Source organism: Hirundo rustica, chromosome 5 (assembly GCF_015227805.2).
Source record: "Hirundo rustica isolate bHirRus1 chromosome 5, bHirRus1.pri.v3, whole genome shotgun sequence".
Taxonomy (NCBI): Eukaryota; Metazoa; Chordata; class Aves; order Passeriformes; family Hirundinidae; genus Hirundo; species Hirundo rustica.
In genome coordinates this window covers 16,113,190-16,365,740 of record NC_053454.1, presented here as the reverse complement: position 1 = coordinate 16,365,740, position 252,551 = coordinate 16,113,190, and the positions used below count along the sequence as shown (strand labels likewise).

General features: G+C 36.2%; 1 protein-coding gene across 1 annotated transcript; it reads right to left on the bottom strand.

Moving 5' to 3' along the window:
- Window positions 1-9,198: 9,198 nt before the first annotated feature.
- On the bottom strand, window positions 9,199-250,663 carry SLIT2 (slit guidance ligand 2). Its single transcript, XM_058420666.1, has 33 exons — window positions 250,037-250,663; window positions 248,278-248,349; window positions 247,004-247,075; window positions 229,852-229,923; window positions 98,975-99,046; window positions 89,752-89,823; window positions 85,694-85,765; window positions 82,825-82,988; window positions 80,416-80,554; window positions 64,534-64,605; window positions 63,845-63,916; window positions 63,249-63,320; window positions 61,220-61,363; window positions 60,927-61,090; window positions 60,094-60,117; window positions 57,649-57,666; window positions 56,388-56,538; window positions 50,231-50,305; window positions 45,679-45,822; window positions 43,997-44,140; window positions 42,711-42,877; window positions 41,821-41,953; window positions 36,930-36,998; window positions 34,908-34,979; window positions 34,611-34,682; window positions 32,451-32,522; window positions 28,720-28,883; window positions 22,707-22,831; window positions 22,476-22,573; window positions 20,936-21,075; window positions 17,075-17,101; window positions 9,692-9,831; window positions 9,199-9,252 (listed from the first exon to the last, which is right to left on the bottom strand). Exons 1-32 carry the CDS (start codon window positions 250,210-250,212, stop codon window positions 9,737-9,739), a joined length of 3,225 nt encoding a protein of 1,074 aa, XP_058276649.1. The 5' UTR covers window positions 250,213-250,663; the 3' UTR covers window positions 9,199-9,252; window positions 9,692-9,736.
- Between the last annotated feature and the right edge of the window lie 1,888 nt (window positions 250,664-252,551).

The window sequence follows — 252,551 nt, the reverse complement described above, 5'->3', positions numbered from 1 at the left end:
GTGGTAAGAATGTGCCCAGAATAAATGTTTACAGTTGGCAGTCTGGTCTCATTTCATCAGAAGGTACTTATAACAGGCAGGAGGATTATTGTTCTGCACTCGGCTCAGGTTTCAAGTAGCACAGTTGGCCTCAGCAGTCATTAAACAAACTGATGTGGGCAATACAAGTAAGTAATCACAGCGTCTTACCGGAGTCTAGGACTCCCTCTTCCAAATGTGGCATAGGACACTTTGTAAACAGAAGTTGATACACAGGAAAAAAATGCAATGTGCTTCTACAGGGCAATCCTCATTTGAAGGCATCAGTACATCATGCAAATGTACTACTGATGGCATAGTTTTTTGCAAGGAGGCAAGATGCTTAAGTCTAAAAAGCTATTCCCAGACATAAAAGAATTAGGCAAAATGAAAAAGAAAGTACGTATTTTTTTAACAGAAAGAACAGATCAGAAGGAAACTTCTTACATGCCTCCTGTAAGAATATAAGGTTAAACTAAGTAGAACATGAAAATCCGTAGCATTTAAAAAGTATTTAAAAACCATGCTGAATCTCTGATTACTGAGAACTCAGACTTGCTACCAAGTAAGGAGGCACTAAGTGTTGGCTGAATTTTCTGATTTTACCTTGATTGCACAAGCCCATGAGAAATCTATCAGGAATTGCTAGTTAAAACAATGTGTTTGAACCATAGTACTACAGAGTAAATGGCATCAAATGATCAAAGTTTTTCAAATACTTTAGCTCCACAAGTTAAACAATTAAACTTTTTTTTTTTTTTTTTCCCCTCAAAACGAACAAAATCCAGGCCCTGACACATAGAGTGAGGCAACTGTCTGGGCACATTCTTACCTAGTGTCCTAACTCCTATCAGCCCTATGCCGTACGATCTCCAGACATAAATTATACTTCATGCTTTATACATTGCTATCATTTCCTGCAGATATCAGTACAAGGAAATAGGAATGTGAAATGAGCAAAACAGAATGCTACCATTCTACACTTTCTGAATAGGCATTACTAAATCTTCGTGCAGCTAAGAAATTTTAAGCACACTTTTTCAGTATAATAAAAGGCTAAATAATAGCTGAAAATTACAAAATTTGCAGTCATAAAAAATAAACATAATTATAAAAAAGTAACCAGTGTAGTTTGAGGACTTATTATTTCTTAAAATTTAAGCTATTGACATTAACTGCCAAAGTTTCATCATAAGGTATTATGTCAATGAATTAGTCTCTTTAAGAAACACAAGAATGTGTTCCTTAAGGCACGTTACCAGAGTAAATTATCTATAATACCTCTAGTAAGAACCAGTAAGATCCTCTTACCTCCCACATACAGCGGAGAATCAAAATTCAGAGTGGATTGCTTGGACAAATTGGTAATTATCTTGGGGCTTCCTCCATCAACAGATAAAGACAGAATCTGATCCATAGCTAGAAGCTCCACAATGTGGAAATTGCCATCATTAATTGTTTCCACGCTGCAAAATAAACATTAATAATAAACAGTTGATGGCCAGGTTAGAACAGTTTTTTACCTTTTTCCCCCATAAGAGTCAATACAGTTTCAGAAAAGAATTTATCTAGGAGTACATTCCCCTGAAAATTACATTTTAAGCAAAGACATGCACATATACTTAAAAGCCAATACAATACAACATCCCTTCTTCTGCACTATGATGACAGGGCTGGAATACCTTTCCTATGAAGACAGTTTGAGGGAGTTGGGATTGTTCAGTCTGGAGAGAAGAGAACACTTTGGGGAGACCTGCTAGCAGCTTTTCAATATTGAGAGGGGACTTATAAGAAAGATGGAGAGAGTAATTTTACCAGACAGAATCTATTAAGTAAAATAAGTTACATAAAGAAAAAGTTCTTAATATGAAGGGGGCTTAATATGAAACACTGGGACAGGTTGCCAGAGAATTTGTGGAGTTGCTATTGGAAATGCTCAGGATCAGGTTGGATGAGGCTCTGGAAGTGGTCCCTGTCCATAACAAAGAAGATGGAACTAGGTGATTGTTTAAGGTCTCTTCAAATCTAAACCATTATGTGACTCTAATGTTACTTCAAGATCGTATTTGCACGCAAGTCTGTGTGTATCCTACATTTTGCAGAGTGTGGCTTTACATATCTTGCAAGTATGAAGGACTGAGTGAACTCCAGTGATACATAAATCTACTATTTAATGGAATATGGAACTGCATCTAACTTTAGGCTTGCCAGACAAAATCATATCATTGGTCCAGACAGCTCCACTGACACTTGTAATGAAGATACTTGTTATCTTTATTGGGTATGGTTATTTTTATTTAAATGTGTTCAGCTTCTGGCTAGTACAGTGAATATGATTTTTTTTTTTCCCCTTCGCTACATATAGCATTTTCTTCTGCTTACTAACAAAAACTCACTAGAAGGAGAATGCCTGAAGGTACTCAAGGTGAAAATGCTTGTTTTAAGCATGATGCTTACCCTGAAAAAGGACAAGCTTACTCAAAGCACAAGAAATGGCTGCCAGTGCTTATCAGCCTCAATATCTACATAGCAAGTGCTTAAGTTCAGGAACTACTCTGCACTTGAAGACAGTTTAAGTACATCATAGAAGGAAGAATATCATTACTCAGTTCTGGGACTGAATATATCATTGTACTTGGATAACTTGTAGTCTGTTTTCCACTGGAGAAATAGAGCTGAATATATGCATGGAAGGTATGAGCTATAGTCCAGAGACCAGACATTAAAAGCATTCCCATGAAAACCTTTATTTGTTTCAGGACACCATTAAATAAGTGAGCTTAATCCTATGAAAAAAGTTATTTAAATGAACCAATTGTATGATAGCCTGACATGGACAGTCACACAGTCAATTAACTCCTCTCACTGAGAAAGCTGAAAGGGATTAATTTCCTAAATCACAAGGCAAAAATCAAGCAAATTACCTTAGAACATCCTTAGTGATGTTTTAATTAACCTGTTTTTGTCATGGAACAGATCAGCAGCACACTTGGTCGTTCACAGCTGTGACACATTAAAAGCTTCTTAGCCATTTATTGCCAGCTCTGTGAACAGCCTCTGCTCACTGTGGATCAAAGATCTGCACGGTAACATGCATGCTTTACATAAACCCAGCTCTATCTGAGAGTGCAAACACATGACAGAGCAGACACTGGCACAATAATCTTTATGGGAGCTGCCAGGAGGGGTACTATCAGTTTCCATTGCGGGGAAAGGAAATGGTCAGGGTTTATCATTCCTAAAGAGAAAGATTCACTCAAGGTATCAAGAGGTTTGTTTGCTGCAATCAAGCAATATAAAAGATGCTATGATTAAGTTACTTAACACATTTCAATGAATCTAGGCAAAAAAATATGCTAAAAAATCAAAGTGTATATGGCTTCTTGACTTCAGGAATCAAGAAAGCCTAATGTAACGTTTTTGTTTCAAGGAAACTTATTTTAGAACTTCTAAACCTTTCACTCAATATTATTTAAAAGAATAAGAGCGACACATTTCTAAAGCAAGAGGTCATTCCAGGGATATACAAGCCATAATGTGTAAAGGGCATGTGTCTCTGATAAGAGTGATTATTAAAAGCCTCCACTTTAAACTGTTTCACTGGTAAAATTTTCCCGCAGAAAGAGAAGCCCTCCTAGACAAGGGTGGTTTAAATTGAAAGGGAAATAAACTCAAGGCATATCTGCAATATTTCCTGCCAATGCACTTACATTACTTCTAGCCCATTTCCCATTGGAGATATGACAGCTGAATGCATAGATCATAATGAAAAGCTGTAAGAACTGATTTAAGGCTTCTGGTACTCTGTAGAAGAATAATGATCTGGGAAGAAATAGTCCCACATTTCCAATTAATATATGATGAAAACTAGTTTAAAGAACGAAAAGATTTTTTTCTCCTTTGTGTAAAAAACAGTTAACATTTAAAAACGGATGCCCATACAGAACAAAGCACAAGTGGATCAAATTTTTCCAAATAACCATCTCCAATGAATAAATATTATTTATTGGTCTTGGCAATGCCATCATCTCATTTCTCTGACTGATGAGTGCTTTTGGGATGATGGCTCATCCTGCAGTCAGTTCCCATGATCTGAGAGGACAGGAAGGAAACAAAAGGGAGGAACTGAAGGAAGGACTGGAAACATTCCAGGAGACAGCTTTAATAGGTAACAAAGGATACAGAAAGACAACATACAATGAATGGATCAAAAAAAGGTAAAGACCTTAAAAAGAACAGGAGATACCACAAAGATTCTGAGAGGGTAAAATGGAAAGAACAAGAAACAATCTTTTAGAAGGAATTTGAATAAAATGTGTAAAAGATTCTGTGCTACAACATACTCCTTTCTAGAACCTGAAATTAAACAGTATGCAATCTGTAGAGCTATCACTACATGCATGTATATACCTAAACACAAATGTGGAAATGTATATATGGCTTCCAAAATAGAGTGATGAAATCACTGACTCATTTAGGCTGGAAAAGGCCTCTAAGATCATCAAGTCCAACTAAGCCAGCACTGCCAAGTCCACCACTAAACAGTGTCCCTAAGTGCCACATCTATACTTCTTTTAAATACCTCCCTGAACTGCAATGACATCACTTCCCTGGGCAGTCTGTTCCAATGCTTGACAACCATTTACAGGAAGAAATTTTTGTTAATATCCAATCTAAGCCCCTCCTGCTGCTACTTGAGGCCTTTTCCTCTTGTCCTATTGTCCTATTGTTTGTTACTTGTGAGAAGAGTCTGATCTTCACCTGGCTACAATCTTCTGTCAGACAGTTGCAGAAAGAGGTAAGGTATGCCCTCAGCCTCTCCTCAACAGCAGAAGACTTCACTACAGTTGGACTATTACATGATAGTTTTCAAATATCTCAGAAACCCACCATTCATGCTTATTAGGAATGAAATAGATGTTAATAACAGTAACAGAAACAAAAATAGTAACACACAGTGTTATTATGTATGCATATGCTTCATTAAAAAACTGTTACCCTGTAACATGTCACTACATTTCCCGTCCCTTTCTTCACTACACTTGCATTCTTCATTTATCATGCAATTCAAAAGAGACAATCAACTGTGTAGAGGAGATGCTTCTTACTATTTTGTAACAGTAACTTAATTGGGACTGTTTGTTAATGGGTCAGTTTTTCATTAACTCCTTCCATGTTTATGTTTGTTGTTGTTTTTTTTTTTTTCCCTGTGTGAGTACTGTTTTTCAATCTTTCTCTAGATAACTGTAATGGACAAATATGAATTACCAGTATTTATTATATGTCAATAATGCCAGAAAAAGCATTAAATTTATGAGAAGGGAAGTTTTGAAAGGGAAGAAGTATTCTAGATAAAGAAATGGGAGCCAAAATAACTTGGAACAATATATGACCCTGTTGGGGATTAGATTTGTTCCTTTTTGTCTTAAAGAATTTTTCCCCATAAATTACTAGGAAACAAAGTGCTGATACTTAGAGGGTACTTGACTAACACAAAAAGACGCGGCCAGGAGGGAGATGATCACAGGAAGTTTGGGGGAGGGAAAAGGACAGGACTGGGGGGAGCTGGGTTTCTTTTTTCCTGCTCTCGGCACCGGAGAGAGGAATTTTAACACCAAGAGGGCAGTCAAGGCCAGGAAGTGATGCCTGCTGCCTTTCTGCTTGCTCTTGCAATGACTGCTAATTCTTGTGAAGTTATACAATATCTCCCAAAAAATTCAGGCAGTAATTTTTCAGAGAACCAGAGAAATATGATTTAAAAAAACTCTCAAAAATTATGCTACAGAAGCAGCTATGGATTCTTTCTCTTAAGGACTTTGGAAGCAAAAAGCATCTCTTTTTCAAAGGTAGTGCCTTTTTTCAGAATCAAGTTTTTAGTTTTCTCTTCACTTGCCAGGGAAAAATCTCACATTATATGACTGCCTGACAGAGAAGAGAATCTTCTATTTAATTTCTGCTTATAGAGTGTAGATTTCCATTTTACTCAGCACACTAGGAAATTATTTGGCAGTTACAACAAAGAAAAAACTCCACTGCTACATGTGAGTTTTACACAAATGTATAAACATTCTGCTAAAAACTAACTCTTATTCTGCATCAAATAATATATTATTTGTCTGACAAATCTGCATTATAGTTACTTGCCAACCAAATCACATCTTTTGGCAAGAAGTTTTAAGTGTCTGACAATACATTAATTTGCATATATTTCTTTTAACCATGTATTAAAAAATGTGACTTTGATACAAGTAATGAATATAGGTTTTGTTTCAGTTACAGGTGTGTTTCATCCAGGCTCACCTGTAAATAGCAGAGGCAGGATACGATCCTGTGTCATAGCTGACCCTCACTCTACCCCGGTACAGTTCCACTGCTATATGATCTTTATCACCTTTGTACAGCAGGATCCCACTGTCTTCATCCGTGGCAATCTAGTTAAAAGACAGAAATATTTAGAAACAACTAAAATTAGGTATTTAATAAAAATGAGGTATTAAGTGAATCCCTGAATTTACTCCCATAGTGTGTTACTTCATTATAAAATTCTTTTTTGAAGGACAACCTGACAAAACTCTTTAACATCCTATCAATAAGCCCATCTTCTTCAATATGAATACAGAGTTATTGCATTAACTCTTCTAGATTTTTAGCTCAAACTGTGAAAAGCTCTTTAAGGGAGACAATGACAACCTCGGGTCATTTTGCACGTCATGAAAAGTCTTCTACTCTCTTTTCAAGAAAACAGAATCCATAACACAAGCAAACTTACCTGTAGAGTGATATTGGTTTGGGGGCGTATCTTAGCTGAAGGAATTTGCAGATAGGATTCTTTGTTGATGAAGTTTATGCTAATTAGCTTTTCACATCTCTCACCCTGGTAGCCTGATAAACACTGACAGATTGGTTCACTTTCTTTTATGATACACTGGGCCCCATTTTGACATTCATAATTATCACAAGGGCTGGTGCGAGGTAGAACCATTGGCGGTGAAAACTCACAAAACAAGCCACTAAATGAAAACAGAAAACAATCAGTATTTCCAAGAAAAAAAAACTTTGACAGAAGAGATTAATGTTTGTACTGCCTTCAGATCTTTCTCACCTGTACCCTTCTGGGCAAATGCACGTATACCCATTAACTGCATCAGTGCATTGCGCTCCATTTTTACATTTGTTGTCCTGGCAATCATCAAAGTCAATATCACAGTGCTCACCTACATATCCAGGTGTGCAATCACATCTATAAAACAGGAAAACAAATTGGATAGAACAGTGCCTTTTAACGATCCAGTCATATTACGACAAAGGAACTACTGTATTGTTTAAAAATCATGGAAAAAAAGGCATTACTAATACTTTGTGTGCAAAGACTATATAGCTTAGTCATACTATTAGATGGGGAATCTATACATGTAATGAATACAGCTTTCCTAATTGAAATGCTTACATACATGCCATTACATTGAAGAATTGTGTGCAAATAAATCTAGAGAGCCCTCATGAATAATTTAGACAGTTTTTAGAATATATGAGCCACTCAGGATGTTACTGGATGTTACTCATGGCTGCAAACACTAAACATAATCAACATGCTTGGCTGGTGAAACCAAGAAAAATTATCCAAAGCTTGTACTGATGGTTATTTTCTTTGCCAACTGAACAGTATGAATAGACCAATGGTCCATTTATACCATTTAAAGGTTATGCATAATTTTTTGCTCCTAAAGTTCCACCAGTCTGATTTACTACAAATAGCTCCATGGTTGGTAAACTAACAGAAGTCTCAAAACCCATCATCTGCCCCCCCTGAACCCCCCATTGCTTTAGAAACAGCACATCCTCAAGACAGTATGTAGTGATTTTTGTTTGTTAGTTTGTTCGGGTTTTTTTCCATGTGCAACTCTCATTGCTAATGCTAGTGTCATTTCTTCAGGGAATTCTCATATATAGGACTGAGTGAATGCCCAGAACACAGTGAAAAATTAATGGAAAATATTACAAATTTATGCATCCATATGATATTTTTAAAAATTAAGATGCCTTTAATTGATTTCATTAGATCTTGTGATTCCCTCCCCAGTGTTATTTATTTTACTATCTAAAATTTGCTCTAAGCTGGCAAGAATGATTTTAAATAGCCATGTAAATTTAAATTTAGTACTTCAATCAAATATGTCTCATTTTTTATTCAACAAAAATTGCGAACAAGACAAGGGAAAAAGAATATAAAGCATCCTATTAAAAGTCTGACTGAGATACATCTTGAAGTATACTGCATGTGCAACAGTGCAGTTCTGATTTAAAAGTAACAGGAAATACCAATGAACTGGACAGTAAAGTATAAGACACTAAACTAGGTTTATTGAAGTGACATGAAAAAACAAACATAATGCACTACAACAGAAACCCTAATTTTTTTCTATTTTCCAGTGTGAAACTATCAACTTAATTTCACATTCAAGTGAGTATTTAATATTTTTTTGCCATATTTTAAATAAAATGCAATTTCATAAGTAGTGGGAATGACAATAAATAATGTTTTTAGCACAAAAGCATGCCGTGCATAAAACAGGTACTTGTAAGAATGATTTAAATCTGCAGGTTTCCTGTATTTATTAACCTAAAGCTTATTAAAACAATTTTAAATTGTGCATACTAATTAATCATGATAAGGATATGGTGTAATTAAAGATTAGCTTTCCTGGGGAGGGCATTCTTTATTTTATACCTTCCAGTGTGCCTTCCTAATAATCTCTTTCACAATTACTTCTCTAAAAGCAATATAATTATTCCACTTCAATTAAATGCAATTATTTTCCTACTGCTCAAACTCCTGTAAGGGTTTTGTATAGACCATCATAAAGACTACCCTGTGTTTCTATTTAAAACAGAGGGTTTGAATTAGACCTTTTGGAATTAGACATTTTAATGATCAGTAAAATTCAGTAAAACATACTTAGGATAATAGTGCAGCTTTACATGAAAATAATCGCCTGTGCTGCCATAAGGTTTAATAATAATCAAAATTAGTACTTTGAGAATGGAATTGGCTTCCACTTAAACAGAAGGAAAGGAAGATAGGCAGGATAGAAAAATGCAAACTTTGATTCAGTTGTACTCTAACAACATTTCAGACTTACTTGTATCCTTTGGGTGTCAAGATACACTTTGAATCATGCTGGCAAGGATTGAGGTTTTGGGCACAGAAATCTAATTTCTCCTCACAGAGTTCACCTGAAATATAATATATGTTGTCAATTCAGTGAAAATATCACAGTGACTTGGAAATAGCAATGAACAGAATTTTAAAAGCAATGGCTACAAATTCCTCTGCTAACACTAAAATATGCATACTTCTTAACATAGTAATGAATACCTTTATAATAAATACTAATAAATAAATGCTAATACAGAAATAATAAAAAGAAATAATAATATACCTGGAAAATCCTTTATAAACAATATCGACACCAATCATCTATACATGGATATAAATGTTAATTTTGTAATTCTTTTTCACTTACAATACTTATCTAACTCTGCTATATAGCAACACTAGTGATTAAACTCACTAGAACAAAAAAGCCATCAATATGCTTTTCTTTTACTTATTTCTATGCACATTACACACAGAATAGCCAGATTTGCACTATCACTATAAGTAATCTATTACCTGAAAAAAACCTGTTAATATCACTGCATGTCAATACAATTCCAATTATCCAAAAATGAAAACTTGTTTTCTATTTTTCCTTAAATATGACTCTCCATTTTTTGCATTTGTTAATGTACCATAATTATCTATAATCTGTTCTGTGAAAAGAAAAGAAAAAAAATAATCTATGTAAAATGTCTATTCTTCACTGCTGATAGAGGCAGTGGTTCTAATTTCCAAAATGGGCTTATAATATAAAAAGTATTTTAATATGGTTAAAAATTGTTTTATTTGCAACTTTATGAAAAGGAAACAGGTTTGTAAACAGATCAACAATATCTTGTTCCCTTATTAACTTTTCAGGTGATACCATTGATACTGCACTTGCTAAGCTTGTAATCACTGTTTTTTTAAGGTAGATATACTCATTCCAGCATCCATATGAAGAATATTTGTATAATAAACAAACATAAACCCTGTGCCTGCTGAATTCAGGGACTGACAGGTCCATCAGACTCTAAAACTATGAAAGGAGTAGGCTTGTCCCTGTCCTTTGTCCGGTAATAAAACATGAGCTGGCAAGCAAAGAGAAGTAGAACTGTACATTACAATGACAAGGAAAAGAGCAGAAGAAAGGAGTGAATGATCAGATACTTTCACTGCTCAAACCGAACTTGCCTTCAAAGAGACAATATTTGGTATCCCTCAGTTTTACTGAGCTAGCATGACAGTGTCTTGCAGTGGAGTGGACAAATAAACAAAAACTTAAAAAGAGCTGAGGAACAGTCTATATTAAAGCAAGGGTAGAGAAAAAGACAAAATTGAAGCAGGAGCAAAGACGGTTATGGAAGTTAAAAACACAACTGAAAAATGTATACTAAGTGCGATAAGGCATGGGACCTCTAAATCTTCAAAAATGAAAGGACAAGCCAAAAAAACCCCTGCTAAACAAGTATTTTGCAGCCATTCAAAAGATCCAGACTGGTTCTACACAAACATTAAAAAAACAAAAACAAACAAACAAACAAAAAAACCCCCCAGAACAACCCCCAAAAAACACCAAAAACAAAACAAAACAACCAACCAAACAAAAAAATTGATAAATACCACATTCCCAATTCACAAGCAGTGTGTTTTCTCTACAAATAAAGGTTTGAGTTAACATAAGAAAACAGCCCTCATGAACAGGTCACATAAGAGGAAAACTGTCAGTAACAATGTGACAATATATATAGGAAACTGGAGATCAAATGCAGGCCACTGAAGATGACTGATACAAAGGATTACAATTCTATCCTCAAAGCCTCTTCAAGCTCTCAATGGAATTATTAGTCTGGAAACGTACAACTGTTATGACTAGGTCAGTGCACAAAGAATCCTGAAATACCAGGGATTGTTTGCATCCCACAATATATTAAACAAAATCCAGATCCCTTTCTCTTTTCAAAGGATGTTTTTCGAACACATATATAAGGGGTCTTCAATGTTATTCTTCACACAGCATTTAGTCAATTTGCAGAACCTGTAATAGCTGAAATCTGTTTAAAGACCAATAGTGTTTAATGGTCAGATATAAGTATGGGAACAGTGAGTTTAGGTTTTAAGGACTATGGGAGTAGAATAAGCAAAAATGACTGTTTTTTTAACCTAGTTTGTGCACGTTCCCATAGTTTAGAAAGGTATGTAAGTGCAGTCCTAGGTTACAATGTAAGATGTGCCCAAAGTATGTATTCTATCACCATCTACATGAGCTGTTGAAACTAGGTTGGGCAGTGTTTCCCTTGCCCCCTCCCTCCAGACTATCTTCTGTTAATGGCCCATCAATGCCCTGCTGCATGACTCATAGATAACTCCCTCCAGGAGCTATCTCTGTTTAATGGGCAATCAAGGACCCATTGCAAGACTGATAAAATGATATCAGCCCATTGTGAGATGCTCCACCCAGGGGGAGGAGCCAAGCATTCCCACCTGGATATAATCTGGGATTTGGGACAGCACAGGCAGCCTTACCCACTGGATTCCCAGAGGACAAGAGCTACTAGACCTTTTCACAGGAACACTGCTTCAACAAGAGCACATCATCTGGACTGCTACCACCACAGTGTCAGGTTGTTTTCTGACTCTGTAAATGATCTTTTGTACTATTTTGTACTATTGCATGTATTGTATTTTATTTTACCTTTTCTTCTCTCCTATTTTTTTTTTTTTTTTTTCTTTTTTTTTTTTTTTTCTGACTTGGAGTCTCTCGCTGGTTTTGCTTCCAAGCCAGCACAGGTGCCTACATATATGTGGATACATATGCAGATATATACATGCCTATACAAATATCTTATTATGACATATATTGTATAATAGACTACATGCAGAACTGAAAAATACATGACACCCCAACTACAAATAATAAAAATGTGGTGGTACAGTATTAATAAAACTTGGATAAAAGAACCTCTAAGTATTCCCAAGATTATTAAACCTGACAGCATACCAGAGTTTCTGAAAGTGCCACAGTAAGCCTATCTCCCAAGCAGGGCTGGAGACTGCTGTCTCTTATACATTCACAGCAACAGTTCAGTGAAAAGAAAAACAAACTACCTAGAAATGGCAATTTAGGAGTGGCATAATAAGAACAATCATTCTTACCATTCCTGTCAAATTTATTAAACTGATTTTGCTACAGGATATTAACTGGGCTTAGATTATCATTGGCAGAGATTTCTGAAATAACCTGAGTGGCAAATAGTTTACTCAATAGTGTCTAAGCCTGTACATTTTTGTAAATCCTCTCCCAGGTACTTATAAAATCATCAAACATCACCAGGCATTTTTGAGATTATGGTCAGAGTTTGATCTGAGTACTTTGTAGAAAAGCACATAGAAGCAGAACTTTTTGTGCTGTGACAGCAGAAAAATAAAGAAACTTTTCCCTTGCATTTGCAAACTGTATGCATGATGAATCATACCCCTGAAGTTTTAGTTAAACAGTCCATAGCAAATAAGAAAGAGGATGGTGGTCATGTAGCAAAAGACATGTTAAAAATACTACGACCATAAAAATTAGCTTTACTTATAGTACAACCTTTAGTTATAAAAAACAGTAGCATTAATGACTGATGTGTACACAGGATCAGTAAAGAAAATATCAAGATGGAAGCCAAATATGTACATCAGATACTCAATTTCTGAATGAAGATATAAGTACCAGAAGAACAAGCCAAGATAACCCAAACTGAAGGTCTTGTACAGCAAATAGATAATAACTGTTAATATTAATAAATGTTTATAGATCTATATTCTGAATGGAACATTCCCATGGTCAAAATAAAACTGTTTTTGAAAAAGATAATAGCAAAGGTAAGTAAACTATGGGACATGGAATCTAAACCACTGAAGAATATAGTTCTGGTAAAGAAACCCCTCCTTCATCATACTGAATAACCATTGTGTTATTCAGAATTTAAATGAGACAAGGTGAAAAGGAGTAGTTAATTTTGTTAAAATGAAAAGATAGTGATGAAAGGGAAACCCACATAGGACAAAACCCCCCAGATTTACCAAGTTAGGTTCCTTGGCTTTACTGGAAATCTTACGGAGTTTCATAATTTGAGAAACATAATGCAAGGTTTAAAGAGCGTACTTCAATATAAAGGCTGTGAAAAAAGGTCTCAATGCAAGGAAGCGTGACACCAATGTGTGAGGACGTTCTTTTATTCATCTAAAAATACTGTAACTGAAGCTTCTGTAAGTGCTTGGCTAAGTAATTATGTTTTTGAAAGATGGGAACATTTCTATATGTAATAAGGAACAGACTAGTTTGTTTAAAAATAAGTAGCGGATAAAGCGTCAAAAAAACTTGTGAAAAGCGTCCAAAGTTTAATTAGAACCAGCAATAACTCTTTTTATAAGACATCTGGCTTAATTAATCTAAAGGAGTCTGGATTCTGGTATAGAGTAGCACTGAAACCAGTGGAATTATGTGGTTGGCACAAATGAACACGACCCTCCAAGCTCAAGACAAATATTTACTGAGATTTTGCATAGAGTCAGATGTAGACTTAAACAGTCAGACAACATTATTAAATACTGACATATACTGATGATACTTTATATAGTTAACCAAAGCTGTATGTTTGCTAGATTCACAGGTCAGTTTGTGTTTCCTGTGTGTGTTAATTCACTCTTATGACTTGGTAAGATTATAAATCACTAAAAACTTAATCATAGAATACCAGGTTTAACCCTCAAGGGTCATCTCCTGGAAAACACAGAAGAGACAAGATGGCCCAGCACCCTTTCCAGCTGAATCCTAAAAGTGTCTAATGTAGAGGAATCCACCACTTTCCTGGGTACATTATTTGAATGTCTCCGTCCTCATTGTAAGAAGTTTCCCTCTTTTTTAATTCTAGCTGGCACCTCCCCAGGAGTAACTTGTACCAGTTACCCCTCACCCTTTTCCATGTGACTCCTTGTAAAAAAGGGAAATCTCCATTTTCTTTGCAGCCACCTTTTAAATTCTGGAACAGGGTGATAATGCCTCCTCGAGCCTTCTTTTCTCAAGGTGGAATAGACCCTTAACTTTGGATTTTTCGTTATACAGATAACATAGTACAACAAATAGTGAGTAACAAGGCAAGGAGGCGGAAAAGGATTTACATCTTTGTTATTTTGAATAATTGGGCAATAAATTTAAAATAAGCCGATGTCAGCCACTACATTTCTGAATGAAGAGGACAGCTCTAACGAAAATGAACATGGGCTTCTTAATGTAATAGCACACTGACAATTACAGTCAAGGTTATGAAGAAACATGTTTAAAACCACCCTTGTTAGCAGAGCTAAGTTTGATATTCAAAAATAATTTGACAGAGAATCCAAAAGCAACAGTAGTCAGTATTAATTATCAAACCCCAAGTTTTTCCTAGAAAACTTATCCCTCTTCCAAAGTCAAAATATCAAATATCTACCACAGACTAGAATCGAATGATTTTGTGTGTGCATATATATCCACTTCAGCTTCAGAGCTTAGTTATGATAAGCTGTGAGTCAACTTCTGCAGTGTTTATGTTTTACCAAATAGGTGTCACTATCTGACTCTGTGACTGGAAGTCTCTTCAATACTGTACCTCAAACAGCCAATAGAGTGCAGAAGGAGTTGGAAAATGTCAGTGCCATTTAACAAACTACATACAGAAAACTGCTGCATTTTTCTTAAGTCTTGAGTTTGATGTGCAGTACACAACATAAATTATTTCAGGTCTTAATTATTTCAGGTCATTATTCAGAAAAATAAAAATATCTTCTATATGAGGGACAAAGTCTTTTAGAATTAACTAAAGTTCACAGTAGCAGTAGGATGCAGTTTATTATCATAAATCTGAACTTTTTTTTGAATTTCATTTTAGATTCAAATTGCTGGACTCTTCCCATCTTTCACCATTGCATATTTTTAGCTATCCCCCATGTTTGTGGATCTCAGTGTAAGATGGGGCTTAGTTTAGTTTAACATTTCTATTTGTTTTATGTATGCTGTTTGGTAACAGCAAAGAGACAGTAACTTGTACGCAGACAAGCAACTAAGACAAAGAAAAGTTTCGATCATAGACTAGAATGAATAATGGTAGTGATTGAACCAGAAGCAGCTATCTCAGCTTGCCACAAATATAATGTGTGTTTTCCCTTTATACAAATGAAGTAAAATTACTTAAATACTTAAGCTTTTAATATAGAATAGTAATTTAATAGTATATTAAGCTAGATGAAATAGAAAATTTTATGAGTGATAAAAGCAATAGCAACAAATGCATCTCTTTATTCTAAGAATCTGTAACACATGTAGTTCTTACAAGGATGAGAATCATGATTTAATTTGATAGAATTCTTATATTTTTATCAAGTCTGATATAACATGATTTGCATTTGATTACTTGCATTCAAAGTAGTACTGCACCTCCTTTCTTGCAGTGGCAGGAAGGTTGTGTCTAAGGCTTGCATAAACTGAAATAATTGCTTGAAATTATCCCTTTTTTTTTCCCCTAATGCTGCCACAATTCAAAAAATGTCTTGCATGACAAAACCGCTGATTCTCCAAGCTCTTTCTAGCCTATCAATAACTTTCATGTTCAGCTGGCAAGCTAATATAAAAATCACATACACATCTGCTAAGTTTTGGAGCCAAACTTAGTTCACATCCCCCGGATGTTTGATACTTTGTGAGGGGTTTGTCCTTTCCATAATCAGTAATTTTAATATGTTGCACTTCACACTTGAGTAATAAAGAAGAAAAACAGCAGGATATTTCTGCTGTCCAGATGAGTAGTAATAAAATGCAAATACAGCAACAAGTCTAAATGGAAGACAGTTTAAGCATGGAAAACCTGTGGCTGGAATAATTTTCTGAAAACGTTTTATACCCTGCTCAGTTACAGAGAAAATTTATGCTATGAGTTTAAGTTGTAGGAATTATTAATCAGATGTCTAAATTAATCAACATAGGTGTTATTAAGCAACACATCTTATATAACTGCAGTCTTGCTCAATGTGTTATTTCATGGATAATTAGCACATTTTTATCACTATATATATAATATACATATTATTTATATTACTGTATATTATATTGCTTCAAAAGCTGAAAATATATTTATCAAATTAATGACAAATATACCACAAAATTATTCATTTGCTTTTAAAACTAAATATACAACTTCATAAATATGCTGTCATTGATTATGCTAGGTCTCACATTGAATATATGATCAGATTGCAGAGCAGATGGTTTATCTCTGTTAGTGTGATAGGTGCTAAGCGGAAACTTAAAAAAAATAAAAATCAAACACCCAAAATTAGTGTCATAAATCTCTTCAATATTACCTTTCTTCTACCATAGCCCCAGATTAATGTAATCATTTCAGTTTCTTTAGATATTTACAGCAAATAAGAAGCCACAGAAATGAGGAGCAAGAAGATTGTAATTTGATTCTCCGGCATATTTTCTAGTAAGACAATCTATTGAAAATAAAGCAAAAGAGTGCTATAACACAGAGAATACATTAGCACGGAACCATGAGATGGCTTTAAGGTTAGGAGAATAAGGATTTAAGAACACAATAATGTAAGCTTTTTTTAGCCTTATATCAATGTCTGCACAAGTTTTAATACATCTGAAAAAAAGACATTGAACGCAGTATTAAAGTACTCCTGCACAGTGATCTGCATCTTCAACAACATTATTTTGACATGTATTCACAGCAACAGCCAAGCCCCTAATTTGAGGATTTTCAGTGAGCTTTCTAAATTATATCTATATATGATTTGCTCATTTGTAATAACTGAAATCCATGCACCTTTAAGAAAAGGAAAGTGAGAAACCGAGGTAAGTGAAAATAGGCTTAAAAGACAACTGACCTTTTTCCACTTCATTCAGATTAGCAGCTTGCAGTGACAAAGACAGAAGAGACAAGAGACTTTTTACATTGTAATACAACAGCATAGCACATTAAGCTAATGCACAACCATAGCAGCAGAGAGGTTGATACAGCAAACGAAGCAAGCTTCAAAGTCTCACCTCCAGCAGAACACAACAAACGAAGGGCAAGAAGTACATGCCACCAGTGGCGTAAGAGAGGTTTTACTTCTGTATCAGTTAGTTCTGAGATCTAATGACTGATGACAATGAGTAAGAGAAATGATTATCTGTAATCTATAGAATGTACATAAAATGACCTGAAGCTTACTAGACTGGGGTTAAAATAAAGGAGATGGTAATGTTAACAGAATAGCAAGATTAAAGAGTGCAGGACGGAGTGAGGTATTTTAAATGTTTTATTTCTCCAGGTTTCTGTCAGAAACTCTGATTCCACTTGTTTACTGTTGTGTCACAGTTACAGTCTGTGATCTTAAGAAAGCTCATATTATAATGAAAATACCATTCTTTGTCTTTCCACCTGTACCTGTGGTGGTTGCTGTAAAACTTAACTGAAGCAGAGCAAAACTGATTCCTGATTCGTGTGCAACAACACAATAAGCTTTCTAATTGCTTGGTTTTAAATCAACACAATGTAGTTGAGAAGTGTTGATTTTCAAGAGGTTGTTAGAAAAGTCAAAACCAGACTGTTAGGTTTTACAATGTAACATCTTTTGCAGTTCATTTCAGATTCTAACAAGCCCTCCACGTAAAAATAAGATTTTATAGAAGAATGATTTACATTTCATACCAGCATGTTTCAGCTGACTTCTTTATACTGTGCTGCTGAAATGTAAAGCATGTTTGCAGATAATCATTCACCCAGAAAAATATTCTGAGCTGGTGCAATTCCATGTTGAGTAGGTATATGCTGTGACATGTTGAACAAAGACAATTCAGGGTATTGTCAACTGAATTAAAAGAGGACAAGACAAGCCTAGAGTAGTATTTTCCTGGTATAAACACTGTGCCACTTATGGCTCAGGGACTTCCTGAGCTAGAGATCAATACCTCTGAATTTAAAAGTCTCTGTATCTGAATATGAATATATAGCCCGTTTTCCTGATTGTTAAGGTACTTTTGGCTAGCTAGTACATGAATTCATTTTGTGAAAAATCCTTCCATAAAAAACAAACATTAGAAATATGGATATGATTTTAACCTGTTAGAACAGATATCAAAATCCAAATGTTTACCAAGTTCCTCATGAAAATCACTCTGTACATACTTGACAGGAATTTTGTTATTTATCTTTCAACTCAGATTATAGGCCAGAGAAAAAGAAAAGATCTACAAATTATTTGGTACCTCATACACAGTTGAGGCAACTTTACAATTACTTTATATTCTGAACATTACCTGTTTTAGAACCTGATGTGCCCAGACTGCTTTCAGTTTAATTCTTAATACTAAAGGTTATTTATTATGCAAAACCATGGATGACAGATATGAGGACCCCTTGGCTAGCTCAATGTTTTACATTTTCACCTTATAACTTATTTCAAAAATCACCTAAGATCTCACACATTGTGTTCTAGTCTTAGATGCTTTGTATGATAGATAGTATATTGTAGAATTCTGTACTTTACTCTGTGTAATGGAAAACCTAAATTTTTGCTACAATTAGTATAAAATGAGTTGAAGCTCTAGTGATGCATTTTAAAAAAGCGGGTTTTTTTTAAAAACAGAGTGTTGAAAAAAGTCTGAGTTAGTATAATTTCTCAGCAGTTTTGAACTGGGAGGTTAAACTTACTGATTAGAAATAGATTGTTTTTATTTCTTTTAGAGCTGGTGAGAAGACTCACCTAGTCATGTGTCTCACTGACTTCAGTAGAGATTATGAACAGGCACTGTACGTGTAAAACTCATAGTTTTATGGTAAAATTATGCACAGATACGAAACAAATTTAAAAATGCATTTTCTTGTATTTTGACTAAAGAAGCACAACTGCAATACAAACATCAAAAATTTTATCACTGTTTTTTCTCTCCTTTTTTCTCTATCCATAGAGATATACAGAGAAATACTTGAGTTTTTATTTCAATTGTAAATTTAAAATTTACATTTCATTTACAATAATCCAAAAATGCAACAGGCACACTTAATCACAGTTTTAGGCTAGCATCTAGCTATAGACAATCCTTTGTCTCCACTTTATGGATATTTAATAAAAAGCTGTCCTTCCTATTGCATACTGCAAATCCGATAAGCTGCAGACTCTTAACAGTTAAAGGCACCCAAAGTAAGGTTGAAAATGTAGAAATGAGCAACACAGGTAAAAAACACCTACAAAGCTGAGGAGGAGGAATGCACTTGCAAGTGAACTATCTCCTGTGTAATAGGACCATGAAACCACTGGAGAGCAAGACGGGACTGATGCAATTTTGCTTTGCATTCTTCCAGCCTACGAAGAGGACACCTGATCCCATTTTTAAAGAAGATAGAAACTGATCCCAGGGGAGCTGGACTTGACTCTCATGTACCTGAAATATTGTAGAACTGCTGTTTCTACTTACTGAGGCTGTTACCTCTTATTTCTTTCCAAGGCTCAAATTGTCAATTGCACTTAGGTATTAAGGTATTGGAACTTGGCAAAACAGAATTTTCTCTTATGAGAAGATTATATCTGTCCAACAGAATTTTCTCTTATGAGAAGATTATATCTGTCCTTCCACAGATGGATCATCCACATATTATTAAATAGCTTTTTGGCTTTTGTATTTCTTTAGATATTGTAGCTTATCCTGCTTGGGGAAATTTCTACCATTTACCCAGAATAAGTACTGGATGAATACCTCTATTAGATTATGAAGTTGTATTTCTTATACTTGTGTTTTAACATCTTCACTCGCTGTGCATATACTGATTTTAAATTTGAATATCCTAAAACTAAGGGAGGCAATCCAACAGTCTGTAGAACAAGTGTTGGAAACACTTTAGGTGAGAAAGGAGTTAGCTGGCTTTTCAATAAATGAAATTAATTTATGCATTCACCTCCCCTTACAGTTTCCCAGAGCTCAACTTTGATCAATTAAAATAAAAATATAGGATGACTGAGTTGAATTCATTCCCAAATTATGGTGGATCTTACATTTCTTTTTTATGCATCTCAAATAATAATGAATTTAAGCTCTATGTTCTTCTAGTGGTCAACTATCTGATAAAAAATAGATCTTTCTAGTTAGAAGAGATAATAAATATCAGTGCAAACAATAGATCCTACTTCCTCTGTGCTGCTGTTTCAACTATTCTCCATTCTCACAGAGACCATGACAGTAAGCAAGAGTTCCTCTGCCACAAAGAGAAGGATATGCTTTGGCTTGGCTGCCAAGTGACAGAAACAAAATACACTTGTCTTTGTATTCTGTGCAGGAAGCATCACACTTGGTATTACTGTTTCTAGCAAAGTACAGGACAGCATCCAGGGGTGCCAAATACAGTTCCCCAGTGGCACAGACAAATTCTTTAGAGTAAAATGAGGATTAAGGATAAAAGCAGAATATTTTTCAGATTTCTACAGCTACAGAGGTCCTCCACTGGGTTATCTAGACAAACAGTAAGAATGGGAACATTTTGAATGAACTTTTAAATACAAAAATGCTGTAATTTTAAAACTAAGAAAATGGAATTAATGAGAAGACATTAATCTAGTTTTGACTACAAACCATAAAGAAGAAAAATAAGGTGGGACACCCGGTATTAAGTCAGTTGTAGAGTAACTACTAATATACCTACAAAGTAGAAAATATCACGGTTCTGCTAGTAATTCTTGAATTACCTGTGCCTTCTCTTATACTCCTACCTGTATATTCAGGTGGACAAAGGCAAGTATAGTTATTAATTCCATCCACACAAGTAGAATTGTTTTCACAGTCATTGTCTTCACAGTCATCAACATTTACTTCACAGTTTTCACCTTCAAATCCATCTGCACAAGTGCACCTGTAATACAAAAAACCAAATAACCACAAGGGTATTTTAGGTGGGGAGTCCAGACAAGGACTGTAATTAATAGAATTATATTAGAATTCCAATATTCCATGAAAGAGCATGGATGTAAAAGTCTTTATGTTAAACAATCCAGAAGTATTTTTTATAATTTAAATTACAGGAAAATCCTTCTAAAGTCATATCTTAGTCTAAGGACCCCGCTAAATTAAATCATGGAGCGTTCCTTTTGAAAAGCATTCTTCCATTACCTTGTTAGATTATATTTCTTATGGAAAATGATCCCTTTGGTTCTTTAAATTTAAATACATGGAAAATACTGTGGAATTAGTGTTTAGTATGTAATAGTAGTTTTCCACAATCATTCAGTTAAATGCACTAATATAAAACTCTCTTTAATGTACATGCATTCATATAAAAAAAACCCAAGCCTGCATAAATTCTTCAAAGCACTAATTTATTTTTTTGCTTTTAATCATGTTTCTGCAAAACAAATACATCAAAATAGATAATAAATGTAGAAGTCACTCAAACATGACTACACATACATTTTCATTTAATTTGCACTACCTCTAACTTCTGAAGCTTGCACTATGAGATTGCTTTAATTTTCAAAATATGTAGTATTCAAACAAATAAATGAAAAAGGCCAAATTCTGAGGCATGATAAGGACAATTTAAATTCTTGAGGCATGGTATTAAGATGTATACACTTAATTTTTAATAGAAGACTATTTAATCCTTGGGCAGAATTTGGATTAAAAGTAAGAATAATGTCATAACAAATTGCAGGATAATGAATTGTATCTTTTTGAAGAGTCATTTCTAACAAGCTTGAGGTGTAGATTATAAAATGACTAATAATCTCACATAAGAATGCTAAAGAACTTTATTTCATAATTCATGAAGTACATCTGGAGTAATTGTACTGTGTGATTAAATAACTCAAGATTAAAAATGCTCACAGCATGTTTATCTGCTGGCATAGTGAGTTTCAAATGAATCATTAATTTTCTGTTTCACTGGGATTTACATTTTATCATTTACATGCTGTCTGTTGAAGTAATACACACAACAACAGATGAATTATGAGATTTTTTTCAGCAGGGATCTAGCTAGCTATTAATTAACATAATGGAGTCAATACTATGCTGTCTTGACCTGATATGCCTCAACTAATCACAGTCATTTGTTACTGTTTTTAACAGATTCAAAGCTCTAGAAGCTTTCCAAGGATGGCAACATGTTCTGAAAACTTCCAAAGCACTAAAAATCTGCCTTTGTGGTGGTGCTCTCACCAGAAAACACAGAGAACCTAAAGATTAACACCAGCATTAGTTTACCATAAAAATCTCAGTAGTTTTCCATCCTGTTATTACAATTAAAAAACCTACCAGAATCCATCTTTTTCTCCTTCTTTCAAATGACAAGTTCCACCATGGTGGCACGGGTTACTAATGCAAGCATGAATGGGAATATCACAGTCTTGACCCTACAGAGGGAGCAACAATTATAATGTAAGAAGAAAACACAGACACTAGTGGAAGGGAGACAAAGAATAGTTAAAGGTTTTTAAAGACAAGCTTACATTTCAGTGAGCTTTGTCCTCTTCATGCAGTACCTACCTTGAAACCATACGGGCATGTACATCTGTAGAAGTCAACTGGATCATTATTGCAGGTTCCATCATTTTTACATGGATTGGATAAACAGGGATTACACTTTGCAAGAATATTAACATCCACAGACCCTTAAAAATACAAATTGGATAGTCAGAAACAAGCAACTTCAATTTTCATTGGACCGGTTCTATCTGACATGTTGCTTTAAATTTTAAAATGCATCTTGTATTTTAGACTTTATCGTGTTTCTATATTAATGAAGTGCCGAACTGTCCTTCCTTCTTTTGATGCTAGCAAATACGAGATTGGATTTTGGTTTAAATATCATGTTCTAGTTCTTTGTTAAGAAGCTGACTCCAAAGTGATTCCACTATTCCTATCCTCTGAAAGTCATACAGTTCTGATCCTTGATAATTACCTTTCCTTTGTATTAAAAAAATTAAGAATACAATTTCAGCTTTTGTTTTGTTATGAAGTAGGAAGTGCCCGTGAGAAAATGGGCTATCAGAGTTTTCAATCCTTCCCATGATGGCGCTACTGAGAGCACTTCTTTAAATGCATTTTTGTTTTAACATATTTTTTATCTGCAGGATCACATAGATGGCAAAATGAAATGGTAAAATTACCTGTAAATTTCTTGAAGATCTGCAAAGTATAACATACATTGAATTGCATTGTCCATGTTACCTCACCATAAATACCTTATACTGTTTCTTTCTTCCTTATGGGTCAGCCACAGTTCTATGCATTTCTGTGTTTGTCGAGCCCACAAATCATGTAAACTGTACCTCAAACCTATATGCAAATCAAGACTGCAACCCATGCTTACAGTCTACCTTCTATTAATGATTATAATAAAAGAAATCAGAAACGGAAATTGACAAATCCCTAAGTTTCGGAATCCAGATTTGAGCTTTGACTTACACAGATCTTATCCTGTTATATAGATTTTTTTTTTTCTCTTTGTAGTTTTCCAGTTTTACAGCCATTTTCTGGCAAATTTTCAAGTTAGGAACTTTTTTTTTTTTTTTTTTTTTTTTTTTTTTTTTAAAAACAACTGAGGAAATCACTGGTTGCTTGTTAAAAGTTAGAAAACACCTGTGTATGAATAATGATTAATTTGCATAATTTTTGTGAAGTTTGATTACTGTAAGAGAAAACAGGTGACTGTCTAATGCCTATTAAGAGAACAAACATACATTATTACCAGCTCTATGGCCTGATGACAATACTGCCTTCAGTTTGATTTCAGATTTCCCCTATTAAAAAACTCCTTCAGTTATCCACAGATTAACTGTACCTTTGAAGGAATAAACAGTAATTTCTTCTAAATGGGAAAAAAAAAAAAAATCCCAGACTCCTGGGGCCTTCTAGAGAAAATAATCGATTGCTCTGTAACAGGTTTTACATGAAATGAGCCAAACTGCAGAGTTTTCAAAGCTAAAAGGGCTTTGCTCAGATGTAGGGATTTGTTCTATTTTTAAACTTAGATTGCTTAAATTTCTTATTTTTCTTTGCAAATTAATTTCATATTAATTGTAAAGAAGCTGGCCTGGAAGGAAACCATATGATTGTAAGGATCAAGTAAGGAGTGTTAGACAAAGAGCAGGTGACCTTTTAGTTGTTTTTTTTTGTTGTTTTTTTTTTTTTTTTTTTTTTTTTTTTTTTTTTGTATGTTTTGTTTTTGGTTTTGGTTTTGTTTTGTTTTGTTTTGTTTTGGTTTAATCTGCAGTTGCTGGTATCCTTCTGTGTCACAACTTGCAAGCAGAACACGTTAATATGTGATAAGGTGCTTATTGCCAAAGCCATAATCTGTATGGACAGCCAATTTTTTTTCTCTTCATTACATTACTTTGAAAGAGAAATCTATACCTGATCAAAGTATCTGTTAGAACTGCTCACAGGAGAGAAAGAAAAGTTGAATCAAACATCATAGAATAAACACCTAGAAAGTCCTGACTGTACTCTAGACTACTGCTGATTATTAAGCATATTAGGAGGTTCTGTGAAAAAAAATTAAGTGAAAGTGGCACATACATAAAGATATTTAATACTGTGATGTAGCCTGGAAGTCAATCATTCCTTCTGTTTTTTTCTGAATACTATATTCTCTTTTCATGCAATAAAATGCTAATTAATTTGCACAAATTAAAAAACATTCAGTAAATAAGGTTTTGTTCCCAAATGGATTAGCACTCTAAATTTCACTTCCAAAACAGACAGAAAATGGGAACCCAGGTCTCAACAAGTGAGTATGCAACATTATCTGATCTTGTAGTTTATTTATTTCAAACTAATATATGTGTAGTATCCAATATAAATGAATATTTTGATTTATCATTCTTCAGTTGTAAGATCAAAAGAAATGCAAAATTAGTTTTGGAACTTATTTTCATTTTCACTATACTGTTCCTTTATTCTTCCTGCTTGCATGTGTTAAAAGACTTGTATATGAATAAGAATTTGGTTTATAACCTATTGGTTAGTTTAGTTTTTCAAACTGTAGACATCTGTGTTCTTGAATAAACTCTAAGAAAAAAAAAAATCTTTTGTAAACCAAGAAAAACTAACAGTATTTTAATGACAAAGATATATACGTGTAGCTATGATGTTTTAAGAAAAACCATGATGCAAATGGTCCCAAACCAGCTTCTGAAGAAATCTGTTGCAAGAAAAACTTTGAGCTCTGACATGACTCCTCTCTTGCATAAGGCCATTAAAGCACTATTTACACTGCAGATGAAATCACCAATTTTAGTACAATGCAATGGAAGTAATAATTTCAGTTAGATACTCAGATTTTACACCCAGGCTTTTGAAATAAAAAACCCTGTTCATACAATATCCTAAATGATATATCATGAATAATCATCTGTAAATTCATCACAGGGGAAAACAAACAGTACACATGCATGTCTTAGGAAAGAAGTCTGCTTGAGGTACACAAAAGGAAGGTCAGAAGGTCTGTTCTTAAGCAGATCACCCATTCCAGATCTGCTTATCACCTTACCTGGTATCAGAAAACCACAAGGCCCTGGAATCTCTAGAAGCAGGGCATGGATGATAAAGAGGTAAAAGTAAAAGATTGAGAAGCTGTTAGAGGCCACATTAAAAAAAAAAAAGAAATAAAAACCCCACCCACAAATGTAGAAAAATAACTGGAAGAAGAAAATATTAATGGATGTTCCTGCAGTAAAAGAATTCATAAAATTAGAGTAAGGTAAAGGGATTTTGTTGAGCTTTAAACTGAGATGAGACTTCACTGTAAAATGTCATTTTCACTGGGAACTATTCATGATGTAGGTAAAATTCAAGCACCTAATTCACTGTCAATTGAATCCATGGATAGTGATAAGAGGGAATTACACACTACTCTTTTCCTGTAAATAAATATACAGTAGCAGACCATCAACAGATACTCTGAAAACAGCCCTTTTATTCATAAGCTAATATTTTGGTTCTAATAGGAACAGAGCATCTTCCTAATTTCTATTATTCAGCAGTTCACTTTTAAGCAAAAGATAAAATTTCTTATCTTTCAGCAACAGACTCAAAATGTCTTACAGCCCCATCATGTCATCAAAAAGCTGATGATTTGCAATCTGTAATTGTGAGCATCTTCATAGGACAGTGGCAGGAAAATTATTTGCTTTTAAAGGTATCCATAATCCAAAGATCTCCACCCTTGGAAGTGAAACAAATACACAGTTCTTACCCTGCATAATAATATAAAGGATATTTTCTGAAGGGCAAGAGGGAATAAGATATAATTTCCGGATTGTCTGACAGAAACATAACAATGATTGTAGGCAGAAGTAATACAGTTTGTAAAACTGACAAAGCTGGAAAATAACTAAACAGGCTCCTCATGTCCATGCAAATATTCTTTCCCTTGTATCCCTATAACGGTGTGCAATAAAAGCAATATTGTTCAGTGGATGCTGGTAAAGAAAATTATTAGATTGGCCAGAAAATGTCCTATCTAAAATGAGGCTAAGAGACTTTGCACCAGATGAGTGTCATATCAATGAACACTGGCATGACCTCAGAGATGTACTCGTGAGAAATCTCAAGAATGATTCAGAGGGGGGAAAAAAAAAAACAAAACCAAGATAGCTTCCAGTCATATTTATATACAATTTAAAAAAAAAAAAAAAAAAAAAAGTTTTTTGACAGAAAGTCTAAAGAGAAAAGACTGACTAGATTAAATATGCAGTAAAGAACAACTTTGGATAAGACAAACTCTGACAAAGTCCGACTGCTTTGCTTTTATAAGAACAAAATGACAAAGGGATAAAGCTCACCTTTGAAGATACATTAAAAGATGAGTAAGTCAAAACAGCTTGAAGATTACCTAGACACTAAGTTACTTCTACAAGACTAAAGAACATAGCTGTCTAATGCCTCAGAAATCACAATGAGCTTAGTAATGGCTTACAAATATAAGAACACATTTTTTTTTTCTTTTTAAATTGGAGTTTCAATGTTTTTAAATCAGGACCATTAAAAATGAAGCTACAGCAGATGCTTTCTGTGTTTTCAAAATATTTAAGAAAGCATAAATCAGTGGAATAGAGGAAGATTAAACAGTAAACAAACCAAGTTCTCGCTTGATACAAAGTAAAGGGGTACTTTTAAAAAAAGTAATAGTACAGTTCAGAAAAAGAACCTAAGAATTAACAGACAATAATATAAGTTGTGATACAAATGCCAGGAATACTGGTATCAACATGGAGTTAAATACGTTGAGACACCAGCCCGTTTAACAATGTTTTAGATGGAGACCACTATAGTGGCCATCACATTCCTTTATGTACCTTTTTCTTGGTTTGCTTTTGGTTTGTTTTGGTTTGTGCTTTCTTCTGAAATATCAGAGACATATTATACATTTAATTGCTGATTGCTAGGATTATGGATGTATTTACAGTTTTTATGGTGAACAGCTTGAAGGGGAAATGCTGAGGGAAGAGTAGATGTTTAAACTCCTATTCATGACTGAGCCAGTACAAAGTACCTTTGTACATCCTGTACTTTTATGCAGTATGTACATCACAAGGAATACTGTACTGCAAGTCCAAAGACTTTTTATATTTACTTTAAAAGAGATAGGAATTAAAATCTTTAAAATAAATACATTTCCTGATTGGAATCAATGGCTATATCCTTAAGTATGAGTAAATAATTACAAGGGTGAGTTAAGATGCTATAAGAAGTGTATTTTGAATACTAAAGACTTAATTCACTGTTGAGAAAGATGAAAGTTTGACAAGAAAGTTTTACAGATACATATGCTTAGCAGAAGGCTTTCTGAATGTGGAACCTGTGAGCAGAATCGAGATGGAAGCAACTTTCGATATAGAAGAATAAAAGATGTCTAAATTAAGGATTGCTGAGCCAGTAGTTACTGGACAACTAAGAAAGCAAAGGTTAAGTTGAGCTGGAAGGAGGTTTTATGACTAGAGCAAAGGATATGTTGAGCACAAACAAAGAGATGTTTTTACCAAGTAAAGATAAATCCCAAGAAAAGCATAGGCAAAACCCCCCATGTTTTTACCAAGTAGAAAAAATGTCTAAGAATTTTCCACTGCAAGAAAACAGAAAAACAACTTTAAGCTTAAATGTAAATACTAAGTCATGTGGTTGGATAGTAGTGACCATAATATGGTAATGATAATAGTTAATGATAGGCTGTAGGTAATGGTAAAGGTATTGTGTATGATGCTGATTGGTTATTATATATTAGGATGCTCAGCAAAGAAAAATATATAATGCATTGTAACCAGAACTAAAGTGGCTTCAGGCTTGCATATAAGCTGTTGCTGGCAGCTTTAGGCTTGGCTCTGTCACCCACAACCCATGACTGCTGTAACATCATCTATGCAATAAACAGCATTTTGAAGAGCTGCCTGTTGTCCAAACATCCTTCGTCAACACATCTTCTACAATTCACAGGTCAACTATTTATAAAAATTAAACATTGACACTTCAAAGAGAAAAAAAAAAATCGCAACAGTACCTTGGCAAGTAAATTTCTTAGAAGGAGTTGTGAGAAGAAGTTTGTCTGCCATTTCTCCAGGACCAGCACAACGTGCAATACCGGGTTCTTTGTATTCTGATTTTACCCAGTCAGATAGCCACTGCATATTACAATCACAATAAAGAGGATTTGCTCCAATAGCCCTGTGGAAAAAAGACAAATAAAATTGGAAGTCAAGTTTTAAATGACTTAAAAAAAAAAAAAAAAAAAAAAAAAAGCCAGAAAATGGATTGGCAAAAACCATTTAAAATGCAAACTTGCTCTCCCACCACCAAAATGCCTGTCACAGCACTAAGTGTCTGGATTTGGGTTCTAGATCAAGAAGTGATAGTTTTACTAGAAACATAGTCAGAAATCTAGATGTTCTCAACAGCACTATGTGTGAACTTTGGTGAGCTAATATCAACTAACTCTGTTTCACTGTTGGTTTGTAACGGTGAAGATCAGCTGCATCAGCAGTGAAACTGACACTGGGCAATTTAACAAGATAACAAGAATAAAGTATTTCTTCTGAAGCAATCAAGACAATTACACAGAGTTCTGCCCTGATATTTCTCCTTTTCAGTTTACGGCTCCCAGGCTGGTACAAACCATCTGTTTCTAAGCTTCCAAATTGGATTTAATTATTTCCTCTTTGGAGCTGTCTCACTGAACTCACAACTATGTGCAGAATTCTGTAAGAGTTCTCTGCTGAATAAGTAAATAAAACTACATTATCCTAGCTTTGCAGTAGTTACATAAGAATTGCTTCATTATGAAAGCAAATCTATTTCTTTAAATGATAATCCATGTGATTTTTTCTGATTAAAAAATAATTTAGCTAGAGATTTTTAGAATTAATTTCTGTAACAGATTTTTAAGTGTTTATTTTCTCTGTAAAAATTATAAATACTATTAAAACTCTGAAAACAACGAAACATTGTGTAGTTAATTTGGAGGACTGAAGCCTTGTGCTATTCTGTAAAGATGTACTCATGTTCCTTTTAAGAAATACAGTAATCATGGAACTTTTAACAGATAATCTCAACATGTGCAAACACTATCAAATGCCTGTATTAGAACATCTTCCTTATCCAGATGTTTCAGTACTTTCCACAGCTTTGAATGCGTGTGTTTTCTAGAGATACAAGAAAATCTTTGGTAAGCAAAGGCAGTAGGAACTACCAGAGCTGACACACTCTTTTCTGCCCCACTGAGCAGAAAGCCCTCTCATATTAACTTTTTAATAAATTCAAGCTGCACTCAATGAAATATACATATTTGTTCAGTCAGGCTTTAGTCGGAGCAGAAAAAGAAGGAGAGTTAGTGACAAGGGAACTTTCCATGCAAGGCGAAACACCTGGAATTTGTCCATTCTGTATTGGCAAAAGTGGATTACAGCCTGAACTAACACAATTGTTCTGCAAAAATCTAAATATTCACAAGGATAACTGGTATCCATTAAGAAAAAAGCACCAGCAACGATCAAATCTATCCAAGTTTTACTGCTATTTAATGTAGATAAATTAGCTTAATAGTAGCAATTGAATGAACTATCAATGACTGAAAGCTTAATCAGTATGAGATTTCTGAGAGCTAAATATAAATGTCCAATACTGAATGAGAAACAAATAATTAAGTTTTTAACAACTGCTGCTGTTCAAAAACTTAAACCCCCAGATATATCTAAATGCACTAGTCAACATACTCCTCAAAGTCTTGTATTGGGGAGGATGAAGCCAGAAAGCCCTATAAATATGATTGCTTAGATTCTGAGAATGTGAAACCTGTAAGTGAGATAGAATTGAAAGTAAGTTTTGATGTTTGAGATGTCCTAGCTACTGGATGTCTGGGAAAACAGTTATGTGACCAGCTGAAGGTCACCTGCAGCCAGACCCAGAGGTCAAATGGGATGTTCTGTCTCACCCCCAATGGTTCATCCCACACCTGTAACCCTCCCCCGAAGTATCAGGTATCTGTAACCCCATTGGCCCAAGCCCTGATCCAGCCCACCTTTTGACCCCTGATAAGGGGTCCCAAGGGGGCTGGATGCTCTCTTTGCCTGGCACCCTTTCCCGAGGACTTTCCTCTCTTGGAATTTCCTCTCCCTACCTCTACCTTCCCCCACTTTCCTAGGCCTTGCCACGAGCTGCAGCCTGGCAGCTCAGAGCAAGGCCTCATATCCCTTACAATAAACCTCACCTTCTAAAACCCAACTTCAGAGATCTCTCATCTACATTCATCCATGCCGTCCTGGAGTCCACAGCAGAGAAGTTATTTCTACAGTCTTGTCCTCAAACTACCCATAAACACCACAAGGTCTGCAGAAGGTAGCTTGTTCTAATTTACGTTCCCAACGAAAATTAAAAACTGGATAACTATTGCCTCAAATTATGTTCTGAAATTGGATGTTGTGGTAGTGCGAGAATTGTTTTATTAGGTTTTTATAAGAAGTTTTATGTTATGGTTCAGTTCACTGTATCCCCAGTTCTATAACAGTCCATCCCCTCTCCCCGCCCCGCTCTGGGGCAGCCTGTCTGTCACTTCGGAACTCCTCCCAAGATTGGGAAATCCCCAGGGAGGGCGTCGAGTGATAGGTCGCCCAGGGGGAATTCCTTTCTTCTGGGTGTGAGTGGTCAAAGGTTTGGAGGTGGACATTCCTTGTTGCCCCCTGAATCCCCTGATTTGTTGTCTTGTTGTAACCCCCCCCGATCCCTCCCCCGCTTATAAGATCAGAGAGGGAGATTCAAAGTCTCTCTGGCCTGCAGTTTGGACCAGCTGCAGACTTCCTGCAGCTCAGCCTGGAATAAACATCTTCTAACTTGCCTAGCCGAGAGCCATCCTTTTCTTACTGCTGCTGCTGTCACGACACTACTTGGTCCAGCTGCTGCTGACAAGCTGAGCCCAGCAGGTAAAGATAACCTGCTTGCACATCCGGACTGAAAACGTCCTGGCCGCTGTGCAGATCTGAGCCAGCCAGGGGCCAGCGTCCGCCCGGTGCGGAAGGAGCACAGCCACAGGATGTGATGTGTTTAGTGTCAACAAGACACTGACACAGAATCATAGAATAATTTTCATCTATTCTCACCTCCTGCGCAAAGCAGGGCTACCTTGGCAGTCTGGGATGCTTAGGGCTGTTTCCAACTGCGCTCTGAAAATCTCTGGGGACGGAGATTCTCCTGCTTCTTTGGGCAACCTGGCTGAATCATCCTCACAGTGAAGAATTTTTCATTATGTTCAATTAAATTTCCCTTGTTCCAGGTTTTAATGCGTTACTCTGATTCTTCACTGTGCACCTCTAAGTCTTCATCATTGCTTTAATCCTTAGGCTTGAAGACTTTTAGATGTCCCCATTCTTTGGGCTGTAGCTTCTCCTTACATCTTATACAATCTAGGCACCTCCCAACCCTGCTTGCCCCTATGCTGGATTTGCTGTAGTTCATAAAAATCTGCTTTGTACTGGATGCTCACTGGCTGCTTACTTTCAAATTTAGCCCAGAGTGTCTTTAGCCTTCACTGCCACGAGGACACAGGGCAGGCAAGTTCAACTTGCAGCCCAAGCAGCAGTCCCAGGATTTTTCTGCTGAGCTGCTGCCAGCTCCCTGGCCAGTGCTGAGCCTCTGCACAAGCGTAAGCTTCTTCCAGAGAACTTCTTTGCATTATGTCTTTGTTTGGCTATATGAAATAAGCAAAGCATAACCAAAAGAAAAGTATACCAGCTGAATACTTACAGATGTGATAATGCTGAAAGATCATTAAAGGCTCCTTCAGGAACAACAGAAATATCATTGCCATGTAAAGACCTTAAAGAGAAAAGAAACACAATAATATCAATGCATAAAAAATCATCAGGTTAACTTGGCAAATTTCATCTTTTTTTCAACAGTCTTCAGCTTTTCACAGTTTTTTTTCTTACACTTCCTCAGTGTTTCCAACTGTTTGTGGTTTCAGTTTTTTTTTTCGTAAGCTCTGTCAGCTTATTTGTCATTTGACTTTTTTGCATCCTGGGTTTTCATAAGAAATATAAATAATTATACTGTAATTATTTTAAAATTGAAAAGTAAAGGTTGATAAAGTAGGCACAGTTATGCAAAGTACCTACTGGATTTAAAGATAGCAGATAGCAGAAGAATTTCTGATTTTTTCAGCAGCTCTCTGAAATTTGCATTAATTACGTTTATATGTTCCTATGTTCTTTTTAATCTTTCATGGATTCTTAGAACATACAGACATTGACTGTTAATATAAGTATTAACACTTTTGTCTGAATTTGATAGTAGAGATAGAAAATTAAAAACTTCAAAACTTGCTGGTTTCACCAACCATATGAAATTCAACAAGAACAGGTGCTGGATTCTGAGCCTGGGATGAGGCAGTCCCAGATGTAGGTTCAGACTGGGGATGAGAGGGTGGAAAGCAGTGCCAGGAAAGGCACCTGGGGGTCCTGGTCAGTGGAAAGTTGAAGATGGGCCAGCAGTGCCCTGGCAGCCAGGAGAGCCAACCCTGTCCTGGGGGGCATCAGGCACAGCATCACCAGCCAGGCAAGGGAGGGGATTGTCCTGCTCTGCTCTGAGCTGGGGCAGCCTCACCTTGAAAACTGCAGTTTTGGGTGCCACAAAATAAGAAAGATAGGAAGCTATAAGAGAGTGTCCAAAAAAGACTAATGGCAGTGGTGAAGGGCCTTCAGAGGAAGCCGTACGAGGAGGGGCTGAGGCCACTTGGTCTGCTCAGCCTGGAGGAGACTGAGGGGAGACCTCATTGCAGTCACAACTTCTTCATGAGGGAAGAGGAGGGACAGGCATTGATCTCTCCTCTGTGGTGACCAGTGACAGGACCTGAGGGAATGCTCTGAAGCTGAGTTAGGGGAGGTTTAGATTGAATACTAGGAAAAAGTTTTTCACCCAGAGGTTGGTTGGGCACTGGAACAGGCTCCCCAGGGGTCAAAACACCAAGTCGGACAGAGCTCAAGAAGCATTTGGGCAAAGCTCTCAGGAACATGGTGTGACTCGGGGATGGTGCTGTGCACTGCCAGGAGTTGGACCCAATGATCGTTGTGGGTCCATTTAAACTTAGCTCATTCTGTGATTCTGTGAAAAGTATCTCTCCTTTTCTATAAATTCTTTCAGTTACATGAATACATCTAATGTATAGAATTATGGTTCTTGAAATTATCAATTTTTATATCGTATGGTTCTTGAAATTATCTGTATTTATATTGAATAACTTAAATTATGAAAGCACACTTAAATAAAGCCATGCTTTAGGTATTTAATCCAACCAAATATTTAAATGATTATAAATGACCTACATGGAGGAAAAAATTCCATGTTCTGTGGACTTTTGAAAAGGAATTTTTGCAGGTTTTTTTCTTAATGACAAACTGAAGCTGTAAATGAGACTGACTGTTCTTTATTTGAATCTGTCCATTTTTGTGCCCTGTCAACTATGTTTTTCCTAGTGGTAAAATGGAAAGTTTTCTTGCAAACAAAAAGTAAAGTTACTCATTTTCAACACTTAATCATGATGTCACAGCTTTGGAAATGCTCCCACATTAAATGAAACAAGACAAAGAAATTTACTGTTGTAATAAAAATATTCAAAATTCAATGGCAACCACCCCTGACATATACTGAAGGAATTTATGCATATAGCATTTTTGCTAGCCTTCAATGCTTTTAACAAGGAAGAACATAACACAAAAAAAGAAATACAGCCGACATTAAAAATCAGAAAAGTAAAAGGCGCATGTCTTAGGTTTTTAAGGCTAACATAATTATCACTTCTGAAATATCTGACAGGTGTTAAAATCTGCTGGCTTCCTATGGTTCTGCTATTTTCTGTACACAAATAAAAATAATGGAAATTAGCAATGATTAAAAAACAATACTTACAACAACCTAAGTGATTTCAACCCATCAAAAGTCCGTGCAGGAATACATCTTAGGCGGTTGTAACTAAGAATTCTGAAAATATATAAAATGTTGTCAGCAAATGTATCATTTATTCAGTAAACTATGCAGAGCATGAGCAAAATCAGCTTTTGCACACATAGCTAGTTAGGAAACAAGTTATTTTACAGCCTCCAAACCAAGCAAGTTTTAATACCATTTAACTAAATGCTCTTTCTTTCCAAGACAAAAACCCCACTGTATGCTTCCAAAGAGTCACTGTTACATGTTTAAACTTACAAGGTGAGCAGCTGAGTCATGTTGCTGAAGCTCTGATTAGAAAGAGTGCTGATTCTGTTGTTACTTAAATCTCTAAAAAATAAATTCAGAAATTCAGACCTTAAAATGACTACCCCAGTTCCAAAACACAGTAAGTTAAACTGAGACACATTTTCATTAGTAGAAGTAGTATTATCATTAATATAACTATTTAAAGCAGCACCTGTTTTTATTTTCACATGCCATATATAAGCCCAGCAACTGTTTAGCTTGATCTATAAAAAGCATTCTCATTTCAACACAGATGAAAAAGCAGTGCAATGCATTCTAATACAATAGCAATGTTCATCATGCTTCCAAGTTAATAATGCAATCCTTCATGAACTCAAGCACAAAAATGAAAGTAATGTTTTAAAGTGGAAGTCATTCTAGTCATGTCCCTAATGACACCTAAGTAAATATCATTTAATACTCCACTTAACACTTACATGATGAAGACACCAAAGCCCAGAGCTATTATTATAAAGAACTTAGATTTACAGAAAAAGTATTAATGTCTTCTTTGGTCAAAATTCTAATGAATAAAGCCTTAAACATGGAAGCTGTGGTGGAATGCTGGTAACTTCAAAGATGCCACATTAAATGTGAATATTGTATGTTCTTTATTCTCATATTGTGCTTTACTTTTAATTTTATGTTGACTCATTCAGTATTGTTTCATGTATTTTGTGGTGAAATACTGCCTTTGTTTCTGCGGGAACCTTGATATATTAACTTCAGAGCACTGTTGAATAGCTATGCAATATACATATTTCCCCACTTGAAATTTTTGTAAGCATGTAAGATGACTGACTCATAATAAACATATTAGGTAAGTATAACAGAGAAATACATTCAAAAGAGAATGAAAAAGATAAAAATAAACTACTTTCTTTGTTAATCTGGAACTCAGGAGACTTGTATGTAATTATTTGTTTGACCACAGGACTATGCACCGTGGTTTCTTTTTCCAAACACAGGTGAGGAACATTCTCAACTATGTAACAGCAGTATGAGTAAATGTATAGGAGAGTTTAAAATAATCTGCCCACTCTCACAAGTGGAGACTGTTAATACTCTTGCATTCTATTTACCTATTCATAACTTCATACCTATTTATTCATAACTTCCCTAAACTATTCACAAAAGTTTTCTGACAAGTTCTACACAGACTTGAAAATATTGCAAAGGCTCTTTTTCCTGATATTATCTGAAAAATACAAAAAGTTTTGAAAGTGTGAGTTTTAAAAAATTAAGGTCTGTGACTTCTTTCATCTAACATGAGGTAAAAAAAGGAAATTAATTTCTTATTTTTGAATCTCTCTAAACCCAGTGAAAAATGAAATTCAAGGGATTCTATTACTCCCCTCCACTTTTCATTCTGATTATAATGAAACCACAAACTGCTTTCAGAATGTAACACAGTTCAGCCTCAGCTGGTATACATTTTTATATTCTTAACAAAGACCATGGAAATTACAGATGGAATTACAGGCATTTACATCTACAGTCTTCCTGTTTTTCTCACTGTACACTTAAAAGGTACAGAAATCGTAATCAAACCATTCGTGGAGTAGAGGTAATAAATTTTAGAGCAACTAATGTTTTGCCTGAAATCACACAGTAAGTCAGCAATAGAGTTGGCAGCAAAGCAATTTAGGCAAGCTCTCTCCTTTGGTCCTGCAAACCATATACCATGGGAGGAACAATTACCCTGACTTTTTAAGCTCTTACGTATCTTTTGAGGTCAACTATAATTTTTGCTTTGTTATTTTTTTATGTAATCACCAGAATAAAATACCCATGTTCATAAAATGTGAGTATATTATATATACGATGTGATAAGAAGAATAAAATATCCTCAGTTATAAAATATGGTTGGGTATTTGCTAAATATGATACATTTTTCAGGCTTTTTCTTATAAATAAATTCAGGTATAATTGAGTAAGGTATTTAGTTTTGCTTTTAATTTCAGTAGAGAATGTTGCTTTAAAACTACTTACATGAGTGTCAAATGCTTGTAGTTGGAAAGCTCTTTTGGAACAAGGGTAAACTGATTTCCATCCAAATAACTAAACCAGAAAAATAAAACAAAGAGCATTATGTATTTCATTAAAATAGGATCATCTTCATCCACTAATCTCAGAATCCAACAGTAAAGTCAATAGCAAATGAATGCATACTATTCCATTTTATAGGAAAACTTGCTTACAAATTTTGGATTTTGGAGATAGAACTGAGGATTGTAGCCTAAGATCCAATGCAACTGTATCATATATAATGTATATTATGAAGTAACATAATAAAAACCATCTCTTGCATTACAATTTCTGTTATTTCATAATGACTCTGCAAAATGAGGTCCTTATCATCTCCATTTCCCACCCACCTACACAGGAAAGGTAAATCTGACTTCTGCAAATTAAGGTAAGTGTGGATTTTTAGCTGTCATAAAAAGAAACATTCTCTGGCATTGCAGAAGTAGTCCTTTACACTACAAACAGCAAGGTCTGGTTTTAGCTCTAACAGCAAATTCATTTGTCTAGCCTGTGATCAGGTCACCTTCCTTAATTTATACCTGTAAATTTCATGATACATCAGTATATCCTGCTACAATCCTGTTCCTGTGAAGTATATTGTGACTGAAGGCAGTAATCAATTACCCTTCACTAGAAAAGTTACATTTTTTCCCCCTCTCAGTAGGTTCACAGCTCCTATATTATATTGCTCACTCTTCTTCCATGCTCATAATTCTCCATAAGAGATCTTCTCATCCTTAGAGTTACTGGGGACAGAGCTATCAAACTGTCCTGGCACTGGCTCTACAGGCAGAGGAAGACACCAAGCCTTGCCTAAAAAGTTTCCAGTGTGCAGCCAGACATAACAGAGTGTAAGCAGAGGGGTTCTTCACGTAATCACAGCAAGTAGTTTTGAGGTTATAAAAAGTGCTGAATTTACTTGACAGTTTGAAATGAAGCCTATAGTGGCAAGAAGATTAAAGGTTTAGTTTCTCAGAAAGGCAAAATGACTTTGCTGATGGTGGTACTACTTATGTTTCCTGGAACCCAACTGGAAACTAAACCTTGTTTTCCCTATACAAAGAAGATACTTTTGCCATCCAAATACTTGCAACATGCTTGAGTTAAGAGCAGTCTTTTAGAGACATTTTTAGTTTTATTTTGGGCTTATTGTCTTTACATTTGCTGGAGCATCTTCGGGAACTTTAGTCTTGACTAAATAGATGAGCTGAAACACAGTTAAACTTCACAAAATAACTTTCTAAATCTAATCAAAAGGCTGTCTTTCTTCCTTCCTTTTGTTTTTCTTTGGACTATGACTTTTTAGGGCTGCTTGCCAAATCCAAAATGTGTCTCAACAAGCTTTATACTTACATTATGCTAATGGTGGTGAATAGAACATGTGCTCATGTAATTAATTATTTAAAAAAACCCCCCAACTTTTAAAAATTTTTAAGAAGTATTCTGAGGAAATTCTTTTATCAACATATACATTAGGTTATATTATTAAGCTTCATTAGAACTGAAGTACTACAAGTATCCACTTGCTGATAAAAATTCCTCCTTGTTCAAATGAAGCAACTATTAAGATATTTTATAAAACACACGAAGAGTACATCTTAGAAGAGCCATGAATGCTAATAAACAAGAAGAATCAATCAGTATGCAGCTGTTAATAGGAACCACCTCCATTATTCTTTTGAAAAATATGCTACATTACATGCTTATACACTAAAGCATACAAAATTGGACACAAATGAATTTTCAGTCACAGGGTTCCATTTACAATTCCAAAAGTATCTCTCTTTAGCTGCTTTGTTTTATATTGCATTGGTGACCTTATACTGACAATTTGTATTTACACCAGACTGAATTCAAGAAAGTCATCTTTGAGGAAAAAAACCTAAACCACCCAACTCAAAACCTAATGAAGTTATAGGTCTATAGACCTGTGTTCTAATTTGAGGTCTTAATAATTTCAATTTATCAATGGCTAAAGACTTTTAGATGCTTTTAAGCACTCGACTAATGGTGGACATCTCAGAATCTTCTATATAATATGAAACCATAAAACAGTAACATTTTTTAATTATTTACATAACATAGTTATGATGTTTTCTGGAAAGGCACTACATTAACCAACCATTATGAAACATCATTAAAAACTTGCCATATGCAACACAAACCAACATTTCTTTCCTGTAAACAATTTGTATTTCGTTCAATATTGTGACCTATCTGATCAAGAATCAAAACAAACAAATATTTTTTCCCTTTCATAATGCATAAAAATTTCCTCATATCGTCTTATGAGTACCTTATTCAGTTAATATCTTCTAACAATACATGAAGTAGGAAGCTCTTTTTTTTTGCATCTATGTTACATATTCAAATCATACCTTTCATAAAATGCAATCTTAACAATTTTTCTCATAGAAAAAATATTTCAATAGATTGATAAAATAGCCCAGATTTTATAAAATTGCCTATGTGAAAAGGAAGACATTCTATTAAAACCAGTGTTTTTGCAATATCACAAAACTATCATAATCTCTGCATCATAGAGTATCACAGAATATCCTGAGCTGAAGGATCGCAGAATCATTAGGATTGCAATGGCCCTCTGGAGATCATCCATTCCATACCCCCTGCAAAGGCAGGGTTAACTAGAACAGGTCCCACAGGAACACATTCATGTGGGTTTTGAATGTCTGCAGAGAAGACTCCACAACCTCCCTGGGCAGCCTTTTCCAGGGCTCAGACACCCTCAATATATGTAAGTTCTTCCTCACATTGAGGTGCAGCTTCTTGTGGCTTAGTTTATGGCCATTAGTCCTTGTCCTGTGGCTGGGCACCACAGAAAAGAGTCTGGAACCATCCTGTTAACACCAGCCTTTGAGATATTTCTATCTATTGATGGGATCCCCTCTCAGTCTTCTTCAGATTAACCAGACCCAGGTACCACAGTCCGTCCTCCTAGGAGAGATTCTCAGCCCCATATCACCTTTTTTGCCTCTATTGGACCCTCTCCAGTAACTACTTGTCTTTTTTGAACTGTGGAGACTAGAACTGAACACAATACCCTGGAAGCAGCCTCATGAGGGTTGAACAGTGAAGGAGGATCACTTCCTTTGACCTGCTAGTTACACTTCTCCCAATGAACCGCAGGACAGAGTCCAACTCCTGGCCCTGCTCAGGGCAGCCCCTAGAGTCACATCATGTGTCTGAGAGCATTGTCTAAACACTTCTTGGACTCCACTAGACTTGGTGCTCTGACCACTGCCCTGGGGAGCCTGCTCCACTTCTGACCACCCTCTGAAAAGGAACCTTTGTTCTCCATAATTTTACTTCACACTGAAGTAAAAGTGACTGGTTCATAGTTTCCAGGGTCAACCCTCTTGCCCGTCTCAAAAATTGGGACAATTGCCAGCTTCCTGTTGGCTGGGACCTCTCCAGATTACCAATAACTGACAGAAATCATTGAGAGAGGCCTTGGATTGGCATCAGCCATCTCTAAGTATTTTTGGATTAATTTCAACAGGCCCCGTAGACTTAGAGAAAGCCAGCAGGAGCAGCAAATCCTGTACAAATCCTGTTGTTGGCTGGGAGTTGATAATTCTCACTGTCATGGTGCCCCAGCTCACTGGGACCCTCAGAACTGATCACTGGTATTGAAGACTGAAATGAAGAAAGCGTTAAACATCTCTGCTTTGTCTATGTCCCTGTTTGTGAGGGGACCACACTCATCGAAAAATGGACCAGTGTTATTTCCAGGCTGCCTTTTGCTGTTAGGATATTTTAAAAAGCTCTTTCTATTTTCCCCTAGCCAGCTTCAGTTCTAATTGGGCCACTTTTCTTTTTACAGTGATGAGCAGCACCTCTATATTCCTCCCATGTCACACAACCTTGTTTCCACTGGATGTACACCTTTCATTTTTGCCTTAGCTCCAGAAGATCCCTGCTTAGGTGACCCAGCCTTCTGTCTCACCTTCTTGGCTTCTGACTTTTTTGAATTGCTCGCTCCTTAGCTCTTAACGGATGGGACTAAAAAGTGACCAGCACTGATGCACCTCAATACCTCCTAAAGCATTTCCCATTGAGATCTTACTAGTCACCTGAGCAGCCTGAAGTCTGCTTTCCTCATATCCAGAGTCGAAGATTTGCAGGCACCTTTCCTCCTGTCAACAGATTTTCAACTCGACTGCTTTATAACTACCATGGCGAAGACAGACACCAGATGCCACTTTACTCACAAGACCCTCTTATTTACATGCAACAAATCCTGGAGAGCAGCTTTCCTAGTTCACTCCTTTAGTACCATAAAGCCATTGTCCATTGACATAGATGAAGGCCACTGATTTAGAGGATTAAGGTGCTTGATTTAGAGGCAAAAAGTATTGATTCAGAGGTATTAAAAAACATGTTCATTATGAAAACACATTCATATAATTGTTTTCTTTCTGCTTTTTTTGTGTAAGTGAACTTCACTCCTTTCTAACCAGTGACCAGAGATTAATCAGATTAACTGTTGCCCTTAATTTAACCCATTGTAACATGATATCCACACAGTTATACAATGGTTCAGTGCTGGGGATATAAAATCTGAGAGTGACTACAATTTTATATGCATATATTTTTAAAACTATTCAGTAACACATAGTTTTTAAGAGTGTTTTGGGACTAACAAAGCATTGCTAATTCAAACTCAATCTCCAGTTTCTCAAGATAATGTGAAAGTCTTTATAAAGCAGTGGATTAACAAAGTTCAACTCATCTACTAAATTCAATTCTTCATTTTCTTTTCCCCCCTTTCTTGACCCTGACAATAAAAATCTGACTAATTTTTCATAAAAGGGATAAAAAGCATGCCACTTACAGTTCAGTTACATCTTTTGGGATGCCTTTAGGCAAAGCTTTTAGACCTTTGTTGCTGCAGCGAACTACTGTGTCCAGACAAGTACATTCTGCAGGGCAGCGGGCCAGGGGAGAGCAGCTATTGTCATCATTTCCTGGTTAATCAAAACAAACAGATGCTAAGGTTGCTAATAAATGTCTCTTCAGTATTAGCAATAATAGCCCACCTAGATTTTCTTCAAGCCAACATGATATTTCTGCATCTCAAGGTAGGAAGAAAATTACATCATCTATGCAAACCATCACTAAGAATTTACATTTCAGGTGATGCTTTATGTAGTGCAATGCTGTTTTACTTGGTAAGAATGCTATTATATGGGAAAAAATCATTAAAGAAAGAATAAATCCTGAAATGAAAGACAAAACAAGTTTAAGAAGTATTAAAAATAGTCTCTTTAAAAACAGATACAGCCTTGAAAATTGACAAACAAGTAATGCAATAAATGGAAGTGTGTGTGAGAGATGCAAGATAGCAGCACTTTTAATTAAGAGTTAATGAAGCCTCAAGCTATAGCATGTCATGTTATTTGATCAAGTAACCTGAAAGAGTGCTTGATTCAAGCATCAGTGTTTGAAATATTCTCATCTGTACTATAACATCAGACCTTTTTTTTTAATACAATTTCTAAATTATTAATTACAATACTGAAGATAGGCAAGAAAAACATTTGTAGGCATGTATACAACAGCCCATGCTTGCTGATCATCCAAAAATGGGTGGAAAGTTTTTAAACTGACATAGAAACTGAGCATGAAGGCCTTTAAAGTGCGATACTTTGGGATCTATGGGAGCCATGCAGCTATTTATATGAAAGCTAAAATTATAAAAGGTTTGAATATTAACTTACTTACCATCATCACATGTAAAATCCTGAATTGCCACATCCTGGATAGGAATCTCTTTGAGAAAGTAAGGTTTTTGGCAGCGAGGGTTCCCCGTCACAATGCGTTTCTTCCTGAGCCAATCTCCAAGCCATGCAAGATGGCAGTTGCAGTTGAAGGGATTGGCCAAGAGGTTTCTGAGAACCACAGGAAAGTTTATCCCACATGACATCATCCTTTCATTCTAAGGAGTCTATTTTCAAAAAAGCATACCTTAAACTCTGAGAACAGTCAAACAACACTGTGTGTAAACCACAGGTGAGAGGTGCAATTTTGGCTCTGTGTGGTGAATCTTGATACAACTCATTTAGAAATAATTTAAAACTGTCAAAGACCTGACTTCATGTCAAGCCACTCTGTACCAATAACACAATAATTTGATACAGAGATGGAGGCTGATTACTTTACATTATTAGCTTTAATCTGACAACAGGTATTCCATTAATTTATCATCTCAATATTTCCATCTTTTATTTGCTCCAGAGAATAAGTTTCCTATCTGAAATGACAGCTAAGCTGATTACATGCCAGTTACAAAAATGAATTTACTTCTAAAAGCCTCAGTACTTTTGGCATCTCCTTATTGCAGCACAAACATATTGACAATTCCATTATTTATAAACATGTCACCCTTAATATGCAAAATTAGTAACTGGGTGCAAAAGTGTCACTTTTCCTGTAAAAGAGGGATTAAGTGTATTTCTGAATGGTGCTACCTAAAACCAGCACATCTTCATGAAACTGAGTGGCAACTTTGCTCACTCTTTTCACATCCCTTAAACTATGTCACATGTAAATTAAAAACTGGATAGAAAATGAGACTGAAGCTTCCTTATAAAACATATATGAATAAAGATTCTCAGCAGACCAAGGAAATTTTAGCTAGTAATTGGTGGCACAGGGCACAAGGACAGACAACATAGTAATCTAACCAGCTGTGATTGTGTGCTGCCTACCCAAAATGTGGCTTTCTACCCTGGTTTACATCAGTGGGCTTCCACGAGGACGTTTTTTCTGCCTTCTCAGACACTTTTGCAAACCTGTCTAATGCTGTACCAAAGGGCACCATGAAAACATACTCCTCACATGCCTAAGATGGTCCAGAAAACAAAATTTCTCAAAACTGCCTCTATGAAATCCTTTTATCCCTGAACTTTACTAAGTGTTGCGAAATTGCACATCAAAGTATTAAGGGAAATGCTCCCCAAACATCAGAGATTTAAATACGGCTATGATAAAAGATGAATGTGACTTACAGCGTGGAGAGAGAATGCAGCGTGTCGAAGGAGCCGGGCGCCACGGTGGTGATCTGGTTGTCATACAGAGAGAGCAGGCGGACAGAGCTCAGCCCGGTGAAGCTGTCATTTCCCACACAGCTCACCCTGTTGCTCCTCAGCATCCTGAGAAAGAGAGATCAGCATTTTTCAGCTTAGCCTGGGCAGCAACCAGGGCTGAAGTGGCTGCTGGAGTGAGGGCTGAGAGGTATGACTATAGAGGGGCTGCAGCCAGCGAAGGGACCACCAGTGCAGTGACCCCTGTGCTGCCTGTCACCTCACTGAAGAGACTGAGTGCAGTGTGTGTGGAGCAGGCTGGAAGACAAAGGTGAGTGAGTGGGTAGGTTTCACAGAGGCAAGGGTTGCTTCACAGAATCACAGAATGGATAAGGTTGGAAATGGAGGTCATTTGGTCCAACCCTGCTCAAGCAGGGTTCTCTAGAGCTTTTCCTTAGAGTTACTTAGGATTGTGTCCAGGTGGCTTCTGAGTACCTCCAGATGAGACCCTATAACCACTTTGGACAGCCTGCTCCAGTTTCCCCTAAGGGTTTGGGTTTTTTTCTTCTTCTTTCAATACCAGAAGCAGTAATTATGAATTTTTAATTGATGAGCAATGAAACTGAAATTTCCCAAACCAGAGAAACACAGCAGCCCTCTCTTCACATTCCCAAGGCTGATGATTCCAGAAGTGATAAAGCAGAGGCTTGTACCAGTTTACCTCTTCTTGAGGTCCCTTTCACTTCATTTTTCTTAGGACAAATTCTAGAAACCACTTACACCGCATTCAAAAGCATTTAATTCAAATGCAATCAGCATTCCTCCTCAACATGAATCTAAGACAGTATAAATTTCAGAATCCTAAGCTATTCTAAAATCTCTCAAATTTCTATAAAACTTAAGAGCTTTGAAGTCTGTTCTCCTCTCTGTCCACCAAAGATGGTTATTTTCCCCCATGTTCTTGTCTTGGACTAGCTGCTTTAAACAATTTTAGCAGCTTTAACTGCAAGGTTAGAAATTGTAGACATGATTTATTTAAAATACCTAATGTCTATGGACAGCTGAAACCCCAAAGACTATCTAATCTTGGCTCTGGTCTGCAGATCAAAAGGACAGGCTCATTGAAGAAAGCCAAGATGCTGTAGGTTGTATAAACATTTTTTTTTGAGTGGAAAGAACTAAGCTGCTTCATGGAAAGAATGAATTGAGTTCAAGCTATAGTGCTTTTAATCTTGCCTTCACTGTTGAAATGACAAAAAAATTACTTAGAAGAGAATCATTTCCCACATTTCAATACATACCAGAACATTTTCTTCCTCCAGCAAAATTCCCTGTAATGGTTGAGCTGAAATGAATCAGACTCCATTACATAAAATGTATAATTCCCGTGCAAAATTCTGTTACTTTGATGATTATTCCCATTTCCATTTCTGAAGTGGGATGTTCACCCATTCTCAACTGCTTCACTGGTTTAGAGGACTCATTATACACAAAATAATAAATAATAAATTACTATAATGTATAGCTTCTAGTAAAATAGGAATAAAAACAAAAATACGTTTGAATAATCCATAGCTAATTCTCCAAAGTATTTTTTTTAGGACATATTATTCTCAAAAATACCTATGAGAAAAGAAGAATAAAAACACCTAAATAAATATACTTACAGTGTTTTGAGACTTTCTAGTCCTTTGAACATTTTGTGTTGAACACTTTCCAAGCGGTTGCTTGTGAGCAATAGCTCATTCACACCAGAGGCTCCATCAAATGCTCCTTCTTCTATATCTGTAATCTTGTTATTGCTCAGGTTTCTATTACACATTAACAGACACAGATAAGAACTGAGGGGATTTTCTTCTACAAATGTCCTAAATTAACTGTTAAATGCTGCAGACTGAATAAATTCCAAGAAAGACTTAGAATCTTAGTTTTCGACTAATCTTGGAAAAGTCATCCAAAATCATCAAATGCAATTTTGATGCAATAGCCAAGTTGTTGTATAAAACCACAAAATATAAATAAACTTCAAACTAGTAAAAAAATTCAATGCCCTTCTAATTAAGAAGCAAAGTTTTTAAAAGTAATCTTTGGAAGATGGTTTTTAAGAATGGCAGTTACCAATCTATGCTGCTGCCACACAAGAACATATTTTCCTAACTTTGAATCTTATCAGTAAATATATTTTTTCAGGTCACCAGACTTCGTAGCATTTTTAGATGAATTAGTAACAAAATTATACTGTATGAGTACAACAAAACTAACCTCTCTGATTTATTTTATCTAGATAGTCAAATATAAGAAAACAGTATAAACAGCAACATATGTAAAGGAAATGTGTGAATATAAACAGTACATGAAATGTTAATAATTTATGACATTAGTTAGAGAGGAGGGTTCATAAACAAGATAGTTCATCTATCTGCAATTTGCCTGCAAAGTGGATCAAATATGTGCGGAAAATGACCTAAAATATTGCTAAAATACTTAGTGTTTGATTTCAGTTGAAAGATGGAAATTACATCACAAATGGGTAGTATCTGTACTATATACACAAAAGCAAACATATGCAACAGCACACAATTTCTTCAATATTTTTCATAATAGTGTCCTTTTGTTTGTTTCATATTATTTACATATATTACAGAAGTACATAGATACACATTAAACAGTGTAAAATACACTAGTGATTTTTAAAAATGTCTTAAAAAAATCTATGAGACAAAGTGAATGGAAGTAAAGCTGAAGTCTTTTGATGGAATTAATAGTGTTGGGAAGAGAATCAAACGTTATTTGACGCAATTTCTAGAATGGTGTTTAAATCATTCAAAACAAGAAAGATAGTATTTGTTAGAAAAAACCCAGGAAGTTGTGGCTTAGTCTTCAGTGCTGACTACTCTCTAGCCCAGGTGAAATGCAACCTACACCTTGCTTCTAATGAAGGATACAATCATGTCATTAGTTAGGTTGGATAGGCCCTTTAATATCATCATGTCCAAGCATTTAATCCAGTCCTGCAAAGTCTATTACAAAAAAGTAACCCTAAGTCTTTTAAGTTTCTCTATGGATGGCAATAACACCACTTCCCTGGGTGGCCCATTCCACTGCTTGACAGCCCTTTCCATGGAGAAACCAAACTAAACCTCCTCTGCTGCAATTTGATATAATTTCCTCTCATCTTGTCACTTGTCACCTGGGAAAAAAGGACAACCCCCACCTGACTACAACTTCCTTTCAGATAGGTCTAAAGAGCAATAAGGTATCCACTGAACTTCCATTTCTCCAGGCTAAACAACACATTTCCTTAGCTGCTCCTCATCACACTTGGGCTCCATACCTTCCAGCAGCTTTGTTACTCTTCTCTTGACTCTTTCCAGCTCCTCAATGTCTTTTTGGTAGAGAGGAATCCAAAACTGAACAAGCTACTCAAGATGTGGCCTCACCAACAAGGAGCACTGAGGGACAATCACTGCCCTGGTCCTGCTGGTCACACTATTGCTGATACAGGCCAGGTGCCATTTGTCTTCTTGGCCACCCGGACACACAATGGTTCATTGACTGTTGATGTGGCTGCCAACCAGCATCCCCAGGTCCTTTTCTGCTGGGCAGCTTTCCAGCCACTCTTCCCCAAGCCTGAGGGCTGCATGGGGATGTTGTGACAGTGCGGGACCGGGCACTTAGACTTGCTGAACTCATACTGTTTCTCTTGGCCCATCAATCCAGCCAGTCCGGATCCCTCTACAGAGCCTTCCTACCCTCCAGCAGATCAACACTCCCAGACAACATGGTGTTACTTGCAAACTTGTGGAGAGTGAATTTAATCCTCTCATCCAGATCAATGATACACATATTAAACACAACCAATACTGAGCCCTAAGGAACACCACTTGTGACTGTCTACCGACTGGATTTAACTTCATTCACCACCCTCTGGGCCCACCCATCTGGCCATTCTTTTACCCAGTGACATACCATGTCTGTCCAAACCATGAACAGCCAGTTTATCCAGGAGAATGCTGTGGGAAGTGGTGTGAAAAGCTTAACTAAAGTCTAAGTAGACAACATCTACAATCACCGCTTTCATTTAGTTTCACAGTGGAGCTGTTCAGTCTGCAAGGTGCTGTGGAAGACTGGAAGTAAGAAACTCATTATTTCCCATCTCAGATGGCTTGTCCATGTCAAGCCCTCAGTTTTTAAAAATCTTTTTTGTTCTTGCTGTAACACGGATACTACTTCACACAGCTATTTTAAAGATTAATGTTGCATAGCTAATCAATGTTGCAGCACATACACATGCTTTATTACTGATGAAGCATCAAATCAATGAAACATTTAGGTCTCAATTTTTCAATGTCATCTGTGCAGAAAGATCTCTACACCCATTTTGAACCTCCAGAAGCAATATGAGCTTCACAGAAACAGAGAATTCACTCATATTGGTGTCTCTTCTTTCCAGTGATGCTTAAGCAGTCATTATATTAATCTCTCAATGGAAGAATTTTGTAACAACTGGTAACTTTATTAGGAAGTTATGGTGCAGTATTATTAAATAGTTAACTCTTCATTTTTTTCATTTTTTCCCCTTTTCAATTAAACAGATTTTAAAGCCTTTGGGGGTTCCAACAGACAGCTAGACCAAGACTGATAAATATTCATCCTTTTTTTTCCCTTTTGTCTTGAACATCTCCTCAACTTAAAAGAAATATTGTTAAATTGAAATATTGTTAAATATGAAGATCTGATACATGTATAAATTTGTGTATGCATCTGCATGTACGACACATCAAAGCATTTTATTTATTTTATAGAATCCTGTAATCATAGAATATCTTGGGTTGGAAAAGACCTTAAATATTGTCTAGTTCCAATACCTCTGCTGTAGGCAGGGACAACTTTCACTATATATTGACGAGGACATAAAATACAGATCCTTAAGGGATACCATTTGTCACAGATGTCTATGGGACTGAGCCACTGACCATTACCTTCTGGATGCTGCTGTCCGAACAATTCCTCATCCACCTCTCCCCAGTTTAAGGAGAAGGATGTTGGGGGAGCCCATGTCAAAGGCTTTACAGAAGTCCTGATAAATTACAGCTATATCCCTTCCCTTGTCCATTGATGCTTCATATTGATACTTGATATTTCCAAAGTACCCTGTAGCTGTAAAATGTGCTGATCTGAGATTCTTGAGGATTTAATAAAAGAGCATAGCACCAGAACATTTTTGTGCCAAACATCCTACATTCTTTTTTCTAAGTATTGCAGCCCAATTCGAAATGGTAAGGTGTACTCAAGTGGAGAGGTCAAAAGCAAGTTTATTTTACATTGTTGGGGGTTTTAAAATATTTTAATCTAAAAAAATCAGTAATAAATATTTAACTAATTGTGATCACGCCAGCAAAGAACTGGTTAAGGCTAGCAATAGTTGAAGCATTACTATTGCTCTCTTGAGATTTTGATCATTAATACTGATCTCTTACAAATGGTAGTCACTTGGTTACTCTATAGTCTTGGTTAATCTCTTTTTACTTACATTTTTCTTCACTTACTATTTATGTTTGGATTTAATCCTGAAATGATTGAGCACAAAGTCACAAAGTCTACCTAAATCATCTACCCTAAAATATGTCTTTTACATAAGCTAAAGAAAAGATTTTCATAGTCTTATTTTTAGCAACAATTTTAGCAAAAAATCCAATTGATAAGATTATAAACTAGTCTTAGAACATTAACTGTTAACATGGACTTACATGGATGGCCTATCAAACAACTTTTTCTCAGTCATTTATGTTTTGATATTCCCCTCACCTAATGACCGTTTAATGAAGCACATAATCAACAGCATGTCCTTAATGTGCTGAAAGAGGCAAAATTGCCTGGTTAGAGAGTAATACAGGAAGTTACAAAAGATTACTGGAATCTTTTCTAAGAAGCTTATACTGTGAGCTCCCTGCTGTGGCTGCATAACAGACCAGCTGGCTGGATGCTGCCGTGGAGGTACTGGAGCTATACACCATGAGAAGTGGCTGCTGGCAGTGCCAAGCCCCATACAGGAGAGCTGCCAACTCTGACCTACCTCAGGGATTAATTTAAACCCATTCTTGATTTTTGATTGGAATAAACTGAATCTTTTGTAGATTAGAAGTAAGAAAGGTGGAGAGACACAGCAAGGAGCTAATACACTATCTGAATAGACAAGGTCATTGAAGTTGCACTTACATTTTACGCAGCTGAGGAAGTTTCTTAAAGATTCCAGTAGCTTCCAGGACTGAAAATTCATTGTTATTTAGTCGCCTAAAAGAAATTACATCAATTTCAGAAAAACATTATTCAGGGACTGATACAGAATGTGCCACATTAAGTGAACTTTTCATTCTGGTTTCCCTGAACATCTGATATTTAACTGGTAGCTGAAGAACAATTCCTTTCGTAAAGACATTTCTAATTTTGATAATTCCTGTGAATGAAAATCCTCATTAGTTAAACCTAGGCATATGTAAGACATTTTCAAAACCTGATCACAAAATTTTATACAGCTAAAACTGAAAAGGAATATAAGATGATGTTTTTAATTTTTCAAACAAAAAGGTAACTAAGGGAGGATTCCATAGCAACCTAAAAATAAAAGTCTTTAAGAAAGACATATAAACCACGGAAGATTAGTCTTCTGTTCTTTAAAGGATATCAGGTGGAGTCTGCCAGACATCTGGAGGTACTCACAGAACACTATTTACAAGAATGAAATAATTACTCTTCTTCTGAATAGGGAATGAAATCCACTGCATAGGTCTTCCCATGAATTTAAAAACACTTCCCTCACCGTGATTTATCTTCATACCACTACAGCTGGCACACATACATTGCTTAAGACAGCAATAAATGCTGACTTGTAACACTGTAAGAAGGTATGCAATGAGCAACAAGTACTACCTGGGCACTTCTTTTTCCTGCACAGGTATCAAAGCTTACAGTACAGTGTACCTTTAACAGCAGCTAGGTTAGGGGACCATCTGTATTTCAAAAAATACCTGCATTGACCCAGTACTTGCATTGACCCAGTACTCCCTATTTCCTCTCTTGGAAAGAAAATGGAAATTATGAGTCTTAGATCCTTTATATGCTCTAATGGAACTATATCATTAAGGAAGGAAGTCTGTCCAGCATTTCTTTAGAAATCTTAAAAATGAGGAAGATATGACTGACAAGATCACTGTGAATGAAATTCAGCACAATTCTAAATGCCAGAAAGCTTTTCAGAATTGCCTTATTGCAAGACAAGTTTAAAAAACAAAACAAAACAAAACAAAACAAAACAAAACAAAACAAAACAAAAAACAAAAACCAAAAAACCAAACAACAACAACAACAAAAACCACACCAAAGCCCCAAAAAACCCTAGAAAATTAAAGAAAGCTGCTTGTTCATCCTTCCCTCCTGTTCATTCTCATTGACGGTCAGAAGGGAAATTAAGGTTGTAAATCTGAAGGTATGGTTGTACAACAGTTTCAACGTGGAACAAACAAAAAGAAGATGGAAATTTTTTGGATATACACAAAACATTTGTATATCACACTAAACAACAAGGCATGCAAATTTCAGAAAATGCTATCACCTCTAAAAATCAGCTGAATGACTTAATGTGGTTTTTAGTGGGATCATCTAAAATACTCTTGCACATTTTCAATTAACGAAGTTACTTCTTCACTCTAATCAGACTTTTCTTTACCCTTTATATTAACAACAGACACACTGACCATTCTATAAATGCTGATAATTTCAAATACTTTTCAAATGCTATACCAACTAGAATGACTAGATAATGAAAACAGTAACTTATTTTAATAGTACTTGCTTGCTCAACTGTAAACATTTCTAACCCCACTGAAAAACGCAATTTGATCATTTATTCTTTGCAAGAATCTTTTACCTATTAAAAGTAATTTACTTTGTCTCTCCCTCAAGTTTCTTTCACACAAATGCCTTCAGTCCTTTTAGTCTTCTTTTCTGTGATTCTTGTTCTCCTTGAATTTTTTCCAAGCAATTATATCCATCTTGAAAAGCGAAGTTTTTAACACAATATTTCACCTGATCCTTTAATATTGCTATGCACCGTACAATATTTTTTTCCTATAATTTACATTCTACATTCCTATATATAAATCCAGAAATGAAGTTTGCATCAGTGCCCAATAGCACTCCTTCATCATTAATATGTATGATAACCACATTCTTTTATCTTGACCTACCTGCTGTTTATGTCTCAATCTTGTATTTCCGGTGCTAAATAGTTCTATCTAATTTCATCAGAATTGTAGAAATTTATTTTTTATTTTATTTAAATTGTATTTATTTTATTTAAATTAGTCCACACACAATGGAATCAAAATTATTATAGATGACTAGAAAGTTTACAGATGTCATGGGAGCTCCATTCTGGACCTTAATATTATTTTTTGAGCCCAGTGTTCTTCACTGGTAAAGACAGAAACTATAGTTACTACCTGTCTAACACTAGAACAAGAAAATGATCTTAAAATTACTTTTATCTGGTTTATTCAAATAAAGTACTGAAATACCATTCCCAAAACAAAACATAAACAGAAGCATTTGATCAGAATGTCTACACATTCTGTTTGTCTGGATTATTTGACACATGTTTTTGAACAACAGCTGAACCTTCCTGGAAGCCTATATACTGCAGCAATATTCATGCTTTCTAAAACTACCTTGTTAGATGATCGTCTATTGTAAAAAACATTATAAAAATTCAACATACAAGACTGAAATTATTTTTATTTAGCATTTCTTCAGGGCACTTCATTTTGAATGATTTCTGAAATGCTTCCTCCATTTTCCTATATATTAGGAAGATATCTGAAAAATATATTTCTGGGGATGTAATTACAGACTTTTACTTTGTATCAAATACTTTACTGTCAGATTAGACACATCATTCAATGCTTCTCTGGAAGACTGAGCAAGTGACAAAATGGGAAGTTGGAACAACAGTTAGTTGGTTTAGTTCTATATTTTTTTAAACTTTTACAATGAAGTCTTGAACTATATTAGTATTTTCAGATTTTTTTTTAAGATGCCAGCTACTTGGAGGAAACAGGTTGAAGAGCTGGGAGAGACCCACAGTGATTACTGGGTCCAGTTCCTGGCTCTGTCACTGTCACCAGAGAGAAGAGATCAGTGCCTGCCCCTCCACTTCCCCTCATGAGGAAGTTGTGCCTGCAGTGAGGTCTCCCCTCAGTCTCCTCTTCTCCAGGCTGAACAGACCAAGGGACCCCATCTGCTCTTCACGCAGCTACCCCTCAAGGCCCTTCACTATCTTTGTTGCTCTCTTGTGGACAACTTTTTTCCTTACTGTTGATCCTCATTTTCAAGCCAAGATTCAACTCTGAACATCACCCTGCAGAAATTAGTCTAGCTTTCCTCCTCACCTAAAGAAGCATCAACGTAATTTGACTCTAACAAGTGTTTTTATATCACATTTTGTGGATTAAAAAAAACCAAAACAAAAACAAAAAGAAGGCTAGCTAGTTGCTATTCTCATACATGCCAATACATGCCAGTAAACATTGCGAATTGGAAATCAAAGAATGGTCCTAGAACTAGACTGGGTCCCAAGACAAACAATAAAGACAGTGTATCAAAGACCAGGAACAACAGGAGGAAATAAGAGGAAGAGCTGTAATTTTTATTTCAGTGAGGCAAATACCAAACAAATGTATTTGGCTAGAGCAAATGGATTTTTAGCAGAAGTTAAAAAAATGAAGAAGTAATTTCTCTATCCTCTCTAGAATATTTGAGAGACTGTTGAAATTTTTATTACATCAAATGACTTGAAGAATAATCTATACAGCCTATCGAGTAGAAGTGCAAATAATGACTTTGTTACAGTTAAACATCATCTTACTTGGATAGAGTGCTGGAATGAAAAGGGCTCTTTAATGGCAAAAAAATATAAAGGAAGCAACGGTGGAAACTGAAGAGAGGTAGAGTTCATCTCAAATGAAAAGTTCCCATTAAAAACAAAACAAAACAAACCCAACGAACCAAACAAATAAACAAACAAAAACAGAAGTGAAAGAATATAACTTCTGTAACAGTCTCAGGGGAATGGTGGATTTTTTTAATCCACTAACACCTTCAAATAAGCATGGATATTTTCTGCTAACCAAATATTTAGTGAAAAAGAAATTTGTTGATTGAAATTTTTGTGTTTAAGATATAGAGCAGATGAGGCTTGATTATTTGATTGCTCCTTCTGAATTTAACAGGTAGGAAACATAATTATAGAAAGAAAATACCTGACAGTATATCTTCCACATGTAAATTAATTATTCTAAAAAAACAATTAGAATGCTAAATTGAGATTCTTATTTCTTCGGAGAAGAGACAATTAAACATGATTACTTCTAAATATCAAAGCAATGCATGCTTAATCATGTCAACAAGTCCATTCCTCTTCTCTTGGTTCAGTCAGTTCATTTATACAACCCCTACTTTATGATCTCCTACACTTTAACCTGTTACCTATTCCATCAGCTTTTATTCTTAAATTAAAAAAATTTATATCAAAATATCAGATAACATAAAATATATTTTTCCACTAAAATCTATCTCCCCTCACACAAGACTGTATCAATTTTTTTTTTCTCGATTGTAATTTTCAGATTTGTAATAAGAACGTGTTGTGGTTTAAACCCAGCAAGACAGCATATTCAACACAGCCACTTGCTTTCTCTGCCGTGATCAGGATCTGGGAGAGAACTGGAAGGGTAAAAGCTGGAAAACTCATGAGTTGAGATAAAGACAGTTTAATAGGGAAATAAAAAGTCATGCACACAAGCAAAGAAAAAGAAATTAATCCACTGCTCTCCGCGGGCAGGCAGCTGTTCAGCCATCTTCAGGAGAGCACAGCTCCATCAATTGTAACAGTGTCTTGAGAAGACAAATGCCATCACTCCAAATGCCCCACCTCTCCTTCTTCTTCCTCCCCTTTATATACTGAGCATGATGTCACATGGTCTGGAATATCCCTTGGGTTACTGTAATTATATCAGTTAATATCAGTTTGGGTCACCTGTCCTGGTTGTGCCTCCTCCCAACCTCCCATGCATCCCCAACTTCTTTGCAAACACAGCAGTACAAAAGGCAGAAAAGGCCTTGGCTCTGTGTAAGCCCTACTCAGTAAAGAACAAAAACATCTCTATATTATCAACCCTCTGTTCAGCAAAATTCCAAATCATAGGCCCATACTATCCACTGTAAAGGAAATTAGCTCTACTCCAGCCAAAACCAGCACAAAAAAATACTGCTCAACTCACAGCTTAGAGACTGAAAAAAGTCTCCATCTCTGTATTAAAAATATTTTAGTTTTAAGTCCCTTCTCCTGTCTAGATATTCAAATACTTGAGAATAGTCTTGTTTCATATCTGATTGCCATAGTGTTGCTTTGATGCCAGCTGTGGACTGCTCTTTTAAGAGATGTGCCATCCTGTTGCTCATCCCAACCCCGTGGGTGACAACTTGATCACAATAATCTTGTATCTCTATACTGCTTTACTATGTCAAATCAAAGCCCCCCCCTTTTTGTTTGTCCCTCAACATTTTGTCTTGCTCTTTAAACCGAATCTCCTTGGAAAACCAGCTATTTTCTTCCACCTTTGCTCTGCAATGACAGCCACTTTCGTCTACCTTTTTGCCAATCCTTCAATCATCTCTGCATTCCCTTTTAAACTATTCTTTGCACATGGAGGAACCTTGTAAAGCTGTCTTAATTTTATCTTTCACTCTCTCCTTGAAGATTACTTCAGTTGTAATGCCTACAAATCATTCCCACGTGGCACTTATTAAGCAAGTGATCTCTGGGTTCTTCTCTCCCCATCTCTATTCATTATATTATCATCTCATCTTCTTAACTCTGTCCTGTTTGTCTGCTTTATCTTCCTCTGGTCGCCTGCCCAACAAATGTAATGTATGCTTTGCATAAAAAGAATTTTCTCTATCTGTTTAAACATCTAGGTAGCACTTTTTAAGACAGACCTCCCGGGTTACTGGATGCCCTACTTTCTCCTGCAGTTAAAATTTAAAAGCAAAATAAACCCCTCTACCTTTCAAAAAATCCAAGTGGATTGCTCAGGTCCTGAAGAACAAGAAACATAGACTAGTTAATTTATTTCTTTAGCATGGGTTTTTAAGGCTACATGGTATTGAAATAATGCATAAATAATTTTTATGAATATTTAGTCCTTTGAAGCGCACCACAGATGTTACTTTTGATTTTTGCTGTTCAAAAAAAGTAAAGGTGTGGGTTTATATTTAATAATTTTAATTTTTTTCTCCATAAGTAATGGGTTCAACTTACAACTCTGCTGTGTACTGGGGAATGTGATCAGGAATTTTGTTGAGTTTCTGATTGGAGCAGTCCACCGTGGTCCCTTCACAGCGACATTTCTCAGGGCAAGCCAAATCTGCAAAGCAGTCTCCACTTAATTTGGACCTGTAATCTTCAGTGCCTGTAGAAGATTCAAGTCAAAACACAGATAGTAAGTCAATAAAATATAAGATTTGCTTCTTGTGAGAGGGTTGAAAAGACGTCTGCAATGCAGATAACGGGTGGGTAACTTGGGAAATGCATGATAAACTTTGTGATACTGAACAGACACAAGGGCTTCAAGAGAGGGTTAAATATAGGGACTTAAGATATGCTGGAAAAAGAAACTGAGACCAACTTCACATAGCAGGATAACATTAACTTGAGCTTTTCACAGCTGTACTTTCTGCTGATTATATTGTCAGCCAATCTAGCCTTGGTTATAGCTAATCACACAAATGTCACTGTTTTAGAATTTGTTTTCTTTCTCTGTATCAAGAATAAATGGATCCTGAATGCCACCTTTTCTCTTTCTCAGGTTACAAATTTGTACTGTTGACTGGACTTCATCAACCTCTGTGATTTTTTTTTTTTTTTTGGTAGTCCCGATACTCCACATCATCTCAACAAATAAGTTGAAAGCCCTGTTTTCAGCTTTAATTTAAAAATGTATGATCCTGACTTAAGCCTCAGCAGCTTGCCATGCTGTAGAAAGCTGCGTGACGTTCCATGGTGCTTGACAGAACCATGTTTTACTCATACCTCACAACCACATGGTTAGATCAAGCACAACAGAAAATCTCGCTACATTATCAAAACTGCATCCATTAGGCCAAGGATAAGAGCAAGGGAAAAGAGGAAGGAGTAGGTATAAATTACAGGAGTATTTGAAGTTTAATACTTGCTTACATGACATGGCATTCTTATTACTGAATGTCCAGTGCCACAGTAACAGTATCACTGTCACAGATTAAATAAAAATACAATATATATAGAAAAAGAATAAAAGGAGAAAAAAAAAAGAACCACATTGAAAGTTTCCTCCACCATTTCCCAGAGTCAAAGAAAACATCCTAAACATATCAGGAAAAAAACATCAAGTAAGGAACTGAGGGTGGGTGATAAAACAAAGAGAAGCCAAAAGGACCTGTGGGTTCTTCTTGGACAAAGGTGAAAAGACTGAGACTAGTAGAAGGTGCATCAGGGCTGGGAGGTACACTGTGATTTAGTTCAGACACTGAACTTTACTTACAGCCAAAATGGTGAACTCCTGAAAAAGTAAAGATAGCCAAGAAGGAAAGAAAGACAGAGTAATGCTAATTAAGACAAAAACATGAACTAAGATCGCATGTTCTCTACTTTAGTTTGATTAGAAGATGGTACTAGGGCCATTGTCTTCAGCAGAAAGAAAGAATAATTCATTTTGAGTGGCATTTAAAAATGAAGATTGGGGTTTATTACAGATTTCATACAGGATGATGATCATGCCTCCCATGAATTATTCTTCACTATTTTGAATGTGTTCTTTAAAAGCTGCTCCCTGAACATATATAGGAGTTACAGAATATTCTGAGTTGGAAAAGACCCACAAGGACCATTGAGCCAAATATACATGCTGTGCCATTTAAATCCTTAATAAACCAAACAAATATAGGAGAAACAGATTGCTCAGTGGAGGGGAAAAAATCCAACAGTCATCACATACTATGTTATCTACTACTTGTAAATGTTTTAGTAATCCATATGATGAAAATACTATAGAGTACTTCTATGAGGTAGCAGATAAATGACATTTTTTCAAATAAAAGATTTAGTACTTGCAAACCTTTAGTCTTCCAAATTACTATAGTGAAATTTTACTATGGCTTCATGGACATCATAGTGCTTGCAGAGCAACATCTCCAAATGGTGTATTTAAAACAAATACTAAAAATATTTAGGTGTTTAAAGATTATTTTATAGTATCCACTTAAGTATAAAGAAGTTTTTTTATTACTTTTTAATGCCCAATAAACAAGTATACAAATATGGTTCTGTTTTGGTTTTTTTTTTCCTCCTGCATCCAGAGTGCATCACTGTTAGCAGTTTAAACAATTAAATATTCAGGGACAATGCCTTCTACACTAAAATACTCCTAGGTAGCATCTCCCTGAAAACCTGATAGAAAGAGAAAGCAACAGAAGCTGTATTTCAAGAAGCATGTATATAGCCCATTGTTTTAAATTTAATCATTTTTCTTCTTCTTCTTCTCCCCCAGACTGCCCTCCCCCAGGAATAGCATTTTTTAAAGGGTATGTATATAAGCCTGAACTGCATAAGTGGCCATATTAACGAGGCTGTGGAGACATTTGCTGGCAAGAAAACACATCTAACTCACAAGCAAAAGTTGTGCTAGCAAGGTTGAGTAGAAGTCACTCTGTGGCAGGAATACAGCTGTTCTACCCATTAAGACATTAAGTGGTAGTACAGGTTTGTGAAATTGAATCCCCTTGTTTTATGCTGCTTTAAAACATATTTCTGGGGATGCCAGTGCTGACAAATTGCTGCCTTTTTTGTATTTCATTTTGTCTTTTCTTCATACTCAAAATAACGTATTAGTATAAGGGCATGAAGAACTTCACATGACTGCTGCAAATCTGAGTTTTACATCACACAGAATTTGGAGAAGAGCTGTTAAACATATTAGCTAAAGAGACAACAACTAAGATGACTGCAGAATGGTGATATACCTGTAGGATTTGAAAGAAGTGCACTGGTGTCCTAATCAATTACTGTAGATATTTTTCTAGATATTAAACCATGGCAGAAAATCCTGATTGCAAATCACATACTGTAATTCATCAATAGATGCATTATTCCCTTGTTTATTTTGTTATTTATAATCTGTTATGAATAGAACGTGAGTGATTTTTTTTATTCTATTAAGAAAACAGTGCATACACGGATAAGCAAGGTAAAAGAAAGAAAAATCCATATTTCAAAGACCTAGGGCCAACATTGGTAAATCTTTTGTAAAAATATCATAGACTTATGCTTAAAGCAGTGTGTAAATTGCTATTTCATGCCGAATCGAAAGTCGTATTTTCTTTAATGGAAAGCATTTCTAATTCACTGTATGCATGTGACCACAGAATGCCTCTAATTAAGAATATCAGCTTTCTTTTCCAAGCATTCCACTGTGATTTCCTAAACAAAAGAAGGGTGAGCAAGCAGCAGATGCAGCCAGCATAGAGCATGAAAGCAAGGCAAGAAAACGTTCATTTGTAGAATGTTTAGTCTTTAAAGTTGTGCTAGCTCTTTGATGGCAGCATGGTTTCCTGTGTTTAAAAGCAGCTCAGGAGCTACATTTTAAAAACAGTACCAGCAGAAAGGCAAGGTACAAGGTAAGTAAAAGTGTCAGTTAAAATATGAACTAGCAGGTGCAGCCTTCTAAATAATTTAAGTACAGGTATAATTTTGATAGGTTGTGTGCAAATCTGTGAGACAGAAAAAGGTAAACGGAGCTGCATGCTAAGCTCTTATATTCAGAAAACAGAATTACTAGTATTTTACAAAGGAAAACTATGTATAGCTACAGGTAATGACTAATGTTAATACACATGCATCAGTTTCCTAAAAGCTATGACAGACTTTGCTTTTGGGGTGAAAGGGAGAGAATATCTGCAGTTAGTCAATCTCACTGCAGAGCCAAACCTACCTGGAATGAAATACTGTTCTTTAGCTAAATAAAGAGAAAAAAAAATAAAAATAGAAGATGTGCCTGAATGTCAGTAAGCAAAGAATGATTTTTATTAGATTAAGTATGGACTGCAGTTAACTACAGATAATTTAGTGAAAAAATGTGTATTCACAACGAGAGCTGATAAACAACAAGGTGTGACAACAAAGTGTGAATTGTCATAAATGTATTCGGAACATGGATAAAAAAATCAGTTTTCATCTGGTATTTGCACTTGAGACTGAATAAACTGTAGAATGTGAAATGCACCTGGAACAGCTGGATACCATATGACAAAAGTTAGGATTTAAAGAAATATAAGTAGGAAATGGAATAAGATTAGAAAAAGAAAACAGTAAATTTCAGTATGAAGCAAGCTCCCTGTATAAAAGGAGTATGTTATGTTTCCATATTTAGCTTAAAAATTTTTAGATCTTTCACATATTCCAGAGCCCTGTGGAAATTTTAAAAAATGATTTATGGCGGTACTTGTAGTGAATAACTTTAGCATTTCATTCTGAAGTTTTATATATTACATTTATTTTGTTAGATGTAATGCTACTCAGAAATAGTGCCAAATATGTTAACTACAGTAATGTTCCATGATCCAATAGTCTATGACTTCCCAGATTTCTCTCTATTCAGTCAATGAACTAAAAAAAAAAATTCTGTGATGTTTAATAATTCTGTAGAGAGACAGCTGCTTTCATTAGAACTTCTATAACCACCTTTTTTTTTTTTTTTTTTTTTTTTTTTTTTTTTTTTTTTTTTTGCCAGTAAAGGAAAAATAGCAGCTGAACTAAGAAAATTACCTGAGCAGCGGAATTTCTTGCTTTTGATCTGGCCGATCCTTTTGTTTGCCAGACGGCGGGGGCTGGTGCAACGGGCACCACTGGTCTCAATGGGGTTTGTGTGAAGATAATCCGCCAGCCACTTCAGATGGCAGTCACAGATAAATGGGTTCTGAGCCAAATGCCTTTCATGAAGAAAAAAACCAGTAATATCACACATTATTTCCCCTTGGTCTCAGCAGTACCCAGTGCTTTTACTACACTGCGGAATATGAAGCCATACTTGAGAAAACCATAAACAAGAACATACGTACAAGGTCTGAATCGCACGGAGGGGTGAGAAGGTGCCTTTTGCAATGGTCTGAAGCTTGTTGTCATACAAAGAAAGAAGATTCAAGTTGTGCAGATCTTGAAATGCATCAACTCGCAGACAATTGATCTTGTTGGCATTCAATAACCTGTTTAATGGAAGATAATTATAAAATTGAAAGAAATCACTCCATTTCACTTCTTCAGCATTTTTCACAGACAATTCTTTTTGCACCTTTGCAACCAGAAGAAGAGATGCAGTAACAAATAATAACTGACAGTGACGTAAGAAATTTCAGTGAAATGAACTATCTAATTTGGGTCATATCTATTCCTACATATTTGAATCTTGAAGTTGAAATGTTTGCATTTATTTAGCTAAAATCACATTTCTTGTATGTGCTGGTAGATTGTCTGTGTGGTATTTGTGTACTGTGCAAAGAAACAAGCCTAAAAAAAATCAAGTATATTCAAGGAAAGCTAGTTTCTTCTGCCAAATAAATAAACAAACAAAAAAGGAACTGAACACTGTGTTCATTAGCTGGAAGAGATTTGCAGTGGCACTTTTAATTATATGTTACTAATCAGCATGCTGCCACATTAACAGAGTTGTAGTAAAAGCTGGTGGCATGGAATATATCCAAATCTGTCTTGGATTCTTTCTCCTCTGCATCTTCAAAGGGAACCTTTTCTTCCCTGTACCTCCCAGACTTTTAGTGTTAAAACAAACAAGCCGATCTAAACCAAGTCCTTTTGAAGAGAAAAACAAAACAAAACAAAAAAAAAGCCATTCCATTAGATGCATTTTTATAACCAAATACTTTTTACTTCTTTCCATTTTGAGCCAGAAATGGAATGAAATGGTGGATTTGAAACCTAATGCTCTGATCAAAAGTTTTGCCACACAAGTTGAAATTTGCTTAGACCTAAAAGTACTATCTATACAATACATATTAAGATATGAACATTTTTTAAATACAGACTTGAGAGAAGGAAAGGTCTTTCACCTTTGTTTTTTTTTTACCAGATCTGAAATATATTTTATAACTCAAACATCTTTAAAGGAAAACAGGAAAGCATATCCTGCCCACTAATACACTATTTTTGTGACTAAAGTAAATCAAAATGCAAGCCTCTAGGTGGTGCTAGAACTTGCATTTTCTTTGTATATATTTACTGGTTTGCCATCTTCAACTAGCTGTTAGTAATAGACATTTTGCCAACCACTTCATGTTGTAGCCTGGACATTAGATAATTCTAAACTTGTGTCAAGATGTTTTATATTCTTTAGGAAAATGCTAACTCAACAAGTCAGTTATTCTGGGACAAGTTCTTTCAAAACCACCACTGATGCTTCGTGATCTATTTAAGAGATTTCATTTACATGGTACACCTACTGCACAGCCTCTTCTTCTAAATAATGACAATATTTGATGAACTTATCACCATGACATTCTTCATTCCAGTATAAAAACTATACAGCAATGGTTTAATAGGTTACATGTGGAAATTTCCAAAGTCTTAAACGAAGTAGCAGCTTGAGTTCAGAAATTCAAAGAGTCATACAGGGTGTCAGAAAACATCAGAAGTCATCAATGAAACTGTGGTGCAGTCCTGTTCTTTCATGGGTACAATTAGAAATACAATTGCATTGCATTTCCACTATATATTTTCTCTTTATAAAACACACAAATATTCTTTCTGTGGTTCCTGCACAGCTATATACATCCTATTTGCCATTTACAGGGTATCATATCTTTATGAGTTCCATCCTTAGAAATTCCACACAAAAGAATAATTTCATTTTAATCAATCTATGCCGAAGCATTAACTGATATGATCACATTTGTGGATGAACGGCAAGCTGGCCTACAACAGTCCTGACTCTTGGTTTTAGCATAATTTGGTTTTACTGTACTTTGATCTCCCCTATGTGATTTCCTACCAGTTCTTCTTCTGGCATAAACCTGTCATAATGTTTACCCTTTTGAATGATCCCAAAATAGAATAAATTAAAAAAAACCAAAAACTTACAGCAGTTGCAGAGAAAAGAGTCCTTCAAATAGGCCCTTTGGAAGTTCCGTGATTTTATTGCCATAGAGGACCCTGTACCAGGAAATAAAACAAACAAAGCTACCATTATGAAAGGCATATGCTACGGGATTTTGACTTCAAAATTCCCATTTTCCTGAGAGGAACGTAATAACAACCACTTGATACTTGCAATATCCTTGGTCCTGTGAGGCAGCAGGATCACATGCTTTCTCAAATGATGCGTAACCCAAAGAGATCTCTGCAGAATCAGCACCTCACTGATTACAGGACATACCAAGGGACCTTGCTAAGTGGATTTGGTGTTAACAAGAACAGCTAACTGGGAAATGAAAGACATGTTTGGTTTTGTTCAACTTTCTTCCATGAACATATTTATTAAAAAAATCCATACATTATTAGTGTCTAGCTGTAAAAGAATATTCAATTACCACCATTATTCCGAAATTATTTTATTACAACTTTCAGAATCGATTGAATTTATAGCAAAATTTTGCACAGAGCCAAAAGACCAAAATAATTTCAGTACAAGAATATGAGAAATTTGCTTCTGTTTTACAGGTCAAACAGATACCTACAGTGAATTGAGTGAACGTAAGCCCTGGAAAGCATCTGGAGCTGCTTCAGAGATCTGGTTATTGCTCAGGTCACTGAAACAAATAAAATTTGATTCGATTGATTCAAGCTATTTTCAAAATAATGAACTTTTAAAGATAATATGTAATTAGAATTAAGCATGGATGGGAGAGAGAAATTGAAATATTTACATGAGATACTGCCAAAGAATTTTAATATAAAACCAGTAGAATTGCCAGTACACTAAAACAAAATGCATAGTTAAAAATAGTTCAAAATGCTTGGGAAAAAAATCCAAAATATTTACTTTTCCTAATTGCTTAAATGAATTTTGTAAGAATCCTCTTCTTACTACAACCCCAGAGCCATACAGCCTCAAAAATAATCTGAAATTATCTTAATTCTCTTTTTTTTTACTAGAATTTTCACTACAGTAACATACTGCTCCTAAGCAGAACCACATTAAACAATTTCAATATTTGGTAAAAAGCCAATTGTTATTAATATGACAAAGATGCTATATGGTCTCAATAATCAGGCTGCCATATTGGTTTACCTTCTAGCAGCAGGACTTTCTTAAGTGCTCACACATTAACTGCAGTTCCCCTCAGCCATCTTGACTTGTTTTTTATCTTGTTTTTATCTCTGTCTATCTATCTATGTAAATAAACGTAAGTTATTTGGTACGTACATTCTTCGAAGCTTTTTATACGGAGAGAAAGCTCCAGGAGGTATGATCTTGATTGAATTTTGTTCTAACCGTCTGCAAAAGAACAGCAACATCATAAAAACAGAACCTCCAAGCTAAACAGATGAACCTAGAAGGGATGGACTTCAACAAAGAAGATAACTTCTGCTTTCTTTTTCAGTATAATTTTTATTTCTCTCATTACCAAAAAAAAAACCCCATACCAAAACAAAAAACTCAAAAAAAACCCCCACCAAACAACCATCAAATCTTTTTAGCTGTAGAGAGTAATACTGTAAATTAAAGCCAAATCTTGATTTTATATTTAAAGAAAACTTCTTTTCAGCGCATACAAGATTTTTCTAAAATTTAAGACAATTATCATCAAAAATTCCGATCTTGAATTATTCTTAATTTACTCCTAATGTGTTATTCACATATAGCAATTTGAACAGTAATTTTTATTCATAAATGCCTACAGATTTCTATGAAATAATTGAAATATGCAAACCTTGGGAATGGGGAGAGGAATGTTCCTACAGACAAAATAATACATGTAGCTATCTGCAATAAGGCAACTGCCATATTTTTAGAGATGCACACAATTTCTTTAGGTACTGTATAAAAATATTTTCCCTAAGACACAATACTAGATTTGCACAGCCACACTTCTTACTTCTTTAAACAAGTATTTTAAATGGTTGCTTTGTATATATAGTGACTGTAATTGAAAATTCCCATACTGTAAAGTGTGAATTTACTGATGGAAACCCTTTTCCAGGAAGTTTTTGAACATGTAGGAGGTTTGCACATGGGAAATCAATGCAGATATAGACCTAGTGCCCAGGTGCCAACAAGTCAAACCAGAGTCAGTGAATGAGCACACTTAAAAGAGAAGCTACTTCCTCACACACCCCAGTATGTCGTGGTTATGGCAGTGCAAATTTCTGCCATGTGGACATAAGAAACTATTATACCAAAGAGTACTACAGAAAAAGCCATGATGATTCAAACTACATATCATGCTCATATAATAAGCACTCTATTTCCCTCTTTCATGCACAGGTATCAACTCTATGATTTATGTACATAAAGACAATGCCAAAATCTTTTAAATAAAGTTAATAAAAATCCATAAGTTTACTTCATTTATTCTAACTTACAAGGACCTTCCCAAAGAATTTAAGGTTAAAGAGCCTTTTTAAATATAGATGTAGAAATATTGGCCTATTTTTTTTCCTTTTACTCTTCTCCCGTTAACGGTCTTCTCTTTCATTTTTGTTCTGATTGAGACATATGAGTCTCTGTATGAGTTCAGTGTAAATAATAAACTCGTATCTTTCCAGTAAGCTTTTCCAAGAAAATATTCTAACAGAAACTGTTTCTTTTTGTAAAGTTTCTCAAGAGATCAAGATATAGCTGAAGTAAAGCTTTTTTTCCTGCCTTCATGAAATCTCTTTGAGAGAGAAATATATTTAATACTTAAAATCTTTTACCCTGATCATGCTTTAACTTAGCAGAATTTGTTGTTGAATGGCTAATGATGAATTCAAGAAAAATAAACCAAACCAAAAGCTCCAGAAAAATTTTCTTGATGAAGAAAATCTCACTTCACCACAACTGTTTTAGTTCTTTTTAGGAAAATGTTGTCACCTTGCTGTAGATTTCAGGTGTATTTTAAACACTAAAGGGAATCCCCTGGCACAAGATGGAAAACTTTTTCCATAAACATGATAATCATTCATAACATGATAATCATTAACTTTGCATTGGCCGAGCCTTCTGGACCCATGAAACACATTTTGCATTAAACTGGGAGTGCTGACCAGGATACAAAATAACAAGGTCACTTCTCTCCTAAACAGCTGGCTAGATGCAGAAAGCAAACACCTGAATAAGCAAAAACTTGCTGAAGTTAAGGCCAACACCAAGTTAGGTCACACTCAAGTATTTTCCATCCTTACATTAAATAATTTAGCTTAGTTTTCCCAGAAAATAAAGATTAGGCATGGTTATCACCTAAGATAGTTTTTCCACTCAGGTGGCTAAATCAGTGAGAGGTAAACTCTCTAGATAATAACACTTCCTCATTGTAGGAACTGGAAGGAGTTGAGAAACCAGATGAACCCAGGCACAAATAGCATGGTTGCCATCCATCCATTCCTGTTACACAATCTGTTTGGCAGCAGCCAACTGCCTAACCCCAGGGATAGCCTAATCTGACACTGATTAGATGTGGAGCTCTGAAAACCAGCCAAAGAATTATCTTGCACAGGGAAACACATAAGGCATATGCAGAGGACTGGAAATGAGAGGGGCAGTAAAAAGGACAGGGTAAGATTAGGCCATAATACAGAGGAGGTCTTGGATTTCCACAGAGGGAATAATGCTTCTGGGTATATGGGAAAGAGATATTGCAGTAGTGATGCTTCCATATGAGGCTATCACAAGCCTCATTTATAAAAGTTGCTTACTAGTCCAAGATGTAGAGATTCATAACGTAGTGCTGGAGGGGCTCCAGTCTACATTCACATATCTTTAAACATATAATGATCTTAATTAGGTAGGATAAGGCATGTATCTCAAGGTCTAGCATTAAATTAGGACACTGTATTTCCCGGTTTATTCTCTTAATTAAAACCACATATTAATTCTATAAACTGAAGTACCTTACAGGAAGCATGTAGCCCATTTTTCATGAGAGGATGGAATAGCGCATTTCATTTACTGCTGTCCAATTTGGCTACAAATTACATGGGTCCAAAACATGAAGAAGTCTTGCTACAGCATATTTCTGAGAGCTAATTTCCCAGCAGTTCTAGCACCAATTCTCTGGTGGATATGAAAATAAACTTTATGTCAACTTGACCTAACATTTGCTTTTAGTGAGGCATCTACATTCTAGCAGACAAAATGTGCAGTGCTAGGATATATTTACAAGCTCTTCTGGATGAAGGATTTGTTTTAGTAAGATCACCTAAGTATGTCTTTTTTTAACTTAATCTGAAGTGTAGGCACTGAAACATGCCACATTTTAGAAAACGAGATTAACATAAAACAAGAAGAATAAGATTATATAAATACAGAAGAAAAATCTTTTATACCTCACTTTGTCTGTTAAGAAAGTAAACCAAGTCCACATTTTCAAGCTTTGTTACCATTTAATTTTCTGCTTTATCTTCAGAGAATCAGCTGAATTTCACAGAGTGTAAATTTGTATCCACTATTCCAGAGAAAATCTAATTAGATATATTCCCAAGTCACAAAGTACAGATAGACTAATATCTAAAGGAAATTTGCATTTTACTGATAAAACCCATAGTAATTAAAAACTCCTTTATATTAATGCCCTATATTAAACGAAATATTTTTAATTCTGGAATAGGATGGGTTGTAGTTACTGATTACTGAAAAAGACAGTCATTATGTGCTTGCAAATGACTTGGCCAGAAGTAGTATTATAATACCAAAGAACAACAACAACAAAAAGCTTGAGTCAGTATTTTTCCATGAAATTTGTATTAAATTTTGTTCACAACAACTCCTTTCAAAGTAATTCCAGAAGTAATTTTTTTTATATATAAATGAACATCTATGTATCATAAAGAGTGTCTTGGTGTTTTCTTTTTCAAAAGTCACAGTCAATTTTAGTAGCATATATAATAAGCTACGATAATGGAGGAACATGGTAAAGTACACTCTTCATCAAAGCTTCATTGCCTGATGTACCCTCCCCACCACCCCACAAATGCTAATTTAATATTAAGTCTCCATCTCCTTTTAGTGTTTCCCTTCAAAGAAGTCCTGCATCGATACATAAGTGTTTTACTATCTCTTAATGCTGCCAAACTAGTTGAAAGCTTTTTTGAAGACTATTCCCTAATCTCTCCTACCTAGGAAATGTACTCTGAACATTTCTCTTTGGAAATCTTTCCCCTCTGCTTATCACTGCAGACATTGTAATGTACAACCACTTACTATTCTAAGAAATAAAGGTGCTTCTGCAGTTGTGACTTCCAACCTAATCAAATCAAATCAAAGTAGGTCCCCAGCCAGTAGACAGATTCTTCCCACACAGTCCCCAGAGAGCCCTGTGACATGTAAATCACTTGACACTTTCCAGGAGGATGCTGTTCTGTACTATAAGCCTGCAGCACACCACTACTGATTACTACTTCCACACTTACAGAGACAGACAACATGCTTATTTATACTGACACTTTTAAACTAGCTTATTTTCCCACTATAAAAAGTCATTCCTATGAACGACTGCTGCACCAGGAAAGGGGGCAGACTGAGAATGGAGAACACCCTGTTCTCTACAGAATCATTTTTACTTTAAATCGTGCAGATTGGGTACAAGATACTAAGCCCTCTCAGTAGAGAACAGTAAAAAAAATGTACACAGAGATGTGCTGCACCTAACTGCATGTAAAGGGATCAGGGATGTATAAAAAGCATTTCATAATACTAAAATAAAATAAAACATCTTCCTTAAGAAAATGTGAATTTGAATATGGAGGGGCAAATTAGACACATATTTTATAATTGAACAATCAGATTATAACATCTTGATAAAGTAAATTTGGATGACAGAACAGTGGCTTTAGCAGTTAATTAATCTACACTTTTAATTCCAGTATCTCCTAATTTACAAAAAGTCTTTCAAGAAAGCTGTCAAGAAATCCCAAAAGAATTTTACTACAGAGAGAAAGGGTAAGCTGTGAAATAAGTCTGATGTATTGCACAGATGCTGATTATACATGGTAATAAAATTGACAGCTCTTCTTTGCATTTTCCCCATCTGCTTTTATAGTAAATGGCAAAAACAGCTGTCAAAAAATCAAAAAATAGATTTCAGTGATGGGATTGAGTACAGCTCCTGCATCTGAAGAACTGCAATACACACCCAACACATCTCTCATCACAAGCAACATCTGCCAGATTTGGGGGTTTCTTTTTTGTTTGTTTTTAAAATAAGGAAACAGTAATGATCTCCCTTGCTAGAGGAATCCTTGAGGCTATTAAACAAAGTACCTTTTTTGTCTCTCCATAACTGCACCTCTAGAGTGCTTAAATCCACTAAATGTCACTTCTAGCCTTAGCAGCAGCAGAATTCTGTTGAAAGCTGTGATATCATCCACATCTAACAAAACAAAAGATGTGTTTTGAATGACTACATTACTTGCATTTTTTACTTTCAGACTCTAAGTCTGTGTATTAATAAATCTGTTTGACAGTTTTCTAAATATTTGTATATAAAGCATCACTGTCAATGTTACCCTAAAGCTTGCCGAACTGTTAACATCCAGTCTAATTGTTCTATCAAATATTTCCTCAGGGGATTGGTTTTAAATGACAGATGATTCCTCAGTCTGCATTAAATCAAGAAAGTAGCAAGAATTGCAATTTTAAAGCTATTAAACATTTCATTGCATTTACTCAAAATCAAGTCTCAAAACCTGCATTTCATTACAGAAAGGGCCATCTCATGCTCTGAACTCTAGAGCATCACTAATGATAATGGCCTTGACACTCCTCCATTGTTACAGGTTCAGGTTGTAGCAAAACACACCACTTGTTAAATAATTATTTGCTTTGTACTGTGGCTCCTGTCAGTGTGGCTCCAGTGCAATTAGCCTGAGTCACCCAGAGCCAAGTTAGTCTCTCTAATTATCCCATTTTTGATGAGAGTTCTTATACTACCACAACTAGTCAAGCTGTTCAGATAAGTGTTTTCAATGCACAAAAAACCAGATAAAGTCCTGCTACACTCCTGGCTCATCACAAGCTCATCACATCTGTCCACCTGCTGCAAAAGAGCAGAAACATTACCTTGAAAATCCCTCCACTGTGTGAGAAAACAGGAGTCCTCACAACCTGCTAAATAATATGTGGTCTTACAGTACAAATTTGCCACAAAACTAAAAAAAGCTTTTAATCTGAGAATATGTGGTTGCTTACTTTATTATGTATTTAAAAATTTAATTGATGAACTCAAAATTTGAATTATGACAAAACACAAAATACTGAAAAGCCAGTATCCATAGTCTCTTTTAAAATTACTTCACTCACATAATTGCTGAGGAAAAGTAATCAGCGGTGAAGAGCCATGTGTGAAAATAAAATCTAAGATTAACACCACCTTTGGAGTATGACGCAGCTGTCAGAAATCTACGAGGATTTTTCTGGAAAAGTGACATGGGCCTTCTCCAGCTTCCCTTCATGCTGTATAAAATATTCATTTATTCCATGCTTGACTTATTTTCTTTACTGTGGCAGCATCAGAGAGGTCCATCAAGGTGCCTCTTCTGCTTAACACCCACGAGAAAATTGCACAAAACCCCGAGAGGTGGAATGTTCATGCTGGTCAGTACCTACTGCTAGTTTCTGGAAACCAGCACCGCTTCCATATGTTTCTTGTCCGGTTGTTTTGTTCCGTGTATCTATGTTTTCTTGACTCTTGAAATTATCCTGTTGTCTGAATTTAATTAGTTTTCAAGATAGGACACAAGGGCATGAAGAAAGCCAAAGACGTGAACAATGGCAGCACAGAACAAAAGCTAATAAAGAACAGATTAGATGTTATACATACAAAAACATGTGACAACTCAAATTAAAAAGTTGTTTTTCTGTTTTCCAAAAAGCATAAAGCCACATGATTTACAGTAATTTTCAGATTAGGAAGATATTTGAGCAAGAGCATGACAAATCATTTCTCTTGTGTCTGTTAAGCAGGCAGGATTAGCTATCCAAGTAGCAAAATAATCTCTTTTTTAAGCAGTTAAATGGAATATTGTTTAAGGTTTGCCCAAGAAATATTAAGGTAGGAATACGAAAGATAAGTTACAGGTAATTCAGGGAAATCTGCATTGGTAAATTAAATATATGAAGGTGAAAATGTCAATACCTCAACAGATTTCTTTAGCTCATTTTAATTTTTTTCCCATTTATTCAATACCCTGCCTTATGGATAATGCATTTTTCATTATTTACATGCCGTTATTCTGTGTTTATATGCATATATCATATAAAAGATGTTTAAATTTAAGCAAATTTCTAAATTTTTGGTTAAGCACACAAAGTAGTTGTTTTCTATTGCAGTGGGCATAAACACTGCTTTAACTAAGAAATGACCCTCCGAAGACCACAGAAAAGCTCAGCAAGAGAACTGCATCATTGACACACAGATGAAGAGTCTAGACAGAGGTCAACAAGTGGCAAATTGTAAAACCTTTCTAGGAAAATTATAATACAATATCATGTCTATTTTCATGCAAAGATTTTCAATGTTTATGGCCTTATTTGCAATATTTATCCAACTAAACAGGGCCAGGAACTTTTTTTAAATTAGGTGCTGCAGAACATGGAAAACTACAGTTGCAGTGTTTATTGATACTAAAATTGTATTTTTGTGTCAGCTATTTTGCAGCAGATACTTCCATTTCATTAGGAATCTTTTTGGCCCTCCTCCATACGTAAAGTCTCCTCTTAGGAATTCTCATGAATAAGCATGTAAGCAATACATTATAACTAATAATATTGCATCTGAAGATTATGTACTATTATTATTTGATATAAGCTTTTGGAAATAAAAATGTATTAAATTTTAGTCAAAACAGAAGCAAAAGCTCTAGATTTTGCTGAAAATTCACTATGCCTCTATGATCACAGTACTCAAAAAAACCTCTTCACGTATGCAAAACACTTCCCCAGTGTCCGCAGTGTGATCAGATCACTTTGTCTTGGTTAAGTCCGTCTGTCAAAATCAGTTCTGTCAGATTTCATTTCCTTTCCCCTCTTTTCCTCTCATTTTTCTTCTTTCCCTCCTTTTACTTCCTTTTTTCTGCCTTCTCCTTTAATATAATCTGAGTGTTACTGTGAGAAGCAATCTCAGGAGCTTTTAATCCTGCTTAATTTCAAACACAACTCACAAGGATGTAGTTGAGTGCTTAGTGTAATACACAATCATTAATCAACACTTATGAAAACAAAGTATAAGAAAGAATGAGATGGGAAAATGAAAACATGAAGAAATATAGCCAAGAAATCAGGATGGTAAGATAAGACAAGACTGAGGGAAAAATTAGGAAACTAATGGAAAATGTAAATAATGTTGTCATGAAGCCACTATACAGTTTCTGCTTTTGGCATTCAAACATTATAAAGCTCCATTCACATGAAACAAAAACTTTATTCTGAAGGCCATAGTAATAAGAAGTAATAAGAAGTCAGGGGCTTTTCAGTACACTGGATTGTGAAGGTGAACTGTAAAAATTCCTGACTCCTATATTTTTTTTTTCATTTCACTTATTATGCGCTTTAGGGTTTTTTCCGCCTGTTACAAAGACTAGAATTATCTATACAACTGCTTCTCATTTAACAGTGGCAATCCTCCAGTCATCCTTCCGTCCAGTGAACCTCCCTCCTCCCCCAAACACCATTGTAGTAACTGCTATCCTTCTGAAAAAGAAGAATTTAAATAAGTCCTTCCTTTGATTAATTTTTTTTAATATAAAAAAGTGAGGGAACAATCAATTTAATTACATGTTCTTTTTCCTTAAATAATTATCATTTGTACAAATTTATGCTCATCAGTGCAGGCACTCCTTCTCCCATTTCCCCCTCTGCCGCCCCTTAGAAACTTTTATTGCAGTTCTATTTATTTTCATTTATGCATAAAATTACAATAAGGAAGAAGTTTTAGAACCACTTTGACAGGTTCAAGCCATGGAAGAGAAAAGAAAATCAGAAGAATGTAAGAGCAGCATTTTCACGAAGGTAGGTCTAGCTCATTAATGGCTTTTTGGCCTCTTTTGAAATAAGAGCCTGTCACACCATTCTGGGATAAGGAACCAGTACAATTAATAGAATTGCTGCTGGGTTGCTTTTGTAGGGTTTCTCACAGTCTGTATGAACACGTGCCAAAAAAAAAGTCTTTATTCGAAGGGAACCAGAATTACTTCTGCTGATCATTCTCAAAGAATTTTCAGAAGGTGAATCCTGAAATTAAACCAAGCAAAAAGAGATTAACAGTGATGAAAAACTAAAATGTAGAAGGAATGCCGGCATAGAGGCTGATAAATGCTATTGCCATTAGAAAGGCTATAATTTCTAGCACCAATTAAAGTAATAGTTTTGAACTGTAATGACATTTAATGCCTTTAATACATGAACTGCATGACAAAGGAGGAGAGCACTAGGTGCATGAGGCCACTTAAGTTGGCTAAGTGTAACATTGAATACACCAATGAAAGAGCATCTCCTAAAAAATTCTGTAAAAAAAAAAATTGAAACCAACTCAAATTATGATGTTTGAGATGAATTAATGTATAATGTATCATGCTTTGCTTAAGTCAATGAAAAAAGGCTAAAATAAGGTATACTAAATAACAAAAAGTTGAAAGAGTATTCATATTATTTATGGGCACTGTATTTTGCCTCACAGTGTTACAATACAGACATTCAAATGAAAGGTCCGTGGGAAACTTTTTAAGTTCACAAAATGTTTCCTGCAGGTTACTCACGGTATGAAATCTATTCATTTGAACCAGAGGCAGAGGTATATATGTGCACCCTTCTAATTTTTGTGCTTTCTGTAGAATTCATAGGTGCACTAAAACTTGAGGAGTTTCGGTGCTCAACCAATTTTTTTTTAAAATATATATGGAATATGAATTATTTCTTTCTCAAATATTATCACATATAAATCCTGAAAAGTTTAGGTATTCTTATTTGGCTGTCTTTGAGTTTAGATAATAAAGTATGGATTAATTTTGGAGACTAGTTGTAACTGGTACAGATACAATTGTACTAAGTCAATACAGATTAAGAATTACATTTACTGAGATACTGAATACTTAATTTTGCTCCAAGCTTTATCAGACAGAAGGGAAAAACAGAGGACACCACAGGAAAAACACAGGACACCACAAGTTTTATTCTCCTCCATTTTCACTGGCAGCTACTTGGAGATAAGAAGTCCTGCTTCTGAAGGCATCTTCCCAAGAGGTACTTGGCAGACCACACACTGCCTGCTGACTGCCTTCGTGCAGAGGGAACTGCTGCTTTCAGCCAACTGACTTCTGTACCAATTGAGAAGTCAGACAGAGAGTATGACAAAATCGGCTCAGCAGCACCCTGACAGTCACCAGTAAATCCAACTACACTGGAATGAAACAGCGTTTTGGCAACTGGCTCTGACTCCTCCTGCTCCCATCATCACAGAACGCCTGCTCGTTCCTCGACTTCAGTTTCCAGTGCTAACTATTTTTCTCAGTGGTTTAGGCTCTCACACCGAACTCAGAGACAGAGAGGCTGCAGTGCAGTGCAAGCACTTGCTCTCTCTGTAGCTCAGCTACAGAGGCAGTAGCCATCAGCCTGACAAGACAGTTCCTAATGTCTTAAAACAGCATTCCAGGACAGTGGAGCTATCAAGGCAATATAAAGCCACAACATCAATATTAGACTAAGCAGAAAGCCTTTTCTTGTACTTTTACACAGAGAGGTAACTCAGAGCTTTAACGTGCAAAATTTTACTCAATGGAAACTGCTGATGTATAGTACTTAAGAAATTCACTATTCTTTTTAAAGGGTTCTTTTTTAAACACAATATTTAGTTACAAGTTAATTTATCAAACCCTTAGGGGAAAAAAAAAAAAAAAAGGCATGCAATTGTCAACATGGAATATACACTTTAAACCTGTGATTTCATTATCAAAAGCAACATTATTAATACTGCTTGGTTTTATACAACGTTGTCCTAAACAGGCTGACAAGGTAATGAATTCAAAGTATTCTTGTGCAGAAACAGATCAGACAACTCCTTTTTCAAGCAAAGTTCAGAAATCAGTGTTTCACAGGATACCGAGGAGTTGATTGAGGTCAAGGTTTCCAAGAGAGAAAGAACAGCAACAACGGACAGAGAACTTGGCAAAACATCACAAAACCAGGAACATGTCTTGAAAACAAACTTCAAATGAAATTAATTTGAAAATAAATGGAATTATATATCTTTAAAAAGTAAATATGGATTATATTCTTATTAAAAATAACCTGCTCTCCATCTAAAATAGATAAGTAAAAGGCAGAAAATGGGTGAAAAAACAAAATTTCACAAAAATAAGTTGTCAGATTTTAAACACCTCTGTAAAGGAGGGTTGACAATAAAGTTTAATATCAGCTTCACAGGAAAACATTATTTATGAGATATAATAAAGAAAAGACAAAAAGATGGAAAGACGTAAGCACCAGAGATGTTTGTGTACCATGAAGTTAGCTGAAGCACAATATGACAGGCTGATGGTACTCAGCATTGGATTTCTCAAACACAGGTCATAAACAGGGGACAGAGAAACATGTTCAGAGTGAAGGAATTTGAAAGTATGGTGAATTTTTCTAATGTTCCTATCAATAAAGTACGAAATGTTCAAATGAAAATGCAGAAAAAGATTGGCAAAAAAAGAAAAGTACTGAAAAGATTAGACAATATTTGGTGCAGGTAAATAAGAAGTATAAAGCAAATTTTCTTGCAGTGTGCACAGGAATCTGGTAGTATTATAAAGATGAGTGAATAAATAATAATTTGGCTGTTAAAGCTTGTACATCCTTCGGAAAACAACAGGGAGCCAGCACATTTCTCATTCCCCCTCTCGCTGAGAGCTGGGGAGCTCCTGCCAAGGCGTGTGCGTAAAACGGTGATTAAGGTAATGAAGCCATGTGTGTGGGAACTGTGTAGCGGTGGTGGAAATACAACGCTCACTGCACCCTCTGCCTCATGCTCAGCAACTCCCCAGCACTCCTGATGCTGCCCTGACAGCATGGGCTCATCTCTTCAAGTGTTTACTGTCAGCTACCATCTTGGCATACTGACAACATTATCGCCTAAGAAGCAAGTGAAAAAACAGCTTATTTTGTGGGAGACAATGATTCTTTTCAATCTAATCTCAAGGGGTTGCTATAAGCAACAGTTCCAGAGGACTTCTTTAAAAAATGAAGCTTTAAAACATTTATTGTAGGATAACAATGCTGGAATGCCACAATCTTCCTGCAAGTTAAATTTAGTTAAAAGCAGAGAGGACTGAAGTCTTTCATAGACCAGCTTTAAAATGTGACATACAACCTGATTCAATGCTAGAAATGTCTATGGATGTGATAATAGGATTACATTTACCAACTTCTTGCTCCTGACAAAATCATAACAGCTTAAAAAAAAGGCCTAGGACTCTGCAGGGCTAGTTCAAGTTAAAACACAGTGCGACATGTACCGGCAGTTAAATAACGCAAGTGATTATTAGGTTGCAAAAGGCAAATGACGGAAAACTAAAATTCTGTTAATAAAAACCTGATGTTTCACTGTCATCTGGAATATTGTATTCAACTGCGATCATTGAGGATGAAAAAAAGTTACAAAACAAGTAATTCAGAGAAATAAGACGAGATTAGATAAGACATGGAAGGTTTGGTCAAAAATATTGAATGGAGTTGGAACATTAGTTCAGAGAAGAGACAAATTAAGATGGCATGCAAAATAGAAGGTGACAGGCCACATTATGTATGTGACTGCATTTTTTTTCCCTCTACAAAGACGAAGGAACATTAATGAAACTTTTAAAACTGTACTTTAAACTGGAAGAGTTTGAGCACAACGCCCTTCCCCAAAGTTTATTATGTTAACATGAAGATGTAAATATAGTAGGGTTTAAAGCAGACTGGATATTTAAAAGAAAACTCTTTTTTCCCTAAAAGCTTTGCAAATTTTCAAGTTTCAGGACAACCCCAACACTTACTGGGAGCAAATAAAATACTTGTGCTACTGGTATTTTATTTTTGAAGTTGTACATTTCTGTTTCCAAAATATTCTTTAGGGACAACTGATGTGGGCCACTGGCCAGGGTGAAATGCTGATTTGATTCGGTCTTAGACTTCCCTCACCTCTTTATTGGTAAAACCTTTTTAACTCCATAAACCATGCATTTTCCATCCTCTTCTCTCTCTCATTCTCTTTAACACTATGAAGCTAAATACACCTCCCATCCATGAGAATCATAAGACAACTATCACTACTTGTTTTCTTCACATTAAAGTAGTAAGTATAGCATAAAGCTTTCTCTATATAACCAGCAAAATGTATTTATCAAAACTTTAACTCTTCTTCAACATATTGACAAAGGAGCAGAAAGAATCCTGTGATTCTCAGCAAACACATGATCCTTTACTCTAATTCTTCCATTCAGTTTATCCCTCAATCTCACAGCATTTCCTTCCTTCCTTCCTTCCTTCCTGCCTTCCTTCCTTCCTGCCTTCCTGCCTTCCTTCCTGCCTTCATTTCTCTCCTTACCTCCCACTCAACAGGGAAGTGTTATTCTCTCTGTGATAAGGTCAGCCTACCAATGGTTCAAATCATATCCTGTATCACATTCTTCTGAGTTACTCAAAAACTGTCACTGAAATTCAGTTCTGTCACCACACCAACATTCATTGATGTGCATCTGTTTAATACAAAATAGTTATAAAATATGATTTTCTAATGTTCTATCTCCTCTTCCATCTCCTGCAAAATACTGTGCTCTGCATTTTATTTAGCCAGAACCTAGATACAATACACAGGTAATGGATAATTTACACTGTATCAGTATGAACTATATACACTGTACATATGTATATAAGTGCACATATATCGCTATATTTTAATGGATTATAGGTCTCAGAATGAGAAAAAAACCCTCACTCTGGAAACCGAATGATGTCTAGCCTAGCAGGAAACACTGAACATTAGTTTGCAATCTGATAAATGCTTAGCCAAATACTGAAGGTGTTATTACATGTTTACTTTTACTCTCCAGGACAATAAACTGCTGAAGAACATAGCATTCCATGCTTAAAACTCAAGAGCATTTCTTACATATCTAAGAAAAATACAGTGGAAACTTCAGTGTCTGTAATCCAGTGGTTAGCACCAGAAATATAGTGAGGAATATTTGACACACACTCCCTACTTCTTTCTTGCAGTATTTGTCTTCTATGCATATAGATCCACTTAAGCAAGTAAAAATTTTGGTATACAGCTCATTAAATAAAGAATAGTGTTCTGTGCAGCCTTCCTGGCCACTGTGAATGGATTTTATGAAAGAGTCACTTTATTTGCAAGTAGAGGGATTTTTCTGAGAGTGGTGAAAGGTAGAAGTGTTTGTATTATACAGCTGAATGACTGTATTGGATCACATAGGGTCACCCAGGTCAGTATTAACAACAGTAATTATGAACTGACAGATGTGATTATTATTCACATCCTAACAAGAAACCACGGTAGTTCCAACCCTCCATTGTTCAAAACCACAGGTCAGAGATCAACAAGCCAATTAAAATCTCATTGTGGAGCCCTAGTTATAAACATTCACGATCATCTTGTATCATCAAAATACTGAAAATCTTTTTATTCTGAATTTTTTCTCCAACTCATTTAATTCTAGTCAGACCTCACTTACCAGGTTGTCATCACAGCTACTTTCCCACTATTTCCCTGAAGGGAACTCCCAGATCCCCTTCCAAAACACTGCCCCTGCTGATCCCAGAAAAAAAAAATTCTGTTGCTGTGCCCCTGCCTGTCATGTCAGCAAGCTCACCTTTTGCTTTTGCTGCTCACCTGCACAGATGACAATGCAGCAGTAACTTTCCAACTGTGCCCACACAACCCCTTTTTGTGTGTTGAGGCATGGGACACTACCAGTGCTCATGTTCTTCTGTATAAGGTAAGTGCTATTAACACAATGACTACATTTTACTCTTGCCTTCTCAGATTACCCTCTGAGGACACTGCTTTAAGTAGAACACTTATTATTGGTGGTATGGATTGCTGATCTTTCATGCTAAGACACAGCTCTCTAGTAGGAAGGCTGATGAATAAAGTGACTGAAGGTGAGTGGTACAGCTTAATCCCAGCTGGCAACTGAACCTCACAAAGCTGCTCACTCACTGCCCCCACAGTAGGAGAGGGGAGAGAATCAGAAGGTTAAAACTGCAAAAACTCATGGGCTAAGACAAAGACAGTGGTGAATGAATTCTGTGCTTTGGGGTTTTTGTTGCATGCAGCTTAGCAAAAACTGCATGGAAAAAAAAGCAAAGCAAAGCACAGAATTCATTCACCACTTCTCAAGGGTGTGTTCAGGCAGGTGTCCAGCCATCTCCAGGAGATCAGGGCTTTGTCACATGTAACAGTGACTTGGGAAGACAAACACCATCACTCTGAACCTCTCACTGTTCTTGCTCTTCCCCCAGCTGTATGTGCTGAGCATGATCCCACACAGTATAGAATATCCCTTAGGTCAGTTGGGGTCAGCTGTCCCAGCTGGGTCCCCTCCCAACTCATTTTTATGTCCAGCCTCCTCTGGTGGAGTTGGGTGAGAAGGAGAAAAGGCCTTGGTTCTGTGTAAGCACTGCTCAGCAGTACAGAAAAGAACTCTGTTTTATCAACTATTTTCAAACCGAAAACATGACCTCATACCAGCTACTGTGAAGAAAACTAATCCTATCTCAGCTGAAACCAGCACAGAAAGCAGCTCTGAAGGCAACAGGCTTTAGAGTCTGCAGTGAAAAGAAGACTCATTCACTTATAGGAGAGCAAGGATTCCCAAACTCTTTTTAAACCAATTCAGAATTCAGTTTACTCATGAAATATGAGTAGCACTTACAAAAACCACTCATAAGACAGCACAAATGTCTTAAATGCTTTCATACAGCTGCATATTTGTTTTTATATCTGAGGTTGAAGGTATATACCAAAATTCTTTCCCTATATAATGCATTATTTTATGCAAATAACAAAAATTAATACATAAAGAAAAAGTGTTTTCTGTAAGTTAATGGAAGAAAAGTCACATTACGCACATTTCAGTGATGGTTTCTGGAAGGTTTGTTGGGATCTCAGTAAGGCCTTTCCCACGGCAGTCCACAATGTTGTTACTACAAGTGCAGGCAGCAGGGCAGTGCAAGACACTACAGGATGGAGCCATAAAGGACTGGTGACCTGCAAAGGAAAGCACAACATTTTACACTTACCTGAAAAATTTAAGGCAGAACTTCTAAAATAAGCATTGTAGCCTATCAGTACTTTCAAACTGCATTTATTTAAACACACAGTTAATACTAACGCGCTGATACAACCCAGAAAGGTGAAAGATAAAGGCTCAATTACTGTGACAGCACTACACAATTTTTCAACTTCTTTAGCAACAGCAATTCAAAATCATCTCGTTTAAGAAGACTGTGATCCATTTTTCAGATAAATTTTATTTCTTTAATGCTGTTAAAAACTAATTACTGATTTATTTAGTTTTTGGGATGTTGTACAGTATTAAAAATGCATGTCAAGAGAAATGAATAAACTTTGTTATGAGCACTGAATGTGACCTGTCAGTTTTGTTCTGTTCTGCAATATTTATTTGAATATGGTCCTTCAGTTATGTATTGCTTATAGACAATTTTGGAGATTTTTAAAAATTCATTTCATGACATTTCTTCCTCCCGCAGTCTGCCATTCTTGCTAACTCAGGTGGCTAGGTTGCATAAGTTCTCCCCTGATTTCTTAGTGTTTTATGTTAAAGTCAAAAATTTTAATTGCATTTGAAATTAATAATTTCATATTTAGGTATGTTTTAGAAATTAAAAACCTTATTATTATTTTCCTGAAAATAGACAGACTGCACATTTTATAATACACTAATACACTCATTCTTCTATCAATTTAATGATGCAGTGCATTTGTTTTGTAATGATACAGAAAGACATAAAAGGGATGAGAAAGGCACAACACCCTTTTCTTTCTTTTTCCATTAAGTTAGAAAAATCTAGAGACTATTTTGATATTCTCAAGGAAAAAAAAGAAACAACTTCTTGACTATGAAACCACAATTTCACTTAAGATCTCTCTCACAATATTTGATATCATATATTAATATAGGAAAGGTACACTGATAATTTAAGTTGTATCCAGTGCTGTTCCCACTTAAAACTTCATGTAATATCTGTCCAAGTTCTAAATTGCTGAGAAGATTTTGAGGCCAGGTTGGATGGGGCTTTGAGCAGTTGAGTCTGGTGGAAGGTGTCCTGGCCCATGGCAGGAGAATTGGAAGATGATCTTTAAGGTCTCTTCCAAGCCAAACCATTCTATGATTCTATGGGACAGAATTTTGCAATATAATAATTGGATTTCACATTTATGTTAGTGCTACGAAACTTTTTATATTCCCAGTAAGGAAATGTTTCACCTACCTTTACTGAACAAAATACAGTGATTCAGAGAAAAAACATGGTTATTCCCCTTGCTAATAATCAGCATTATAATGATCAAGTTATAAAACCATTCTTGACACCCAGGCTCTGCAGCCATAACATTTACATGTAAGATAAATGAAATTTTCTTGTTAGGAGCCCTTTTAAATGTACATAAAGGCAGAATTAGTGGCAAGAATACTGTTAGCATTTGCTGTGTAAAGACAGCAGTGCGTTACACTTTGATGTCAGAGGCTCTTTAATAAGGACAGAACATGGTGCTCTCCATAAAACTCTTTAAGAAACATAAATCTGTACAAATTTTTGGCAATAGGCTTCTGGGGGTTTACAGAAAACCAACCAGTAAGAGAAACCCTGCTGAACCACTGAAAAGACAGCAATATTGCAGTTGGTTTTTAATGTTCTCAGCAAAACTTGAAACATTAGACAAATTTTACAGAAATTTTTCAATCTGAATGTAAAAATATTTAAATAAAAAAGATAAACTTGCCTTCTTCCTCATCTAGAAGATACAAATAAAGGAAAAAATTGAATAGAGAAAATGTGATTAGTAATGAATTGTTAGTCATTTCATTATGTCACATCAAATAATAACCTTATGCATTAAAGCATAACAATAAAAATTCAGAAAGTTACTTAAGGATTCAGAGTAATATTTAAAAGTCAGAAAATAACAAGTATATACCTCTAAAGTTTTTTTTAAAAAAATCCTTATTACTAATGGGTTTATGTTCTCAATCAGTACACCTTTTATTTAATTTCCTGTATCTCTCCCCCACAATTACACTTCTAGAAGGCTATAGAATCTATGTGAATGCAAAATTTTCAAGGACGCGAGCACCCCACAATTACCAATAAAAACAATTAGGCTTTTCTTAATAAGCACTCATGCTTGGATCATGCAAACAGCTAACAAAAGTCAGCGTGCAGCGCTAGCAGTCAGCCCTGAGGTGTCAGTATGTGTGGCTCAGGGCAGGAGAGGCTGGGTGAGCCCGTTTCTCTTACCGCTGCAGACAAACTCCCGCTTCTGCACCTCGGCCACGTTGTGCCCACGGAGGTGTGAGGGCCCCATGCACTGCGTGTAGAGCCCCACCCGTGGGCGCTGCCGCAGCCAGTCCGACAGCCAGGCCAGGTGGCAGTCGCAGTACAGGTTGTTGGAGTGGAGGCGGCTGCATGGAACGAAACATGGCAATGCTCCCAGTTAGGGAGAACAAACAGAAGAGCAGCCAGTTTGCCCAGCCCTCCCTTCAGCAAGCAACTATGGCAATTTATTAATAAAACCGTTAAAGAGGAACTTTTTTACATATTTCTTTGAAAGTCTGGGATTTACAAGTTAATAAATAAAACTACGCAAGCAGCAAAATTACTTTTTATTTGTGGTCTAAGTAACTGGAAGAAAAAAGAAGGCTTCCTAATAAATTTACTTTTCTATAGTTTCCTGTTTCTTGTCTAAAAGAAAGAATATACAAATGCTTGAAAGATGACAAGGGACTCTTTAGTTCAGATCTCCATAAATAGTGAATAAGACAAAAATATCTCAAGAAAATTGCCCTAGAGTGGTAATACTCTAATGTCAGAAATAAAGGGTTAATAAAAGATTTCGTTTCTGTAAGTCTGGCCATTATTAGTCTCTATAGAAACAGCCTGAAAGATCCCTTTAACAGGTCATACTCATTTTCTGCTGAACATGATAGAGTAATAATCAATATAAAGCACCTTCTTTCACATCACTTTTCTGATTTCCTCTCTAGTTGTTTAATAGCAGAAAGGGGGATTAGCTGCTTTTGGCTGCTAGGGTATTTTAAGCAATGCCTGAAATTAATTAAAAGAGCAAATGGAAACAAGTGATGGAATTAAGAAAGTTGTCTCTTTGTTGGTGTGATCTGACAAAAGACCATGGCTCCTTGCCAAGTGGCAAAAACCACTTTGCCATTGATAAAATACCACACAAATGTATTCACTAAATAAGGTAAATTACTCTTCTCTGGCTCTTACATTTTCTTAAACTACCAAAAAGGATGTCCACAGCTACAAATCAAATTGTTACTCAGAATCATCCATAATAGAGATATGCCATTTTGGTCCTTTTTAGCTGATGTGCTCAATCCTAACTAAGTAACTGGAAAGGAAGTGCAGGAAATTCAGGATGTAGGCAAAGAGTTTAACTAATCCATTAGAAAACAAATCTGCAAAGCAACATGAAATGTGTAACCAACAAAAACTAAAATATTAACCAACATTTTTCTCCCCCATAAATGACTAGAAATTAAAGGCAATATATTTTTTCCTGTACTAATTCTTAGGTAAGTGCTTTGCAAATACAGTTCACAATATAGCACACTCATTCAGTGCAACCTGTGGCCAGCTGTAGGTATGAAGACCTCGCAAACCAGAAGTAATCCCACTGAAATCAATATAGTTATCCAAGCATATTCTGACTGTAAATGGGACATTACAGCTATAATCCAGGACTCTGTGTGTCCAGTTTATTTTGTTTCTAAAATATATTTTCAGAAAATTAATTATTCTAACCAAAGAAAATGTAAATATTGCTAATTTGATTAACTCTATTTCATGGTTTAAAAGAGAAACTGCATTTGAAAGTTCGAAAAAATTACAGATTGCACATTTTCAAGAATTGGGCCTGAAAGAACAGGATGAAATTCTATTATCAAAGTCTACCTGAGATGACCAAAAGCCTATGGTCAGCCCTATTTAAGTACTCTCGTATTTTTCCAAGCAATAGCTGCAATTCTGTTATGAAATCAACAAAACTGCTCATCTGTGTAAAGTTTCTTCAGTTACAAGTCATATGTTAACCCAGGTGAGTAGTCCTATTGATTTCAGAACAGTTGTGCAACTCAACATGGCTAAAAGAAACTAGGTTGGTTTTCTTTGTAAAAGTAATTCTTTAACACTAACAGTTACTCTTGAGCTCTGATAGAAAGATTCCATTCATTCTTAATTCCCACTTCACTGGAAAATCTGTTTAAAAGTGAGTCTCTGGACTAAACCTGGTTTTGCCAGTCAACACAATCTAGATTTATTTGTAGTCAGTGTAAATATACAAAGACATTATTCCAGCCCATATGACTTGGATACACGGTATTTTCACTGTGATTTGTTTTAGAGGCCCGAAGTGTTCCCCTGTCAAAGTCATAACCTCTAAAAATGGGGAACTTATTGTAAATGCTGACACAACTTTAATTATAATAGCACTACTGGATGATGCTATAATTTTATGTTACAAAGAATGTTGGCAAGCCAGTTTAGTTTAATTAGGTCTGCTAGCACTACAGTAATAAAAGCATAAAGATTTCCCATTTATCACATCTGACAGTCAATCAAAGAATCTCCAATGTTCCTAAATGAAATGTGACTCATTCAATAGCTCAAAGTAAAACAAAATTTTGACTTTCAAAAAACATCAATTTATTTCTCTGTATAGCTGTAACACATAAGAAGAATTCCCCTGTCCTCATCTTTTTTTGGTTAGAACGTGAAGCTTTTCTGTGACTGAACACAGCACAATGGAAATCCCATTTGGGAACCGGCCATGAAACTGTTTTGATAGACTTACTAATTTCATATCCTAAAAAACATTATGGAAAAGGATCCAACTTCTTCTTTATCTCCCAAGCCCCAGGTATAGTTTTGGGGTCACTTGTTAGGTTTGCCTTTCAGAATTAGCTTACACAGACACACACACAGACTTCTCACTCGTCAACCTCACAAGACATCAATATTTTTTATTTGAGCTTATGTTTGCTTTGCCTGTACATGTATTTATAGATCCCTGACAAAACTTAATAGGGGTAAAAAAAAATTTACTGGACTGATAATAATGGCAGCCAGTTTCAGTGGGACTACTCACAATGTTCTGAGTTTGGGCATATGGTTGAAACTTGCCACGGATAGTCGAGTGATGTTGTTATTGTTGAGAGTGCTGCAAAGCCAAGAAGAAGCATATTAGCATCTTATGAATTTTCTCACATTTAAAAAACGCACAGCATGAAAGCCAAGGTACTCTTTTTAGGGATGGGTATCAGGAAAAAACTCCCTGCTTTTAGTCGTATTTTTCCTCCCTGTTGAATCCCCAACAAAATACCATGGCTTTACCATTACCAGTCCTAAGTAAGAAATCACAGTAGCCTATATTTCACTCAAAAGGAACTTCCACCAATATTGATAACATCTATGGCATTCAAGCCAAACATGACATTCTGGGGTAAAAAAGAGTGTCCTTGGAGAAAATATCTTGGTTCTACGATACTGATTTCTCTTTCTAGCTTTTGAGAGAGTGGTTTTTGACAGATGATACAAGAGCTGAATGGGGTTTTTTTAAAGAATTTTAGAAAAGATCAGCTCTGGGCTGTGCTTAGGTTTTATACAGAATGAGTTACTATATATGATCCAGAGCTGGGTGAACAATACGGGAGCTTCCAAGATGATAGGAGTCAGGAATTATAACACTTTAGCAAACTAGTAATTTAAATTTTAGACAAGGTTTTGGGAAATTGAGATAGTGACTAGAAACAAATCTTATCTAGTTCTTGGCTACACAGGCCCATTATACTCAGTACATGCAGTTTGTAAAGATTCAGAAACTTTATGAATTAACTTGCAGTTAAATACTGTCTTTAGGCTGCAAATAAAATACAAATAAGCTTGACTCCAAAAAAAAGGAAGCAAACAACAGAATTTACAGATTACTCATCTGAGCAGAATGGATAATGAGCTCTATGTAACTATAACAGTAATAAAATATAACCTTCACTGAAAAAAGCATTTTCCTTTTCCCTTTTTTTTTTTTTTTTTTTTTTTTTTTAAAGCACAAACTATAATTCATACCTATTTTGAACAATTTTTTCAGTACTGTCTGATCTTGAAACACTGAAAGGTAAAATCACAGCACCCTGACCAGGAACAGGCCATATTTCTCTATATTAACCAAGCAATTAATTAGTGGTGCAATGTGCAGCATTTTACCCTTGTGTCCTTACTCATTCCATGTACTAAATCTTTCCTTTGCTATTCATAAGGGATCTCCCCTGTGTGTTCTTAGGGATACATAAACAAAGAGACAAATAATAGGGGAAACAAAACCAAACCCAAAACCAACCAACCAACCAAACAAAACCCCAAAACCACAACTAAATAGAAGAACTGTGCCCCTTTTCAAAACATAACAAAAACAAACCAACAAAAAATGGCCAATGTACTGGATACATCCACAAAAGGTATCTTAATGAATAAATGTCAGTAAATTGTGGCAGAGGTTTTTACTATGTCCACATGGTAAATGATGACTCCCACAATTCTTCCTGCATAACTTCTCACAAGATTTTAAAATCATCTTTTCAATGAAGGGAAGGAAAATCAGCCAATATTTCCATACCATTTAAGAGAAGGTGAATCTACACGTTTTAATTTCCAGTTTCAGCTGTTTGATGTTTGCCTTGCTATTTTGTATGTATGAGCAATTTTTCAGGGTAAAGAAAATTAGATATAGGAATAGATGTAAGGGATACATATGGAATTAAATTATTGTTATAGCCATTCCTCTGTAATGATTAAAAAATGCTTAATATCATTACAGAGCTGTAATTAAAAAAAGTTGGCTCAATACTTTTACCTAAGTGTTACATACTATAGCAAAGACTGTGATGACTGACTTTTCTTCCATTTTATAGACACTCCTCTTTTTTTTTAACACCAGCATTATATTTTCCCAATAGTCTGCTTCCCAAATACAGCAGATTTCCCTTAAAAAAAAAAACCAAAACAATAGACAAAGGAAAGCTAACATTTCACAGAAATTCATGGGGAGGAATATTCAGGCTATTTTGCCTCTTTAACACTAATAGCATCTAAAATTCTACAATTATTTAACCAAGATTTTTTATTTTGGTAAGCACTTCCAACTGTTACTAAACAGGATTACAATTTGTTTGAAAGCTTTACCTCAAACTTGAAGTTTGAAGTCATATCCACCTACTCTGCTTAGTTAGAATAATCGACTCCAAATCAAAAAAAACATGCATAGCCTTATTTGCTACTAAGTGCATATACAGTATGATCTGATCTACGTAGTTCTCATTCTTTAAGCCATATTGTAAAGGAAGCTTAATCAGATACAAAATCTTCAGTAGTGTTTGAAATATCTATCTCAATTTCTTAAAATGTCATGAATCTTTACATAATTTTTATTGCATTAATTCTAGACAGCAAACATTTAGCCATGTATCTGAACAATGCTAACTGACTATGTATATTCATTCACAAAAATTCTACCTACGTAATTTTCTGCAGGCTATTATTTTAGAGGTTTTTTTCCTCTTTTTTCCACTCATTGAAATCAATGTAAAAATTGTACCCCTGACCTCAACTGCAAGGATGACCTTTTAAGAACACTAAAATTGCAAGCATTAAAAAATCCAGAAAATATTAATTTTTTTAATAAACACTTAATCCTTGCATTTGTAAAGAAAGGCTCATATTAATTAAAAAAACCAAAACCAAACCATAACAAGCAGATTAAGCCATCACTGGAAAAAATATTCTGTCACATATAAGAGTTCAAAATATAAAAATTTCAGAGAACATCACAATTACTGACAGACAGCTAATCATCAACTTAACAATGAGATGTAGCATTGAAACTACACTATATTTTACATGGCTTTATACCAGACACTTAACAATAAGCTTGCTATTCTATGATTGCAAAATAAAAAAATAGTATCAAATTTGGCTGCAAGTTTTATTCACTCATAAGTAAAACAAATAGTGCTTAATAGTAAAAAAACCTTTACCACCAGCTACTTACATGCTCTTTGGTTTCTTAGACATGCAGATACTATCTATTGCCAGAGAAGCTTCTGCTCTTCAGAATATTAAAAAAGAAAAAAAAAGAAAAAAAAAAGCGCCCAAAAAACCCCAAACACACACAAAACCAAACCAAACCAAACCAAAACACAGAAAAAACCCCAAACACAATAAACCCCATATCCTCACCCTCCTCAAATTGTGATTTTTCAGGTGTGTTTCAATTTACCATGAAGCAACTCACTGATACACAAATTCTTCCACTTCTCTTAATGAAGAAAATCCAAATAAAATGTGTCCCTTTGACTGACAGAGCAAATATTTCAGGAATGCATCCTGTGCCTCAGATTCTTTGAGAACTAAGGCACTCTGCTCATTATAGTAACTATTCTCAGATGATAATTTTGTTACCTTTAACCTCACTGATAGCCACTTGAAGAAAGTGAAAAAAAAGGTATGCAAAGAAAGTGTTGCAATAATAAACCTCAGTGACACTAAAAAAGATATTTACCTATACATACAAATGTATTTATGCACATAAAATGTTTTAAAAAGAAGCTATTAACATGGACATGCTAAACATCTTAACATATAGCAGTAGTGTTTGCCAGAAAGTGCCTCTTTGAAAACATCCAGATTGTCAAATAGATAGAGCATATTGCTCCTTACACTGAGTCTGAAGGATCAGATTGATGTTGAGTATACAACAAAAGCAATCCTAAAATGTTCAGCACAACAATAGTAATGGATAATTATACAAAATTAATTGGGTTCATTAATACTGCTGCCCTCCCCCTTTTAAAAATGAAATATATTCTTTTCTTACAGTATCTGCCAATGGCTTATTATTATTATTATTATTATTATTATTATTATTATTATTATTATTATTATGTTTAATGGCTATCTTGGAGAGTAAAGGAGTATCTATGCCAGTCCATATCCTCTTACCATTTTATAGCACATTGCAGTGGATTATTTTAAGACATCTTTTCACTAGACCATCCCGACACCAGGCTGCAGCTTGCAGATAAGCTGCTACATTAGACATGCTCCCCAGACACTGAGCTCTTGCTACAAGTAAGAGATACAAGGAATACTTACAGCACTTCCAGGTCACGCAGAGCCCTAAACGCCCCATCTTCAATACAGCTGATCTGGTTGTAATCCAGTTGCCTGTTAAACAGATTAGGAGGGCATTTGTAAGGGAGAGGCGTGCTGGCAAGGCGAGGTGTAGGGGAAGCCTCCCGAAGGGGTGGCAAAGGCAGGCCAGGCGAAGGGAAAGGCTCTGGCCATCGCTGCCCGCTCCAGGCTGTCGCACGGCGCTGGCCTGCACGCTGCCACAGAAATCCCTTTTTGTTCTCAACTGTCTGCGCAAAACAGCAGCGCTGGGAAAGCTCCAGTAAATAATAACTGCACCTTATATTAAATGCCAAAGGAATGCAATTTCATTACATCAAGAAAAGCTATCCATTAAAAGCTCTCAGCGTCATCTCGCTGAAACAATTTCATTAAGGTAAAGGACGGTAAATCACTTAATGTCACACGCATCCCCTCGGTGACCTAACAGAATCCATTTATCAGAGCAGCCCAGCTGCATGTTAATTCCACCCACCGCGGCAGGGACCAGGGACAGACACCAGTTTTAGGGGTCTCCCTGCGTGTGTGCATGCCTGGAGCAGGTAGGAGGTGTTACCCCCAGGTATGCAGGGGATTTAGAGTAATTACCTCTTGGAATATGTCTACATGTAGAAATAACAGTGTCCGAGGCATTAACAGACCTGTTTACGTATCTCCTTTAGTTCTGCTTCAAATGAAAGTAGTGTTTCTGCTGTAACCTTCAGTATCTGGTTTTCTACAGACTTTGTGCTGTCTGCAATTATATGCAGATAGTGTGTTGTAATGGACCACTTGAATTCTAGACATAAAACTCAGCAATCCATCCCATACATTATTAATCCTTAAGCATTAAGTTATGAAAGATTTAGATTAGTTTCTCTGAAGGTGATTATTACCTTTTCAATTCAAAACATTGATACAGCACGTATAGCCCAATTAAAAACGTCCGCTTAAATTAACGATCATGCAAATATAAAATCACACTTTCTCTACTGATAAAAGCTTTCCTTATAAATGCTGAATTGTCTTATGTATTTCAGGGCACGACTTGCAAAGCAGAGATGATAAAAAAAATCTCACTTTAAAAACTTCTCTAAGCTGGTAGCTTGTCAGTGTCAAATAATATATATGAGTACATGTGTGTGAACAATATAAAGAAAATGAACAAAATACAAATGAACTCTGCCCTTCTGTCTTCAATTATATATTAGCTAGGAGGGCTAATGATACTTTTACTAAAGCCTTTTCTGTGATTCTTCTGAATCTATGATAACATTTTACTTTATTAATAAACCATCACACCCACTGCTGAATGTAATGTACCAACTTCTATAAAGTTCTTCTAGTTTCATCTGAATTGCTACTACAAGGGAATAAAATATTGTCATAATTGTAACAGTGCCTGTGTTTCTGTGCATTGAAAGCTAAATACAAACTATTGGTTGCTGAATATGATCTTTAATCATTTTGGTGCAATGTTACAACACCAGTGCTGCAGTGTTGGAATATTTAGGTCTACTTTCTAAGGCTTCTCCAATTTTTAGTAATGAATTTCATTTAACAATTAAGCTAATAGCCTTTTTATTTTAAAGAGGTAAAATATACACACAGTACAATTCTCTAACCTCTCAAACAATTTATCAAAGCTATTTAAATTACTACAATGGCATGAAACGTTACCCTTGACACAATACAAAAGAGAAATTGTTTCCAGACAAATTGGAAAAATCTTTTAATGCCATCAAATTTGCCTAATGCAATCTGTAGGTTAATCTGTAAAAGGGTGAGCTGTATGTTTGCCCATATCTTATTATCCTTAACTGTCAATGTATAAATCAGTGCTGACACAGCTTCTTCTAAATCATCCGTATTATACACAAAGGAAAATCTTTTAAACCAGAGAAAGCTCTTGCGAAAATCTACACAAACTGAAAGGCAGATTTCTTCCACCAGACTGGCAGCAGTTGTGGTGATCCTGAAAACTTTTGGACTTCTTCCTTTAATGAGTCACCATGATCACTACCTTAGTGAAGGGTGAGTTGTTTCTGTTTAAACCTTCTTACCAGAAAGATTACTCTGTCTTCACTGAGCTAATGAATTGGTTTCAGTTTGAGGAAGGGAAGTTTGCAGATGGGAGAGGAAAAATATTCCCTAGCTTTAAAAATTACTGGTTTTGAAAGATGCTACCATCTTTATGTTTTAGATTATTTTCCATCACTTACAACCATGATATAAAAATGATTAGACACACACCATGAAGAACAATTGGTGTGATATATATACCTGTATTTATTTTTATAAGCTATGAAAGGGACATGACTCTGAAGATTGTGTGACTGACTTGAGTAGCAATTTATGGTAAAAGTAAAAGTTAAGGGTAAGGATACCTAAACTGTATATACGACCCAAACAGAATGTTAGACGATATTCCACAACCAGTGTAACATTAGGTCATGATGTCCTTCTACAGATATCCTGAAGCAATGGGATTATATTTTTTGATAAAACTGGTTCTTGACAACATGTATTAAGCTATGACTTAAGGAACAAGCAAGAATACTAGAAATTAAAAAGTACATATTTATCTAATTTAAAGTTATGTTCTATTGTTTAAGTATCGCTTTAAAAAACACACCTCAAAATCTCCAATACCATAATGAAACCTTTCTCACCACTAAGCTACTGAGTATACCAATAACCATAATTCCATCTTAGAAAGATTCCCCCTCCCAAGACTGCTTTTCTTCTTTTCAAATTATTAGAACACTCTGAGAAGTGAAGCTGACCAGACATGGACCAGCAACTCTGGCCCATTCTCATCCTTCTCCTCTCCCATTTGTCTTTATCATCTTTCCTCCTGCTCCATCTCCATTTTGGGTCTTTCTATGTGGGATCTCTCCACGCATTTGTGAAGTTGCTGTTCCTTTCTGCCTCCAACATTCACAAAGCTTCAGCAGTGCCATTGCTGTGAAGCTCATAAGATACCAGTTGTCACATTCAAAATCCCTCTATAATCACAGAGAATTAAGTGGATTTTGCACCTGTGTCTGCAGCATTACCTGGGTATTTTGTATATAATCTAACCGAATTAATCTACTGCTGCTTAAAATGTCAATGTTTATGTGAGCTTAGCAATAAGAACTAGTAAGAATAATAAGCATTCAACTAATAATATGCCTACTTTAAAATGCTGTTTATTTATTGTTCTTGTGGATACATCTTATGCTGTAGAAACCTGTTGCTAACTTATGTTTTCTTCCCGTCTGGCATATGTTGCCTACCAGATAATGATAAACATCTTAAAATAAAATTTGTTATCCCACAAGAACATACAATGACTAACAGAAGATGTTGCATACATTTAAAAGCTACTACCCCCACACAGGAAAAATCTGTCATTTGACTCTTGACAGAGAAAACCTCCTTTACTATTACTATAAAGTTGAAAGTTGGAACAATTGAAACAATTGTCTGCTTTACTCTCCTGTTCTTCACATTTTAAGGACACTTTATGGTCCTGTCTGAGACTTGCTTTTTTCAACAAAATGGAGCTATGCTTCCTATTTCTTACTCCTCAGTTTCAAGACAAATCAGTAATTTCAGTGGAATTAGTTAAAAATGATGTTTAAAAAAAGTGCTAGAATTTATTCTGTTTTTATCAAACTTCAAAGAACTGCTTGTTTGCCATGACTATTAATATTTACAGCCAAGTAACACATACTTGCTGAACAAACTAGAAGTTTTAGAAGCTAAAAGACTTATAGCTTATTTGCTCAATCCTCTAAAAATTGTCTAGCAATCTATTTGGTTAATCCCAGAATTATCTTACAGGAGAAAAAAATATTAATTAAAAAAAAGTAAAAATGAAAGAGAAGAACGTCATCAAATGGAGGATGCATACAAAATGAAAAATCTGTATGTTATGTGATTCAAAGATATTATCACATTAATAAGAAATAACTGTTTAAAAGAAACCAAAACTTTAAAAATAGTATTTATTTTAACTGTCAGTAAGAACAAGTTGGTGTTTTTTTTCCCAAAGGCCACAGAGTCACCAACCTGCTTGACAACAAGAGGCTGTCAGAGCTATTTCTTATTGTAATAAAGATCTTAAGCATATACAGAATATAGTTCACTACACCCTGTGAAAATCCTTCTTTATGTAAACTTGAAATGCAGGTGGCTGAATAGACTAGCAGTCCAATTGATATGCCAGTAAGAACAAGCATGAGAAATATCGAATTCTAGATTATTTAGGCATATCTTGGACAAGCAATGCATTTAGAACAGCACTTGTACCATTACAACTATATAGTATAGTACAACTCTACTTCCAACTGCAGCGGAATTTTATGCATGATCTGAGAAGAAATAAGTAATGAGAACATCTTCAGCACGAATCTCTTTTTCAACAAGTAATAATTGAAATTAAAAAAAGTTCAACCATTCCCAAAAAGAGATTAATACAAAATTAATTTAAGTCTTTAGTGGCAGCTTTAAATGTTTCACAATCAGCATAAAAGATGCATAAGGGCAACAACAAGTAATATCAATCCAAGTTTTGGACAAAGCTTAGTGTAATGGGAAGGACTTAGATTGGATACTTGTGAATGCCTCCCTCTTCACTAATGCTTCATTTTCCCAGGCAATTTAATGTGTGAAGCTACTGCATTGCTCTGCCGCCTTTATCCCTGGCATGACAGCTACAGTCTCCCCCACTTGCTGGAAAAAAATGGAACCAAATTAACACAAAGAAGAGAGTAGTTGAAAAAAGGCCAGGAGCATGACAAGAAAAGCAGGGCACAAGACACAATGAAAATGAGCCCTACTATTTTTGGTAGCATTTGAGATTGCATATATTTAGCATTGCAATGCTATATTCCACCGTAATATTGGTATATTCCTTTCCATCCTCTGCCAAGTATTGATTACACAGAAAAAGAGAAAATTGGAATCTTACAAAATTTTACGCATTTGAAATGGAAAAGTCATAAAGCCAAAATCTACTCAAAAGGAGAGCATTGCACTGTTGTTCTTTCAGCGGCGCCTTACATTTGTTAGTAACTCAGTTATTTTTCTTCCTAATTCAACCAGCTTCAAAAACAACCCCATTCAAGCTTACAATTTGGGCACCTAAAGCATTTTCTTACCATCTTAAATGTGAACACAATTCCTGAGTTTGGGAAAATTTGAAGAATCTTTCACATCCAGTGTGAGTACTCTATCACCAGGGAGGGTTATGAAATGCTCGTTAACATGTATATTAAAAATTCTGTGTTTAGTTTCCCATTTATATGATAATGTCTGTTCATTTTTTTAAAAAGGGGGTGCCACTGTTTTCTCTGAAGAATCTAATGTTATGGTGAGTACTTTTCGCCCTGAAAAATTAGCAAGTTAGGGATAACTTTCAGAATTGTATTTCCAGATTTTCACCCTAATTTCTCTGGTCTCAAATCAGTAGCTATAGTGTACACTCTTTAAGTCATTCAAGAGTACTTCCTTGAATAGAAAAATGGAGACTTTGACACACTGCAGCTATTTTGCTTTTTTATATTTGAACTGCCAGAATAATGGATACTGGGTTTCTAATCTGGAGAACTACAACAGAAGCTTCCCTCATTTTTGTCACTTTTACTGAAGAACTTAATACTTTACAAACAACTGGGCTGCATTGGTGAGAGTGAAGCCAGTGACACCGGCATTTTTGAAATGACTTCTGAGTTTGTAAGATGGCGCCTGGTGTTCGCCTCCTCAGTAGAAGACAGAGTCCAAACAGGGCCACCAAGATGAGAGGGTTGAAGTAGGTGACACTTGGGGATGGTCTGCAAGAACTGCATTTTTTCAGTCTTCAGAGAGGGTGGAAAGGGGGGAAATTATTGTTGCCTACAACTGCCTCAGATGAGAGTACAGACAGATTCACACTCTTCTCAGTTATAAGATGAAAGGCATAACAAATTGGAAACTGGGTAATTCTAATTAGATATAAATTACATTTGTGAGGCCTAAATGTTTCTCGGGGTTTGTTATTCTTTTTTCTACAAGGGTGTGGCAGGTTGCCTGTGTTGTCAATTCTCATAATGTCTTGCCCATTTTGCTTTTATCTTCTACAGAAACTATACAGGGAATGTTATTAAGATGTCCAGAAAGAAAACACCATTGATGCATTTTATGGAATCAAGCAACTTTCTTCTGCGAAACATCAGGAAGACTCTAGAGCTAACATATTGCAGGAGGTTACAGTGGTATTATCAACATTAAAGGAAACACTTTCCTTCAGAAAGTATCTGAGTTAACACCTCATTCCCCTTGCTCTGCAAAGACTGAGAGGCATACAGTAATATGTTTCCAAAATATTCCAACTCCTGATTCAGAAGAAAGGTATTTGGTGGAAATGAGAGAATGGTGAGTCTCCACTCAGTAATATAAAATACTTTATCAGGTCAAATTCTGTGAAATTTGTTAACTACTTTTAAAACAGCTATTGTTTTGGATTGTTATCAATCATTCCATGTTTAAAAAAAAAAAAAAAAAAGGCTCAGTAATTTAAACTGAAACTGATGCAATTACTGCACTTATATAGGTTTCTTTTATCTTTGTACCTTCACCTATCTCATAGATGAGTTTGGAAGAGATACATCTTTAACATTATGCTCAGCTACTGGGCTATTTCTAGAACAGGTGTCCAAAACTAGAACAAATATGGAATTCTGTTTATGACAATTCTTAGTAAAGATATACAAGTATTTGGTTCCTGGACCTTAAGTTAATCACCTTCATAGACTCATAGAATCAATTAGGTTGGAAAAGACCTCTAAGATCATGAAGTTTGACTGTAAACCCGACACCCCCAAGTCCACTGCTCAATCACGTATCTTAGTGACACATCTACACATTTTTGAATACCTCTAGTTTGTAGTGACTCAATCTCTTTCCCCAGCCAGATGCTCCAGAGCTTAAAAAAATTTTTGGTGAAGAACTTTTTCCTCATATCCAATCTAAACTTCTCCTGATGTCACTATAGGGCATTTCCTCTTATCTTCTCACTTGTTACTTGGCAAAGAGATTGAATCATACCTGGCTACAACCTCCTGACAGACAGTTCAATTCCTGTTTGAATAGTGAAGCCTCCTATACTTATCACTTATCAAATGTCTCCTTAAGTTTTTTGAAAAATGAAATACAACTTGTAAAATTCTCGCTACACCTTTCTTCTCTAAGTAATGACCAAGGCTACATGGAAGGCTGGGGTTTGTCCCTCCTCATCAAAGATTCTGGAAAGGTACAACAGCCTGATCTAGTTACATAAATGCTGTGCTAGAATTCACCCAACTCATCCCATGAAGTTATTGGTCATTCTGCAGAGTGATTTTAGAGGAATCATGAAGTTTTCTGATTATGGGTTTGATGGCGCTTTTTTTTTTTTGGGGGGGGGGGGGAACAACTCATGAGGAGACATCTGTAGTATCTACCCCATCACAATAAAAAAATATGCCACAGAAATGATTTTGAATTTGTGGCAATGCTACTGTGTTTATGATATGTATATTTTTTTAATTATCTCCTGAAAAGAGAAACACTTTAAAGGGCAGATCAACTGTTTCATGCAAGTTTAAGACATAATTCAGGATTCTTAGCTTAAAAATGCACACTAAGATAAAAAGAGTATCTCAGATAAAGATTTGTATCCTAATGCAGTTATTAACTTTAATTTTCTTACAATATATAAGGACACCTACATTCTAAACTACTGCTGCGCCACTAGAATATTTTCAATGATGCTGCTGTTTTTACTACCAAAGTTCCTTTCTGTGGCTGTATAAATTTTTAAACACAAAAGATCATGCAGAAAAATGCAGGCTTCTGGTAGCCAAACCTCTTTTTGCCAATATATAGTGATGGGACTAGTCCTGAATAAAAACTCATAAACTGTCAGTTAAACAAAGTAACAAAGCTACTTTGAGAATCACAAGTACTTGCATGTTTTGGAACACCATAGAATTGAACATAACGATTTTTTCCAATGAGGTATGATAGAATTTTACTGTAGGGAAGAACTGTAGTAGGCCAAATTCTTGAGCATTCTGCTAAATCTTCAAAAAGACATTTTCCTCGCCAATTTGTGTGCAGTGCTGCAGGCAGCAGAATGAAGTGGATTCCATCACAGCAGACAGAAAAGCGAAGAGCTTCCTGTCCCATTCTCTCCTACTGAGGACATATCACAACCCTCCCTTCACAATCATAGAGCATTCCTGTTTTCAAACCAGTACAACTAGAAAGTTTGTCTTTCTATTTTAGCATTGGCAACTTCAATTAATAAAAATTATTTCAGCAGGAATTACATGAAAACCTCCTATAACCAGTATTTCCCTACATTTATTGATGGCCACATAAGATAGCAATCATATTTTTTCACAGTTGCATCATGCTGGAAGCTCCATAATCTTCCTGAAACCCACTATTGTAGGTCCTCTGTGTTTGTTGGTTATTTGTAAGTGATGAGTCCTTAGCTTACAGCAGGGGTTACAGCTTTTGAGAACATGACCTATTGTTTCCCACTGCAGAAGTTCATCACAGTCTTCAGGTTGTTCGGCTTGTTCAATCCACTTAACTGACTTACCACTCTGAACAGAAAGTCGAAAACTCACTGCTTTGCTTTGTCTTGAAACGTATTTCAACATTTAGAAACCATATTAATTCAAAACCCGCCCATGAACTTCAAAGTCACTATCTCCAGGAAAGTACCTTTCTTTCATAAAAGACAACAGAAGAAAACTGAGCAAGAAAAATAGTGACACAAGATTAAAAACACATGCTAGCAAAACTAGATAATAGCATGACTTTCTTTTATGCAAGCAAACAAAAGGCAAACTTTTTAATCCAAGGCAAAATTATTTTTTCCACACAAAAACATAAAATGTTTCAAATTGTCTGACATTCAAATATTTAACTCTGGATTCATAAACTAATATTTATAATGCCATGTTGTCTTCAACTCTATTTCAATGTTTTATATTTCCATAAGGCAATTTGAGGATGTTTAAGATATGTTAAATTATTTTGCCAAATCAAATTATAAATATCAGTTTTATGCAGATATTCAGCAGCTATAATAGTTCTTAGAAAAAAGATATCTGATACAAAAAAAAAAAAAGAGCACTGTATCAACAAAGCATTATCCTCAGTATTCAGGAAGGAAGAAAATACTTACAGATTTTTTATGTCTACTGCTCCTCGGAATGCCTTCCTTGGTATTGCTTGAATCTGATTTTCACTAAGATCACTAAGAAAAAAAAAATAAATCAAATGTAAAAATTATATATACATTCATTTATTTTGCATATAACAAAATTTTTTCAGCCATTATGGTTCAGTCAATATTTCCAATGAAGCTCATTTTATTACATTAACTGATTTGTAATTGAAGAGAAGTAGCAATAATATTCTAAGTAGTTTTTCTGTCACACTAAGTAGTTCCTTTAGAAAATAGCAACATATAGGCTAAAAAATAATAATAATAAAAAATTACTTTAACTTTTCAACCATTTCAAATCCATGTTTGATAGTATATTCAGCTGTATGTAAGGAAGACTGAAATCCAGCGAAAAGAACAAATAGTGAACTATTGAGAAATAACGATGCAGCTGAGTAATATCTGAGATCAATGTTTCTGACTTTTGTTCCAGTATCAAGCACCACATATTTTAAAAGAAAGAATTAAAACACATTCTACAGCAGATACTTAATATTCCTCCCCCAAATCCCTGTATGATCAGCTGCACCACACTATCTGAAATTATTTTTTACAAAAGAGAAATATTATTAAAATGTTTTTTTAAATTATTGTCCAGTAGCATTTTTTTTGGAATCAGTATGTATAAACAGCCCTGTATTTTTTCTGAAATCCAGAAACATTTTTGTCCTTCACAAGTCAATAATTGGAAATAAAATCTAGAGAACTGAAGACAATAAGAGAGGAGACAGAGAAAATAAAAAAGAGAAAAACAAAAGCAAACAAGGATCCAAAACTTCCCATTTATGCTAGGCAGTTTTAACAATGATGCAGTGCAATAGGAGATGACCAGTACATTGACGTCTTTACTGCTGCATCTATACCACATGCAGTCTGGAGGTTTAATCTCAGACAATAGTTTGCTACCCTGTACCAAATACACCTATCACACATGGTACATGAATGTTTGAAGTCTTGCAACGGGGTCTATGTACCTTGCTGCGTTAAAATTATGAAATCACATCTTCATTTGGAAGCCTTCCAAGATACACCCATCTGTACACAAAATGGGGAATAAAATTACAGGAAGAAGCTTTCTTGAATATCTCAATAAAATGTACAGACAAATCAGATGCATACAGGTGTCTCTGCAGAGGCATTTTAAGTCCTTTTGCACAGCAGTTTTCTTGTGGTTAACTGGATTTCATCTTGCTAAAAACAATCCAGGGTCTTCACTCTAAAAGTAACACCAAATGCAATCCAGCTCCTAACAGAAGTAGAGTTTCTCTATCTTCAGCTTTAGAAACATTTTTAGAGGACCTTTTTCAGAGAGAATTTTTAGACAAACATTGCAAAACTGTGCACAGAAATAAGAGATCTAGCTTAGACAACTGTAGCGGCGTGTTTTTAAGTTTGTTGGATTGTTGATGAGTTTTATGTATATTGGTTTGTTACTTGTATCCCCCTAAGATCCCTCAATGGTTTTTTCCTAGTCTTGTTATATAACAGTTCGTTAAATGTCAATCATCCCTACCCCCTCTACCCCGGTTGTCAATCCCCTCTCTCTCCCCTTGGACGCCCTGTCTGTCACTTCGGAGCCCTTCCCTGGGTTCTGGAAAGATCCAGGGAGGGCGTCGAGTGGTTGGTGGGTGCCCGAGCAGTCTCCTCCCTCCCTCTTAAGATTGGACCCCCATCTTATGCTTAACACCCCTGGTTACACCCCTTTGTTTCCCTATTGGTCGACCTGTTGTCACCTCCCCTCAACCCTCCCCCTGTTAAAAAGTGTTGCACAGCTCTGCTCGGGGCTCTCCGAGAGCAGTTGCCTCCTGAGGTAGAGCTCCGTCCTTTGCTCCCTTAATAAACCATCTGTTCGCACTGCTCTTGAGAGTCGGCTTCTTCCCTGCCGCCGTAGTCGTGTCTACACCGTGTCTACACCTCCACCACGGGGAGGAGGTGGCTTGCGTGCCTTGCTACCCCGACCCACTGAACGCCAGTCGCAGTGGACCCGAGCTAGCCTGCGGCCTGCGACCGGCGACAAGGCACAGCGACAGACAACAAGCAAGAATCATTTAGTTGATAGGCATAAGAAGTCATGCTTTTGATATAGTCTTTCTCCAATTTAGCATGAGCTCATATTTCCAGTTCTGAGCAATTGCTCCTGAAGATCCCTTTCAGATTTATGAAGTTGCGAAAAATAAGTTGAGGACTTTTTAAAACCCCATGCTGCCCAACTTTAACAAAATTTATATCAATGTAATTATTTTGAAAATAATTCCACATACATTGACAGCAATTTTGTTTTATCCAATTCATTGTTAATTTATGGAAAATCACTTTGTATTTACTAAATCTTTCATAGTTCATGCACCTAATTGCACTGCAATATCTTGCAAAGTATACTTAAAACTAGACTCAATTTTAGAATTATTAATCATGTGTGAAAAAAGGGAATTTGTGAGCTGTGATTTAATTTTCAAGCCACCTAAGTAATCTAGAAATGGGATATGACTACACTGCTCTGACAATAAATTCAGTGGCAATGAATGAAAAAGCAGCCTTCAGCATTTGTTACAGTAACATGAGTTAACAGCCTACTTCCTTGGAAAAAAATTCCCTTATAAGCATAAACGCAAATATCTATATTTACACTTCTGTTTAATTGCCTAATACATTTTACCTATATAAAAACTGTATGTGAAGTGGCTAAGCTAGCAGTAGTGATTTGTATCATGATCAATGATCAGTTTATAACAGAGATATAAGTATATATCCATGTAAGCCACTGTTGTGCTCATAAATAAATACTACAGGAGATAATGGGTAACGGTGCATTAAGCTTTTCATGGCATTTGATAGAGTATCATCATTCACCATTCCGTATAATTAAAAAAAATTAAATATGAGCAATACCGAGGCCGAATGTAAATTATTTCTAAAAATGTAACAGAAAATTTCAATGGTCAAAATCATTGTTTCCATGGGAAATTTTGGCACAAATGCAAGGACTTAACAAGTGACAGCTACTGTTCAGCCACTGCAGGCTCCTCAATAGACCAAACACTGAGGCTGTGTGCACAGGTATGTCTGTGGGTATGCAAATGCAAAACACAGCAGACTAACTAATTGCATGCTAGATTTACTGCTGGGTCGGCATAGTCAACACCATTTCTGCGTAGCACAAGCTCAAGTAAACTGAAGTATAGTGTTCTCTGGTAATTTTAGCTCATTTCAAATGTAAACTACTCAACTGCAAAGGTTCCCAACCTTGCTGAACAAGGCATTGTTTAAAGCATACATTTAAACATAGAGAGCTAAGTAAGGTTGGCAAATGTTTTCCAAAAGTAATTTTTTTGCAATGCATCATCTGGTTTGGGAAACTTGGACTTGTTTCTGTAAAAAAAGTGTAAGTTCATTTCTACACTGCTAAATTCTACTTCTCATAAAAATTATGACTTTCCTTACAGCAGGAAAAAATTTAGTAATTATTTATTGATTGCTTCAAGTTTTCATCTGCTCAGTGTAAAAAGGTTTCCTTATAAAAACCTTGAGGGGATAAAACAACCATTCAACTTTTTCCTCTTGCATAAATTACACCTACATTTTCACAACTCAGAAGCTGCGTGTGGTCTTTCTTATTTACCTTTGGACCCATCCCACCACAATTCTTAGACTGCTCAAAAAAAAAAAAAAGGCCACAAGCAGCACAAGGTGCATTGTGACTTTCAAGGGAAATGGGGCAAAAAACCTATTTTGCAGATAAAATCAGCCCATTTTGCATGCTATTACATTACATTGATTTGACTTAGCAACTTATATTCTGTAGTGAAGAAAGGTGCAAAACTCCTTTTCAGCCTGATGCTCATTGTATTGCTGCACGTATAACTATGTGGACATCATCCATTTAAAAAACAGGCCATCATTGAATAGAGGCTCTATGATGGCAATTGATATCCCTAAAATGAAAGAATGTCTAAGCATTTCAATAATATTTAAGCCAAGACACAATAAAACTTCCTACTTTTATAAGAAGAGATCTGTACTTTTCTAAATAAAGGCATGAACCAAGGCTATCTGAGGATTTCTTTCTTTAAATATAGCACAATGATCTAGTGAGATGTTTTGACAAATCCACCTTTATGCAAATTCTAGCTGTCATAGAGGCCTCTTTCAACTAAATTGTTCTTGACTCCATTATATAATTCCTAGAGAGATATACTCCAAATTATTAAGTCTAAAGGGAGGTACCTTAGACACTGACCTTTCAAGAAGATTCCTTAGAGCAACTTTGTGCACTTCATTTATGTCATTCAGTGGTGGGCAGAGCACCCTCATTCCTTGTCCTCCCCCATTCCTCCCTGCTCCGGCATCACCAAACCTGTGCTCAGGGCCAGGTGTAACTCCAGTCTCTCTGAATGTGAGATGTTCTCAAGAACAACTCTCAGGTTTGTTTGCCCAAGTTAAAAGGTAGTACAGGGGTTAAATAGCAGATTGGCAAAAAAAGCCAACTGGCTGAGTTAGACTAGCAGCAGCTAACAGATACTTTTCAGAGGAGGCACAAATGAGCATCACTGCTGCTCTAGATGCACAAACCCACCTGAGTACAGCAGGTTGTTTCAGACAAGTTTGAGATGTATATATGTCAAGCATTCTTCTGAGTTTTAATATTCTGGCCGCAACCCCATTCTCTCAAACGTAAAAACAGAAAACCAAATCCTTACAGTGAACAAAGCTAAATCCCACTAAAAGTGAAGATACGCAGTGGAGAATGCACAAAGATTTCTGAATTTTTGACCAACAACAGCAATGTTTTGAAAAACACGAGTACTATTTTTTTCTCTCCTTGAAGGTCAGGTGCGTGTTTCTAAATAGAGGACTAAATATGCTGTGTCTAAATAAATACTTTTCATAAATAATACAGTCTATCCAAGCATTCTAACTCATCAATAAAAACAGAACAACTATAGATTATCTAAGATATGTGATGAACTAAGTTCTGCAATTACTGTGCTTATGTAAAATGTAATTTATTTTTAAATGAAGTGGATAAAAGCTATTTACATGCAGTGGATTCTGATAAGTACATATGCAGCTTTTAAGACAGTTTCCAAAGATTAAATTTGGATATTCTGGCAAAGCAACTTAACTTGACTAATTTTAAATTATGCCTAAAAAAATGTAGACTTTTGCATTTCACAAACTGATGAACCAGGAAAAAATCAATAACAAAAGCAACAGCATGAGAGAAAGCCCGAACACCTCTGCCCCACCCCTCCTTCCACAACAGGTTCATTTTGTGTATGCAGACTTTTTCCCCCAAGAATACATTGGCAATGATAATGTATTAAACTTGTGGAAATTAAGCAGGAAGACCTTGCCAAAAACCTTGTTACTACTGAATCCTTCCTAAGAACAGGATGGAAATAGTACAGTTGTATCTATCATACTGGTTAGTAGATAGAGGTGGATCAGGGAAAAAAAAAACCTGACAACTTGAGAGTCCTGTGAACATTTGAAATTCATACCAATAGAAGATATTAACCTGTTCTCAGAAATAAAAATTGAATACTTATACACAGGATTGCTTTCTTATCTGATGATAAAGCCCTGAGATAATCTCATTTAAATTTATGAAATTAATGATCCTTATGGAATGCTTCAGCTCTTAAAAAATGCAAATAGTACTGCATTGCAGTTATTCTATCAGTTACCATGTATGGTTCTCAGCTGAATATCCTACATACACTTAAAAAGGAGTGCTCAATTTTTAATTATATAAATTGAAAGTTCCCATAAAATATCTCTATCATAAACTGTTAAGGCTGTATCACAGTTTTGTTGTGTGACTAAATCATTGTTCATTCTGAAACACTAAATCTTCTGAAGATGGCAAACCTACTTGTAAATTTAATTACTTGTAATTTTATTTTCCTCTATGGTTTAACCTCCCTCTGTGTCTGACCAGTGATATCATAAATCTATACTGCCATTCTGTACTTTGCAAAATACTGAGTACTGGGAATGAGTAATGTGTCCTGATCTTTAAAGCAAAAGGCAGAAATACTCAGCCCAACTAAGTATTGAATGCTTACCAGTTTATTTATGCCAGTTTATAAAAACATCTCAGAAAGTGGCTATTTCATGACTGGCATCCTGACAATTATTTACATATTAGTGACATGAATGAAGTAAGCCTTGTTAAGTAATTCTCTCTTACTGGAAAACAACAGTTTTAACATTAAGTATCTATATTTTGCATTAAATTCTCCATGCCTGTATAAGGTGGCAAATTTCCATAGATAATGAGACTATCAGGCATTCAAAGAAATAAAAAGGGTGAGGATTATTTAAATAATTTGACTGAAAATCAAATATATGAATTTGGACATGGGGGATTTCACTTGGAATACTAAGATGGTGAAAAAAACAACACATTTTAGAATAGGATAGTTCAGTTGAAACGGACCTACAATTATCACCTAGGTCAATCAGATTATTTCGATGGACAAGTAACAACTTCTTTTTAGGAACATTAAGTATAAAATAGACATTTATCCAAAAATAGTAAAGCTAACCAAACAATTAATTTAAGAATATAAAACGGTCCTGTCCATTTCAGCTGTTTTAATTATGATTGGCTTTCTCTTCAGCACTGTTCAGTATTCCTACAATATTTCTGTATTTGAGTACACCTTAAAAAACATAGGTGGCAGGAAGAAGACATGAACTACCTATTCATTAAGCAGCTCCTTGCAGAAACAGCCTGTGAAACATGCCCTGGCTAGGCTGCTCACTGGATCCTGGACATGATTAAGATAGCTGTGAGGTCTTGCATGGTCTGAGTGCAAGATACTTCTCTGGTCACAATCACATCAATGAGGCACATCATCTAAAGCCTCAAAGCAATTCCAGAGCTATTATTTATTCCCCTGGCTTTGACCTTAGGGAAAACAAAGTACTCTGCCTCACTGGGAGGTGCTGAAAACACCAGTAGTAAAATCTGAGATATGGAAGGTGTGAACATGCTGCAACACGACAGCATAAGACAAGGGAGCCACAGCCCCAAGTTTCAAGTGTGTCTTGAAGTGTCTCCAGAGAATTATGGCGAAAGGTTATTTCACGTTATCATGAACACTGGCAGCTGCCTCTGTTTGCAAAAGCTGCCATAGCCATGGGCTTTCCCATGCAAAGAGAGGAGAATGAAATGCCAAAGTAGATTTTTCATGTTTCAATGGATCTCTGACTTGGATTTCACCCATAAAACCCCAGTTTTCTATTTTCAAAATTTGAATAAATATGTTTCTCTACTCTGTATTAGGTATCTTGGGTTAACATGGAAAAGTTCTAATCCAATGGGTTTTTTTCTGCTCATGTAATTTATCACTATAAAACCATACTTCTAAACTGCAAAGTTCCATCATGATTAGGAACTTGATGTAAGACCTTTTCTGAATGCTATAGAGGCATGCTTTGACAACCACAAGTTTTATTGTACTAGGATAAAGTATGAAGGTATGAAAATTATTTTCAAAACTATGTAATGAAAATCAAAGCAAAGTACAGTCATCAAGAATACAGATGCTACTGAACATTGTGATGTAAATGCAGGGGGAGTATCCTGGAGAGACAGTTCCTTTAAATTAGTAGCTCAGGTGAATTGGAGCTACTGAAGCCTGTTATGAATTCCATCAAGGCAGCAATATAACATATTGTAACATGATCTTACTAAACAAACACAAATGTTTTAATTACAACACAAAATTTTTTTATCCCATGTTCAGCAAATACAATAATATATGCAAACAACTAAGTACCTTTCCCATCAGTCAAGCGAGGCTTAGCCAGTTAATTGTTAGAATACTGACACATGCTTGGCTTTAACTTTATACAGTTACTGTATAACAAGTTACAGTATGGCATCACTTATTCATAAAGATAATCTTATACCCAAATGGCTTGTCAAGTGCTTTTAGTAGGCATAGCTTTCTGGCAGATCTAAAGATCAATTATGATGGAATAAAGAAATGTTTAAAAATATATACTTAAAAATTCTTAAAAATAAACTCTTGTTTGAGAAAGTAAAACAAAGAAACAAAATCAACCAACCAACAACTCTGCTGTACCATTATTCTTTGACTGCGAAATAAGCTAGTTAGCTTCCTATTAATTTCAATGGGTTTTTTTTCTTTTGTTCTTTAGTAAAACAATCATTGCAGCTATTTCTCTTCATATTGAAGATACAAAAGATGTCCAATAATACCAGCAGTAGGCTGGTCTCTAAGGCACATATTTATCCCCTTATGAAGATAAAACCTATAAATTATAATTTCAAACATTAGTTCTGTAAATCATTATTGCTGCTGCTTCCCATAGGAGGATTAAAATTTCATGTATGAGACAGCTACTATTAACCTCCTTTTACAGATGGGAAACCAAGGCAGTACGTGCCAGCAGTACCATGGATCAGTACCATGCTGGGGAGCACAAAACTGATGAGAAAGATTTAGATGACAGAATTTCAGGATCTCTCTGCATCACCAATTTCCATTTGCTCTGTTCACTCCCTGGAGATTCAGATGCTGCACGTAGTAGGCACATAACCTATTCTCACGCTAATGCAGGATCACTCCCTGGGCCATGGTGAGCTACATTGCCCAAGTGAATATTTCACATTTCACAACACGGCAAACATCACTGCAATGCAGACTGAATGATTAGAGTCACAGCAATTCACATGGTAAGAAATGCTTTTTTTTTTTTTTTTTTTTTTTTTCCCCCCTAAGAATATTCAGACTGAATCTCCCTCCCTAATTTCATCTCTCATTTTTTAATTATAGCACTCTTGATTATATCATTCATGCTTCTTTCATTCTTAATGCTTGAGGTTTTTTAAATGTCATCCATTTATAAATCTGCTATGGAATCAAAATGTACTTCTTATTATACCTTTTGGCATATTATTATCTCTATTATTTAAGCAGCAGATCTTTTAATCCACTTTATGTATTTTTTTATTAAAGAAGAGAGATCATTTGTGTATAAGTATAGAACATATAGAGCAAAAGAGAAAAAGTAACATACTACACAACAGTAGTACTGGTAGCCTGGTAATCTGCAGAGTTTATCAGTACCTTAACATTTATTACAAGTCATCCAAAATTTAAATTCTGATAATGAGTGCCAATATTTTTCCTTTTGTTTGAGAACCAGTCTGACTTTTCATACCCACACAATATAATACACAACTTTTTATAATTTTTAGTACCAGTAATTGATGGTTTCTGCAGAATCTAAATAGCACAGAGTACAAGTACTAGGCCTTTTACTTTCTAATAGGAATACATTTTGGATTTGGACTAAGCCAAAACCTCCAATCTCAGTCTTGGCAGAAAGTTAACCCATGGGCTGCAAAATCAATTCCATTCTACAGTGTCTCCAAAAGTGTACTTAAATCAATTTGTATGCTCTGATACTACCGAAAATAAATGCTTAAGGAGATTCACCATTTATTCTTTATTGTTCTAGAGTGGCCTAGCAGGGCAAATGCTAATTGTGCAAAAAAATAGGAGTTTTAGGACCACACATGTATTTTACTGGAGTCTTAGAAATTATTTTTGAAAAGGAAAGCATTCTTCAATAGTCTGTTCCACTAAATTAATATATTATTCTCTTTTGTTTAGACTACAAAAACCCCAAAACAAAACAGGAAAGGAAATTACATGTTGTAGCTCCTAAAGAGGAAAGGACCACCCACAGCTTCAGAGAGAATTGCAGTACTACTTCAAATTTGGCTTCGGCTTAATCCTTTTCATAGAAAAACTTGAAGCTCTTAAGAACACCCCTCACCCCTCAAAGGAAAAACCTGACAACTCTTTATCCTCCATACAGTCTCAAACTGGTCAAGCTGAAGGAAGGCACTGAGTGACATTTTACTGACTGCTGCTTACCATGCATCCCTAATAGCACTATCATTCCCTAATAGGGCCCAAGACAGCAGCCCAGCTGTGATATGTGAGGGTATCCTTGACCTACAGCCCTACTTGGAGTTTGCGGAGTGGAAAATGACTTTTATCCATATGGATGCATATCCATAGGGTGAGGCTGCACCTCGGGTGCTGAGTCGAGTTCTGGGCTGTGCACAAGACATTGAGGGGCTGGAGCATGTCCAAAGGGCAGTGGAGGTGCTGAGGTCTGGAGCACAAGTCTGATGAGCAGCACCTGAGGGAGCTGGAGGTGTTTAGCCTGGTGAAAAAGATGCTCAGGAAAAACCTTATTCCTCTCTATGATTGTCCCAAAGGAGATTGTGGACAGGTGGGGATCAGTCTCTTCTGCATAACAAGTGACAGAAGAGGAAATGCTGTCAAATTGTGCCAGTAAAGATTTAGGTTAGTTATGGGTTTGTTCATGGATTTTCCTCTCCTTTTTCTTTAACCAGGTTGGAATTGAAAGGAAAAAAAAAAAAAACAACAAAAACCCTTAAATCTTTATGTGTAATTTTTTCATACAAGGCAACAAAAGAGTGTTTCTAGGTAGGGAAAGGGTGAAGATTCTGCTATTTTCATTTTACTAGTCTCTGATAGGTGATTTGGTGATTAATTTTTAATCAACTCTTACATTTGAGATGCACTATAAGTTAAGAACTTTAAAAGAATGAAACAAGATTCTGCCAGGTAACTTTCACTTCTTCTGGTACATTAGACACTCAGCATATGCATGGCTGAAATATCCATTTGGCTTGGCTGGGGATCTGCTCACATTAAGAATAGATGAGATGGCATATTTAATTTTCCAAAAGACCTCTTCAAGAGTATCTGAAAAATCTATCACTACTTTTCCCTGTAACAAAACTTCTTTTTAAGAATAAGTTTGCAGCTGTCAACATGTCTTTAATATTTAATATTGTTTCACCTGCTTTGGAATAGAAACTGTAAGCACTTTCAGCAACTGATTGAAAGGTTGTCTAGTTTTACTACACAGCCTACAACTCTGTATATTCCCTTTTGAAATATCACTCAGCAAGCTGTGGCAATTTCTGTTTCTTCAAAACAGAGCAGAGTGGACTCCTGATCCAACCCCATTATGCAGAGCTGCAATTCCAATACAGACAAGTAATAATTACATCCCTGGACACAGATGTTTTTCATGAAATATAGCCCCAAACTTTTGCTCTGATAATAGCCTGAGTAGTTCAAGTGTTTCCTAACACAAAAACTAACGTTGAACAATTTGTCAAGGGCCAGGGAAAAATTTGGAGAGTAAACTAGAAAAGATCTTGCAGACCATTAACACTGAATAGCACTGTGCTCACTCTTCCTTCATTTGAGTTACATGATGCAATTTTGGGATTGTCTTTCGAGATGGGCTGATTTCTTGATAAGACAGATTTATTGTACAGTCTTAGCTTTATACGATATGTGTAGGTGCATAATATATATGAAGCACTGATGCTTCAAGCTTAAACACTGTTTCTTGTCAATGCCAAAAACTATGCTAAAACAGTGAAAGACACCAAAGCATATTATTAAAAGGATTACCATGGATGATTTTAAAAAAACTGACAACAGCTAAGTTTCAATCATTGCTGCTTATCAAGATGACCAATTTTATACGACTGATTTTCTGGTTATACCCATGTGCTTACACCCATGTGTCATTTCTTAGACTGTAATATTTTTCACAGAAACTTTTTTGTTTTACTGGGTGCTGGTTCCTTGATATTTTTCTTATTCTGTGTAACAATGCACAGTGAGTAGCACCACTGGGCTTCTGGACCAAGAATTAGGCTTTTGTATAAGAAAACTATAGCTTTAAACTTTTAAGCTTTTCTATAAGAAAACTATAAATGGAAAGGACAAGAAATGTGTATTTGTATTATCCTCTACTTCACTGACAATGAACTATAAAACAGTATTAACAATTTCAATTATTTGAATAATGGAATGACCAGATTTTTATCTTTATTCTAGTTCTTGTGTGCTATATATGTGCTGGTTAATACAAGTAAATGAAAAATTCTTAGGAGAAAAAAAGAAATTGTCAAGAAACTTCAGGGCAATTACTGATACTTATATTCAGCTACTTGGAGGTAAAACTTCGAACTGACCAGGATTCAATTACTTTAATTTTCTAGCTGTGCATCCCAGAAGTATCAAGTCTCAAGTTTCTTCTGCTCCAGGTTTTCTTTCTTCTTGAGCCTGCCTTCTCTTTCTTTGACTGCTCCAGCCTCTTCCCCCAAACTTCTGTCACCACAATTTTTTTCCCTTTCAGTGCCATATCAGAATTTCAAGAAGTATTTTCCTCTAATAAAAGGAGCTGAGAATATGACAGAGGCAGTACAACTGGTCTGTAAAACTAGAAGAGTGCATCCTAGTTGGATTCAGGGGGTATTTAGAATTCAAAACCCTCGTAAAAATGGTAAAAATGTATGTAAGCAATAAACTGAAAAATTCACCATTCCAGAAGGCATCACAACTAATTCCTTAATCCTAAAATGAACAACCATGGGTAAAAAACTGAATCAGAGCAGTCCCAGTCCATGTTTCAAGAACATGAATAATCCCATTTTTTTTTAATAGCCCTGTCTGTATGCTGTTGCCACAATACCAGTATGTAAATTACAATAAAATGTTCTAGGAAATAAATCATCAATGCAAAATTGAATTTAGCATTTTTAATAGAAAAGCTTAAATTTTATTGCGACTTCTGCCATATTTTTCCCTTTTTCCCCCTCAAACTTGCAAAAAGGTTCAGCTGCTTGCACTAGAAATAATTTCCATTCAGACACTTTTTTAAAGCTTGAAGTCTACAAAGCTGATTTTCTGTTCCAGGACTGCACTTTTCCACTGACAGCATCAAAAAGTAGCTGCTCTTAATTACACTTTAAAAACTCATCCTCTTTCTTTTCAGATGTTTTTCCTCCATCTGTATGTTTTCAAGCCTTTTTTTTCCAAATTGCTAAATTCTTTCCCTTCAACCTATATCCACATGCTCCTAAGTAGCTGATGGAGCCTTGCCTTAAGAAACTATCCAGAAAGTCCCACTGAGAATCCCTAATAATTAGGGTAAAGAGCAACCGCGTGGAGGGTGTGGAGGTTTTTTGTTGTTGTTTGAGGGGTTTGTCATTCAGGAGGATGGGTGTTGTGTTTTGCTGTACGGGGGCACACAGGGCAGTTGGATGGGGTGGATGAGAGTTAAGAAATTGCAATCAAATGAGAGCACAGCACACTCAAGATGAGCAAGGGTGGCACTGATGTCTCCGGTCACAAGATACTACACACCCCTGCAGCAAGTCAACACATAACTTCAGAAAAGAGAGGTCCAGGTGACCACATACAAACTGAGAACAGTTATGGTAATGGGACAAGAGATTACTAAATTACTTTAAAAGGGACAAGAGACTACTAAATTTACTTTAAAAAAACCCAAACAAACAAAAAACCAAAACAGCAAACAATGCATAAGCCTCCCTATTGCTTAAAGACTAATTCAGAAATATACTATAAAATGTTTAAATACTTAGACTGGCTGCACTTTGTTTGAAGCATAGATCTTAAAAAGGGATTTAGGAAATAAGGCTGAATACAAGAACACATGGCATTGTTCCTGTATTAATAATAGCCACTAAACAGATCAACATCCCAGCACTATACTGCCAGGCTTTTTGCTAAAGCATTCACTGTGAATCCATTTGTACTTCTAGGGAATTCAGGAAGACTTCCACCAGCTCGAAAATCCAAAGACATGGATCTTAGAACAGCAGGAGGATCTGTACTCTTTTAGCTGAGTATGAACAGATCTCCTCTTAGAATGGGGCCGGCTCTGAGCTCTGAGGTGATTGCATTTAAACGATATTTACACAGATAGCTGAGAAAGTGTGAGAATTTGCTTCTTCATTGGCTCTACCGCACTTATTATCTGTTGCCATATGGCTAACTCCTTCTCATGCTTATTCTTCTGTTTCAGTTCATGTTACAGTATACACTTTTTACAGACCTGCAGCTTCAAACATCTGTAGCAAAGGTCCCAGAAATTGATTTAGAGGCTGAAACACAAGCATATCCAATCCTGCTCTTACACCAGGCTATATATCTTTGTTGGAAGACTGACACATGGTCCCCATATGCATCAGTGATAACACAAGCCTGCCAGACACAGATGTACTTATAGCTCCAGAGAGATGCAATCTAATGATGGATAGGAATAACCCAATCATTCGAACATTTGTATTTGTAAACCCTACCTAGTGCTACAGACAACATGTCTACATTTCACTGCCACTTTTCTTCAAGGATATCAAGATGTTCCTAAGGTATGGCACGCATATGATAAAACAATGTTATGTAAGACACATTGCTTTCTGAAGCACAGCTTCATAGTTGGAAGTTCTAAAAATTAATTGGTCTTCTGGCAAACCCAATGAAAATTAAATTAAATTAGATACTGGAACTTTTTCATTAGAAGGCTCTGGCAAAATAAAGTTAATAGATTGAAAGCTTTCTGCAATTAAACGTGACAGGTGCATTGCTTTCTCTAAGCTTTTAAATCACATATGTCAAAAAGCCTACTAAAATGCATTTTTTAAGCTCCTTCCAACCTACTCAACTTTTATGAATCAAAATACTGTGGAATTATTGAAGATATATCACTTAAGTCACAGCTTTATGGCAGTAAAGAGCTAAAATTTCTATAGAGTTATACATCTAACATATTTAGGACAATGTATTAAATCACAAAGTAATTCTGCCTCCTGTTCTCATTCACTTCATTTGTCAGCATGATTTCCTGCTTCAATTCCTAACCACCGCACAAAGAAACACGCAACTTGATTTTCCTAATTTAAAGCCAAGTTTATAGTAAATTCAGGCCAGTCACAAGTCTCTTTGAATTATCTATTCCACGTGTTTAAGGTGATTTAAGAGAGAGATGGTTAACAGTATTTGAAGAAGCTTTTTCTTCAATGTGTGAAAGAGGCAGAAAAGTTTGAGGTCAGGTTTGGCTGTGCTATTTACAAGTGAAACTATTTTCAGTGAACGTATGTTCCAACAGTGGGAGCAAAACCACATATTGCACATCTTCTCCCTGCCTTTCAGACACAATCCTCTACCTCTCATTCCTCACTCACAAAAATAGGGAGTACTTAAGCCCAAAACTCAAAAAATCTCCATCTCAAAACTCCAAACTCTCTAATGATTATTTCCAGGTTTTTGGAATTTTTTGTTTGTTTTATGGCTTGCTTTGTTTTATTTTGTTGCTGTTCTTATTGTTGCTTTGGCTTTCATTTTGTTTTGCTTGCTGGGTTTTTTTTTGGGTTTTGGTTGTTTGTTTTAGTTTTTCTTTTTTTAAATCAGCAACCAACCCTAATTTTCATAGGTTAGGAATGAAGTTTACTTAGGGAATGCTTCTCATCACCACTAATTCAGAACATAAACAAAAGCATCACTCTTCAAAGGTCCTAATTATCAGCTAAATGTAAAGCTGTTACATGTTGTAAGATGACCTGTGACAATATGAATTGTAGAAGCTACGGCACAGCACCTTCAAAGACATAGGATAGAAAATTACACTAACTCACTTGAACATAGCTCTTATTAACCACAAACACAAATAATCTCATCCCAATTCAGGAGAGCACTGAAGCATGTACAATTTAATGTATGTGCCTAAATCCCATTAAATTAATTGCAACTACTCACAAGTTTAGTGTTAATCGTGGGACAAACTATGCCTTTGAATCACAAATTACTTACAAAAATCCAGCAGTGAACACATTTAAATTATAGGCTTCCCTAATTTAAGCATTTATGAAAAAAAGACAAAATTCTCCTCAGATAGTGAAACTGAACAAGAAAAATAAGGAAATTGTTTTCTGTAATCCATCTATAAATTTTCATCATGTCCCATAATGAATTACAGTGAAACTAAAACTAGTATTTCAGACAACTGGACCACGTGCAAGTCCTTAACATAATTATCTTCCATATTTAGCAAAACTCTGAGGTTTGGTGCTGCTTTTGGGGTTTTCTTTGAGGAATGGGGGCGAATCTTGTCAAGTTCTCAGTTACCCTTGTAAAAAATAATTTTGAAACTACAAAGTCTCACATGCTTCTCCCTAACACTTCTTCTGAGTTGAAGGGATTTTCCTCAGAGATGGAAATCTCTTCCAGTGGCCAGGTAGATGAAAGCTTTTGGGTGGAAGGTCAGTATTTCAGGAAGACTGACCATTCAACATATTACTATACTTCAAAATTATGTGTCAGGTCTGCATCCCTGTAGAATAAGACAGGAACTGTGCTATTGAGAACAGCATTCTGAGGAGGAATCAAAAGCAGTTAACATATACTCTGGAAGAGTGTATATATATTGCTGGAAAAGTAAACACAGATAAGGATTCATCCTTGACTTGCAACTGAGTAAGTCTGAGAGCTGAACTGCAGTCCTACTGAGTGCTTCACATATGTAAATTATAAATACACCAAAACCATTAAAGGAGCCAAGGTGTCATGAGGATATGTCTACAAATATTTTCTCCAAAAAGGTAAAAAAAAATGTAAATATTTTCCCTTAGTATTAATTTTAACTAGATTGTGGGTGAGAATGAAAGGTCTGCAATCTGTGAAAATTAAAAGATCAAATTCAGCATTCAGTAGGGATACAGAATATCTAATTAAGCCATAGATGTGCAGTATTTTTTTTTTCAGTCTCTTACATATCTCTTTTGCCTTCTGTTAACCATCTTCCCACCCATATCTATAAATAATGAAAATAAGCCAAAGTTTCCTCATTGGCATGTTTTACATAAATATCTGAATGGAAAATACGTTCAGAACTGTTTTGATGAGCTGTATTTATTGAACAGTTTAAACAAACACAAAACATTATATAGAAATATGGACTTGAGGAAAGATATTGGATAATCCTGTTGTAAATAGAACTTAAAATACTGGTACCTTAAGGAATAGGACTTACCAGATAAAAGCCAGCATTCAAAACATACAAAATGAAATCTGCGTGTTGATGATACTGATTTTATTCAGGTGTTAAAGTCTAAGCTTAAAAATAAATATTCTGGTGAACTTTAGAACATGTATTTTATTCTCCTGCATTTGCTTCTTCGTTTTCTTTAGCCTAGCTGAAATTTCATTATACATAATTACTATTTATAATACTGATTAATACATATTTTTATACAGATCAGGAGGATTCTTATTTAGACTTCGGCATGCCTATACCACTTCCTGCTTGTTGGGTTTTCTTGTTTTGATTCTACTTTTTTAATTGGGGACATATCACTTCCGGTGGAAAATTACCATCCACTACCATTTCCATACATACACTGGAAAATACCGATGTACGTATGGTACAATGCCTATCCTGACAAACCAGAAAACATCTCTGTGTCTGTTTTCCACAATATTTTTAATATGCATGATTTCCTTTTCCATACATACAATAATAAGCCACACAGAATAAAAATTCCCAGCTGGGGCAGAGATGACATGTTAGCTTGCAGTTGTCAAACAAAGTTGAACAAAGAAATATAGAAAAAGCATTTAAACAATAAAGAGAAACTGACTTTTTTTTTTTTTTTTTTTTTTTTTTTTTTTTTTTTAATAAAATCAGGATAAACCTCTGTGTAAATGTTCTTAACAATGAAAATCACAACAGCCAGGATTACGGTATAAGAATTTCACATTACTGCCAGGTAGGTACATGTCTAATACTTAATGTCTTTTGTCTTCCTCACATTTATGAACAGAAAAAGATTATAGTAATAAATCCCCATGCTGAAATAAAACTGAGACTAATCTCAAGATTAGGAATCTAATCTCCATTAGAAATAAGATATAGGTATTTAAAATGAACAGGAGGTCAATTTGCTGCAGGCAACATTACATTCTGTATTGTTCTGTATCACACGTTCAGCACATACTGCTGCACCACAGCTGAAGCATGTTAAAACCTACAAGCTGACACAAAAAGCAACAGATTGAAAGAAGAGTTTCATTAAAAGAAACCAAATGTGTCAGCAACCATCTTCAAGCTGAATTTTAGTCATACAGCTCCCTGGTATTTTTTGCTTTGCTTTTCTAACTAGTTCCCTTATGGATTAACCTCTTCTCACCTCTGGTTGTACATACACTGCAAAATAGAGCTGCTGGACAGTTCATTAGAGAAGCTCCTGCTGTTTCTTCCACTGGAGAGGAGGCACCTCTAAGTTATCATACACAGGCAGGCCCAAGTCCACATGTCTTCTAACAACTTTTGGCAGCTTTGATCATGCTGGTGGTTCATACAGGTTACACACGCGGGGGTGGGGGGGAAGGCAGGAACTTTGAGGTATTTCCTGCTCCTCCTTTGGAAACCAAATACCATCACTCATTAATTCATGCACCATACTATTATCACCAGGCGGGGGCAGTGGGGGCCTGGATGTGGGGGCTTTTTCTGTCTGTCACATCATAAAACTATTAAAAATATATTTAAATGGAATGGTTAAGTCCACTGCTAGAATTTTTTTTTTGTTTCAGATAATCCCTAGATAGATGTTCAATCATAACACTAAATATAAATTAAGATTTTTGATTCAATATTTCAGTTGCCCATTTCTGAGTTGTTATCCACCCTAAGGTTTACAAGAAGCTTTGCTTTTACAGCCTCAACTTTGTAAACTGCAGGAGGCTGCCTCACTTTTCTAGAGTTGCTCTATGTGGAATGGTGGCAAAGAACCTTAAATTCCACTTAAGCACTTGAAACAGGCTCCTTAGTATCCAGCAACTCTTCCCACTGCTCAGCCGGGTTTCTTTCCTTGACACCTCCGGTGGCCAAGCCAAAAAAGTCAACGGTCTGCAGCAATGAATGAATACTCCAGGATCCTTTCATAATGGTGCAGCTGATTGAAGCCCTGTTTGAGAGGCCTTACCTCATTTCCCACACATTTTCTGACCCATTTTGTCTGCCTCTTCTCAGAGGGGTTTTGCCTGTTATATTGTGGGCTAAGCAGTAAACTAATTATCTTGTTCAAATCCCTTTGCAACGCCTCTAATCCTATTAGTTATAAGAATGTGTGAATACTGATTGCACAACTTAAAACCGGGAGAAACAGAAAAAGAGACAGAGGCAGAGGGAAAAAGCCAAAAGGCAGGATCTGGGAAGACCTGCTAGCCACTTCAGCTTTTCAAGACTTGTCAGGACGCTCGAGACTCCTGTCCATCACAAGATGGGACAATTTGTAAGGTCCATATTTTCATTTTCTGCCAGTCTTTCGTGTCTGCCCCAGAAGTGCCGCTATTATCCAAGGCAGCTCTGAGTCTTTTGCTCACAGCAGAACTTGCTGACCCTTGACTCCAGTTAAGTTACATTTTCTCTCTTACCCCTTTCATAATGAACATTTTAATGAAGGGGATGACAATATCACAACGTGTCAAAGAAGCCATATGAAGTACCGGAAATGAATGAATGTTAGTGTAGGCATCTGTAGGCCCTATGAGTCCTACTTCTTTTCTTCAAAGAAGCCTCACAAGCCTTATTAAAGAGCCCTCTCGCCCTCTCCCTCAGCTGAAGATACCGGAGCAGTTGCCTCCTGCCGTCCAGTACTGAGTGAACTTTAATCACTTTTCCTATTTTGTTCACACTGGGGAAGGAGCCAGACTTCAGTGAAAAGCCTGCAGTCACAGCTGATGTTAAAGAGCATGAAATTTATCTGACTTCCATAAAAGATGAGCTCTGCCCTTCCATTCCTGCTTTTGCTAAGCTGGCTGCTCCGGGGACAGCCATTCTCTGCTCCAAAAACAAATATTTGCTTTTAGCGTGGATGGATGCTGCTGCCTAGGAGCGCCTTTTCCCTTGCTTTTTAAACTGTACACTTAGTTGTTTCCACCTACAAAGAAGACTTGTGGTCTTGGGAAAGAAATTTAACTTTATCATTTAGACATGCTGTTTTGCAAATGAAGGTTTTAAAAATGCAAACAGTTCCTGTTTTACATGAGTAATAAGCTCTGGCTAATTGGTTACCATAGAAGCAAATCCACCAGAATTCTGAGAGTAAGACATTTATCTTTATTTTTTGACCCTCCTTCCCTGCAGAAATGCCTGAGCCTGTGAAAACTTAACTCTTAAGGAAAATGCAAAGTTTCTTGTCTCACATACCATACCTGGAGATTTGAGACATCATCTATCCGGTGAAAATTATAATAAATTGTATTTTTACATAGCGTTCCATCGTTTTGTTTTAAAACCTTGCTATTTGGATTTGGCTCTACAATTCCATTATTAATGTTTGCTTTCCTCACAATGACGAATCAATGACACATTCTTTTGTACATATCTCACAGTGCACATCTTCTCTAAGGATCACTGCTATATAAACAAACATTTTCAAAACAACTGACTGTATAACTTTAGAAATGTGTATTTAAGAAGTAGTAACATTTCTGTCTCATTTAATTACTCACATATTTCAAATCCTGTCGCAAAATGAAATGCAAAGAGCCCAAAAAGCAATTCCAGAAGCACTTTATCTCCAAAACATTTTATGTATAAAAAAACCTGAAAAGCAGTAACAAAAATTACATCAATAAGCTTGATAATAAATACATTGTGCTAAAAAGGAATGGAAAGTGGTACTGATCCACTGACCATCTCTCTCTACGTGCCATAACCCTCTCTAATCCCCAATTGATACGACAATTGCAATGACAAGGGCTAAATTGGAGCCGTAAGTGGGAGTAATGATAGACTGCCACTTCAGTGTGTCAGCAATTGCCTGATTAAAATTAATACCACACAAATGTTCTCCTGTAAAGCAGAGAACAAGCAAAATGAAAAAAAGTGCTTCTTTAACAGTTACACCTCCCAAAAATGTGCCACCGTGGGCGGGATGTGCGCCCAGTGCCCAGCAGAGGTGAGTTGGCCCTCAGCAGGAGCCGGGCGCACAGGGGAGGCTCTTCTTGCTGTACTTTTAGCTATGACCACCTAGGGGCACTCAGTGTCCTACAAATCCATTAACTCTCAGCTTTTGATCCAGCCCCATTCCGGTGTAGAGCATTAAACATTTTTCCTGTCAAGCATCATGCCTTATAGACAACTTGAACAACAATGATGAGTATTGTTTATTGATACTTTATTACTGACAGACAACCAGCCTGACAGCCTTATTCCATCTAAATGCCTCTAAAGAGCTTTTTTTTTTTTCCATAAAGGCTTTAATATACCATGAAGATTTTCAATCAATAGGCAAAAATATACAGACCATATCTTTTGAGAAAGCTATTTCAGATTTTAAGGCTGGACTTCTTCCAAACTGCCAAGAAACTTCCAAACTGCCTAAAAGCTGTCTAGAGAGAATTCACTTAGTTATAACTCACCACTGCTTTGAAAAGGACATGGCAAAAATGGACAGGAATATAAAACAGAGAAAGCACCACAAGGTCAAGAGAACTGCAATTTTTCCTTCTTCACATACATTCTTTCTTTCTACATTATATTTTTTATATACAAAATGTAAATGCAAATGTAACTGTGTTCCTATATTTGGGGATTCTCTGGATTCTTAAAGAAAAAGGTATAATTAGTCTTAAGAAAATAAGTCTTAAAGAAAAAGGTATAAATAGTTGAAATTTTCATCAAAAATTTTTGACGAAAAGATTTTCAGTGAAGTTATCAGCAAAATAAAGTTTTAGATTGAAGCAAATGGTTCATTTAGGCTAAACTGCAGCAGCCTACTAGCCAATCCTATCTGATATTTTATGGTCAAGTTTTATAGCATGAAAATTCTGTCTTTCTGCCACATTTTTTTCCATTCAAACAGGGTTCACTTAACAAGCAGAATGCAGACCTGCTGCTTTCCCTTGTGGCCAACTTCACTTGTTCAAAGTCTTTGAGAATCTTGGAACACGGCAATAGCTCTTAAAAGAACTTTGGCCTGCAGCTGTTATTAACTAGCTTTGGACATATGGACCTCCGTTGACAAGCACCTCATGTAGAGAGGTTAAAAAATTGCTACCATATGCTTTCAGCTTTTTTAACCTACAATGTAAAGGCTCAAAAGAAAAAAAACCCCAAACCCATACCCCATTCAGTTCTTTAAAAATACAAATCAATTTCCATAGAGGGCAACACTTCTATCTTCTACTGCCTTACAGTTATGAACTGTCATTTTTAAATGACATTGTCATTTAAAATGACATTGTTATGTCATTTTTAAAAGGGTACTGCAGTGTTCTAAAAGGCAAGAGCTGATTTCAGTGAAAGGAACAACTGCTTATAGGTACAAAGATCTCAACAGGCTTTATTGCTCGACACAAATTAAAAGCCACCACACACTTAAAACCAGCATTAAATAACAATAAAAATCTGCGTCATGAGAAAATTTCTGCTGCACAGAAAAGCATTCTCTCCTCAATGAAAACTAAAGCTGTTTATTATATTTGACTTTAGCCTCATGTGTGTATATCTTACATTAGCTTTCATTTCTGTGATGCAGTTCAGATCTGAAGGAGGAGCTGTATGCTCAATTCCTTGTTCCTTTTTTCCAGACAGATCCACTGGTTTACTGAAAGGTACTAACTCTCTGGACAAGAACAGGGTCATCATGAGACCAGAGAACTTTTCTTATTCACTGAAGGAAGAAAGGTACCTGTACATGTGCCATACGCAGTCTGAAATGGATATTCGATATTTTTAACCTTTCTGGAATAAACACCTCAAACCAGTTAATTGCTGAACTCTTACATCTCTGTTCCATAGATTCCCATTTCATTCTCTAAAAACACCTCAACAGTGTAATGAAGAGGTTAGTGAGCCTCACTTCAGCATACATCACATCTGGGTTTGAAGATTTCAGATTCTAGAAGTACTGTACAGATTTTCTTAGTTTCTGGAGGATCCCTACAGAGTATCAATAGAGGTTTATTTTTTCATTTTTATTTATCAGGGGGTTAAAATGCCTAATCATACATCTAGATAAATGGGCAGGAAACTGTAGATCTAGAAGAAATGCAGTCATTAAATATAGATTTTCTGTCTCTCATGAGTACTTACAGAATCTCATTACCATGTTGACTAAATACTATACATATTTAATACTTTTATAGTAAAATAAAGATTCATCCTGCAAAGTACATAAATACAATATAATAATTTCATTTCTAGATGGGGGGAAAAAAAGGGATCAGTACCAAGGGAATAGCAGTGGGAGTCATCTCACCCATCTTCAGCCAGATAAAACCCAGATAATCTAGTCTTAATTGTCTACAGAAATGTGAAGGCACCTTTAGAAGAAAAGTATCTTCATCTCTGCTTTTGAGAATACAGGAAGTTCTGAAAGGCAGCTTTAACTCAGTACCTTGGTTTCAGGGAAGGCAAGCTGGAAATCCGCAAAGACTGTCCCTGGCATGCTGCCTAGTCAAGGTCAGAGAGCAGTCCATGTCAGTTTTGTACTGTACATGTTTCCCAAATGATGTCTGCCAGGATGGTTCCCCAAGTATTTGTACATTAGTAGTGGAAATAATCCAGCACTCTGTTCTCCAGCTAAACTAGAGCATCTAGTAGAACATCTGTGGGCATCTCCTGAGCCCCACAGTCTCCTCTGAAGTATGACAGACGGCCTGTATTAGAAAACTTACAAATGCTCAAAACTAAAATCAACTACCCCAAAATATCACTGTCTCTTTCTCTAAGAGATTTAATTAACAACTTTTAAACATCAATAAGCTCTATATATTTTTATGCTAATTACAAGCCACACAACCTGTCTATTTCCCAAGAGGTGACTGGAATGGCATCCCAGAGACTTTTGATACTATTTACCACTCAGACCTGCTCTTCAGCCACCAGTAGAACCATTTTTTTCATTTAAATTATTAGCTGGATCAACAGTTAGCACTCAAACATGCAAATCTGCTTACCACTTCAGGATGAAAAGCCTTAGTTGAATTCTACCCGCATAAAAACGTGATGAGAAATTGCTAAGACTTAGAAAATACAATGCTATTGAATATCCGCATAAACTTTCACCTAAAGCTGATGAAAATAACTTCTTAATAAAGAAAACCTGCTACATATTACCTATATTGCAGTATTTGTCAACTTACAGACACATTGCCTTCTAATGAAATTGCACTAAAACATTAAGGTGCAGTAGGGAGGGGTGGGGTGTGTGCATGAAGTTGATTTTTTGTGCTTGTTCAGTTGTGAAGCTTTATTAAATTTGGCTTTTGGACAAATTCTTAGACCATGACTTCCAGGATTACACAGCTTTACCACACAGGCACCCCTAAGGGAGGAATCCCCATTCTCCACTAACAGCACAAAGACATAACATAGGAGGTTCATGGAAGTGCTTCATCTCTGCACACATTCCCTGGCACACAGCCAGGAGTCTGACAGCCTCAGCCCAGGGAGCGCTGGGGATGCTCCCTGAAGCTTTCCCTGCTGCCAGCTTCCTCAGCCCAGGAATTCTACTGGAGCAGGGCGGCCACGGGAGCCTCCACTTTCCCACCAAAAAAAGTCCAACACTTAAGTTTGAATTTTTTCAGTTTGGAAAAATGCTTAGGTTGGACCTTCAGAAGCGACAAAAAACCTCTGACCCAATGTTTTGTCATTGTGAAAAAAACTTAAAATCTTTCAGAATATGAAATTCAGGAAGATCCATTACTGTACAAGTCCACTTACTGAATAATATTCCATTTCTAAAACACTTCTCTCCCTATTCTGGCTCTATGCACCATCTGATCATTCAAAAATCTAAACCCACAAGACCAAGGCAGAAAAAGATACATTTTCAAAAATCTATCAACATGTATAGGCGACTAACAGAAAAAACCCCACTTTTCAAATCTTTCAATAAATATCATGCATGTAATTCTCCAACATCAGTATAATCCAGTTAAAGCAACCAATTAAAATTTATCTACCCTCCCATAGTGATGAAGGCAGTAAAAATTGGATGGATATTCTGACTGGCATGCCTCCCAATATGCTCTGAGGATTTATCCAGTAGTATATGGCATAAACCATCTCCTTTTATATTTCTTAAAAACATCATTAGTATTAAAAGTTTACTGCTTTTGGAATGGGGACCTTTTAACTAAAGAAAAATAAAATAACAAAAAAAAAAAAAATCCTTTCTTGGCTACTCTTTTTATATCCTTTTCTATGTGAGAGCATTTAGTGACTCACAATTATTTTCCTCTAAAAAGCTGTCAGCATTTACAGTAAGTTCCTTACAATTTATTCAGTGTAAGTAATTTAGGGATTTTAATTAAGCTTGATAAAAACAGGCCACAACTCTTTATTAATTTTGCCACTGTTAATAAGAGTGAGTGTGTCACAGAAGAGCAAAACATCTTGACTAGTTTCATAATATTTTTATATTCTACCTTAACAGGATTTAACTCTCTAATGGAAGTTTCGGTGATAAAAGTATACTAGGCCTTAAACCTACTTGCAGACGTGAAGTTAAGAATTTGATAATTAGAGCAAACATCAAATTCAAGATGTAATAAGAAAATAGTCAATTTGTTTACAGAACAGATCTTTTAACTGCAATGTGCCACATGACATATTTCTTATATATTACAGTAAAATGGATATTTTAACAGTAGCAGAGCTAAATATAGGAGAAATTTGTGATTTAGGAGGAATATTTGTTTTACTTGAATTTAATAAAGACACCATGGCTTATATACAGCTATTTTATTAGTGAAAGCCACAAGAAGTTGAAGTTTGGTTATTGCAAGTTTAATTAATTTAGTGAACCCATTCCATTACCTTAACATACGGTATTCTCTCCAGAAGCAAGATATTTTTTAAGAAGTTGTTTTAGCTATATCTACTCACTCTCATAATCTGGTTGACAATTCACCAGCTCCTGGAAAATATCAATCCCAGTATGCATGTTTAAAAAAGATAATGAACAAAATGTTCTCAGAACCATAGGATTGCCAACATTGGGCAACTTGTGTGATCTTATACATTTCCATTCAGATTTTGCAGTACTAACGCCACTAGTGTTCATTTCTAATGAACATCTGAAAAATATTTTAACTCGTGCATAATTTAGCATCAGTATGAATATGCCAATACGAGCAATTATTGAATGAGAAAACATAGTTCTTGAAAGAGCAGGCATTCTTTAATGGATTATTCCTCTGTGTTACTTCCTGGGTTTAGATTTAAATCATGGCAACTATTACAGCAGGCACCTTCATTCCTGGGGGATGCTAATTCCATCTCATGCAGCTAAACACCAGGCAGGCTTAGGATATGTATCTGGATGTCAATAGCATTGTACAGTGTCACACAACGGACTAGCAAAGATTGAAAATCTGCTATTCAGCGATCATGTCCTCGTGGCCACTTGCCAAGTATTATGTTTCATGCTACAGATATTATAACAATTGTGCAAATATACTTTATGGGTAGTCAAGCACTTTTTAGAGTAAATGCAGCCCAATTACCTGTTCCAACAAGCAATAGGAAATTATTTCACAGAGAGGTGATGAGTAAGTATCATTAAGAAAATTTATGATTTTTTTTCCTATTATTGTTTTCCTATGTATAAATTCTTTTGTTAGTTACTACATGTTAGCAATCAACTTTTCAGGATCCTGGTATGAAAGCTCTTTGGAGATTTCAGCAGTACTGCAAGGCATAATTATCCGTTGTATCTGCACAATGTTAAACTAATTGTCCTCACATTTCACATGTGACATCAGAAGCCATGTGACGGTTTAAACTGAGCTCTGCCTTGTGAGTAGAGCTCTCCCCATCAGGTTGGCAATAGAGTGCCAACATTTTGTTCCTTGCAACTTGCTTTCATAGCTCCATCCTGAAGTGCACTGACTATTTATAAGGGAGAAGGAAAAATAAAACACCAACTGAAGTCATGTTAGCACCTTCCACAACTGTCAAGGATATTCTGCTTCATAAGAAAGCAAGTCTAATTTTGACATGTATGTCCACGGAGTTATTTCTACAAAAAAAAACCAACAGAATTTTTAAAGAAGTGATCTTTCTGAAGTTATAAAAGAAATACAAATAAAAAAAAATTGCAAAAATAAGAGTAACCAATCTCCAAATTCTGAATTTATCCTTTTAACATTTTTCTTTGACAGCCAGAAGCTTTGATGAGATACCAATATCAAAACATTAAAAGCAATTTCTTCTGGATTCTGATAAGTCACCTGTCCAGCATCTAAAAAGCAAAGCAATGGCGAGTTTTGAAATGAGAGCAAAGATGTGTCATATAGGCCATGAGGGCACATGCAAGTTCTACAAAAAGAGCAAAAGAAATAGGAAAGTACACCGAGTGGAATTTCAGATCACTTCACATCAATTTTTGCCTGTGGCAGATTTGATATACTGCATTACTGAATTACAAGATGCTTATCAGGCTTTCTTTTCCCTATCTACAATAGAAAAGAAAACCATTCTATTTATCATTTTATTTTTGAAATCTTTAGAAAAAAAACACACCTTGAACAACTGGAAAGCTAAATGAAAGACTGAAAATCAATAATTTTTATTTCTGTACCTAGCATCTCTTCAACAAAGAGAACACAGTCACAAACATTCCTTTAGATTAACTTAATTATAACCTCTTCACATGCAGGGACCTAGAGACAAACTGTAATCAGTACAAGTTCTCACCTTTCTGTCTGCTCAGTTACAACCCTGTCTCCCACATAATTTAACCCAAGTGTATTCCTGCTAAAACATTTTAAACTAAAAATTTAGTCCACTGCTATGAAGCAGCAGCCTGGCCTAGCAGATATTGGCCTAACGGATTCAATTTATAATAAATTAAATTCATTTTAATTACGTAAATACAGTTAAAGAACTTTGAACTGAGAGATATTAAGAAAAAAAATCCTTAAAATTAAGTTAGGTTTGAGGTATCGTAGTGATTCTGAGGATATCATGTGAACATATGTAAAGAGGAAAAGTTTTAAAAATATTTAATAAAAGTAGCTTCTAAACATTAATATTAAACTCTTTAAACATTTGCGATCTAGCAGACTACAGAAATTTTCAGCTACTAGTCTGTCATCTTCATTCTTATTTAAACTTAGTTTATAGGAAATGATAATTATTCAAAAATTCCAAGGAAATATATTCTAGATGATTGTGATAGGCTTCTCTACTTCACAAGTTTAGGAAATACTTAAATTCACGCTATAGCTGCAATATATTTTAAAGATCCTTATAACACCAAGAAAGACAGAGATTTTTAAGTTGTAGTTGAGGGTAAAAAAGAAGGAATAACATGAATCTGTGTCTCTGAAAAAGGATTTTCACACTCAGGAATTTATTAATGAATGCATTTATGACATTGTGAAGTGTAAGATGGTGAGAATATGACTCAAGTCAAAATTTTCCGTAACATAATTTTGTTCTTGATTTCTAGAAATGAAGTATTATTTTACTGAACGACAACTTAAAAATACCTACCAAAACCAGCAAAAAGCTCTACTGCATGTAAAGCCACTGACAATTAGCCTAATTACTTATATAAGACCATTATTTAGTTAAAATATAATCACATCTTATGCCAGTATATAGATTTGCTTAATACTGACTGAACGGTTTTCTACAGTTTCATAAAAATTGGCTCAGAAACAGAAACTAAAATACATATTTTAAGTCAACCCAAGATAATCCACCAGCTCTAACAACTAAGATGATGCAGCACCCAGAATTATATACTATTTTCAAGAGTTTTTAGTGGTTTAGTAACTTGTGTAAAGTCTCAAGGCCCCTTGCCTCTCACAGGGTACAGAAAGGGCTGAATAAAAACCTTGGAAAGAAAAGAAGATTGAAGGGCAGCACCTTTTTCAATTAACAATATGTTGTTAATGAAAGTCTGCATCTACACTGCAAAATTTGGAAGCAGATCTGTCCTATAGTCTTTGAGTCTACTAGTTTTAGTGGTTAAAATCTCTTCTGCCTGGGAAATTATCTTGAATGAAAAACATCTGACCCACAAGCCACCACACAACTCTTGAAAGCACTGAGCATCTAAATCAAATCATATGAGCTCTTGGTGTTGAACTGAAATCAAGGTGTGCTTCCATCTGCCCCCCGCCCCAAATGGCAAAGAGGTTAGACAAATATTGACCAGATCAATGAACCTGAGGAGAAACATGGAAAGAATTATGATTACATGTCAACACACAACCAGAGGTAAACTGCTTACATCTGTAATCAGGAGGGACCTTACACATATTATTTGCATCAACTAAAAAAGAGACCTGTTCAAACCATAGCTCTCATTAGATGCTGATGTATTATTAGCAAAATTTGGGAGTTATTCAAAACATTAAGACATCAGATGATTGCCATTGTCACAATAAAACTTTGAGGAACAATCCAGCTCAAGTATTTTTATGAGGACGTAATCAAAGTCTTTCATCAAAACAACATCTCAGCAGAGCATTAGGCCTCCACTGACATTTTCTCCAGGAGCCCAAAGGTTACTAAGGAAGAGGCAAGTATACCACATTTCACTATTTTCTCCTTGAAGCCTAGACTACATCTCCTGGAAGTGCCTGACTGAAAAGAAATTCAAGTTTCCTGTATTTGTTTAGAGGAATCTAAAGGGAAAGCATGGAGAACAAATTCATAAACAAATTTGTCCAAGGGAAAGAGGCATAGACATACATTGAAACAACTACTGACAGGCTGCTATGGACCACAAAACACACAAAAAGGAGGCTTTGAGCAGGGTTGTGGTTTCTATGCTCCCAGGGAGCTTCTCAGGCAAGAGATGGAAAATGACAGGACCATGGATATCAGGCTTCCAGAAGGAACAGCTCTTTGGAGGATGCTTACAAGCCCTCAGTACTCTCCTCAAAAGGCTGAAGATCTTATAAATTGGAGAAAGTATTGTAAAATTCACATTGTTCCCTAAAACAAGTCACAACTTCAGATTTCACCATGCCATTGAGATTTCTCTTATCCTTTTTTCAAGGATGAATAAGGAGCAAGGAAAACTTGGGAAACACACAAGCATCATCCCCTTGTAAAACTGTCCATGAAAATCATTTCAGCCTAGCTGGCCCTCCAAGCTGTTGGAATGTCTCCTCATATATCCAAGTGGGAATGAAAGGAGGTAGCAAGAAACTCTCTAACAAATTCCTACTGAGTCAAACCATGTATTCCCATACTAAATTACACAACACCTTTTAGTATAATTTTTCCTATTACAAAGAGTTGTCCCTAAAAATAACTGTGAGGTTTTTAACATCTTTTCCTGGCCATTATTAAAAGTCTTCACAGTTATTCCCCAAAATATTATTCCACATGGATTTACTTAACTATTTAAAAATCAAAGTTTTAATTCAGGATGAGAATAGTCACCAGATCCTACCTTAAATAAAATTTGAAAATTTCATGCCAGTGCAGAATGGAAATGAGTATTAACTTCCCCATGGAAAATATTTAACATATATAAGATAGTTAATGGAAACAGAACTGTGCTAATGTATTTTACATTTTGAATACACATACATATGTTATTACTTCACACTTACATCATGTCCCTTATCTGATAATCCTCAAATGTGTTTAAAACATTAATGACTTTATCCTCACAGGAGCTCTACTATGTTTATATTATTCTCCTTGTGTGAGCTCTCTGGGCACACAATACTACATTGTACCTGTAAGGACAGTACCTATCAATACCATGAGGAAACCATCATTAGCAAATTCACAATAATTAAGAAGTCACCCTGGAACACTGAAACTGTGCAGTGTGGAGACACCCAGAAATTATTTATATGTCCCAGCTATTATAAAAGCAAACCATTTTCCTATTTCTATCTGCTTCATAAATTCTACATCAGAGCTGTTTCTACTGTGTTACACACTGCACAAATATACCATGAGAAGAAGTCCACTATTTCAGAGAATTTACATCTCAATTTAAAACAGAAAGACTAGGGAAGAGAAAAAAGACAACACATAATGTGATTGTAAAGCCACAGGTTAGTGTCATCTATAATTAAAACTATTATGACACTGGCAGGTTCTCTTCTACCCTGCTTGCAAAGATCACTTATGTGTGAAAGCCACTTAACTTGACCCAAATGGCTGGCTAACAAAGGGGATCTTAACAGGATAATAAACCCCATGTTTTTTGACAGGAAAAAAAAGGTCTTTGAATTTTATAAATTGTTTAATTCTATATGGTCTATTCAAGTGAGGTTTATAGAGACTAGAAAAAGATTTTAATTATTAAAGGCATGACAGATATCACAAAAGGCATGTTTCTCAGCATATAAATAAGACTTTTCTCTCAATCCCTAGTATATTTTAAGTTTACATTATTCCTCATAGGATATCTATGTAAGTAGAAGACACTGGGAAAGTTGGATTTGATGAACAAAAAATACTATTTCTTAAAAAAACCCCTGAACATCAGAAGTTAAAACACCAACTGAGAGAGGGTCCACGCTCCTCTTAGACTGAAGAAAATTTTGATTGATAGGATTTGAAGAAAATTTGATATATGATGCACATACCGGTGAACTCAGAAAAGAGCTGTCTCTCCCCTCAGCGATTTACATGCTTTGAGATTTAAATAAATAATAATTCACTTTAGGATGCAATTTATAGTTCTTTTCTACATTTTAAGATAGAATTACCACCTCAGTAGACACCCTTAGTGAAACATTTCATGAATTAGTTCTAGAAACAGATTTCCAAGCAGCTGTTAAGACCTCAGTCCTTCAATTATCTGGGGGAAAAAAGTCACACGTGATTTTATTTCACTTTGTATTTGAAGTGGTTTTGTACAATACGTTCCCATCTTTATCTCTACCAGTGTATATGCCAAAAGAAGATAAACAGTTCTCTTATCATCCCCCGCAGATGTCAGTCTCCAGGAGGTTATCTTACATCTGGCTCTCAGTGTTCCTCTTGGAAACTGGACATAAATGATTACCAGCAGCACTTGGAAAGCTTAGGTCAAGCAGCAGCTCTGGTCAGGTTTTGTAACATAAGCCTTCATCCTTCATCTCCAGAGTCAGAGTGTTCATCACCTGAATCCAGATGCCAAAAACAAGAAGGCTGAGAATCTGAGTGGATTGCATTGAGTACTGCTGTGCCTTCAAAGAACAGGAAAGAGTTTTACGCCAAGTATTCACTTTACTGCCAGTCCCTGGAAGCTAGAGCAGAGCTCTTTCTCTGGCTCAGAAAACTTCTATTGCTTTTACACATACATGAATGAACTGGATTAGTGCTCATTAGACCATTTAGATTTGCAATAGGCACATGAGTATTTACTGAAAATAAGGAATATCATATCCATTTTATTAAAGAAGAGGTAAAAACACCCTGGTTGTGTATTTCTTTGTGCTTCTGTATCAATTACTCCATTGAATGAAAGAGACCTGCACTTTAGGTTTCAAAATTTCTTTCTCATTTGCTGGTTTAGAAATCATTTCATAGCCTCCCTGTATCAATTTCAGTAGTACATAATTGGACAGATTTTTAAAACCAGACTATATTCCTGTTTCTATAAGATCCATCCATTTCTAAGGCATAAATTGAAGCATTGCATTTCTCAAACTGTCATGATTCAACGAGATTCCAAAGGTCCTTCCTTGCTGAGGCTCTGAATAGGTAATTATTGTGATTTCCTGTAGGGAACAGCATTGTTGTAAAGTCAGAGGAGGCAACACTTGTATCATCATAAAATGAGTAAGTGGTATTACAACACAAGGAAGTGACTTGTCAAAACCCCAAAACAAAAAACTACAGAAACTCAGTATTTAAGAATCATGATTCTGCACTGTAAAATAGTTTTGAAGTTCAATACAATTATATGATACCCAATAGCCCCTACCACAAACAGTTCACAGATCGTGAATCTGTGAATCATTGTGGTATGTTTTTTCATGAGAGGACACAAGCTTTCTAAGTTAATGAATAAAGAATAAAGACTGAAGTGCCGCACTTGTTGACTACAGAACTAGAATTGTAAGTGACTACATCACGTAGTCATGCAGAATTTTTTGCTATAAATGCAGATGCATCTGTAAGTTTGTATTTGGCATGTCATAGTGAATGCGTACATTTACAATAGCCCAAAGATATCTTGCTCCAAAACCTCACGAAAATGCACTTGCAAATTTACAATTCTTATTCTAAATAAATTTAAGATCTATCCAGACAGGATTGTACTTAAAAATTATTTTACTCAAATGAATATTTTCACAGTCCTTGCTAAGTTAGTCTTCAGCCATGAATGTATTTGTTATGATTGTCTTCAAACATATTCTTGCCTGCGGGTGTTACATAACAATTGATGCAATCCATGAAACAGCTTACCTACAAACAGTTGCAACTGCCTACAAATTGAATATAGTAGGAATAATGAAAAATTCTTTGCCAAATTAATTTCTGTGGAAGAGTTAAAGGACCCTCTTCTCAATGAGTTTAATTAGAAACCAGAATTTGTTTCTCTACAGAAAATACTATGGCTGCATCTGCAATCTTTAAAATGCTATTTAATGTACACATGTGAGATGCTTAAGTGTGGGGGAGAATGGGCAAGCAATACAAAAATAATGCTTTCTTCATTCTATAACTTGTCAATTTTATCCTGGAGAAGAATTACCAACCGAAGTCATAACAAATGCAGAATCTGTGCAATCTGAAGAAACAGAATAATATCCATTTTAGAAGGTATAGCACAGGGAAGGATATGACCATATGGGTTTCTGGAAATCATGTACAGAAAGAGGATTTATGGAAATAGTAATGACCTAAGTGTCTTGTGAGATGTACACGGAATATAGTTTTGACATAATATAAATATATTTCACACTAGAATTTGTTAAATTAGTTTCAGCAAAGGGAAGTCCTCACCTGACAACAAAATGAGTTAGATGACTTAACGCATTCTGCACTGCTGTTTTCTATTATTCCAGCTTATAGAAACAGAATTATTTGGTCTTAAAGGGACATTCAGAGGTCTCTACTCCAACTCTGCTCAAACCAGGGATCAGGTGATTCAGGACCACATCCAGTTAGGTCCTGGAACACCTCCAAGGAAACAGACTCCATAATCAATCTGGGCACCTCCTTCAGTGTTCAGCCATCCTTCATGGTAAATTTTTGCCTCTATTATGTAATTGGAATTATATACATTTGTCATCTTTATTGCCTCTTGTTCTACTGCTGTGCAGCTTTGAGAGAAGGGCTCTCTCTTCTCCACATCCCCCATCACGATGTCGCACACAGCAACAAGGTCTGCCTGCACCTGCTCTTCTCCGTGCTAAACAGACCCTGATCCCTCTGCCTTGTGTGCCCCAGCCTCCACTGCAGTATGATCATTTTCTAATGAGGAGCCCAAACATGATCACAGTTACCAAATTACTTGAGAATACACATTGGAAAAGAGTGTTGCCTGAAATACAGTTTTAAATCATGGTATAAAAGGAAGACAGCATTAATATCATAGAATGATCTTTTTAATCTGCATCCACTTTCAGATTGTATTTTCATAGTTAAATATTTCAAAGATTCAAAACTAATATAAAGAAAATTAAAACACTGGTTAGAATTTTTGAATTAAGTATTATGAGAGGTCATAAAAAATACAGTTCAAAACAATGCTATGGATGGTAATATGCCAGCAGAATTTTAATAAATAGCACTAAGACATCTCTTAGGCACTAGATAAGCAAGACATCAAGATGACTATAAGATATTATGAAAGTCAAACAGAATCTCTATGGAGATAACTTCAAAGGCCAGTTTCCTGTATCCATAAAATTAAGTTTCAATTATGTGCTGCATGGATCTTTTGTATGTGGTCCTGTTACCATGAACAACCAAATTCCATTAAAGATCTATAAGCAATTATTTTCCATCTTTTCATGAGAGTGAGAAAATTTCTCGTTTGTTAGACTCTCATTTTTCTCTTGATCTTACCATACTAACACTGATAGACATTAAAGGATGGCTGGAAAGGACCAATAGAGCATTTCTATGAACTTTCATTTCATCTCAGACTTAGCACAAAATCTTTAATCCTGGTATACAGAAAGCTTCCCTCAGCGCAATTTGGTATTTTGTCTAGGAACAAAAATTCCAAAATCAGGTCTGTTTTGAATTATTCTGCACTTTTTTTTTTTTTTTTTTTCTTTCTATATTCAGTTTCAGGACTGTGATAAATTAACTTTAAAACAATAATGAAAGCAACATATTTGAACTGTCTTTTCCTTGGAAGTCATTTTACATATTAACAGAAAATAAATGAAAATTCTTAAATTACAAATTACTTATTATCAATTACAAATTACTATCAGCTCATTAAAATAAGAACAGAGTAATGCTGAAGCCTCATTTTTTGAACATTTTGGGATTTTTTTTTAAACTGTTTCCTCATCATGGGTCAACTTAAATGGAAGTAATTTCTCAGAACTACCTATAGTAATGAAACTAGAGAGAAAAACTGAACGCATGTGGGACTTACAAGGCCCCTCAGTTCATTCCTGCTCTTCTTTAGGGCTCCTCTCTAGAAAATTAAGACTGACCTTTGCCAACATTACATGAATTTACAGTAAGAACTTTCAGCAAGAATTGTCAAATTTTGCAGATTTTAAGATGTCATTTACCCCAAATGATGCATTCCTCCCATGCACCTGGAACTTTACCAAGATTTAACTTTCAAGGTCATTATAGTTTCTCACTTCAGTTACACCAGACAAGGATAAATCAAAAGAATTTCACTTCTTCTACTTTCAGTGGTGACTGACAGTGGATTAAAATGTTTCCTGTTTGCGGTGATTTCAATGTGCAATTCTCAAAGCTACAGGAGATTGCTGTACAATGATGAATTTAACCTACAGCAGATGATGCAGGTCTGGGTACAGTAAAACATTCAAATTCATGCTAATTTTGACATTCTGCGAGTGTGTCATCAAATGATACCTTACAGATAGATGTTCAAATTTTCAAAATATTTTTGAGTGTCCTAATCCTGTAAGTATTTAAATGTATGCACTCAACAGGACTTCTATTATTGAATTCAATAGAACCAAGATTTCATCCTCTGATTCACAGCACCTATACTGGATTAATCACAGCAGCTAATTTTAGGCTCCTACACATAACCTTGCAAGAAAACCACACTCACTAGTATTTATTAATTCAAGTTTTTCTACAAAATTGTTCAAATACTTTTTTTTTTAAACAGCAACAGAAAAAAATCCACTCTCTTGCATTCTCATTCTGCTGCTGCTTTACCTTTTGTCACAGAAACAAACTGTCTCACTGATACTTTTTTTGACTAGATTTCTGCTGGTGTAACAGGACATGATTTAACAGACTTCCATTACCGGAAATTATGAGAAAGAAAATTTGCAACATCTCTTTTGAAACCTCATTCTAATATTCTAATACCTGTTTAGAAAAGAGGTCTTCACAAAAAATCGTAAGTATATATTATTCTTCCTTTCCCCTCACCCCTCATTTTCTTTTAAAAAGTAGTAGCTTGCCTTTCCAGTCAACCAAGCCATGCTGACTCTTTCTCCTTTTTTTTATCCCCACAATGAAATTAGTATGTTGTAGATATGTATTTCCTGACACACTCAGCTTTATAAATCTTAATATGCATGTCTTTGTTTTACAAAGTAATTTTCGCTCTTTCTAGTGACTGCTGTTCAGTGTCTAATTCAAGATTTACAAAAATTTTATTTCCTGAAATTTAATAAGCTTATGATGTTAGTATTCTTTTAGCCAATTCCGTGGAATGCCAGTTTTCAGCTACTGGATCCACATTTTTCTATTCTCACATTCTCAAGTTTTAGCAGCATGGAGAATTAAAAACTAACTTTTAATTGCTGTGAATCACCTCACCAAGTTTATTTATGCTTAAATCAATCTGTCAGTGGATAACACTATGAAATTTTTTGTATTTGTATAAATGTATAATTTGAACTATAAAGCTATTAATTTTGACACGGGTGGGCTCTTGGGCCAACATTTGTGGTAAACTCATTTGGTGTATCTGGTGGATTTTCCACTCAAGACACAACTTTCTTTCCTCTTTCATGTCCCCTCAAGCATCTGCAGCTCTCATTCTCTAGCCAATACCATTTTGAGGGCAAATTCTTCTCTACTAATGCAACCATCTGATCCTTTTTTTCAACTTCTACATATGTATGTGGACTTTAAACTGCCCCTCTAGTCACATGCGTCAAAACCCACAGGAACTTCATCTCATCTTCTTCTTGAACCTGTCTGCATATCCAGCTGCAGGCCAAATTAATCTTCACTATTTATGTATGTTTCAGGAAAGAAGTAAGCAGTAAGCAATCATTTGAAAATCTGCATGAATAACTTGAATGGTTTTTTTCATCCATTTACAGCTGAACAACTGAAAAGAAATTTCTAACATGCATTGGTAGTATTTCACTTTCTTGTATACACCATGATCTGTGGCCATATTCTTCTAATTTCACAGTACTGTAATCTACAGAAGTAGATGCCTATATATAAGGAATAGTCAAAAAATTGATTTTTAATTTTCTTTTTTTATGATTGAAATATGCCCATTTTTTTCCTCAAGTTAATTAGCTTTCCTATTTACAAGGAAACACCATGTTTTATTATCACAAAAAGATTATTAGTTGGATAAAATATCAAACAGAATAGAGTAGTAAAAGTGTTGTAAATAATTTCCCTAAAATAGCATTGGATATATTTTTCTTGAATACAGCCAAAAGCTTAAAGGGACATTAAATTAACATTTTCTGAAGAGTTACACAAATGTTAAAATTTCTTTCAACTCCTGTGGGAAGCAAGAAAATAAGCACTGTTATTTCTGTTTTATGGTTAAAGAAACACAGACAGAAGTTAAGTGACTTGCCCATAGCAATGCCGTGAATCAACGTCAGCGCCAGGACTAAAATTTATGAGTTCCTTTTTCCTACCAAGAATGCTAAGAAACACACAGCTCTTTAAAATACACTACTTAATATTTATTACTAAAAAAATATGCAGTGTGCACCTGGAATTGGATTAGTACAAATATGAGTTAAAGGTTTACAGTCCTTTGCTATTAGGTAAGTTGGTAGATGGATAAAAATACTCATTCAGCTACTTCATTACAGCTTTACAATAACACATTTTAGGCCAAACCGATATTCTGCTGATCATCTGCTTTCCCTTAAAGCTCCTCCCAAATTGCTGCATTGGGTGGTCTTCATTCCTAAAGGAGGTATCCATATACGTGTATTTTAAATAACTTATCTTACATCTGCTTAGATCGATATTCCTATTTATAAATAATGTTAGGGTTTTCGGTTTTTTTCCTGAACCCAGGAGTGTCTGGAGACCAAAACTGAAAGGGAGGCAAAATTGCCCAGCAGCACTTCACAAAGGCATAGCAAGAAAGGAACTTGGGTAGATGAAAGCAAAAAACTGAAGAGGAAGCAAAGCAAATCTAAGTTGTTTATTCCAGAAGTCTCAAAGATGGTCAGGAATTCAATTTTACTTTTACTGTGGTCACTGTTGTTTAATAGACAGCTTTGTCCCTCATCTGACATGTGTGCTTCCCCTGAAGGTCAAGGTACCAAATTTTCCTTTCAAACCCAGAATGACCACAGGGTGGCACGGAAAGTTCAAAATGCAGTTCTCATTGTCAAAGCTGGGCCTGGTAACTATCCAGTGCTGGTCCAAAGTCTATATACAGTTTAACATATGTATAACAAAATTTAGGTAGCAAAAAGACCTTTATGAATAACTAAAAAAAATGCAAATCCAGGCAAAGGAGCTAACAAAATTTAATCAGCACAGAAAGCTGTAACATGGTTTACTATGTCTTAAATTAAATATACTTCAATGCATTATGCTTGGAATATTTCCCTCAAACACATTCTTAAAACAAATTAACCTCCAACACAGAATCATTTCACATAGAACTAATACTTAATGTTGTATGAAAATGTAATTTGGAGTTTAAATTAAATCTTGTTAAAATGCTTATCTATTTAGCCAAACAGCTTGAAACATCAGTTAATCGATGAAACAGTGATAGCAGTGTCATATAAATACAGAACCACGTACCAAAACTAAAGAAAGTACAAGATAAAACAATCTGTGAGTGCCACCTATTTTTGTATGAACAATTTAAATATCTGTGGGAACTTCACCTTGCTACAGGGGATATGACAAGTGATATGCAATGTATTCCTCCAGAGAACCAACACAGATCCTGTCAGTATAGTTGTGAGACTGAACAGAAGGAAAACAGGAGTTGTTAAAGGGATGCTGAAGAAAGAGACAGCAAAGAAATGTGTTCAGCTGGAGTCAAAACATGCAAGAAAGTCACAACAAAGTCTCAAAAAAGAACACAAGCACTGCATCACAAATTTATTTCCTACAATTTAAAAGTATTGAAAAAAACATTTGAGCAGTTTTGCCTGGCCATGCTGTTTTGCATGAATTTAGGAATATTTTCTTCTTAAGCTCTATGCCTTGAACATTGCAAACTCGAAGTAGTGACAAGTAAGCAGTAAAATCTATTTGTACTTACAACAATGTCATTTAAATCAAAAGCAGCTGCTAATTTAGCAAAACACAGATTTAAGCTCCTTTTGCCTTCATATCTCTCCTCCAGGTCTAAACCTATTTATTCTTCAACCCTGCTAAAAATCACTAAAACACTTTAATATAAAGAAATAAACATTCAAGAATAAGTACCCTAAGAAATCACTGCCTCATCATCTTTATGTTAATAATGTCACTTAGATACTTTATTTTTACTTGTTTAAAATAATCTAAATGCCTAAACCTTAAGCATTAGGTGCTAATGCAAAACAACATACCTTTGGGGCTTGATATATGAGGTTTGACTGAACTCTTACACTGTTCAAGAAGCCCCTACACAAAACATAGATTATGACCATTGTCCAGTCTGATGTGGGGCTGCTTCTGTGCAACCAAAGCCTTCCAAGCAGAGCCAGTGATAGTGTCCCAAGGGAAAAAACCCTCTTGCACTACAAAAAGATTGCATTTAAATGGGGACAATATGCTTGTGGTAGAGTTATTTTGAACATTCTCAAAAGACTGCTCATCACAAATCTCAAGAGTTTTGTAACTTAACAATAAGGTTGTTTTGCTATATATATATATACATACACATACACATATATACATACACACACACACACACACACACACACACACACACATATATATATACACACACACATATACATATATATGTGTGTGTGTGTATATTTAAAAAGTCCTCTCAGACACACTCACACAACTGTAATTTTTTTAAAAAAATACATCATACCTTTATTTTAGCAGAAATGTAATACTGTTTTACAGATGAGTTGGTGAGGAATGTAAAATTACATTAAAAATGCTTTATAAAAAAGAAGTTGCCATTTTAATATGTATTTGTACACATCATAAAAGATCTTCTTCTCTTTGACTTCCTTTATCAAACCAACAGCATAACAATCCTTTACAACACAGGGAGGAAAAAAAAACCAAACCAAACCAAAAAAACCCCCAAAAACAAACAAACAAACAAAAAAAAAACCCAAACCCCCCAAAAACAAACAAACAAAAAAAACCCCCCCAACACCCCCCCCCCCCCCCCAAACATTAAATACGTGAAACAAAAAAAAGAGTTTTACCATAACTGACATCGACCTTATAGGAACAAATACCTACCACAAAACGCCCTGCAAGTATCCCACAAACATCAACAATTAATTCATTTCACAGCACCTTTTGAATACAGTTTTTCATCTCATTATGAGGCGCTTCAAATTTAATTGCTTCATATTTTACATTATTATTTCTGCTGTAAGATAAAAAACTATTTGGCAACCTGCCTGCTTTGATCAAAGTAACTGATTTAAAAGAAGAAAAAAATGAAAATTGAACATTAAATGCTTTGGCAATGAAAAATTCTGTGTGCACAAACATACTGGATTTCTTAATAGCATTATTTACCTTAATGTCTCTTCTTACACAATAGCAAGTATTTGCCTTTATTTATCCTTTGTAATGCTTTAAGCCCCTCTTATCCTGGCACCTGAAAATTACTGGCATAAATTAAAGCACAATTTCATGCAGATTTCTTCCAAGCAGCAAAAAGAGACAGTTTGGTAAATTTCATCGCAAGTGCAGAGGTTTCTTGTAGTTTACTACATGTTTACTTTGTAGCTCTATAATCCAGCCAAGATGAATGCAGCATGCAAATTACCAAAGAGGAAGAGGTCTCTGTGGCTCCACTAGGGAACTGTAGAAGGCATGTACAAGACTTCCATCAGAAAGAGTGTGCTACTGCTAGCCAGTTTCTCAGTCTCATTTAGGATTTTCCAGCATTTGGAGCCAGATGTATCAGGAATACAAACAACTACTTGGGACAGACAGACAGAGAACATAATGCTAAGGAGCACACTGTCTTTCCTAACTTTCACCAAGACCAGTCATGCCCCTGAGTATACAGCACCAAGGATAATTAAATATGTTTCAAACACATCATTCTTCATTCAAATGTGCCACAGTTCACCCACAGACTGAGCCTCAGGATCTGCAAATCTCAAAGGGGTATTTTGGACTCCTAATCTATTTGCCTAAAAGGAGGAATCATTCGTTTAATTTATCCAAACAAATCCTAGAGATAATGATTTTTTTAAAAATGAAACTGATAAAGAACTCAATATAGGCAACAATTCTTGCTCCACATATTAAAAATGATGCGCCTATATAGGTGCATTTTATACATATTTAGATGTATGTGTAAACAGACATGCAAACACACACATACATTCTCCTTCTCCAAAAAAAGTCTAGATTACCAATCCTCTCCAAATGAAACAAGGATTCTCTGATATAAATGCATTCTCAGACTATGGCTTATTTGTTTAATAAGTTTCTGGATGTTTTTGCTGAACTTTCCTAAAATTAAAATCTTAAACAACATTCAATGACTTTATCAAACAATAGATTTCCTTAGTCTTGAAGCTGCATTTGAAGGGGATGAGAACAAGGTACCAGTCTATAAGGGTGAAAACCCCCACTAATATTTACAAACTTAAAGTGAATTTTCTCATGCAAGAGAACCACTGGTTTCTGTAAAATATGAATAGTATATTATTCTATACTAATAGAATATAATTATTCTACAGACTAACTTTCTGCAGCACCGATTCCTCATGTGGAAGCCAAAGAATTGTCATATTTTATGCGATTTCCATTCAAGTAGGAAGAAAATTATAGGAATATTTTTGTAAGCAAAAAACATGATTAGTGGTCCCCATATAGTTCTATGTAACTCAGACAGGAAAAATTTTTTGATCATGGCCAACAATTAGGTTCTTCAGATGTTAGTCCTCCTTAAAAAGAAGGTTTCCTTGTGTGTTGCATTCATGGGTCTTTGTAAATACCACAAATTGGAATGAAAATCTGTTTAGCTAAAAGGTTCAAATACAGAGGAGTTGGTGTTAACACCAACAGAAAGCTGCCCACCACATTGTTAGTGGGTCTTCTGAAATTCAGCAGTAGACACATCTTTGGAATAATAAAGGGGGGGAAAAAAAAGGAACCAAATGCCACAGACCATGGCCATCACTAAATTCTAATCTTGTCTTCTGCTCTACATGTGGTTTTCCAGCCTTCTCAACCAAAGTAATTTTTCAGATATACTCCTCCTTTGAAGTATCTGAATATTTTATGGATGAAATCCAGGAATCCAAGAGGAAGAAAATTAACACGAAACCCACAGAATGGCTATCTACGAATTTCTGAAAAATGTTCTCCGTAAGCTATAACACCCAAATAAGCACATTTTCTTTTGAGCTATGGCAAATAAGCATGGCAAAATAATGCTGTGTCCCAGAAGCTAACGCATGTCTTTATTTTTTTTGCCTTTGAAGAAATGTGTATTCTGTCTTCTCCAGGTATATCAAAAAATGCAATCTTTTCAGACAGAGATGAGGCTGGCCTTGATGACCATCCTACCCCTGCCTTCCCTTTTGCTCTCCCAGACTGATACCACTGCTCTTCCCTATTTCCTGTCCCTCATTGTCCAACTCCTTTCCCCAGCACAGCAGCTGGCACTCTGCATATCGCCTTTACGGTGATGGACAGCTAAGTTAGGTGCCCTCTGGATGCCTTTCAGTACTTTCCGTGCATGTTCACATCCAACATTCAGAAATTATGGGGAAAGATTGTTTAAAAAAACCAAACCCAAACAGAATTAACATGAAAATAAAGGGAAAACTAGAGCAGTTTTCTGTGTTTTGTATGTTTTCTGAGTAAAATGAAAGCATTACTTCACTTCTGACTTCAACATCACCTTACCAAAGACCAAACTCAGGTACCAGAACAAGCAAAATTAAGGTGTTCACCACAGTTTTAACTGATGGCTGTGCCCTTTTTTGTGGTGGCAAAACCTTCCCTCATTGAGCTGCAGGGAATATCTTGGTTTCTATACCAGTCTCAGTCCCATAGCCTCTAAAAATCAAACAAAAATCAAAATTGCATAACATCATACTTTTCCTTCACTTAGAAAGGAACCTTTCCTTCAATTAGCTTAGAAATACGAACTTGTGTAAAAAAAAAATTTGATTCCTCCCTGTGAATTTCTTTTTAATATGAATACAGATTTTTAAATCATTGATACGGCCTTTCTAATGAGACCTTTGCTTGCCTTTAGCTTCCTAGAATAAACCTACAGCTATTGCTATTTGAAATTTGTCATTACTTCAGAATGTTAAATTTCATATGTGAAAACAGAGAGTGCTTATGCTGAAAAAACTGCCTCCACACTAAGATAGCTTTCTGCAGTATTATTTCTCTTATGCTTTTTGCTTTGAAACTTGTTATTCTGAAAAGACTGGTCAGCATTAAACTTTAAAAAAGGAGAATTTATTCAATTGTTTCCTTAAAGGAATCCCAGGATTTTTTCCTTTGAGTAAACAAAATAATTATTTTTCACTTGTACACAAAAGGGAACACAAAGAGACTGGTGAAAAATAACTCCAATACTGCAAGGATAAAAAATGTAAACACTTAATTTCAGCATATTTTGATGGAATATAGTTCAGGGACAGAAAAAATGAGAGATGGATAAATGCGTGTGTCTTGTTAGGAAAAAACAGGCAGCCTTAATAATAGTATCAATTACACTGTCTTACAATGGCAGAGCCCAGAAAACTCTCAAGGTTTGCGTCTTTTCCCAGATAAGTATAAACTCCTCCGAGCAAATAGCATTAATTACTGTCACTACTTAAGTCTAGATAAACTAGATCTCTTCCCCTGGAATGTTTTTGCCAAACATTTCATAGCTGCAGACTTCATCCTGGGTGACGGGCTGTAGCCCCTGGTGAGCTACCCCAAGTGCAGCACTCCAAGCTGGCTGGAGCTTTGTGTTAACTTCGCACCTGCGCAGGGCCCCCGGCCTCAGAGGCTCTGTGGGATCAAGTGCTCCTGCCACGGGGGTCAGTCAGCTGTATCAAAATCACAGCAGACTCCCTCCTAACAAAGTCTCTTTCTTGTTGTTAATTAAGACAGTACCAAAAAAAAAAATAAAGTTACTTATTCAGTCATGAGGGCTGAATGCTCCCAGTAGGTAGTCTTTTCACAATTCAATTTCCCTGATGGGACTCGAAGAGGAAATGAAACAACAAATTGTGCTCCTGATGATCTAAGCAGAAGCCGCAATTCCACGGGGAGTCCTGCTAGGTCAATTAGTTCATCGGGCTAACAGAGTGCCAATCCAGAAACCGGTGTCCCACTAACAAAGGTTTGAAAAAGTGAAGTTCAAGGCCCAGTTGTAAGGCAGCGTCCAGTAGATATTATTGTTAGGCTTGGCAAAGGCACATTTATTGAGTATAAAACCAGGGTAGCAGTACTCAAAAGCCACGGGGATATGCCTGTTATACCGGATTCATTCTTTTGAATGCAACAGATGCAGCCCACCTTTGTAAGATCTCTAATGAGCATTCCTGAACAAAAGAAGTTCATCTCAACAAAATGTTTCCCTCTTAAATTAGTTGCTGAAGAGGTAAGTACCTTTAAGCAAGACTTTCTCTGAAGAGTCAAAGTGCAGCGCTGCACCTGTTGTTTTTTTCTTTTAAACTGTTTTGATATTCTATAAACTCAGTATTATTTTATGCTCTATTTTTATTGTATAGTATTGTTTTACAAATCTGTGGCAAAAATAATTAACAGGACATTTTTTTACTACACCATCCAATAACAACTGATAGCATTTAAATATTTTTCAAGCCACGCTTCAGGCATATATATCAACCTGTGCCAAGTTTTTACCCTTTATATTTTGAGTAAGAACTTGATACTTCAATTTTCTTCAATTACTTCAATTGTAATTTTACAAATTGCAAGCACTGTTTCTGATGCCAAAATAAAAGATGGTCCAAAAGACTGTTTAAATTCCCAACTTTCACCTATAGTCCTGTGAATGTCCCCAAGATATCCAAGCACTCATTTTTTTGTCGTAACCTATAGGATCTGAATTACAGAACTCATTTTTACCAACCTCACAGCAGAACTCTGGGATTAACAATTCTTCTCAGTTTGGGAACAGAAAGGACTATAAATTCCAGGCAGCTGTACTTCCATCTGCATATACTGCTGCAATATAGTTGTCTTACTTGAATAGGTCAAACGTGAGGCAGCTGAATCTGCAAGTTTTCATCAATCCTGTTATGTTTATTATTGCATTTTCTGCTGCAAAGTCACTCTAGATAGTCCAAGATTTTGCAAAAATAACAATAAAAAAGAAATACTCTTTTTTTTTTTTTTCCTTTATTGGTCACAGTTGTAAACAAAGCTGTGTAAAGAAAAGCGGGTTATTTGGTTCTAGTTTACTTTATTGCTATCAGCTACTGCAAAATTAGACCTTGATGTTTTATTTACAGAACTCCCCATTGAAAAAAATAGCACTGCATAATGAGTAGACAAATGCATTTCAAGAGCACATCTTGAAAGCTGTTTTTGTAGAACGCCTTCTGGCTGCAGTATTTGAATGTACTCTATGCTGACAGTCAGTAGGGACAACAACACAGATGCGCTTTGTTTGACTCCTAATGGATTCAATCCTGAAAAGCATTAAAAAGAAACACCATGGAGAAAATTTAAGCTTTACCTTTTTATGAAACTCTGATCATGCACTCTCTTTCTCTCTGGCCATGTGGGTTGAAATAGGACAGAACAATAACACAGCCTAGTTATGAGAAAATGCATTCTCATTTCTTTTGGAAAAAACATTAAAGCTACAATATATATCCACCGAAAACTATCCTTAAATTCTTATATTATTTTTATTTTTTTAAGAATTGGTTCATTTAATTTCAATTTAAAATCATGCACTGAAACATTTAGGTCAAGATTCTTTCTATTGTCTGTCTAGAAATAACACTTTGTTTGTAAATTCTGTAGATGTTGTAAAATTTCTTTTACTTAATTTTCTTTTTATAATTTAAAAGAACTGGTTTTACTTGCAACATCTTGAAATAATTTGAGTGTTTCTACAGTGTAAATATAAGTGACAGCTGAAAGAAATTCACAGTTGATGATCCATCATAAAGTCAGTCCTAGCCATTGGAGTATTGATGGTAATGCTGCTGCCAGTAAGATCATAATATAGAAGATATCAAAGAAGCGCCTTTGAACATGATTGTCTCATTTTACACTGGAAATCTGCATTTTGATGCAAACACTATCACTAGCTCTTATCAATTATCCAGCTGTTCTGACATAAAACTGAAACTAGAAAATAAGGTAACATTACAGGAGCAATTACTATTGATCATGATCTATGAAAACCTCTGTTAAGACTGCTGTTTTGAACAACTCATCTTTTCACAAGGTATTCAAGAGATGCTGACTTCAATCCCTTTGTAAATTTTCTGCCAGGAAGCCTGGTGTGACAGTGCACACAAGATGATAAGTGTAAAGTAAACCTGAGCTAGGCTAAAAGTTTACTTCTAAACTTACAGGATGTCACAATTTCTTTCACGTTTCTAGGCATCACGCTCAACTGTCAGCTCTAAGAGTCTATGTAAGGTAGGACTGAGGATACAGGCATCGAGTGCCTCACGTGAATCAATAGGAGAGTATGTACATATAATAAAAACTTCCTAATTGCAGCCATAAAGTCTTCCAGATGCCAGCAAAGAAGCAGAAATAATGTCACAGAAACTTGTGTGATCAATCTTGCTAACAGCAGGTTGTACTGTTAGTTTATATCAGATGATGGCTTTGTAAATATTAATCTCTAATTCATTGCCAATAGACCACAGCAGAAAGGATGGAAAGTGGAGTAGTAACCTTAGGTGAATTGTATTCATCCTAACAGAACCAGATCTTCTCTTTAAGTAAAAAAATATCAGTACACAAGACCACAGGTTCTCTACTAATTCTCTTGAATTTTCTTAAAAGGAAGAGAAGGAGAGATTCCAGAAACTATAAAAAGGCTGCTGTACTCACTGTAAGAACATTCAAGTGACCTTTTCAACTGATGATACTCCCATATGACAGCTACCAGGAGCACTAATTAATGCCCTATGGTCTTCACATTTGTGTACCTATTAACAAATTATTAGCTCACCAGACTTCGGATGATTGCTTTACTTCTGTCTACAATAGATTTTGCACTCCAAAGCTTCATCTGAGAACCACTCAAACAACTGTTTGAAAACATCTCTCAGAAATGTCAAGCTACCATACAATTGCATTTGGCATAATTTTAAATGACAGCTAAACCATGCGGGTGCAAACTTGCTCTAAATAACAAGGTGATTGCAAGATGTTGGGTACTTAATTAGAAAATGCTCTAGGTCCTAGATCTCTGCTCAGTAATGACTACAATTTCACCTGATTATGGACTTTAAATTCAGTCTAGCAGAAAAAGAAATTCTATAAAAAGAACACAAACATGAAGAATGCTCTCATCAATGGATTTCTCAGGGAAAAGTTCTTGTTAAAACATGATGTCTAATGGACTCATCAGATCAGTTGACAAAGGCAATATCATTAATAGAAGTGACTTCTATAACCTCCGTAATTCAGGCAGTGATATCACTTTGACTTGGAGCATAAATGAAACTTCTGAAAATACATTATTCCTAGTTCCAGTATTTTTAAATACTGTGTTGGAAAAGTGGAAAGGAGAAAACTAAATGAAATGAGAAAGCAGGCTCTTTAATGACATTACTTCAGATGCTTGTGGTGCATACTCAGCAGATATTCTGAAGGTTAACTGAGCACTGACATTGCAAAAAATTTAAAAGAAGATCCTATACTTAGGATATGGGGATAGATAACTTACAGGAGGCAAAGTACATTTTTAACAGTAAACAAAACAAACAAACAAACAAATTTGGAAAACCTCCTGGGGAAAAAGCAGCTTTTCATGATGTCTTTACATAAAAAAAAAAAAAAAAAAAAAAAAAAAAAAAAAAAAAAAAAAAAAAAAAAAAAAAAAAAAAAAGGCAGCTTTTTAAATAAAATATTCTGTTTAACATCCCTTTTGAAAGCATGCTGAGAACCACTTAGGTACTTGAGAACAACATACTAGCCAATTCTGAAACTTTATGCTCTTTACCTAAAACATCCAGTAAAACTGAATTATGCCAAAATGTATTATTAGTCATGTTTATAAATTTTGGAGCAATGAGACAAGTGGGATTTCACTTGGTGCTCTCAGCTTTTCTCTGTTTTCCTGTCTGCCTACATGTCCACATCATACAGTGTTCTCATTGTTCACACAAGTCATTTCAAGTGTCAAGAATATTGTGATGGTTCTTGGATGAGTCAATAAATTATACAGATTTACTTTGAGAAGACTGAAACACGGATATAAATGACAGCTTGGAATAGAGAGATGATTTTAAAATATAATATATAAAATATCTGCCTTTGTTATATGATTATCATGTTACTTATATTTGCAAAATAAACTTCAAGAAAGGAGCCAGAATTAAAAATATGTTTTAAATTTATATTGATATTTTAAATTTTGAGCCTAAAGTACCTCCACAAACTTAGGTGTGCCATAGCAGAAGCGAAAATAAGTAAAACCCAATGTAAATCCCCAGTATCAGTGCACATTCTACAACTACCAATGAAGCAGAGCAATAACTTTTTATGATTTCAGTGTGAATAATGTTAGCTTCTGGATATGCCACAGGAAAAATTCATAGGTCTTCCTCACACCCACCTCAGACAGGATTTATTCAGCCTACTGCGGTCAGTGATAGAAGCCATGTAATTTGGTGTCATGAAATCTTGAGATAGTTTTATGGAATATACCCTATCTTACTCTCCATTTCACGTGGAATTGGTAAAACCTTCCTTTTCCTTGGATTTCATGTACACACTTGCATTTTAATTTCCTCAGAATACAATCAGAATTCTATTAAAAGAATGCATAAGATTACTACATTTCAGAGGCACCCACACTCTTTTCAGGAAAGGAACCAGTGCATTTATCCAGAACTTTTTACAAGCTGTTTTTAAAGATGTAGAAGTAAAAGGAAAGAAATCTAATACTAAGTTTTTGACTTTGATTTTTTTTTTTTTTTTACTTTCAAAGAGTTAGAGCAAAATGCTAAGTATTAACTAGTATTTTAACAAAGCATTGTCAAAATAATTTTAGAATTCAGAAATGTTTGTGGGTTAAGAATTGCTGAACAGAACACTACACCAGTTCTTTTATTCTGTGCATAAGTATCCCCTACAGTGCCATAGGAACTTTTTGATGTGTTTTTAAAAAGGTTTTCAACTCAACCATCCAGGTGGTTTTATAAACACAAATTCTCGTGCTGAAGCCCTGTGCCAGCAGTTATCAAAGAATGTGTGGCATGCATCCTAATATTGTTGCTGTGTGATCAGTCTGTTTCTATACTTGCATGCATATGTATGTGAATTCCCATATTTGTGGTCCAAATCTTGTGACTTTGAAAATGAAATGGTGTAGTGTGTTACTACAGCTATGTATGTACATTGCAGTGTCTCACCAACAGAAGCTCTTCAAGCAACCATTAACTGACTTCAATAGAATGGTTTGCAAAGCAAACTTTTAATTTCTAATGGTTTAATAATGATGTTTTGGGGTTTTTTCAAAAGAGATGTAAAGTTGGGTTTAGTGCTAGAACAGATTAATTCTCTCAGGTTTCTACTTCCACACCATGGGAGATTTGACTAGGTTAAATATTACCATGGTTTAAGCCCAGATGGAAGTTAAGCACCATGTGGCTGCTCACTCAACCCCCCCTCTCCCTCTGGCCCAGCAGAATGGGGAGGAGAATAAAAGTAAAACTTGTATGTTGAGATAAGAACAGTTTAATAATTGAAAATAAAGTAAGATACAATAATAATGGTAAATGATAAGATTAATGATAGTAAAAAGGGAAAAACAATTGATGCACAATGCAATTTCTCACCACCCACTGACCAATGTCAGACCTCCCTTTCCAAATCCAGATCAGCACCTCTTCCAGGTAACTTCCACCCGTTTTTTAATATATATAAATACATATATATAAAGTGTATCTTTATTTAAATTATTAAAAGGAAAACATCAAGTAATCCAGTATTCTGTTCTTGAGCTCTTCTAGTTACCTGAGCTTCCAATAAATGTACACACAGCTATTAAAAATGAGATCTGTGAAATATTAAAGGAAACCTTGGTCTTTCTGCTTTATCACTGGATACTGATCATATTACAGAAGGTAATTATTACAACCTACTTTTAATTGGTTCTCATATCCAGTCACATCCAACAATCAACTCTCGTACAACAAATATCTAACTCCTTGACTTCAATCTGAACAGGAATGGGGATGCAGGAGTGCACCATGATGCCCCATCAAGGGAAGAGCATGTTGTGAAAAGCTTCTTGCTGCTCACTGCAAATACCAGATAAATTCTGTAGTATTGCTACCTGTGGTATTGAATATAGCACATCTACCAGCAGCAGCAACTAGACCAGGCAGACTCCTGGGAAGTCTTTTTCCAGAAAAGGTAAATTCAGCTCCTTGAATTGCTTCAAAAACGGCTCTCAGTGAAGCTACACTAAAAGACCTGTGTGCTTGCTCTTTAAATTTTTACTGCTGACAACTAAGGCTAAGCATCTGGGAACAAAATTTACGGCTACACTCACATATTACTCTGTACCAATTCTGTCTTAGCACTTTCATCAGTTAATATAAAAACCCTGCATTTGACTTTACTAAAGTAATTTTGTTTAATGATCAGCTCATCTAAAGTTGGACGATTAGAAAGTGCTTCCTCACTTCCAAAGCTGCATATATTTGAGGTGCTGGACGAGAGCACTTAATAGCTCTAAAAGCAGACAGAAGAGTACTCACTATCGAAACCTCTAGGAATAAGACTCCTTCCCCCTCTTCTCCCCTTTCATGCTTATATTCTTTGTAGAACAAGTATAAAGTTTCTACTAATAAACATAATTCTTAAAAGCCAGTCCTCTGCATTTTAATACGCATAAAATTTTATCAAGCATATTACATTCAGGTATATCTGTTACTTAAAATGTGCAGAGCTAATGCATCATTTTAGGCAACGTGAAAACTTGTAAAGATTAAATTGTATACTACATTTCATAACAGGTTTGAACTATTACTATCAAGTATTCTCAGGTGGGACCGACAAAAACCACACATTAGAGAATAAAGCCTTCACCTCTGACTGCAAATAACACTGCTCAATCCCATTCACCTGCCAACCATGTGGGCTTTTTGGGGCAATCCTCTTTATGAGTTCTACCTCCTGCCCAAGTTCACTATTTGTCTCCGAGTAAATTTTTTCCACCACTGTAAGATACGTTGTCCTTTCACACTAATGACAAAATTTGCAGGCATCTGGCTGAAAGTTAATGCAGGTATATGTGGCTGACTTAGGGAAATCACTTCTAGCACATAGAGAAAGCCACTCTCCACTATTAATATGTCTTTCTGCCTAAAATCAGCTCTTAAGAGCTGCAAAAGTGCCTCTACTTACTGTAAGAGTAATGATTTCTCAATAGATAATAATTTCATGAGGCAATGAACCAGGATGAGTAATCAGGTCTATGAACTGGGATGAGTAAGTAGAACCCAAAAAACACTATTGTTAAGCCTCCTCGCAGTGCTCTTATCTGTGTGCCATCATTGTTGCTTACAATGCAGCATGGAACAGGAATATGGGAAAATCTAATACTAACCATGACTGATGAAATTCTTAAGAAAAACAGAACTATGACTCGCAGAAAGTATTCGGCAGGCTTATAAGGGAGTGTAGGCAGAAGTACAAAACTGAAAACTGTGTGCAAGACTGTCTGGAGAACTAAGTATCTTAAAGTATAAAAGTATATTAGCCTAGGAAAAAAAAAAAAAAGTGAAGTAGGATTTAGTTAGAAGTTTCAGTTGTTAAATTCAATTTAGAACAGGACAGAAGCAGTCCAGTCAATCCAGTCAATCCAATTTACAGTTTCCCCTGGTTTAGCACCAGTCCTGATGAGAGGACACAAAGAATCACCAGCCAGTTGAAGGAGGTGATTTTCCTGCTCCGCTCTGCACTCTGCTCACCCGAAGTGCTGCATGCAGTTGGCTGCCACAATAAAAGAAGTATATAAAGCTATTAGAGAGCATCCAAAGCAGGCCATGAGGGCCAGTGAAGACTCTGGAGGAGAAGCTGTGTGAGGAATGGCTGAGATCACTTGGTCTGGTCAGCCTGGAAAAAAGACTGAGAGGAAGCTTCATAGCAGTCACAGTTTCCATGCGAGGGGAAGAGGACGGGCAGACACTGATCTCTTCTCTGTGGTGTCCAGTGATAAGATCTAAGGGAATGGCCTGAAGCTGCGTCAGGGGAGATTCAGGTTGAATACTGGGAAATGGTTCTTCACCCAGAGAATGGCCGGGCACTGGAACGGGATCCCCAGGGAAGTGGTCACGGCACTAAATCTGACAGAGCTCAAGAAGTGTTGTGACAACACTCTCCGGCAATTCTTGGAGTGTCCTGTATAGGGCCAAGAGTTGGACTCGGACAGAAAAAAAGTCTTCAGTGTGAAGGCAGTGAGGCACTAAAACTGTTTGCCCAGGGAAGTTATGGACGACCCATCCCTGGAACTGTTCAATACCATGCTGGATGGAGCTCTCAGCAACCAGGTCCAGTGAAAGGTCTCCCTGCCCACAGAGAGACATCTAGTTGGATCTAAATGATCTTTAACATCTTTTCCAACTCAAGCCATTCTATGATTCTGTGATCCCTATGGGTCCCTTCCAACTCAGGGTATTCTATGATTCTAGGAATTAATTAGTTCAACTATTACAGCATACTGTGTAATGTGTGCTCTGAAACCAACCCCAAAATTTTAAATAAATAACACAAAAGGCTGCACATATGTACATGCTTGAAAGACACTGTAAAAAGAGAGGTGAAAAGAGGTGAAAATTATGTATCCTGCTTTCCTGAATACCTATTAATATGTAACACTAATCAACATACAATTCAGAGCCATCTAGAAGTGGTTCAATATCATCTCATTATTCTTCACCTTGCTCTTTAGGTATTCCAAAGAATGAACCATGCACACATTAAGAATTCCCAGTACACAAAACAAGCTGTTGAAAAACAATCTTTCAATATTTATGTTTCACTATTATGCCACAAAAGACTGTAAAAATGCACATACATCTATAGTAAAAACAGGAGTATGCAAAATAATACTGAATCAAATTAACCCCTTTCCAGAAAGCACAAAAGGTCCTAAGATACATTTCAATTTTATCTATATAGAAAAATAAAAAATAAAAAGTCATGCTTATGCTTATATGCTTCACTACATGGATTTCACAGCTATGAAATTTTTTCAACTATCAGTGTTGAAGTTTTATTCTTACCTAGGTGATTTGAAATCTATAGATATGTGATCTGTATATATAGCTATGCGTATAGATATCCACAATCAACATCAGTTCAGGTTTTACATCAGTAACACAAAACTGAAGACACAGGCATGAGGATGAACAAATATGTTTGCATGTCTACAGACTACTAATAAAGATATACAGTGTAATGTTGGGGTCTAATTGTTGGCAGCTTCTATTTAATTATAAACAGAGAGCAATTTTTCATGCCATGCTTAATCCATCTATTGGACTATTCCCTACAGTGGAATATGGTGGACTATTCCCCACAGTGTCCACCCACAAATGTACAGCCACCTTCCCTGCATCAGGTGTAACAAATAAGCAGTCCCATCAGACTGGTGATCCATAGAAAAACTAATCATGCTTTCTTTTGGGTTGTCTGTGGGTCCAGTGTGTGCCACCTTCTCTGAACTCACCATAGACTCAAGAAGCAAGCAGAACAGCACTGTTTAGAAGAAAAATGCCTCTATTTTGGATCTACCACTATGGGAAATGATATCCCTAGCAAGAATGAACCAGACCAAATGTGGTCACAGAAATACGTGGTAGTAAATCACATGAACATGGGATCAACTGCAATGATGTGCTAATGCCCCCTGTGCTCACAGCGTTATCCCCTGAAATGTGATTCATAAAACCATGCATTAGAACAACGTCATCCCTGTGCTTCACGACCACACAGACTTACAACCTTTCCTTTCTGAAATCAAGTGTAAACTACATTATTCAGGTAATACTAGCTGGACCTAATTCTCCCATGAGTGCCTAACTTGATTCAGCTTTTGCCCTGCTTATGCCTTACAACCAGAACTTGTAACAGATTTTGGTTTTTTAAGCATGAGTACCTAAAATGTATGTTGTGAACTGTTAATATCAATAAACTAGAAAAAAACCCCACATTATCTTCAGCCCCTGACTGTCTGGATTTGAGTCAGTATACTCATGGGAGAGGCTTTATGGTATAATCAATAAAGAAGTAAAAAAGGCAGCACAGCATCTTCTCTAAAGGAGAGAACAGAGGGCACACAGCAATTTAAAAACCATGCCAATAACAAGAAAGGAAAAACTAAAGTGGAAAAGGAAACCCAAAACACATCCTCTTAACAGAGCTCCCAGCAGAGCAGAAGAAAAATCCGTAAAACATAAGTTTTGGTATCCAGCTGAGATGAAGTAGCAAGCTCACTCTGAGCACTCAATGCTCTGCATCAGATAGGTACTGAACAAACACAGCTGTTCAAAATAATCCACCATGTGAATAGTAACCAAGTATCCAGTGATCTGCAATATAATCACCTACTGGTCTGTTCTGCTGCAGGAATAACCAGCAAATTCTATTCCCAATTTAAGTAGGTTATCCTCTAAGAGCAGACTTCTTCGCCTCTTAACAAAGCGCACAGCAACTCCTAAACTTTCTCTCTTGCACATCACAATGTTGATCAGAGTTGTTGCCAGCTCCAACCTCTGCCCACTACCCAGGCACTAACAAAGTGCACACAAACCACAGTGCTGCTACTGTCATCCTCTCAAAAAGAGAAAGGTCAGATAATATCTCCTTGGAACATCCACACAAAACAGATCGGTGAAACAGAAACTCATAAAATTACTCTGGTTACAGAAATACAGAAGGGTGGTTATAATCATCAAAAACTTCTAAATATAGAGAAGAGGACAACACTGAAGTGAAAATAACAGACTTCAAAAATGTTAGATTTGCTAACACATACTGTAGGGACCTTTGTTTTGCACTTGCAGAGTTGAAAAAAGGAAGGTCATGATGACCTGTCAGAACCTAACAGCACACAGACATGGGAGTGCTGCATCCGAGGCCTCATCCTTACTCCAATTAAATTGTGACACAGCAACATCGATTTTAATGGGCTCAGGGTGGGATCTCTGTTGGAGTTTTTGTTACCATTGACCCAAATCAGAACTCAGCTGCTTTGCTTGAAGCAAAAAATGCTGGTGTCCACTAATCCCTGAAGCATTTCTCTTCACAGTAATTCTTCACATTTTTCAGGAACATTTTCTGTGTAAATATATCTTTTGTTCAAATGGTACTCTTTTAAGCAGTCTTTGAAAACACCAATAAATTTTCTGTAGCATATAATGATAATCTAATTGTGAACTTTTAAAAATTTTTTAAGTTTTACATATTAAAAATATCCTGCAGGATTTAAACATACATCATAAATGATTAAAGGAGAATGCAGTTTTAAAAATAAACACAAAATCAAGACATTGCCGTCTATGTATTCTTCAACATAATTTCTCCAGAGTTAAGCTTTCAATGCGTGCAACACCTACACAAGATGGGCAAGTTAGAAAAAAACACAGTACACAGGGTTTTGGCCATGTGTCTAAACAATCATTACCAATTTTTTTGTTATTTAAAGATCTAAACTCCTGAGGAAGCACAATGGAAATATCCAGTACTCAAATGTAATCATCACGCAAGTACAGATTTAACAAACTGTATTTCAATGATTTGAGGTCCCAGTACAATGAAAAAACAAAATGAAATTATTAACGGAGTTTTTCACAGTTATTTGTTAATTAATCATTGTATTCAGAGATGAAAACTAGTGCCACAGGACATTACCAGAATACTATATCTGATGCATATGCATAGTTTTTTTTCATAGATTCCTTGTGGCAGTGCTACCTTTTCAAATCCTGCTCATGTTTCATATCACTGCACATCAATGAACAAGTACAATTGTGCTATTCTTTGTACATACTAAGGGACATAGATAAAGTCTATACAGTAATCTTCTGGTATTTTTTAATATTACAAATTGTAGAAGGAAAAACCCCGCTGTGATCATTGAACCATGTTGTGATCCTTCCTAGGAAATCTCTACAGAGATAAAGATAACACAGACTGACCTTTAGAAATCAGATGAGGGACGCAGCTATCATAACAATGGTAGCTGAGTTCAAATGCTCAGTCTACAGAGAACAGAAATATAGCATACTCTACAAATAACTTTTTTTAAAATTTATTTAATCCAAGTGGAAAAGTTTTTTTCAAACCTCCAATTGAAAGCTGAAGGTAAAAAACAAAGATAAATATGCCCAGTGACTTCACTAGACATAGCATTTTTTAGTTTTTATTTTTTTTTAATGTAAACTAAAAAATACTTCCAAGATCTCCATTCAAATGAGGAGATCTCTGTTGTACTAATGTACAAAAGGTTTTATCATCGTCAACATCAACTTAGATGCAATTTGTACTTAAACATTATTATGCTGGAGACCAATAAAAACAAGCAGCAGAAGCATGGGATTCTGCCTTCTGTGCACTTTCAGAGACCGGATGACATGACAACATGAGTAGAAGCTCTGCCTGACTGCGTTTTAAAGCGAAAAGTGTAATGGGAAAAGCAGTCACTTTTTTGATTTTCAAAGAGTAAGTGCTCTCCCTACAAGCTGATGCCCTAAAAAACGCAACATCCACAGAAAAAAACCCCATACATTTGGCAACCTGAGTAATTTTCATATGGATTGACCAGAGGTGGGGCATTAAGCAATCATATAAATGCGTTTGTAGTACATTCACAGCCAGCCAGAATGGCGTTATCAGTAAACATAAATTCTTGCATCTATACTACTTCGAGTGGTTCTGAGCATGTGCATGTAATGAATGAAGCCATACAAGATGAGACCTAAGGAATAAGATGAAAGTAGTGAAACAACTCACTGAAATATCATTTCCTGTAAATATGCGAAAGCGTCTAATAATTACAATCTGGTTTTTGTTAGCATGTATACATTGTTACATTAGAAATGCTTCATCTTGTCTTAACTATGGTTATATTGATTGTTCATGATTTAAATTTAAAAGCTATGCAAAATTCTTAACTTTTTATCTTTATTAATATCAAAGTTTAGCTTATAGCAGTGAAAGATTTTTTTTATGCATATCCATCAGCATATTCATAAGTACCTAAATATAAGCAGCTCAATGTCTTTTTTCGATACTACCATCAAATTCTTCTGTCAGCAGCAAGTATTCAGTGCCTAAAAAAATTAGTAACTATAAGATAGCTGAATTTTGAGTTGGAAATAACAGTCATATTGAAATATTCCATTATTCTATTTAGAAGCATGCATTTGAATCAAGTTTTCAATTTGCCACTGAAATGTTATAGATAGACCATGAGTAAAATGCTACTGGTTGACACATGAATGACTGTACATTAAGGAACTCTTTTTAGAGACCAAAAGAAGATTGCTTTCTTGAACAAAAAAGTACCATTTTCACAAAGAAGAGAAGTACTACAAGTTTTAAGAACCTTCATCAAGGAGAGAGGTATCTGTTTAGATAGCACATGTGAATGCTTTCAGAAGAAAAGATAAAAAATCCATCTAAAATTATACACCTGCACGGTCTTTTGGTGAAGCATTTCTATTTTCCTTCTGTCCTTCTTCCTGCAATAATGACATCATGGGCTTTGAAAGAAGTCAAAGTGACCTATGTAATGGAGAAATACTGTAGAAAAAATTGCTATACTTCCTTTTTCATTTCTTTGTCAGATCTCTCTTGCACAGCCATAAGAGTTTAGAGGTGTCTCCCAATGTTCCACAGCATTTATGAATACATAGACAATGTATTTAAAACTGGAATAGAGGATCTGAGAAGAGCTAAAACAAAGCATAAAGCAGGAAAAAAACTGCATCTCATGTTACTGCAATGCTGAAGAGGCCTCTTGGTTATCTGAGGCATTTTGCATGATATTAAATTTGAGGATGTGTTGTCAATACAGTTTGCAGATAACATAAAGGCTCGGTGAAAGTACTTATGTTTTAAACAATTTAACTAATATTGCTCTATGAATATTGTAAATAATGAATTTTCACTGCTGAAAATGTGTTGGGGTTTTTCCCTCAGGTCAGGCAAGAAACTCAACTCCTATAGGAAGACTTATCTTTGCCTCATAGATTATGCTGGAGCTATGTCAATTCATGCAATCTAATGATCTGGGTTTTGTTTTGATTTTCCCTATGTTGAAAGAGTTTCCAGATAAAAAAATTGTGTTTAGCCTCAAATTATAGGTTTTGGGGTAGACTTTATCTCTTCTGACAAACATTTCATCACATTGTTATAATGTTTTGTAAGGCTGCCAGATCCACACTGAAATGAAGATCAGACAACCCTCAGACAATTAAACATTCTTTGAAATATCATTAAATAAATTAACTTAAATTGACTTTGAGATAAATATAGGACAAAGAACCACAAATTAATAGCAGCAAAGTTTCAGGTATCAGGCTCTTTTTCCTGTTCACTCTTCATCAGAATGAAAGAAGTTAATAAGTAGTTTAAGTGCCTTTACTGAAAAACCTCAAGTCTTCCATGTTCTTTCCTTGATCCTGAAAGACAATCTCACATACTATAAATCCAAAGGGACCACTCTTCTCATCTCACACTCATTTCCAACACAATCCTCTGGATTTGTTTGCAAACTGCCTAATGTCAAGGAGACATGCTACTTATGATCCTGACTTTAAGTTAAAATCCATTTATCTTCTAAAAATCAGCTTGCTTAGTACAACTTCTAACTGTTTTATGATGTATCCAACAGTCACAGAGCTCCTCAGAAAAGTACTAAAAAATCTCAGATACAAGTAATCTGTATTTGGAGATTAAAAATACCTTTTTTAGCAGCTGTGGTTTACCATGATCCTCAGTTATCAATGAAATGAAAAGCAGGTTGAAAATCATCACTGATTTTTTGATGTTAAATGAACAAGGTTAGGCCATTCGCAGTTTGGATTTTGTAGGTAGTACCAGCCATTGACCACTATCTAATATTGCATGTAACAACATTTAAAGCACAGATTCTTACACTTCTAAGATTATTTGCTCCTGAATTGTCATGACTGATAAACATACAATGTCATTTTATATTCAGAAGGCCACTTTCTCTTTTATTGACTCTGTTCTGGGCCTCCGTGAATCATGAGCACTAGATTTTGTCAGGACAGAAAGCTCACTTACAAAGATGCTGGGATGCAAGTAAAGTCATCATCTCTCTTTGTTTTCTCCCCAAACCAGTTTTCAAAACCAGAAACAGCCAAATCCTCTTGAAGGGCAAGCTCCTCTGAAAGAGCCTCCTGGCCCCATTACAGCGTTAAGAGCAAAAGGGTGAAATGAATGTGTGTAGTCTCTGTAAGCTTTTTATCACCAGCATCAGCCTATTCACTGCTGAGCAGGTCGACAACAACTACTCGAAGATGTAGCAAAAAGTAAGTCATAGTTCCTAAACATTCCTCCCTTTCCACAATCGCTGGTAAAGGGGTTTGTTAGTTAACAGGTATCAACCCCTCAACATAAATAAAAAAAGAAAAAAAAAAAAAAAGAAAAAAAAGAAAAGAAAAAAACCACACAAACCAACAACAACAGTTTTGAAAATGTCAGTAAGAAAAATCAACATGCAATGGCCATGAAATGGAACACAAACAACAGCAGGGTTAGAGAAAACTGGATTTTGTTGGCACAATGTGCAGAGCAGAGAACTAAGAGCTGATTAAGTAAATTAATCACTTATGCAACCAAGTGGAACTTTAACTATGGAGTAATAAAAACACCTCATATAAAGGGCAAAGGCATTCAGGATATCCACTAATTCAAAAGACTGTTAATCTTCAAACTTGATAGTTAGAATGAACCTCCCCTCTTTAAACCCTGGGGGTTAGATATAGCTCATATGAACTGCTGAAATGAGAAAATGCAAGGCATGTATTAAATATCCCAGAGGCAGCAGTACTTAGTCCTCCAGCAGCCATTCAGACTAGCTCTTTATACCTGAATGCTCCAGTGAACTCTTTGTGTTTGCTATACTAGATGGTATTTTAACCATGACATCAACAACTATATATCATCCCTCTTTTACTCATCTTAGGTGGACTCCGATTTTCTGCACTCAATACAGATTCATTTGTAAACCTTCTTTTCCTAAAACTGTTTTCATTCTCTTCAGGAAGTAAAACAAGGAAGTCATAAGAGCATGTGCTTTTTATAAATTCCTATAAAGGAATAAGTTCCTATAAATTCCTATAAAGAAAATGTTTGGTTTTTTTACAAAATGAAGATTATACTAAAACTAAGAAAAACTGAATGCTTGCACTTGAGATCAGAAAAAGAAAAAAAACCAAAACCAAACAAACAAAATTAACCACAAGTATTTATAGAGGGAAATAGGACTCCTCAGTTCAAGAAAATATTTAGTTATGAAAACAAGGGAGCAGCAAAGGTAGCTCGCTGAGCTTCCACTGAAAATGTGCACTTCTACAGGGCAACTAATCTATGCTTCTTTGATAGTCAGAGAGCAACAAAAATTTATGGGATGCAAATGATCAAAGCAATTTCAGATTTTATCAGCATCAGAGAAATTATACCCATTATTCATGGATACCTTTGACTCCTTTTTCTATCAATTGATTTAAAAGGAGGTTAGATGAATAGCTCTAATTCAGATGTCTTTGTAGCAGAGAACAGCTTTGGTCCTTAGGCTTCATAGGAGCTTGTCTTTTCAGTCCAGCAATTAAATTCAGGTGCAATATACAACAGTTAAGGAAATTTTTAATTGATTTCAATAGGAATTTGACATCAATGAGTCTTAGTGTGATTATACTTCAGGACCACTAACTTAATTAGCTCCCAGATCTGTTCAGGGCCATACACATACAGAAGCAAAGTGAATAATATTCAATATATGACCTAAAGAGAATTTTTGTATACACTTTTAAGGGTAAGTGAAAGGATGTACATATAGAGGGCATTAATGACCAGAGGTTCTTGTTTATAACCTGCAGATAGAGAAATTCCTTAAATATTCAAATTCTCATTGCACTAATCCTACTGAATTCTAAAATGTTTAGAACATTTAAGCTCATATTTATTGATATAATTTACAACCAGTAAGTAAATTTATGTCTTAATGAAACCAGTTTTCATAGCTGTTTTAGCAGCAGTCAAATCTTAGAAGGAGACAGAAAATTTTAAAAATGCCCTAAAAACCTATGAAGAGGTAGTTGCTATTTTATCCTATATGAAAAGATAAACAGCCTACAATTACTTAAATATACATAAAAATACATAGCCTTGAAATATTTCAAGAGTAGAGGGAGTCCTACATATTTTTTTTGTTTAAACTCAACTCCAGCTCACATAAGTATCATTGATACTTCCCTTATTAACTCTACATGAGATACAACATCCCCTGTAACTTCCAGTATAAATAAATAAATAGTGCCAGAAAAAAGAAGATGTGTTATTGTCTAAATACAGTATGACACAGGCATCTGGATCTCACCCTGTAACTGTTACCCCAGATACTTCTGTAAAAACCCCTTTGCAAAATAGGTGGGAGGAAAATTGTGGTTACAGTACTTCACTGAGAAATAAAGAATTTCTCATCACTGGATATACATAGATGCACATCTCTATGCTTTAATGAAACAAACAAACAAAAATAAAACAAACAAACAAAAAATCACACCAAAAAAAACACCATTCAACAAAATTTTCAGCAAAACAGAGTATGATCATAAATATCAGTGATCTTTCAGTTTTGACATTAGCTGAAGATGCCATTTTAAAAATGCAATTTACCATCCAAATAAGAATTTGTATGGAGTCCAAAATTATCACTGGCTTTTCTGAACTGTTTCACTATGATCTGGACATGCAAAAACATATGTGAAAGAAAACCAAACTGAATAGTGATGGACAAAACAATATGAATCAGCCAATTGCAACAACCTGTGCTGAGACCAACTGCTTCCCTTCAGCAATCCACTTGCCATTACTCGCAGACAAAAAAGAGACCCATGAACAGAGATTTGTGAAATACGGAACTGGCTGAAGCTGCTGCACTCAGCACTTTCTATTACCTGAGGTGTAGCTGCCACAACATCCCATATCTTATCTGATGCAAACTTAATCAAAAGCTGGCTTGTGAGAAAGATGGAGAGAAACTTTTCACCAAGGCCCATAGTGACAGGACAAGAGGTAATACCTTCAAATGGAAAGGGGGTAGATTTAGACTGGACATAAGGAAGAAATTTGTTTTTATGAGGGTTGTAAGATAGTGCAACAAGTTGCCCAGAGTTATTGTGGATACTCCACCCTACAAGTGTTCAAGGCCAGGGTGGATGGGGCTTTGAGCAACTTGGTCTAGTGGAAAGTGTCCTTGCCCATCTCAGGGCTGCTGGAACTAGATGATCTTAAAAAGGTTCCTTTCAGCCCAAACCATTCTATGATTCTACAGCCGTAGAGAACACATGATCCTTCAAGAAACAATAACTGATGGGAACAAAAATTACAAAAACACTCATAAGATAAAGTTTTAATTTAAAAAGCATTATCTTAAGATAAACCTAGCTTTATTTTAAAATAAGATTTGAGTATTCTTGATGGCTAAATTATATTTTAAGTGTAATCTTTGTGAAGTTTCACGGCATACCACTGATGCACTTCAAAGTTCTTTTTTCCCATGTTATAAGATGATCAATCCTTTTCTTTTTAACCACAGTAATAACAGCACTTTGAAAATAATTCTATTCCTAAATTTAGAAAAAAACATAACAATATTCTCTCTCAACTCACAATTTATCTCTTTTTCCTACCTTTGATTCTACCTCACCTCCCTCTCTCCATGTTTGTGAGAGAGTAACACTACCTGACTCTTTGAGCTTCTTTCTTTCGTTTGAAAATGATGCCCAGGGTATAGAACTACCCTGCAAAAAAAAGGGTAGCAAAAGACTTACATGCAGTTGACTTAATATTCCTCACATAAACGTTAAATGCACATAGACATAAATATTAAATCCTCCTTTTTCCTCAAGAGAAAGGTTTGTGTTTCAGACTACCAAAAAATCTTTTCAGCAATCTTTAGATTTTTCAATGACGATGTGATCCTAAATGAATTCTTACATAGGTCATTCACTGGAAATAGACCAGTTCTTCCTTTTCTTGTGTGATTTTGTAGTAGACTGCCTTTTCCATGGACACTTTGAGAGATGAGAAAGTTATTTCCTCGCTGTGTTGGGCAGGAGAAGGCTATAACCCATCCCACAGGGTGCCAAGGAAAGCCTCTTCCTGCACTGACTTGAAGCTCACATAGATAGGAAACAAACACTGCCCCATGACATACCAGGAATCCTTTGAGTGTTAACTGTCCAGTGCAACAGCATTCACAAACAGCCAGCTTCTTTCACCCAACCATCTGAAAACACAAGTGTTGAGGTTTAACCCCAGCTTGCAATAAGTACCAGCGAGCCACTCATTCACTCCCCTTCAGCCCTCCCTCATGGGGAGAACTGGAAAAGAAAACTCGGGGGTTGAGATAAGAGCAGCTTAATAATCAAAACAGAGCAAACTGTACTACTCATAATAATAGCAGTATTAGTAAATGTAATGGAAAGGAGAGAGAAGGAGGAATAGAACTGAACCAATATAACTGCTGCACACGACAATTGCTCACCACCCACTGACTGATGCCCAGCCTGTCCCCAAGCAGTGATTGGCTCCCTTCCTGGTAACTCCCCCAGGTTTTATTCTGGCTGTGACATTCTATGGAATTTGCCTTTGGTAAGCTATGGAGGTTGAGAAGCTTCACATTATAGCTTTGGCAAAATAAAAGCAAAAGAATCAGGTCAGTAAGATAACATAGTTTAACCTAATTTTTAAAGCACCCTGTATCTTTTGTATGCCACTAAACAAGTTTCTTCATAACATATCACTGTTTTCCACCATAAATCAGCCATTTTTGTAGGGCTTTCCTTGCCACCTACAAAGAACAGTGTTTTTTTTAATTTAATTTAATTTATTTACTATTTATTAACTCAAAACAGCTTTCCAAATGACTATGATAAGAATACTTGCATGTTGTATAACTAAGTTACAGAAACTAAAAAAGGCCCAATGGAAAACAGGTGTCCCCCATTTTATTCATCACGCTGGGACAGAACGAAAACTCAAGAGAAAAACAGAACAAAATTAGGAAAAGCAGATACAAATTCTTCCAAGTTTACTTTCTTTGCTAGTGTAAAATCTAAAGTAATGATGATAAATATACAACCCAGATTCTTTTCTCATTTTTTTCTGAACAGACTGGTAGAAAAAAATATTTCTTCCATTTTTTAAACCTATATATAGAGTATGATATACATTATGCAAGTGTTTTACGTTATTAAAATATACCACACATATTGGGTTCTGTTTTATAGCCTCATCGTTGTTTAGTCTGTACAGCTAATAGTTCTCTAATATTTCTCTCCCACTTAATAAAAAACTTAATCCAAAAGATTTCCTTTTATTTCTGAGCAGGACATTTTAAAACTGTATATGACATTTGAGCAAGAGCTATCCACAAAGTTTCACTTCATTTTATTTTTCATAATAACCATTTTTCTAGTTGTTTTATACTTGCAATACTCTCCTTTGGAAAGCTTCCTCACTGTACCAAAGCTTACAATAAAAACAGAAGTTACGACATTAAAAAATTCAAATAGGCTCCAGCTAATGGAGGCCAAATCCAAGAACAAAATCTGTGTCTCGGTTTTTATTCACTGCTATTTGGAATCTATATTAATGCAGATTTTTTTTTCCCCTTACATCTTTTGATTACTGAGAATTTTGCTTCCCACTGTTTCAAACAATGGAGGCTTAGAGAGCAGAAAGAGTTTAAAGGAGTGGTGCACATTTAACTACCACTTTTCAGCCCAAAAAGCACACACTGGCTTTTCTCTTTGTTTGGACAAAAAGACAAGGAGGCTAATTGAAAACTCTTATCTTGGCCTGTTTCTACTGCTTTATCTCAGTTAAGTACAAAATACAGTTTAACGCAGGAATCACTTCATAAAATTCTAGTCTCTCAATACAGTTATATTTAATGACAATTCTTTGATCTGGCCTTCGACATCTATAACTCCAGTTAAAACCTTTTAATTTGTCACACAATGAATGTTTAACTGCAGTTGTATTTTAAAAACAGAACTTTAATGCAACTTCATTTGTAACTATGCAGCTATTACCACCTTCCTTTAAACTCCTCCATAACAATTCAGAATCTATATACTTTTGGGCGCAGAATGACTCACTTTTCTTTCAAATTCATAATGAGCAATCTATGATTTACAAGATATTATTTTTGCAATGAAATCCATACTTTTTGGGGTTTTTTGTGATGTCATTTTTCCCCATGGTGTTCATACTAATCAAATTCTATCCTGCAAGAATGTGAGATGAATCTATTTAGAATTCAAACCAGTAGTGTAGGTCAAGCCCACTAATAAATTCAATATCAAGGAATAGAAGAGGGAAATTCTCCTTCCCTTGACAACATCAAGTATTTTCAAGGATACGTATGTATGGGAAGTAAAAAAAATGCAGTAACTGCAATCCCATATTTGCAGTGAATAAAATATTCCAGGCTTTCCTTTCCAATGAGAAAAAAAATAGCCTGGGGTGTTTTAGTAATGGAAGGGAAATCACTTAATAAATTACTCATTTACAAAAGTATCTTGAATTTGTCTTGAGCAAATTTTTTCTGCTACATAAGAAAATTATTAAATGTTTTATTCACAGTATTGCTGTATTTAGTCCTGACCAATTTTACTTTGTTGTTGCTGTTGTTCTCTGTGGTATTTTGGAATTCTTTGGTAATCTTGTTGGAATAAATGGAATAAGACCTTGTTAGCATAAAAGGACATTAACTAAAATGTTAGACTGCTACAGACCCTGGTGCTTGTTCTGATTCTTGGTGAAGTTCAGGACTTAAACCTGCTTGTATCTACTTGTACTTCTCCAAACTAAGAGCATTACCTACATACTCCTGGACTCTGAGTTTGTCTGTGGATGCCATGAAGCTCATACCCCATGAGAATTTCCCAAGTGTTAATAAAGTGTCATTGAAGCTTCCATGCATGTTGTTAAAACTTTCCTTGATAGATGATCGGAAACAAAGTTGGCTTGTATAAATATATACAGTACTACTCTGAGGCTGTATTTGACAATAAAAGTAAATTCATCTAGGGACTATATGCCATTTCAGACCTAATGCCAAAGAGCTAAAGAACCTTTATGACAGGAAATTCTTTAGGAAACCTGGGAACACACATATATATGATCATGTAATATACTACACATGAGAATTCCAGAAGATTTTGAAATAAAAGACCTAAGGTGTATGAAATCATAGCTGAAAACAATCTCCAAAAGCCAAGATACTTTTAGGGTAATGACTAAGTTGTGACTGAAAAAAGAGCACCTTAAAATACTGTTTTATCTCACCAACAGGGCTTGATTGTCACAAATCAGGGCAAAAAGAGAGATTTTTCTGCTTTTTAAAGAGTATGCTGCTTTTATTCTTATGTGTTTACAAGTATGCATACAAAGCAATAATGAGAAAAAATATTCAGTGTTCAAAGTGAGAATCTGAGAATTGAAACTACAATTTACTTTAGAGAAATCATAGTAAATGACTCAACTCACAATACAAAATGGTACTTGTCCCTCCAGCACTCATGAGGTTTGCTACATTACCTCCTTTTCCTAATCCTTAGTTAATTAGTATCCTTTCTCTTTTCCATACTGTCATTCTTTGTGAATGACAAGACGTCATTCTCATACTCTCCCATACTCTTTCATTGTGTTCTCCTACACTCTAATATATAAATGCCCTTGTCATCTCTCCCCCTGTACCTTATTCTCAGTGCACCATCTCACCCCTCTTGCAGATGCACAAGGAATGTTCTCCTCACTTGGGGCATCACTAAACTCTGAGCTGAAATCCTCAATACTGAAAGTCTTAGTCTGATCCAGTTATACTATCAAGTTTTCCCAGATATTCTTTTAGTAATTAATAATAAAAAAAGATGGACCCTAGATGATGATTAGTTCAAGAATGACAAAATATACAATGGGTCAGATTGATTAAAGATCTTGGGATCCCCTTGAGTTCTTGCTTGCTCACTCAAGAGAGAATTTTTCGAAGTGAAGATACTTTATGTATGTATATAGTCCATACTACTTTCAGTGGCTCTGGAGGAGTGAGATGTCATTTTGATATGGAATATCACTTCAGCTGGGCTTATACAAAAGTCCAAGTACATATATTCTCCTGTACTGTATTTACTCTGAAAGTAAGGTGGTTTTGTGAAGAATCAGGCTTATAACTCAACTCATCTCACAAACTACTCTTTGGGGAAAAAAAACCCTCAACAAGGCCTAAGAAAAGCTAAAAAGCAAAACAAACATTAAAATAGAAAAAGTTACTGGAAAAAAACCTGTATTCTTACACTGAATTTTCCAAAGACTGTTACACAAAATGGTATTAAGACAACAAATGTTTGTTAAAAAAAAGTAATTTTAACAGAAGTAACTTTAATACAAGATAAACCTACTGCATACTCTTAAAAAAACCAAAAAAAAAAGAAACAAAAAAACCCCCAAAAAACTAATACTAAACTGTTTTTCAAAACAATAAGCTCTATCTCCTTTATTATTTTATGTTAGAGATGTTTGTTATTTTTTATTTTCCAAAAATATCTCTGAAGTCCCTCATAGCTAAAGGCATATTTAAGTATGCTTTAAGATCAAGAATTATTCAACAATTTTGTTGTTGAATCACATAATCTTCTGCATCGATTATTTTTCCTTTCTTAATTTCACCTCTTTTGTGTAGTTTTACATTACAGAATTTTCTCCCTTGACTAGTGGGAACAGTGCACTGCTCCTTCACCACCTTTTAAAATTTCTTGCGTATTTTCTACTAAATTTTCTATTTCCAAGGTCCAGCCTCTGTACCTCTGTTGAACAACTAATCCTATTGAACTGATAGGATTATACTACAGTCTCTGTACTATACTACAGTCACTGCAGCTCTTCTCCAGCCTCCTCTCTTGTACAGCCTCCAAAGCAGCCATAGAAGCAGTAAATGGAGCTTCCACACGGTGCCTGTAGCTCTTCTTCCCCACTCCAAATAAGCCAGGTCTGCATTTCATGTGTAGATTTCTTCTTTCTCCTCAAGAATAAGTCCCTAATTCCTAGTATGGAGTGGATTTCCACCCATTTAGCTCAGCTGCTCCATGATGGCTCATGAGCTACACTACTGTTGAACATTTTCTGTATTAGACTGCATCTAGCACCTGTGGGTTCTTGCAGCAGTAGTGATAGAATCCGACTTCCAAGTTTGCTCACACTGAAACTATGTTTCCAACACTGAAACTCTTGTTTAACTACAGTAGGAAAAACATTAATTTAGATACAAAAGCAATTATGTCTACATCTCATAAATATACAGAACAAGCAGAGAGAAAATTGTAATCTTTAAAGAATCCAACAGGCGCCGCTCAAGAAAAAAGAGGTCTCAAAATTTTTAATGTTACTCTTCCCAGCTGAGCACAACCAGCTATATTGACAGCCTGCTGTACTATACTGATTAAGCTATCAGTTTCACAGTTCCTAAAAGACCAAAGACTTGAGTAAAGATTTTTTAAGTGTGGTTGTATCTATAGCAAAACAAAATACTATGCTGCTACTACAGTTATAGACTGAAAACACTAAAATCTACATTCAAAGTTAGCATGATTACAGTAAGGGGAAAAAAAATATTATGACCCCAAAAAGCCAGAGAATGGCATTTTATCCATCCACATTTTCAGAAATTGCTGGTGATTCCAGTAACCTGGAGCTATGCTCTGGGCAATATCGCAGGCAATAGATAACAAAATCACTTTGGGATTCCTACTGATACAAAAGATGTTCTTATAAGACAGTCTTTTGATTTGGGAACTTAGCAGTATTTGGTACAACAGCCATGAATCTCATTCTGTAACAAGATTGATCTGCTCTGCTTAGAGACCCCCACATATTTTATTGAATTGCATCAATGAGGAATTGCCAGACAGTTTCTAGCATGCTGACAGAGGGACAGTTAGCTGTGATGTATCTTTTTTAAAATTAGTCTAACATTTTAAAATGCTTTTGTTTCTATTATACAGTTATTAGATTAAATATGATTAGACTTTCTATGTGACTATGTAAACTTGGGGATTAACAACCCGAACACACAACCCTTATTCTATCAAGAAAGATGGAAAGAAACAAGCACATCCTAAATCTAGTTATCTCTTCATTTCACACGATGCTTATAACCAGAGCAGGAAGTCTCAGAACCCCTCTTCTCTCCTTCATATCCTAGAGAATTATTATTTTAGTCCAACTTGCTATCTTAAGTTTAAAACTGGCCTAGAACCTTTTGGGAAAAGACACAACTCTTTGGTACTGTGAACTAATTAAAAAATTTGGGTGCAGATGAAAAGAGGCAGTACATGTAATTTATCCTTTAGTGCCAACCCTTCAAGTATTATTCACTCATTTTTTTAAAACTTCAGAACGCAATGAACAGCATCCATGCAGTGTTCATAAAAGTTTAAGGGATATATAAAAAATTAACATTTGTCAGTTACATCAGTAAAAGTTTAGTATTAAGAGGAATGTAGAAGGCTGTGTGTCAGGAAAAGAGAAAGGCACAGGGCAAATACATTCCAAGGAAACCCAAATATCCTGGGGTCTGTGCCAGCATGACATTACACAAAATCTCATGGAGCCAAGTCAGCAAAGACATCCCAATACACAGGACAATGTATAATGTAATACTTAAATTATTTTCTCAAAGTAGTGGCAGAGAGAGGAATTGAAAACTATCAGAATAGAAAGCAGATTAAACTATCATGCAGCAAGCTTTATTTCCCCCACAGATCTTTAGCTCATGCTACTTGGAGAACAGTGATGGCAATATTCATTTCCCCAGCAAGAAAATACAATACCAGCCAATGTTTTACCTAATATTACAGCAGACTGTTTGTATTCTTTGTATTAAGGAAATATCTGCAACCATGAAGACATCCATCTCAGCACTTCTCATATACATAAATAACACGGTTTATAGACCAATTGAAAAGATTCAGCATACTAGCTGTTTATGAGAGCAACTGGTCTAACATGACAGACAACTCAAGATTGTTTAGGTCACTTATTTTTGGACCAAACTAAATTATATAAATAAGCATGAGATTTGATTTATCCTGTTCAACCAGCTTGCTCAAGCTAATAATGACTGATTCACTCTGAAATGTTTATCAAATACAATTGATTTCTGTAATCAGAAGAGCAAAGGAAACAGCATGATAAAAGAGAGTGCATGTTAGGGAAAACCTAGGCATATGGAGCATCAGGTTTGTTTAGAATTGATCGTACGGCATGTCGGATGAAGCAGCACAGCGTAATTTAAAGGTACTGTGTTTCTCAATGATTTAACCTAAAGCAGAACCTAACAACTAGTTAGGCCTTTTCCTTAGTCCAGGATTTTTTAAATCATCAGGTAACTGCTTTTGTGGATGACATGACCTCTTGGCTAGTGTGGTGTTTGTTTTTTAGCTAGACAGTCATGCATGCTACAATGCTGCATTTAAGAGGTCATTGGTTTAGCATCAAAAAGGTCAAAAAAAGAAACCACATTGACTGTGATCCTCCTCTGAATCCCTAAGTACTCAACGGTATGACTTGGGAGGTAAAGGAAAATGATTGGAAGGTTTTACTCAGTAGAGGGTTTCCAAGCAACCTCGCACAGCTGAGCAACCTCATGCAATAGGAACAATGGCTATCTTTGGCAAGGATCCATTAAAGGGAAGCCTGCAGCAACACCATTGTGTTCCCACCACCAGTGGCTATAAATACAGACTACATTAAATTGGATAAGAAATAAAATAAAAACAAACCTGGAAATGGAATGAGCAGAGGGCTGGGCAGACTGACTAGTTTTTGCATTGCTTTAACTCCAGTTTTTGCAGAATATAGTAAAAGGATTAAGAACCTTTGCTTAAAGCACTAAACTTTGTACTGTGATATTTGTAATACATTTGTCGTTCTGGTCTAGGCACAGTCCTGACATACAGCAAAGATAATAAGGTGCTGTGAGATTGCTAGTCACTCACAACTCGTAACCAGTTCAACCCCTTGAAGCTATAATTTAGATCCTTGCTGGGATAGTTTAAGGCAGGTCAAGCTTGGTCTTTTTCACAGTCTTATCTCATGCTTACAGAGGATTTTCTCAAAATCTAAGAATTCCAGCCCACACATCTGAGTGAATTGGTGGTGGTTCTGAAGAGACACAACTTGGATGCCAGACAGCCACTCAGTGGTTTTAGACTTCAAATCACAAGATAGGTAGAAAAACTAAGAATACGGTGATATTTTGTTGCTGTTGTTGTTGTTATTCTTTACAGCCACGTTTTTAATGAAACTGCTAAAAAAGCATTTCCTTTTGAACACTGCATCCAAATGAATGTAGGATGACCAGAAATGAAGTTGTACAATTTTCTGCCATTAGCATTTATGATCAATTTGCATAAGCCTTAAAGCTTGTCTCTTTCTTTTTAAATAGAAACCTGATGTTTTAATTAAAGTGTTTGTAAAGGAAATTCAGTATGTACAGAAATTATTTAGTAGAGTTCATTAAATAAATTATTCTGACTGGACTTCCTTTGAACTCTCACAGCTTCTATGCAACTGATTTTCTTTTCAGCAAACAAGCAACCACAATTAAGGTTTTTTTGAGCTTTGCAGAAACACACAACCTCATAATACCAAACAAATAATGGAAAATTCACAGTATGTTTGGTTCTGCCATGAGTTACATACTTGGCACTAAACACCCTAATTTATTTCCTGGAATGTCAATAGAATTACATTCTCAAGAAAAAATCATCAAGTACATGTCCTATTTTCAGCAGATATTTTTGTGATACCTCTAACTACAGCAGTAAAATACCTCAGGGGAAAAAAAAAAACAAACAACAAAAAACACCACCACATTGTGAAGGTAGAGATTGTAAAACTAAAGATATAACAGATTTGCCATTGAAAATAAAATACTAGATTTATAGACTTGGAAAAGGAACAAATTACTCAACTGCTGTGCAGTAAAAATAATCTACAGATAAGCAGACAAATTTACAATTGGTCTTCTAGCAGGAGGTGTTGAGCAATACTATTTAACATTCATACAGCCAAAACAAATAAATTAAGAGGTACAATCCTGAATACTTACACCTGTTGCCATACTATTTTTTGAAAGTTCAATACTGTTCTTTTAAAAATTCATGACAGGAAAAAAACCCAACCAAACAAGTAATTTTAGCAGCTGTTTCCTTATTTTAGTAAAATCAAAATAATAACATATCAAATATATCTTGGATATTTAAAATTATATTCATAATATCATTCTGATAAAATTTCCCATTATGCAAACAAGTTTTCCTTATATGTATATATATTATAAATGTAATATAGTGAAGTTTTTCCATTTTTCCGAAAAAAGGTAGACTACATCTTTCTCTACCTATTATCCTACGACAGCAGATGGTGATGATGCATAATCAGATGTCAGAGTCTCATTCAGATCAATTTCTGTAGTTTCTACCATCGTTTAACCACTTGGATTGTTTGCAAACTCTCTTCAATACAGAGAAAAAAACTTCTGCATCAAGCTGTGCTTATTCAGTCACACATTCAGTCACACAGAGAAAAGCTTTACACCAACTGAAGTTATTGTACAGACAGTTATTAAGTTATTATACTAAAAAACATAACTTGTGTAAGTTTGTACATGCAGAGAATCTTCAGTCTAAACTTAGGATACAGGGCTTTTTTTAGGGTCTTTCATCAGTGTAAATGGTTATTTCACACTTGGATTTTTCCCCTGCTTGTGCTCTTACCATCTAATCAGCCCAGGACCCAGATTAGGACTGTCAGGTTGCATCAGGAGTTTACAGTGAGTGCTCACTAGACTGCCTTTAATCCTCCAAGGTTTACTCAAATGTCACAACCATCTGGAGGAAAAGGCGACTCCTTGCTGGGTCCTGCTGACCACAAATTATTTGTAAGGAGAAACAAAAGACCACAGAAAGCAAAATGCTAAGTACTTTCTCCCCTCCCTGTCAAACACACCTGCAGAAGTACTTTTGATATCATGAACAAAATCAGGAATAACTTCACAACTTTAACTTCTAAAACTTATTAGATGACTAAGGTAATTTTGTTATCACAGGTCCTGAAGAGCAAATACCACAATATAATTAAAATATGTCAATGAGAAATTATCCTATGACTTTGTAAGCAATCTTAAAATAAATAGACTTCTTGTTTGGACTAGAGTTCCATTATATCAAACATACCAGTTACATTCCATATTTGGAAAAAATTTATTCTTTACTTATTCTTTACTCCATATTTTTTTATTCCTTTGTAATTCAGAGATACTCATAAAATCCCTGTGACAAACTTAAAATTGCACAAATATATGTCAAGTAGTGATAAAAACATATTGCCTTAATCAAATCACAGTAATATAATGACAGCTTTACCACAGTTTTTATTAGATATCTGGCACAGAATAAAAATATATGGCACTATAGCTTTGCTCAAAGCTTTTACTTCAGAACAATGAGGCAGAGGTTGTACACTCAATGCAAGCTTTTGCTTATTGTAAGAAAGAAGTCCCTGTGTGTCTAGTTTTCATTTTGAGAAGGTGCATTCTTAATCCTCTGAGGAAAGCCACTTCCTAATAGCCTGGACAAGACTAGGAAGGCAGCTGCATCCCCATCTTTAAATAGTTTTATTTGCCACTGTATTTGCTTCCCATGCACCACCTAGAAGAGTTCACCTGTGTTTACTGTTAGTCATCCATTTAAAAATTAAGAAAACCAGGAAAGAAATAGATGTTGTAGGTACTTTAGCTCCACATATTCTATACTTGTCAAAAGGGCATTCCTGTCCTTACTTTCTGCTTCTTCTCTGCACAGTATTTCAGTTAAAAAGTTAAGGGGGTGTGAAAACATGTAACAGAAGTGTGGAGCTTCCCATAGCCATCATCTAAACAGAAAGAGCTTTTTGCAGTTAACAAGGCACAGTCCAGATTTAGCCTGATCAGCCTAATAAGTTACTTTAAAAAATTCAGAAGTAAAAGCTTTATTGCTTGCACAGGATATATCAACAGCATTTTTGACCACTGATTTTCTGTAAGCTCACTTTCACGTTTGCACACTTTCATGTTTGTATACTTTCATGTTTGCTCATTTAGATGCCAGGGTATTGTTTTTATATCCAGAACTGACTAGCTAAATATTAGAGTTGATTACTCAAAGTTTTACTGGATGACTTGTAATTGCAATGAAGTCCCCTTGTTTCCTATTAATATATCTATTTGGCAAAAATTCTGCCAGAATTTATAACTACTTCCAATACATTCATCTACAGTTTTATTCTCTTCAGTGAACCCTTGATATCCAGTATTTGCATTCATATGCTTGTAAATACCTCAGTAAAAGCTGGAGGAATAAATCACTCTTCTTTCAGAAATACTGCTCGCTAAGTCTTATCATTTCTAAATCTGCTCTGGCTTTGCAAGCTGTAGGCTCTACTTGAAATTAATTTCTGATACTTCATGATAAACAGTCCTTATGTGCTCTCTAGGGCAGAAAGCTCTATTCCTTTTCTTGCACATACATGACATGTTCAGTTCTCATTATAAAAGAAAACATGACATTTTCATTTTTGTCCATAGTCGATTACTTTTATTTACTCATAAGGAAGTACTACCTTCAGCACTTGAATTAATCATTAAAGCCAAAAAATGTTTTTTTGTAAGAAACATAAAAATGTCAGCTGAATTCAAAACACAAGAAAAACAAGCCTAATGTCTTCAGTGCTTTGCTTTGAACTGAATATGGCAAGATGACAACTCTGTCCTTAGATCCTTCAAAATAAATAGAGCAGTGATTTACTTTGAGTTTTAAATCCTATTTTAAAAAATATCAGTTTTATTTATTTTCCCAGAAGAGAATTGCAGTCTTCACTCCCTTGTCTTAGATCCTCCTACCAAGCATCAGGCAGCCAACTCAACCTTAGGAGTAAGATGTGCTAGGTCACCAAAATAATTTAGAAATCTAAAGTTCTACAAATGCATAAAATAGGATTTTCTCTAAGCTATTTATAAAAGAGAATTTTTTTTTCTTGTGAAAAACTTCTTTTCTGGTACTGTGCTTCTTGTATCTGACACCATGTGTCATTAGTTTACAAAGGTACTTATGGCCAGTCAAAACTCAGAGCCTAGTGGTGAGAATTAATTGAGACTTAAATCTCAAAGTTACTTTCTAATATTAAATAAGTATTTTGAAAAGATAACACAGTTGTCAGAATTCAATAAAGATATTAGATGTTATCAGGAAGCTTCTAAATAACATTAAAACACAGAAATTTCAGAGAAGAAATATGCATTAAATTACCCTTAATCCACTGAACACGTAAATGCAATATGGAGGGGGAAGAAAAAAAAAAAAATTAAACTTTTTCCTACCACACATGTTCAGCAGAGCAAGAACAAAACAATCTACAGTAATGTTATTTTTCAGATTTGTGAACTCACAATAAGTACCAATCATTATGACATACAAATTCAATCAAGCACCAAAAGCTGGAAGGAAATTGACGGAGAACAAGCAGATAAAAATCTCACACAGTTATCATTCATAGACACCTATGTTGTGCCAGCAGCAATGGGGAGATCAGTCAGCACCCTACAATTCAACTTTCAAAATCTGTTCCAGTCATTGCATTTACCAACATGTTTATACTGCAAATTTCTTGCATTTCTTAACTTCACCAGTTGTTTTTTGGACTACTTATTTGCTTAATTTCTTGAGAATAAACTGTAAATATACTATTAGGCTTTCATTTCTCCATACACTGAAAGCACTTGATAAAAGCACAAAAGAGTGTTCACAGATCTGAATGTTAAAAAGAATCAATGCATGATATTGAAATATATTTTTATAAAATATTTAATGTTAGAAATGTTCAAACATTTTGCTTATGCATCCTGCTCATTTTGAAAAAGAAAAAGAAAGAAAAATTTTTTTTTTTTTTTTATCTTTTGGTAATCCACACTGATATAAATCAAGTCATCTTAAATGCAGTATTTCCATATGAATGGCATAATTATAGATTTGTATAAATCTCTTGAAAAGACACAGATCAAAAAGTCATGGTCACATCATCCATCAGATTGAGATTACTACACCATGGATATTTTTAAGTCTGTTTAGTCACCAGATTCATCACACAATGTATCTGCTTCTTCAGGTGCACAGCAAATCCTTCAATCATTTTAGTCCCAATAATATTCAGTGCTCCCCCCAGATGTCTAACCTTATATATAGTGAGTAAATATACCAACACTCCAAGTGCTATGTGCTACAATCAACTGCTCAAAGAAAGCAATTTAGATTTGAAAATCCCTATATCTTTTCCACACAACAATGAAAAAAAGGAAATCACTAGCACAGACTTACTGTTTCTCTGGGAAAACGAGAATATACTGAGAGCCCACTTAAAATAGGTTCTATAGCCATTTCCTATTTCTATCCCATTTATATGTAAAATAAATGTGTGGGATGTGTAAATCTTTTTTAAAAAAAGACTTCTTTTAAGAAATAAAGATCAAAATGCTTAAAAAAAGAGGTTGTTTATAAAAGCCTCAAACAAACAAACAAAAAAGTCCAAGAACAAGCAAAGAGATTCAAGACTACTTGTTCAGCCATTGAAGAGATGTCAGCTGGGGGTACTTTGGAGAAAAAAAAAAAAATCCATTCTAAGTTTCTCCCAGAAAGGTTTGTCTGCTCTTCATTAGGTGTTAGCAGCATGCACTGTCAGTCATCTCTACCAATTAAAACTGAAAGACAGCAGAGAAATAAAAGAAGAGCTTATGTATGTTTTCTTTATTTCAGTTTTTAGTGTAAACTAATTCATATTACTTGTATGTACATTTTCATTTATCAAAGATTTCAAATGTGGGGGAAAAAAACCTTATGATCTAGGTAAGACAGTGGGGTAGTTTGACCCTGGCTGGATACCAGAGCCACTCTATCACTTCTCTCCTCAACTGCACAGGGGAGAAAAAATACAACATGCTCGTGGGTAAGGGTAGGGGAAATCAATCATCAATTACTGTCATGGGCAAAAACAGACTTGACTTGGGGAAATCAGTTTAATTTATTACCAATCAAAACAGAGGAAGATAATGACAAATCAAATCAAATCTTAGAACACTTTCCTCTCATTCCTCCATTATCCACAGGATGAATTTGACTCTCAAATTTTAGTTTCACCTCTCCCTCAATGGCACAGGGGGACAGGGCATGAGGGCTGAGGTAAGTTCATCAGATGCTGTTTCTGCTGCTGCTTTTCTGCTCAGAGGACTCCTTTCCCTGCTCCAGCACAGGATCCCTCTCATGGAAACAGTCCTTCATTAACTTCTCCAGCCTGAGTCCTTTGCATGGACTGCAGTTCTCCGTGAACTGCTCCAGTGGGGGTCCTTTCCACTGGGTGCAGTCCTTCAGTAAACTTGTGGGGCCCCCATGGGGGTCTCAAGTTCTGCCACCAAACCTGCTCCAGAGTGGGTTTCTCTCTCCACAGGGTAACAGGTCCTGCCAGGAGCCTGCTCCAGCACAGGTTTCTCACACGACACTGATGGGCTTGTGACCAAGGTTACAGTATAAACTGTGCCCAAAGTATGTATTCTATCACCATCTAATGAGCTGTTGAAACTAGGCTGGGCAGTGTTTCTCTTGCCCCCTGCCTCCAGACCATCTTCTGTTAATGGCCCATCAATGCCCTGCTGCATGACCCATAGATAACTCCCTCCAGGAGCTATCTCTGTTTAATGGGCAATCAAGGACCCATTGCAAGACTGATAAAATGATATCAGCCCATTGTGAGATGCTCCACCCAGGGGGAGGAGCCAAGCATTCCCACCAGGATATAATCTGGCATTTGGGGCAGCACAGGCAGCCTTACCCACTGGATTCCCAGAGGACAAAAGTTATCAGATCTTTCTATATGGGATCACTGCTTCAACAAGACCACTTCATCTGGACTGCTACCACCACCACAGGGTATCAGGTTGTACTCTGACTCTCTCAGTGATCTTTTGTACTACTGCATTTGTTTTATTTTATTTTACTTTTTTCTTTTTTTCTCTTATTAAATTGTTTTTCTAACTTGGAGTCTCTTGCTTTTTGCTTTTCAAGCCATCACAGCTTGGCCCTGGCCAGAGGCAGGTCCATCTTTGGCAGTCTGGCACTAGCTCTACCAGACATGGCAGAAGCTTCTGGCAGCTTCTATCAGAAGCCATCCATGCAGCCCCCTTATCCCCCTCACTATCAAAACCTGGCCAAACAAACCCCATACAGACAAAACTGCCATCCATCAATTACAAATGATATCTGTCCTTCACCAGTTAATCAGGAATTACTTCTGATGTGCAATGCAAACCACACAGAAGGAGTGATTTATTTTATCATTTTTGAGCCCGTGATAAACCTGTGCATTAAGGGATATATAAATACATATATGTTAAAATATCTTTGCTTCAAAATGTGATTTGGTTCATTGTGTCTATGAAAAGCTTATTTTGTAATGTAGTGTTCATCTTTATATAAAATTTCATCTATTTTCTGGTAAAATAGAACTTTCACAGAACCGGAAAACACCATTCAAAAAGTAAAATACAAAAATGTACAGAGAAAATGGGTTTAGCTTCATGCAAAGAAAGGAGCTTTGTTTTTTTAGTTATGTTAAACAAGTGAATTCTGATTCCTTTAAATTACTTCTACTTAAATCATTATGTTTAGGCTTTTTCTTAATCTTAACCATTACTTTATTGCAACAACAACAGCAAGTAATGGATTCACTAATGTTACCTCCTTCTGGAATCACTTCACAGGTGTTAAATTCCTTGCACATTTTGATTTCAGGAAAGAGAGACCGACAGCACAGAGCAAACCAGCCAAAAGACACATTATGCTGGACTAAAATTAAGACAGCCCAGATGGGTAAACACTATCAACACAAAAGACTACAACAGGTACTCATAAATCATGCAACAGAAACCAAATATTGGTTGGAAAAGGGAGAAGGAACAGAATATGACACAGTTGGTTTTGATTAAAATGGAAAAAAGCCTGAAAACTCTGAGTGTTCAACACACAGGCATAATTTCAAAAATCTATGTGACACCAGTTGCTACAAACCATAATGGTTGCCCAGAGAGTATCAGATTCCACTAGGAACTTGATTTTTATTTTTAGATTATTACAATACAGAGAGGGCCCAATTTTTGCAACAACAATCAGCAAACCTTTATTTTATGGCAACATGGCAGAAAGAAACAATATGCCTTCTCCAAATATAATTACTAACCCTGTCAAGTTAATACAATCAGTAGTGTTCCGCTAGATTAAACTTTCAGCTGGATGAAAACAGCTCATTGTATCCACTTGCTATTGTACTGAAGTTAATTCCCATCTAAATAAAGAATGACAAATACTGAGACCATTTCTTATTTTCCAAACTTGTGCAAAGAATTATATTAAAATATAAAGAAATTTGAACTAAGGAGGTAATAATCAATTGGAGAAAAGTTCACAGTGATAAATCTGAAGGTAAATAATAAATTACAATTGGTAATATAGTGTTGGGGGTAAGTTAAAGATCTGAAAGTAGCAAAAAATATGCAAGATGGATAAAAAGATCAGTGGTAAGTGGAATACCTCAGGGTTCTGTCTTGGAATCAGCATCCTCAGAAAGTTTGTTGAAGTTGAGCAGTGCAGTTAATACAACTGAAGGACAGGATGCCACCCAGAGGGACCTGGGAAGACTCGAGAAGAGGATCTATTAGAGTCTCATGAAGTTCAGCAAGTCTAAGTGCAATGTGCTGCAACCCCTGTCACGGCACTCTCAGACGTGGGTATAGACTGAGAGAAAAAGTCACTGGCAGCAGCCCTATGGAGAAGGGCATGGAGGTTGTGGCAGATGAAAAACTGTACCTGGACCAGCTTGTGTGTGTGCTTGCAGCACAGAAGGGCAACTGTATCCTGGGCTGCATCAAAACCAGTGTGGCCAGCAGGTTGAGAGAGGGGATCCTCCACCCTGGTGAGACCCCACCCACAGAACTGCATCCAGTTCTCGGGTCCTCAGCATAGAAAGGTCATGGATTTATTGGATCAAGTCCAGAGAAGGGCATGAAGATAATGAGAGGTACGGTGCATCCCTCCTATGAAAATGCGCTGAGAGAGTTGAGGCTTTTCAGGCTGGAGAAGAGAATAAAGACCTCATTGCAGCCTTTTCTTCTTGAAAAGAATTTATAAAAAAGAGGGAGTCTGACTTTTTAAATGGGAACATAGTGTTAGGAAAAGGAGAGGAGAGATTTAGATTAGATAACAGGAAGAAATACTTTCCTGTGAGAGTTGTGAAGTACTGGAACAGGGTGCCTAGAGAAGTTGTGGATACCCTGGAAGTGTTGAAAGCCTGGCTGGACAGGGCTTTGGATGATCTGGTCTAGTGAAAGACATCCCTTCCTGGGGCAGGAGAGATTAAAGATCATCATTCATTTCCCTAGCAAATCACTTTATGATTTACTAGTGAGATTTTTGAATGTGTTACTTTAAGGGTATTAGCAATAAATATGGTATTAAAATTAATTTCAATAAAATGTTGTTTGAAGGCAGATAGTAAGAAGAGTTGAGATGGATATGTCCTTACTCTTTGTATATATCTATATAAATATATATTTATAATAGTAAAGTGTTAAAGTACCTGGCACTCTAGACTGATTGTATGTATCTGCTTCTCTATAGTAATTATTATGAAAGTAAAACAGTTCTGAGACCAGTAATGCTAGAATCTGTTATGTAAGTACAAATGGCTGACAGTGAATACCTTCACTGAAAGCAGTCTTTCAAATCTTCTGTGAGATAGAGCATTGAACTTCATCTATGTGAAAAGAATCAAAACACAGCAATATTAAGTTATTCTCTTTCCATGCAAACTATTTACTTTTATAAGTTGAATGGTACCCTAGCAGAAGGAGCCTATAAGTTGCTTAAAGCAGTGCTTGGCAAACAGAAGCTTTTGAAAGCAATCAACCAAAAACTTTCAGAATTAGTGGGATAGAAGTAGATGCTAAAATGAGCTATTTTCATCCCAGGTATATTGGCAAATCACTACATGCAATTGCTTAAGATCTATTTATCCTGCTTATTTATTACAGATATAATTGCATTTTGAAGGCACAGATCTGCCTGACATGGTGAATTCCCCCATGTAATTCCCAAAAAGCTCATCTTGTAGAAATAGCTCTGCTCTGCTCTAAATTGTATTAAGAGACAGCCATGTTGCAAGCTGATGAATGTTTGAAAGCATAAGTGTGTTATCAATACATAAAAAGAGACTTGGCTCAGCTAAGAATTCTGCAAATTCTCCACACCACCTCTGCCAAGCAACAGGCTATGATGATGGGGAACATGAGAATAACCACCAGCATTCACGGATCAAAAGCCAGGACACCTATTTAATTCTTTGCCCACACCATGGATACTTTTGCACCACCTCTGCGATTTGTCATATATATGCTTTCAGCCAATTTCCAGAAACATTTATTTTGCTTTAAAAAAAAAAAGTAAACCCTTTGATATATTGAAAAAGCTAGGCTTGACTGTTTTGTTGCCATAAGATGACCTATCCTATGGATCAATAACAAACACTCAACCAAAGAGGAAAAACTAGTGTCATTCCAACCGAATCAAGGGAAATATTAAACTTACTGGGAGAACCTCACCCTCTTTTCAAGTTAGGGGACTTTATAAAGTAAGAGTGCAAATGAAAGCTGTTAAAAGAAAACATGTAAAAACTGCTGGGTACAAAATTGACACAGTTTGTCTAGGACTAAGAAGACCATAGGGAAAATTATAAACTTAGCACCTGCTACTAGCAACCTCCAAAGAAATGCAATCAAGAAGCAGTAATAGCTCTACTAGTACTTACTTGATTTAAACAGCAGTGGTGTATATCTGTCTCCAGACATCAACTTCAAAAGGCTGCCTTAAAAATATAACCCAGATTCTGAGACAGACTATTACTTCCACCACTTAACCATTGTTCATCCTTCAAAAAATGCAAGAATTTAGATCCATGGCAAACTTACCTGTTAAGCATAGCATTGCTAATTGCAGAGATGAATATAAAATCAAAAGGCAATTACAAATTTTCTTTAATCTGATCATTTTAAAGTGGGTAAATTTTGCCATATAGTGCCTTTCTATCGGACCTGCTTCTTTAGGACTATTTTATTGAAGAAATAAAGACTTGTAATAAAGACTGCTCACCAACATTTTTTCATGAAGGTTTAGAGTTAACAAACCAAATATAAAACCCTTATTGAAGAAGTACACTGATCAAGCATAATTTCACAAGAAGAAGGATATGCTATTAAAAAAACCATTACCTAAATACACAAATGGTTTAGTCAAAATTTCAAAATTAGATACTATACCTCAGTTGTAACTATCAGGCTTTGGTTGTTTACTGTAGGAAATATTTCATGAATTGTCTTTCAAAACAGAAAGAAGAATAAGAAATGTCTTCGCTTTCAGAATTAATAGACTACTGAATATTATACAAAACTATTCTTGTTTGCATCAGATGAAAAGCTTCCTGCCCTCGGAACCAAAACATCGTCTTAAAGAGGGCAGGCTTTTTTGTGCCTGGTTGCTTCACTGATTTTAAATTGAGGGAATTTTGACATTCCTGTCACAACCAATGCTTATTAAAAAAAAACTAAGGCAATAATATAGTCCACCCGTAGAACTGCAAGCGTATTTCACCTAAGCAAATCCAAAGTTCCTCAGATTGCTGTGATACTCAACATGAACATCAGCCTTAACTGAATATTAAAGACTAACATGATTAAGTGACAGACAAGAAAATATGACTATTTCAATGACACATTTAAGTACAGTAATTCTAATAATCAGTAATGTTTGATATTAGTTTTTTCCCACCATGTATTGATGAGGGCATTAGGATCAGGTTTTGTTTGTTTGTTTGTTTGTGTTTTGGTGGGGTTTTTTTGGGTTTTTTTTGGTTTTTTTTTTTTTTTTTTTGGTGCCTGGAATGTGAGCAGAATGGGAGATTAGGTTAAGTTAAATTATTTCCTGAATAATTTGCTAAAAGCTAGGTCCAAGAAGATAATCAGGAAAAAGACAAAAAAATCTGAGTTTCATTCCTCCATACACAAAGATATAAAGTAATAGAGAAGAAAAGATGGTCACCATGTATCATAGAAGAAAAAAATTATGAAAAAAAGAGATGTGTGAATCAAAATAAAAAAATAATAATGGAGTTGAGGGTTCAGACCCATGTCCCTAACCTGTAGAGTTGGTATGAAAGGAGAAAACAAACCAGAAACTATAATCATAAAGAAAAGGGAAAAAAAATAAATTCATTAGGGGTGCTTACTGTTAACAGTATGTACATTCCTCAAACTCAGTCACTGAGATTCTATCACCTGTGGGAGACTAAAATCAGACCCTTGTAAAATAAGAAGACAGTATTTCAGACATGCCAAATATCTAGAAAATCCCTCCAAACCGGGTACTTTTGGTTGGTTGAGTTTATTTATTTATTTTTACTTAACCTATGTACTTGCTACACTAGATTTTTATCACTTTAACTCAAGACATGGGTCTAAATATATTTTTTGACAAATGTCAGCCCAACTTGACCAATCGGCTTCAAGCCAATGAGTTTTCTTTAAGATGCAATAAAGGCCACATCCAACTGATGTTGGTGTTACTACGGGTTTACAAGACATGTCAAAACAAGAAGCGTGCAAAAAGACAGAGATTCAAATCTCAGAACACAGCCATATCCTAAGCTGCATTTGAAAAGAAAGACGAAAACTATTACTATGACAAAACCAAATATAGTCATATAGAGAATATAGTTCCTCAACTTTTAAAAATGTGCACAATTAAACTGTGCAGTTTTACCTTTTTTTCTTTTTCAGACACTGAAATTTCATCTTGTCAGCAGAACTGCATTATTTTCAGCCTGAAAATCTGACTGCACAGTAGACTGTGAAGGTAGTAAACTGTGAAGAACATGAGTACTTCTTACCAGCATGAATAAGCAGCATGACACTGAGCAAATCAACATGTTTCCCTGTGCTCTACTTCCCATTTTATCTATGCATGCACTGTATGGCTGCCAAGTGCTCAGAAAAATGGATTTCTCTAAAAACCCACTGGCGTCTAAAGCATAATACAAATGATATAGTAATGAGTTGTGCTTAAAAGAGGGGAAAAAACTGGGTTGCTTTCTTGCAATGCAAGAGGAGATTTATTCCCAGTATCTCCAGATAAATTGCATCTGACAAAGCAGTACTTATGGAAATACAAGTCACGAACACATAGTCTCCTCTGGTATGCCACTGAGAAAGAAACATTTTTGGATCACGCCCAAATCGTCCAGCTATTAAAGTTGTGGGGGTCACAGGCTTTCTTCAGGAAGTCTACTGGCTAGGGTGAGAAGTCACCAGCTCTACAGTTACACCCCTACTTTTTGAGACATTAAAAATTAGGATAATACACATTGTCTAGCAAATCACTACTAGAACACTTCTGCACCTCATATTAACATGTAATTATCTCCTAGAAAACTTATATTATCAAAATAACATCACAACACTATTTTGAAAATGTATGGTAAAAATTTTGTATTCAGTAATTTTTTCACCTCATATTCATGTTTACTCATAAATGTAGACCAGACAAGGGGATCAGAGGAATAAGGCACACTAAATAGGTTACTGTCTTACAGGTCTCTATGCTTCCTAATAAACAGTCACAATGTAGCGAGTGTCAAGTGTTTTTTAATATTTATAAATGAGCAAAATGCCCTAAATAAATAATTGCTCTTTTTCAAGCCCTCACATACAATTACCCCTATAAAAGAACTGTCCTCCCTGACAGATACAAGAACTAATGCACATTGAAGATATTAATTCTCTCTTATATTTCTGAAACGTCAGGTACATATGCCATCCATCTGAACAGGCTTTTCCCTATTTGTGTGCCCAGAAAATCTACTTGACACTTCTAACATGAAAATGATTAGTTAATAGGGAATGCTAGGAGAAACTGTATAAACATTGCTATTCTCTAGCTTACTAGTATTTACTTCTTCTTTAAGAAAAATCATAGCATACATCATCTGACTTTGAATTTATCTTAGTATGTATTTCTTAGTGAAGACTTAACTCTCTTCTATGTGTTCATATGGTCATTCATAACACTCCCTGCGGTATTAGATCACTGCTTCATCAGCTGCACTGATGCTTTGTCTAAAATTAGCTGGTTTGGTTTGGACAGAGATTAGAGAAGTGATCAAGAACTGTTCAAAATGAAGATGGAATGATTTGGGACTTGTCCAAAATTGTTCAGTTTCTACTAAACAAGAAGTGTTGAATTCCAACTTTAGTAGAAGTTTGTTGAACTATTTTTGTTCAGAAACTATGAACTGAAATGATGATCAGACTTCCTACTGGGCTTCTGGTTGATGGGTATGGAAAGCTCATTTTATAAATTAAATTACACTTATTATGTTTCAATGTATTAATATTTCTAACACACAATACGTCAGCACAGGAATATATACAAAAGGAAACTTAAAAAAAAAAAAAAAAAAAAAACCAAAACCAAAACCGAAACCAAAAAAACCAAAAAACAAAACAAAACAAAACAAAACAAAACAAAAACAAAAACAAACAAACAAAAAAAACCCCAAAACCCACCAGCTTTGACAATCTGTATGATGTCTAATAAAACAAGTGGAAAAAAGGAGACAAGAATTTTCCCTGTATTAACACTTTCTCCAATCTGAGCTAAGGACTACCATAAACAAGATTTCTCACTATAATGCCTTATCAAAACCAAGAACCTCCCACATATCCATTCCATGTCATTCATGGCTATCCTAAGATAAACTATGGCAAGTGAAACCAACCAGAAACTTGCCAGCTTCTGACACAGAACACATAGTACTGAATTAGCTATGCAGGTTCTTTCTTTCCTTCTTTATATATATATATTTATACATCTATATTTAACTAACACAGTTTTATATGGTCCATTCGTTATTTAACTTTGTACAAAGATGCTGGATACACTATGCTATACAAATGGTACATCAATACTTCCAACCAAGCTAAGCTTCTACCAATGGGATGGGCACCTATTTTGAACTGTTACAATTCTCTATCCTTTCTACTGGAATATTGATCTCTACAGCATGTGAAGAAAAAAATCTATATGCAGTTAATGAACAGAGTAGTTCCACAGAATACACAGGATTTATATAAATTTACCAGCATCTATACTTCAAACAAATCTTGATAAAAAGGAGAGTGATAGCAGATAGGATCTCACGGTATTCAAACAGACTGCAGCAACACAGGAAGAAAAGAAAGATTTAAAAAATGTAGTTTAAGAGTTATAAAATCTACGGATGAAACATCCAGCCCATTATTTGTCCTGATGATTCCTATTCCCTCAAAAAAGTTCATTATCACATGAGTAAACACATAATCTTGGAAACTAATCTATTCTTTAAGATGACACATTCTTATTCTTCAAGAAGGGTATCTTAAAGGCACTGGAGCAGGCTGTACTCATGTTCTGAAAGACAAGCTAGTGGAAAGAAACGGTCTGGCAGAAACTTACAGAAAAAAGGAGAGTTTATGACCTCTAGAAGAAGGAGCAGACCACAAGGATGCTACGAAGCTGTGAAGGGAGAAAATTACAAGGGGCAAAGCCCAACCCAAACAATCTGGCTACTGCTGCAAAAGGCAATAAAAATACTTCTATTAATACATCAGCAACAAAAGGAGGCTAAGCAAAATTTCATCCTGTATTGCACTGACAAAAGGATGAGGAAAAGGCTGAGGTACTTAATGCCTTCTTCACCTCCGTACTAGGTTAACAGACTCAGTGACCTCAAAGGCCTTTTCCAACCTAAATGATTCTTTGATTCTATTCCTCTGCTGCTTTTTTCCTTGTGCTTCATTTGGAAAAAATGAAGGGCACTGTAGATCAGCAGTCACTTTCAGCCAGTCTGTGGACCTCTAGATCATGTAGCTAGGAACAGTTCACAATAAGTATGCCAAGCTCCCAGCTGGAAAAACACCAGGCATGTTGAATCCATATGTTCTGTAACAGAAAGCTTTGCAAATGTTTCTAATACTATAATTCTTCTGCAGTGGTAGCTAAGAAAGCCTCTTTCCAATTTTCTTTAAAACCTTTCATATTCCTCCTGTGTAATATCTTTAAAAATCATTATTTACTGCACATAATAAATAGCCATATAATTAAAAATCATAATTTGAAATACTGCAACAGCATCCTACTCTATGGCTCCTAAGTTACAATGCAACACATACAATATGCAAATAAAGGATTTGGAAGGAGCTAAAGAGCATCCCAGCATGTTACCCATTCTACTGACCTTCAGTTCTCCTAACCGCTCTTCTAAGCTCAGCTCTACTGAGAATAGTCCACCTTCAGCAGTCTTGAGTAGGCAGTCCTCACAAGCAGCTTAGCCCAGCTTCCTCTCCTCATTCAAAGTATGAGTCTTCCCTTAGGCATTCATGTTGAAAGCTGCTATATTACTGAATGTGCTCTTTTCTAAACTAAACAAAACTAATCTTTCAAATTCATCTCATTCACTGCCTTTTACTAAAACTCCAACTTATTTTGTTCTCTACCAAACACCTTCCTTAATTTGTCCACATCTTTCTTCTTGGGGCCATTGAAACTACCTAGAGACTGACAATCCCCCACGATCAACTTGCCTAGAATAAATACCCTACTGTGTCTGCTGTATGTCTGAAATGCACATACTGTACTCTTTAAATGGCCTTAAAATGCAATTTAAGAAAATACACTGCACTTCTGAATAACATCCTGGCTAAATACTGAGCAAATATCCTGAAAACTATTGCTGCACAGACTCGTAACTCTTATTTTAACTATACTTGGCATTTCCCCCCTTAAACATTGCATTTTTTTATTAAATACATTTCTTAATAGTATTTTTCCTCATTTGTAAACATTACTGATAGTTTTAGTTTAATGAGATAGTTTTTCTGTAAGTAATGTATCTTGAAGAAATTCAGGCAGAAGAAACAACAGAGGTATTTATGAAGAAGCATAATGATTTTGTGATTCTCTGACTTCTATCAAATGTCAACGGAATGCTTTGAGACAGATTTCCAGAAGTCCAGAAGTTTAATTCTTATTTTACCCCTTCTATACTTTGACTCAACTCTAAACTTAGGATCTCATTCACTTAGATTCCCTCTCTGACCTCTCCTCTTAAACCAGCCATTGATCAACCATTTCTAAAGCCTCCAGTAATTTTTGACCTCAGGCAACCCCAGATCATCACCTTCAGGTAATCAGATTTCTTCCATGGGTAATCCTTTATTTGTGTGGGATAACAACTAAGCAGAGTTATCTGTCTAGGCAGTAACTAGCAAATCATACAAGGCTGAACCCACATAATTAACCCATCACACTTTAACAATTTCTATTATTAGCTTTGGATAATTGCCCTTAGGAACACAATACAGAGTGGACATTCAAAAAATGCAGAAAAGTAGTGAGTTAATTGTCTTCTCCCTTACATACAGAGTTTCTAATGAATATGCATAAAAAAATCAGAAACAATTCACTGCTCATCACCCTTGGCTATAATTTCCAGAAACATCCCTATCTTCTGCATCCTTTACCAAAGGCTGGAGCATCTTGGAAGACTTTGGGGAACTGTAATCTATTTTGAGTGGCACTACATAAATCATTACGCAGAATATATAGACTTCAGACACTGGATAGAGCATCAAGGGACAAAACATGCACAATATCCATGTGTAGAGGAACAGTAAAATCAGAAATACTATCATATATATTCACACAGACTCAAAAATTCCAAGGTCTGATCTTTCTCATATTGAAGTTTTTTTGGACCAGTGCCACCCAGATCTGAAGTTCTTTAGTATTTCCAGCTACTGTCAATGTTTCCATAACTTATGTCCTTTCAGGTTGCACTGCAAAACAGCCATGGAGTCTTTATCTTAACTGGCATTCAAATTGCACCTCTTTTCAGAAACAAAAGCATAAAGAATTAACAGCAGCAAGATTCTCAACTATTCTCTTGTTTTCTAAAATTAAATCATGAGATTCAAACAACTAAGGATTGCCTGACATTAATAATCCTTCTTCGCTAATAGAATAAAATTTATACAATTAATGAACAGATGTTTATTTGGATGGTTTTATTTGCCTTCTCAGGACTAACATTAAGAGAAAAAAAATAGAACCAAATTATTTACCGATATTTACACTGTAAGGACAGTTTCTTTCCCATAATCATCAGAATCCTCAAGTTTCACTCAAGTGTGAAAGTATACATGGTCCTAAACAGAACTGATTTTGGGGGGAGTAATGGAATCTTTCATTAAATCCTAACTGGTTTCCATTATATTTAATTTTTGAAAATTCACTTGTCTTGGGCATAACCACCTTACAACCATCTAATGCACCAGAACTTCATTAAACGCACACCGAAGGGTTTTTTTTTTTTGTTTTACTTTTAATATACTTTCAGCTTCTACAGTGCAGAAGTATCTGTAAGATTATTCTTCCCAGGTATCTGAGAAACAAATTCTATCTTGACATGTTTTTAGTGGAACTAGTGAAACTAGTTTTAAAACCTGGTTAAATGTAACATGTATCTAGCAGACAGTTTTTGCTTTCCAACTTGGATTCTGAAAATGTTGTTTCAAAGTGATGGGCCATTGTTGCTTCTTTTTGAAAAACAATTCTCTCTTCTTCGAATAACCTACTCACTGCAGTCAGAAGCCAAAAATTGTATGTGTTAGCATAAAACTGTGTTCTTGGCTGATTATTGCATACTTCCTCTAAGATCCCTCTGCTCCATTTATCTTTTGCAGTCTTAGTAGATCCAGACCTTTTAGTAACTTAATCTAAAATGTTTACTGTTTTCTGTAAAAGTTATTTTTATTTTAAAAATATTAATAAAAAACTAAGTGGTTGCTATGATAACAGAAAAATGAACACATTTCAGAAAAAAGTTACTGTAATACTGTTTATTCCACAGTTTAATGATTCCTTCTTCAAACCAATCCACACACAAGAGCCTGCAATTAGCACATGAAATCACATTTCTTAGGGCTGAAATAAACTCTCTCTGCTTTTGATCACTGCAAATGTAAGCATTTGTGTTTATGATCGCAGCATTGAAGCTGTAGTTAGAAGGGACCTCTAGAGGTCATCTATTCAACCCACCTCAAAGCAGAGTCAACAAGAGCACATCACTTAGGACTGGGTCCAGCTGGGTATTGAAAATCCCCAAGGGTGGAGACCTGGTCCAGTGCTTATTAGACTTACCTTATTGTAAAGAACTTTATATTCTCTAAATGGAGTTTCCTGTATTCTGATTCATGCTTTTTAAAGAAATATTTTTTGTTCTAAATTTTAGACAAAATTTTAAGTATTGCTCATTATGCAATAATGGAAAAGTAAAGAAAAACTTTTCAAAGTACCTATGCTTTGGCGCCCACACCTCATTTTGATTTTTTTTGTTTTGGCAATTTCTCAGTTCCACGTTTTATTGTTTCCTGAAACTGACAGAATATAATTAAACATTTTATAAACATTTGCACAGGACCTAAAACCTAAACAATCCATTGGACTTAGAAAGCAAAAGGTACTTGTAACGTTCAGTTTATCACTATGAAAAAAAAATTTCAAAACATTCATGAAAAGCTAAAAAAACTTGCCCAAACCCCATTCAATATGCTTCGGTAGAAAATATTTCCTTTTAAAAGTAACATTTCACACTTGTCCTCAAACATATCTGTAGAGCAAGTAACAACACCAAAATTCCTAAGCTAATTCTACCCAGCTATGTAATGGAACTTGAGTTTTCCATAATTGCAAGTAGCAAATAGTCAAGTCACTTCATGTAGACCTAGTTATGCATCATGGGTTGGCACAGTTTTGTTTTCTGGTTATGGAGAAATGTAAAATGTTTTGCTCTGCCATGACTGTGGAGTGGTTTTTGGGGGAAGGACAGGGACCTATCAGAAGGCTAGCCAAAATATTGGCAGCTAGGTTGACCAATAAAGATGTCAATGCTACTTTGGAAAGGACATTTAAAACTAACCTGCAGCAGATCAGGCTCTCTCTCACTTTGGACTCAGCCACGAGGTAACATCGTGGACAGCCTGGCCTGGCCCGGGTCGGGCCCTGCTGCCCCTCTGTGCAGCCGGGCTGGGCTCAGCCGGGTCTCTGAGGGCCGCTGCCCGCACAGGGAGGGCCTGGGCCGGCTGAGCCCCTTTCCCCTGCTGCCGGCAAGGGAGAGGGGCGGCTGCAGCTCGGCAGTGCCGGCCACGTGCTTGGGACCACCGAAGAAGGGGCCAAGCCATGGCCCAGTTTAATCGCCGCTGGTAGCGGAGAAGGAAAGCCTGCAGCTCTTTAACAACTTTAAGCTGAGCTGCTCTGGATGAGACCAAGGAGTGGGAAAAAAGACATTTACCAGCTTCCTCCATCAGCACAGCTTTGCATTTTTCTTCAGCCCCATGCAGCCCGAGGCTAGCACGTGGCCCTTGCAAGCCCGGGCAGATTTAACCCTTTCCTAGCAACATGGAACTTTTAAAGTACATATCTTCCTTGAGAAAAGAAGAAAGAAAACAGAGGGTACGTAGAACAGACACCGAATTAAGTCAGTTATATTAGAAGCGAAAGAACGAATAATATTGGAATAGGATTGAAAAAGTGGACATTTTTAACCGGACTTCTCTAAGGTAAATTATGGATAAATGGACTGTTCTTTGCAGCATCTTAGTGTTAGTGGGGAGAATGCTATTCTAATCAAAATTGAAGACTGATGTAATTGAGATTTATTTGAGAACTTTAAAGCCCCCGCTCCTGGGTTAAAAAGAGCTCTCAGCCTTGAGACAAAGATGATTTTAGACTGGAAGAAGTATTTGTAAATAGTACCCCAGATACACTGAGAAGCTTTGCTGATAGAACATCACAGTCTGCGAAAACTCCGGGCGGCAGCAGATATGTGACATTGGGAGCAGTGGACTATTTTGTCTTGTGGCAAACATCTACATGAAAAGATCTTAGAGAGACTCGTCTCCTAAAGTAATGAGTGATTATGTCTAAACAGTGAAACTGACAGAAAATCTCAAGTTATATCTTTCTATGTTGCGTAATAGGAAAGTTAATAGTTTGTAAGAGGAGAGAAGAGAGTTTTAAAGTGTCATTGTGTTTTAATTTAGGTTTTCTTTTTCCTCAACTTGTTTTTCATTCTTTTAGTGTGTGTTAATAAAACTATTTTTGTTCAATTTTAAGCTTAAGCCTGCTTTGTTTTTTTCTCCTAATCTATCCCTTGCACAGAAGAAGAATAAATACTAAAACCCTTACACTATAGAAGGACAAAAAATTTTTGCTCACCCAGGCAGTAATCTCCAACTGGTGAATACTCCAGTATTACGGAAAAAAGATTGACAGAATTCCCATTTTCTGCCCTCAGCTGTTCCATTCTCACCCACTATAAAACCTTACTCTATTGCAGACTCCTTGATTGTTTGATTATTTCATGATGACTATCCTTTTTGGAGCAGTCAGTTTGGGGAAGAAGCCTTATTGCTAGTATATCTTATTCGTCTTCTCAATTGTCCAGCTGGTTTCAGGTACAGCAACACCAGAGCTGCTCAGGCTGGCGTTCTTGGGAAGGTTTTATAGTCATTTCTAAAAACACTGCAATAATGCCTTATCTTAAATTTTTTTGAAGGTGCATGTTGTATTGAGTTGTTCTTTAAATTGTAAGACCACAGAAAAAATTTGCACTATTTAAGTTGTTTATGCTTCTTGACTAATTAGTCTCCCTCTTGCACTGCTCCTAATCTCTTGCCTTTACCTTCCAAAACACAAAAAAATGTATTGAATTGTGATGTTCAACACAGCCAGGTGGGTTTGTTTCGTTTTGTTTTTTCACTGTGGTATCAACTCACAAAAGTAAGTTACTAATTTTGCAGAAAGGATGTTAGCCAAGTTACAGACATTGTTAATAATCCTTCAGTGATTCCTCATAAAACCTTGGTCTCATTAAACATAGAGTAGTTTTCACACAGTGCATTGAAACAGAAGAGAGCTCTTCATCTCACTGCTACACAAGAGATATCCAAAATACTCCAAGGGGAGGCAGTAAACACAGATTAACTTTGATGGATCTTTGCGATGGGACTATTGATACACTGTGCAGAAATTCTGATTGCTAAGACACAAAATTTAATCATCCATGTTCTTTTTATAATAAAGGTCATACACGCTGTAATCACATCAATTTTTATTTGGCTTATTAGTTGTTGGGGGTTAAGTTTTCCTGTGGAATTTTTTCCCCCATAAGTTGCTAGGAGACTAAATACTGATGCTTTAAGGGTGCTTACCCCATACAAAAGAAGTGGATCACTTAGTTTAGTGGGGGGGGAAAGGCTCCCAGGAGCTGAGGGTGGTGGTCGCTCTGCTCTCGGTTTTTCCGGAGAGGACGGTCCGGCAACAGCTAGCTGCATGGAGTCCACTGTTAACGCAGGGAATTCTATCATCTGCTGGAGCACCCAGGAACAGGAGCTCTTCGCCTGTCCTGCTGGATCTGGGTCAGCCCAGCTCCAGCCGCCGCGGCTTCTCCAGCACTGCTCACTTTGCCTGCTGGGACACCCCCTGCCTGCCGGGACAACCCACTGTTTCCAGTCATCAGCCCTGGAGTTTCCACTGTTTTGGGTTGGTGCTCTCAGGGTCCCAAGAGATCAGACTGCCTGGGGCTTGTGAGACAAAGCCCTCAGGGTTCTTGGTTCTGTTTATTATTATTATTATTATTATTATTATTATTGCTGTTGTTGTTTGTCTGTCCTGTTATATTTACTAGTAAATCCTTTCCCCATAGCTCTGACAGAAAAGTTTTGGGTTTTTTTTAATCTTATAATTTATATAATATAATCTTATAATAACACGGAGGGAAGGGATTGGAATTCCCCAATTCCTAGAGAGGCCCCGCCTCTCCCTAGCAGATACCTGTCTTTTCAAACCAAGACATAAGTTTTCTCAAAAAAGAACACAGAGGGATAAGGAGAACAGTCAGTAGTAAGAATAAAAAAATGGAGCAAAATGATGATTTAAAAAATCGCAATAGGTGCAAAGAAAAAATTTTGATCTGCTACTAAGACATAACAGGACTAATTAAAGGAAAAGGAATGCCATGAGTACTTGCCTTATTTTAGACAAAAAAAATGTTCTCAAACAGCTTAATGAATAAAAACATGACTGAATAATTCTGACATCAGAAGGTTTTTCAGCAGGTAATGTTATCTAGCTTAAAGAGAAGAACCCAAGTAGTTTGAGAAAAGTCTACTACTGATCTAGTTAAATAGCAAACAAAAGCAAGGGACAGAAAAATCCTCAAGTAGCATTTAATTGCAAAGGACATTTCAAGGATTTTTTTATATTTTCCCAAAGAAATCCTCTGCAAAGTCGTATTTCAACACCAACTTCACAATCAACTATTTTACATTGAATACAGTACCAATCAAGTTCAACATCAGCTCTGCAATTCACTGTGACTAGACTAAGGAATGTAAATGCCATTAAGTGTCCTTCAAGTCTTATGTTAAGCTTGAGCACCAAATGCCTTTGTAGTTCTTCTAGGGTATTACCATTAGTATAGAAGGGTTAATAGCAAAGGCTGATGATTGTTTAAAAATTCACATTACCAAAGTGGATTACATTGCATCTACTGAGGGGATCAACAATGTAAGCCTACACTAAGCCATTATTTCAGAAACAAAGCTTGCATTTTAAGCCTTTGGAAACAAGCATAAAATGGACAAAAGAAAAAATTCTTCTGATGTAAGAACAAGGCAAACACTACATGCTTTTCATACAGACTCACATTTTCAGAGCCATACAGAACACATGAAAATGGACAAATAGCCTCCCCTAAAAGCTCATCATGAACTCCTGACAAGATCAGCAAACTTAAAGGAAAGAACAAAATGGACAACTGTAAGTGATCAAATGGTATAAAGGAAGTCTTGTCTCCTCTTTTATTCTAGACACAACAAAATTAATTATCTTGAATTTAGGAATGATTACTAGAAGAATGAAGTATGCTTGTTAAAAGCTGAGGGCTTAGATCCTTAGTTCAATGCTTGATGTTCCAAGGCACAAAAAGCTGCAAACTTCTGTTAAGGTCAGTGGAATCTGAGATTTCTCAACACATTCATTTATCTGGTCAGTTAGAATTCAAATCTCATTCATTTAAGTTTGAAAATACTGACAGAATCCTTTGGTCTTTTTTCCACACTTCCTCTTCTGCTCTCTGAATCCATCACTAAAATTTATCTTATCACACAAAATTAAAAAGAACAAAATTTAAAAAAAATAAAAATTAACAAATCCTAGGCTGAGTATGCTTTGTTATCTGGAATGCTGCCCCAGCTAGTCTCTAAGTAACTCTTTCCAAACACTCTCCTATGGATGAAGATGCTTATTGCTATTTCCAGTTGTAAGTACAAGAGTTCAAGTTTTCTGACACAGTACTAGGCAGAGTAAAACATTCTGATGTTATGAAAGTAAATTAGTATGATATGTTTCGGAGTAAATCACTGTGTTTGCTATCTATATTACAGAAAACACCCAAACCTTTTTCAGAAACCCTTTTCTTCAGCAGAGATTATTTTATATTAATAGCATGAAACAGCTTATTTTAAACCCCATGCTAATATACTTCAGAATGCAACTGAACAGGAAAGCATTATTCAACATTTCCACAATTTAGGTTTCTAAATATAGCTTGCTTTTGTTTAAATTCTGTTGTGATGGACTGAAATTGGATCAGTTACTGAAAAGCTGTGCGAATCTAATATTTCACATTAATCATACCTGAAGCAGAGTACTGCAGACAGGTTCTGTTTTCTGAAGTGTTTTTAAACCATTAACATGAAAAAAATCTATTTTTCTAAAAGTAAAAATACCATTAAATTGAAGTTTTCTGGAGCAATTTCCACTCATCTGACATTAAAACACCATTGTATTAGGATGCTTTTTTCCTCAAAGTGTTCCTACCATTCCTTAAAGTTATTTTCTACAATACTTGTATGAATAAACATACTTCTCTTTCCTAATCTCTTTCAATCAGAGCTAGAACTGGCACACAGGAGTAATATGGCCTCCTGCACCTCAATGAAATAATTAATTGCTTACAAGAGGAAGGTGTGGGAGATTAGGGACAGGCGGTCGGAAGATATCGCGCTGTACGGGCAGACAGAACCCCTCCCTCAATTCTTAGTTGGTTAGTGTCCTTGATAAGGTAAGCAACACCTAACTTGTAACGTAAGCAGACGGAAGTGATGTAGCAAACAGAGGTTTTATAACTCCATGTAACCAGTTAATAAATGCCATTAGCTTTCCACCACACTGGTGTCTGTGAGCTGGTGGTCCGAGCAGCCTGGGTGTGGCTGCCATGTTGTTCCTGAACCAGGTCGCTACGCCTCACCGGAGGTAACAGCAAGGAGAAAGGCCAAAACTATTTTCAACTAAAGCAAGAGGAAGCAAAATTATACTTTCATTCATTTTAGGGAAGTGGGACTTTAATATGTTGATCTCTGAAGGACGTGCGGGAGAGTATACATCTTGCACACAAGAAAGAGATAGATGAAAAACACTTCTGCAGGAAAATGTATATACTGTCTATTTTTCAGGTATCTATCAAATATCTCCTATTAAATCTTTGAACTAGAGAATGTTTTGTCTGCTGAACTGGCAGTAATGTGAAAAGAAACCCATTAGGCTTTGTTAAGGCTCAGCATACTAACTCATTTCTGATAGCGGGCAAAAGAGCAACAAGCTCCTCTGCAGGCCTTGGCATGGAGAAATACAAGTCCTACATGACAAAACTGCCTTTGAAATGAAAAAATGAATTGTGGAGATCGTAAATAATATAGACAAAAACCAATCAAGTCATTTCAAGGCAGAAAAACAAAAAAATCTTTGTATTGCTGATAGTTCCCTTGGCACAGGTCACTGAGCTAACTCTATAATAAAGATAATGACCAGAAACAAATACAGCATGACTCTTTCTGGTACCTACAGATCAGACTGACAATTTGGTAGTAAAAAAATAAGATGAAAATAACCACAGTATGCCTAAGTCTAAGGAGTTTCACATGTTAGCTTTCACCTATTAGTTTCACCAATTAGCACCTGACCCTGAGTACAAGCTGGAACATCCTGTTGGATGAAGGGAAGTCAGGAAGCAAAAGGGATCCCACCAGCTAAGAACATCTTCCTATTCTAAGCTCAGAATCTGTTTAAAAGAAGACTCCAGCCCCATCCTGGCTGGTGTGTCCTGGCCAAAAATCTAAAGAATTATTCATAAAATAGAGGTTTTCCATACTGCCTCATCTCAGATTCTGCCAAGAGATGAATGAGTTCAGGACTTTGGTTCATAGCACACTCATGTATCAAAATAATGATGCACCAAAGTAATACAATAAATACAACTGGTACATAAACAATGAAAAAATAGAACCAATTCAAGCATATTTATTCACTGATAAGGAACCCAACCGTACCTGCAGTAAATTTCAGTTATTTTATTTTAATATACAATTTACAGCAAAGAAAAATCTGACAGTAAAGGTAAAAATCTTCTCAGTTCTTAATAACTTTGAACTTTATGAGAACTCAAGTAGGAGTCCACAAAGTTAGATGAAAACCCAAATCATGCTGTTCTAAACCAAAGAATAGAGAAACAGCAGAAGAAAAAAATCTGAATGATTTTCACCCTTTTCAGTTCAAGCTGATTAAATCCTATAGTATTTCAAACAGAGTGATATTTTGATCAATAAATACAGAATTCATGACAGAGACATATTACCACTGAAGGGGAGGAAACAACATTCCCTGATCATGGCATAGAACTTAATTTTACTGAATTTTTACAAAGGGTAACAAAACAGGCATTAACAGCTTAGCAGAAAAAATTAGGACAAATCCCAAAGCGGGTATGAAATTCAAGCACTTGAACTCTCAGTAAATAAGTAGCCTCTTTGAAATCTGTATAGACAGTGTCTCTGGGCATGAGGCTGGTGAAGCACTGGTTGGCCATGAAGGTCCTCAGCATCTGCCTGGGCACAGCCTCGAGCAAACTGCTTCAAATTCAGCGTTGCTCCACTATAAGCAAAAGGTCCATCTGATTAATCCTACAAATTCTCTGATTGCTTTACATTTGTGGACAGGATTCAACAATGTTTAATAAACCTAAACTTTCTTAGTTTGATTTTATACTTTGCAATCAGTCTTAAATGATAAAATACTTATAGAAAACAATTTCCACTAAAGTAGCATAAAGTATTACTCCTGAAATATGGTTCTAATCTGAATAATGGTACTCAGACACTCCAAAGAGATGGTGAAGAAATAGTTACTCTGCATCTTATTCTGCCTTCATAAAACAAGTCTTTATTACAAACATACTTTACAATGGCATTATGTAAGCAACAAATGAAATGTGATTCAACTTGACAAAAATATAAACATTTAATTACAATAGATGAGTTAATCACAAGCAAGATTACTTATCATGTAATGTAAAAAGATAAAGTAAATCATTAGACTACAAATGTACATAACACATGTTCACACATATTATTCCCAGTGCTTTCCATTTTAATTTCCATGCTAGGACTCTTCACCATGAGGACTGATTCATTTAAAAAAAAACCAAAAAACTGATCCATCTTCAAAATTTACTGCTTTAACACATTACACAGAGTAAAATGAATAGCTTAACATTTTTAATCTTTCTCTTGCTCACACTGAAACTCCTCCAACTCTAAACCATTCTAATTAGGCACCTACTGTTTAATATAAAAAAAAAATCTCTGAACTTCAAATAGAGGCATCTGCCAAAAAAATTGGATAGTGCTTAAAAAAAGCAAACCGCCTTCAAGTATTAGTGTTTCTAAAGCACTTCTTAGATGGTTTTAATTGAAAAATCACATCAGACTGAAAATGTGATTTTTTTTTTTTCATTTGCATATAGTAGAGTTAACCATTTTTTCTTTTCTTCTCAACCTTTATATTTTTCCCCTAATTGTTTTTGAGCTGCTTAGCCTTTGAACATGAAATGGGTTGTCAAAAACTCCCTGCTTCCATTTGTGTGTTCTAGAACTTCAGTGTTATGCTATAACTGAATATAAATTGACTTTGTGACAATATATCCAGGCACTAGTACTCCTGAAAATTTCATTCACATGTTAGTTGACTCTAATGTGAAAAAGGAACATAAAACCACATTTGGTGTCCAGAGGTGCCGTGTTTCCTGAAATACTATGAACACTGTGTGGATGGACGCACATTTATACATACAATTGTGAATGCAATATTTTGATTATAATAGTGAATTAGTCATGCAATGAACATTACAACTATCTTTTAAGTTCTTAGCCTTGTAAGAACAATTATCTAACTCTTTCCAGTAATTGTATACTCCAACAGAGTCAATGCACTACCCAGCTGCTGGCCAAAAGAAAGAATGTTTTCCAGAGTTACAGTAATTACTATAAATCTCTCAATCTTTCAGTGCATCTGCATATTTGCAGTGTACAGATCTGCAGACTGTGCAAATTCCTGCACTTGGTGGAGGCAACCCCCAGTATCAATATAGGCTGAGGGATGATGGGATTGAGAGCAGTCCTGCAGAGAAGGATGTGGGGGTACTGGTGGGTAAAAAGCTGGACACAACCCAGCAATGTCCACTTGCAGCCCACAAAAGCAACAGCATCCTGGGCTCCATCAGAAGTAGCACAACCAAGTTTGAGAAGGCAATTCTGCCCCTCTGCTCCATTCTGGTCAGACCCTTCTTGGAGTACTACATCCAGCTCTGGAGTCTTCTCTGCAGGAAAAATAAACCTATTAGAGCAGGTCCAGATAGGAGGGTAACAAAATCCATCAGAGGGATGAAAACCTCTCCTATGATGACAGGCTGAGGGAGTTCGGGTTGTTCAGCCTGGAGAAGAGAAGGCTCCAGGCAGACATAATTGCTTCTTTTCAGTTCTTCAAGAAAGCTTTTAAGAAATATGAAGATAGACTTTTTAGTAGTGCCTTCAGAAACAGGACAAGAGTTTTAAACTGAAAAACTATAAATTCAGAGTAGGTAGAAGAAAGAATTTTTTACTGTGATGGTGGCAAAACACTGGAATGGGATGCCCAGAGAAGTGGTAGATCTCTGGTAGATTCTGGAAAGGTTTCAGATTAGGCTGGACGGGGCTCTGAGAAATCTGATGTAGTTGAAAATATCCTGACTATTGCAAGGGGTTGGACTAGATGACCTTTAAAGATCCCTTTCTACCCAAACCTTTCTGTTATTCTACAATGGACAGAGCCAAAAGAATTCAAGCAACATACATTCCACAAGAGCCTGGTCTTTGATAAACCAGTAACAAATTGCCTTCATGTTCCAGGCATGAAGATTACTGCAGCCTACAAATGGTCAAAAGTAAACTTCTGCATTACAGCTCCACAAGAATTCCACATGCTAAAACCGAATTTGTCAATTAAGAACACAGAATCACAGAGTCATTTAGGTTGGAAAAATCCTCTAAGATCATCAACTCAAACATTTGACTGATCACCACATTGCCAACCAGACCATGGCACTAAGTACCACATCCAGTCACTAAACACAGAGAGAAAGCCATCCTCCTTCTCTTCTGGGGTTCCCACTGTCCAGATATGCACTCTCCATGACTGTACAATCAAAACCACTCTAAGTAACCATAATCACAAGAACAATATGTTAGAAAAACTGGAAAAAAAGACAAAATGAATCACAATTTTTATCTAGACACTATTTACATATTTTTCCTTTTTTTTTTTTTTATTTAAAGAACTTAAACTGTCTTATCAATTAGACACAACTACATGGCCCAAAAATACATAGCAATTTACAGGTTTCAGCAATAAAAAATAAAACATCTACATCTGTGCTCAAGCCCATAGAAGCAATGCATTCTCATGTAAAAACCAGGAAAAAAGTAAAATATTGGAATAAGTATGACAGTTCCTTTTTTCATTCCCTTAAAACCTTCTAAAAACTCAGATTACTCTTCATTTGAATTGTTATCTCTACACCCCTACAAAAGTGAGGAGTCCGAGTCAAAATAACTTGAAAGCAGCACTTCTTAAAGTAAATTGCATTAAAAATGAAAAAAGAACATGCAAATTTCTGCAGATAGGGGTATAGAATCTCTAGCATGTGTGTCTAACCTGCTCTCAGAATGCTTGAAGACTTTGGTAATACTCATCTTGCTCATCCAAAAAATAGATTCAGATCAAAGATTCACCTGGCAGAGGAATGGCAAGTATTTACTGAGATCTACAAATATTCATCTATTTGCACAATTTCCTACTAATTGAACAATCTGAAATAATTTGACAGGGGACACACAGTTAGTTATGATAAAATAGTCTTGTTACAAGTTAGTATTTCTATAATTTCTCACACTTCCATAAATTATTTCTTTAGCTACCCAAAAACTTTATAGCAAAGCCTCAAGAACATATATTTTTTTCACTGGCAAATACAAGTGAAGGTGATCTCTGAAAAATACATTTATTTCTTGCATTATTTCCATGAAATTAGGCTCCATCATGTCATGCTGAAGAGTTATAAGTATCTGAAAATATTTTTGATGGCATTTTTGAATAAAGCAAGTAGTATCAAAATTTATGAGTTAATTTAGGAAGAGAAAGATGAGCTCTCAGACCAAACTCACCCCTCTTTGATGACAACCAGACATGTTTTCTCATATGATGGTCTCTGTACATGTTAGTGGACTGGAATCACATCTTTTCCAATTGTTATACCTCTATACTTGAACTCATTTTGCACCGAAATGATGTGGATATTCTGGTGTTTGGGGTTTTCACTTGTTTCGGGGTTTTTTGAGCTTCTGTTTTAAGACAGAGTCTTGCAGAGAAGAACTTGTTCTTTTTTGATCCTATGCCCCAGAGAAGGGAACAGAATCAGCCCAAATACCTACACTCTATCAGCATATCATTTCAATGTGTTCCTACTGAAAAGGGTGCAAAGAGTCAGTTTGCAATGCAGTTCCAACTAGGACAAACACTTCATTTAAGCCTCAACTTCATAAGAAAATATCATCATATAATTTAAGCCACAACTTCATAAGAAAATATCATCATATAATAGCTTAGGATACCTAAATGGAGTGACACCATGCTGAAAAGCTCAGTGTTCCTGTCAACTCATATCTCTTGAAACGTGCAGCTCATCTATATTCTAATGGCACTGAGTGGGGGATATCATTAAGAGTGACATTTACTACACAACTCCACTGGCATCATAATCCGAATAGTACCAGAATTTACACCCACATAATTTGGATTACACCTAAAAATTTAGTATTAAGACACCAAAATATGTTCATTTCAAGTCAATGCAATTTATCGAGAAATACCTATTGCAAAATACTACCATTTAATCTAGAAAGCTGGATAGATCACTTGACTGAAATAATTCTCAATTTTCAAGTGTGGTCCTAAGCACCATCTATTCACACAAACCCTCTTTTTCAGTAGGGGAGAATCAATATTATGACAGGTTACCATTTGTCAAGCCCTGCTAGGAGATGTATCCATTTTCCAGGCATGAATTTACTGGGACTGCTTGTTAACCAGGGCAGCTCTGGTGGTCTAAGCCGGGAACATGTCAACTTGCTTACTACTTAAATTGGTTTCTGTGTTTTAAGAAATGTTTCCACTAACAACAACAACAACAAAATTAGATAAAGTCAATGCACGTGTGCGTAGTTAAAAGCATTTTCCTAACAGTGGAAGTTCAATACTTGAGAAGCAGAGATACCTGAAGTTAGTTTAGCTTGATAAAACAAGAAAGAGATAAAGTCAGTCAGCCTTTTAAAGGGCCCAAATCATTCTTTGAGAACATATATTAAGAAGTAATAGAGATTAAAGCTGAGAATCAGATCTATGTGCAGTTCTTGATCAGATGCTTCAAGCATTATACTTTGGTCAAGCCCATTTACCTACTTCACAAAAGTAAGTAAACCAAGCCTCAAAGTGATTTATTACTGTTACCTACATCAATGAGATGGATGCTGTGAGGCTAATGTTGCTTCTACGCTTGAAAATCCAAGGATGAAAGACACAGCATAAGCCCAGAGTAGTAACAGCATAATTAAGTGTTCAATGTAAAAGCTACCCCGGTCTTTGAAAAGCTATCTTTTGCTTTGAAACGTGTGAATATCAACTTATTACTGTATTAACTGGCTCTGCACAGTTATCCCACACCACCATAAAAATTCCAGATGTGATATAGTACTTATAGTTAGAAACACTACCCTTTGTCAAGATAATGGTATTTCCAATTTTGGGAGGAAAAATTACCATGATATAACATTTAATAAGACTTCTTATATGAGGAGAGTGATTATGTATGAAGGCACACACATAATGGTCTAAACTCATTCATGTGAGCAGAATGAACTGCAATTTAAATACAAAACTTGTCCACTGGTGCTGTGCTGTATGAAGACGGGAGCTGCTGCCTTCTTTTGAACTTAGGACAAATTAGATTGGTCTCAGACCATGTCTCTGTTTTCTGATGTCCTTTTTTAGTGATGCTCTTTAAAGAGCATTAAAAAATGCTGAGGGGAGAAGGAAGGAAAAACTACATCTTTTCTGTAAATCCTTAGGCATTATAAAAAACTTCAGACACCTAACTTCATACAAAATCCCAGATATTTAGTTATATCATATATATTAAAAAAACACAGCTCTTTCAATTCCTAAAAAAATACTGTAAGACACTCTAGCTAGTGGTTCTATTTCTAACACTACATCAATATATTACATCTTGGCTTGACAATAACAAATTTCTCTTCATATAATCCAAAATGAGTGGAAAAAAACTAAAACCAAAACAACAACAACAACAACAAAAACCAAACAAAACAAACCCAAAAAAACCACACCACCACCCAACTCTTAATAAATCTAGCACCTGAAAGCTCTCTGTCAAAATCCAGTATTTTATTAGTAATATTAAAAACACAGAGTGAATTGTTATTATAAATAAGTTATATATATTTTCTTTGAGAAATGTTCATATTAAATATAGGGGGGAAAAAAACTCCTGTTAAAAAAAAAAATCTGGATCTAAATTATGAGATCACGAGATTGTTCTTTTTAAATATATTCTTCCAAGAAATGATGAATGTATGATAAAAGTTTGGTAAGTCATGAACTCCATACACACCAATACCATTCTATTCAATAAATGAAATATGAGTAAGACAGAAATCTGATATCTTAAAACTATGATATATTAAAATTGCATAATCTTTCAGGTAAGCTATTGAAATCTTTTAACACGACAAGTAGAAAGAACCCTTTTAATGTTAATAATGAAATAATGAAGACTCCTAGGTAAAAAGAGTCCAACTCCTGGACTTTAAAAAAATCACATCAATTAGGAAGAAACACCAGGAGCTAAATCCACAAAATAGTTCCAGGTACCAACATCAGATGTCACCAATATCCTTAAATTTCCCATTCAACTGCAACCTAATCCTTTACACAACTAAAACCTTCACAACAAGGGCATTTATGTACAAGACCACCTAAGTTCTAGCATTCAGACTTTTCCACCCACACTAATGCCTCATAAAATGAAGCAACTTCCTCCTCAAGGTTGGGGCAAAATATAGCTAGGCATTAGAAGATCCCTCTGTTTCAAGGATGCAGTAATTTTCACATTGCTGTTTTCAAAAAGTTATTTAAATTTGGATGCTTTTCATCTCAGTAGGTTGCCCTAACCACCAGGCTTCTTCTGAGCTAAATTTCCCATTTCCTAAAAACTACTTTATTCTCTAATACCAACCAAATACCCAGTATATGGAATAGGGAAAAGGAGAAGGGAATCAACAATGGTATTGCAATGACAGAAAGCAGGATTAAAAGCACTCCGCGTCTCAGGTACATTTTTCCTGAGAAGCAGAACCTTTTCAAAACTGAACATGACAACAACTTAGACTCCAAACCATTGAGTATGTGAGTAGGACCTTATCTTGGCACACAGAGTGTATCTCTGCCAATACAGGAGTATCTATAAAGAAATCTTCAGTGGCAATGTCCTGTTTGTCTTGTGAGTAAATCTAAGAAGCCATCTCTCCTGTTACGAAAACTTTTGTTTAGCTTTCTCCTATTTCTCTTAACAAAAGCCTGGCTATCCAAATATCAAAAAAAAAATACACCAGTAAGAAAGCAAATGAGGGAGTCACCCAATTATCTGCAGGGAGAGAAGACAAACTGTGCTGCTGGCTGCAGCATTTCCTACTGTTTTTCTTAATTCACTCCCTGCCAGCTTGCAAGTTCCTAGGAAACATGGGGACCTGGGTACTGACTCAAGACTTGTGAGAAGTTAAATCCGTAAAACTACAGGATTTCCAGAAAGTCATGTAGGTGCAAACTGCAAACCTTCATCGCTCTCAGCTGGCACTTCAACTTTATGGGGACCACATTCCCTGTAATATATCATGCAATGACACTCCTGCCTTAATTCATGTCAGAGTCATCCCATCTTTGAAAAAGCTGAGGAGCATGGACCCAATCTTGTACACTACACACTAAAATATCAATCCTAGATCTGTGTAAGTTCTGCTATGTCACTTCTGGTTTACTTCAGATGACTCCATGATCACAAATTCCCCCTCACCTTCACATTTCAGGAAAGAAGAATTCAAATCCCTGAAGTACACTATAAATACGTTTTATCAATAGCCAACTACTTAACTAACCACAACCCCTCCCATCATAATTCTCACACAGAAAAATAAAAACAATTACTGCTAAAACTATGTGGTAGAGAGATTATTTTATCTTTTCAGATATTCTGGAGACTAAATGTAAAGATCAGATCATAATCAAAATAATTATTAAGAAATTGAAACAGAAGAATTGATTTCTTGCTAGTACAAAAGATACCAGGATCACAATGCAATTATAACACCACAAGTAAAGCTTGAAGTTACACCACGTTTGCTGTAAAAAATGTTTCTTGAAGCCCACAAGACAGGAATCATGAACCTCTCTTTCAGCATCCTAAGTAGCTTAAAATCGCAGGCTCAGACAAGGAAAGCAATAAGGAAAAAGGTCACAAAAGTGCTACAGAGAGAAAAGGAAAATAATTTGTAAGCAAGCAAAATAAATTAATCCGAAAACATTGAGTTCATTGAGTTCTCTGCTCTTCTGGAAACAGTCCTACACATTAAACCATAAAATCTGAAACAGATAACCAGTGATACAAAACATATCACAGTTCAAAAGCACTTGGGAAGAACATAATACATTTGCGTATCTCAGTGTGAAATATCCTGAAGGATGAAAATAGAATACTCTAGATATAAATTTATAGGGGAAGTTGTGTTGTTTTGTATTCTGTTTTTTTTTTTTTTTTTTACCTCATTATAGAAGTTGCCAGATCTAGAGCTTACTAGGAACAACCTGAAAACTATCAAAATCTTCAGTGGCATGTGCTACATTCCTCACAAGTGAGATTTTAAAAGTAAGAGGCCAGTAAATATGAAAACCAATGGATAATTTTTTATTGTTTTAGTGTCAATTTAAATTATCTGTTTTTTTTTTCTCCTAATATGTAAGAAGCATAGCAGAAAAGTATAGAAGTATATATTATTCTACTTTAGCAGAATAATTCTACTAATTTCTAAGCCCTTTTTTTATATTAGTAAAGCCTTTCTGTCGACTTTTACACTTTTTCACTGCTGAAATACTCCAGAAGGTTTTAATTTCTGCACTATTCAGAGTAAAAAGCATTGTTCTTTGTTAATGATGTTTCCTCTGTCAAATGCAGGATCCTGATGAAAGGGTTGAAAAGCCACCTAACTTCACTGTTGCAGCTGGAACACTAACTTTAGCTTTTTCAAAAGCCATTTTCATAGTAATTTGCAATGAAAGAAATGATACACCTACTAAACTGATTATTACTTTGTGAAGGTAGAAGTTCATTTATTCAACAACAGAATTAAAATGTGACAAACCAGAGCAGTTAAGACAGTGATGCTGTAACTTACTTCCAGATCAAAAATGAATAGCCATTAATGGAAGAAATGTTAGTGAAGACTTTTTAAAAGCTCAAGAAATACACTTGTATTCTTCTGTTACATTATTAACAAGAACAATAAGAATGAAGCCACAATAATATAAATAATTTAGTTTTTTCTGTAACCTAGTTTGGGGCTTAGAAGGATGAAACTAAAAAAGAAGAAAAATGTCTTATAATCTAAAAGAGATCAATGAGAATTAACTGAATTTCTTATGGAAGGTATTTCGCATTAAATATGATCAAATATAATTTGATATTAAATATGGTAACAGAATAATTACTAAAATTGCTACATTTTTCTTATAATTACAAAAAAATACGTTGACAAGACTTTTCTAAATGCTTAGCTTGTGAAAACGTCACTGAGTCAGAATCAGTTTACACAGCTACATAATCCCCTACCAGATGTTATCAACTCAGCCTTTAAAATATCCATTGAAGTACATTTTCCAAAAGCCTTGGTAGCCTTTCACTAATTCAGAAAACAGAAAAAGATTTTCAAGTTTTCACATTAAACTTCTCACTCCAAATGAAGCTGCTGGAGAGTAGCAAAAAAACCCAATTAGTTGCTAATAACTCTTACTGTCCAGTCCTCTCCCCTCTAGGACAATCAAACTCAGGCATTTCAAGATTTTGGGGAGCTACATTTCCTAATCCCTGTAGTAATCATTTATAGTTCTTTTTTAAGGCTTGTTCTTCTATAAAGTTTCTGTAATTCCATAATCATCTATAAAAAAAGTTTCCCAAAGTAGACACAGATAAGCACCAAACATAAGATGATCCAGCCTTATTACAGCAGGAGCTTTACTAGGTCAGAGACTATATGCCTTTTCTGCAACAGAACTATGAGTTGACATTTGTCCTGCGACCTCCAAAACCACTCAAAAGTCATTTTCCCATGCTACCACGTGTATACTATCTGCATTAATGTCTCCTTCTTAACACTGGCCTTCACTGTATTTTATAAGTGGATTTCAGATAACCTATCCAATACACTGGAGACATCACACACTCCAATTTCAGCCAAGGTGTCTGCAGCATCCCCTCACTGACCACATATCCCAGGCCCACATGTTCTACAAAGTTAGGCTAACTCCAATACTTGGGTAGTTACAGGGACTGCACTTGTGACACCTTCTCAGCCTAACAATGGCTGTTAAGCATTCCCAAGGCAGTTTCAGCCAGGAAGACAGGTAAAGATTTATCTAATCCTACTTCCTTATTGATGAGAACGCAGTAGAAAACAGTATAAAAAACAACAAAAGATACACAGGTCGTATTCATTGCTCAACATTTATCCTGAAGGCTAGACTCCTTGTCCCATTCCCACACAACACACACTAGAAAGTAGGGCAGAAACCAACTTCAGCGCATTGGTTTCCTGGAGTGCAACACGGCCTTGCACTGTTAAGACAAACACGTGAAAAACATTAAGCTGCATCACCCTGGGGAGTAAAACTCTAGCACCATAGGCTCTCCGCAGCCTTACCCTCATTCTGACTGCCCTAGTGAGCTCCAAGCAGACATACACACTTACATACACATATTAGCAAACTTGAGCTACCAAATTCATTTGAAGTATTTGAGTTCCACAATTTATTTTAAAAATATGTCACCATCGCTTAGATGGATGATGGCAAAGACAGCTCGATCAAAGTAATATACTGTAGAGGATAGCTCATTTGTCTTGGCTTCCATCCCCTTAAATGCACTTAAAGAGTCAGAAGGAAGCTTTTATGACATGATCCTTCCAGCCTTGCCCTTTTCATCTGGATCTCAGAGAACAGATTTCTCAAATATGCATAAAAATAGTTTTAGCCAGTTACCTAATTCAAAGCACAAAGGCTGGCAGAAGTGGAGGCTCAGGAGACAGGAGCAAGGAAAGCTAAATTTAGAGAGGGGTACAAGGAGGTTTTTGCTGTCAGGATACCCCTAGACCTCCAGAAAGGTGGCAGGAATATTAGCCCCAGGAGTAGGCAAAATGAAACAGGAAGCCATGAAGACAGAAGAAAAGTTTTTAAAAATTACATTTTTTAACCTTCTGCCCCACCCCCTTCTAACTATGCTGTTCCTACAGCAATAACTGTAACAATCTGCTTTAGTCTCCATCTCCCTACAAAATTCAGGACAATTTTCACCAAAACTGCAAATTTTAGAATGCTCCACTGAAAAAAAAAAAAAAAAAAAGAAAAAGACATTTTTAAAGGCGTGTTTTATTAAAGTTAGTTTATTCTTTGTGCTGTAAAACTAACAGAAGACTGACACAATTCATTATGCAATTAAATACTACTGTAATCAGACCTACCTTCTCACCAAACACTTCGAACAACTACACAACAAAAACCCCCCTTTTATTAGAAATCAGGCAGATATGTACCTGAACATAAAGAGACAATACAGTTTTACATTAATGTATCTAATTAATAGAACTGGTGATACAGAGAACAATTTTATTTTTTTTGGAACGGAACACCAGTTAGAGGCAAAAATACAGACTAAAAGTATAGGAACACTGAATGAGGAACACTGTTCTGAGGAATACTTTTTTGCTCACAAATGCTAGAACTAAAATATTTTTTAATCTTAAAGGAATTAAAAAACCTATTTCACTAAGGAAACAACTTCTATTGTTCAGGCAACCCAACTCTACTAACTCAGATAAAATAATTTCTGAGAATATTTTTTAAATTTCATCCAGTTTTTGGATTTTGGATAAATTTACCAATTAAATGTCCAATTTAACCAATGCAATCAGAATAAAATGGTGCCAAGAATTACTAGAATTTTCAGCATTATTTTGAAATGCAGGGAATTACCCATACTAATTCCATCTTCTTCATTCACATACATTTTTTAAAATGTTGCTAGTTCCTGTTTCTTTATTGCACATTACGTATAATTTTAGATACATGGCTTAAAACCTTTTGAAAACTTTTTATATTAAATTACATATTTGGATAATAGAGGCATTAAAGCACATAATGAAGAAAAAAACATACAAAATGCTTCTGGAGGAAGCATAATAATTTTGCCATTCAAATACTTGGAATCTTTTATGAAAGATTTAACAATGATTCAATAAAAATTCTCTGAATATCTACTGCCAAAGTGAAAAGTATTCAAGATGATGAGACTCTTGCTAAACCATAAAAAATACACCCAGAACTTAATTACCACATGTATTCTCAATTCAGTAATTTCTACTTGCAGTTTGATTGGTCTCTTCTATTTCTTATCTCTTATGAAAAATCCCTCATCTTATGATGAGCTCATTTATTTCAGTCTCTCTTCTTGGTGCCCACAACATTTCTCTTCCCAGTTTCTAGAAGCATCCTTGCCTCCTCAGGAGTGGAAAGGGCGTGAATGCTAGTGTGTTTCTTTGCTTTCTACTTGAAGCCCCCACCCTCCAGAGAGCTCCAGACACTTTGATTCTGTTCAGCAGTTTCCTGAGAATGAGCAGAACAAACCTGACACAATTCTACAGGTGTTGCCAATGCCTAACAAAACACTTGGGCAAGGTAACAGACAGGTCCAACTGAAGATAATAGAACATACTGTGGGGTTTTTTTTCTTATTTCACTCTCAAAATACATTTTTCCATTTTCACAACACATTTTGCGGCAATTAGTTCTGCAATATATTCAGAGCTCTCCAGTCTACGCTGAATAATTTATCACAATCACAAAAGCTGTAATTTTTAGGGCAAAGTCCACTATGGAGGTGGAAATTTCTTAAATTATATGGCAAGAACACTGACTTTTTTTAAAAAAAGCAAGGTGAAATCACTATACTTAATACAGAGGTAAAAAACCTAAATATACTGTGTCAAAAAAAAAAAAAAAACCAAAAAAACAACAAACCACCACACAAAAAAGCAGTAGCATCCTAAGAAGGTTCTAGTCACTTGACTTTACTGCACTAAAAAAAGGATGAAAGAAGTTTTCCTCCAGACTACAGAGTCTCTTATCACTGTCCTAACACAGTTTAACACAGTTGGCCATAGTCCATTTGGTTTCCCTTCAACTGGAGAAGAAAAGTAAGTTGACAAACTGGGTGAAATCTCCAGGCAACATGGAAAAAGAGGGACACTTGTTTGAAAGAAGAGCCTAGTCTAAGAACAGATAAGGAGCCTGTTTCACAGCAAAAGATCCAGTTAGCAAGGTAACAGCAGGAACCACCTTAACCTGAGATGTGAATGATGCAATAGATGCGTCTACGTGACCCACATGTGACACTTCTAAACTGAGTTGCAGCTTTGTACCAAAATTTACACTCTCTCTGCTTTCCCAATAAGAAATATAGAGATTACGTTAAAGCTGCAAAGCTGTCAAAATATGTGAATTATCTTTCGTTACTCAAGTATCAGTAATAGTCTTCAGCTGACAAACTATTTGTCATTATAGTCCTTGTATCCTCAAATTTACCAATATTGTCTTGATGCTACGAAACAAGATCTTCAAGTGCAAACCATTGAAGCTATCTGTCTTCCCAGAGGGGTGGTTTGTTTGTTTTTTTTTTTTCTTTTTTTTTCTTTTTTCCTTTCTTTGGTACATTGCAGAGAGCAGATGGCAGGGAGAAGGAGAGGGTAAAAGGTGAATGGCAAATATTAAGAATTAGAATTAATGTTCATTTTCTAGGTGGATCTTGTTTTGGAAGCAATAGGTGTTACTCTGCAGTATCACACCAGAAAAGGCTTTTGTCATTTAAAGGTTTTTCACGTTACAAAAATAATAAAAAGTTATGGAAAACATGGGAGAAAGCACAATGTCTGAACTTCTTGCCAACACTGCATTTTACTAATACAAATATATCACTCTTGGGTTATGTCACACTAAAGTTTTATAGGAATGAAAGTTAACGGCGAAGCTTTCTAAAGAAATGAAGAAAAAGACAACAGTGGCACATTTAGTTTCCTGATTAACAATAATGTCAAGATACATTGGCAGTAAAAGTTTAATAAAAATTGGATTGCAGCTACTTCCTGAGGCTTATGACGTGTCTGCAGCATTGCACCACAGCATAGCATATCAGAACACAGTGAGACTGTTTACCCTGTCAATCACTTGTCAATCTATCCAGCTTTCTACAAATACCTCTTGTATTTGGAAGCAGTTTCACAAACCTCAGTAATTAAATTTTTTAACACAATAATAGACACATTTAGCAAATCTACCAATCTATAGCAACTAGCATGCATAAGGAGCAAAATGTAATGTCATGGTTACCTTTGGGCAATTAGTTAGCTATAATAGATATATATAGATATATCCCATATAGCTATTTAAAATACATGTTTATTGTTCAGGTACTATTTTCATTTGTCTTGGGGATTTTTTTAATATTTTATTAATAAGCACATGTATGTGTGTGACTTCAAAGTGAGCAAGTAATTTGTTTTTCTCCTGCACTGCATGCTTCCCACAGAAGAAATAAGAAAACACTGTATTTTACACAAAGCATCTTGGAATCATTTATAATAAAGAAAGCTACACTAACTAGATTTTTCATTAAGAATGCGAAGAGAATTTTCAGGAGAAAATGTCATTCTCCAGAAAAGACAGAAATCTAAACATCACAGTGTCTATCAGCTGAGCCCACAGTAAAAGTAACCAACAAGTAACATCATGCTGAGGTTCAGGACAGTGATGAGAACTAATCTACTAAAGATACTGAGAAGACAAAAAAGCTTTCACTGCACCCAAGAATTTGATGAATTTGATAACAGAAGTATGGAAGAAGCATGACTAAACATGATATCCCCTGGGACCTGAGAAATTATACAAGAAGAATAAGCATCAGAAATTATTGCTGATATCCATTAAATGATCATCTATTTCTTTACACACAATTTTCTTTCATTGATCCATGACATGTAAAAAGAGGATTTGACCAGTATAAAGCTCCTCCTGACTACACAGGAAAGTTAATCTGGAACTCTGTCAAATTACAGGTTTGATTGCAATATTCAGTCAACATCTGTATTGGTGAGGAAAAAAAATTTGTACTGAATGACCCCATCCTGTTACTCCAGGTTCAGGTTCGGCAAGCTCACATTTCCCTAAGAAACAAAACCCCTTTCAGCTTTTGCAGCTGGTCAAACAAAATATTGGTCCACGAGAGCAGGAGAAACCATAGCATCTTTTTCCCAATATAAATCTAATGATGGTTTGGTAAGTAATAACCATCTATATTCAGACACGCAAGGTGATTTTTTTCATCTTATACATAAAGCATATAGCCAGGAATTATAATCTCCATTTTCAAATGACCATATACAAAGAGGTAGTTATATAATTTGCCAAATTTCTTGGTCTTTATTCATGATGCAGCTTCACTGTTTGGTGAAGCTGTACCATGAACAGTCTGCAATTTCCTTATTAGAGTCATCTTACCCATTTCACACTGAGAAAATTACTGAAATTAGCAAACAACAACTCAGGGATTGAGAATAATCTGAGAACAAACAATTAGCTCCATCAGCCAGGAAACCATGTGTACATTATAAAAGTGTTAGCTAGTACTGTGATAGGAAAAAAGTAATCAGGAAGATTAGAAGGTTCCTGAATTTCAAAAAAAACATATTCCAACAAGACTGTCATTCATTTTAGAGACATTGTCAACTACTAGGACATTGATCAAGTCATTAAATCAATTAATTGTAGGCCATTAAGAAATCTTCGAGGTTAGAACTGGTACCGATCAAAGTGGAAGAGTGAGGAAGATTCAGTTCTTCATGATGAAAAACACCCATCTTCCCTCTACAGACACATCCCTATTTTTCAAGATTCACATGCAATTTACAATACTGTTTCCTACATTTTTCATATGCTTCCCTTGGCACCAGCTTTCATTAAGATGCTGGCAGTGCCATCTGCAGCTCCAAAAGCACCTCCTCTGTCAACAGTTTGATCTCAGATGAGTCATTCAGCCTGGGCTAGCGTGCAAGCAGAAAAGCCTCTTAAGCCTGTGTAAATAAGTCAACTCAATGAGCTGCATTAAACACCTTGCAAGAAACAGGCAGTCAAGTGAAGAGGGCAAAGAAAATGTCTTTACCACACTTTGAAATTCTAACCCTGAAATTTTGAATTTTGAATTCCATAATTCTAAAACGTGCCACAGCCTACATTCCATTTGCAAAGTCCTGCATCATCATTCAAGACAAACAAAAGACACATCACTCCACCCAGCAATACGGCTGTCCCCAGTCTTTGGGAGAGTTACCTGGAGAACCTGATGGAAATAATCTCCCAGTTGCCAATGCTAATACTCACAGTGGTATCAGTATCACACATTAGACATTTACTACACGATGGTTTCATTTAGCAGAGAAGCTAAGCAAAACATTTAGAAAAAGCTACCAGAATGTATTCATATGGAAATTGCTTTTATCAAAAAAGCAGCAGCAGAGGTTGCATCAAAAACACGATTCACAAAAAAGTTAAGACCTTTCTGTTCTAACAATAATTTTCCTACTTACAAAAATTCTTTCTGAGTTATGACTTTTCAATTCAGTCTGACTTGAAAATTACTTGAGAATACACACACACACACACACACACAAAAATTAAAACCAACCCCCCGACTTTTGAGTTACATACAGACTAACTTAAAAAAATACCAAACTTGGAATTATACTTTAACTTAGCCCAAAGTTAGGAAGCTCATGGAAGCTTTAAGTAACTGGCTCAGCATCCACAAGAGGGAGCCTGCCCTTGGGAATGGATCTGAACTCTCTCCTTTTGGCAGTTTACGGTTGTCGGACAGCTCACCAGTCCACAATTTAGTACAGAACATTTTCCACAAGTTTTACACTTCAATCAGAGCTGATGTTTGCATAAGAGGAGAGTCACAGAGAGGGAAAGCAGGAAGGAAGCTGAAACAAATCAAGAAATGGAGATGTGACCTTTACAAAGGGAATATATATATATAACCTGTCTAAATACACTGATTTTTAAAAGGAAGAACCAGCCCAAGGAAACCGGAATGGAACACATGTACCCAAAAGATATATTTCTTATTTATCTTTTTTCCTATAGTATGTCTATTTTTGCTTCTAATCTGCTTGGAAATGACTAAATATTTGTTAGTATTTCCATTTTGGAACTATTTATCTTCATAGCCATGGTAATACATTCACATAAAGGCATCAGAGCTGCCAAATGCCTTCATTACAATTTGGATCATGGTGTAAAGGCTGGGGTATTGGCACTTGCATCTCACTGGGTCCATAACAGCAGACACTCATCATCATCAAGTCATTATCAAATTTTCCCTTCATGGCTGTGTTTATTTTAAGAAATTCCCATGTGTTCAAACACTACCTAGGCTTATTTCAGGGTACCAATTCTATATAAAACTTCAGCACAAACAAATATTTCTTTACTTTTGCTTTACAGTTCATACCTTCTGGAACGGTTCCTACAGATTCAAATCTTTAACAAAACATCCAAAACCAAACAAAAGCAGAAATCAGACAAAAAACCCCCATATTTATCACAATTTTAACCACACTCCCTGCTTCCCTCCCAAAAAGTTACTAAGTTTCCTTTCAGAACTTGTTAATTCACACCACATTTTCTTTTTTTGAAAAGTCTAATATTTGGAAAATTTTACGTAGTATAATCCCCTCTACACTTTACAAAACCTCAAAGGCACTGCTGATAAAAACTACTACAGGATATTGTTATTAAACAAATAAAGCAAAACAAAGTATCAATTAAAATGTGATTTCTGATAATACAATATTTTCCTCCAGTAAGGAATAGAAACCAAATTCAGAACATCTTTTCAATCTTCTTCCAGACCACCCAACTGAAACACTGAGCATAATTCAAGTTGTTCGGGGTTTTTTTAATTACTAGTTATTGCTTTCTATAGAGTGTTTATTCTCCTTTCTATATGGAAAGAAAAATAGACCCCGGGGTTTTTTATATCTTTATTTAGAAAGAAAGACATTCCTAGCATACCCAGGGAAATTCATTAACCAGGGAAAGCCAAAATGATGATGACCTTACACTTGAGCAGTACAGACAGTGATTATCTTCTATTGGTATCTTTCTTTAGGGCATATCAAAACTAATCGCCCTTTTTTTAAGTACTTGCCAAATTTATATGGGACCTGCACTATATTATTGTACAAAGTGAGATTATACTATTAAAGACTTTTCAGCAACAGTCACATTTAGCAAACTATTTGAGAAGTCATCTCAAATTCAGAAGCCAAGATAAAATACAATGGACAAATACAGTCATACAGCCATAATTAAAAAATGCAAGTAAGGTGAACAAAACACATTAATAACAGCAGACTTACTTAAAAAACAATACCACCCACAGCTAATGCCAAAAAGGAGGCTCTGAACACGGTTACAGGAACCTAGTTTAAGTTCCATTTTCAACAAAGTACACAGTTAAAAAGCTGTACATTTCTAAGGAACTATAAACTGAAACTACAGCATCACATTCACTATATGAAGATATTAAGCTAGGTTCCAAATTTATGTCTCTAATTCATCAAATAATAATGCAACATTTAATGAACACATTTTTCTTTATTATTTTCTTTTGGAGAAACAGAGAAATCTTTTCAAGACAGACATCTCCACCTTTATTAGCATTTTCTTTTTGACTGCTTCTCAATGACCAGGATTTGTTTTAGTTCCTTGGGGGGGGTTGTTGTTTTTGTTTGTCTTAAAATGTTAGTATCTTAAACAGTAATAGTGAAGGCCCAAAGAACTACCAGTGTCAATACATTTGCATGCAAACACATCACACACTAAGGCCTTGCTGTATGCGTCAAAGGCAGAATTGTGAACGCTCAAATTCCTATTCCATGGAATACACAAATCTGAGTGATTATCCTTATAGCGCTTTACTTCAGGAAACAGACTTTGAAGTCTTTAAACAGCAACAGGAACAAAACTATGCTTTTTTAATACAAAATGTTTTATACTTTTGTTTATTCAACATGCAACAATTCTTATGCACCTTCATCTAAATTTCTCTGGAGTAGGCATGTGAAATAATACACTTTTCTGCCAGCATTGAAAGGCTCTCTAGGTCTCAATCCTACATTACAAACTACTATGGTAATCTGCAGCTCTTGTAAAACAACATCTTCCCTGGACAAAAAGATAAATCAGCAATTAGCAGATTCCCAAGTATTTGCAACTTTCAGTTAGATGTTAACTTTTTCATGTTTCAGAATGAAATTTACCCCCTACTACCAAGTCACTGTGTAGAGTCTGTCTAGGTATGAGAAGCACTGCTGGCCAGCAGTGATGGCTCCATCTGACTCCTTTTCACCACCCTAGTCAGATACATTACATGGAAGATAACAATGCAAGCTGTCATTCATACTGCAAAAAGAATTAGGCTCCTCTCCCCACTTGGCACCTTTGTGGATAAAATCACAATGAAGAGAGCTGTAACAGAATGGTTTGGAGACCAGCAAACAACAGAACAAATAGCAGAAAAAGCTTTTCTTTTCAGCTACTACAGAGAAAATCCAACACTCCTGTTATTCCTAAATGTTAAATCTTGTGAATTTATTATTCCAGCAAACTGTACAGTTCTATTTCTTTAATAAGAATTTATGTATCTGGTAGCAGTATTATTATTTTTACTTCAATGCTGAATATACACCAAATGATCATTCTTAGGTCATCCATCTCAAAAACTTGCAATTCCCTGCAGAAATCGTTTCTCAACCAATCAACTTCCTAATTCAACTACATTTCTCCCAGTTTTGCTTTTTGTTCTTCCCAATATACATGCACACGTAATACTGATGTCATTTTGCTATTCCATTCATATAAACAAGCTAACAGCACATGTTAATTAAAGCCTTCCCTACAACTCAAATTCATTTCAATTTTCTTTCATTTGACTGAGGAAAAAGACAAAATAGGTTTTGCAACCCGATTCACAAGAACAGAAAACCCCTCAGTTTAGCCAAAATATTAGTGAAATATTTTTAATGTTGCAACAAAATGGAAAAAAATAAGCATTTTAAGTGAACTTCCCATAAAATTAACTAGCAAAGCAAACCACATCACCAGTTTTGCAAAACTCCATAACAAAGTTAGAAATACTTTCCATTTCCTGCAGTGCCTTTGATACGTATACATGAAATGGGATGATGTTGTTGTTCCATGCAGCACATTTACAGCTATTATTAAATCGTTCACAATAGCTTTTTCCCCAGTGATTACAATCTCTAGCTTGCCATATTTTATATTTCCCACATTCTCCAGTGTATATCCACAGAAGATATAATTCCAACATGCCTTTTTTTTTTTTAATTTAAATCCCTCACTATTATTTCCTCTACCAGAAATTACTGGTATGCTGTTTAAACAGTTCAGATCAGCAACCAATAGACTACAAAGCAATGGACCCAATAAATACTTCACCCCAGTATCTAAAGCTTCAGGCACAACTGCCCATGCCCTAGCATCTTTGAACAGAGCATATAGTTTTATATGCAAGAATTTAAAGGTGAAAGTACATTGCACATCGCAAAATTGCTTTGTCTTAATATTGCATGGTAGTTGAACAAATTTTACTAACAATCATCTTTAAGATAGATCTCAAAAACAGTTGTGCAATTTTCTGATTATTTCCTAGTCCAAGACTTACAACACGGTACGGTAAAAGATTCTCTTCTTTTATATAAATAGAGCCACCGTTATCAGCCAGAACAGTAAAGATGATCTGCAGGCTTTTAGACCCTCAAAACTGAATGTGTATCACTACCCTCAATGGTGAGCCAAGGAAAAGCAACACCGCGGTTATGATTTTGTCATAGTTGAGATTTAAATTGGGCATCTGTTAAACTTACATACAAAACCAAAATTTTCCCTTGGGACATATTTGTACCCTGTGCCAAATGAGCAGCTTTGGCTTCTGCACCTCTGACATGAACATGGTACTAGAGATCAAGTGGCAAAGCATTCCTCTACAGATTCGGTAGGCTTTCCACCTCACAAAAGTTCTGTTTTGTCATTTTTAGAAATAACTCTAACAAAGTATTGCTTTTTGACTAGTATTTTTATTGTGTTGTAGGCACATAAGTGATGAGGAGAGTACTACTGCTATAAGAAGTTACAGCATAGGAGGGTCACACAGAAATATTTGCTCTATTGAATTTACAGACTTTACTAAAATCTAGAAGGGAATTAAGCCTCTTGCCTTCTGCAAAGAATGCAAAATTCATATGACAATCAATTAATCATTGACTAGATTTAACACTTACACAGAAGTAATAAGGAGCAGACAGGAATTTTCTCCTGTCTCAGAAATGATCACTGCTTTCATGCAGTATACATATGCGTCAGTGCCAAGCTTTTAGGTCATCTTTCTATAGTACTGCTAAGCTTTTTAAATTCTTTCCTCCCTCTTTTAGATGCACGTTGGCATTCTTTTCTCTCTAATAAGCCTTCCATAACTATGTATTCAGAGAAACAGCTATTACAAATCTACTTTCATTATATTAGCTGTTATCCTATCTTCATTGCAACTCTTCCCTGCAGGTCTTACCAAATTCAATATGCAACCTTTGCAGCTTCAGATCAACTATCTCAATCCCTGCCAGCTATCCACCACTCCTACAAAAAGCCACAAGAGTGGGGAAAAAGGAGAGTTGATGTTTCTTCTATCTTCCCCGTGTCAAAGTACTAAAAGCACTGAACAACTGCCACCATACCTCTCCTTGTACACACTACCTTAAAAAGTATGAGCAGACCTTCCTTACAACTTGTATGGATTACACATTCATAGGGAAAAAAATTTGAACTGTCTGGATAGAAGGAGAAATGAAAAGAGGCAAAGATTTTCTCTCTTGTACATGTTACCCTGAAAATCGTCAAGGAGTGCTTAACTGAAAGGATTACCCCCCCAATTCAGCCCTTATTTCTTCCCCCTAAAGACGAAGGGCACTGGAAAGAAGCCTTCAGAGTGTGGTCCTTTAAACACTCTTGAGCCAGCTAGAGCCTGCACCTGGGCTTGGCTGTAAAGATGAAAAGAGTTCTGCAAGTCTCAGCTTTATTCCCCATGAGGTGGGTCTGAACAGCCATCAGCAGAGCAGGCCTCTCAAGTGTCTGATGGAGAGAATAAACCCGCTCAGCATTCACAAGCAGCCTTTCCCAAGTAAAACCACCAGCACTGGCTCTAAGTACCCTAACAACAGCTACAAGGATCCGGACAACAGTCTGGGTTGTTCATCACTGCAGCCCTGACTTCAGTTCTTCTCCAAGACCAAGTACTGCGCTTTGTACATCAGCACTTTCCTTACCACAATGAGAGTCCCTTTAATTGGTACTTAGATCATGTATGTGACCTTCCCCCCAGGCCTCCGTGTCCCAACCAGTTCAGTGTAGTTTCAGCTCAAGTTTACTGGTCTGCATGTAGAAAGTGTAGCCTAAATCTTCCAACATGCACTGCTCATCTTAATCCCTCACCAGCACAGCAAACCCACAGGCTCTACCAGGACTGAGAAGAGAGCAAGCTACACGTTCTGCAGGGTAAGCCTTTCTTATCTATCCTAAGCATATCCGAAGGCTCCTTAATCCAACATGTCAATTAAGAAATGGATATTGCAGAATTATTTTTAATTAAAAACACTGAAGAAAAGACTGAAATTGCAATACACTGTTTTTACTCTAAATGTTCAAATGTTTGAGACAAAAGCAAATGCTAGTCTCTATCTGAATATTAAATTCCAACTTAATAAATATATTCAGATAAGTTTGAAAAACATTAAGATCCCACTGCAGATAGAAGACTCACTGCAGCTGTAATATTTCATCAAGTGTTAGATGGTTTATGTCAGTTGCTTAAAAAAAAAGGAACATTTCCTGTATCAGCAGATTCCATCTGTTTTCTAACTCAGTTATTGACATGAGAGAAGGATATGATCATCAGGAAAAACAAAAAGAACACAATAAAATTTGTGGATCATCAATAATTGACTTAAGCTGGGCTTTTTATTATTATTCACTTAACATGCTTTAAAACTGTGGAATTTATTCCCTGAGCAAAGACCAAATAATAAACAAACAGCCTCCAAAACAATCTATAAACCTGTATGTAATTTCAGTTTTTACTACAGTGTGTTTGTAAAAACACATCAGCTGAAACGCATCCACTCTTTAACAAAGAGCATTTCATCTAGCATTAGATGTAGGATGCAAAAACAACCCTATTCAAACATGCTTTCCAGGGCAGCATTATTGCAGAAAGCATTTGTAGATCAAAATTACAACAAAAAGCATTATGAAGCACCCAGAGCAAGTTAAATCTTTTAGACAGCCTTGACTTTGAAACAATGGAACATACGGAAGTGGATCTGTGCTGGGTAAAGTGGATACACAATTTTGTAGTGATGTTCTGTCCCTTGCCAATTTCCTATTCTTTTTGAAGAACGTGGAAAGTAGCTGCTGGAACCAGAACACGATCTGTGTTTCAACCTACCTTTTCGTTTTTTCTTATAGAAGCTCGTATGTCCTTATCAAGAACTTACAGACAAATCTGACAAAACAACAACTTTATTTTAACTACAGTAAAATTTTTGTTTATAAATTCTATATACCTTAGCTATTTCTAAGAAAAACTGATAGTACACTTTGGGAAATATTTTCAAATGGAAAAATATTGCGTTGTTTGAACGCTGTGTGAGTAACTTTAAAGAAGCTTTAAAACAAATTCAATGCATTTAAAATGCTATATCAATCAACATTCAGGATGAAGGGTCAACAGGGGTTAAACTGTCTGTCCTTCTTGATTGCCTTCATAAATGTCTTTTCTAGCCGTATTATAGAAGCAACCACAGCATAACTTGGATATTAAAACCTCCAAGGAAACCAACAATAAAAGCTGCTAAGAATTTCACGAGGGTTTTTTTTTTTCCTCTTAGGTGTTAATTAAATGATCATTTAACACTGAAATGTAAACACAACATTTTCATCTGCTGACAGCATAGCCCATTATAAATCCAGGGTAATAAACGTCCTGGTGTTAATTCTCTGAACCAAGTTCCCACAACACACTAAGATGCCTTGTCGTGTCTAAGGTTAAGCATCTAGACACAAAACAAAGATTGTGCCTACTCGACTTCCAGTTCAATTTTCCCATCGCCCAGTGACCTAGGTAACACTTTGAGCAATAAAGAATAAATTTAATTTCTCCAGCATTTTGTGAGGATTAGGAACAATTGTTGGCCTGCAATGACTTTTTATCCTTGGATTCTTTTTCTTCCAGAGCATTCCCCCAGTTCTAAAAGAAAATTCTGATGGTTTAAGACACAGAACAAACAGAACTTTAAATTAGGCTTTTTTCAATCAACTGGAACTCTTGGAGGGGAAGCAATCAACTTTTCTTTGGACTTTTCTCAGCTATTCAGTTACTTTAGGCCTTAATCTTCCACTTGTAGAAGAAACCTACTATCACAGGGACAAGCCTCTATACTTTCAGATTTTTCCCTTGGCTTGATTTATTCCTCTTTTCTGTTCTTTTTTTTTAATCAGGATGACACGGCTGCACTTAAACGTCCACTCCGTGCAAGCCAAGACCTACAGATGTCCTCTTTACAACATTTCACACCATATTTCTGCACCACATAATAATGGCAATTCCTCTGACATGCTTTTTTACTTTTCATTACTTCCTTCGCTGAGTTTCAGTTCTCTACGTAACTCCTGACTAAACAGTTTCCTGTATCATAATTTACCAAAGATTTCAAGGTCAACCCTCCAGGAACAACCCAGGGACTGATTGAGACCGGACATGAATATGGTTACAGGTGATCCAAAACCACAACTTTTATTCTTCTATTCAAACACAAGTCTCAGCTTTAACTGCTATGATGTCAACAAAGACACAGGAGATAGCTATTTGATTTTGGTGTCAAAGTACCAAAGTCACAATAGCTAAAGTAGACCTCTCAATTTCTCTGAATACCACCACACTATTTAAATAGAGCTATGGCTTGAGTAATCATTATGATTCATGTTTTCACATTAGACATTTAAATGCCAGCAGCTAACAGCATAAAAATATTTAAATAACACAGATACTTATGTTGGTCAGGAAGAATTCCTGTAAGTCATATTTTATTTGCTTGGTGATTAACATAAATTTTCAATTAAAGTTAAAAGTGACTGAACAGTTTTGGAGTGTCTGTTCTAATAATAAACCCCCAAAGTTATATGCATAACAGAATCACAACGATCAAAGTCCAATGCCTGGATATCCCTATAGATGCCTTTTGCTGAAATTAGGTAACTATATCATTTATTAATGCAGCTTACATAAAGAGTTAGTGACCTGCTCAGATCAGAATTAATTTACAGCCCTAGCAGTGCATTCAACTTGCCATTTTATCCCATAGCAAAAGAAATATCAGTTGTAAAAAACCAACAAAATTACATTTTTATAATTAAAGAAATAAAGGCAAATTCAATCACAATTCAAAGACAGCTTCCAATTATCTTATAAGTAAAAAATAAACAACCATACTGAGGAGCATCATTTCACAATAAAATAGTTTGTTTCCAATTTCAAAAATCTCATACTATTACTTCCAGTAACAACAATTCACTTGGATATTTGGTACACCTTTTTTTCCTGCACAGCACCATAGCAGGTGACATGCAAATCCAAAAGCAAGCATAGCTCAGGAAAGGCCAACAGATTAAGAGGTTCTATAAGAAAGGGTAGGAAGAGTAACATAGTGAAGTTTGAAGTCCAATAATTGCACAGAGATAGTTCATTTTACTTTTATTTTTCTGACTACATTTCAAAAGTTTATGCTGGCTCTACCAACATTTACACCCAGCTGAATCTAAGACCGAATGCTTGCTGTTGCTAGGATATAGTTACAGCAAGTTGTACACCAAATGCATACAAGCAATACTTGTTTCTTTGCTAAAAAAAAAAAAAAAAAAAAATCATCACCTGATGAATTGTAAGCATTTTTGCAACACTTCCAAAATTCTCTAAAATGCCATCCTGCTGTATCAGTAAGGCTTATGTCTGAAGCAAAGCTACAGTGGTGTTTTTGTCTTGTTCAGTACCTTGAGATGAGGAATTTTCCATTTTGAAACATTATAGCAGAGAATTAAAGTAAGGCAGAAGCAGGTGATGGTAGGACCAGAAAAAAGGTGAACATGCGAGTCAAATTGCATAAAGCGTTTGAGGTCCCTGGTCCTTTTTGCCTTTATATTAAGAATGAGCAAGTAACAAAAGTAACAGTGCTTGTAAGGTCTCACAAAAGTTTATTCCTAGCTCCTCCATGCCAGGAATGAATGCCAGAGAGCAGATATTACAAATCTAGCACAGAGGTAACATGTTCTCCATTGCTTTGGTTTATTCTTACAGGCAATGAACCTTAACAAGCATATTTTTAATACACACTAATTCTTTTATTTTGTAGATAGGTCTGTCTACCAACTGGGATTATATAAAAACAAACTTTCAGAAAAGTAACTGGCAGTGGCCATGCAGCTTAAGGGACCACATTCACCCCGAAAACATTCCATACTGGGGCAATAAGACTTCTCGTTAGCAAAAATGCAGTGACATAGCAAACCAACAAGTGTGCTTGCACACTGCAAAAAAGAGTAGTAATTACTCATATTCACAAAGCCAGAATTGTATACTCATTTATACCTATACTAATATGCCTTACTAGTATGTCTTCCCTAAATAGTAATTTTGAAAAATAGTTACATTCTGAGAACTATAGTCACAGTTCAAGGGTGGTGCTAACAAAATAATGCTAGTATTTAAAAACTTACTACCACTAGAATCACTGTATTCTTGCCAACTGAACTTAACTGGCTAGCTAAAGCATTTCATTCTTGTACTTGAACTAAGCAACTATGGTAAAAAAAATACTAGTCCGAACACAAGCCAGATCGATACAATGAAGGGAAGTCCTACTTGCTTCAGGCAAATAAATTAGCCATAAAATGATAAGATTTAATTCTAACACATGAAAAAAAAATACATATAATGGAGTTGCCTTGTGTGCGTGCTGCTAGAATATACCATAACAAATAATAAAAACTCAAACAAGTTAGTAAAATACCTCAACACACTATCCTGGGGAGGATATAGCAACAAGGTGGCTTCATAATTCATGTTTGAATAAGTCTTTCTTAAATTTTTGTCCATTCAACCCACGTCTGTAATGAATGTAATGGTTTCCACTGTGCTGCAGTAACAACACATGGCGCTTACCTTACAGCAGTTCTATTAACAATCTACTCTCAAAAGGAGAAGATTTCTTCAATATTGCCATTTCAAAAGGAGAAACTAATTTTTTCTTCTCATTTGATTTAACACCCAGAGCAGCTGTTTGCAGTTGGAATATTTCAGCGGCTTTGAGATAACAAGCATTTTTCTAATGAGTGATTCTTTTACTGAGTTGTTAAAATGGAGTCAGACTGAAGATAAGTGCCTTTTCTACAAAATTATGACCACAGTCTCATTTATCATGATTACTGTGCAAAAGAAATATGACAAAATCATAAATTACACCTTAACAATAGGGAGTCCAGCAAACAAAAATATTTAAAAGTCCTTGTTCTAGAACCTTACATGCCCCATCTTATTACCTTTTTCCCTTCCTATCTGATACGGATGGCTTTACCTTTTTTGTTTGTTTGTGGGTGTCTTTTGGTTTTTTTCCCCCCTCCCCTCTCTCGACAAGGGTAAAAGCAAAACAAGGCTCAGCAAGTGATGCAAAGGGCACTCCAGCCCCAGCAGCCAGAGGCAGCGGGAGAAGGAGAAGCTCCGGGCCGCGGGCTGCCCGCGCCGGGAACAGCCTGGGCCGGGATGAGTAATGATGTCGTCTGGCCGGACAACGGTAACCCTGGCAACTGTAACCTGCAATTCCTGCCCAACCATTGTGGGATTTATTGTGGCAGGGGCCAAAGAGGCCAAGAGTAAAATGAAGCAGAGAACTATGGTGTCTGACACATCTAGTACCACACACTTTAATCATAGCTGGCAGAAATTAATTCAGGAGGAATTTTTGCAATGCCCCCCCGTATGGCGTGTTTTGTTGTTGCTGCTGCTGCTGTTGTTCCGGCCTAAGATTTTTTTTTTTTTAAGTTTTTTTGATGTTTACTTTTTCCCAGTAATTATTTGCTGTTAGGAATTTTTTTAGTGACTAACATACATCTCAAAATTGATGCTTATTAATGAGAATACATTAAGTTCTGGAAGTTTTTCCCTTTAGAGGAGAAAGATACGTGTGTATCTTCAAGTACACATATTAAAAGAAAAAACATATAAGACTACATTCACTACAAAGGTTGATTTCTTTTTTTTCAAGGCCAACATTGCCTAACTTACACAGATAATAGTCAGTAAAGAAACTTAACCACATTCCAAGCAGAAGAAATGTAAATCAAAAGGGACAAGCTTTGTGCATATAATTCAGTAACCTTTACATGCCACTGATTAATAAAGATACTTCTTAAAACTGATTTTTCAAACAGCTTGTATCCAGCACTCAGTATCCTGCAGCAAACAGCAATCAATGAACTGTGATCTAACCAGCCAAAGTAAGCAGTCAAAATCTATTTGCCTCAGATAAGCACTCCCTAGGCTGTGGTCATTCTCTGTGCTAAGGTACCATCCCTGACACTACACTAACATAGCAGGAGTGGGCATACAGGTCACCAAAAAATGCTCCTCCTTGTAGGAATGTTACTTGTTGAGCAAGAACTTTTATAATCATCCCAGGGGATTTCAAACAGCACCTTTATTTTAATGGTATTGCATCAAAACACAGGTTCACATACATTGTGCTTTGAGAGATTGCTTGCAAGGAAAGATTGATATACCCTACAGCACTCTTCATACTATTTTTAGCATTAACTACTTCCTACTGAAATATTTATGTTAAAACAGATAGCTGTTAATGGGAAAATCAGCTTCTGCTTTGACTAAAATTATCCATTTTAACTAGTTCCAGGAGATTTCTTAGATGGCTGCTAAACTGGAAAGAAAGTAGCCTGAAAAATAATTTAACTACCTTTGAAATTAAGTGTCTTTAGACACACAAAATAATGCACTGTCTCTTTTAAATTCTCAACCTATTGCTTTCCTTTACTTACACTTCCCATCTGTCAACAAGTGCTTGTAATTTTATTACACTGTCCTGTAGTTTATGCAGAGTTGGTATTATTTTACAGAGTTCTGTTAATGGACTGGATAAATGGTAATGCTATTTAAACTAGTCTCCTGCTCCAGCAAACACAGCTGCAACTGTACTACTATTTCTAGGCAAACATCTTGACCTGAACACACAGTGCTCTCTCAACCCGTCCAAAGAGAAATTGGAGCAGACAGCAAAGGGAAAGCATAGCCGGCCGCTGGCGGCAACCAACTGTGTCGAATCATAATTCATATACAGTGTAACCTCTTTCTTTTATATTGCATTTAGCCTACACAACAAGCATATGTGCTTCTTCACCTGGCATCTCATTTACAGCCAAGGGTCAAATGGTAATTATTATTCACAGGAGCTCAATAGTATGTTGAAACCTCGCAGTACACACATTGTTTGATTAGCTGTTAAATGCCAAAAACAAATACTAAACCCAAAGAAAAAATATATATACATTATTGATCATGTTTAGAGAACTTTAATTCTCCTTAGAAAAATATTTATTTGGATGTAAATATATCTAAGCATATACAATGATATATATGTAAAAAACCAAATCACTTTATACCCTTCAAAGGGAACAAGCTACGTATTATCTTGAAACTGACCACAAACATTCAAGTAACATCAGTGCCTTTGCTGGCCTGGCATTTTTTAAGTACAAATTTAGTGCTAAGCAGCTGTAGTTTTTTACTATCATTCATATTTTCTTTTAAACATGAATACATTATAACCAGACATTCACTTTCATGGTCTGATCAACAATAACCCTTAGGCAGAGGAAATTTAATACTGTGAAGCCCGTGATCTCTTACTTTCCCCCATATACACTATGAGCAGTTGTGTGCCTTCTGTCAAAGGATGTTGTAGATTTAAGAGTAGCATCTATCAAATCACATACAAATACAATTCTGTATATCAAGTACACAATTCTGAAATAATATATTCAAATGCGATTTTGACTGAAGCGTGTATCCATTTTTTGCCTGCAAATTACGGCTCATTTCTATTTTATATGAATCTAGGTAGCAACCGTTACACTGTAGGTGTATTAATAAAATGATCATAAATCCCTTTCATGTCCTTCCTGATAGAAGTAATGTCTTTATCCCAGTTAACGGAAATTATAAAAGACTCAATTGTTAATATATAATACCACATTTGAATATATTATAATATTATAGCAGAGCAAAATATTTTTGTTAGGAAAAAAGCCTTCAGCAGCTTTCTGACCTAGTCATTTAAGAACTCATTACAACTAGAGGGAATTTCTGGAAACAAAGTATACATTTAAGGCAATGGAATAAAACAAAATACACAAAGATAAATGTTTACAATAACAGGAGTAATTTTCAGTTTGCTATTGTATATTGCTATAAGAAGGGAGAAAAGAACTATTATTTCACAATACTAAAATAAAAATAAACTAAAAATAAAAGCATTGCATTTGTTCTCAAACATAATTCCATATACTAAAGTGGAAACAAGAGGAATCCCACTTTCCTCCAACTTGACTTTTCTTTTTCCAAACACATAAGTGATGAAACCTAGTACTAACCAGCAATTTCAAGAGCAGAAATCTCACCTGGAGTCTGAAGAAATGTATCAAACATATCTAAATTAAAAAAGGCTGAACTGGTACAACCTTGTCAAAGCCTACTTAAGCATGTCATGTGTTATCCCTTCCATAAGACATACTGTAACTGAAAGGTACCCTGCAATTTATTGTGCTCAAATAAACCAGATTCTAAACTTTTTGCCACATTTCAACTGCAACAGAATTAAGTGGCTTCTTAGAAAGGACGATGGGTCAAACCATGTATTTTAAAATATTGCCTAGAGGAAATAAGAGTAATTATTGTAAGTAATACAACCAAAACAAAACACTCATTCCTCGATTTGTTGTCTTTTTTATTAAAGGTAAAGGTAAAGCATTTCATTGTTTTTTTCTTCCCAGAGCTTGAGTTACTAGCTTTGTCTTCTCTGTGAAGGGACAAAGGAGAGACTGCTCTACAGACCTAGCGTTTGCCAAAGCTATCATTTTTTTGGCCAAGTGTGTATAGCCACAAAAGCAGATCATCACAAAACCAAAGTGCCTATATAGTATTGCATCTCTGGGTCAGAATCTCCACAGGCATTTCTTAGTTCTTTTAACACAGTAACAATTAAAAAAACCCAAAGAGGAGAAAAGGATAATCAAAGTATTCTTTCAGAAAAACTTCCTTACAGAAGTGGGAATAAAGGACAATATTCTCATACAAGTATCAGTATCTGACCCAGATGTAAAATAAAATTAAAAAAAAATATATTGCAAAGCAATCAAAGGAAGTACTCAGTTTAAACAAAGTATCTATGTTCCAAGACATTTTAGCTCAATGTGAGGCAAAACATAATTCTCAAGCAAGACACGACAACAGACCAAATCCAAATTTTCCCAAAAAATAGTTATTGGGCCGTGCCTACTTACAGCCTGTATAACTTTGGCGTCCCCAGAAAGAGCAGCTCAGAAAGCAACTGGAGGTTATTTCTGTTTAGGCGCCTTTGGAAAGAAAAAGAAAAAGTTGTGTTAAATTACAAATGCTACAGCAATGCAATGCAACCACTTTGAGATGGAATCCCAGTGCTGTAACAAGCTGATTTTAAAGACCAGAAAGGTCCATTAGCGGAGACATGGTCCAGTAGTAAATTTACCATGGACTAATTACATTTTCTGGTTTCCTCCAACAGACCATATTACCTATTTTATGAAAGATTTTGAATCTCTGCAGTGTGAACCAATCACTAAGTCAGGACTCCATTCTGCATAAACAACATGAAAGCTAAAAATACAAAATCAGCAGTGTAAATTCAATTCCCTACCAACTCTACGTTCCTCTTAGTATAATGGAGCAGACAGATATTTTGTGACCATGAAAAGGTCCAAGGGAGCACGTATCAAATGCATACACTTCCAGTAACAAGGTAATATTATGTCCAAAGATCCATATAACCTATTTATATAAAATTTAAAAAGCAAAGGAAGCTGTTACAGAAATGCTGATCAAACAGAAGTCAAGGAGTCACAGCTTATATTTGGCATTACAAGGAGGTTTTTTCTTCTTAACTGTAAAGATAGGAACTCTGAGGAAGGTATGTTAAAAAAAAATAGAACCCAATCGATTATATATAAGACAGTGTACAGCAGAAAAAAACTGCAACTGAAATCTGGAAGGTGCCAATTTTTCTGTGAAGTTTCTCACTGAGAATGCTGACCAAGGTCACAGCTGCTCAGACTGAGGTGACCAGATCAAAGCCCCGTGTATTACACCTGTAGACAACAGAACAACCACTAGCCAAGGCAAAAATATTCTATCTTCATGGGGTTTTTTTAAATATACAGAGCAGATTATATTTTCTGCCTGGAGCACAGAGTCATCCCAGTCAAGAAGTCAAGCTCAAAACAGGTTTTTGGTTGTTTTTAAGAAATGCATCCACCACATGTGCCACCTGACTTCAAGGAAAGCAACCTACTGGAAAAAAACTGTTGCGTCCCATAAAATTTATCACATGTCACAGTTTGCAATGCATGATCCCTCAATAATTCAACGCACATATATACATACACACACACATATATATATATATATATATATATATAAAAAATTGTTACAGTGGTTACACTACATCAATAAACTGCTACCAAGGCACTCCACAAGGTGAAAAAATATAGTGGACATCAGCCTTGAAAAATTAAGTTTTGGAATTTGATAAAGGCTCAGATTTTCCTGCTTGCTAGTCTTAGGGCTGAACTTAAATAATTAAGCCTGTTTAGCCTCTCTGGGCTAATTTCTCATAAACACTGTTCCATATAATACTCTTTCAGGTTTAAAGGTTGTTCCAGAATTTCCCATGTAGATACACAGAGACATTCAAAATCAAATTTTGCATAGCTCCATGGTTTAGTTAATTTAGTTTTTCATCCCTTAAAGCTCAATGTGACTAGTGATGAGAGTAAAATAATCTGAGAATTATTTTTATGCACACAGAGGCTTGCTACCACACTTCAAACGATAAGCAAGCAGTTTTTTGAATTCTAGAAATCCATAATTCTCCAGTGTTAATGACAGTCTCCCTTCTGTTAGGCATCAGAAATCCTGATTTCTCTAAGCAGAAGAAACTTTAATCACACATTAGAGATTAAAAGAAAACTTAGAGTGAAAGAACCAGAAAATGAAAGACTACACTACTGGGATAAGAGAGAGTGACAATGAGTGACAATGCATTTTAATAATTAGGAAAAATAAATTTAAATTAATGCATTTAAATATTTAGGAAAAAATCTAAATCCAGCAACAACAAAAAAATCCAGATTGTGATCTTGCAAGTTACATGTCAAAATTAGTAGAATGAAAAATTTCCATATAAAAGAGGGAGCTATAAATTAATGACTACTGGAAGACTTCTGATTTGAACACTACTTCAGAAGAAGACCATTCCTATCATAAATACAAGAAAATGATATATTTTACTGTTTCTGCAACTAGTGCATTTTTTAAATAAAATCATTTAAAAATAGATATTTTCTGACCTTCAGTAAATTTATGTATCAAAGTATATACCAAGACCATAAAACTGAAGTAGAAGACAATTGTTTTAAACAGTTGTATTTGTGATCCAACAAGATTTTGAAAATAAAACAAATGAACAAATAAAAAAAGTGAGTAAGTAAAAAAAGAAATAAAATTCATTCACTGCTCCTCTTACCTAAACAGAGACTTAAACCTCCAAGTCCATGATTACAAATCCAAAATCACATGGAGAATCATAAAGGGTAAAGACTAAAAAGTCAGTTTCTAATCAGCTTTTCAGGACAAAAATCTCTGTTTATACTTCTTAATAACTATTAAGTTTGGACACCAGAAAACAATGATGAGCAGTTACTGAAAGGGCAATAAAATCAGTATCTGTATTTTTGCAGAAGTTTTGTGTATTACATAAAAGCCTCTCTAGTACAATGACATAGTATTAATTGATGACCAAGTTCATCAGGCTGCCTTACACTAAATGCAACAGCAGCCTTACAAGGACACACAGGATCCCTCAGAAGAATACTTCACAGGCAAAATACTTGTTCTGATCTTTAATGTCTTACACAAAGAGTTATCACCTTCAATCAGGAGTTTCTGTTATTACCTGTAGTTCACATACCCGACACAGCTGAGTATGCCTTTAACATACTGATGCTCCTGCCACTCTGCAGACTTCCAAATCTAAGTTATGGACAATAAATCAAGTTGCGCTAAACTGGCAATAAATAGCACTACACTCCTGTCTCAACAGTTCCTACCCTGTGAGCTTGGAGCTTCAAACTAGTGTTTCAACACTATTTTACTGTGCCTTTCACAAGACTAAATACTTTGTTCTTTGAGCACTACATAGATTGAGGGAATACGCAAGATAAATTACTGATCCCTTATGAATCCAGAATTTTCCATATTGTACTTTGAATAGCTTTATCCCACTCACTGAATATTCTTTTAGAGCAAAGCTTTCTCTACCAAAAAATTGACTATTCCTTATTGCATGTGACCAAGAAAATAAAACATTATTAATTTTCACACAGGCAATAATGGGAAATAGGGCTTTTACAATACTTCAAAAAGAGACTTCAGCTACTCTTTACATCTAAACGCCATAGTAGATGCTCTTAAAACAGTCAATTTGCTGAATTTTCTATATGGAGATTTTATGAACTCCACTGAAATACATTTTTCAAGACTACAGTAGGTAGTTCTGTCTCAAAAAATGACATGAAAATATAAGTGAATGGGAAAAAAGTATGCAGAGCAAGTCTCAAACAACAGCCTAGTATCACAGCACACAATAGTTTCCCATTTAACAGTCCCCATGAAGAGTTTCTAATCTTTGGAAAGAGCCACACAAGGAGTCCAGAAAATACATTACTATTTTTAAATGGTTCACTATTTTACATGGTTCCCCAGCTGTTCCACTTTTTCAGGCGACCTGATGCTTAATTTTGTCTGAAATAATACCTATCCAAAACACACAAGAATACTGCAACAAGAATGAGTGAAAAAGATATGATCCCTTCTCTCGCAAGCTGAAACCCAAGGTAAGCACAGTGGATCATGGAATCCAAGACTGTAGGCTTTAAAGAGCTGCAGGTACTTTGAATAAAAACGACCGTAAACATTCCATCACACCTTTTTTCAGTGCGTGGTGGCAGACACTTAGCACAGTTTCCTAGCTGGCCATGTTTCCCCAGGGGCAATGTGAGAAGAGAAATTTCAGTTACAGCAACTGAATGGCTCTCCCAGAACTGGCATGAAACTCAAAGTGAAGCACTGAAGAAACAGTGATGAGATATTCCATACTGAGATACATGCAGATATTCCATACTGACACTATTCAGTTTCCCAACTGAGCTAAAAATATTTGTGTCTCTCAAGCAGAGAGCTCAGAGAAAATGAAGCATTCATGATCTGAGCAACAGAAAATGCACTGAAGAATCTCTTCTAACATTGGAATAACTTGGACTGTAAACTCATCTGGTAGTGTCCAGAAATAAACTGATGAGGCACCAATATCATATAATCCTTTCAAGTTGCAATTCAAATATACTTTTTTTTTTTCTGTTGCTGAATACATCTTTAGAAAGAGATTGATTAAACTCACACAGGTAAATTTTTCAGCTCTTCACAGTGAATTTAAGCAAAGTCCACATACTACCTAAAGTATGAAAGTATTTCAAATACTTCAGTCTAAAGCTCCCAGAGCTCAGTCTTCTAGACACAGTAAAGGCTAGAAGAGCATCTTCAAAGTAAAATGATGGTAGAAGTACACAAGAAGATTTAAGGACAAAGTAAAAATACCTTTGACAAATGAGCAGGTGAAAATACTCATTAAAAGAAGCTCAATACCAACAGGTAGATAAAAAGTAAGACCCAACAAAGAATAATCAACTCTTTGAAGCAGATAACATTAAGGTAAGCAAAAGAACGTGGCTAGATTTGAGCTAGTGGTTCCAAACAACAGGCTATTTTAGCTGAAATTGATGTGTGCGTGTGTGTATATATATATATATATGAGTTCTACTTGTCTTCTGCATACAGCCAGAGTATATGTAGACTACAACAGATAGAGGGGAAAGCCCATCACATTCCCAGTAGCAACATACCCCAATCCATTGAAGTCTGGTCATGCCACAAATCTATCCTGATGTCTTTCTCAAGTTTTCATGCGCAACAATAACTGTGATCCAGTAGCAACCATGCATGGAGGATGAAGGGAGGAAAGAAAAATCTTGACTGCACTAGGTACAATGCAATCATCTGCAATTACTATAATTCACACCCATTTGTTTAAGACTTGTTACAGCCTTCACTGTAACTTGTTTCTAATCCCGCTATACAACTACATACAGCCGGAGAAAGTGTGGGAGACTCTAGCGCCTCTCTGGAAAATGAGTTGTTCCAGTGCTTGACTCTCCTCACAGTGACGTTTTGCCCTTACCTGCACTTACACTTCCCACTTTGATTTATGCTTGTTGGCTCACCACAGCAATAAAAGCCTGACTGGAGCTTTTTCATAACCATCTCACAAGTACTGCAAGGCTACTATTTTGTCCCACCTAATTTTCAAATGAGTTTTAGTTCAAGTAGTTGCAATTCTACCCTTAGATACTGCAGGACAAAAGAAGCCCTCAAAGATAACTTGAGAACTGATCGAAGTTAAAAGCTGCTTCAAGTAAGTTATAAATCAGCTGTGCTCTTTAATTAGAAACAGCCTATCCCATTGGGTGCCTAGAGAATGAGAGCCTTCCAAAACTCTAAATACAGGCACAGATGCATTTTATTCTACCACCACTGCTTCAGAAAAAAGGATCGAATGCTTCCAAATCACAGAAGAGTGACAGAAGAATTAATTTTTTTTCATGCCTCCTTCAAAGTTAGCCAAGAGAACTAAATACACTATGCACATAGTAGCACACAGCACCATACAGCTCAGAAATTGTATTCTTCAGAGGAGCATATCCACATCTTCTGTTTGTCAGCAGAAAAAATAACTATCACACCCATTAAAAATAGCATGTAACAGCTCGGTGAAGCTCACTTGCAAAATGTATGTAAACTTTAAAAGCACAAAAACCTGTTTACATTACCTTTCAATTTAAAATGGAAGAACATGGCAGTAATCAAACCTCTTCATGTTCACACAGGACCAATTTCTATTCACAGTTGAGGCCACAAGGCTCCTTAAGTAGATCCAAGATGTTACAGGGATATGCATCCTCTGGGAAGGTCTAACATCAGTTCAGGCTTTATGAGCTCAGGAAATACAGAAGCCACCTACAAAATTATCCAAGTACCTTAAAACAGAATGCTAGTGCACAACACCCAAATCATCTCCATGGGCTAGTTTAAGAATGATGTCCTAAAAATCTGACTCTAATATACAGGGTCAGAATAACAGACATCAGAATAAGTGATTCCTATTGCCTCAACAGAGAAATTATAGATAGCTTAGACTTACATCTGAAAGGAAGGAAGATCACTGCTTTTCTACAAAAAACATTGTGCTGTATCTGCCAGAGGCAGAAAATATTTGTGCATTTATGTCCAAAGCCACAATCTGCTGAACTTCAATACATCTGGCAACTGCTGCCTGTGAATGTGACTTGCATGTCATCAAGTGAGAGGAAAGCCTAAGAACTAAGAGCTAAGTAAAAGATTGTGCCAGTTTTTCCATTAACAATTCTCTGCAAAGAGAATTTCTCCAGTCAAACTACTCCTAATCTCATTAAGCCTAACAATATCAAGTTTACCAACCACATGAGTAATAACTGGAATCTGAGAAGTTCAAGGCTGTTCTTACAGCATTTGGATACCCAAGAAGGTTTTCCACAGGTCAAGAACCACTTAGGCAGGACTGCATTTTCCAGGTTAAATAGTGACTACCTAAAAAAGACATCCAAGTTATTCCCCATTTCATTTCAAAGATAAATTAAATATTTGCTTCACTAAGAAAAAAATAAATTCCGAACAGTAGCAAGAACACTACCGCAAACTCAGTTTCTTATCGATGTAAGAAGCAGTGAAAAATACTTCTCAGCTATTCTACTACATTGGACTAGTGTACACTACTTGAAACTTACGGTATTTTCTGTCCATTTCTTCTCCAATGAGTTTGATGTCAAGTCCTCTCCAACCCCAATCAATTCCCCTTACATTATGCACAACAGTGTTTTGCGCTGACAAGAGTCAACACTCACTTTGCCTTTTTAAAGCAATTTTTACTACAAAGAAAAGGCTGCTGTTTTCTGTATTCCTTACTATTTCAATAGAAAGGATATTTCTATAAAAATTTGGTCATCGTTCTTATTAACTCTGCCTACAGCACTAAAAAGCATGAAAAACATAGTAAAAGCCAGGAAACTGCAGGCTAGGAAGCAAGCCTCATCTCAGTGCCTGGGAAGGCAATAGGACAAGACAGAAGCTATTTCTATTCTAGACAAAGTATGGACAAGATGATGACTGGGAGCAGTCAGCATGAATTTAACACTGGGAAAATGACACCTGACCAGCCTGGTAGCCTCCTACACTGAACAAGGAACTCGGCAGATGAGGGGAAGGTAGTAGATGTTTATCCTGACTTCAGTAAAGTTTCTGACTCTGCCATTCATAATGGTTGTCCTTACAGACAAACAGATAGAGTACATACTATGAAAACTGATAATGAGGTGGACTGAAAACTGCCAAGTTCAAAGAACTGTGATCAGGGGCACAAAGTCCATTTGGAGGACATTCAGAAGTGATATACTCCAGGGGTCAGTAATGAAACCAGTACTGTTCACAATTTCATTCACAACCTGGAAGATGGGACACACTGCATCCTCAGCATACTTGATACAAAACTGGAAAGAATGACTGATGTACTAGGTATGTGCACTGCCCGTCAGAGTGTCATGGAGAGGCTGGAGAATTGCTTGAAAAGGAAACTTGGGAAGGGCAGCAAAAGCAAAATGGACCTTGCAAAGAATAACGCCACGCACCAGAATACACTGGAGAACTACCAGCTGGAAGAACCACCACAGAGAACAGCCTAGGGTGCGGGTGAGTAAGAAATTAAAATTAAGCCAGCAATGTGCCCTTGCACAGAAGGCCAACAGCATCCTGCACTGTAAGCGTTAAGATTGCTGCCAGCAGGTCAAGGTACAGGGTCCTTCCCCTACAGCCAGCACTGGTGAGACATCTGGAGAGCTGTGCCCAGCGCTAGACTCTCTACTACAAGAGACCAGAACATACTGGACCGCATCCAGGGAAGAACTGTTAAGATGACCAATAAGGCAGATTGAAGCACCTGCTGCATTGGAAGACGCTGAGAGAGCTGAGACTGTTTAGGCTGAGGAGGAAAAGTCTCAGCAATATCTCAATGTGTCTGAATACTTAACGCATATAAATAAGTGATGCGCTTCCATCCCAAGTAAGGAAAACTGAGCCAGACTCTTCTCAGGGGTGCACAGTGAAAGGACAAGAGGCAATGGGTACAAATCAAAGTACAGGAAAACTGTATTTCAGCTAAACAGAAGTGTTTGACTGTGTGAGTGGTCATATGCTGGAAGAGGTTGCCCAGAGAGGCTGCAGAATCTCCATTGCTGGAGACAATCAAAACCCAACTGCCTGGAAACAGCCCTCAGTCTCCTGCTCTCATGGACCTTGAGTCAGTCTGTAGCATTGGATTAGACAATCTACAGAGACTTCTTCATGCCTCTACAATCTTGTGAAGCTCACTCATTGGACTCTATTCTATAAAGTACACCATGGAGAAGGAAACAGAAGTTATAAAACCTCCATAAAGTAACAGAGATTCAAGTATCAGATGAAGCACGGATGATTTTGACAATACCTGGGATTACTTCCAAGAAAGAAAGAAAAAAAAAAAACAATGAAAGAGAGAAGATGAAGCTGATGTAGTAGGTAGAATTTAGCTAGGGTTTGAACAGATTGTTTAGAAAGACAAGAAAGGCCAGCAAATAGTCCTGATAAGTTTGTAACTGTCTTTCTGGCATGAAGTTACTACAGTAAATTTTCACTCAAGTATTTTTCTAGAGCACCTGTACAGACATCCTGCCAAGCTAAAGTCAGAAAGGCTAGCATGCATTAAAAAAAAATTAAGGGAGACTTTGCCATGTTGTATTTGATTATCAGTCTAGACTATTATTAAAGACAAACCAGCACAAGGAACTACATACTATGAAAGAAAATAGGAAAATAAAACATTTCTTCTGATGAAGTTTCAACCAGGCTCTTCATAGTAAATGAGGTAATATACTCAACTTCAGTATGAGTCACTGAAGCTGCAGCCAGATCCCTCATACATTTTGGAGTTTATCTATAAAACTCCAGACAGAAGTGTGGTTTCTGCAATCAAAATAAGGATCATCTTAGATAATCTTTCAAATACCCTATAATAAAATATAATGATAAGTCAATTTTCACCTGTGGCCTCCTAATATTAAATCAGTATTTTAAAAAATATTGAACTGGCTCTGCAAAATACAAGTATGATTTTTACAGAGTAAAACGAAAATATATAGCTTTAAGTTTAATATCAGTGTTCTATAGAATCCATTTAAAATAGTTTCTGAACATAAAACACCATTTGAAACAAAATCATTGGCACAACAGCTCTGCAGAATCAGATTTAGTTTCACCACTTTGCAACAGTGCAAATTACCCATTTCAGAGGAAGCAAGAAAGAAGAGCATCCAGCAAACAATGCCACAAAGGATGAGCACAAAACAGATGTGGGAAAAATAAACAGCCTTCCTGCCCTGGAATTTGTAAAACGGTCTGCAAAGAGCAAACAGGACTTCTCACTGCAATTTGACTTCTAGACCTATAAAAGGAGTTCCATGAGAAAAGACACTCAGATGAATAAAATATAATAAAATAAATAGTGGGCATTGAAAAGGCTTTTAGAAGAACATTGCTCTTGGAAACAGAGTTTTATCAAACATTTTGTAGCATTCTGTAATAAAAATATAGCCATAATTTGATTTTTTAAATTTCCATTTGAACACTGCATCATTTTAAACACTGTCTTCAAAAACAGCCTTTGTCTATGTCTGATTCAACAGGAATTTTTAAAGATATTCAATGTTGCTTTGACAAAAGCCTGCTAATAACAGAATAATTATAGTAGTAGTATTTTTTTATTATTTTTCTTAAAAAAAACCTATAGAAACACATTGACAGTACAATCCATGTAATATAGTCCCACATTCCACTGGTAAGTGATTAACACCGCACGCTTCATGGCCTCTTCCCCATTCTGAGAGGAGGAATGTGTGGTGCATTGCCCTTAAACTATGTAAGGCTAGCTGAAAGAAGGATGCTTCACATCCATGATTCACAAGGAATAACTCTTCACCCCCTTCAGAGCTGTTCAAAACCAGGTACTCTCTACCTGAGCTCATTATTCTACTGTTACCTGTGACACACCTGTGTGAAGGTATTAACTCTTCAAATGCTCATATGTTCAGACAGAAGCCACACATGTGATTAGTACCAATGTGACAGGGAGGAGACAAGCATAACACCAAGCAGCCTTAAAAAACAAGCACATGAATAACCCTACAGGTTTTAGGCAGTTGAACTCTCCCAGCAGTAGTAAGTCAGAACTGCTCAGAATGTACCCCAAATGAAAAAAATATTACTTCTCAGACTTCAGTAATGAACTTGCACACCACAGTGAAGACCAGCATTCCGTGAGAAAAGAAACTAAAAACTAACTTTCAGCTAAAGAGCTAAGAACTCAATCCAAGAGCTCAGTACAATTTCTATACTATATGACACAAGGTCTTATCCCTAAAAAACTGATTTCGTTGACACAATTCATAATCAAGCACAAGATGAAATACTGTTCATTTACTGGCTGCGCTTTTAGGACTGATAGTGATATCAATGATTCCTGAAATAGTAGTTCCACTGCTAACACAGAATTTTTGTGGATCCTAAAACTCTGTGTTAAGCTTTACACCTGTCTGTAAATTGGAAAAAAAAAAGTCATATTTTGCTTCAGCTAAAAATAGAACCACATCATAAAAACAGATGACATTTAACATCTGTTCCAGAAGTACCTGCTCCTAATTTTCGATCATATAGCTTTATAGAAGTGAAATCTAAGGTTCCTAACACTTTGCCTCTGTAACTGAAATGACTATATACTATCAGATTCAAAACTCAGAAAGAAAAAGTTCAGCCCAAACTTGTTTATTCTAGGATTGATTTATTGACACAGTTCACATTTAAAGAATCACAGAAAATATTGCCATTCCTCTTTTAAAAGTACTTTCCTACTTGGAATTTACATTTTATTGATAGAGTTAAGTCAATTTGGAATAGAACTGCAATCTCATGCCACACATCAATACATAACAATAGGTTAGCACATAGGTTTACTTTAATCTCTGGACAGCATGTTTTTTCCCCCATCAGTTATTCAGTAAGTCTGTACCCTAAGAAAGAGCATACTCATAATACAGCCCTTTTCTAGAACAGACAGGAAGAACAGTACTTATTCATCTAAGCTATTCTGAAGCAGCTGTTAATGCCCTTGATAAATGCCCAGGCCTGCTGGGCAGTTATGCCCAAGATAAACTGTATTTGTTTTCCCTTAGATGTAACATTTTATTTCCCAATCTACCCTGCGATGTGTGACTTCATAAGATGAAATGCTCTGTAAAACTCCATACATTCAGAGACCATGGCAACTCCTCAGTCAGTTTTGACTTTGTAATTTCATAACCTAATGCAGTGTAATAGTCAGATAAACATGGTAAACTAAGTTAGAGCTCAAACAGATCACTCTAACCCTGGAATACATGAAATACAGCTAAACCCCACTTTATTTTACTGAAGCCCATTTCATATTTTTGACAAGATGATCTCCTTTTTATTGAAGTTATAATTAAGCCCTTGCTGCAGCTGAAGCTGCACACGGTAATTTCACATACTGTTTTGTATCCTGTATAGAAATCTACCAAGTATTACATTTTGTTTACTAAGTAGAAAGAACCTGTCCCGGAAACTGTGTAGTCAAAATACACTTTTCCTTCGGTTCTGTGGCACATCTGTAAGTTTCAAACTGTTCATCCACAAAATGTACAAAAAAATACTGACTTTCAGTACTCCTCAAACACTCGTAAGTACACACCTAAGTAAAAGCTCTCTTCATGTTAACTTTGAATAACTTGTTTTAATGCATTTGTGGAGATGGAGCCCAAATAAATAGCAAGTAGGGACAATTTCTCAGTTTGTCATTTTAGAATTATGTTACAAAAATTTAGAAGAATCAATGAACTGTAACAAAACATTTAATTCTTGAAATATTTCTTTCTGCATCAGTAATGCATTGTAACAAACATGAAAATACAACAGATAGCTTCCAGTTTAAAAGCTACTTCGTGTACCAACTTGATATTCAACCCTTTTCTTGAACTCATGATTTCAGCTTACTCACATCATGTAGCTCAGGGGGGCTGTTTCTTGGAGAGGTATGGTGGGGGTGTCTAGCTCAGATATCAACTCAGAAGTTAAGTTATTCCTCTGAGAGTAACATTTCATCTACATATTAGTTTTCAGCAGAAATAGGCTTAGTGAGGGCATCGGGGGCTTATTTTTCCTTTGTGGTTTTCTTTCTTTCCTTCCCCATAGTTTGGCTTTTTTAAGTCTACACAGGTAACACTTGAAAACTGTTAACATAATAAACAGACATTTTAAAAATAAAATCTGTTAATTCAAATATCAAAAATATAGAGGCTTGGCCTGGAAACTTTTTAGGCCACACAAGTAACCTTTCTCACAAGAGTAATCAGTGAGACTACTCATGCAAACCAAGTTATTCACATGGTAAATGTCTGCAGAATCAGACTCTAAATTAGCATTTTAGGGACATACTGCTCCATCAATGGATTATTCATAAATACAGGAAGAAGAAAGTGAGTAGCTTTGAAACTATTGCTGTAAACTCTTCCTATTCTGACACTTATTCCATGGCATAGCCCTAGCACAGTAAAAGCCAGAATGCCAACTACTAGACTTAAAAAACATATTAGGAAAAATTATGACTGAAGAGTTTTCCAATCAGCCATTTTTATTTTTAATAAATGAAAAGGTTACTGAACTTCTCTGTAAACAAGTGAAGAGTATATTTAGCTCTCAAAAACCTGACAACCCTCTATTTCTGGAGTACACGGAACAGTAAAGAAATTTTATACATAAGTAGCTTCTCACAGAACTGGTTCAACAGTCTATGGCAGCTGTCTTTCACAGAATTTTATACTTCCCTCCAGATAACAACGACTTGTAAAAACACTGGCATATATTGAGCAGTATTTGCAACACTAGAAATTGAGGTGAACTTGGGGATAACAATGGCCTACACTTACTAAAAATAATTTTTAAAGCTGTGTCTAACAGTGTCAGTTTCCATAAAGTGGAAACTTTCAGTTTATCTTCATCTTGCTTTCTTAAGATACTATTTCAAACTATTATAAGCATCACACCCAAGATGACAGCTTTATGAAGAAAGAAGAAACTAGTTTTTAATTTCACATTCTCATAAGGAATTGTTTCAAAAGGTTTTGTCCCCCATAATAAGCAGTTGTCTCTGGACCATAAGTGTCATAAAAATCCTCCATGTCTTGACCCTTTTTGTCTTCCTGCCATGAAGCATATTGAAAACCACTGCTGGCATGTGACTGTGGTCTCTAAGAGAGGTTCACAAAATGCAAGAGGCCACATCCAATCCTTTCTCTATGGGACTTGCCATAAACTGAACAGCTTCATACTCTTTAGGGGCCCTGCTCAAGAACACAGGCTCATGTAAGTTACTAATTATTAAGAAAGTCTTGCAGATGTTAATACTGCAATTATTCCAGATGTTAAGACTGTAATTAGTCCAAGAGTTTCTATCACTGCTTCAGGATGTACTCAAAGGTACAAGCTGTCCCAACCAAACTTTAATGCATACAGCCCGTTTTTAAATCAAAGAGGGTTGTTTCAGCAGACAGCACATCTACACAACAACACAGACCATGCAATTCTTCTGCTCAGAGTCCAGTCTGTGAAGAAAACCATACTTATGGCAGACTTGTCAGCTCAGGGAGTGTTGTACAAAACTGGCTTGGATTGGAGCCTTAAGAGCTCAGCCCTTAAGAGCCATCAAGCCTGTCAGAGATTGGAACTAAGTGAACACTGCAGTGAATAGCCATTTATTTGACCTGAAGACTTCTCACAGAAGAATCCATCTAAAAGGCTTACAGCAATATCAACTTCACCAGGGTTTCTCCAGCTACTAAAGTTTCTACAAACCTAAAACTTACTAAGTTGCTAATTTCCACCTTGCTGTTCCCTCCTATTTCTTAAGTAGGAAGCATAGCTACACAACCATTTATTGCAAACTGGAAACTTTTACTTTAATTCAGGCTGCTGTAGTAACAATCGCTTGTTACAGCAGTATTTACATAGCCTTGGGCATCATTGCACTTGTACAATTACGCTGGTGTGACAAAAATTCCCACGTGGATCATATTAGGTCTAAATAGCTTTTTGTACATACTAACCTACATAGTGTACTAGAGTTATTTTATTAAGCTATAGGAGAAACCACCTGATAGATTTTTATGGATTTAATAAAAATCATTCCTAAGCAGATCTCTTCTGAACACATCAAAAGTTTCTGCTCTCGGAGATTAATTTTACAAAGCATTTAAGGTCTTCACTTCCATTGAAGGGAGCTAAGGAGATCCAGCATTTTCAATTAGCAGACCTATAAATGAGTATTCACAAGTAACTCATTAACCAACCAAACAGTTCATTGGAAATCAGAGTTACTGGTCTAAAAAACTTTTTAACTGAAATGCCAGTTAAAAACAAACAAACAAACAAACAAAAAAACCCACAAAAACACAAAAAAAAACCACAAAGAAAAAAAAACCCACCACCCAAACAAACAAACCCACAGCACTTCACTTAGATGGCCATTTCTTTTTTCTCCTGTGAAAGCCTGTTGTTCACATTAAAGAGTACTGAAGAACAGGAAATTTTAAAATTCAGGCTGTATATGCTAGCACAAGATATTTCAACATAAGCAGTGTAACATGCAAACAATCTTATAAATCAAACTGAGTTCATTTAAGTTGCAGTGAAGTTCTCTTATACCCTCTGCTTGCATGCTAAAAAGTCTGTGTCGGGTATTCTTTAACAGCAGCTTGGCACACTGCACTTGGAGTGAAAATCTGACACCCTACACTCACGCATTGAAAAAAAGTTAAAAATCTTTTAAGTGCTTGCTATTTAATGTATAGAAGAAAACACTTGAATTAAGTACCCACAGGTTTCCTGAGAAATCATTTTGGATTTCAAAATCCCAAGGAGATGAATTGGCTGTCAGATAACAATGTGCCTTCATCAGATGGACTTGGCAGTTGTAAACAAAAAGAATTTTCTCAGCTTTTCCCCACAAATATGAAATATTTGCTCTTAGCCAACAGCTGGGGCAGCTTAAAGACATCCTGCATATACATTCAAATTACAATTCACCCACACACCTAACACAAACTGAATTCCAGCAAGTTAAAGAAACTGACAAGTGTTGGAGCAGATGTAATGTAACTCTGAAGACAAAACAATCTGACTTGGAAGGTCTAAATAACTAAATTTTCAAATGACACAGTTTGCCTGCAGAAGGGAAAACAAACAACCCACAAAGTAGCCAAAAGTATCACAATTTTCTTCAGAACTAACACCTTATGTAAATGGAAAGTATCTATTGTTTTCCAGTTATCAAGGGAAAAACCAAAGAACAAATGAAGCAATGGAATGGCAAAACACAAACATATCAGACAAGTAAGTTTCAACTACTGAAGTTCATTTTCTCTGGTAAAACAATTCTATACTTCAGAAATACAAACAGTAAAAGCCTTGAAGGTTTTTGAAATTTGTTAATGAATCACATAGCATGATCTTACTTCGAAGTAATTAAGAAATAAGGCTGTTTTAAAACTTTGTAAGCATTTGGTATCTCACTGTCAAACCACATTCACAGTGAAAGCATGGATCTTTTAACATTTTTTTCCTGTTTCATATATGTGTATTCACTTTTGCAATATGAACCACACAGCTGTTTAATTTTTTATCTAAACATCATAAACCAAATTAAGGAACGTGTATATATTATTCCAATATATCCCTCAGCAGGAAAAGCTGTTTTGAATTCCTATACTTTGTACAAAGTTGAAAACACATTGTAAAAAACCATTAAAATGTTTTGATACAACTTAGAAATGCACAGACATTTTTTTTTTCTTTCCAAAGAACAATCGATCTCATTAAAATTTATTAAAAAAAAAGTTACACTATGAAATAACACTCATTTTTTAGGTCAAAAGTTACTTTGGCTTATTTGAAAAAATTATGTACCTGTGATAATTACCTCACATTTCAACTATTTTAGAAAGATCATAATTACCCTGGTGATTATTAAGTCTCTTGAACAGTTTCGTCTAAATAACCAATCATAATGGTTTGTGGAAGTTTTTGTTTTAAACACACAGCCAGTAGCTGTGGATACAAAGTAACTAAAATAAGACAAACTATGTTCAGGCCAGTGCTGCTTTTGAATGGAGTAAAGTAGAAATACTTTTACAAAGTTAAAGCAGCAGTAAATGAAGCATCAAACAAGACCTCAGAGGCATGCTTAAAGAAAAGGGGATATAAGGAAATGCACAACTACGATGCTTCATAATGAAGACACAAGTCAAGTTCTACAAGAACACATATATTAACACTTTCCAGGCTCCACACTATGTTCAACAACCAGCATCCTGCTTTTAATGAGTCAGATGTCCCAAGCTGCACAATATATTTAAAAATATTTTCATTTGAAGTGTAACAAAATAAGACACATACTGAAAACTAGTTTGGGAATTACTCATTTTCTAGGTCTCACTGCAACCAAGCAGGTGTTTGCACTTCACTAGTTAAGGTCCTCTCATCTCTGCTCCATATTCTCTCCCCACAGTACTCAATTTTTTTTTTTTAACTCAAATTATTTTTGAAAACAGTTATTATTTTTTCTAAGACTTTGTAAAAGCTTTCATCATGTAAAAACTGGAGTAGAACTGAATCACTGCTACGTAACAACACTCTATAGCCAGCAGTTACCTCCAATAAAACACCTAACACCACAGATCAGATAACAGGCTTCTTTTGGTGCATTTGAGTTCTCAAAAGTCCTTGTGTATTCAAGATTAAAGTGAAAATATTTGATAGTATTCAAACTATTTCCTACGAGACAATTGCAGTTTGCACTTTGAATCCGGACTGCTCTTGAATGCTGCCCCCACCTGAATACCCTAAATATCACTTGAGAATTTCTTACTTCTCTTCTGTCACTGTAAGGCTAGAAATCCACCCCCCCAACAAAACCAAACCAAAAAAAACCCCAAACAAACAAACAAACAACAACAAAAAAAATCTGAAGCCTGAGCACCTAGACACACAACTAACTTGATCCCCCCTAAAGTTGATACTTTTAGAATTAAAAATACTTACAGCCTCTCCAGTTCTTTTAAATCCTGGAATGCTCCTCTCTCAATAGCACTAATCTTGTTCTCCATGAGCTGACTGAAATTTAGAAAATTTTATATGTAAGTTTTAATATCTGAGATAACTTGTTGCATTAACAATGGTCATTTAAAGGCAGCCACATATTCTTTAAAACAATCCATCAGCTAGAGAGACAACCACTTTAATCTTCTGTATCCCTGTCACCAACAATTTATGTAAGCTCATATACCCAAAAGAAGGAAAATAAGCCTTGGTAAAAGAAACAGGAATTGATACTACATTTGCTCATTTGCTTAAAGAGTGGCAAGTTAAAATGGTACACATATGCCTACAGGCTGCATGCACGCACATCACTGTCCTTCAGCGAGCTGTAAGGCTCCAGCTGAACAGCATGAAGGTGATACTAGCTAGTCTCACATGAGAACTACAAAACTGCAACTCTGAACTGTGGTGCTGTGAGAAACATCAGTGAAAGACTGCACAGAGACTGTAACCATAAGAGTATTTCTGTTCTGTAACAAAATTAAACATTACTAGTGTTATATTTACTTCAGAGAGAAAAGGAAAAGCAAGACTACTTGCTCAAATTTACTAGCCTTAACAAATAAGCTAAGTAGTTAAATATTTCCTTCAGAAACAACAAAAAGCAAACAAAAACAAACAACAACAAAAAAACCCCCACAAGCTGCCACCAAATTTTAAAACCTCAAAAATGCTTGAAAAAAATTAAAACAAATAAACAAAAAAAACCCCAAACCTACCCAAACAATTTCTTCCTCAGCTTCACTGGTAAAGTGTTTCCTTTTTGTCCAGAAACTACAGAACAGCTAGAATAATCACCTGGGAGCTGTTTTTACATTCAGTAAAGGAATAACTTTTTTCTTAATTAACTCCCTTATAGTTCTGGTTGAGAGTACCCATTTTCAGTGCGACCTATAAATTTCACAGCCTTAAACTGAAGTAACTCCAATGGTTATTCAACCAATTTTAGCAACTCTTACTTGTAAGCTATATGGTAAATTAAGTCCTCAAGTTCTCATAATCTTAAGGAGAGATTAAAGAGATTTAAACAAATTTTATTTAAGAGAATTGCTAACTTGTGCATAACAGTGCATAACACATGGCAGAGCAATTTTAGGTTCAGATATGGTGATAGAGCAGCTAAAACGTGATAACCCATCCAACTGATGAACTGAAATGTAACTAAAAGCTGTAGCATCAGTCCTAAAAGTTATCAGTGAGAGAAGGAGAAAACTTACAGAACTCGAAGGTGCCTTAGACCAGCAAAGTCAGTCTTCGTGATTCTCGTGATGTTATTTCCATTAAGATCCCTAAGAAGAATAATTTGTAAGCAGCAAAATTAAAACATTCAGAAACAATTTTTAAAATTCTTTGCTTGTTTTCACGGGCACAGCATTTCCAGAAGTTAATAGACATAAATGAATGCTACAAACCATCATTACAATTAACACCATGTGAGTTCCTGATTTCCAAGTGGCTGAAATACAATTTACCTTGAAAGCAGTAGTTTGAAACTGCAGAAAGAGAGTCCTGGAAAGTCAGTTCTGCCTGCCATTACAAAGCTCATGTTTATCTTTAACTACAATCTTTACCAATAGAAGAGTCCAAGACTCTGTGAATGCACTTATAGGTGCATTTAGAAAAACACAAAACTTAGTACCTATAGGTATATCTGTATATATGCTACAACCTTTATTTGACTGTTACAAAAACTAAGTGACTGAACCCCCCCCCCCCCCCCCCCCATTTTCACCATTTCAAGCAATTTTCAGGTTTCCCAGTACGGCTAAAAAGGTGGCACAGGACTTAACTACCTGTAACAAACATTAGGTTTCAAACAAGCACTAACACTGCTGGAGTAAGCGATGGGAAATAAGATTTTACCAAAACTAAGCTCTCCACTTGCTGCATAGGAAGCTATACTGACTGCAGAATGCAAAGCGAGTTCAAAAGCAGCAGAAACCTGTATTTAGGCCCTAGCATTTCTTCTATACTTCATTTTCATAACTTTTTGGGTTTAAGATAAAAAGTCCTTCAATCCCAATCATTACAAATAAAATCATGAGATAAATCTTTAGGAAGTGGTACTACTTGGAAGCTATTCTAAAAACTACAGCTCATTCCCAACGTAGCTAGGGGAAAAAAAAGATAATTTTTTTTTTAGTGCTTTGTACCACATATGGCCAAAACACCACTGTAAAGAAACCACACGAGTCTCAAGAGGAATTTGTCCCTGATAGTCTTCCTGAGTGAAATTCACCACCCCAGACGCGCGTGCACATGCCAACATTTGAATGACTTATCAGGGAGTGAGAAATAATGCGCACATCGCTTCCACTCTCAGGACCCCTCCGAAAGGCAGCCTGATACGACAAATAACCGGCCACATGCAGAAAACAGCCCAGCCGCGGGTGGAGAGGGCGATCACCGATACGGCACCACTTAGTGCCCTGCGAGCGCGGCTATCGCACCCCGGCGCGCCCTCGCCCACCGGCAGATGCTCCGGCAGCGCGCCCCCGCCCGCCCCTCCGCGCCGGCCACCGCGGCTCCGCTGCGCGCCGGGGCCTCCCCGCCCACGCCCGCGGAGCGGGGGCCGCGGCCCGGCTCTGCCCCGGGGAAGGCGAGCCGTAATAGCCAAGCTGGACGGGAAATGGGCGCCGGCAGGGGGACAGGCCGCTCCGCCGCCGCCCCGGGGCGCCCCCCGGCCGCGGCGGTGCCCGCCCCCGCTCCCCGCGGAGGCGGGAACCGCGCTGCTCACCGCGGCTTCCCGGGATGAAAGGCTGGGAGCAGCGCCCACCTCTTCCGTGTCTCCGCGCATCGCTGCGAAACGGGCACGGGCAGCAGCGGGAGAAGGGAACAGAAACCCCCCGCCCAAAGGGCGTCGGGACCCCGAACCAGGCCGGCGCCGGGGGCCACCTCAGCCCGACAGCCGGCGGGAGCCCTGAAGGGAGCAGGGGGCCGAGGGTCTCTCGCCGCCGCCCCGGCCGGGTTACTTACAGCCTCTCGGTGTTGCGGGGGATGTTCCTCGGGACGCCGCGCAGCGCCAGCCCGTGACAGTCCACGGTGCTCCCCGAGCAGGAGCACTGCGCCGGGCACGGCTGCGGCGCCACCGCGCCCGCCATCGCCAGCAGCAGCCCCAGGGACAGGGTGAGCTTCCCCCAGCCGCTCATCATCACCGCCCGCTGCAGCCCAGCCGGGCCCACCGGCCTCGGCCCCGGGGAGGCGCGGGGCGCGCCGCCCTCCTCCTCGCCGCGGGGAGCGCTCGGGCAACTTTCAGGGTGCGGAGATAGCGAAGTCTTTTCTATCCAAAGCCAAGTGGAGAAAACAACCCCGGCAAAGTGAGGCGGGTGGCACCGGTCCGCAGCCGAAGGCAACTTCGCTAGGCGCGGGGCCGCGCCCGGGCCGTCCCTCGCTAGCCCGCCCGTGGCTGGGAGAGGCGGCACTTGGGTCTCGTCTTCTCACGCTCCCTGCGGTGGCGAAGCAAACCCAGGGGCTCAGGGTGCGGCGGAGTTGGGCGAGCTACTTATTTTTCCTCTTCGCCCCTTTCAAAGCCGTGACTCCCCGCTGAGCCCCCGGCGGGAGGCCGCGGAGCCCCGTCCGCCCCAGCTGCGCTTCCTGCGCGACGGCCCGCGCAGCGCTGCAGCCGCTCCCACGCGCGTCCCCCGCCGCGGGCCGCTCACAGCCCCACGGGGGGCGGCGGCGGGGCTGACACCGCGCACACACCGCCCTGCCAGAGGCGCCTCAGCAAATCATACCCCTCTCGCAGGCATTCATCAAACTGTCTCACGGAAGGAGGAGGGAGGGGGAAAAAAAGTCAAACACACAAGATGCTGTTGGGCTTGGCTCTCCACCCCCCGCGCCCCCTCCTGCTGTACGCTCCCAAGCCAAGTTTAGCAGGAAAGGGCTGGTCTTAGAACACGATAATAATAAGCAGTCGAGAAGTGATTCGTTGCCCTGCTGGAAGGGAGTTCATCCACGACCTTCTCCTCGGTGATAGATCACAGTTATAGATCCTCCTGTGATCCCGGGAGCACGGCGAGACGGTGCAGATAACAAGCGAAGTGCGGCGAGAGCGGGAGGGGCGGGGAGGGGTGTTATTCTGCTCCCCGTGGTCTCCCGGATACTGTGGCTTTGCTGCGGCAAAGGCACCTGATGGAAGAGGTGGGAACTGCTCAGTCCTTCCAGGTGAGGCCAGTTCAGCAGCTCCCGGGCTCGCCGCGAGAAAGGGAGCAACTTTCCTCCTCTCCCGGAGCCCCCCGAGGCACAGCGCCTCGGGAAGGGCTGGCGCCTCTTTCCCCGATCCGGCCGGTGCACCTGAGCTGTCGGTGCTGCTGCCGAACAGCCCGGCCCTCGGCTCCCTGGCGGCGGCGCTCCTCCGGCGCGGAGGGAAACGGCGCGGGGAGGGGGGGTGTGGGTGGGGGGGTGGCGGTGGGGAGCGGGAGAACGGAGGCGACACGCCGGGCTCCTTCCCTCGCACCCCGAGTCTTTCCGCTTGAACAATGGGATAGCGCCGCCGCTCGCAGGCCGGCCGGCTCTCCTCCCCGCCGCAAGGTGCCCGCCGCCGACCGCCGAAAGCGCTCCCCGAGCGCGGCCGCCGGCCCAACGAGCCGCCGGCACCTCGCCGAGAGCTCCCCACGCGGCTGCCCCCGCCCTGCCCGGCGCGGCTCCCCGCGCCCGCTCCCACGGAGCCGGGAGCACCCCCCGCGCCGCCCTATATAGGGCCGGCCTGGCCGCGCCCCCCCGGCCCCGCCCGCAGCGCCCCGCGCCCGCTCACTGGCTGCGCCGCCGCCCGCCCCGGCCCGCCCGGCACGGCCCCCGCGGGCCGCGGGTGCGCGGCGGCGCCGGCGACGAATGAAAGTTGGGGGAGCGCGTTGGCGGTGGGGGAGGTAGTTCAGTTCCCCCAGCCCGGGCGGGGAGCGCCCCACCACTCCCCGCTCCGCTCCCCTCTCCGCTCCCCTCTCCGCTCCCCGGCGCACGGAGCGTGGAGTTGCTGCGCGGAGTTTGTCACGCAGCCCTGGCCTGCGCGTGTTAGGCGCTGCACGAGGGAGAAGAGAGAGGAGGGAGCGGGAGCAGGGTCCTCCGCGGTGCTGGTGTGGGTTTTTAGCTGGGGAGGGAGGGGGCTAAAACGCCGCTGGCTGCAGTTGGAAATACCTTGGGAGTCTCCACCGAGGGTCATATCTGGGAAAGAGGGCATGGATTGTAGTGGCTTGTTTGGTTGCAGGTTCAGCGTGAAACACACCAGAATATCTCATAGGTTATTTTCAAAAATAAAATGAAACTGGCAAGTGTTATTCCATACATTAAAATATGTTGAGTCGCAACGTTAACACTGCTCCTTTAGAAAACATCTTCCATTTAAATTAAAAAAAAAAAAAGTGTTCTTAATACACACAATCTTCCTAATAAATTTTCACAATGCATTTATTGTTAGCGCATCTTCCGTAATCCTAGGAAAATACTACATACATCTTAACATTTTAACTCATTTTGCTCTTCATTGCTTGTGAATTCA

What these genes read in the sequence shown, in the direction of transcription:
- SLIT2 (XM_058420666.1), bottom strand. Translation starts at nt 250,212, where the DNA reads ATGATGAGCGGCTGGGGGAAGCTCACCCTGTCCCTGGGGCTGCTGCTG. An exon ending in CCCCGCAACACCGAGAGGCT is followed by an intron (nt 248,350 to 250,036) that starts GTAAGTAACCCG and finishes TATTCTTCTTAG; the next exon opens with GGATCTTAATGGAAATAACA. An exon ending in TCTGAATGAAGTGGAAAAAG is followed by an intron (nt 9,832 to 17,074) that starts GTCAGTTGTCTT and finishes TTCTTTTCACAG; the next exon opens with AACAGATTATAGATAATTAT.